The sequence below is a fragment of the Zonotrichia leucophrys genome, chromosome 12 (assembly GCF_028769735.1).
Source record: "Zonotrichia leucophrys gambelii isolate GWCS_2022_RI chromosome 12, RI_Zleu_2.0, whole genome shotgun sequence".
NCBI classification, from domain to species: Eukaryota; Metazoa; Chordata; class Aves; order Passeriformes; family Passerellidae; genus Zonotrichia; species Zonotrichia leucophrys.
The window spans coordinates 5,583,114-5,826,906 of NC_088182.1; the positions used below are offsets into that span (position 1 = coordinate 5,583,114).

The 243,793-nt window shown below is 45.6% G+C and overlaps 2 protein-coding genes and 2 long non-coding RNA genes across 8 annotated transcripts; 2 read left to right on the forward strand and 2 right to left on the reverse strand.

The window, feature by feature from the left end:
* Positions 1-37,930: 37,930 nt before the first annotated feature.
* Positions 37,931-44,214, reverse strand: LOC135453270 (uncharacterized). 2 transcript variants are annotated; one of them, XR_010441826.1, is made up of 3 exons: positions 43,941-44,214; positions 39,933-39,997; positions 37,931-38,333 (listed from the first exon to the last, which is right to left on the reverse strand). It is a non-coding gene; the product is annotated as an uncharacterized LOC135453270 (long non-coding RNA). The 2 variants fall into 2 exon arrangements; XR_010441827.1 differs by lacking the exon at positions 37,931-38,333 and adding an exon at positions 38,358-39,836 and having other exon boundaries at positions 43,941-44,087.
* An 8,119-nt stretch (positions 44,215-52,333) lies between these two features.
* LOC135453209 (uncharacterized) lies at positions 52,334-54,346 on the forward strand. 2 transcript variants are annotated; one of them, XR_010441791.1, is made up of 2 exons: positions 52,334-52,453; positions 53,018-54,346. It is a non-coding gene; the product is annotated as an uncharacterized LOC135453209 (long non-coding RNA). The 2 variants fall into 2 exon arrangements; XR_010441792.1 differs by having other exon boundaries at positions 52,340-52,453; positions 52,987-54,346.
* A 5,495-nt stretch (positions 54,347-59,841) lies between these two features.
* On the forward strand, positions 59,842-152,997 carry LRIG1 (leucine rich repeats and immunoglobulin like domains 1). Its single transcript, XM_064723697.1, has 19 exons — positions 59,842-60,125; positions 94,753-94,824; positions 99,283-99,357; positions 116,896-117,033; positions 118,152-118,295; positions 120,508-120,651; positions 121,796-121,939; positions 126,287-126,430; positions 130,420-130,500; positions 135,370-135,441; positions 136,729-136,800; positions 138,833-138,996; positions 140,915-141,235; positions 142,933-143,214; positions 144,834-145,253; positions 146,497-146,619; positions 147,204-147,350; positions 148,491-148,763; positions 148,971-152,997. The coding sequence occupies exons 1-19, from the start codon at positions 59,959-59,961 to the stop codon at positions 149,201-149,203; spliced, it is 3,216 nt and encodes a 1,071-aa protein (XP_064579767.1). The 5' UTR covers positions 59,842-59,958; the 3' UTR covers positions 149,204-152,997.
* Positions 152,998-155,203: 2,206 nt separating this feature from the next.
* Positions 155,204-236,085, reverse strand: SLC25A26 (solute carrier family 25 member 26). Of its 3 annotated transcripts, none has more exons than XM_064723860.1 (10): positions 235,900-236,085; positions 232,371-232,527; positions 230,918-231,027; positions 217,708-217,812; positions 216,482-216,529; positions 179,906-179,950; positions 168,951-169,020; positions 161,297-161,361; positions 159,863-159,936; positions 155,204-155,625 (listed from the first exon to the last, which is right to left on the reverse strand). In XM_064723860.1, exons 1-10 carry the CDS (start codon positions 235,930-235,932, stop codon positions 155,529-155,531), a joined length of 804 nt encoding a protein of 267 aa, XP_064579930.1. In that variant the 5' UTR covers positions 235,933-236,085; the 3' UTR covers positions 155,204-155,528. The 3 variants fall into 3 exon arrangements, with proteins under 3 accessions (XP_064579930.1, XP_064579933.1, XP_064579931.1); XM_064723863.1 differs by lacking the exon at positions 235,900-236,085 and adding an exon at positions 231,749-231,844 and having other exon boundaries at positions 232,371-232,508; XM_064723861.1 differs by lacking the exons at positions 216,482-216,529; positions 217,708-217,812 and having other exon boundaries at positions 235,900-236,033.
* Positions 236,086-243,793: the final 7,708 nt, after the last annotated feature.

Sequence of the window (243,793 nt, forward strand, 5' to 3'; positions counted from 1 at the left end):
AACCAGCTCTGGACCATTTTGGCTGAGGCTCTGTGTGTGTCTGTCCCAGGAGTGAAGCTGCAGGAGGAGCATCAGGGCCACACAGGGAGAGCCTGGAGATGTGGTGACAGTCAGGAGACATCACACACCCATCCCTAAACACTCTGTGTGAAAACCAAACCAACATCCAGCTTTAGCAGTGGGAAATGCAGGGAAATGTCAGTGGGGAAGGCAGGCCAAAAATGTTTGTTTGCAGTGAGCACTTTGAGTGATGGAGGACCAGGAAAGCATCAGCCCAGCAGGATGACAAGGGTTTTTCCATCACACCTGGCAAGGTGATGCCTGGTCACATTGCACACTGACTGTGGGCTAGAATTCTGCTCAAACCCTCTTTGTTCAGGGGTGCAGAGTGTAGGAGCAACAACTCTGCCCTTGAGTTGTTTCCCTGAAGGAAAAGGAACATAAAACCAGGAAAGTTCACCTTCAATATGCATCCAAAAAAAATCCCCCACTTAGACAGAAACCCTCCTTTGCTCTGGCTGAGTCTCAGCCCAGCATGGCCCATCCAGCTGCTCCCCAGCTGCTGCCTCAGAGGCTGGGGCACATTTTCCAGGGAAGGGACTGAGCCAGTGTGAAATGCTGCACATTGCAGCCAGGCCCAGGGCACTCACCAGAGGTTTAGAGGAAGCCCCTGAGATTTCCTTAGTTGGAAGCAAAAACATTCCCTGAATTCCCTGCTTGGGCTTTTGCTTTGTCTTAAAGGAAAATAGCAGGGGACGGGGAGGATGTCCTGCCCACACTGCTGTGAGGGAGAGAAATCACTCCTGGAATTGTAAATAATCACCTGTGCATGAAGCACAGAGTGACAGGCAAAGGCTGAATGCAGCAAAAGCTGGACCTGGTGACAGGAGACCAGGGAGAACAGGCTGCTGACAGCAGCATGAAGGAGTGCTTTAATACAAGGGCAGCTGCTGCTTGCAGATAAACCCCCCTCAGTTGATATCCATACACTCAATTCAGTGCTCACAGGTGTCATCACCCTGGCTGGGCATCCTGCTCATCCCACTCTTACTGTTCCTGGAGGTTTCTCTATTCTAAAAGCCTCTTAGAATGGCTGTAATAGATTTTTCCTGCAGGTAAAGTCTTTCCTAGTGCTGCACAGCTGAAAGTTGCCCTGGGGCAAAGTGCAGCTGAAAAGGTTTTTCTGGCAAAGCCGGTGTTTGGTTCTCATTTGATTTCTTTTAACTCTGAGGCGTTAGAAGAAAACAGTGCATGTAATAATGAGAAATGTGTAATATTATATATATGTGTGTATATATATATGTGTGTATATATATATATGTGCACCATTTAATATTTGATATGGTACACACACACACATACATATATATATATTTTATATATATATATATATATATATATATATATATGAGAAAATCATTCCTCAGGGCAAAACACTCAATAACTATTATATATACATTACAGTAACTATAAATATATATATATATGTATGTATATGCACCATTTCCTATTTGATATGGTGCACACACACACACATATATATACATATAAAAATTTAGTGTCATTGAGAAAATCATTCCCCAGGGCAAAACAGTCACTAACTATTAATTTCCCAGTGTGGCAGGAGATACTTCTAATATCTGTAGCAGATTGGAGCACTTTTACTAGTGACAGTCTCATGTAATTTTCTTGTCCCACTTTATGCCTGCAACTGCCAATTCACTATTGGATTAATCATGATCCTTGGCAAGGAGGCATGGGTTTTATTGGAAAAAAGTATGAAACTGATAGGGGGAGTTATTTAAAGTTTGGTGGATTTTAAATTGACTAAATAACTGGTGTTCCAGTTATTAGAAAGGAATATATTCTCATTTTTACCAACTGGATCTCCTTCATAAAGACAATTATCTTTGTTTAAATAGCTAAATGAAGCAGCATTTATCCAAAAAGGAAAATGCTGTTTGCAGGATGTGAGTGATCAACAGCTTTATAAGTAAACAGGAACTGAGCACTATATCCCTAAAACATCCTTGCAAACCTCATACTGCAACTGTATTTATATACCTTGACCCCAGTCTGAATGAGGCTTCCAGCCCAGATTTCTCCCCTTATCCTTATTTTTTTTTTCTTGAATGCACATTTTACCTTTAAGAAATTAATCTTTTAAATATGAATTGCTCTTTTGAGATGCCTGGCTATGATAAAAGGCTCCAGACACTGCCAGGAATGAGATTAGGATGAATATTGGTATTTGCCATGATTTACTGCCTCTTTGCCATTTTATTTCATGCTTTGAACTGAATTAAACTGGGCCATGCATATTAAGCACCTGTGGCTGCTGCATTTATAGGCGTGCAGAGAGAAAAAAGGACAAGTTTTGTTTCAGAAGGGCTGCAGTCCATGGCTATGGGAGTCATCTCCATCTGTTCAGCAGGAGGTGATTCCCTCCTTTGTCAGGTTCTGAGGAAACTCAGAATTCCTGATTTTGAGCACAAAAATCTGGCCAAAACACACCGTGCCCATGGTGGGGTGCCAGCCTGGTTTGGGTGCAGCCTTGCCAAGGCAGGAATTGCAGCTGGAGCTCAGGGCACGGGCAGCTGGCAGCACTGCTCTGTGCCCAGCAGGAATCACAGCCCAGACCAGCCCTGCCCCTGGGGATGTGGCACAGGCAGGGCTCAGGTGGCACCTGGCACCTCAGTCTGGCACAATGCCACAGGTTTTGGCAAAGAAGGCTCTGAGTTTCAGCTGGCTGAAGGCTGATGGGGCAGAAATTGGGGGCTCCTCCTCACCCACCCCATCCCCACGTGTCCTCCAGCCCTGGGGCACCAACCTGCCCAAAGCACTGCTGCCACCAGCTGTGCCCACAGCACTCACAAATGGGCAAGCCAAAGAAAATTGTCTTTTGCCTTCAGTAAGAGTTTCTCAGGCCTTGTTGGCAAAGATAAAATCTATTTTTTCAGAAAGTAGATGTGCAAAGCCCTATCAAGTGCCCCCACTTCCTTCCTGCCCCCATGAATTTGGGCAGTTGTGTTTGTACACATTTGGTCTGTTCCCCATTCACTGTGATTTCTCTTGATGGAATAAAGCATTAATAAGATAATCAAAACAAATGCCACTCTTTGTCCCTTAAGCATGTTTGAAGCTACATAAATCATTTGACATGATTGCTGGAAAATGGGAATGGCGTAAAACTCTGCACGCTGTGCCATGTGGCTTCCACAGAGCTTCATGATCAATCAGCATCAAATTAAAAGCAGGAATAATTATTGAAGCTGAAATGAAGTACAGATAGAGAATGTGAGTACTTACAACTTCTGGGTCACGCTTGAGCAAGGAAATGATGCTGGGAGCTATAATTGGTTCTTTTTCAAAGGAGCCTTTGGTAAGAGCTCAAAACCCTTTGAGAAGGAAAAGAGTCCTATGGTTTATCTCCAAAAAGCAGCAGAAGGCAGTGAGCTAAGGGGGTGAAACCTGGGGCCTGGCTTTCCCCACTTTAGCCACTTTTTCTGGCGCTGCCTCAGTTCCTGAAGCCTGTCAAATGGTTTGGTTTCCCAGCAGCCTTGAGGTGGATCAAAGCAAGACATGGAGAGCACAGCCAGACCCTGTGCACTGCTGCAGAAAGTGAAGCAGGGCCAGCTTTGAGCTCTGAAACGAGCCTGGAGCACCTTGAACTGACCCTGGGCATGCAGCCTCTTCTCAGAAGAGGAGGCTGAGGCTGAAGGGAGCTGCCACTGCAGGGATACTTTGCATTTCTCCCCCCAGCTCTTCCAGTGAAATGCATTGTTCCCACTGCAGTTCCTGCCTTGCATTGTGCTGGTGAGTTGATTGCATTAGAGATTTTCCAGGAAATCTCCTTTCCAGCAGATTAGCAGCTCCCTCTCCCCATCCTCCATACCCTCTCTAGCCCAGGAGTCCTGGAGGAGTTTTGGTCTTCAGGGCAAGGTCTGATCCTGCTGCTAATTTAACTCACTTTTCCTTCTACACCACAGCCCATGATACACCAAGAGTTACAGCATGCCCAGGTTCCTACTCTTACTTATTTTATTAAAATTTGTGGAATTTTTCCCATTAAATCAAAATATCTGTGCTATCTTTGGGCAGTGCCATAAAAAATCAGGTCTCTTTAGAAAAGCAAAAGAGGCAGACAAAGCCAACAGCTAGAGGTGTGGGGCTCAGAGCACATCAGGATGTTTTGAGGGTTTGGGGTTTCTTCCAGTCTTTTAGACTGAACTAAATGAATTGGGGCAAAATGAAGATGAAAATTTTGCCAGGAAAATCACCATGGCTTCTCCTGCCTCCCCATCTTATGACTGGGGCAGGGCGGGAAGGAAGAGTGGTTTTTAAGTAATAAATGTAAAAATAAGGAATAAAACAAACATTGCCAAAGGCCCCAAGTCAAAAAAAAAAAACAAAACCAAAGTGAGCTGGAATGTTATGTAATCCAGGGAGCATCTGGGAGCACTTCCTTCACTGTTTGCATTACAACCGACACCCAAAAAACTTCACACCTGTGCTGGGAACCTTGCCTAGAAAAAGCCCAGCCAAATATTTGAAACAAACATTTTTTTCAGACTTTTCTAACCCCAAGGCATTTGTTGCAGGCATTGCCAAGGCTCCAAGTCAAAGCATGGAGAGGAGAACAAACAAAACATCCCTCAGCCAAGCGCGGCTCTCCTGCCTCGTGTGGGATGACCACGGCCAGGTTGGGAGCTGGATTGGGCTGGGTTTCCTAAAGAAAAGGCTTCTCCAGCTCTGTCCCACCTTCCAGCATGGGGATTTGTAGGGAGGAACATTTTCAGCTTGGTGTCTTCAGGTGGAAGGGAAGAGCACCGTGATTCCAACCATAATTCTGCAGAATCAGACAAATCCACAGCACCAGGTCGCCATAAAAGAAAAAACAAGTTCAGAGTGACAAGAGGAGAGCCAAGCAAGCGTGCTGTGCTCAGGGAGGTGTTCTGCTCACTCTCCCAGGGAGGTTTGACAGTAGCTTAGTAACTCCATGTCACCAAAATATTGCTGGGGTTTCCAACCTGGCAGAGCCTGCGGGCTGCATGGAGACCAACTGTGTCAACAAACAAAGCCACCCCTCGGTGCTGCTCTCTGCTCAGCCAAGCACATCTTCCTCAGAGAAAGGGAAAGGTAATTCCTCAGCAATTTATGGGGGAATTTACAGCACAAGCTGCTTGCCCTTGCCTGGGCTGTGTGTTTGAGCCCACCTTGCTCCGTGGGCAGGGTGGCTCCTGCCAAGCAGTAGCCAGACAGAAGGGCAGACACAGATAATTAGCAGAGTGCTGGGATGGACAGACTGACTGCCTGTGTGGTCCTGCCCTTCAAAGCACCCAGCCTGCAGCCCAGAGCCAGCACAGGAAAGGCTCAGGGGTGGTTTGTGGAGAGGACAAGCTCCCTGCTGGCTGTGCCTGGAGGAGCTGGGCTGTGCTGAGAGCAGCTCTGTGCCTTGCTGGGCACAGGGGAGGGGAGCTGGACCTTCCTGCTGTCACCCATCCTGCCACATGTGGGGTGGGACATCAGCTCGGCCCCATGAGAAATGCTCCCCATGGATGAGCACAGGGGTGCCTGAGCCAGGCAGCTCCACCAGATAATGGCAAGGCTCAAAGTCACCCCTGTGAGGCACGGATGGATGGCAGAGGCGCCAGGGCTGGGTGTGGGCTCTGCCTGCCTGGGAGGGAGCCTTAGGTTCTGATCTGCCCTGCTGGGGTGCCACCAAGGGCCCCAGCAGGAGCTCTGTGAGGGCTGCTAGCCTCATGGTCAGTGCCTTGGAGGGGATTTATCTAACAGTCACATCAGCCCCATTCCCCCCTCAGGTGATGCCAAGTGAGAAGCCTCTTGTCAGTACTGATTTTGTGCTTCTTTTTAACATGGAGCACCAGGCTCCCTGGGTAAAACTAATGCTTAAGTTACAATCTTTGGATTTAGGGATAAGGAACTGGAAAAGACCTCTGAATCCTGTCTCCTACCATCACAAAAAACCAAAAAAAAACCCAAAAAAAACCCCAAAACCAAAAAAACTCCACAAAAAAAATCTCATAAAATCTCTTTCAAATCCAAAATGCTCCTTTTGGAAAACCGAAGGGTTTTAGCTGTCATTGTTTGTCCCAGGCTTGTAGGACAGGAAGGTTTCCAAAGGCAGAGCTTTCAGTTAAGGAGAAAAATAAATATATCCAAAGCTCCAAAAGAAGGTGGGACAGGCAGCTCCTAGACAGCCAACAAAGACCTCTTTGCTCCTGGGGCATCTTGTGTCAGCCAAAGAACTGTCTCAAGGTTTACAGGTGAGTAGTGGAGAAGCAAACATCCTCATCTCCTACCATGACAGGAAAGAGGCAGCAATACACTACTACACTTTCCAGTTATCTGGGAGAGGATTCAAAACCCTGCTTGAATTAGTCAAATCTGTGAGTATCCAGACCCCACGTTCTCCTCTCAGCATCTAAAATATGAATCCCTGACAGGAAAGGCAGAAAGAGACAGTAAGGGAGTTACAGCATTTTAAAATGCCCCCTTGCAGGGCAGATTTGCTCCCACAGCAGCCCTGCAGTTTTCCAGCAGAGCAGAGGACTGCAGTTTGTTCCTGAGCTTCATCCCAGCAGCCTGGCCTGTCCTGGCTGGCATTGTGAGAGGCTGGCACAGTGCTCTCCACTGCTGGTGGCATTGAATGAACTGAGCTGTGGTGCCAGCCTAGGTGTGACCCTGAATGGGCACCAATGTCCCCATGCCCAGGGCAGCTCCCTGCACGCAGCATCTGCTCTGTTTCTCTCCCTGCTGAGAGAAATGTGATGGCATGTTTGTGACTGCTGCACCCTTGCTGGAGTCTCAACAGCTCTGCTGGTGTCTGGGCTCCTGAGGGAATAAACAGAGAGGGGAGAAAGAGCCAAAGCACCAGGGGAAACGAGAGAGAGACAGGGAGCTGCCAGCAAAGGCTGCCTCCTGCCTGCTCAGACAAAGCTTGTCTTGCTGCCAACAGGGCAGAAAAATGCTGCCCTACAAAAGCAGGCAGGGAGAAGGAGAGCAAGAGGTGCCCCTCAGTGCTATCTGGGGTCTGTGTGCCATGGCTGGGCCTGCACACGGGATCCAGGGAATGGCACAGCAGGGAATGGGCACAGCAGGATCCAGGGAATGGCACAGCAGGGAATGGGCACTGCAGGGAATGGCACACCAGGGAATGGGCACTGCAGGGAATGGCACAGCAGGCTCCAAGGAAAGGGCACACCAGGCACTGCCCCTCCTGTGTGCACAGCCACAGAGACACATCTGCGCCCTGCTGTGGAAGATGGGAAGGAAGAGCAGGGAGAGATTCCCAACCTTCTGTCTCCTTAAAATGCTCCTCCTGGCATTAAAGCAGTAGGGAGCTCTAGAAACTCCATTTTAAAGAACTTCTGTCTCCATCTTTTCTGGATCAAACTGTGCAGTCTCCAATCAGAATGTGAAGTCAAATCAGCTACAACAAGTCTGCAGAAGCCCTGAGTGGAGCCTGGGACACAGTCTGGGTTTGAAAATCCCCCTTTTGAAAATCCCCCAAGGTTTGAAGCTCTCCAAGCAGAGCCCACCAGAGCTGCTGACAGACATCCCTCTCCTTCCTGTGGGCCTTTGGCTTGCTGCTGGAGCTCTGACAAAAGTCCAGCACTTTGGAGAAGACTGGGGTGGCCAAGCAGAGCAGGAACCCAGCTGCAAGTCAGGAGACCCAGGCTGAGCTACCAGCTCCATGACTGTAGATGTGCTGTGTCCTTTCCCCATTTATTGCTGACAGCAGGATAAAGCCTTTTGCAACATCAATCATCTTAAAACAATAAAACCCATAAAGCAGACCAAACATCTTTTTTCCAAACACACCAGCATTAGTGACTTTACATCTGCATTGGCTGGAAGAGGAACTTTATTGTAATAAAATAGGTTCTGTCAGTCCAATATTCTCAGCAAAGGCTACTTTAATGGCCTGGAGTTTATTTTCCTGAACTGCCACACACAGTTAGCACTGAGGAAAACAGAGAGGGCTTGATGAGACTCCAGAGCACGCAGATATTTTTTTTTTTTTGCAGCTTTAAAACTGATTTACAGCTTGCACATATGCAACGCTTCTGGATGTTTTGGATTCTGACAAGTTGCACAGAGGGCTGTGCTTAAGGTGTCCAGGGGAAAGCTTTATGTGGGCAATTAAAACACAGAGACAGCCCACCCTAACGAGCACAGGGATGCTGCTTGGCAAAAACTGAGCTGTTACTTGGTGGCTGTTACCCTTTTTGTACTTGGCACTCCAGAAGCCATCACAAAATCAACTCCAAGAGTCCAACTTTCCTGGCAGTTGTTATTCAGCAGTATCTTGAGTTATTTTTTTTCCTGATTATTTTTTTTTTCTCTTTTTTCCTGCATGGGAAAGTAAAGCCCAGTTTCTACAAATACTTATGGCAAGGACATCCTGGTTTCTATGCTTGCCGGTACAACCTGATGGATTGGGTATCAGTGAAAAGTGGATGCAAAGGGTGTGAGCACAGGCAAAATCATGGTAAAATCCCAATGAATATTCATGGCATTTTTGTGGCATTCAACCATCTACAGCATTTTGGACTTCCCCCAGCAGCATCACAGCCAGTTGTGGGGAAGGGGAAAAGCTTTGCTCTTCACACAGGAGTTATCAACCCTGCACTGCTAAATTAGGACCAATGCAAGTTCACTTTCCAACACTTAGCACAGCCTGTAAACATCCTGAACACAACCCTCAATCCCAGTTCCCTCCAGTGATCCTTGATGGGCTTTACCCCTGCAGCCTCGGAACACAGGGCAAACACCAACCTCTCCAAGTAATTTCAGATGCACTGACCCCTCTGCTAAACACCAAACAGCAAGTGGGGACTGCCTTTCTCACAGAGATTTGGGGAGCATCTGGCACAGAGCAGAGAGCCTGAGCTCAGCCAGGTGCTCTGGGTGCTGCTAGAAGGTGTGCTAGGAGTAATATTTTTCCTTATCAACAAAAATTTTAACAAAACCTTTTGTATATTTACTCCTTGCTCATGGGAACCTTGTTGACTGAGAAAGGCTGTGGGTGAAGAGCAGACACACATCCCTGTGGCAGCCTCAGCCACCTGGAATATCATCTCCAGAGAGACATCTTCATCAAGACAGATAATGTTTGCTTGCTGCAGTGAACATGACAATAAAATATGTTTAAGCACACCATAAAAATTAAATAGCACATCCATTACATCACAGCTACCACATTGCCAGGGTGTTTGGTTAGTTGGATCCACAAACCTTTAGCGGGAAAGGCTCTGTAAATTCAGTCAGCTTGTGATACTGCAAGATGCCAGGTCATGTCCTTAAAATGTGTTGTTTTATTGGGAAAATCTGGTTTACCAGAGAGACACTGCTGCAATGGTGTCTCTCAGTGCTCATGTGCAGCAGATATTTATGCAGTCCTGGGCAGTGGTGCCCAGTAAAGGATGTCAGTAGGAGCAGGAACCTCAGCCCAAACATCTGAACACAGCTGGGAAGCACTGTCACATTTTTGGGTCATAATTTGAAGTTTCTTCCTGCCACCCCTCCCACCTCACCAAGCACACCAGGAGACCTTAAATCCAGTTCAAACCCCACCAGAGCCCTCTCCAGTCTCTTTTGAGGGATGTGATAAACTTGCACCAGTAAAACTGAAGGCAAATGGCTTCAGTCTGACCTGATGTAGCTCTGCTGGGATCAGGCTGACTTGGCCAAAGAAAAGACAAATATTCCCTCCACACACAAAACAAGGCAAAGCTGCAGAACGTTGCTTGACAGCTTTTTGTCATACAGAGGCACTTTCAGAGTTGTCAGGACATGAAAGCAAGCGCTACTAAATAATATTTGACTTGAGTATTATGTCACATGAAGTAAACATCATCTGTTGCCCTGATGGCTTGCTCTGGGTTGGAAAACAAGCACCACTGCCAAGGCACCCAGCAAATTCCTAAAAGAGGTTCTTGCCCAAGTGCTCAGAGCAGGGATTTGGCTCCACACTGCATTTGAGCTGGGGATGGACAGACAGTGCAGAGGACATTCAAATCCCATAGGATTTGTACCGACAGATGGGTAGGACTGCATCCTGCTCCCTGCCTGATTCCCAGATGTTCATGGGCAGCCTGTGAGGCTGGGGCTGGGTTTCCAGCCATGGGACAGTGCCAAGGAGTCACTCATTTGGAGACCAACAGCCATGAGAAAAGCTGAGCCAAGTGTGCAGAAGCACAGGGGAAGGTAGAAGAGGTGTGCAGAGATTTTGGCTGTGGTAAAAGTCAGGCTTATCCAGTGCTATCAGCAGAGAAATAAAAACAGCAGAGAAGACACTCCAAAAATTCACCCTGGAAACTTAACTGCTTGAAGGGTGAAAAAAGATGCAGGGGAAGAGTCAAAACCAGAAGGAAGTTTTAGACTAATGGTTGGACTCCATCTTAGAGGACTTTTCCAACCTAAACAATCCTATGATTTTGCCTGGGAGAGGCATACCACCTGATGCACCCAGGAGAAACCAATCCCAGTCTGGAAAACAATGCTATAAAGAGCAACCTGGGGCAAACCCAGAAAAGGGTTTTGTTTTCCTCTAAGAATGTCCCAGGAGGGGCAGAGGGCCCAACACTGTCCCCCTCTCCAGCACAAGGAGTTGGGATCATGGGGATGCAGCGAGGGTCAGTGCAGTGCCACAGAAAAGCCCTTGAGGAGATCAGATCCTGGGCAGGGCCATGAGCAGCAAGGTCACCAAGGAACACCCACAGCATTGCAAGAAAACAGCACCTTCAACTCAGGGCAGTACAAAGACCACCTGGAAAAATCAGTTTTCTTGGAAAAATTCCAGCAAAGTGCTGTGGAAGTGACTCCACCCCATGGAGGATTTGCAGATGGAGAATCACTCCTGCATGAAGAAGTCACATTTTTGGGGCATGGATGGTTCCCCCAGAGATCCCTGCAGGGAAACTCCTGCAGGAAAACTGTCAGAGAGGCTGAGCTGAGCCTGAGACAATGGGGTTGGCTTGGGAATGGCTGTGATTTTTACAGCCCTAAATTTGATAGATTACCAAGATTTGTTCTGTTTGTTTTTTTAAGGGAAACGTTTTATGGAACCCAAAAGAATTTTGCTAACGAAAATAAAAAAGCCACTTAGAGAAGGCTTTGTGAGCCACCACACAGACAAATGTTACTAAACACAGTGTTTAACTGGGATTAGAGACGTGGACATTAAATACCAACAGGCAACTTCTGGTGTGGGAAGCCCCAAAACCATTGATTGCTGTGGATCAAAACAATGCTGGGGGTGGTATCAGGACCCTTCTGCTTTGTCCTTAGGGTTTTTCTCTCAGCATCTGCTCCATAGTCCCAAACACGAGGCAGAACTAAGCTCTGATCTGGCCCACAGAAGGGTCCTAACACCCACCACATACAGGATCCTGTTTTGTGGTCAGATTGCAAACATCTCCTGGAGATCCTGGGGATTTTTCCTTTGGATTAAGTACAAAGGCCTGCTGGAGGTTTACAAACAAATGCCTTAAAGATAAACACATTAATTTTTTTTTTTGTAGGAAAAGATATTCTTTCAGGAAGAGAAGGAAAAGAAAATGTGAGCTAATCAGGGCAAAGACAGAACAAATGAGTTCATGGCCAGAAAACCCCTAAATTCATTGCCATAAAAGATAAAAACTGAATGAGTAATGAGAGCACAGCTCCATCACAGAGGGAGAAAAACTGGATAAAAATGCAGAGGTCCTTTCACCAAACAAATCTTTTCTAGAGGAGAAAAAATGGGAAAATTTAAGAAACACAATTATCCATCAACTGCTTTGGCAATTTTCTCTTAGTGTCTGGTATAATAAGTGCCATTTAACACTTTGGGTATACAAAGCAAGAATTGTGTACTGGACCTGACAAACACATGATGGACGTTATTAATGGAAATTCAAATCTTCCCAGCCAGGCAGACTTGTCCTGGGAAGGGGCCACACTCTTACCAGTGAGGAAAGGGGAGAAAAAGGAAACAAAGATGAGCAAAGAAGCCATCAGTGAAGTTGGGGTAATAGAAAGAAAAAACCCAAACTTAAATTAGGTCAAACTAGATATCTTGGTGTTGGTGCAGAGGGTTCTGGAAGCCTGAGCATCTCCTGATGTGTTCCAACAGGGCAGGTCAGTGTCAAACCTCACCCCAGAAGGTCTCCTCTGCCAGTGCCCAGCCTGCCCTTGCTGCAGCCCCTGCCCAGGGACAGCTCCACATCTGCAGCCTGCTGGTTGCGTGGGAAATGCTGTTTGAAGGGAGGAGAGGAGCAGTGGGAGGCTGCTGCCCCGGCAGAGATGGAGCACACGGGATGCTGGCCAGGCCAAGTCACTCTGCTGGCCAGCACAAGTCACTGTGAGCTCTGCTCACACTGCCCTGAGCAACAGGAGCGTGGCTTGGTTGCAGCTGGGCTGTCCCAGTGGTGCCCAGCACAACTGGACAGTGGGAGACTGTGCACAGTCCAAAATCAAGGAGAAAACCACATGCCTGAAGATATCCTTCCCCATTCATTCATCTGCACAGCCTCCCCTGCACACTGAACGCTTTCCCTGCGTTTATTTTATGTTGCACTTCTCAATGGTTACGGCTGTCAGATGCTTTCAGTGACAAGACACTGGTTTTTCAGTTGCTGTTGCCAAAATTCCACTATCCAGGCTTAAATTTTCCAAGCAAGCATCTGCTGCAGTCTGAGTCTTGGGGGGAAAACACTTGAAATAAGTCTTGTGTTTTGTAGAATGAGCTCATGGAAAACAGGGTTGTTTTGTCTACGTTTGCAAAAGCAAAAATAAGAGAATCATCAATGTTTCACAGAGCAACACAAACATTTCCATACAATGGAGTGAAACATTGAAGCCTGCTGGAGGAGAGAGGAGTTTGCAAGCTCAAAGCCATGAGAAGGAAAACATCCCTGCTGGGCAGGCTGAGCCATGGCCAGGACATTTCCTCCATCTCCCCAAATGGGAATCTGCCATGGACAGGGACACTCCTGGGACAAACCAGCACCCCAGCAGGAGCAGCTGGAGCACTCAGTAGACCCTGACTGGATGGAGCAATTGCTCTGAAGATATTCCAGCCCTGTCTGGGTGCAATCCTGTGCCCTGTGCTCTGGGACAACTCTGAACAGACCTGACGACCCACTGTGATCCCTTCCAAGCTGGCCCATTCTGGGATTCTGTCTCCATGTGCATCTGAGAGGGTCTCCCATGGATGCTTGGCCTGACCATGTGGTTTTTTGTAGGACAAATGCAACGTGGTCCTGTCTGGAGAGCCCTGCTGAGGTATTTTCCAGCTACTTCAAGATGCAGCTGTGATTACATCATTCATTAATTTGTGGTAGAGACAAGTATCCCATAACTCAAGCCCAAGAGAGATTTCTAGGGCTTTGACACTAGAGATTAAACAGAAATAAACATCAGTATCAGTGAAAGTGACTGCAAAATAGCAGAAAGGGTAAGTGGTTGAGAACAGATAAAGATCAGTTGTGTTAGCCTGTAACAAGGATTTAACTGCAGGGAGGAGAAGGGCACACAGAGACCGTGACAAATTGACAAGTTCTTCACTGTTTATGAATAAAGGAAGTATTTCAAAGAATAAATAGAGAGTTTCTAGAGAGGGGAGGTGTGTGCAGGCATGCAGTTTTGCATAGCCCATTAAGCTGAGTGTGATGCATTTCAGACTTGCCTGGCTTGAAAAATGGCTCCAAGGTACTTGATATCAGCATGGGCTGCTGAGCTTAATACACTGATTAATACCTGTTTGTCCAAAGGGACAAATATCCCTACAATATACCTAAAACAGTGGTGTTCCACTGGATTCAGCAGCTGCTTCCAAGCACACACATCTCAGTCCTGAAATCCTACTGCTTTCTAAATGTTTTGAAAAGAAGTACACAAAAAAGGCCCATAAACAAGGACAGCAGCAGTAGGTACATTCTTCTGGGTCTTTATAGCCTGTTTGGGATCAGTAGTGTGAGCTCTGCCATGCACTCCACAAGGGATCAAATCCTGTTTTAAGCGATGCCAAAACCTTCCTAAAACCTTCCTTTGTCCAAGGTGAATTCCAGGGATTCACCACCCTCCATCCCTTTAGCAGGTCCCTGGCACCACCACAGCTCTGCCCTGGCAATTGTGGCCAGCAGGATTTGGTCACTATGAGCCCTGCTCTGCCCTTCACACACTTTTTTGCCTTTTTAAGCTCCAAGTTTTCAGATGTACTTGACAACAACCCAGTTGGTTTCTGTTTGTGCCAGCGCTGGGGGGATGCACGCACTTGGAGATAGCATCTTCATGATTTAAGCATCAAACAGAGGATGCCATGACACTGTTTCAATAAGAAAGTCAAGAAAATAAAAAAAAAATTTAAGTCAATGAGTGATTAAACAAAATAAGTTAAATACACCTATTAATCTGAAACAAAAATTAATGTTTCAGGAAAGCACATAAACCTGAGGAGTTTCCCTGAACAAACTGGGCACATTCACGTGAATGAATCTGTGCAGGTTTTCCTGTGAGTGTAACAAAATGCCAAGAATTATCTGTTGCATAGGAAAGGGCTCCATTTCTTGCAGCACCAAAGCTCCAAGCTGAGAATGGACCAGGTTGCAAGGAGGACAGGGACGATTCCCCAGACTGTCCTTAAAGGGTATTCTAAAAATTTGGCCAGCATGTGGAAAATATTTGGAACAGCCTTCATAGAAAAGGTTTTGTTCTATCTGTTCAAGTGAAGATATTTATGGTGTCTGCTGTGTCATTCCAGATTTGCCATGGGCCATTAAATATCCACCTGGATATTGCATCATTTAACTACTGGAATGCATAAGCATTTCTGCTGCCTGTGAAAGGGCAGCTCTGAGCTGTGCAGAGCATTGAGTGCACTGCTCTACTTTAACAAATAAATCAGAAAGTGCAGCAGATAATACAACTGTGTTCAGTTGTGGTGGACTGACTGTTGTGTATATTTATTTCTTTTAACTGCTCATGACAAGAATGTGAGTAGGGACTGGATATATTATTTCTGGCCTTTCCTTGAGTTTGTTAATCTTCCCTGGGTGTCAGCAGCATTTTGGTGATCCATCTGAGCAGGTCTCTTCTCAAACCGGACCCTGCACAAAGTCAGAAGCCTCACACACAGGCAGATGCCTGGCACAGACAAAAAAAGCTCATCTTGATTCAAGACCATGCTCCAAACTTTGTGCACCTGAAGGTGGAAAATCATTGCTCAGCCAGGTGGCTCCAGCCTGTCAAGATCTGGAACAGGATTGTGGAACAGCATCTCAAATTCTGCTGTAGTGCATGAAATCTCCACAGAAATGCTGAAGGTTTTTGGCATGCAGTGCCTCCAAGATGTGTCCAGCCTCAGGCAATGCTTTTCAGGCTTGTCCCCATGCTGGCTGGTCCAGCTGCCTCACATTTGTGTTCCAGTGCCATCCACCTCTTTTAAGTGTGGCTGGTGACACACGGGGGGACCCTGGGGTCACCCAGCTTTACTACAAACACCAGCACAGTGTCCAAGGTGGAAGAAAGGATCCATGGTTACACAGGGCCCTGAAATGGATACTCCTCAAGAGAAAGTGTCTAATGACATATGACTGCAGACCTCCTTGGTGGTCCTGCTTTATCCCAGATTTTTAAAAAAAGTCTCATGCTGAACTGATGGAAACAAGGTGACATTGTGGTTTGATGTTGGCACCTGGCATTCAAACTGGGACAGCCCTGGAAAGAGCTGATTCTGCCAAAGCTAGGGAGTTTAAAATACATCTATTTCTTTCCAGTCCTCAGTGGAGGTGGTGGAAAGGAACCTAACCCCTCTCCAAAATCAAAATGTAGTTATAGAGGGTTATTAGGGAAATAAAGTGGTTTCAGTGGGAGTGATTTAGCCAGGCCGGGGTGGGAAACTGAATATTTGGGCTGGCTCTCCTGGGGCAGCCTGTGAGGCAAGTGCCTGCTTGAGGGCCAGCAGCCCCACGGCCTTTGGCCTTGGCACACATCCTCACAGGGTCCCTGGGGGATGTGGATATTGGGAGCATGGCAAGGAGGTCAGGAAATCTGGCAGGTCTCTGCCCAGATGACATCAGCTTTGGAAGAACTTTGCAGGAATCAGAGTCCTGCTGGGGAGACAGCAAATGTCTGCAGGTCCTCAGCTGCAGGGGAAGGAGCAGCTCTTTCTGCAGGGGAGTTTTCTGGCTGTCTGCAGGTTGCCCAGCATGCCCAGGCTCCATCACATATCTCATTAATGCCTCCTGGTTGTCCCTGGAGTGGCAGCAGCAGCTGCAGAGGCACAGGCTGGTCTCAAGTAGGAGGTTGCTCCCTTCCAGAGCAGCAGAATGTTTTCTTTTGCAATTCCAAGGGATCGGACTCTAAATCTGATGTGTTTCCTCTGATAAGCTGCTCAAAACAGAGGCCCTCACCCTCCTTCTCTGATACCAGCAGCATGGAGCACCAGTCAGGCAGAGGAAGGAAACCCAGCAAGATCAAATCCTCTGACAGAACAATTTTATCAACAATTCCTAAGCTGCTCAGCTCTTCCCAAGCCCAGCAGAGGCAGGTGTTCCCAGTTTACTGTAAACCACCAGAGAAGTGTGAAACAGCTCTTGCTGTACTGGGCCATATGGATAGGAAATCTGCCTCCAGGATAAATGTATTTCAATAAACCCCTGCTCGAGACACACTCAAGGCTGAGCCTATAAAGTAAACTCTGCAGCACTCATTTTGGAGGGGAGAGGGGAACTGTTTTCTTTGGCATTTCCCATCCCTTTTTGCCTCAGCTGCAGACAGAAGGAAAGCAAAACACACATGTGGTCCCTAGGAGGGGAGAGCAGAGGGAGATTTTGCAGGGATTGGTGTGAGGATGCCGTGGTGCTCTGGAGAGCCCCTCCAGTGCCACCCAGCATGAAACCTGCAGCTCACTGTGACCAACCAGAGCAAGGAGCCCTGGAGCAGATACTGCACTGAACAGAAAAGGAAAGCCTGGCTAAAATGTCCAAGCACAGCCTGTCAAGGCAAACAAATAATGATGGCAGGCAGAAAAGTGATTAATACAAAATCTCCATCCTAAAAAAATTGTTTTAGTGCTGCTTTGCTCACTTACATTCTATTACCTGAGTTTCATCAACAACCCTAAAATCCATAGGGTGCTTCAAATTGGTTATTCCTCTAGTTTAAATACAAGAAAACTGCACATAACCAGCCATTATAGAGGAAGCAGGAACCTTGGCAGTGGAACCCATTGTAGAGCAACCTGTCCTGATAGCTGTGAGCAAACAGCAACAGGTAAGATGCAGGCTGATATTTGATTTACTTCTTTCTCAGACTAAGATCTGGCTAGTAACAGCTGCCTACTTTATGGCTGTCTCTTTTTATTACTTTATTCACCCCTATGGCCCCCAAAAAGCAGGGAGAAAAAAAAAAAGAATGGCTAAAATTTATGGCTAGAAGAAACCGATTACTGTTGGCAAGTGAACTGAAGGGATCAATTGTTCCATACGGCAAAAGCCAAAGAACTCAGGGCTCTATTCACAAGAAAAGACTGATGTGCTAAAGGGCATGGAAATGCCACTTTTATTGTGTGGCAGAGAATTTTCACATTTGAGTCCAAATTCCATAGGAGAGCGTGGAATGCGAGCGAGGCAGCTCGGGGGGCTGGCCAGACGGCGCGTGCGAGCGCAGAGCCCCGCGCGGGAAAAGCACAATGGGCCAGCACAAAGGTTCTGTGTTCACGGCCTCCAGCCCTGCACCAGCCCCTCACACAGCCAGGGAATTGTGTGCAAAATGCCTGGAAGTCAGCACCAAGTGTGCTCAGAGACAGGCAAAGCCAGAGCAGTGCGCTCCCCTTCCCCAGCCAGCGCGGACTGTTGGGTCTGTGGCTGGTGGTGGTGGGAGAGGAATCTGGGTCAAACCCATGAGAATCCCTGGTTTAGTGGTGGGAGAACAAACCCCTCATGTTTCTGTGCTTCAGGAGGAGGAGGAGCAGCAATTCCCAAGCTGAGCAGGCTGTGCCAGGTGGCTGCAGGTGGGAGCAGGATGCAGGACAGAGCAGGATGCAGGTCCCACAGGATGCGGGACAGAGTGAGCACAGCATCATTTACAGCATGTCAGGGAAAATCTTCAGAGTAAGGATAGGAGGAAATCAAGACCCTTGGCTCCAGAACAGACATGCAAACTGCTCATGTGTCTGTTGACAGAGCAGTTAAGCACGATGGGGCTGAAGAAGCCAATCCAAGCTGTAATTTTGGACTTGCATCAAAGGCATCCCAAGTGGGGAAGAGGAGGGTTTGAGGCACAGCCCTGCCATCTCGATCCCACATGCTAAGCTCACTGGGGTGAAGTTTCCAGAGGTTCTTGGTGCTGGGTGCTGCACAGAAAGTGGGGACAGATGGTTCCTGCTCAACACCAGGGACGGCTATTTATTACCAGCTGATTCAGTGCTTTCCCATAGACAGCTGTACAACAGCAGGGAGGAACTTTGATTTTCAGTTTTACAGGCAGAAAATGGGAGGTGGGCACACATTTAATAAATCTTCCAATGACAGCTAGGTACCTCACTCCCCAAAGAACCCTGGAAATCACAGTCCTTGCTCAATTAAGTGAAACACAAAAAAGTTCTCAGAGCAGCCAAGCACAAATTCTTCTAAAGCAAATGCCAGCCTCGAGATTCCCCAGGTTTTGTTTTGGGATGCTCTGTCTGCCGGTATCCGAAACTCAGGACACACAAGTGTTTATGCATTTCAAAGGAGGCTCATGGCTAAATTTGGGCAAAGGTTTGTGAGCTGGAGGAGGGGGGAAAGGCTCTGGGAAGGACTGCAGCAGTGATTCCAGCAGAGCAGCCCTGCAGATGGGTGTTGGAGCACAGCTCCCGTGGGGCGGGATGGATGGAAGGCTGACAGCACAGATGTGCTGCAGCTCAGCCTGTGACTAATTTTAACAAGCTGCTTGCACGGTTACAAAAGGCAGATCTGTTGGCATTTTTACTTTCAACCACCTGGCCTTGACAAACATGTTCTGCAAATAGCACATATGTCATGAGGCTGGACTTGGGGAGGCATGCAAGGCAGGGAGGAGTTTAAATCCTGAGGATGGAGGCAGGGGCTGGAAGTGGGGATGGCCAGGATGTCCCACCAAACAGTCCAGGTCAGCATAACCAACTGTGGCCAGCAGGCTGAAGGAAAGCAACGCTCAAAGGAAGAGGCGAAATATTTATAATATAAATGATGCAGTGGGACAGGTCTGCCACTCATGATGGACAAGGAGCACTGTCCAGGCACAGGCTGGAGCAGATTCCCTGCTCAGTATCACCTGCAGTGCACTGACACAAGCCTTGCACCAGTTCCTGTCCTTGGGGGCACCATCTCTCTTGAATGCCAGAGAGAGACAGCTCCAGGGAAAATGCCCAGAAGATGACAGAGGTTTGACTCTTTGAAGGAGAACATGTTGAACAGTTTTTATAGAAGGTTTCAACTTAAAAAAGGTCCCTCTGTGTTCAAGCCAGCAGGGGAGGACACAACTACAGAGATGTGGTGCTTTCAGGGATAATCCTGGATCAGTTTGCACCCTCAGGCAAGGCTGTTCTTTTTGCATGAGATCCAGAGCACAGGCTGATCTGGTGGACCTAAACATGCAGCAGTGACCTCCACAGTTCTTTTCTCACCCCACAGTAACATCCACTGCCAAAATTCAGGAAGAACTGGTGTGAATTTGTGTTAGAGATGAACATCCTCCAATTCAAGCGTCATGGCTAAGCACAGAGATAACAAAGGAGCTACTAACAGCCTCCATCCCTTGATGTCTCACTGGCAGGCCATTTTGGAATAAGAGTGATTGGGCTCATTGCCAGTGTGACTGGTAAATCCCATGATTCATGAAATGTAAACTTCCAGTTGTTGATCTTGCGATACTCTCTGCCCTTAAAACTAATCCAGCTGTTCACAGAAGTTTTCTCTGTTTTCCTGGAGCCTGGCACAATGAGGGAGATTAAATGCAGGAGAACAAAAGAGTGAAATGACAAACTAGTGGGGCCATGACTCAACTGTTTCATGGGCTTCTTTTTGAGATGGGGATGGGGAGGGACTGCTGACAAGCTGGGCTTTGATCAGACCAGGGAAGGGAGGAGGACACCAAGCAATGCAGAAACCATCTCAGTGAAATTGGTTTTTTTCTTTTACAAGGATGAAGCTGGTTCTACTCTCTGCATCTAGAATTAATTTACTTTGGGTTGGGCAAGGAGCAGAGAAGTAGGAGAGCCCTGGAAATCTGTAGTGCCTTTCCCTGATTACAATGTGTCCTGGCTCCCAAACATGAGCTGTTGCTCCAGCTCATTTTCAAGCTACACTGGAGCCATTTTCAGACTTCAGAGTAAATCAAAAAGCAAACCAAGCAAACAACAAGTTTATGTGTCAGATCAGCTGAGAAACTTGGTCTCTTCAGAAAGTGATTAATATTTTTACTGCAGCAGTACCAAAACGGGTCTCTGCTGACCTATTATACAAAGCTCATAGTCAAAAGCAGACCACCAAAACCCTTCTGCACACAGCCTTACCCCCAAAAAGGGTCAGTCAGGAGCCTCCACAGTTGGTCAAACACACATTTCCAGTTGCCTGCCCAACACACAAACTCTCATTGCTTGCTCTGAAATAGTCGCGGGACAGCGGAGAGGAATGAGAAGGAATTTGAAAAGATGGAGATTTTGGAACAAATGATAATTTATGTCTTTCAGAAAATGCAAGTCAAACCTTGCCTGCTCTGGCCCTTCAGCACTCCTGATTGGAACAGGATATGTGTTTAGCATATCTCCAAGGTATTCTCATATGAACATGACAACCAGGTGCCTACTGCGAGGACAGCTATAACAAATCACCCACATTCTTGTCAAGCCAACGCTGCAATTGTTCTCCTCACATCATCTGGCTGCAGTGTGGGCTCCCTTCAATTCCTAACACAGAAAGTATTTCCAATAGTTGACAGATGTCTTTCCTCGCTTTACACTCATTTCTTACCCTCTTCAGTGTCAGCCTTGCAGGAAATACCGACTTAATTGGAAAGATTAGGGAAGGTCTCCTACAGCTATTGCAGGAGAAAGTGGGAGCAGACAGAATGCAGTTTAGAGAAAATAATTCATTTAAAGTTTTTGTTTAGTACTAAGCTTTAAATGTTAACAGCCAGAGGAAGGAAAGGCTCTAAAATTCTGTTGGATGTTTGTTATCACTCAGCACAAAGCAAAGCGATCCCTCTCACAATAATTTAAAACTGGTAGGTTAATTCCAATAATTTTAAACTGGTTAATTCCTTGTTCACACACAGAAGACAGTTTCCAAGAAGCAAGCATTTGTAAACAGTTACTAGAAGTACAATTTGATTTTGCTCTGCAATAATAGAGTGTATGGTCCAGCTCACTGGTTTATCCCACACACAGACCTCAGGGTTTTTGCCCATAAATTTCTCTCCTGTGGAAGATGAAATACTCATTCTCAGCAGAAAAAAAAAATTAAAAAGGAAAAATGAACACACAGAGAGGAATTTTTTGAGCATGTAGATAATGAGAATTTCTATAGAAATTGTCTCTCATGAGCTCATTGGATTTGAGTCAGGATTTGATGCCAAGATTTCTAAAGGACAAGAAGTCCTCCTCAAGGATCCAGGAGGGGAGTCCAGGTTTTCACCTCCACCCACTCTCCACCATTTCATAGGCAAAAAGTATATTTTCACATTGGTATCAGTTTGATATGGAGTTTGATCTGCTCTGATTTACAGGCTTTATTCAAGTGTGAAAAGTTACAAAGAATTTTCTTCCTAAAATGACACAAAACATAACCTGTCCTAATTGTGTCTCTCAATGTACTGGAGCCATCTCAGCTGTTTGGAGCCTACAAACAGGAGTTGTAAGGGAGATATGTAAGCATCTTGATTTATCACTGCTATGCAATGCTGTTTTTGCAGCAAGACAAGCACCATCCTCCTCAAAAAAAGAGGTTTGTACTGAGAGGGAGAGGAGGGAAAAGAACAGCTCTGTGCTGCAGGGACCAGCTGCAAAATCCCTGCAGGAGGAAAGCCAACCAAAGGAAAAAGCTCTGCACGAGCAGTGCTCAACATGCAGCTCTCAGCTCCTCAGGACCAGATCAGGAGGACAGAGATTGGGCATTGCTGAGCAGGGATAAAGGAGAAGAGAATAAATTAAAAATTAATTTTGTATTTAGTCCTCCTGAGGAAACAGGGACAATTAGCAGAGACATGGTAATTCAAGGTACAAGCCAGTGACAGTCACTGCAGGGCTCTACAGGGCCCTGGCAGGAAATCACCCTCTGAGGGGCAGTCCCTGAGCTGTTACCTCCATTACAACCAGTGGGGATAATTTGAGATAATTTTCAAGATTGGTATTATTTGTGTCATGCCAGCCAGCATTTATCCTGCAGGCCAAAACTCAGCACTCATTTAAAACACATTTCAAAGCATTACCTGCTCAGGCATCTGGAAGTGCTTAGGCACATGAACCTGTTTGCTATTTACATTGCTTAACTGCTCCCATGTTGGACTGCCCTGAAAGTTGGGTGACGGCAAAGAAACAGCAAAGAGCAACACCCAGTGCCTTTTCCAAGGAAAAAGGAGGATAAAAGTCCACTGGTAGCTTTGTTTGCTCTTTGGCTTCTCCTTATCTCATGCCTTGAGAGCCCTGGGGAGCAAGTTAAAGGACAAGGGAAAGAAAATGAAGAGTAGCTATGACTTTAGATGAGGAACCATTCCCAATGAAATCGGGATGAAGGCTGCCAAAGTCTGGTGGAGAACAGGAGCATCCAGAAGGGAATCTGCAGGGAAGAAGACCTGAACAAAGGTTGCCTCAGCTGGGATGCTGAACAGATGGGATCCAGTGAGGAAGGATCTTCTGCCAGGAGCCAATAAAGCAGAAGGAAAACCCATGAGAGCTGCAATGAAGGGCTGCAAGAATACTTCATGAGCACTACTGTGCTGCCAGAAGAGAGCCTCAGGCCTGCAAATCACAGAAAACTGCCCACAGCACACCCTGGGTGATGCTGACAAAGTTCAGAGCAGGTTTGTGCTAATAGATCACACCTCCACGTGCCACATGTGGTGGCTGGCAGAAGAAAAGAGCAGAAGATTAGAGCAGGAGGCAGGCCAGGAGGGTTAAGACCTTTCAAATAGCCATGATCCAGAGGCAGGACCATCTCCTCAGGACACAGAGCAACAGCAATGGAAGTTGAGTGCTGAGAGAGGCAGTGCTGGAAGGTGCTCACAGCCCTGCACAGTGACCTGCAGGGGCAGGAGGGGCAGGGAAGAGCTCAGCTGAATGGGGAGCCCCCTCCAATGAAACCCCATCCAGGAGAGCAGGCCAGAGACAAGCAGGGGTGTGCCACTCTGCCACAGGACACTCCATCCCTGCAGGGCACAGAGGGATTCAGAGAAGTGAACAAACACTGAGGTAAAAAGAAAGTTCCCCTCTGAAGAGACAGAAGCAGTTACCTTAAAAGGAATCAAAAAAGGAGGAGACAAAGGAATCCACTTTCTATTATTTGAAGAAAGCTGATGAGGAATTCCTGTCTTCCTCCTCCCAGAACTGCCAGAGCAAGGCCAGTCCAGAGAACAGCAAAGGCACAGATTTGTTCAGTCCCCTCACTGGGACATGGAGGCCACTACTGTAAGGTGTCACTGAAACTGAAATCCCCACTAGCTTCAGCTGCAGCTGAGATGGGTGTGAATATCCTGAATTACCCCCAGACCCCAGGCTGGGCATGTTACACCTTGGAATTATTCTGTGGAGCAGTTTTAGAGGTGCTGTGCATGGATCTGCCTGCAGCACAGTTGGAATGTGTCAGAACTCAGTACATCCCTCTGGGTGTCCAGAGTTGCCAAGGACCCCATCAGGGGACTCAGAGATCTTGGCATGCTGCCCAGAACACCTGGGGATTTCATTTTGACCCTTGGAGCAAGTTGCCAGCTTTGTATGAGGACATGAAAGTCACACAGGTTTGAACAGGGTAATAACAGAATAATCACAGGGTGAAAATGTAGATTTTAGGATTTTTTGTATGGAGGTTATGGGGACAAGATGGAGGAATCAGGGTGTCTCTAGCCTTTCTTCTTCTTGTTCTCCATTTTCTGCAGTGATGTTGGCACTTTGGAGTTGGTTTACAGTAGAAGTGCACTGTCTAACACAGGTGATAGGTATTGGGAATTAATTGTAAATATGTTATATGTAGTTTGTAGTATAAAAGGACAACACCACCTCAGAGGCTGTCAGAGTGCCTGTGGCTGCCCTGCTGAGCAGACCTCAGCAGAAAGAGAATTTTATAGATAAGAATTAATAAACAACCTCGAGACCGAAAAGTGAAGAGTCCAGACTCGTTCTTCAGTTGTGTGGGCTGAAGCAGAGACACCCTGCACATCTCGGGGCAGCAAATATCAACAGGAACCCGAGAGGAATGCCCTGCCCAGCAGCAGGATGAGCCCCCAGAGCAGACGTGGCAGTGCTCAGTGCCAGGTGACACACGTGAGGACAGGCACCTGCCAGCTCCCAGAGCCAGCACATTCCTCAGCCAGCAGCAGCAAAACAAACACAACAACGACTTGCCCCAACAGCAACGGGAGGCTGCAGTTCCAGCTTGTCTGCAGTATCAATAAATTGCTCTTTGTGAAAGTGTGAGGTTTATTTGCTCTGAGAACACCCGTGCAAATATTCGGGAGTATTTCTCTGAATATTTCTCCTGGGCTTGGGGGTTATTTTAAATCCTCACCCTGTGAGCACCCCTGGACACAGAGCCTGTGGCAGTGCTGCCCTGCCAGTCTGCACTGCTCTGCTGTGCCCATGGCATCCTCCAGCCAAAGTGCCCATCATCCCACATCCAAACATAATTTTCCAGCCTGGGAATGCATGAAAGGTGCAGCCACAGCCCAAGATATCTTGCACCAGGCTGAAAAAAACTTCTTATTTCACTCCTTAATACACATTAAGATAATTCAAAAATTTAATGGCAAAGTCTCTGATTTTTTTTTCCTTTTTCTCTCCTCAATCACTCCACAGGATAGTTGGCAACAATTTTTCTTCATCGGGTCAGTTCTTTCCCTCTTGGTCTGCCAAGGGTCATACTCAAATTCCAACTTTCCTTTGAATCCCACCTTCTAATTGTCATTGTTATCTAATTCTTTTTCAAGAGAAAGGAATGCCCCTTGGTCTTTCAATCAGCTCAGATTTGTGACCTGACTTTAAATACATTCAGCTGAAAGCCATTAGCAATTATTCAATTGCCTTTGCTGTAAAATGGCTTAAATTACTTGACATTAGTCTGTTATTTGAAGAAAAAATATCAATTAAACCTTCAGGTTTAAAGAACTTATATTTCTACATTAGAGGCATTTAACAGTATTTTGATTCTAAATTTTTTCCACCAGTTCTATCCAGAGCACAGTTCTGCCTCACACGAGTCCTGTTGCTATCTGAGGTGATGCTGGGTCCAAGTGTGGCTTGGACCAGCATTGTCCAAGGGCTGGCTCCAGGTGTGCCACAGACCTGGGATAGTGCTGGGTCCAAGAGCTCACCTGGGACCATGGCTGGGCTGCAGGGAACACCCCCTGCTCCATGGCAGTGACCTCCCATCACTGAACACTCTGTCCCAGTGGTGCTGGCAGCAGGATTGGCTCTGATGACAAGAAGAAGGAAATTAAAATAAAATAAAATAAAATAAAATAAAATAAAATAAAATAAAATAAAATAAAATAAAATAAAATAAAATAAAATAAGACTCGAGTGAGCAGTTTGGTGGCAGTGCTGAGCAGAGCATCGTTTCTGTGTCCACCCATCCTCCCTGCTGCCTTTTGGCTGTGAACAGGGCTCAATTTTCTCCCCTTCTGGTCTGAGTTTGACTCTTCTTCAGGGCCTTGGATGTTGAAATACTCAGGTCCTGGCCATTAGAATCATCAGTCAGCACACACCTCTGGCACTGTTCTCAAGAAAGAGTGGCTACAATTGTAACTAGAATTTTAATGCTATTGATTTGATTTCAGGAATTCAGTTTTTCCCTAAGAAACACTGAACTGCATTTAATCTCTCCAATCCATGGGGAAAATACATCAAAATTTTCCAAAATAGGGAGCATTTCCCAAAATCTCAGTGAGACCCTCACAGTGGAGGGTGCACCATTCCCAGAGCTTCCATCCAGCCCAAAGGAGGCAACAGAGGGAGCTGACAAAGCCCTACAGCCAGACTATACATTCCAGCCTGTTTCTTCTGCAAGGTCATCACCCCACTCATGAGTGAAAAACAGAGCAAGATCTGACAGCTGGACTGGGTTTGAGGGGACACAGACTGATCTGGGGATCACAGCATGAGCGACACCCAGGTGAGAGTTCACCCTCCAGGAGCTGCTGGAGCTGGAGCTGCTTGGGTCAGTTGTCAGGTGGCAACATGGGGTGGACAAGGGGCAGGGGGTGACTCCCTACACGAGTCTTTGGGCCAATAGCACCTTCTTTCAGTTACTCTGGAACCAATGTTTGGATGGTCAGGTTCCCCTGGATCCACCTTCAATGCACTCTGAGGGCAGAAAAGGGCAGTTGTCACAGACACCTTTTATGAAAAATCCTTTCCTTAGGATTTTTCCTCCTGAGAAGCTGAGAGGCCTCAGGAACAAAATGTAAACCATGGTTATCTGCTGCTGTGGAATGCAACAGGTGGGTGTGTGATTAGCTCATGTTGGATGTTTGTAATTAATGACCAATCACAGCCCAGCTGGGTCAAACAGAGAGTCCGAGACAGAGTCTTTGTTATTCATTCTTTGCTATTCTATTCTTAGCTAGCCTTCTGATGAAATCCTTTCTTCTATTCTCTTAGCATAGTTTTAATATATATGATAAAATAATAAATCAAGCCTTCTGAAGCATGGAGTCAGATCCTCATCTCTTCCCTCCACCTGAGACCCCTGTGAACACAGTCACAGGCAGTATTGTGATACAGACAGGTGTGAAACCTCTTCAAATGAGGGGAGAAGTTCAGGTATGACAGCATTGCTGCTGCTGTGAGTGATGCTGCTGCAGAGAAGCACTGGGTTCTGCACTGTCCAATTCAAACCCAAGCCAAATTCAGATGTGGCTCCCAAAGTGGCACAGATCAAAGGCATTAATTGTTCAGAAAGAGGGAACAAAGGTTTGCAGTGCACAAACCTCCCCCTACACCATTCTGCCAACCCCCTCTAGATTGTTTTGTTAGCAGTGCTCTCTGGGGCTGACAGTCCCTGCTGCAGAGGAGGCCAGCATGGATCCCTGCACCACACTGGTGGTTTGGCAGCTTTACGATGTTTTACATCACTTTTGCACAGAACACCAGAGCTATAAAATTTGTAGTTTTCCTAAACCCCCAGAATCCATTTAATCAAAACAGTCCGGTGGCCACACCAGGGCATTATGCAAGTGCATGGCTGCTGCTCCTTCAGCTGCTGGAGGAGGAATTTGCTGACAAGTCAAGATTAAACTTTCAGTTCCTTCTGCTCTCTGCGCTCATTACAGGCTATTAAGAAATTTCAAGTTAATTAATTCAACCTCAGGAGAGGAAAATACTTGTAGGATTTAACATGGAAGGGACAGGCTGAGTGTGCTTGCAGCTGAGCAGAAAACAGTCCTTGTTCTTTGAAACCCCCTTCTCATCCTCTGCTGCTGGGTGTTGTCATGGGGTAGCCTCATTGGAAACCATTTCACATGAAATTAATTCTGTGGCACCTAAACAGATTTGCACCACAAAACCAAGTGGTTTCTGAGCCACTTCTTGCCATGCATTTTGTTTTCTTCCCAGAAACTGCCTGTATTCACAGTCCGTAACTTGGCACCAGCAGCCACACCTCACCTCCTTCCAAGCCAGAGGCTGGTGGGCAGGCAGGGGATAGAGCCCCATAAAACACAATTAACCTTTTCATTAAACAACAGCTCCCCAAGTGAGAACCTCCTGTACTGACAGGAACGAGACTGCTTTATGTTAACGGTGTGTCTCGAAACTTAAAATAAAATATTTGTGCTCACATAAATAGTTGGAAAGGTAAAAGTGTCATAACAGTGGGTGTTTGTTATTGGAGCTGGAGCTTGCCTCCTGCCTGCAACAAAATGTCATAACAAAGCCGGCGTGGGGCTGGCTGCGTTTACTCCTCGCTGCAGTGTTTAAATTCTGGTACAAACCCCAGCCATAAACAGATTGCAGGACAACTCCTGCCAGAGGGGGCTTATTTCAGCATGCCATGGACCCAGCATCATCCCAGGGGTGCACAGTGTGTTCTGCAAGCTGAGATGGCACCAGGTGCAAACAAGCCGTGGATGGAGGTGATGGTGTCCCAAGCAGGGACCCAGCACCTCTGCAAAGATTTGTTCTCCACCTGAGTTAAGTCTGCAGAATGATTGGGGCCCTGCCAGCTTGGAAGCTGGAACCACCATGGGTCATGGCAGGTTTGGACCAGGGTCACCTCAGGTTATGGAAACCACGGCTTGGTTGGACCCAGCACCATCTGTGCCCAGGGTCACCTCAGGTGATGGACCCAGCACCACCTGTGCCCAGGGTCACCTCACCTGCACAAAGGTTTGTGCCCCCTGAGACCACACAGGCCCATGGCAATCCTCAGCCCATGGTTAGGTTGGCAGCTGCAGAGCACCCTGCAGCTCCCCAAAGCCTGCCCCAAAGAGAGTTGACTTCAGCCCACCCTGTCCTAAAAAGTGCTTTTTGCAGGGTGCCTTTATCCTGAGTACAAACTAAGCCAGGCTTTCCAACCCAGCCCAGCCCAGCCCAGGGGAGGCTGGAGGGAGACTTTTCTCACACTTGGCCAGCAGCAGCATCTTCCCAGCTGCTGTCAGCAGCAGAGCAGGCAGCCCTGGGGGCTGTGAGCACTCCCTGCAGCTCCTCCTGGCCAGCAGGGCCCACCTGCTGCAGCAGCATGGCCTGGCAGCCTTTCAGCCCTGGAGTCCATGGATCCCATGGCTGGGGGAGGTTTCAGCTGCAGAGGAGCCAGTGTGACTCTGGTGTGCTGCAGAGTGGGGCAGGGGCCTCTGTGGCTCTTTGGGATGGTTGCTGTGTCCCCACAGCTCTGAGGAAGAGGAATTGGCACAGGGCTCCCATGATCAGCTTTGAAGCAGCTTGGTTGCTCCAAAGCAAGACCACCCCCAGCAGGTCCCTGACACCCTCCTGCCTCCACCCACTGCTTGTAACCCCTGGGTCACACAGTGCCTGTGCCACATGCTCTGTGTCCATCCCCCTGACCTCTGCACCTTGGCCCACCCTGGCTTTCAAACCCTGGATGAGGAGCAGGGGGAGATTCAATCCTGTACAACTGGGGCAGGCAAACCCAGCATGCATTCTGGCACAGTGTGACTGGGCAGAGGGCAGGAAAAGTGAAAAACAGCTACATCTGGGAAATGTACCAGCACCCTTTTTCTTTTAAAATGCCTCAGGTAAGCTACAATCTACAGCCTGCTTTGCTAGCACAGATCAGTACTGGTGTCTGTCTGGTGTAAGCTGTGTGCAATGGTTTTGGGGAGCAATTGGCACTTCCCATGAAGCCCAAAGCACACGGCTGTGCCATACCAGCAGCAGAACCTCAGGACTGCCTGGCCAATACACTTCTGCAGCTGTGAGCAGCCATGAATTAACATTGAGCATAAAGCAGCATGATTCCCCCAGAACAGCTGTGGAAATGCTTAGCCTAAATTAAATAAGCATTACCATAGCAGCTAGGTGCTTATTTACAAATGAAGGCCTGGAAGCTGCAGCCAGATCTGCTCCCCACAGGCCCCCAGGGCCGGCACAGGCTGCAGGGTGTGCACAGGCACAGCCTGCAGGGTGTGCACAGGCACAGGAATGGATGATTGACTGGAGGAACAGGGTTGTGGGCTGGACTGTTTGCAGGTCTCTGAGGTCATTCAAGAGGTGGAGGTCTCCAGAGGTTGAGGGACCTTTCTCTGAAGGGCTGAGCCTGTGACAGAAGGCACCAAGCCACCAAGAGGTCAATGCTCTGAGCAGGGCTGATGAGGGCTGAGCAGCCCCATGGCAAGGGATGCCCTCCTTGAGCTGAGGCACATCTCCATCAGCCACCAGAGACCCTCTCTGCCAGGCAAGGAGGTCACCCCTGTCCCTGCAGCCACAACTGTACCCTTGCCAGCTCCCTTTGGCTCAGGGACCCTGCTCTGACACAGCAGCCTCAGCCCAACTCACCCTCACAGATCCTTTCCCACGTCCTGCACCCAACTGGTGCCCTTGGCAAATATTTTCAGGAGCAGGTGTCTATCTGGGGGCTCTTCAATCCACACAAAAGCCCCTTAAATTCCCTGATTTCCTGAGCTCCTGCCCACTCAGCAATCCTCTCCAGTCCCCAGAGAGGCATCAGTCATGGCAGTGAGGATGCACAGCAGAGCTGGGGCTGCTCTCCCAGTGTGTGTCTGTGCCTGCGTGGGCTGCAGCTGCCCCACACAGAGCCATTTTCTGCCCCCCTGCTCCTGGGGAGCAGCTGCAGCCTTGTCCCTGCCCGGGGTGAAGGCCAGCAGGAGGGACAGGGAGAGCAGAGCGTGGGTGCAGGACCTCAGGGGAACAAGGGGAGGTTTCTGTTGCCCTGTCCCACCCTGCAGGAATCTGGGGTCACAGCGTTCCCACCAGGAGGGGACTGCACAGCTGTGTCCTTCCTTCCCTGCTCCCAAAAACCTGCCTTGCTGCAGAGCACTTCAAAGGCTCCGCTCCTCACCAAGAGCAGGGGATCTGGGAGCCAGTGGGCCCAGGACCGGGGAGCCAGTCCCAGGACATGGGTCTTCATTACAAGTCCCTGAGGGATAGAGGGAAATCCAGATGCATGGGAACAGGGATGGGTGTTTGGTGTGTACTGAGCTCAGCTCCCTCCTCCCCATTACATCACCTGGTGCCTTGAGGTTCAGCCAGTGCAAAGCTCCTGGCACAGCACCCAGGGCTGGGGGAGAGCCCGGGGCCAGGCACAGGTGGGCAGCACAGGTGGGGCTGTGGGGAGCCAGCAGGGCAGGGAGCCATTGCCACTATCACCCTGCAATCAAACCCTCTCCTGGGAAATGCCTGGGCTCCAGCAAGCTGGCACTCTCCTATGGAAAAATGTGCCTGGAAGCTCTCCCTGGAGCCATGCCTGCTCCAAGGAGTCCCTGATAACCCTGCTGCCAGCCACATACCCTGGGATGGTTCTTCTTCCTCCCCACTGCAGAAGGACATTCCAGATCCCATCGTCTCGCTGCCTTTCAGAGCCTTCCATTTCTCAGAAGAAATTCCTGCGCAGCCAGAAGATTTTACCACTTTGTTCTCAGAATATCATAATATTTTCTTTTTTAATTAAATTGCATTCCCCATCTGCCTTGCATACATGTTTTGGGTAGTCTGCTTTTGCCAAACATAAGGTCAACATCCCTGCTACTAACTTTCAATAAAAGCTCACTGGTGCTAGAGCTGTGTTTTATCTAAACCCGATGTGTGCTCACAATCCTGACCGCACCCAGGCTAGGGCTGTGTGACTTCACTGCCCCGGATTCCCATCAAGAGCCTTTTAACATGAGTACACTCATTTAGCAGCAGGCATTGTCTTGCTTTCTTCATTAGCAAACTGAAAACTCACAAGGATGATTTACAATATTTCTGTAACAATGATGAACTCGCGGGGAAGAGTGGCTGTGTTTGACTTGAGCTGCGAGCAAATTAGCAGAGATGTCCTGGTTCTTAGTTTTAAAGCTCAAAAATGGAGTGAACTCAAGGAAATTCAAGAGAAAAAAAGCTTCAGCAAGGGCATTAATAAGGGAGGCTGAAGGGGAGACAGCCAGGAAAAGCAAATCCCAACCTGCTGCATAGAGACTAAAAAAAAAAAAGGAAGTCTGTGCAGTTGTACTGGAAAATGGACACAAAAATATAGATATGGCAGGGTTTCACTGATAGATGCACAAAAATGAAAAAAAAAAAAAGCTTCACAGAACTCCTACATGTTTTTTGTCCAGAGTTCCCAAACTTTTCCAGCAGAGGTTTCAACCTCAAACTCTCCCAATTTACAGAACAGAAGCACAAAGATTAATAATTCATAGCAGCTTCCATCTATATCCTGCAGTATGGAAAGGAAAGAGAGGAGCACAGGCTGGACCATGCATTACTGAAGTCCAGAAGCTCTATTTAACTCATAGGAGAAGGATTTTGGATTTTGTACAAGAGCTCACCCATCCACATGCTGTAGGGAAGCACAGTGCTTTCCCTCCCTGTGCTGAAACTGAAGACTGCACTCAGCTATAAATCTGGACTAAGATCTGCAAGGCCAAATCAAGATAAGCACAAAGCAGAATGCCTGCAAGTATAAACTCATCTTCTTCAAAGCATTTCAGGCCCCAGCTGCAAATTGGTTTATTCCGAGAACAAATTGTTGCTCAACTACTTGGAAGAATCTTCACAAAACTTCAGGCAAAGTACCTTTGATTGAAAAGAGCATAATATCAGTGATAAATAATATCAGGTGAGAACACAGCAGGCTTTAACCTCCCCCAAAAGTGAGATAAGTAACATCAGACATGTTCTATCACTTGCTGCTCCATAGCAGCCAATTTGTTGCCCAAGAGCCTTCCCCTGGGTTTTGTACAGAATGTCCTTTTTCCTCTGTGCAAATTGTAACAGCCTTCCTCCAGCAAGAAAAACCCACAGAAAAAAAGGACAAATAATCCCTCTCTGTTAACAAAGGGTTGGCTGGCCCAGGAATTTGGGATGAGCTTCAAGGAGGCCCAGAAAAAAAATCTGACACCTTGTTAATATTAACTCCTGTCCTTGCCAAGGAGAGCCCAGTCACATCTCCAGCACCTAACACACTTTGAGAAAGATGTTACACAAGAACAGCTCAGGCCAGCTGTGAATTCACCCTCCTTGAGCAGCTGGTGGCACTCTGGATTCAGCATCAGGAACACCTCCCATGCACCTCCCACCTGCACAGTTCTGGCTCTGCTTGGATGGGAGGAAAGGTGGAGACCAGGTCTCTTCTCTGTTGTCCCACTTGCTGCTGTCCACTGGCATCATTTTTACACGTGTGTAGGGAGAGACATGGGGCTGTACAGGCAGATGGTGTGATACTCTTACAGATTATAATCTTATTTTTCCTTTTGTTTTTTCCTACAGACTGAGAATTACGAGAAGAGTATTTTACCTCCAACATGTTCTGGTTTGTAAGGTGAACAAACAAACATCAAACCTGTTCCTAAAAACCAGCTATGTCTTTCTTTCTCTTCTGCTCCCCATGGGGAAGGGTGCACGAGAAGGAGGGACAGAGAATGTGGGAGGACAATGGGAAGGAAGGAAGAACAGGAGAAGGAAAAACAGGAGAAACAATGTGAGAAGGCAAGGAAATAAATAGAAGCACATGAGGTAAACCAACCCTGATTTAATCACTAGACAACTCAGCAGGGTCACAGATGACATGAGCAACAAGCCCAGAAACCTCAAGGAAATATTGTTGTGTTAAGACAAGATACTTTCCCCTGGAGCCCATCACAATTAGGGTTTGCCACCACGTTGGGTTGGTCAGAGGAGGTGCTGCTGCTGCTCAATGGTTCCTGTCCCCAGAGAACAGATGTGTGTGCTAGCAGGGAGTCAGGGAGCTCAGGCACCCCTCAGATCCAGCACCAGGACAATGTGCACACACCTGGGCATGGTCCAGCGAGCAGGGCTGTGCTGCAGGGACCCACCTTGCAGCAAACATGCAAGATAAACCACTGCAGGCAGAACTGCAGCAGAATGAGGAGCCTCAGATCTGGAGGGATCAGGCTCTCTGGAGCAGCAGAGCATCATCTGAAAATATTTTGCTGTTTCTGCATGGTGCACAGCCACTCTCCACTTGGTGGCCACATCTGGGGAAGAACATCCACCTGCACTGGATTATTCTTCTGTGTGTCGACCTCATTTTGGCTCTCTTGCTTAGTGTTTGAAGTTCCTGTGCAGAATCAAATTTAGCAAGGTCCATACCTAGGCTGGAAAAATATCTGTCCTGGGGGCACTTCCTCGGTCATCCTGGCTTTCATTAACCCAGCTTCTCCACTGTCCTTCTTTCACACCCATTAAACAGCACCAAAGGGAGCTGGCAATACATTTTCCTTTGCCCTTCTCCTTTGTGCTCCTCCTTGATGAATGGCTAAAGCAGATGCACAGTTGCCTTTGAAGGCTCTGGCCCATGAGCATGTTGAATCAATGATGGATTGGACCAAATGAATCACAGTGTGGGAGAAAGCACAAGGCAATGATTTCTAAGTGGCCTTCACATCTTTACACTTCAGAACTTGCTTTAAAAGCCTGTTTTCTTCTTTTTATCTGGTTCCAGTTTCTGCAGTGCCTTTGCATATGTTGAGGGAGGTAGGGGGGAAGGAGGGGAACCTTTACATATAAACAGAAGAATCCACTTCTCCATTAGACAATAATGAAGCATTGTCATTTAGGGAGTTCAAATAGCTGGGAAACCACTTCAAGGCCATGCAAAACAACTGGGTAGCATCAGAAAGAACAGCAGTTGGCAAACTGAGCAAGAGAGTTCAAAATTCCAGTGAGCAAGCTCGCAAAAAACCCACAGCTGGTTCGGTAGCCTACCTCCCTTTACTGGGTCACCAGAGCTGCTTCAGCAAGAAGCTTTAATGAAACTGTATTTTTAGGATATGGTGAATTGCCAGCAATAGCTTGATATATAACTGCTGCTGCTGGATCCCAAGTGGAGCCCTGTGTGCTCAGCTGAATCCTGCATGTCCCTCCTCACAGCAAGTGGGAGGTCTCCAAAACCCATCCAGAGCATCAGCTGCTTCCAGCTTGGCTGCTCTTGGGCCCTCCCCGTGACTGATGACACAGCAGTGCTCATCAGATGGATGTTCTTCCCCCACAGGTACTCCAGGGTGGATGTAGGGAACCAAAGCCACCCATTTTGCAGTGCCTTCCTGGGCACAGGAGAGAGGCAGAGTTTGTGAGAAAAGGAAATTGCCTTTTTGGCCTGACAGTGGACTAGAGGCAGAAGAACATGTGTGCAGACACACAAATTTTCAGACTCAAACATCTGAAAAAAATCCCAGCAAAAGCCATCCCCCAGGCTGGGAGCTGGTTTTTATGGTTAAGCAACATGCCACACATGTTCAGCCCCAGGTCCCTGCACTCCAGGCTGCACTTTGTGCCCAGACAGCCCTGCCAGGGGCAGGACACTGGTGGCTGGTCCCTGCCTGGGCAGAGGTCTTCCCACACACCACCCTCTGTGGGATCTGCTTTATGTTACTGCTGGGGACGATGCTGCATGTGGAAATGCAAGTGGAAGCTTGCTCAGACCACAGAATTTGCAAAGCCTGTTTGCTTAACCAGAGCTAGACACGAGCCAAGGACAGCTTGGTTTGAGCTCCTTTCTTCTGGGTGCCCCACATGGAGCACTGTGGCTGCTGCAGTAGCTGTGCCTGTGCTGGGCTGTGCCCATCTGGGGGATCCAGGGGTGGCACACACAGGAGGACAAACTCAAAGCTGCCCTCAAGGTCCTCCTTGGAGACCCAGTCTCAGTAGAAAGCAGGGAAAAATTCCCTGAAGCACATGAAGGGTTTCTCCATCCAGCGCCTTCTTCCCAGAGCCATCATCACTCACTGAGCTGCATCCACACAGGAATTGCAGCACCCCCATGCATCTCACTGCCTGCCTCCTTGTCATCCCAGTGAGGGACAAACCCCTCTGCTCCAGAGATGATGGGCTTGGATGCACAAACCCTTCTGGAGTTTGCCCCAAGCTTGCCCTGACTCCTGCACACAGCAAACACCACTGCCAGCCCCTGGGCAGGGACAGATCCAGCCCAGTTCCCAAAAAATATCCAAAATCTCCTTGGCCTGCAAACAGGGCTCTGCAATGTGCCTACTGCTCTCCACACAGGCAGAGGTATTGATAAAGTGCTGAGGTTTGAAAGTAATATTTTATCCATGAACAATGGAAGTAATGATGAGCTGAAACATGATTAGCTCAAGACCTTTCCAACCTGACACCAAGTTTACAAGTAAAACAGTGGAAAGGGCTGAACAAGCCAGAGGATGGTGCTGCAGGAGGCAAGTGTGTGAAATAGAGGTGTTTGGGAAAAAGGGAAGTCTGTTAAAGTAAGAAAAGCCTGAATAAACAGGTTTTTCCCCCCCAAATACCACTTTCAGCTTCATCCAGCCAGAGCTTAAAGATAAAAGGAAAAGGAGCTGCTGATTTTCCAGTGGGGGAAACTCAGCTGGGGGCTTCAGGGCTGTGTTTATTAAGCACCATGTTCACAAATGATCTGAGGAGGAGTCAGAACTTAGGGGGCAGCACTACCAAGTGCTCATGGGACCTGAATCTCCCTTGCTTTACAGACCCCTCATGTTTTAAGGGAAGTGAAAGTTCTCCAGCTGAACACCCCAGGAGCACAGTATCCCCCAGACAGACCAGTGCTGGGGATGCTGTGAGCTGCACCCCTCTGGTGAAACCCTGCAACACACAACACCCCTGTCCAAAGGCAGCATTTTTAGCCACCCCCATCACATTTGTCACTGATTTTCAGTGCTCTCAGATGCTCTCACTGTACCCCAGTGGGACACAGCCCCAGCTCAGCACTGCCCTGTGCATCTGCAGGGCACCACAGGCTTTGAAGTTTCGCCCCTCCAACGAGAGCCCTGGTTGGTACTGGAGCTCACATGCTTATTAGGAGGTGAGGATGATTAATTGCCTCTGCCTGCCCCTCTGGGGGGGCTGCTCAGTGCTGTCTCACTGACAGTGATGTTTCAGGGCCATATGGCCCTTCCACATCCCATTAGCAGCCCCTCTGCTCCACCCCGAGGCTCAGCTTTCACTGGGGTGGGGAACATGAAATACCAAAACTCCGGCTGAAAACTTCAAGGTCAGGAAGAAGTTTAGGGAAATTCATTCTGTGAAGAGCTAAACCTGTCTAATGCCATCAGTGGTGCTGGTGGCACACAGCAGAGGGTCACCAGCCTCACCCTCTCCAAAGGGACCTTAGTGCAGTGGCTGCAGTGCTGAGTGAGTCTCTGTCATTACAATGCACTTCCATAAAATCAACTGAAATCCTCTTTTGCCTTTGTCCCCACACTGTGGGCTTCCCCTGGGGCACATGGGGCTGTGTTTGCTCATTTTGGGACTGGCAGCAATGGCAGGGAATGTGCCCAATGCCCACAGTGCCAGGAGCAGGGAACCTGCAGACTTTGTGAGATAGCATAGTAAGGCAGTCCCAAGGTGAACAATGCTGCAAACCTATAGCTGCATAACAGGTAAATATGGATTAAAATGGGTCCTCAAGTTGTTCAGGTTGCTGCTTTTTAGTTGGTTGTGTTCAAACTCCATGCAATCCCATGCATACTCCATGCAATTTGTCTCTGTGCCCCTCTACCAGTGCAGCACTGTGCCCACACCTGCATGGAACGGGTGCATCCCTCCGACCATGGATCTCATAGAGGGCACCTACGAGGGCAAATTCACAGCAGAAGCAATTCCCACTCTCTGTTGCCCCTCACCAGTGCCCAAGCACACCATGGGGACCTTTCCCAGCTCATCTGTGTCCCAGCAAAGAGCCCTCTGCAGCTGGGCACCTGCAGAGAATGCTGTGGGTGCTCCTGTCCCAGCAGCCAGTGCCTGACAAAAGCCAAGTTGCCCAGGAGGGCAGGCTGTGCTCACACTCAGTCCCTAATCCCCCTGCACAGCCCCCCTTGGCAGGCAGCATGGAAAATGCCACTGCTCACAGCTCTGCTCTCCAGGGAGGAGTTTCCACAAGCCACAGCAAAGCAGGAGAGCCTGACCCAGCGGCCAGCACCCACCTGCTGAGGTGGCACAGAGCTGGGACACCTGGCAGGGACTTGATTGCTCACCCCAGCCATGGTTGCTGTTTTCACTGCAGAAAGAGTCCAGCCAACAAAAAAACCCCCATAAATAAATACAAAAGCCAAGAAAAGAGCAGCTTCCAAATGAACTTATTTTACTTGGTCATTCAGTTCCCATCACAGAAAGCAGTTTTTTTCCAGAAAAAGAAAAAAAAAAAAGAAAGAAAGAAAAAAAATATGGTTGTTCACCTCAGTCCCTGCTGTGGGAGCTGAGCAGAAAGAGGCACCAGCAGTGGCTGCCACCACCTCTGGGGCTCAAAGCAGCTCAGAGACCACTCCAGCAAGGCCTGCAGGGGATGGGGACTGCTGGGCCAGCACTGCCTCAGGGACCTGAGCTGGGATCAGCACTGGGATTTCTGCCCCACAGTCACTGGGAGAGCTGCTGGGTTCTCTTTCAGTGGACAGGGATCTTCTGCAATGGGCTCTGATGCTTCAGCTCCCTCCCTGGGAAGGCTGGAAAAGCCTCCCTCAAAGACCTTCAGAGCCATGTAAGGGGAAAAAGGGAGAAAGAGGGTGAGGGGAAAGCAGATGCCACAGATGAGCCCCTGTGCCCACAGCACATGCACCTTCCCAGCCCCACGAGCATGCCAGCAAACCTTCCTGCTGCCTAATGTATTCCATGTGGAGCCTGCACCTCCCAAACATTACTTAAAATGGGAATAAATCCTTCATGAGACCTCAGCATGACAGATACCACTTGATTGAACTGCCAAGCAAGGAACTTTTTATTTTAAGGAAAAGCCTCCATTTAACCTATTGTCACTCTGCAGCAGGGGGAAGCAATAAACTGTGCATGTCTGCTTTGCAGCCAAGTCCAAAAGGTTTATCCACAAGCCTTTTGCAGCAAATCTCCTCCACAGGTTCTTTTGATACCTTGTGGATTTGCTAAACATTTATAACATGAAAGTGAGAATATTATACACACTGCCCTGGCATAAATCACAGATCTGATCCTCTGTGTACACAAGCAATGGAAAGGGGACCTGGGAGGAGTGAGAGGGTTCTAGGCTGCAAGGTGAGTAATTGGAAAGGTTTCTCTCATCCCTCCACCAGCACTAAATGCACACCAAGGCATTAAGAGGAGCTGCTTCTCCCCCACCCCTCCAGTTTTTCAAGTTTTACACCTGGGGAAAGAAGAATGAGCAGCCCCTGTTAGACATCAGCGAGGTGAGCGTACAGGACATTTCAGAAGTGGAAAAACATCTGTTTAGTCCAGATAGAAACCAGATGGAGGCAGGGGGGAGGTGGAGGATGGAGAAAGAGACGAGAGGAAAAGCAGAAACCTGGTCAGGAAGAAGGAGGAGAGATGCTTCCAGGAGGAACCAGGCTCACCCACCCAGACCCGCCCTGTTGGGAAACAGCAGGGCACAGCTCTTCCTCACAGGATGAGGCACTGGGGGACACTCAAAGAAACTCATTTTGGAAACCCAGATGCTGCCTGCCCCCCTAGGACACCACATGGTCACCAGGACTGGGAATGGCTAAGGAAAATTCTTGCTGGTGGGAAGAGCTGTGGATGTGGGTTGGTTTCCAGCCATCAGAACCCCACACCTCCCAGTTCTGACCTCTGAAATGCCCCAGTGGTGCCTGGAGCAGAAACACTTCCTACAAAGAACATACAAAATCCCACATTTGCAGTAGAAAGTGTTTTTTAAGGGGTCATTTGGCACTATTCCCCAGTCCTCCTTATCCTCACGTTCACCATGGCAATCAAGCCCTCTCTCCTGCCCCAGCCCAGCTCCCTCTGAGCCTTCCACAGCCACAGCTTTTGGAGTTTTTCAGGTCTAGCAGGGGCAGCAAATGAAAGTTGTGTCTGGCAGACAGGGTGCAGCAAGCAAAATCCCCCAGGGAATGGCACAGGCAAGGCACACACAGACCTGGGGAGCTGCAGGTTGTGGTGACTGCAGGCAGAGAACAGCAGAGACTGCAGCAGGAGGGATGGAAATCCACAGAGCTGCACCAGCACCCTGGGCAGAACACTGCAACAACACCAGGGACACGTTTTGTGGATGCTCCTGCAATGCTGCCAGGTTAGAAAGATCACTAAAGCCAGGACAGTGACATGCAAAACTCACCCTTAGTCTAACAAACTGCTTCCTCCTGGTTTTGTGTCTGACTTTAGTCTCAGATTCCACTTTGGCTGGCAGAGTGAACAAAAAAAAAAAAAAAGAAAGCAATTTTTTTTTAACAACTGTAAAAGGCTTCTCCAATAGTATCAAATGCTAGAACTAATGAGCAGTTTCCTCACTGTATAATATTTTCCCACGGAAAAAAAAAAATCACAATGAACATTTTTGCAGGAAATGTTTAATTTTGAGGCCATTTTGATCTATTTCTTAAATCCAGGTGAAGTGTCTCATTTCAAGTGAGTGCCAAAATTGAAGGTCTTTTTTATGTTGCTGTTTAAAATGTGTCTGTTCCTTACATTGCAAGTAGGAAAAGGATCAGAATAACTTCTCCCTTGTCCCCAAACAAAACCCAAGTGTTTGAACATGGTCACTATGCAATCTGAAAAACACTGTTCAAAGGCTGTCTGAAATATTCCCAGTTTGGGAAAATTCTTTCCTGCTCCATTTTAAAGAAATTCATTACAAATGGACCCAAGCTACCTCTTAACTTGGTTAACACTGCATAAAAGGAGACCTCAAATGTCCAGAAATCATTTGCAAAGAGGTGAGAGTAAATCAGCCCTTTTCTGACCAGGGAATAAATGGGGAATGTGGGACTGAATAAGAGAGAAGGAAGGATTGGAGGTTGTAGCAGCAAAATAGAGAGGGAAGGAAGGAAAATGTTGTTACCACCTCCAACCCCCCCCCCCCCCAAAAAAATAACAAATCATGAAATAGTTTGGGTTAGAAGGGACCTTTAATGTCCATGTAGTCCAACTCCCCTGCAATAAGCAAGGATATCTTAAACCAGATCTGGTTGCTCAGAGCCCTCTCCAACCTGACCTTGGATGTTTCCATGGTGTATCCACCACCTCTCTGTCAACATGTGCCCGTGTTTCACCACTCTCATTGTAAAAAACCATCAGCAGACCATGCAGAATCTACTTCCAGCCCCTGCAGACCCTGGTGCCCCAGCAGGACAGCCAGAGGGGTGGCACTGAGCCTGGGCTTTGGGACAAATGAAATCTGAATTCTCCAATTTTTAACCTCTAACAGGAGCTCCCCCTACCCAACCACAGCAGGTCCCTCACTGCAGACTGTGCAGCTGTGCATTTACACCTTTCTTAGCAGAGGCAGATCACTATGGTCTCATCTCTGCCCTGATGACTCTTTCTACAGAATTTCTGGAAGCTCAGCTGTCCTGGAACCCTGCACAAAGCTGCTCTCCCGCCAGCTTCCTCTCCGGCCGCCTCCCAATTTGTCTGCAAACCACAAGTTTAATTGGAGCTGGCAAGTGCTTTGACTTCAAAAACGTCTGTAACACCTGGAAGACAACGCTCAGGTTTAAGGGGGAGGAAATGGGATGAAATCCAAGTGCTATTGTCACGCTCTCAGCTGCCTGCACGAGAAGGAATGAGTAGCTGCAGGGTCTGGTGCATGCAGGCGATACCAGGCACGCACACAGCTCTGCCCTCCTCCAGCCTCACACTGCAGCAGGCTCCTGAGGTCACGTTGGAGCTATGTAAAAACCTCTTCTGAATAAATAAATAAATGAATGAATGAAATAGACACACCCCATAACGTTTGTGGAAAATTAATTGCAAGAACTGGGAAGAGATGGTGATGCGCCATTCCTGGAGCCCATAGAGCAGACAAATGATCTAGCAGAGAAGGCAGAGAATGGGAAAGGCTGCTCTGATGAGGGACACTGTGCAGGGGACTCTCAGCATGGGCTCTGTCAGCATCCTTAGGAGCTGACACTCAGTCTGGATCCACATTGCAACTCTGCACACTCCATTATCCCAAAGATGTGACTTCCAGCTGCCCACACCCCCTCTATGATCCTCCCCATTAGGGTGGGCAGGGTTTTAGGAGAGGCATTCAAGGGAGTCCTGGCTGGAGCTTGCCCCGGGCTGCCCTCCTGGCTTTTGGAAACTCTGAAAGCCTTCAGTGCCCACTGCTTGTCTGAGGAGAAGAGAAGGAAGGGAGCCCATTCCTGTTGGAGCTCCCCTGGCAGGGCTGGTGGACCTGTGAGTGCAGAGCTGGACCAGAATTACCTTTTATGCAAGAATCAGTGATGGACAAATCTTGCTGAGACTTTCAAAGACCAGGTTAGGAAGAAAGATTGATTTCCTGTGATTTATCTTAATGAAGGGTGGAGGAGATTGCTCCTCATTTTGTGTTCTTGCAATTTCAACCAGTTATGCCTTGTTATTTACAGTGGTCTTTCTCCAAAATGAGGAGAATTTTGAGAATTTCTCTAAAATAAGGAGCTGAAAACCCCTTCCTCTCCCACAGCTTTGAGGGTGAGAAACATTAACCCTTAGAAGAGATTTAAAACAGGATAAAACTCCTATGACACAGAAAGATCCTGCAGTAACATCATGTTTTAGCATATCATATAAACCTGAGAAAAGCAAAACATCCATTTGTCAGCTTCTCCCACCAAGTTTCACCTTTTATTTTTGTAGATTACATTGTTAAAAGCCCCACTATTTTTTGGGGTTGTTTTTCAGAAGGTCAGTTTATTTTACTTAACTAATATCTAGATAGAGAGTAAACAAAATTTCAAAGGGGTCACTTGGCCATTTCTGCAAGCCTTTCATTCAAGCCATTTATCAAACCTTTAATAACAGCCACTAACATGTGAGAAATGTTAACAGAGAATGAATGTTAACAAAAAAAAGAAAAGTAAGTATTTTGCAAGGTGCTCCAGCCACAGCCCCAGAGATCAGTGTGATTCATGGAACAGATTTCCTTCTCTCTCAGGGAACCATGGTGCAAAAGGACACAGGGGGCTCCTGACACATTCCTGCTGTAAAAGCCAAGCATGCAACTAGAAATCAAGTAACTGTTTTATTTTCACCCCGTGCCTGCACATGCTATATCCTGTCTTTTATTTTCTTGTAACAATCAGATGCTTTTCTAGGTTTTCAGTATCGTGTTCAGTGAGTTCTTTAAACCTGGGCAAATTCTTCTGAGCCAGATTTTGGAAAAAATCCCATCTGGAAAATTTGAGTGATAATTAAGGTTGTGACACTGGCATGATTGCCATGTGAAGGGATAGATAGTTTTATTCATAAAAAAAAATTCTCAGCAACTTCTGCAAGCAAGAGCAAGCACAACAAAAGCATGCACTGAGTTGTCTCCCATTAACAGCACAGATCAAATGAGCCAATGCAACTGCTTCAGCTTTGCCTAAATAAACGCCTGGATCAGTCATCAAAGTAGGATTGTTTTCCACAACACACTTCCTTGAGCAACCCAGATAGCCTTTGTGCTGGCCCCAGCGGTGATGTAATGGGAAAGGCTCTGAGGCAGTGTCAGAGCCCTGCAGACTGCTCAAACCCCAAACCCAGGGCTGCAGCCTCCAGGTGTGCGCTCAGCAGCACCGACCCTCACCGTGATTAATGGCTTTTTCCAAAGCCTTGTGTTAATGCAGAGAGCCAACTTTTATCGAGTTATGGATGATCTGGGGGAGGATTCAGTCACCTGGAGGCTGCCATGTGTAAGGAAGCTGTGCCAGCCTACACAACCTGGGTATCTCAGAGATGAGCCAGGTGACGCTCAGCACTGCCTACAATCACTGTGGTGTACACACACACACACATACAAACAAACACACAACTCCTGTCTGCCTTGCTCTCTGCCAGAGAAAGATCTTTGGCAGAACTACTGCCCAAAAAAAAAGCCTTCAGCCAAAGAAAACCATCAGTTCTGTTGGAACCAATCTGAAAATGGTCCCGCTCTAGAAGCGGCAGCCCCTCCTGACCACATGCAAGTGTGGGCTCTGTACAAAACCACAAAAGGCACCTCAAGTCCCAAGGAAATGCCTCACACAGAGGCACCACTTCAAACAATGCCATTCAGCAATAATTAGCAAACTGGAAGTAAGCAGCTCAAAACAAGATAAAATTATAAAATAGCACTTGATAAAATAGCATTTAACAACAGAAGCAAATCTCTTTCACTTACCCCTCACGTTGTAGCTTGGGACCATGACAGATATTCCAAGTATCATAAGGCTTCACCATGCACTCAAAAACATCCAGCACATCCTAGATGCATTCCATTCTCCCAAAAAAAGGACAAGTCCAAGGGCTAAAAACAAGAAGTCACCTGAAGCATAGCTCTGGTATTTCTGGCAAAATAGCCAGAAAATAGAAGAAAAAAAAGGCACCACCTCAGCCTCAGGGCTCCCTGGAAGGATAAAGGCTTGGGGCAGTGCAGGTGGTGCTGGCGGGTTAATAGCCCACAGCTGCTTTCTCCCCACAGGTGTAGCTCATCCAGGGACCCAAGCAAACACACCCTGCACCACATAAATATTGGAAACAGCACAAATCACCTCTGCTACAGTCAGCCCTGGTTCAGAGGGATGGTTTGTGTAGCTAAGGGCTTGTGCAGCATCAGATGGTGGTGATGTAGGAGAAGGGAAGGAGTTCAGTGTTGTGGTGTGTTGCAATATCCTGTTTTACCTTCTCCCTTCCCCCTCGCCCCTCGCTGAGTGTGCCCTGTCAATCAGGCTAACATACCAGCAAGGCGTCGTGTGATAGGTGTCCCTAGTACCTTGAGACCCTGCCCCTTCACCTGGTTGGTGACTCACCTGTCCCCTCCCCTTCCCCTGTCCTGAGCTTAAAATGTGAATCAGACCATGCGGCTTCATTCTGTTACCAGCAGTGGCCCAGTGCAGACGTATCTGTACTCATGGAATAAACATCTGGCTACCTTCTAGCAGAATCCGCTCCCTTCTTTTCTTCACCATCGCCAGAAGCTCTCTCCTGAGGAGAACGGAGTCCTGTCTTGTGCCCCGCTGCACTTTGCCGCCAGCCAAGGTACCTCTGGGGTTAAACACCACAGTGCTGCCTCTGGCCAAGCAGCGAAGGTCAGAACTGGCCTAGGCACCATCTAACTGGTTATATTGGGATACATATTCTAATATATTGGCGTCCCTGTGGGTGGCTCGACTCTGCAGCCCGAAAACGGACTCGCAGTACCTCAGAGAAGCTTCTGCCAGCCGTGCATCCAGCTGAAAGGAGCCTGGCTTCAAGACTCCCAGCTAGAGACTTTGGGAATACTCCCAGAAAAAGTTTCGTGGACTGTTCGGCGCCTTTGGAAAGCCCTGCTTCATTGTGGTGAACAGATTTTCCAGAGGGAGAAAAGGGCAGCCTCTCTTGCACCCAGAGAGAGGTCCTTTTCCGGTGGAGACCTGCCTGCCTGTACCCAGCCTACAGCTTCCATTTCACGTGAGTATCTCTGCTTTCGGTAGAGCAGAAGCTCAAAAACAGACTCTGCCGCGAGTTCTGTTCCTTTTTTGCCTTTGCATTTTTGGCTGCGCAGCCCCACAGACGAGAATTCATAGCGTTCTAGTTTAGCTTTCCTGCTGCGTGTTTCACTGTTTTTTAGAATTCGCGCCGGAGCGGGATCGCTCTCTGCCCTTCCCCCCCCGGCTCAGCAGCGTGTCCAGACACGTGTTAGGAGATTTTCTTTCTCTTTCTCTTTGCGGAGGAGGGGGGGGGCTCTCTTTCCACGTGGCCGGGGGACCTGCGGGGGTCGGGAGTGCTCTGCACACGCGGCGGCGGGGGGGGGGCGGCCCGGTTTCGGCTGCCACGTGGAGTGGCTGCTCCCTCTGCTCCGCGGGGGTGCTGCATTCCACCGCGGGGGAGGCTTTGTTTCTGCCTCTGTTCGGCAGGGCGTGCCCTGCCGCTGCTGCCCGGGAATTTTAAAAGCGGTGTATACAGCTGCATTGTGAAGCTTTTGTCTGCTCGTTATCGCTTTCTATCTGTGGTTTTTTTTTTTTAGAAATTGGTAGCTGATTTTAGCTTTGTTTTTGGTCAGGCGGGATTAAGTACTCTGCTTTTTTACATCTATCATGGGTTCCAAACTTAGCATTGTACAAAGGGGAGTGTATTATCATATTGTTAGCATTTTAGTCAAGAGTAATGTGAAATTCTCTAAAGGAAAATTGAAACAGTTTATAAGATGGCTTTTTCTGCAGTTCCCAAACATTTCCCCTGAAGAAATCCACAATATTCAATTCTGGGATAAAGTTGGGAATGAATTGATAACCTTAGGACAATCTGGCAAATTACCCTCAGCTAAATTTGTGTTCTGGAGTTTGCAAATTCGAACAGCATTACTCAAACAAAAGGAAATAGAGAAAAAGCCAAATGTAAAGCCATGTGCCTCTGCTCTCCCTGTTCCTCCCTCTCCCTCTAAAACCCCTAAACCTCTTTCCCCAAAAAAATCCCAAGCACGTGTTAGCTTTTCGGAGAGCAGTGATGTCCAAAATAGCCCCCAGTCCCTAGGGGGTGCACAAGATGGTGGGTGCCACGTGGCATCTTCCCAAACCTGGTCTTCTTCTTCCCAAAATCCTCTTAAGCATCCCAAAATTCCTGCCCCATCCCCCTCTCCTCCTGTTCCTCGTGACACCTTCACCCCCCCCCCCGCCTTTCCTGCAGTACCCTCAGCTGCGCCCCTCTACTCCTGCCAGGGGGCGGCTGCTGACGTGATGTCACCAGGTGACCCCGCCCTCTGTTCCCACGGTATCCCCGCCCCCTGCCAGCCCCTTGACCCCGCCCCTTGTTCCCACGGTTGCCCCGCCCCTTGCCGGCTCCCTTTCCCCGCCCCCTCCCCGGGTTCCCACGGTGGGGACACACCCACTGCCTGTCCCCAAACCTGTAGCTGTGATCCCAATGCTTCTGATTCAAGGGATACAGAGCAGGGGACAGCAGACCCAATGCATGGTGCCATGTTGTCACTGGCCCCTGTTACGTTTCAGCCTGCAGCTCAAGCTGGAGCAGCCCCAGCTGCTAATTGGAGTTCTTTTAGACGACAATTGATTAAAGAGATCTGTAAATCTCATAAAGAATATGGTCAACACAGTCCATATTTCCGTGGCCTTTTAAATTCTGAATTAAGTAGGACTATTGTGGTTCCACATGATTTAAAACAATTGTTTTCATGTCTCATGACATCCACGGAATTCAAATTATGGGAATCAGCATTGAAACAACTGCTAAAAGATGCTCTCCCAAGCTTACAGGCTGATCCAAACACAGCAAAAGACAACAATGGTAACCTTATTACTATTGACCACCTCTGTGGTGAGGGTCAATGGTCTTCTCCCTCAGTCCAAGCTGCTGCAATTCCTGCAGAAACACTTGAGAAAGTAAAGGAAGCAGCTGAAAAGGCATTCTTTTCCCTCCAACCTGAGGGGCCTTTTGAGCCCTATAGTAAAATCAAACAACTACCATCAGAACCTTTTGTGAAATTTGTAGAAAGGCTAACTAGAGCCATTGAAATACAAGTTAAAAAGGAAAATGCAAGGGAAGCAATTTTAGAAGAAATAGCATTTACAAATGCAAATGAACAGTGTCGAGCGGCAATCCTGAGCCTTCCTATGGAACCTTCCCCTACATTAAAAGATATGCTTCTAGTCTGTAACAGGAAAGTGCCTCTGATGAGTGTTGCTGAAGACACCAGACCAAGGCTGCTGCCAAGACCACCTCAGCGTGTTGCTGTTGCCAGCCCTGCACCTTCTCTTTCAGCACAGCAGCACCCTGGGCAGCAGCGGAGACCGGCAATGGTTGAGCCCACTAAACCATGCCTGCTTTGTAATAAGCTGGGGCACTGGAGTAACCAGTGCCCCCTGAAAAGGGAATTTGATGAATTTAAAAATAGCAGGGGAAGAGAACTGCAAGCCCTCCCTGGGGGTCAACAACAAAAAAACGAAGAATAAAGCGCCAGCCTGCCAGGCGTGCAGACATAAAAGGAGCAGGCCAAGAGAATAAGGGTAGCAAAATAAATCAAGCGCACGATAATATTAACATTTGTGTAAGTGAAGCAGGTGCTTCAAAGACTAAGTCCGCTAGTCCACTGTTAAATGTGAAACAAAATAACCTTTGTTATGATTTAAGTGATTCTGTATTAACCGCATCTTCTGTCAATGAGCCTTACAGGTTGCAGCTGACAGAGTCACTCCACCTGAAGGACACTGACTGGCATATTGTCTCTGTAAATCCTGAACAGAAAGGTACTTGGAACCAAATTCGTTGTAAGTACATCATCACTGGGGACAAAAACACACCACAAGAGATCGAAATTGCTCCGGGAATAACAACATCAGATCCCAAGCAATTTGTTCTCAGCCTGCACTGTTTCCACCCACCCCTGTTTCTTCCCAAGGGACAAATTGTTGCTCAAGCTATCCCTGTGCCATCTTTACCTGAAAATGTCGATAAACAAGGGCCCACAGTCGCCCGGGTCCAAGTTATTGGGACAGATAAACCCAAATTGTGGTGCAATGTCAGTGGGGGTGGGGAGTCTAAACGCATTGAAATGCTTGTAGACACAGGTGCAGACTGCACCGTGATTCCAGTACAAGACTGGCCAGCACACTGGCCTTTACAAAATGTTGCTGGTCACCTTCGAGGTGTAGGAAGTCTGCAATTGGCAAGGCAATCCAAAAGCATTATTCAATTCGAGGGTCCAAACGGACAATTGGCAAATATCCGTCCATTTGTGTTAGATTATTCAGAACCTTTGTTAGGGAGAGATTTAATGGCCCAGTGGGGTGTCACAATTAATATTCCAGACTCTCCACAGCATTTTTGTGCAGCAGTCATTAAACAACAGCGCCCCACCCAAAAACTGAAGTGGAAAACAGACGAACCAGTTGATGTGAAACAGTAGCCACTCAGTAAACAAAAAATAAAGGTGCTTGAGGAACTAGTACAAGAGCAACTAAGAAAGGGCCACATTGTAGAGACCATGTCCCCATGGAACTCTCCAGTGTTTGTCATCCAAAAAGCTGACAAAAAGAGGTGGCGACTTCTCTGTGACCTCCGACAAATTAATAATGTAATTGAAGATATGGGTTCTCCTCAACCTGGTATGCCATCCCCAACAATGCTTCCTCAAGATTGGAAATTAGCTGTTATTGATATTAAAGATTGTTTTTTTCAAATCCCATTGCACCCTGACGATGCACCGCGTTTGGCATTCTCTGTCCCTTCTATCAATTCAGAAGCTCCTATGAAAAGATACCATTGGACCGTTCTTCCTCAGGGCCTAAAGGTATCTCCAGCTATCTGCCAGTGGTATGTCTCTTCCCTGCTTTCCCCAGTTCGTGCAGCCGCAGAGAAGGCCATCATCTACCATTATATGGATGATATCCTTGTGTGTGCCCCCAATGATGATTTACTAACACATGCACTTGACCTAACGATCGATGCATTGATTGTTGCAGGGTTCGAGCTCCAGGAACAGAAAATTCAAAAGATGCCACCTTGGAAGTATTTGGGCTTAGAAATTGGAAATAGGACCATTGTTCCTCAAAAACTAGAAATCAATCCAAGGATCAAGACCCTTGCGGATGTCCACAAGTTGTGTGGGTCTTTGAATTGGGTAAGACCATGGCTTGGTCTGACTAATGAAGACCTTGCCCCTCTTTTCAATTTATTGAAAGGGGGAGAGGACCCAGGGGCTCCTAGGTCTATTACCCCAGAGGCACGGAAAGCTCTAGAAAAGGTTCAGATTGCAATGTCCACAAGACAGGCCCACCGATGCCGGCCTGATCTGCCATTCAAATTTATCATCCTAGGTAAGTTGCCACACCTCCATGGAATTATTTTCCAGTGGGAGGAAAAACAAACACCTAAGGCAAAGGACACACCAAAAAAGGACCGGGACCAGAGGGACTCTCTCTTGATCATAGAATGGGTTTTCCTCAGTCACAAAAGGTCCAAGAGGCTGACAAAGCCTCAGGAGCTGATAGCAGAACTGATCCGGAAAGCAAGGACCCGGATCAGGGAGTTAGCAGGATGTGATTTTAAGTGCATTCACATCCCAGTTGAGTTAAAATCAGGTCAAAATACTATGAAAATACTGGAACAATTGTTTCAAGAAAATGAAGTGTTGCAGTTTGCTCTGGATTCCTACTCAGGACAATTTTCGGTAGCACGGCCCGCTTGCAAATTGTTTGAACAAGATGTTCAATTTACTTTAAAATTAAGAACTGCTCTAAGTAGGAGACCTTTAAAAAGGGCTCTGACTGTCTTTACAGATGCGTCCGGGAGGTCACACAAGTCTGTTATGACTTGGAAAGATCCTCAAACCCAGCAGTGGGAGACGGACATTGCTGAGGTGGAAGGTTCACCTCAGGTTGCTGAATTGGCTGCGGTTGTTAGGGCTTTTGAAAGGTTCTCAGAACCATTTAATCTGATTACAGACTCTGCATACGTGGCAGGAGTAGTATCCAGAGCAGATCAAGCAATACTGCAAGATGTATCTAACATTGCACTTTTTGAATTGCTCTCAAAACTGGTAAAGTTAGTCACTCACCGAGAGCAACCCTTTTATGTGATGCATGTCAGGTCACACACTGACTTGCCAGGGTTTATCGCTGAAGGCAACAGAAGGGCAGATGCTCTTGCTGCACCTGCAGTGATGGCCACTCTCCCAAATGTTTTTGAACAGGCAAAAATCAGCCACCAGCTTTTCCACCAAAATGCACCTGGCCTGGTTCGCCAGTTTAACATCACTCGAGAACAGGCCAAAGCGATTGTGGCCACGTGCCCAAATTGCCAACAACATGCACTCCCTACAGTGAGTACGGGAGCAAACCCAAGGGGACTGAACAGTTGTGAACTGTGGCAAACAGATGTAACACACATACAGGCTTTTGGACGGCAGAAATATGTTCATGTTAGCGTAGATACCTTTTCTGGAGCGGTCTATGCTTCTGCCCACACAGGAGAATCATCTATTGATGCTATTAAGCACCTCTTACAGGCTTTTTCTTTCATGGGCATCCCCAAGGAGCTGAAAACTGATAATGGGCCTGCTTATAGATCCAAGGAATTCGGGAGCTTCCTGCAGCAATGGGGAGTAGAGCACAAAACTGGCATCCCCTACTCCCCTACAGGTCAAGCCATTGTAGAAAGAACTCACCGTGATATTAAAAGGGTCCTGGACCAGCAACAACAGGTTCTGAAGGTAGAACCTCCCCACATCCGGTTATCCAGGGCGCTATTCACAATAAATTTTCTGAATTGTTCTTTTGACAGCCTGAACCCTCCCATCCTACGCCACTTTGGGGGGAACAGTCACAGGTTGATGAAAGAAAAACCTCCAGTTTTAGTAAAGGACCCTGAGACTTGGAAAATGGTGGGACCTTACAAATTGGTTACTTGGGGACGTGGATACGCCTGTGTGTCCACCCCCTCTGGTTTAAGGTGGGTTCCTTCCAAATGGGTAAAGCCCTATGTTCCCAAAGTCTCAGAGAAATCTGCAGAAGCACCCCAGGTTGCTCACGCTGCCTGGAGAAGAAAACGCCGCGCACGTTCTCTGGAGGAAATTCCATTTAAGCCTCCTATCTGGAATAGTTTGTAATATATGTTTGTCTCAAGTTTTTGTACCAGTTTAGATCCCACTGTTCGTGTGTAGCCTCGAGACGTCATGAGACCGAGCCTGCTTCTCGTCCTACTCGTGATCGTCCCACCTGCGATCTCCTGCATAGTCCCGCAGCCCAAACCACGAATGGACTACCTTGACAAAGGCTCTCAGACATCAACAGAGAAACTGACAACGAGCTGAATGGACTTTTCAATGGCTGGGGACTCTCGGGCTGGTTGGGATCTATTCTGAAAACTGTAATTTTAGTGCTGTTTATTTTAGTTGTAGTTATTGTAGTTTTTAGCATTGTTTTTGGAGTAATCAGACGCATGGTTTCAAGTTAATCTCAAACTCATCTCCCCCTCCTGAAGTCTACCATTTAGAAGCCCTCAGTGCTCCAGTGGATGACCTGGAAGCCTCAGTAGAATCATTCTGCACCATAAACACAGCCCTCTTCTTTTTAAACAAAACTAGGGGGAGATGTTGTGGTGTGTTGCAATATCCTGTTTTACCTTCTCCCTTCCCCCTCGCCCCTCGCTGAGTGTGCCCTGTCAATCAGGCTAACATACCAGCAAGGCGTCGTGTGATAGGTGTCCCTAGTACCTTGAGACCCTGCCCCTTCACCTGGTTGGTGACTCACCTGTCCCCTCCCCTTCCCCTGTCCTGAGCTTAAAATGTGAATCAGACCATGCGGCTTCATTCTGTTACCAGCAGTGGCCCAGTGCAGACGTATCTGTACTCATGGAATAAACATCTGGCTACCTTCTAGCAGAATCCGCTCCCTTCTTTTCTTCACCATCGCCAGAAGCTCTCTCCTGAGGAGAACGGAGTCCTGTCTTGTGCCCCGCTGCACTTTGCCGCCAGCCAAGGTACCTCTGGGGTTAAACACCACAGTGCTGCCTCTGGCCAAGCAGCGAAGGTCAGAACTGGCCTAGGCACCATCTAACTGGTTATATTGGGATACATATTCTAATAGTTCAGCACCTCTTCCTTCTCTCAGCATGCCTGTGCACAGGTATGTGGCTATTTACTGCTTTGTAACCAGCTGGAGTTGGTGACTGCAAAAACCTCATCACAAGGAGGGTAAGTGGAAGGTAAGAATGACAATTTTTGTTTTCTTCTTTCACCTTCTTGCTTGGGGGTTCTGTTGGACATTGCTTGTCCCCTAAGCTGTGCTCGGGGAGAGCTCCCTCTCAGTGCCCCAGGAGCAGGTGATGCTGCCACAGCTCTGTGAGCAGCAGAGGGGCTTGGTTGGTCTGCCCTGACCTTCAAGGGGTCTGAGTTTGGATCATCCAAAAGAAAATGAGTAACCAGAATGTAGAGGCTCTGGCCAAGTGGGATGGAAGGGAGTAATGGAGGCCTCCTGGAGAAAAACATAAAAGCTAAAGAACAAAAGTAATCCTAGCTGAATTTAGCTCCTCTCTGGACCAGCAGAGGTGTGAGACTAATAGTTCTATGTAGCTTCTTCTAACTCAAAAGATAAATTGCGTCCTGCTGGAGTGTTTCAGTTCTCAGGGTATTTTCTTTATATTTGGGTGGCAGGGAGCATAAGGCAGCTTGTGCCTCTTCACACAGTGCTTCCTCAGATCACAGGCTTCTAGGGGATTCAGGCTCATTATTTCTGTAGGGGCTCTTCATCACAGTGTGCCTTTCTGCAGAGCTGATGGAAGCAGCATCCTTAGGGCCAAAGGAATGCAATCCTCCTGGGATACAATGGAAACAGTTGTTCTGCATCCCTGGAGCTTCCCCTGGTCACTCACATCTTGCGGGAGATGCAGGCGTGTGCTGGGAAATGGTGTCACACACTGAGCTGATGCACAAACCCCAAACATCCATCACTGAGCTGTGGACAAAGCTGTCCAGCTCCTGCATGATGGTGTGGCATTGCCAGAGACTCATTCATGTGCCATGGCAGGCTCTGAGGGAAGTTTGAGACAGTTTCCATCCATTGCTTCCCCTGTTTCTAATTAGTTATGGTGCTGGCACAAACTGGGATCTGTGTCTACTAAGCCTTCATCTGCTCTTTCTTATTCCCACATGAAGTCAGAATCCTTCATGCCATCCCAACTGCTGCACTGTGGGAGTGATTTGGGGTGTCACAAATCAGAGGATCATCCCTCAGGTACTGAACAAACAGAAGAACTGTGGAGGAAAACAGGCCTTGTGTCACAGGCTGCTGGTGAGAACACATGTGCTGGCACAGGGACACCAAGAGAGGAGTGGAGCAGAGGCTGATGTATCCACAGAAGAATTTGAAGAACAATCATGAGATTTTACACATGGCAGATGTCTAAGATATTTTGAGAGATTCTTCTCAGAGCCTCTAAGCCACAGCAGGGCCCTGCCACATATTTTGTTCTTCCTATAATGATGCTGTGCCATTTGTATTGCAGTATTGATGCACTCCTGGGTGGTACCAGCAGGATGAGGAGTGTGGTTAATAGCTGGCTTCAAGGGCCAAACAGAAATATCAGCCTGCAGCTCAATCCCTAGCCAAGAATGAGGCACTCAAGCAAGGAAACAGATTTCTTTCCTAAACAAGGGATCAAAGTATGATGAAGCAGTGGACAAATCTTAATATCTTCCAGCCAGATGAAGCAACAAAAGACAGCTTGGTAGTAACAGCCCAGAGTAATCACAGAGGCAGTAATTGAGTCCCAATAAAAGTTGTCACAAGGTATCTTGCCCCACTTCCAGTATGGATAAAGATCAAGGACACAAGTTGGGAAAAACTAGCTCTGACCTGTAAAGGCAGTGCTTGCTTGCCAGATGCTCCCAGAGCTGGCTGCTGTGGCCATTCTGCAATCATCCTCCTTTGATTGTTTTATGGGATCTGGACCTCTGAGAGCAGCCCCAGCTTGTGCAACCCTCACTGAGCCTGCCCTGGAAACCCTGCCAGGCAGAGCCCACCCCTGCTGATGGTGCCCTTCAGCTGCAGAATAAAGACTGGACACTGAGCTGTTAAATAAATGTGTTTATTAATTCTATATTTAAATGTTTATTAATTATTAGCATAACTACACAGCTTGGCAGGTTTTTTTTTTTCCAGCGGGCACCCTGCATTTACTCCATATGGGTTTTTCCTTATCTGAGCCCACAGAGAGGTCAGGGCTGTTTTGGGGCAGGATGGGTTACCTCTCTTTTTGCCATGGAAGTCAAGTCAACAGCCATCAGCAAGGAAATACAAACTTCACTCTGGAAACTCTTTGGAGCCCACTGGTTTCAAGCTTGTGGCTCATCTTCCCCCTTACATAGAGGCAAGAGCTTACAGTAAAATAATGCATCTGTTTTTCAGCTACACATGGATTCCTAGCCCTTTCTAGAGACTTATCCAGAGTGAATAATTAGTCTTTATTAAAGCATCCCTATCTGAAAGGTATTAAACTCCTCCATCACTATTTCTAATTATTTTTTCTATTATTCTCTGAGCAGGGGCAGGTGACTCCAATTTTATCTGCAGCAGGATTCCAGTCTTCCTTGCTCCACTTGTATCTTTTCATCTAACACATTCCTCTGTGGCTGCAGAACTTCATGCTTCTCTCTCAGCCTAGAGGTGAGAGCAAGGAGCAGAAGTTGCACCATGTAATTATGGTTATTATGCCAGCTAATAGAGCTCCTCATGGCACAAACACTGCTGGGAACAGCTCTGCTCTTGCTCTTGGAGCCTTGGCACGGATCTGAGTCCAAGCCCAGATCTGAAGAGCAAAGCCCAAACCCTGCCAGCTCACACATGGGGCCAAACCTTTCCTGGGCTTGGGGAAACCTCTGGGTTTTGGAGTTCAAGCAGGATTAGTGTAATGTTGTGCTGAAATGTGTGATCCAAGCAGACAGTGCTCAGACTTCAGGTCTACCAGCTTTCCTCCTGCACTTGGACTCAGTCCATTGCCTTGTCTAGCAAAATAAAAAAGCTTTTAAGTGTAATCTCCAGGTTTGAGTACTACAGGTTTACATTCAAACCCTCATTCTTATCATGCATTTTGCCCATCCAAATGGCAGGCAATATTCTAGTGCTGTCTCTTCTCTCCCTTTTGTCTTGACAAGAAACTGCTCTCATGCTGTTTTCCTTTTAGAAAAATGAGATAAATTCACACACATTTATACAACAGTTTTATGAGAAGTCCTTCAGTATGGGATAAAAAGGAATCAGAGGTGGCAAAGTTGTGACAGAATTTGGATGTGGTTAATTGGATCTACTTATTTGCACCATTTTTTACTAACTGCCTGTGTCAGTCCTGGGCTCAGAAAGCAATTTAACTCATTGCCTGTGAAAAATGAAATGACAGCAGCTACTTGAGTGAACTTTCACATTAAGGAAGCATGATCTGCTCTTGATCAAAGACCTTGTGTTCCTGGAGGACCAGAGTTCAAGCACCAGCCTCTCATTTCAAGAGAAGAAAAGGTTTCTGTGTCATTGCAAGGTAAATTTCAGAGTTTGAGGCCAAGGTAAATTTTCATGTCAGCACTGTCAGTGACCTCGTGCTGAAGCTTCACTTGATCATCTCTTCCTTTAATTCTCACTGTCATATTCTGCCTCCTGCTCAGCTGAATTGGCTTCCCCATTTCAGCAGTGAGGAGTGATGTTATCACTCGTGCATCACGTCATGCAGCTTGTACCAACAAAACAAGCTCTGAGGAGTGGGGTTGGCACCCAAGACACCAGCTTTGGGTGCCAACAAGCCATAGAATTGTCCTTGCAGGTCTGGTGTAACCAGAACAGCTCATAAACCTCTGGAATGCTGATGCTGTGGTTGATCTGGTCACACCAGAGAAACCATCTCTTGCAGCTGGGATGGCAGGAGCCAAATCATGAGCAGCTGATAGCAAAGGCCACTCTAGAGATGTGTTAATGTGGCTGTTGCTGTGCTGAATAATCACTGTGACTGTCACACCTGCTGAAAACTTTTTAAGGATTTGGCATCACGATAATATTGATTGGAACCTCAGTGTACCCACATTGACAATACAAGGGGTTGAAGCCATAGCAGCAGTCATTTTGCAAACCTCAATACCACTGGTGTTGGATGTAAAGCCATCATGAAAGTTATTAGAAGGAGACAAATGTTACAGATTGATTTGTAGCCCTGCAAATAGGAGTGAATGAAAGATGTCAGATGCAAGGATGGTCCAAAAGAGCCAAGGTCCATCCTTTTCTATTTTCTTACCTTCAGCCTGCCCCAGGAGAAGTCACATGCAGCCTTCCCAAAGCTTACAGCATCTACAGCACTGCCATAGCTGCCCATGCAGTGTGACACCTCTGGGGTGCTCTGCAATCCCCAGGGCTCCTCCTCAATGCTGGGTCTTGCTCTGAAAGCCAAGACATCTGTGAAAAGCAGCTGCAGATCCTGGGTGGGTAGAAGTTAATTGGAAGGTCTAGCTTGCAAATCAAACCAGAGAGAGAGAGAGACTTCTGCAGGAACCAGAGACAGAACCTCAGCTCACATTGCAGATGAAGGGTGCCCTGAGCCTGGGGCTCCTGTGAGTTCCTGGCTGTGCCCCAGGAGTGTGGGGTCAGCCCAGGTGAATCATCTGGGGCTGCTTCCCCAGCTGTAGAGCAGGGTAATGCTTCTGTTCTCACCTCAGCTTGTCTCCTCTGTTTAGATTTCAAGCTCCTCAGGGCTGTGTCTGATACATGTATGTACAGTTCCTGGCTTAATAGAGTCATGATCCAAACTGAAGCCTCCAGGCGCTCCTGGATATTATAGCATTGCTAATTTCACAAGAGGTTGCAATCAAATTCCTGTATAGGGGGAAAAAAAGCCCTGAAAAATTCCAAAAGGAATAAAGCAAGCTATTAAAAACTGAGGAACATTTTTGCTGAAGTGGATGGTACTTTGTCCCAAAATGTATAAAATATGTATTGCAATTAAATCCTCTATTGGCAAATTGTTCTACAATTAAAAAACACAGAAGCTTGAGTGAGGCAATTAGAATAATAGTAGAGTGTTAATTATAGCTTGATGGATTCTGCATGCTGTCAGCAATTACCTTCCAAGTGTGCACTTCTGAACTGACTCCAAATCCACAAAAAGACACCGGCAGAATTAGAAGTATCTTCCGTGTTGGCATGCCTCTGCCATTTTAAAATTTGTTTTCATAAATACTTTTATAAGCTATTTAATTAGATTTAATGAGGTTTGAGGAAGAAACATCCTCCATGCTGCACACAGGCTCCAGCACAGGCATTGACTTGGGGATGAGGGAGAGCACAACTGGGAAGAGCCTCATTTCCTCCCAGCTGCCCTTTTCCCTGTGCAAGGATATATTGCAAGGTAAATTTCAGAGATCTTGTGCACATCTGAGGTGATTGGACCCAGGTTCCAGCAGATTTGCTTCTAGCTTTGTTTTATTAAGGTTATCTAAAGATTTTGGATCTTTGTCTCTCCCCATGGGAAACCCCATCCTTACCCTCTTGCCCTAATATTGGAAAATATTGACATGAATTGTGAAGTTGATTAAAAAGCCTGGTTGTCAAATCTAAAAACACTTCAAAAGAAGCAAAAAAGTCTCTTTATTTCTATGATACCATCCCTACTGAGCAGGAGAAATCCTCTCCATAAAAGTGCTTTTGGGTCCAGCAGAAGATTTGACTGCTGTGTGTGTCAGGCAGCTGGCTGAGAAGCTAAAAAATCCCTGTGCATTGTGTCAAATACAATTCATGGTTCCATTGACCACTTTGTAAGAAATCTAGAAGAAAAGGAGAATAGGCAGGGGGTGGGAATGTCCTCACCCAGAGTGACAGCTTCCCAAAAATGTGTTTCCTCTCACACCTTCCCTCAGACCATCAAGGCAGAATTTCATTCCTGTGAGCACTGGTGCTGATGGTTGAGAAAGACCTTGCAAGATTTTTGCTCAGTTTTAGGACTGCAGGCAGGAATGCTGAAGCCCAGGCATTCAAAAGCCAAATTGCTCATCACTCTAAAGGCTGCCTTGTCACCTGCCTTCCCCTTCTGGCAGTTGCTGATAATGGTCCAGTGTGCTGCCTTTTCTTGCTGCTGGTTGTTACTGATGGGTATGGAGAACAGCTGTGCCTTCATCCTCCTCATCATACTCATGGAGCTGCAAAACTCCACATCCTGCATGGGGAAGAGACACTGAGGTTTTGACATGAGACTTCCCCAACCTGTGGGCTAAATGGAGTTTCCTTGGTTGGGATACCAGCAAATTCAACTTGTTTATTTTGCTCAGCTGAACCTACTCTCTAGGTGACAGCAATCTAGTTTTGATGCCTTTCATGAGTACAAGTTAGGTCCCGCTCTGAGCAGCCTGAAATGCCATTGCCCTGGGTTTTTTTTGGGAAAGGATGAGCAGCATGACTGGAGCATCCTGCAGTGCAATGCCCCGTTCTGTCACAGGAAGGAAATTCGGCTCTGTCCCTGCACGCAGGAGGGATCTGCACTAAAAGGTTGCAAATTTAATTAAAGGCAGTAGAAGCAGGATTGCCCTGTGATATCTAAAATATCAGGGCAGTGTGATTTAACTCCTTGCAGCAGTAAGGGGTTAAATCACACTGGCCTGATATTTTAGATATATCCTGCTGAAAGGGATTAAATCACACTCCCGCCCGCCGTGGGTGCGCTGAGCATTCCTAGACCTTCTTTCTCTAAATGCTGTGCTGGGCCACATCCAAACGTGACCCAGGGCAGTGGATGCTCCCCGGTGAGCTCGGGAGCGCCTTTCGGTGCGCTCCTGGAGCGCAGGGATGCTCCACATGAGCCGTGCCCGTGATGCTGCGGGTGCAGCCCCGGTGGGTCAGGCTCGGACCCGCTGCGGGCTCGGTGCCCTCTCCATCGGCCCCGAGCTGGGTTCTCCCACCTACGGGCACATTCGGGACCCGCAGCCGCGCTCAGGTGCGCTCTGGAACGCGCGTCAAGAACTGACCCGCTCCTGCCACGCGTGTCCGTGCGAGTGCAGCCCCACGGCCGCGTCGTGGCGTGCAGAGAAGGGCAGTCCGGGATGCAGGGATGCCCCAGGCCCGGGTGTTCCCGGAATTGCCGGGATTTGCGGCAGGGAGGGTTCGGGAGCGCGGGTCCGAGCGCGGGGCGCGGCCCCTTTAAGGGCGGCAGCGCGGGGGGGGGCGCCCGCCCGCGTTCACACCTGGAGTGGGAAAGGGGGGCGGGCCCCGCCGCCCGTGATTGACGGACAGCGAACACCAATGGGACGGCGCGGCGCCGCGGAGGGGGGGACTCCTGGCCAATGGCGGCGTGGCGGGGGCCGCCCGGCAGCCAATGGGCGGGCGCGCGGGGGGCGGCGCGGCTACATGTTGCGGTGTCGCCAACGTGGGTCCGCGGCGAGCGGCGCTCGGGCCGGGCGGCAGCGGCGGCGGCTGCGACCCCGCGGGAGCGCACCGGGACCGGCCGGCGCCCGCCGAGCCCGAGCCGTGCGGCGCGGAGCGGCAGGAGGAGGAGCAGCGACAGCAGCAGGCGGCGCTTCCCGCGGCGGGGACGCGGATTTGACCCGCCCGGCAGTGCCCGGTGGATGCCGGTGCCGTAGCGCTCCGCAGGGCCGGCGGCCGAGGCGATGCTGCGGGCGGCGGAGCGGCGCTGAGCGCTCCCGCCGCCTCCTCCTCTCGCCGCGGACGTTGCCCGGTGCCGGATACAAAATGGCGCTGCCGTCACGGGCGGCGGCGGCGCTGCTGCTGCTGGGGCTGCTGCGCTCGGCCGCCGGCGGCTGCCCCGCGGGCTGCGCCTGCGGCGGGGACACGCTGAGCTGCGGCGGGCTGGCTCTGCCCGCCGTGCCCCGGGACCTGCCCCGCTGGCCGCGGCACGTGTGAGTACCGGGGGCACCCGCGGGAACGGGGCGGGGGGATCGGGCAGCCAAAGCAGCGCTCTCTGGCTTGTTGTCAAGGCAGGAGAACTCAAAACAGAATTCCCCGCGAAACTCCGGGTTAAGCTTCCCTTGAACAACTGGGCTGCGCGGTGCGGGATTTGTCCCGGGACCCGGTGTCCCCTCTGGCACCCACCGGGGTGGGGACGGGGAGGTGGAGGCGGCGGAGCGGTGCTGGTCCCGGGTGAAAGCTGCGGCTCCCTTCGGGGCTGGCCTCCGGTGTCCCGGAGGAAAGGGAGCCGGGAGCGGGCTTGGTCTCTCAGCGATGGGATCTGCTGGAGATAATGGCCAGCTCGGGCTCCCGAATCCTTATTAGGGCATCGTCCGTCCATCCATCCATCTGTCCGTCCGTCCGTCCGCGCCGTCCCGGGCTGCGGAGAGGGGCGCGCCCCAATCCGGACCCCAGCGCCGCGGCCGCGCCCGCTCTTTTAGTGCTGGCTTTTAACGCTGCCAACTTTTTCGGCTGTGAAATTCGGGGAAAGAAAGGGAGGCGAGGGTTTCTGGGGAGTTTCGGTAAAACCCAGGTGTTTTCCAGCCGCGGCTGGCTGCGCTCCCTCCATGCTCGCTGTAAAGCGAAGTCATTCAGCTGCGCTGTATCGTGTGTCCTGGGCGGCAGCGAGCTCAGAGCCCCGCACTTGGGGCTTGCTGCGGCACCTTGAGGTGTTTTTTATTACAAGAAGGGTGTTTTAAAGTGCTCAGGTTCGTGTCCAAGCGCAGGACGGTGTCTCTGCCATTTCCCGGTCAGCGCAGCGCGCTGTGTGACCGCTGCTCGGGGAAACCGAAATAAAACATCGGACACTTAACGCTCAGGAGATTCGGGGGGGAAAGTGTGCTCAGCATTGACAGTTCGAGTGGTTTAACAGTCCAGGAGGACTGAGAGTATCTATATGCGCTCACAAACTTGTTAGAAAGTGTCCCGAACTGTTAGTTAACTTCGAGAAATCAGTATCCAGAAAGGGAAACAGCGCTTCTGCTGCGGGGCCTTTCTGCTGGTTGAACAGATTCATAAATTATCGAATCTCTGAAACCCCTGGTTGTAATAGATACTGCTCAGCCCGGCCAGGAGAGAGGATGGCCACTGAAGTGTTGCTGGAGATCATCCAGCTCCTTATTGAAAAGAATTATTAGAGGTTTGTCGGGTTTTCCTGGTGCTATTCACTTTTAGCTGCAGAAATGCCTTGTTCTACATTAAATTATCGTGTCTCGTATTGAGAGGAGCGTGTGGCCTCTGCTTTAAAGCCCTGACTCATCCCATTCACCTGTTGCTCTGAAGGATCTTTCCCTCACCTTTCAGAGCAAGTTTTTAATAATTCCAGCATTCCCATGCACCTCTTAAAATAGGACAGTGTATCTTTGTTTGGGCAAGGAAGGGCGTTAATAATCCCGACAAAATAAATTTATTGTTAGGTGTTTTTTCCGGAGTGCTAATACCCAGGAGTGTCTTTTTCAAATGGAGCAGGTTTTGGAGTGTCTTGAGTTCGGTTCAAATTTTATTGGTGAAGGAACAGCACGTATAAATCTTCTGCTATGTACCCGTGGGCTGTTGATCTTTTAGACACGTAGAATACGATTTGTAACTTTGCATACTGAAACTAACCAAGAGTTGGTTAAATGATGGCTGTTGTATTTGAAAATACAACATTAAGGCTTTTTTCCTCTCCATAGCTAGTGTAAAAAAGACGTTGAAGCTATTGCAAGTACTTTTGTTTCTAATTATTAAAAGTTACTTAAAGTTACCTATTTCAGTTTAGAAGCGTGTTTTCAGGCTTAGTGGGATCGTAAATGTTCATTTTTTGTTCAGAGAGTTGATAACTCATTTCTTCACTAGTTTAATGCTCTCTATATAAAAGCACCATGTGCTAGCGAAAAGTGCGATACTCTGTGCGAGTATCTCCGTTTCTTTTTGGATTTTTTTTGTTTTTAAAGAAAAAGAGGGGAAATGTGGCGATCCCCAGTGGTGCATGGCTGATGCAGGAGGGCAGCCCAGGGTGTGCGGGTTCTCCAGCCATACATTTGGGGGGATCCAGGCGATGTTGGAGCTGCGCATCCCCATCTCCATCCCCGCTGGGCAGGCTGGGTCCCGCCGGAGCTGTTCGCTCCCCGCCGTGATAAGCTCGGGCATGTTGGATCGCTAATAGGAGACGAGATAAACCCCAGCTTCCAGCGGCTCTGGTGGCAGTGCTTTAACTTCATTAAGGCTCTATTGAACAGTCCCTCCTTAGCAGTTTATCTTTATTCCTAACGAGTGCCACAATGCCGGGGCAGCGCTCGGAGTCGGTTTTCAGCGTGTTGGAGATAAAGCTTTTGTTTGTCGGCTTGGAAATGCGGCTCGGCAGCCGGGGAGGCTTCTGGAACAGACTTAATCACGCCGCGTATTTTGTCAACAGGACTATCAGTACCGAGGAAAAGCGCTTTTTGAAACTATTGTTGTTCCTCTGCTGGCTGCAGAGCTCGGAGCTGTCATTTTTTTCTCCCGAGCTTTCAGAAGGAATAGCTTATACACAGTCGCTCACATTTAATGTAGTGTAGCATGGATGTTTTTCAGTGTTGTTTTTTTGATTTTTTTCTTCCTTAAAAGCAACAGGCAGCTGAGCACTGTGTAGCAGTTATATAAGTGTTCTTGCTGCACGGGGCACGTTGCAACACTGCCATGACCCATCCCGTCCTCGCAGCAGCACCAGCTGCAGCTGGGAAGGGGTTCCTGGTCCTGGGAAGGGTGCACAGAGCTCCTTTGCAGTGCCTCCCTTTGGAGGTGCTTCGTGTCTTGTGGTGTTTAAGTCCGAAGTTTGTTTTTACAGTAGATTCTTATATGTGGCATCCAGTTTAGGGCTAAGTTTAAGTGCAGAACTCTAAGTGCCCCAAAAAAGCCAGGGCTTCAGCAGTGTTGGTGATGTAGCGCATCCTCTGCTTCTGTCTCTCCATCATCTTGATTTTTGAGGAGTGACAGAAGAGTATTTAGCATTTATATTTCCTTTAGACATCATGCATGACTGACGTTTTTTTCCTTTTCTATTTAGTGATAAAGCAACAATATTTTAGGTACAGCTTTTGGTGAGAAGATTTAGGGACAGTGAGGCTATGCTTGGATAGTGAATTCATTGCTAGCACGGTCTGCAGCAAAGAAAGCTTTTATTTTAAACAGAAGTATTGTAATGTGCATTTTTGACCCAAATGAGATATTTTGGGGGATATTGACGATCTGTGCATGGACCCTTCTGCCTCTGGGTCGGTGTGCGTGTGCCTGGCATGTCTGGGAGAAGGCGGCAGCCCCAGGAGAGCCGGGTTAAGAGCTGCTCTCCGTTTCCCAGGAAGGCTCTGGGGTTTGGTGTATGGATGAGCTGCCCCGAGGCACCAGCTGTGTGCGTGCTGGCTCTTTGCACGGTGCTGCTCTCCGGAGAGACCAGGGCAAAGCGCCTGAATGCTTTTTAAAGTCCTGTGGGTGCCTGCCAGTGGTTTCAGGCTCTGGAAGTGCATTTGAACTAGGAGTCAGGAGCAGTCTGTTTGTGGGCTCAAGTGCATACACACAAAGATTTTTGTTCAGTGAAACTTAAATGTTTGTGCTCAAAATTACCTGTAAATTTCATGCTAAACTGGGTGTCAGGTCCTGTAGCTTTGCTTTCACATGTTAGGATGGCTTCTTTGCTTGCTTGGTAAGGGGCTCTGCTGATGCTGGTTGCATGGGATTTTTTAAAATATTTTTTTTGCGGGGGGGAGAGGGGCATAACTTGCTCTCGGGCTCTGGGGTAAGTCTGCTCCTGCAGATGCTGGAGGAGGAGGTGTGGGGGACTCTCCTGCTGGGAGAGGGGAGTGCTGCTGGCAGTACCTCTCCTGCCCGTCCTGCTTCCAGGCCTGCTGAAATAATGGAACAAAGATTAAGTCATGGTCACCCTGGGCTCCTGCCCTGCACAGCTGTGCAACTCTCGGCATGTGCCGGCTGCCCAGGGGGTTTGGAGGATGCCTTGGGACAGGGATGTGCCTTGGTGCAGGTGGCTGGTGCCTCTGGCCACCCAAATACCCTGCTGGGTGGTGCTCCAAGGGGGTTTTCCTGCTCAGGTGGGACATGCTGGGAGCTGGAGGTGCTTGTGGAAGAACTCCTGCATGGCTTGCAGTGCCACAGAGCTCTGGTGCTTCCTGGAGCTCTGTCCTTGCCAGTGGCTCTGTTTGGGACAGTCCCAGGGCTGAGGATGGCTCTGCGCCCTCAGCATTGCCTTGCCTGCCCTGATGGGGAACAGCAGAGCCTCTCCGGGCCGGCTGTTTCAGCACAAATAAATACATGTGCCTGCGAGTAAATCCACCCTTCCTGTGCGAACATGTGTCGGTGGATTCGCTGACCACCCTCAGCATGCCGCAGTATTTATTTATCAGTTCCTACGGGAGGGCAGCAGTTAACACAAACCCTCTCTGCATCTGCTGTCTGAGCTTCTCATCTCCATCCCACACTGAGCCACGGCCGGGGGCAGAAATTGGCTCATCGGACTAGGATTAAATGTAAATACGAGCCTGATGAAGGAAAAAAATACCCCCACTTTAGAAGCCCTTCTGGCTCTGCAGAAGCCCCTGGCTTCTAGTGAAAAGCTTAGGACCTCCTCTGCATATTCCTGTCTCCTTTTGAGAAACTTCACGGCATTTAATCACTTTGAGACTTTTCCTCTCTGCAGTGACTGCAATTCGAAACGCAGGGGTCCCATACAAAAGAAGCAAGTGCTCAATGGGCTGTGTTAATATTCAGTGCCTTTTACAATGGGTGCAGTTTGAAAAGCGGAGAATGGATGGTCTGGGAGCTGGGGGAGGAGGAGCTGCAGAGGGAAAATTCCCAGGACAGGGAAGCAGCATCTCAGTAGGCAGTAGGAAAAAAAAAAAACCAACAAAAAAAACCCGAACACACCATCAAGTGTTCTCTAGAAAAATCAACTATTATGTGTTAGGTGCAGCTTAATATTTTTTTTCTTTGCTCGTGCAAAGTGCTCTGAAGTCTTCTGGATGTAAGGTTTGGGGGCGGCTGAGCTTTGCAGGATTTCCTGCTTGGAATTTAAGGAGCAAATGTGAGGTTGATTGTCTTATCCCTTTACTTGCTGGCATCAAGAACCTAAAAGTGGTAAACGAATATGTTTGGGACCCCAGACACTTGAACAAAGCACTTCAGGTACTTAAATGCTTCCTCGAGCATGGGTGAGCTTTCACTTCCCCGCTTAAGCTGCTGCTGGAGTTCTCTCTGGTGGGGATTTGGGCAGATGTGGAAGTTTTTGGAAGTGGGGCTTTATTTGCTGTGTGAGCCTCACCTGGTGCAGCACTGGGAGGATGGTCCCAGACTGCAGCTTCACTGCTGCAAGGGCTCAAGGTGGTTTCATGTTGAGGCAAATCCCCCAAGAACTGTCCCTGAAATGCCCTTCTGGCTGTGCTTGCACCTGGCTCATGAATAGAGGAGCATCTCCCATGCAGGGCAGCTGGGAATTGCTGAGTGCCACCCTGGGCATGCCCCAGCAGTGCCTGCCTTTGGCTCCTGAGAGCTTTGATCCATCCTAGAGGGGCTCAGGTTTTGCCTTGAACTTTGAGTGGTGCAAATTGGGATGATGGCTCCCATTGCTCGGTAGCCAGCCCTGCTCAGGGTTTGTGTATTGGCCCTGATTTGTGTATTGGCCCTGGCTGGTTTGTTAGCCGCACCCAGAAACTCTCAATTAGGGCTGCAGGGCTTTTAATTGATCTCGTTGGCTGCCCTGCCAGACACCTTGGATTGAGTTAGCTCAGCTCATCAGCTTTTAACACAATCATTTTGTGCTGCTAACCTAATCACCCAGTGTGACTCCCTTGTCTTGCAGCGCTGAGCTGGATGGGGTCATGTGGATGAATGCAGCACAGATAATTTAGACTGATGTTGCTTGGGAGAGCCATCTGTGGAAAATCCAGGCTTCAGGTTGAGCAGCTCTGCAGGACCTGGGCTGAGCAGGAATTAGCACCTCATGCAGGGTGAGGGAGTGATTTAACATAGAATTTAGCTTTGGTGAATAACAGTAAATAAATAAAGCACCTTGGTCTGGATTGTGGTTTCATAAAATACCTGGGCACCCCTGACAGCTCTTCCTTGCTGGTTTTTAGTGGCCTGTGAAGAAAGAAGCAGAGTGTGAGGCTCCAGGGTGTGCAGAAGAAACAAAGGGTTTCTTCTTGCACACCCGGTTTCCTGCTACGTCCAGCTATTAAATAATGTACTACAATTTTTTTTTTTTTGTTTCCTAGCATGGATAGAGGCCTAAGTCAAGGACCAGGGTGCCGTTGTGCTAATGCACCACATGAAATACCTATTATTGTTGTAGCTGAGTCATGCATTAATAGTTAACCAAGTGCTGTGCTGCAGCCCGAGTCCTGCAGCCCCAGCCTCCTCTGGCTTCAGAGCAGGACCACAACACATGTCCTGTGTTACACCCCCTCATTATGCTTTCAGCACGTTGTCTCTCAGGCCACAACCATATAATTTCGGAGATGTCTAGAAGCAGGCCCTGCTATTCTGGGGACACCTCTCAAGACCTGATGACGTGTCACATCCAATTCCAGGAGCAGCGTTCACTTGGTTCCATTTTCACTTTGAGTAAGAATTGAAGGACAGGCTTCAAACTGCAGCCATCTGTGTAGCTTTTATTAACCATGCTGGGTGTGCAGGCAGAATAGTTGGTTGGTTGCACCTGCCATGGAAGTTTTGTAGCTTCTCACAGTGGCTTTGTGTGGATTTTGGGAGGAAAAGTGTAGGAGACTTAACAATTGAACAATGTGATATAGGGCTACAGATTCTTAAAATGTTATGTATCAGTTGCATTTTCAAATGCAGCTTATCTGCCTAAAGCTTTGTTCTGGAGATAAAAGTTTTATGTGAAAGAGAATTTGTCTTTTTTTTTTTCTTTTCTTTCCAGGATGGGAGACAGGGTTTGGGTAGTGTTGATCTTGCTGCTCATGATGGGGCAGTAACTTGTGTGAATTTTCCTTTGGGGTCTTTTCTTGGACCTGTTGAGGCAGTTTCATTATTTTTTGAAATCAGGAGAGGTTCAGTTTTAAGTGTAAATCTTGTAAATGCTACTCAACTTTACTTGCTTGCATACTGCAGAAGGTGCCTGTTTTTAGAGGAATCCTTTCACATTAGAGAACACATCCTCTTGAGTTCTGTGGCAATTTGGCTGTGAAATCTGAAGTGAAAAGCTTTTTCTTAGACCACCTCCTCCAATTCTAAGGTTTTTTTTTCCTCTCTATAGGAAGGCAGACAAACCCTTAGGTGCAAGGAGGAAATGAGAAATTCAGCATGCCAAGTCTGGGCACAGCTGCTTCCCACTTGCCCACACACACAGGGACAGGGATTTGTCCTCACCACTTAAATGTTTCTCTGGTTGCCCAAAGCCTGTGATTTTGGGATGGGCACTTTCCCGGACAGAACCCTGCTGTCTTTCAATGCTGTGAATGCTCTGGAGTTTACCATCAACACCAGCTACTCACAAACCTCTCCAAAATACTGACCTGCAAATTCCAAATACACTTTGCCTAGCTGATGTTCAGGCTGCTTTATAGCTTCACTTTCAGTGTGTTTTAACCTGCTGCATGCCAATATAAACACAAGTTTTCTATGTTATCTAAAAAATACTCTTAAAAAGTGCTGGCTGTCCAGCAGGGCAGGACATGCAGCCTGTGTGGCAGGGCTGCTCCCCAGTGCAGATGGGGACTGGGGCTGAACTGATACGAGATATTCACTTGGAGGTGACAGGTTTGGGCTGGATTGGTGGGAGATATTCCCTTGGTGGGTGTTGATTGTAGCTGTGTTTGTGGATGCAGTGCTGGAGGTGTCCTGTGTGTGTAGGAGCTCCACTGGGGTGTGGTGAGTGGGTGTATGTCCATTTAGGAGTGGGGTGGTGGGAGATTTGGGCAGGGGGGAGGCTGCTGGTCTGTGGATTGTGTCCTGGGTAATAAAACAGCAATTGTAGGAAACGGCCTGGCTGGAGGCCCTGTGAAAAATTGCCCCCTAAATGTGTTCCAGTTGTCCAAACAGTGGTGCCTCTCCTCCTGAGCTGTGTGCAGGGGGAGCCTGGAGCTCTGCTGCTGCCTGGGGAGCAGCCCCAGGCACCCCTTGCTGCCTTTCTGCTGTGCCTCTGCCATCCACACAGCTTTCAGAGCTGTGGAAAAGTACCAGAAACTTTAGCATAGGTTTAAAAAATGTCCTCCAGCAGTCTGGACAGGATGAGCTCTTCTGCAGCAGCCCATGGGCAGGCAGACTGAATTTGGCTGTTTCCCAGCACAAGGTGGTTGCTTTGAGATGGAGCTGGAAGGTGCGTGGAGCAATGGATTTATTCCTTTCTCAGGAGACTTTGCAGCCTCAGGGAATGAGAAGAATGGAGGGGTATGGCAGGGATGTGTTGGCAATCAAGTCTGTCACTTGCAGGGGTGAGGAGGTGTGTATTGATCCTGGATGTTCTGCTTCTCTCATGCCCAGTTCCTTCTTTGCTCACCCACCCGCCTGGTGGTGGCAGAGGCAGAAATGGGCAGCAATGCCAGGTGCTGTGGCACAGGGCAGCTGTGACCTGCTGGGAGCATCCCATGCTCTGTTTGTCCATGTAACTCACTGCAAACCTTCGTCCCGTCCTGAACTGCAGCACAGCCGCATCCACACTTGTATTTCATTTGTTTTGGCAATATGGGGCAGCTTCTCCTGTTTTAGGAGGTTTAAACAAACCATGTGATGTTTTATTTTGAAAGGTGTCATAATAGTTTGTGCTTTTTCTTTGCTAAGTGTATTTTTGTGCTGTTCCTGTCTGTTGGTCTATAAACAACTCTGTTCATTCTTTTTCCTCCTTAAACAAGTAATCTAAGTGAGAATTCCTGGCTTTTGAACACCTTTGGATTCTTTCGGAGTAGTGCATGCATTTTGCTTATAAATCAGTAAATAAAGGATAGTGTGGGTTTTTTTGACTTCCCTGAATTAGGAGGATTTATGAGAGTTGGTCCATCTTTGTTTCACATGGTTATAAACCTCTTGTGTATCTCCTCTCCCACTTTCCAACTTTTTTTTTTATTGAGGTGGTGACCACCCAAAAGCTGTTGAGGTTGATTAAATTAAGGGGTTTGAATGACTGTTCATAAGGCTGGATAAATAAACTTTTTCTGTTACAATAGGTTAGAAAATAATTTTAGAATGGGTGCCTAGGCAGACTCCACCTTTGCTGTGTGAGTGGGCAAGGAGAAGTTCTCTGCTTTGGGAGGAGGTCTGCAGAGCTGAGGCTTCACCCTGATTTCTGAGCACTTTTATCCAGAGTTGTCACCTGTTTTGCCTGCTGGACAAGGAGCTGGCAGCCTGTCAGCCTCTCCCAGTTGAAGTTGTGTTTGCTTCTGGCAGCTCCCTAGGTGAGTGGCTTTTCTCCTTGTGAGCTGAGCTCTTCAGGAGCTTGCTTATCCTTGCTGACCCTACCAGCAGAGACATGTGCTGGTCTTTGAGTTAATTCCTTGGACAGAAACTTGTACAGATCTACCAGGATGTGTTAGGCTTGCACTGTCCACTTCAAACAACAGCTGGGTTTGCCTTCCCTGGTGCAATAATCTCTCTGAGGTAGGAACTGCTGTTTGCCCAGCTTTCCTGAGAGAGGAGGTTGTGCAGTTGTCCATGTGGCTGTTCTCTTCCCCCACAGCTTTTGATGCTGTTGGCCAACTTCACTTTAAGGGTGAACTCAAATTTGGAATTTCTGCCTCTCCCATGGGCAGCAGGCTGTATCCCCACTGAGGGAAGGGAAGCAGTGTGGGATTATCCTGTGTGAGAAATCAGTCTCTGTGGAGAGAGCAGTGCTGTTTAGCCATCCCTGCAGGAGAAGTGGGTGACAAAGTCCCAGCTGGGAGACAAAGCTGTGCTTACCCCTGATATCCGTTTGGTTAGGGAGCTGTTCAGAGTCTGGAATGGTGCTGGTGGTATCTGATACCCACAGGCAGGAGCAGAGGATTTGGTGCTGGGTTAGCCCTTGCATTGTTCCTGTGAGCAGGGAATTGATGCCATGGAGAGAGCACCCAAATCCTGACCTCTTTGGGGACCAGCATGGATTCCTCTGTGTCTAAAGTGCTGTCACCAGTGCAGTGGAGGAGCATCTCAGCCAAAGCAACAAGCTCTTGTGACTGCCACAGTCAGGGATTGGTTTTGGTGATGTGCTGCTCCTCTTGAGGCAGAATTTCCAGGAAGAAAGTGCCTTCACAGCCTGCTGGGCATGGGGCTGTCAGCATGGATGAGAAGGAATGGCCCTGGGTGTGTGCATCCCTCAGACTGCTCCTTCCCTTGCTGGCCACTCAGGGTTTGGGATTTCCAGCCCCTGTGGGGAGAAGGCAGAGCCATGCAGCTGGGCAGCATCCCTGGGAGATGCCAAATCACAGCCCTGGCTGTTTACCACAGCTTTTCTCTCGTGGTTCCTAGCGCTTTTCTCAAGTGTTACCACTTTGTGGTCGGCTTCACAAGGGCCTGAGCTGTCCTCTCTGCTGGCAGGGACACTGGGGCTGTGCTGCATCCCTCTGTGTGTGCTAAGCACGGTGTGCTCAGGCTGCCCAGGCTCTGTGCCCTGCTGGTTACTTTGTTTGGTTCTCTCCCCAGCTGGGAATAGCTGAAAGGCAGAGCTTGAAGCACTGCAAGTTGTTATGCTGGCAGGGGGCTTGCTGGGGAAAGGGCTGTGCACCATTAAGCCATTTAGATTTGTCACAGATCTTTTTTTTTCAAGTCAAAAACACAAAAACACTCTTTTAGAGGAGGATGAGGTGGCAGCTGAACACTTGGGGCTGTGTTAATTAATGTTGCTTTGTTTGTGAGATGCATGGTTAAAAGAGGAAGAATTCAGCACAAACTTAAAGGACTGTGCATTTGGAAACAAAATGGGGAAGTGTCCCTGTCCAACAAGTTCCAATTGCTTCCTCTATAGTTTCCTGAGTAATTCTGACTGCTGGTTATAAACAATCTCTCTTGCTATGGCAGGGTGCATAATTTCCCAGATCTCCCTTTGGACCAGCACCTACCTGCCATCCCATCCCTGATGGCAGGGAAATTTCCGTTTCCTCTGGGAAGTCAGTTTCCTGAACACAGTGTGAGATAGACAAAAACAGCCACAGCCCTCATAGACTGGGATTGGGAGGGAATTGAAATGTGCATTGAAATATTTTGGGGGATTATGGTCTGTCATAACTGAAAAGCCTTTTGATGGTTTTCCTGCCTTTTAGGTTTGCAATGCAGAATTCCTCTTGACTTGTTTGAGTGGCTTTGGAGCCACCTGACTGTGCCAAACATGGAAGAGCAGAGCTGGTCCTTCTCTTGGCATTCCTGTGGTGTTGGGAAGGGGCTGCAGGATGCCCATTTAGGTCTGGGCTATGGGGACAAGCCAGACCCTGCAGCACCTCTCATTCTGCCAGGGCTTCACCATTCACTCTTGGCTATTTCCACTGAGGGCTTTCAAGCCAAGGTGAGCCAGCTCTGTGTGTTTGATGGTGTTTTGGGGCAGTATGTGGCTCTTTGACCCATGCCCATCCTGCCACCATGGTTGTTTTCCACCCTTGCTCTGCATTTCCAACCTTGCTCTGATGTAAATCATCCCTGCAGCCCTCAGGTCTGGGGACCTGCTGAGGTCTATGGGGACTTGTTGGGAAGCAGGGCAGGAATAAATCCAAGCTGATGGAGGCAGGAATAAGTGCCAAGCTGCTGCAGGCAGGAGCTGGCCCTGCTTTGGTGACACTCCTCAGCTTGAAAATGGCCCTGTAATTAAAGTAGTGAAGATCCATCTCACTTAATGTAACCCTATAAACATTAGGCTTTATGGATACACTAGAGATTTAGTTTTCTCAGTTTTGTGCAGTGCAATGGGTATTTCCAAAAGACAAGTCAAGTACTGTCCAGGGGCCATGCAAGCAGAAGTCTAAGTGTGTCTTGTCCTTTATGGATGGGGGCATTGGGATGTGGTTGGATCCTGTCTGGAAGAAGAGACTCTGCCCAGAGCTTTTTCACAGCATGATCATCTCTGTAAGGGCCAAGAAAACCTGATCTGGAAGCCTGTTTTATTTGTTCATTCCTGACTCCAGCCCTGCTTTGAGGGGAGCACATGGAGGCCACCAGCCTTGCTGTCCTGGCACAGCCATGTTCCCCTCCTGAAGAAAGGGTTCAGGGTGATATTTGAAATGCAGCAGAAAACCCACACTTCCTTCAGAGTTTTGACTCTTGCATTTTTCATCTTGGGCAGGGTTTAAAGTTTTCTGCAGCATTCAAGGAAAGTTTTGGTTTCCCTTTGCCCACATGTCAGCATTCCTGAGCAAAGCAGCCTCAAGATTTGTGGAGCAAATTCTTGAAATTCTGCAAATGTTTTGAGCCAGAAAATGTTTTCAAAAACTGCCTGACCTAAGAAAGAGTTGGTAGGACTTGGGCATGGCTTAGGAAAAATGAATAAGGCATTTTTATCCCTCTTTAAATTCACATCATTCTGACCAAAACCACCATTCCCAGTCTTGAGAGCTGCTGCACTCTGCCACCGTGTTGTTCTTAAACCACAGCTGTGCTTATTTGAATAAACCAGATAAAGATACAGATTTTAAACTGAGCTTTTCCCTGTTCTTGCACTGACTTCCCCAGTGATCTGTGTGTCATTTAAATCTGAAAAGGAGTTTGGATGCTTCAAAGTGGACTTGAAAGAAAGGGAAGGGTGTGTGTGGCAACTCCTGCACCTGCAGGCACTGCAAACCTGCTTAAGGCTCCTGGGAATGTTCTTCTCTGAATGTTCTCCTAGAGCTGATTTGGGTGTGCTGCCACCAGCACCCCGTAGTTGTGCTCTGCAGCACCCAGGTTGCTGTCGTGGTCTCTTGTGGATGCTCCAAACATTGGGTTTATGATTTATGCACTGGATGTCTCCTGCCATGAGCTCTTTATAGAGGCAGGACCACGAGTGAGCAGGAAGGGGATTGGGAGGCAGGAAGACTCCTGAGTTTGGGACCATAGATTTGTGTATCCCATAACCTTGTTTCTAAAGGTGAAACCCCGAAGCAGACCCATACCTATTTTGGCCCAAGTATAGATTTTGTTTTAGTTTTCTTGCTGTTACTGTTTTTGTGAGCACATTCATGGTTCTAGGGGATTTTGGTATTGACATCTTCTCCTCAGAGAAGGGGTCTGACTCAGACTGAAATTGCTGATTGATTCCCCTTTTTTGCCCTCCCCCTTTTTCCTGCTGAAGTCAAGAACCACTTCAAAGGCTCAGATGTGTTGGTGCCAGACGCCACACAGTTATTGTGAGGAGAATTTGAAATATAATTGAAAACAAACCTTTGTTCAGCCAGGCATATCTGGCTGTTGACTTTCACTCCCGACAGAGGTGGGTGCTCAGCCTCTTCTGCTAGATTTGATGTCTGCACACTTGTCATGGTAGATGAATTGCCCCCGTGAATTTACATCTGGTAAATGTTTGCAAAATCTGGAAAATGCGTATTTTCCTACCTAGGAACCCGCACTGACGCTCAAAAGTTGCCAGCATATTTGTGGAATTCCTTGCAGTAATAAAACACATCAAATTGGTCTTGGCAGGCTGATTTCAACAGAGATGCTCCAAGTCCAGGTTTCTCAGCTTGGCAAGCAGAGTTGTCCCACTTCCTTTTAAGACTCGTCTCTTCTGTGGGATATAAGGATATTGTTCAACGCAATTTCGAAAACATTTGTGAAAGCATGGCTAATACAGATGTCTGCACTCATTTCAGCTTTGTTTGCTGAGACAGCAGAGCCTGGTGTGGGAGCTTTGCAGCCCAGCTCAGCCAGTTCTCATGGTGAAGTCCAGGAGGCTGGAACTCCAAAAGAGCCCAGCAAACCTTTGCCCACAGCAGCCCTTGCTTGCCTGGCGCTGAGTAGAAGCTGTTGTTTCATACCCCATAAGATGACATTTGCAAACATGGTCTGCAAGGTGCACAGTGTGGTTTAGGTCCCTGTTTTTTGTATAAATTTTCTGTATAAATTTAGGGGTCTGTCTTGGATCAGAATTTGGACTGTGCTGGTGCACATTAACCCAGAGTTTTGCCCCAGGACTCGCGTGTGCCACTCCATGCTGTGTTATGGTGTCACCACCTGGGCATCATTTTGTCCCTCTTTGCTCCAGGTACCCAAATTTGGCTTTCCTTTGTGCCAGGGTGATGGTCTGGGATCTAAAAGCCTTAGTACATGGGGTGCAGGGAGCTCAGTCTCTGCTGGAGGTTACTCCTGCAGCCAAATTTGGGTCCCTCTGGAATTTAATAGTTCTCACTGTGATTATGTTGCTGGATTTGGTGTTTCTTCTCCTTTTAATTTGCCTCCCCTACCAAAAACACCAGTCTCATTGCATATGGCTGCCTGTCTGTTGTTTATTATCTTTGCTGCACTGTGGTTAGTGCTCACACATGATATTTCTTTGGTTTCAGTACAGACTGAGCGGGTTGTCCGCCCCTGGATCCAAAAAATGTAAACTATTTATAAATGAAAAATACTCTCCCAGTTTGAAAGTGCTGTGTTGTCCCCTTTCCATCCAGCATGTGCACATTTGTCTGTTCTCCTGTAATCTCACTGATGTAAGTCCAGATTTCTAATAATTTATGGGACTGGGGGCTGTCTGGAGAAATTTTGATGGGACCATGTGCTCATGGGGGAGAACATGAAGCAATAGTGATAAAAAGTAATGGAAAAATGTTATTTGGCTGTGCTGCATTCAGTGCAGATATGGCCCCAAACTCAGATAATCCTTCCTACAGAGTTCAGGGATTCTTGATTTTGATTTTCCAGTTGGGCTCATCTCCATAATAAGCAACCCTTGAAAAACTGGGACAAAAAAACTTATTAGTGTGGCTTAAAATGGCCAGAGTGCTTTTTCTGGTACTCCTTGCAATTAAACTGTGTTTGATCTGTTTTGAGCATGTACTTAGTTTTATATTGAGCTAAGAGCCTATGTTTAGTCTCCTAGGGAAGAAAAATAAGGCAGGATTTAATAATATATTATGGGAGGCTGGGGTGAGTTTTCTGTGCCTGTTTGGACAGCAGGGCAGGAGGTGATGCTGGGTGGGCAGGAGGGGATGGAGCTGGAGCAGAGGCTGAAGCAGTCAAGCCCAGGGGCAGGAGAAGAGGAGGCTGGGGAGGAAATACAAGGTGTTTAATTGAGGAGCTTGTTAGCCGGCAGCTGATGGGTTGTTTTTGTAGAGAACTCCAGGGGAACTTGAGCTGAGTTGGTTTCCTGGTTGAAATGAGTGTTGCTCGCTGATGGGACTGGTGTAGGAGTGAGGCATGTGGGGAGCAGAGCCCTTCAGAAAATGCTCCCAAGAGAGCAGGAGTTATTTTGATCTATGGTGACATGGTTTTCCATGCAGCCACGGTGATGGTAAATGAGGTAGGGCTGTCCTGCTTCCTGCTCAGATCTGGGAGATTAGAGGATAGCTGAAAAAACAGGTGGTATTTTTTGGAAGACTGTTCACAGCATCCCCAGCGATTCATCATTCAAATGCAAAGAGTGGAAACTTTCTCACTGCCAGTGAGTTCAGGCAGCCTCTGCCATGAAGATCAGTCAGTCTGTAAATGGTGCAAAACATCAGTAGTGTAACCAGTGCAGAGAGGATTAAAGCATCATGAGTGTAAATTCAGTAAATTTCCAGGTTTTCTCTGGACACTCTTGGCACTGATGGTGATAATTCCTTGCTCTGTAAAACAGCAATTTTTGAGCAAGGAATATAGGGCTTGGGGTTTTAGTTTTCACTATTTGGGAGCACCTAAATGCATTTGCACGTCTGTCCTGCACAAGACAGCACTTGCTGGAAAAGGCTGCTGCAGCCTGGCTGGGCCTGTGGAACAGTGCCTTTAATGCACTGATTGCATATTAATGAACAGCCAAGAAAGGAGGGAGGGTGCCAAAAAGCAGGGAGCAAAAAAGCCAACAATATCAGCACGAACTTTGCACTCTAGAAAGTGTGAAGTGATGTCGCTGAAAGGAGTTTACTGCACAAGTGGAACACTGTGGTCCCCTTTGATGCCCACATTTCTGTGCTAGTAAAATTGGCCAGAGGAAGGATAATTGGCCAGAGGAGCTTGGTGGGTTCCTGTTAACCCATTCTGTACCCCTTGGAATGCTCCCCACTGCTGAGTGTGTTTTGGCACTGTGGGTGCTTGCTCTGGAGTGTTTGACGTGCTGTGTGTGACGTGTGGAGCTGTAACACCTCTCCAGCACATGGGGTTACCATCCACATCTGGTTTGTATCACCCTCAGTGGTTTTATTGCAAGCTGCAGTGCTCCATCTGCACCCTTTCCCTTGCCCAGTTCTGTCCCACAGCATCAGGAAAGTGAAATCCCCAGCCTGGAAAAAGCTACAGAGTAGGCTGGTGTATGAATTAATTAATATAATGGCTACTGATAGCAGTGTGCTTTTCCTGGGATTTGGCAGAAATTGGATATCTTGGCTCTTGCCTTTTCATTAGCCTGGTTTCCACATCCCAAGCTCATTACCAAGTCCTAGGGATGTGGGTTTTGGGGTTTTTTTAGGGCTCCCCACCTGCTTGGAAGCCTCCCATAGAGGCTTCCCCGCAGAGCCAGTGGTGGCATTGTCCCCATGGAGTGCTTGGGGACAGACTGGCAGCTCTGTGTCCCTTCAGGAATTTGCAGTATTCAGTGTGGGGGCTCGGGTCCCCTGTGCAGCTGGGGACTTTCCTGTCTGGAGCATTGGGAGTGTTGAAGATGATCTCGCAAATATTTTTTGAAATTTTTTGGGGGTTTCTTTTGGCCCTGGGCCAATTTTTGCTTGTCTCTGATGCATAAAGTGGGTTTGAAAAAATGTTGTTTCTCTCTCTTCCCCCATTTAAACATTTTAAGAATGTCAAGTCTTGTCAGCCTTAGCTTTGCTGGGAAAAAAAAAAGAAAAGAAGAAATCCCTTGAGGAGCTTGGGGATGTGTTTTGTATGTGATCTCAAAACCCTGAGGGGAAGGTACGTGAGGCAGGGAAAGAGGAGGTCATTAACAAAAGCTTCCTTTATCCCACATTTTAATGAGGCATTGCCATTAAACAGCAGCAACCACAGAAAAATTCAGCCAACCTGACTTTGTTCCCCTGTGTTTAGCCCCTTGGTTTAAATCATGCTCTCACTTTGCTGATTCCCTGCTATGACCAGAGTTTTCCAAGGAAGATAAACTCCAAATTTGTAACATAAACCTCTTTGGTAACATGGACAAATTAAGAGAAGACTTCTCATGGAATTTTTCTGCTGCAGTTGCTTGTAATCTCAGTAATACATAAGAAAATGGGCACAAGAAATCTGATTTCCTGAGGATTTGTGTCTCCAGGGCTGACTGAGGTTTTAATTAGTGCAGAGTGTTCCTGTTATCTCTGGATTGTATTTTATCAGTGCCCTCCTTCCCCACCTTGGCTGTGGTGTATTTTGGGAGTGGGGGGCTCCTCTTTTCTGCAGTGATGGGCCCCGACCATGCAGGGCTGAAGATTTGTGCTGCTCTCCCCTCCTTGCCTGCCCCTGTTCTGCAGCCTGGCAGGAGCTCCTTCCTTCCCCTTCCCAGCCCTCTGGTCTTATTCCACTTCTAAACTTATTGGGGAAGAGGACAGACTTCCACAACATGACTGCAAACAACTTTCCCCTCACTGATTATGCAGAAATGAGGAGATTTGGTGGCTTTGGTGAATTCATTCTCCCTTAGTGGTGCAGTGGGATGGATGCTCAGGGTTTCACTGAGACCCCCTCCTGTTTTCTGGGCTGTTTTCCCAATGCAAGGGCATCTCTGTGCTCCATCCCCACCACCACCAAGCACCCCCTGGACGCTTTTGGGGTGAGCTGACTTCTCAGAGCTGATCATTTCACCTCAATCCTGTGCTGCTCAGCTGGACTTTGGAGCCCAGCTCTGGATGGGGCAGGGGGAAATCCCCAAGAAGGAGGAAATGTTTGTTTAATTCCTGACGTGGTGTAAGGTTCAGATTGTGAAACAGCAGGGACAGAGCAGGGCATGGTTTTTCCCTGTGGTTTGCAGATAACATGTGCAGAGCAGGCAGCCAGCGTGGGGCTGGGGGGAGAAAGACACTGAGGTTTATTTGTTTGTGTGGCTTGTTTTTAATTTAAATAACCTTTATAATTTCCCCTCCCTCCGAATAGTAAGTGATTCCTTATTTATAAGGGCCTTGCCTTATTATTCAGCCTGAAATACAGGCTGCACTCCAGCTTTTACAATAGGGATTAATTTTTAAGATGGGCACAGGCAGGGGGCAGGTAGTGTGAGCCCCCTGTGTTTGCATTTCCTCTGCTGGTGGAGGCCTTTGGCTTCTCTGTGAGCAGAGCTGGGGCCAGCTGCCTGCTGCCCTTGCAGCCCTGGTGCTATAAAAGAGGCAGCAATGTGTTCCCAGCTGGAATGGGGCTGGGTAATTGCTCTGGGCAGGTTTATGGTGGGGAGGTGTGAAGTGCCCTCTGTCTGTCTGTCTGTCTGCCCCCCCATCTGCAAGGGGCTCTGCAGATGGGCTGGGGGGCTGCTCAGGGAAAAAGTGGTGTGTTAGCCATCTCCAGAGTCATGGAATTGTTGAAATCACAGAAAGGCTTGGGTTGGAATGGCCTTAAAACCCATTTAGCTCCCATCCTTACAGCCTGTGCACCCACTAGACCAGGCTGCTCAGGGACCCATCCTTAAAATTGTCCCTTCTCCATAGGGATCCAAGTCACAGAGTGGGGCTCTGGTGCCCATGCTGAGAGTGCTTGGACAAGGAAGCCACACTGGGATTTCAGAGTGCATCTCTGGATTTCAGGCTGAATTTTGCTTATTAAGGTTGGGGGGGAAATGTGTCTAAGGAGCCATTTGCCAGCTTTTCATAAATATCCTAGAGATTTCACAGCAGAGTGCAGAGACTGTTGAAGCTGGCTGGGCATACCAGAAACTTTATGAAATAGTTGGATTTGATCAACACTTAATCACAGTCAGGCAGCTTGGCCCAGTCTCGCTCTTCTCCCAAGCCCAGAGGAGGCAGGAGGTGCTGGGGCTGGCCTTGTGCCCCACTGTCAGCTCCACGTGTCTGTGATGGCACCAGGACATCTGTCAGTGCCCAAGGGAACATTTATGGGCATAAGGAGAGCAGTGGGGCTGCAGCAGGTCACTGCTGTCCCCTCAGGTACGGGACAGTGAACTGAAACGCTGCCTGCCGTCCTGCATCATGGTGTGAGGGGCATTGCAAGAGAGCTTTTCGAGGTGTTTATCCAAGCTTTTCCAGGTATTTATCTAAGCTTTTTCATTTTCTGAAGTGGCTGGTTCAGGGGCTGTTGTGCTGCTCATTTGGTGCTGTTGCACCCAGTGGCAGGTGAGGGTAGGTAGAGGGGTGAATCCGCCGACTGCAATGCCCTGATTTCATTGCCAGTAAGATTTTTTGATTTTTGCTGTCCTAGACCCCCTTGCTAATGCTTCCTGTTTGTCCTGCTCATGTGAACAGCTTCACTGCTCCTGGCTGTCCGTGCTTATTGCAGTTCCTAGAGACTTGCTCTTCTCAGGATCAGAGGAGCTGTTTCTGCAGGCACACACACTCACGTATTTCTCTTGACCCAAGTCCTTCCCAGCCTGGATTTGTGCTGCTCTTACTCTGCCTTATGGGCCAGCATCCAAATTCAAGCACAAGAGAGATATTTGAGGTTGATTCTTTGCTGAAAAGCAGCTTTTCCCTACAAGAAATAAGCAGAAAACTACAGCTATGGCTAGGAGTTTTCAGTTAATTTTATGAAGTTATTGGTACACAGAAAGAGAACATTTTCAGCAGCATTAGTGCTTTTCAAAAGTTTGCCTACGAGCAGTTTATTGATTGAGCAAATAGGTGGATAACACAAGCCTGGAGGTGTATGATGGTTAATGTGTAACCATTAAATAGACTTATTTGGGCGCTTTTTATGGGTTCTCATAGCAATTAAAGCTTATAAAGCTGTGGAGAGTGTTTTTATGTGGAGGAAAATGAGAACCTTTATCGCAGTGAAGGTGTTCATGGAAAAGGTACAGTTTATGTAATTGTGTTCATGTGACTTGACGTAAGTGTGGGGCTGCAGGAAAAGCAACAACCTACCAGAGCTAATTCCCAAGGCTGATTGCAATATCCCTGTGTATTGGCTTCCCTCCCAGTGGCTCTTTCAGTATATTGAATTCAGTGTCATTCCATGGGGGAGGCATTTTATTGTGAGCCTCCTTTGCTCTGGACTGATTTTTTTGGCTCTCTCCCCCATGGGTGTGGTTTTTTGGTGTGTTTTTTTGTGTCTTGAAGCAGCTTTGGTGGTGGTGTCAAATTTGCTGAAAAAAAAAGGAGCATGAAATGGTTTCCTGCTGGCTAATGTGATCAAGAAGTATTCTGTAGTTCTTGAAGCTCTGTCTTGGTTAAAGCAATCACACAGGACCCAAACTTTGTGGGGATATGGAAAAGCCTGGGTTTCTTCTTAGATTTTTTTTTCATCCCCAATATGGTGTATTTAATGGAAAGTGAAAGCTGAATGAAATGTTGGGGACTCAGTAGATGTGTGTGTATGTATATATGTGTATATATAAAGCTGTAGTTCTTCCTTTTCAACCAAAAGAAATGAAGGCTGAAAACCAGACTTGTTTCCTGTCCTTCTCCACTCTGGAGCCTCGTGGATGGTGGGGGAGAAAGGATGGGGAGGGCACCTTGTCTCAGCTTGTGGAATTGTGTGATTGCACAGCTCCAGGCAAATATTGACACCAGGTTCCTTGGCAGATGTGCTGCTCCTGAGGTGCCTTGGGAGCTAAAGATCCTTCCCTGGCACTTCCTGCAGCCCTTGCTGGGCTGGTGGAGGTGGTGAGTAAAGGGAGAGAAGCTCAGTGATGGCTGCTAAGAAAAGGTTTCACCCACAAATACTCTGCTATCACATTATGAGATCTCTCCCCAAGGGATGGATGGCTGGCAGATATGCAGAGGGATGCACATCCTTTTGAGGGATGTACCCTTTTGGTGTGTCAGCACTGCCAGCCTGGCACAGGCCTGAATGCAGGGCATGTGGGCATCTGCTCTGCTTTTGGCATCTTTAAAAAACAAAATAAAACCCAATTGCTGGCTGAGAAAGGGAAAATTGTGGATTGCTGTTTTCCATCAGCACTTGGCTGCCTGGGCTCTGTGCTGTGGCAAGGGTGAGCATGTGTGAGATAACCTGCTGCAGTTGTGGAGAATGCACCAGAGCATTGTTAACATCAGCCAGATTCCTCTGTGGTGTGGCTCTGTGGTGCAGTCTGGACAAAAGGTTAAATTGGGCAGTCATTTTTGCAGTTCTGGAGAAAGTCCAGTATCACTCAGTTAACTTTTGCAGAGCCATTTCCTGTAGGTTTTGTTAGAGAAAAGCAAGGTTATGTGTTTCCAGTTGCAGTAGAGTTATTTTCCCCTATAAAATGCACTGCAATTTATTTTTACACAATTTTGATTGGTTTGCAAAGACTTGGAGGGTTTGGAAGATCTGGAAAGTTGTTGTTTTTTATTTCATACCTCACTTGCTGTGACAAATTGAGGAAAATGTGTTTTTTTAATGTGGCATTGCTGAAGTCTGGCCAGGCTGGGAGTGTGCACAGCCCGTGCTCCCACGCTGATGTCTGACCCAGGGCCTGCTCCTGGCAATGGCCAGTTTTGGGAAGCACTGAGGGAGTTTTTCTCCTTCAGGCAGTTCACAGCTGGCAATGGCTGCACAGATGTGGTGATGAATTGCCCAGGGGTTCTTCCCCATGGTTTTCCAGCTATGGAGATGCTGTCACCCTCTGGCTCCTTGGCTTGCCCACTTCCATCTCTCCATATCTCCTCTTGGGGAGTGCTTTGGCTTCTCCATCATGGTTCATCTCAGGATTCCTCCATCTTTTCATGTGAATTGCTGCATTTCTTTTTCCCAGTGCTTGTGATGGTGTTCACAGGGGTCTTAGGATGAGGGAAGAGATGAGGATCTGACTCCATGTTTGAGAAGGCTTGATTTATTATTTTATGATATATATACATTAAAACTATACTAAAAGAATAGAAGAAAAGGTTCTCCTCAGAAGGCTAGCTAAGCTAAGAATAGAAAGAATGATAACAAAGGCAGCTGTCTCGTACTCTGTCCGAGCCAGCTCACTGTGATTGGCCATTAATTACAAACATCCAACATGGGCCAATCACAGATGCACGTGTTGCATTCCACAGCAGCAGATAATCAATGTTTACATTTTGTTCCTGAGGCCTCTCAGCTTCTCAGGAGGAAAAATCCTAAGGAAAGGATTTTTATGAAAAGATGTCTGTGACAATTGCTGTCTGTGCTTAGAGCAGCAGTGCTTCCCACAAGCCCTAACTATTCTTTCTCTGATTTCCTTGAAATGGTGACATTTATAATTTCCACAGAGACCAATCTGTCTCCTCTCAAAAGGACATGGTTTGAATTCTCCAAGCAATGAGTGCACCTGTGTCTCTCACTGTGCAGGAACAAACCTTGGGGCACCTTCTGCATTCACATTTCCCAAATAATCCCATTTTGGAGCAGGGCTTGGTGTGAAGCCAAGGAGCCCTTGGCCCTGTGAGAGCTGCAGGTTGTGCAGTGAATGGTGAGCCCCTGGCACGGTGCCTGGGCTCACAAGGACCACTCCTAGGAGGGAAGGGGTATTTCTGTTCCTGGCCAAATTGCAGTGTTAGCTTTTCTATTTTCAGGGCAGCCAGGTGGCCACCCACATGGAGTTTCATAATGAGACTTTTTAAAAATATTTTGAGAGGCCATTAGGTAAGTTTGAGATGGCATCTACTTTGGGTTATGCCTGAGTGAGGTGGGCTCAAAGCAACAAGGGAGGACCTGGCTGCCTTTTAACATCTTCCTGCAGGATTTGTTGCTTGAATGCAGCATCCCTTCAGAGGAAGGATTCCCTTCCTTGGAGCTGGGACTGGAGCTCCTGTGACAAATGCACATCCTCTGGTGAGCAGAAACTAAGATAGTTATAACAAAAAATGTTATCTGAAATGCCAAGAGGGGCAGAATGATTCCAGTAATAATAGTTAAAAGATGAAAAAATTAGTTTATCCAAGTATCTTCTGAATCCAGCAATTTTGCAGGGAGAGTGTGTTCTTTGTTTCCCATAGCAAAAGAACTGGGAAATGTTCCCTTCCCCTCTGCAATGTGGAAAGGATAAAAATCTATAGAAGGGAAAGTTTGTTCTTTGACTGAACCTTAAACATCTACATTCCCTTTGAATTAGCTGTGATGCCTTTAGCTGAGAAACTCTGCAAATCCGAGGGAGTTCATTGAATAATAAATCAAGGCATCCATCCAGCAAAGTACATCAGGGCCCTTTGAAGTAGATGAAAAAATACCTTTGTGATCTGAGAGAGAGCTTTGGTGCCTGACTGATGCTGATGCAGGGTTCAAACCCAGCTGCAGTGGCCCCCAACAGAGGAGGGGAGCAGGAGCAAACGTGGGCTCAGGAGCAGCTGCTTCCCCTTGGCTCTGCTGCAGCCCCATTTGCCCAGAATCCTGAAAGTTTGAGAGATCCAAAAAGCAAAAAACTACAGCCAGTGGAAATAAGGACTGATTTTTAATTCTGAAAAGTTCTGAGATATCAGACTTGGGGAAGAACAAGCTCATTTGAAGGACTTTCTAAAATTTAATTGCCTATAACATTTTCTCCTTCTGAGATTTTCTGCAGTCTGAGTTGCACTAATAGAGAAATCTGTAAGTGGAAGGAGCTGAAAAACAGCACCAATAAAAGCTGTAAAGCTCTCAAAGATTTTTAAAATAGTGCTTCTGTAAAAGATGTGACATTATATGCCGGGGCAGAGTGCAATAAAGATATTTTACTAGCACTCTTCACAACTCAGTTGTAAGCTGCACAGCTGTCCCAAACTCCCCTGATAAGGCTTTTCTAGCTGTGTAATCACTGTAGTTGTATTGCCTCATGCATACATGCATGTGTTTGTGTTTACATGAAGGTCATGTACATGTGTAAGCCATTTAAACGTGAATGCACACGTGTGAGATTGTGCGGTATGTAAAGAATGTTAAGGCTGGCATCTAAAGCAGCAATAGGTTCAATTGTTCCCTCAATTATTTTATGGCATTCCTTGGGCAGAGACTTGAGCTTCAGCTCCATCTGCTTTGACATTGCTGCTGTCCCAGGGGCAAAAACCAATACAGGAGTTATGCCAAAAAAGTCTGAATGATTGTTCTGACAGCTGACCCTGATGCTAACATGGAGGTAGGAAAGTGCTTTTTATAGAGCACACTCACACACAGTCATACACTCACTTACACTTCTGTTTCTCTTGATCTAAGTGGAAATGGCTTGTTTTAAATGCAGTTTTTCCATCTTGAAGGTCAATTAAACCAAGTTGGAGGTCAGATAGAAGGGACAGAACATTTGCTTCTTGGTGTATCTATTTCTGTAATGTTATCAGTGCATGTGGTTTTATTTCCAGCATTTTGTTCCCGGGGCTTCCTCTAAGGCTGAACAAATTGGATCAGTTGGATGTGGTACAGCTTCCAATTTGGGGTTAGAAATCCATTAAATTGCTTGGTGCTTTGTTGGCAGTATGAAAGTGCTTGGAGTGGAAGTGCATTACGATTGGACATTGATTACTCGAAAGGAAAGGGGATGGATGCTTGTGTAAACCATACACCTCCAGCCATGATGGGCAGCCTTGGGGTTTTTTTAGCTTAAATCCTCAGGTTTTGCCCTTAAAATGCTGTTCTTTATTACAGAGCAGAACTATTTTTAAACTGGGAATGGAGAGCTGTCTGCCATGTGTTCCTCACACCTCTGGGGGATTAGAGCTGGCCCTGCACCATGCAGAGCTGCCAGCCTCACACAGCCCTTGGGTAACTAGTCCTTGGGATATTTGGGTTATATACATCATTCCTTTCCACACACTAAATGTTTGCATTTGGCCAAGCTCTCAGTTCCAGCCCGTGGCATTGGAAGGTGCCAGGAATGTCCTTGCTCTGGTTGGTTTCAAACTGAGCGAGTTTATGGTGGGGCACAGGGCTGTAATTCCACTTGGGCTGATCAGAGAGGGCTTTATTCCCAGTGTGCAGAGCTGCAGAGGTGCCTGGGTGTTGTGTGAGATCAGAGTCACTGCTGCAGAGCTGGCAGGGCTGACCATGCCTGTGTCCTGGCTGCTCCAGCTGGGTGGGCTGGGCTGGCTCTGCTCCCTGCTCCATCAAACTCTGCAGCCCCTCTGAGGAGGCACAGCTTCACCTCAGTCCATCTGCTGAGAGTTTTTTCCCTGGTGGCAGCACAGCCATGCCCTGGGTGGCTGGGGAGGGAAACAGCCAGGTATTGTGGCCAGCCAGAGGGAGAACAGGACAGCAGTGCTTCTTTCTGGGAAAAACCTCTAAAAACACTTGGGTACCATCACTGAGTGAGAGCAGGAGGTGATGCAGCCCCTCAGGGTGGGTGGAAAGCAGCATCAAGTGCAGGAGAAGCTGGAGCAAGCCTGGAGTGAGCCCCCATGCCTCATGGGGGGAGCCCCATGGCCGCAGGAAAAATCTGAACCTTGGTTTTTTAAAAACCTTTTTTCCCCCACTCTTTCCCTTACTAGTTTTAACCAATACAGTTTTCCTGACTGGTTTTAAACCAAATATTCCTTGATGCCACTTCTCAGCAAGCATGTTTTGGGGGCAGATCAGTCCTTGCTGATTAACTATTAATAAGAGCCAGGAGAGAGTGACTGAGCAAACACAGTGGGAAAGGGTTGTGTGCCCTGTCCCCGCCATTAATGATTGACTGGGCAGGGCCATGCCAGCGCTGTCACCATGGCCAACTCTCACTCAGGGTGGGCTCTGCAAAGGGGTAATGCCAGCTCTATGCTGAAATTTCATCCTCAGGGCTTGGGGATCCCCCATCCTGTGTGCAATAATGCAGACGTGGTGCTGCTGGGTAGTGGCAGATAGTGGCACCCTGTTGTGCCAGGTTGTGCATTTATTAAATTAATATTTCTGATTAAAAAGTGGTGTTGGAGTAGTGGGAAAATATCATTTTGGGTGGTTAAGATCTCTGAGCTTACCAGGAACACTTGCAGATGGGATTGAAACCATCTGAATCCCAAAGAGAGCGGAGCACGTTACAATTCTGTGTTCTTTGAGAAAACTTGAAATATGATTATTTGGTATTACTGAATGGTTGACCTTGGAAGTTTTCTAAAATCATGGAAATCTTGAACAGTGAGAAATTTCTGAATTATCTCTCTCTCTTCTCTCTGCACTCAATTTCTAACCCACAGCTGGATTTTGCTAAATCATGTGGTGGGAGGGTTTGATTGCCAGCAGTCCAACATGCTGCTGTGGGTCTTCCCAAACATCTGAAAAAACCAAAGGTTTGACATGGTTTATCTGCTGTGAGTACTTGTGAAGAATTGCACAACTTTCAGAAGAAAATATTTGCTTTGCAAAAGGAGCCATTTTTGAAACTGTAAATAGCACTTAATGCTGATTTATCAATGCAGCTTGTTGTTGTTAATGGAGGCTCAGCAGTTCTAGGATAGATATGTATAGTAAATTACACAGTTATTAATTAATCCTCAATAAATTGGTTTAATATGTTGAATACACAGTGGGGAGCCTTAATTGAAAATGTTAGTAAAGAAGTCATGGCCTTTATTGATTTACCAAAGAAAAACAGCAGTGATGGAAGCAGAAGCAATTTGTTTGGTGAGTATTTTGTTTGAGCTGGGCTATCCAGCCATTGCTCCAGTGGTTCAAGAGACTGCTTGGCTTTGTGGGTGCAAAATCACGAAGAAAGAAATTAACTATCAAATTAGAAAAAAGTGAGTTTGGTCATATACAGTCAAGCAACCAACTTGCAGGCTTTTGGTTTTAGGGCTATGTCTTTCTCATGGCAGTAGTTGGCACTTTAATCAAAGCAATAAACCCAGAACAAACCCTCTAGGTGTCAGGGCAGATGATGGGTGGAGTTTTATTTGTGGGTTAAAGAACCCTCCACATCCTGCTTTTCCTTCCAGCTGCTTACCTGTCACAGGTGGCAAAGCAGGATTGCTTTACTTGAAATTAAATACAGTTATTCTTATTTAGATGCTCATTCCCCCTTTGAAACGTGTTTTTGCTTTGATGCAGTCCTTGGAGCTGATGCCTCAGTGTGTTTTGGAGAGGATTGTTCTCCTTCAGGCAGTGCAGCTTAATAGCAGAGGCAAATACAGAAAAATTGCTGCAGTTAAATCCTGCTCTGAGCCCTGCAGCATCCCCTGTGCACAAAGCTGCCTTTGGCTGGGGGCACAGGAGCCTGTGGCCCTGAGCAGCCTCAGGGGCTGCAGGCTGTGTGCCTGTGGCCAGTGCTCTTCTCAGAGGCAGAAAAAGCATTGTGGAACACCTTGTGATTCCTGCTTGCTTTGCCCTGTGTTGGTTTGAGTCCCTGAGCTGCTGGGAAGGGCTGTCCATGTGCCCAGGGAACAGAGGGGCCTGGGGGGATCTCACTGACACCACTGCATGACTTTCAAATCGCTTCACTTCTTGAAACTTCACTTTTTTTGGAACAATTGTAGCAATATTTTTGGAGCAGTTGAAATACTGAGAAAACTTGTTGAGTGGGCCAGGATGAAGCTCTGGTGAAATGAGTATCCTTGTGTCCCTTCTGATGGTGCAGAGCCATAGCATGAGGTCCATGAGCACCTGAGTTACCCAGGTGGTTTCTGCATGTGTTATGGAGTATTTGCCATATATGTGTGGTAATGTAGATTAAATTGCACCTAAGCCTTCTGTCTTAAGAAGTAAAATAGAGAGGAGATGATCTTTCAAGAAAAGAGAAAAAAGCAGATAAGAACTCCACTTGAGTTTTGCTAAGGTTATTAAAATAGGAGGAAATGGGATCCTAGGTTTTGTCAAAACACATTTGCGTAAGCCAAGCAGGGCCTAAAATAACCTGACACTGCTCTGCTGAAAGAGACAAATAAGCCTATAAAAATCCTTGGTGTAGGAGATGTGGAAGCCTCAGCAGCCTTGCAGTGCTCCTGCAGAGGATTCCTGCCTTTCCTCAGCCCTGAGAGTGTGCCTGCTCTTCCTGTGCTGCCTCTTGGAGGCTGGCAGTCCACAGTGGCAGAGATATTCACATTTACAGCCCTGTGTGATCTGTGCACCCCAAGCTGTGAGTGCAGAGTGGCAGAGCAGGAGGAAGGGCCAAGGCTGACAGTGTGTCCCTGAAAGTCACTTGGAGGTCCCAAGTTCCTCAAACCATACCAACCACATGTGAAATTCAATTGTAGTCTGGCACAATACCTCTCAGTTGATGTGGTTTTAATTAGTGTTCTTTGCATTAATGGCTGCATCTGCATGGTATCAGTTCTTTAGGGCTCATGCCACAGGAATTTCCTTTAGCCTGTATCACTGGTCATGACTGAGAGTGATTCATGGTGCAGTTTTCTTGGTGTCTGGATGACCTCTCAAAGTTTGTCTTCACTGTCAAATTAGCTCATATTATGGCTTGAGGGCTGCCCTTAGGTTGACTCCCCCCTGCACATAAAGCCCCTTATATGAGCAGGCTGTTAACCCAAGCCAGTGTGATGCTGCTGCAGCTGCTAATTTGAACAAGGCCATAAGTAAAGCCTGAGTGAGCACATCATCTGAGCCACCAACAGAACCCCTCAGTGTGGGGCACAGCTTCACCCAGGTGGGTGCTGTGTCCTGCAGAGCCCCCTTCTCTAAAGCACTTTGAGCAGCAATCTGGGGTATCCCCCTTGTTTTGGTGCTGTTACCTCCTTCTTGGAGGTAGCTCTTTGCCATGCTTGGTGTGGGCCATTTCTGGGCTGCACTTCAGAGTCTCTTTAAGCTGGATGTTTTGCACTTGTAGGCAGCACCCAGGGTACCTATAACAGAAATCACAGGGGGCTTAGCCTGGGGCACAGTGGCTGAAAAGCTGCCTGGTGAAACACCAGGAGGTGCTGGTTGAACTGTCTGAACATGAGCTAGTGAATGCCAGGTGACCAAGGAGGCCAGTGGCACCCTGGCTTGTACCAGCAATAGTGTGGCCAGCAGGACAGGGCCAGTGATCACCTTCAGCACAGGCCATGCATTGAATGCTGGGCTCAGTTCTGGGCCCCTCAGTACAGGAGCACAGTGAGGTGCTGCAGCATGTCCAGAGGAAGGGGCTGGAGCACAGCTCTCATGAGAAGAGGCTGCAGTGGCTGTTTGGGAGTAGACTTTTGCACCTGTCCTGTGCACAGCAATTAAAAACTCCTAACTAAAGCTCCTTCTTTCTCTCCTGACTGCCTGTACAACCACCTGGATCCATGCAATCTCTGATGGCTCTGTGCTTCAGCATTAATGCTCCCCTGTCACTGCTTACAAGGACACTGGCACCTCACAAGCTTGTTTAAAAGAGACGTTTGAGAGTGCTTTCTTCCTGCACATTTGTACCCTTGTAGCATGGGCAGTGTGCTCCCTCTCTGGCTCCCCTGGCCCCCATCCCCAAGCTGATTCAGCTGCAGCCATGCTTTTCATACCCACTCAAGTGTGCATGGGGCCTCCATTCCAGGGCTGTAAAGCCATCTACAAACATGTGGGAAGAGGATGGTGCCTATTCAGGGAGCTGCAGACTAGGCAGCTATCTTTCGACAGATGAGCCAGAGGAATTTCTACTGCAGGGCTCAATTGTTCTGGGCCCTCAGCTCCCTTTTGTGCAGGAGCAATGAAAAGTTGTGTTATGACAACGGTTGACAAAGTGTTTAATGAAAGCCACAGTTGGCAGTGACAGAATTTCAAGCCATCCTCCTTTTCTCTAATACCTGTCATCAAAAGATGCAGAAATGCTTTTGACATAATCTTCTGCACTGACAGATAAATGGTTTTGATGTGAGGGTTGGAAACTTTCACCTTGCAGAACAGAATTCAGCCATCATCGTGGTGGACAGAGACCAGGAGCCGTGAATGTCTCTGTTCCTTTGTCTGGTTTTCAGCAGAGAGCTAGGTGGCTTTTCTCTGCACTGGTCAAGGTCCCAAAGCAGAGCCAAAACTTGGACATAAACTCCTGATCTGCCCTGCACCTGGCCTCTCATAGGTCAAAGAACTGACTGATCCCTCTCACTGCAAGCAGGACTCTTTCTCTGACAGCATGGTTTCTTTTGGGAGGTAGTTTGAGCATACCCAGTTATTTAACAAGACTTCAGTCTCTGCAGAGTTCAGTGATAATGCCACTTTCATAATGCCAGCTGAAGGCAAACACTGCTTTCTTATTTAGAGACTAGAATAACTGAAAAGACAGAAGAGGGCCCTTCCCATATTGATTTAACTGGCTCTCAGTTCCTGATCACAGGCATCTTAGTGACAGGAGGGGAAAACCCTGCATTGTTGGATTAGCCAGTACAAGGAAGACTTAAATGGATAAATAATATGCAGAACACTTTTCATGCCAGTAAATCAGAATAAAGTTTAAAAACATTCACCAGCTTTTCCTTTTCAATAGAAGCTGTATGGAAAAAACAACCTGAATGTTAGGGGCCACTCAGGTTGGTTGTTTTGTTCTTCCTCCTCTGCCAGCTGTAGAAAAGTAAGCTTTGTAGGATGCTTCCCTGAACTCACAGCTCAGGCTCTTGAATTTATATAGTAGACTTCTGTTTTCTTTCTTTCTTGGAGGGATCAAAATATCCTTCCTTGAGTAATTCAGCATACCCATGCAGAGGAGCAGGGCACTGAGCAGTTTGTGGGCAGCCCCACTTTTGGGTCAGCTAACCTCACCTGTAGGTGCTGGGAAATGGGCAGAACATGCACCAAAGCCATGGGCTCTTGGAACTGGCATAAAACACTGCAGGTGATGCTTTATAAACTGGCTTTGAGGAGATGCTCAGGGTGAGAGATACCTCAGAGGGCTGGGCAGGTGCTGGTTTGGGAAAGGACGGGGTTTTGGTGTTGGGAGCTGATGGCTCTCTTTCTTTGAGAAAGACATTTGGAAAACTGATGGCAGGAACATTTATTTGGTGATTCATTGGGCAGCTGTGGCATCATCCCAAGGGCTCCTTGAGAAGGGATGCATTCTGTGCTGCAGAGGAACAGCAAATGTTCCAGCTTGCAGTGATGGGACAGCTGTGCCTTGGGCTTGGCATCTCCATCAGCCTGCACTGCTGGTCTGCTCAGCTCAGAGAGGCCAACCTGGTGGGGACATGAAAATCCTGCACTGCTTCATTCACTGCTGGACATTTGGGACCCACATTTAGGGGTGGGAGAGCATCCTGTGCACCCATGACCTCAAGTTTTGAGCTCCCTCCTTTATTTGCATTACTGGAGCCCAACCAAGATTGAGGCCTCATTTCATCAGCATCAGGCAAAGCAAGACAATACCTACCTCAATTTTATTTACAGTCTAAATAGACAAGACAGACAAAGGGTGGCTGTGGAAACAAAAGCTCTGGAGAGGTGATGTGACATGACCGGGTCACACAGCAGGAGATGAAGAGAGCCAGGAACAGACAGAGGTTTCCTGACTCCCAGTCCCAGTGATCTGTCTATTGAAACATGTTAATTCTTTTTCTCACTTCAGTGCTGTGACTGGCATGCCACACACTGCCTAGTGAGGGGATCAGAGTTCTGGGAAGCACATCCTTTGATTGCTAATGCTTCAGGCTAGAAATTCTTGGGTTTTTAATATAAGTTAAAATACAGCTAGTGCCAGAAACTCAGTAAACTTTATTTTGGCGTATCTATGTAATTTCAAGTCTCCCGTTTGTTTTGTACTGACTCTATTTCTAGCTTTCATTTCCCCACTGATTTTTGAGCAGTGTAGTGCACATTTAGTGAGGTGGTTGCGGTGAGTAATGTGGAGAGAACTGAAGACTTTGGTGTTCAAGAGGAGGGAGTTCACCTGAATTTCTGCAGCAGATGTTGGGAAGTCTTTCTGTTGCTAGTGCAGCAAAATCTCTTTGTGCTATCTGAAGAGCCAGCTACTTGTGCAGTGACTTTGATGTTCAAATGTCCTGAATGGCAGAAGCAATAATCAGAAAGTCACTTTGGGTGATGTTAAACTGTGGCTGTGAAATCCTTTAATTTATGAAGATGTTTGTTTTTCACTTGTGAACTTTGGAGGTTCCTGTCAGCATCACTCAGTGCTTGAGCACAGGCTAAAACAGGGACCTGGTCCCTCTGGCAAGTGCAGGGATGGCCAGTTCTGGTGCATGTGTTCTTGTTTCTTGCTTCATAAAACAGCCCCTTAGCCTATTGCAGAGGAATGTGTTGAGGAGAAATACATTACCTGAAAAATGTGAAGTTTGGCTGCAGTAAAAGGCATATAAATGCATGAAAACAGATGGATTCATGCACCATCATGTCTGGCTGTATTTCCCCCTTTTAGTTTGTCACTTGTGTTTCTGTGTTGGCTTTATTGTGCTGAGCCTGTAGGAGGTTACCTGTTGTATTTTTCTTTTTGCCTGTAGATCAGGCAGGGGCAAGCTTCAGCATGATCTTACTGTGTGGTTAAAAAAAAAAGTAGTAATGTAATCTGTGGGCAAATTGCACTTTAATTCGTAATTGTGCTATGAATATGGACTTGGCTTTCAAACACACTCTGAGTTTAAACTGCAGTTTGACTTTTATTTAGATAAATGCCTTTGAGTTCATAGTGAAATGGATATCTGCTGTAGGCTGGTATTGATTTAAAGGTCTCTTGAGTGTTTTAAAAGACAGTAGGGGCTTACAGGACAGCATATTTTAAACTGAGATGCTTGGTTAGATTTTACACTCCTCTATAACTTCAGCTCTAGGCTCTGTTAAGAGCCAGCCTGTGTTGCTGATTTGTGGAGCATTCTTCCACAGCAGGTATTGGCAAAAAAAATTGAACATTTTGGGCAAGATGCAAGGAGCTGAAATGATGGGGAATGGTGTGATGTGAGAGCCATCAAATGATTCCCTGGTGCAGGGGAACGCTTTGAGGACTTCCCATAAATGCATTACAAGAGGGCAGGTGATCAATATCTGCTTTTTAGCTTGAAAGAGGTGTTTATCACTTCCTGAAAAGTTGGTAAGCTTTGTAGTCTTTCAAGTCTTGCTATTTGCAAGGCTGCTGTGAGCCTGATTTCTCTGTGCATTGCCACAGAGTGCAGTGTGTCAGTGTGAGCGCTTCAGGAGAGATTTTCCATCAGTGCTCTTCTGGCAGCTGCCTTTTCTTTGTGTGTGCCTCAGCTCCTGTGTCACGGAGCATTGGTGGAAGTTCAGTGGGTGCATTGGTGACTTAGATCCTGTCTGGGTTCCAGACCTGCTTGCTCTCTGTGGGCACAGGTTTAAAGCAACAAAAATCCCAAACCAGGGAAGGAAGATTGGCCAGTTTTCTAGTCAGACTGGCTTGGTGGTTTGAATGAGCAGCTCAGTGTTTGAGGGCTTATCTAAAATCAAGCTGTGAATCTTTTGGGCTGTGTTCAGAGGTGCAGTAAGAGGGTGTAACCTCCCTGCAGAGGAGGCAGCAGGGCTGAATTTTACCCAGGGTAATATCCGAGAGCAGGGTGTGGAGCAAAATAAAATTAAAGAAGTCCCCCTCACAATTTCCTTACAATTTACTGTGGTTGCTGTTCTGCTACCACCCATCAATTTGCCTCCTCCCTCTTTAGATTACACTCTCACAGAAACATGCCAGCACTGCATACAGAAGGGTAATTAAAGCACTTGTTACTTTCTGCATCATTAGTCACTTGGTCTTAATTGATCTGGTTAGTCCTGGCTGCAGGTTTGACCTGTCCTGTGTGCAGTGCTGAGAGTGCACATCTTGGAGGGAAGGCTCTGCTGTTGCACTGTGTGATGCTACAGCAGAGCATGGCAAAGCTCTTGCTTGTGGTGTCTGGAATTAGCACTTAATTTGCATTATTTTGCCTGTTTGCTGTCCCTAGCAATTGCTGCAGTGTGTTCCTTCCTGCAGCATGTTGAGCTCTGGATGTGTTTTCAGTCAGGGATGTCCTGTGAGGCAGATCTGCTCTCCCACCAGGCTGCACAGCCCGTTTGCCATCCATCAGTGCTAGAATACTATTTAGGTTTAGATTTGGGCTGTTGGATAGCTGGAAAGTGTTGGCTGGGGTTGTTGAGGACCAAAGTGTGTTATACTGCATGGCTTGAAAGCTGCATTCACTGATTTAAAAAGAAATCAGTGACAGACTAATTATATCATCTTGTTAAAAAATGTAGAATATATTGCATGTTTACACATAGCAAGTGTACATATGTGTATTTTGTGTGTAACACACAGTGGTACAAAAAATACCCTGTGTGAATATAGCTATAAAATATTTAGTGGAATGTTTGTTGATTGTTTCAGTTCAGACTTTAATTTGTCAGGAAACATCCTATTTGTCTGTGATTAGTTTTGTGGTTGGAAATAATCAATAGTAGAATAATAAATGTAATTGTGTAATATGAAGACAAATTAAAACCACACTAATCTAATGCAAAAGAGGAAGAAGCTTGGGGAGAGCTAGATAAGATTTTTGTCATGGAACTAAACTCACTTGTGTATTCAGCAGAAAAGTGCTGCTCTCCTGTTTAGGTTCTCTTTAAAAAAAACCCAAAACCCAAACCCTCCTAGTGCAATCCAGAATAATTAAGATGACTGTTTTGCTGAGCAGAGTGACTGCATTTTGCTGATCCCTCTGTCTTTTATTTTAACAGAAACCTGAGCTACAACAAGTTGGCAGAGATTGATCCTTCTGTCTTTGCAGAGCTGTCGAACCTGCAGGAAGTGTAAGTATTCCTTCAAAGGCTTTAATTGTGTTTTGCCATGGCTGCTTGTGGGCTGTGAGGAAATTATATCTAGTTTCCTAAGACAGTACCTTCCTTTAGCGAAGTTGAATGAGCAGGTCTGACTTGGTGTGCAGGTTTTTTTCCCTCTCTATTGTATCTGGGCTGCTTTTTTTAAACTAATCAATGAGCAGAACACAACATCCCAATTAAAACAGCAGAGCTGTTATTGGAAATCATTGGAGTTTGCCTCCCTGGGTGTTGTGCAATGCTCGGAGGCAGCAGTTGAGCACACCTGAGCACACACAGAGCTCCTTGCTGAAAGCACAACCCTGAAGCAAGGCACAGCAGCCTGGATTGTGACACCTGATGCCAACCTAGCCCAAATCTCCCAGGAAACAAAGGTGTAGTGTAGTGGATAACAAAGCACTTAACTGTGCCTCCTCCTCTCCCAGGCATTTGTGCTCCTTTTGGAACCAGAGCAAGCTCTGCTGGAAGTGTTGCTAGAAGAGGCTAAACCAGCAGAGCTGTCCCCTGCCCTGGTGGGGAACAGAGGAGCTGCTGAAGGTCTGAGTGGCTGTGCCAGCCCCTCCTTGCTGTAAAACAAACCCATTTCAGGGAATGCAGGTTTTCCAAGCTCCTGATCTCTGAGAATGCTCAGCAGTTTCACTCAGAGAGGGGCTGCACTGTCAGCCCTTCACAGGGGTGCCTGGAGTTCTGATTTTGGGGTTTAAAAACCAAAAGTGCCTGAGATGGCAGGTGGTGGGCTGAGGTAATGAGCTGTGTTTGCCTGGTGAATCGCTGGCATACTTGAGGTTTGGGCTCTGTTTGAAGAGCTACTGCTGCCTCATGGGAAACTGAAAAAACATTTCCTTTCAGAAACAATACTGTGCTCTATCAAGGATTTGCTCTTGTCCTCCGTCTGTTTTCATTAAGTGTTGGCTCTTGGACTTGTGGAGGGGCCAGATCCTGTGATTCTTAAATAGGCAAAAAGTGGAATTCTCTCTGGCTGATGGCTGCTGGATTGGACTGTGGAGATTCATGCAGCATCTCTCTCATGGCCTGATTGCCCCTGGCTCTTCTATTTACATGAATAGTAGGGACTTGCTGGGAATCATGAGTAAGTGAGGAATGGATATTAGGAGTGACTGCAGTGCTCTGAAATCAGCTCTGCACAATCTTTAGAGAGAAAGTGATGTGGGTCAGCAGAACACTGCCTGCAGGATCTGTTTTCTCAACTTCTCTTTTCACTGTGGAAAGCCTTAAATTGCTCTGTGCTTAAAGGAGAGAATTGCAGCCCTGATTTATAATTATCCTGACATGACTGTGGCTTAGCAATGGCTTTTATTCATGGAAGTGCCTGAAGGTGTGTGACTTCAGGGAGCACAGGGTGGGAAATTGGGAAATGTGTGTGGCTTCTGATTCCCCAGGTAGGGAATTCCCTTGAGCAAAGTGCTGTGCATGTGTGTAGAGCAGTGAACAGTTCCATGCTGTAAAAAGGTGTCAGGGTTTCTGGGGAGATAAGTAATGCAGCCACAGTGTAATGGGTAGATAAGAGCTGCTAGCTGTGTCAGAAGGACAGGGTTAGGGAATGGGGAGAGAGCAGAAGAGTGAGTAGGAGGGAAAGGGAGCAGTCAGAAATGGGAGACTGGAGGGGAGGCAGAGGTCTGGAGCAGAGCCTGGAAGGCAGTCTGAGGGAGAAGCTCTATTAAAAGCCCTATCTACTAATCTTGGTTGCTTTTGAATAACAGCTAAACCACAGACCACTGAAATAAACTTCATTTCACAAGGAGAACCACATCTCTATTGCCAGAGCATCTTCTCTCTGAGTTTTTTTTTTTTAAAGCACTTGACAAACATTCATGAAATAAGCATCATGCTGTGGCATGTCTCGAGAGCAAGTCAGTGTTTCTCTGTGCATGCTGTGCTGGGCAAACCAAGGCACCCTCAGGGAGAGAGATTGCCCCAAATAATAGATGCATTGATAAGAGCTGAACCTCCCATGATGCTTCAAACGTGCTGTCTGTGGTTCCTGAGCATTGCACAAGGCTTAAAACTCTGTGTGTGTCTCTCCATGTGAATAATTACTGTGGTATATTTTGAAAACATTTTGTTTTCCCTTGATTTAAAGAAAATATCTGCAGACCAAAAGATTGAAACTTCATCCCTTATCTTCAATGCTGTGCTTTGCTTTACTGAGATTGTGATAAAGTCAGAGTAGAATTTACCCTATGCTTCTCCCTGAGTTTAGGCAGTTGTTTGTGTGCTTTGTTTTGGTGGCCTTTATGAGAAGCTCTTAGAGAAGTTTTAAGTCTGTGTAGGATGAAATTTAGTGGCTCAAAGTGATCCCACTTGCTCTGAAATAAGTGGTGGAGGCTCAGGGTAGGGGCTGGACTGGGACATTATTTTCCTTCAGGACACTTGATCTTCCATCCCCTTTGGTGCCTTCATGTGGTGACAATCCCCTGGTGCCCATCCATTCTCATTCCATGGATGGATGGAGGGTGCTGCTTGTGGGATGGGCCCTGTGCCCCTTTCTGGCCTTTCCTCAGCTCATGTGGATCATGGCATTCCCCAAACTGATGGTTTCATGGCTCACAGGCTTTCCAGACTCATTGGTAGCAAATAAAGTAGTAACCAAGCTAAAATTCCTCTCCAAACAACTCACCTTTTCTTTTCTAAAGTGCCTTTCAGTGAAAGCTCTGGAGAGCTGTGCTATTTTTGAGCAGGCTCCATTTCAGCTTGACACCAGCCTGGCAACTGGACTGTAAATATTTTATATGGGTGCCCCCCCCCCCCTCAGCATCCAGAGGGTTTGTGTTGTCAAAGGTGAGGGCTGGGGAAGGAGACTGAAAGTTTTTAAAGTTGTTGAGCCCAGCTGCTCTATTTTGAGGGGTTTTTTTTCCCCTCTTTTTTTGTTTTTTATTTTTCAATTCCTTTACATAGGGAAAAAGAAAAGATGAGTGGGAAATCCCAGGCAAATACAGAGCTTGGCTGTCTCCTCTGTGTCAGCAAATGGTGCCTGTGAGCCAAGAGAGAAAATGAGGTGGGAGAATCACTTCTGACTGATTCCTGCCATGGCAGGAGGCTGATATATGAATATCACACTTATGTCAGAGCAGGGTTTGACCAGTTGTTAGATGCTGCTTGGTGTCAGAGCTGCTTAACCAGAGCTGACCCAGGCTCCTTCTTCTCCTGAAGATGCTTAATGAAAACATGCTCAAATAAGCATTTTAATGCTCTTTCCAGCTTGCTCTGTACCTTTGGAAGCTCCAGACCATGTTGTAAAATGAGCAACAGTGAGCTTTTAGTTGCAGAGTGGAGCTCCTTGCTGAATTGCAATGCATCTGGCTTTTTTCCCTTACATTTTAAGGCATGGGTATAATGTCAGAGGCAGAGGAAAGCTTTTATCCCAGCAGTGCTTGGAACTCCTCGTGAAATCAAATATCTTGCCTCCTCTCAGAGGAGCCAGAAGGGAAGTTCTGGGATAAATGTGCCACTGCCCTCTCCCACCTGCCAAAAATAGTGTTAAAAGGAAAGAAGAGGGGAAAAAAACCAACATAATTTAAGATTGCCCCTACTCATGCCTGTGGCTTAGCAACCCTGGGCTGTGCAGCTCTGGGATGCTGTGCTTTGCACCCAAATTGTGAACTTTTTGGGGATTTTCTGCAAAAGGAGAGCACTTGGAAGGCCCAGAGTGACCAGGGGTGGTTTGGGGGTGCTGGGGAGCCTGGCCAGGGCTTGGCTGTGATCACTGCAGTGAGAGGGGGGAGTGGGTGAGGAGACTGAGAAATTAGGTAATTTTCAGGCAGCCAGACGAGCGACTGTTAGAGTAATTAATTGACTAATTCACCGTACAAACAAGGGCTCTTTAAAGCAAGGAAGAGCCAGTCACATGGCAAGGATCTGCTTTCAGTCAGGAAAACACTTTGAAGCATTAGGCCCTGGCAGGGGACGTGTCTGTGCTGGTGGTGCCATTAACCAGGGGCTCTCTGTGCTCCCCAGATGCCTGGCCTGGTGACATTTCTGTGCCTGGTGACATTTCTGAGCCCAGCACTGCTGCCTTTGTGGAGAAATCCCTCTGGGATTTCCAGAGCTGGGCCTGCTGTGGACAGGATGCCATCAGGTTGTGCCCCCAGGCCCTGACCTGGTGTGAGCAGGGGAAGGGTTAAATTTCTGTCCTAAGCCATGGCACACATGGCTTTAAGGTGCAGAATTCTCCTGTCTCTGGTTTGATTCTGGAAACACAGGCTAGAGGAGGGCTGTGGCACAATGCTTTCCTGCCTGGCGCTTTGGGGAGGGGATGGCAGGGGGGAAAGGCCTAAAGATCAAGGTGTGGCCATCAGAGGCCCAGAAAAACCTCTTCAGATGGAGGGTTCTGCCTCAGTGCCAGCCCTCCCCTGCTCCTGTAGGCCTGGGCACATGCTGCTTGCCTTCAACCCTGGTTTCTGTTTCTTGCAGGAGGCTGGACCACAACGAGCTGAGTGCCATTCCCTCGCTGGGCTCTGCTGCTTCCAGCGTCCGCTCCCTGTACCTGTAAGTCACTGTCACCTCCTCTGGCTCTCTCTGGGGAGGGTTCAGCTGCCTCTGGGAGCTTCCTGGATGTCACACTTGTTCTTGCTGACTCTAGAGTTTGGTTTTTGGCTTGTTAAGAAATGTAAGAATTAATTAACCTTAATTAAGAAACATCATCTGGAGTAGTGTGATTTGTGTGAGGTTGTGTGTTGTGCTTATGGTCAGTGATAACTGAGGTCAGTAAATTCCACAGGTCGAATAAAACTTCTTTTTTCTCATCTGCCTTTGGGTTTCAACCATTAGGTCATACCTGTGGTATTAAATTTTACATTTGCTTTATTGTTCTTTTTATTCCTGGCCCTGTTCTGATCATTTCTTCTTTCCCCTTAAAGCCGGAGAGTATTCATATCTTAATCTTTTAGGGAACTCATTCCAGACTTGTTTTTATTATTTCTTTCAACTTCTTTTTAACATTTTCTTTTGAGATTTCTTTTTCTCAGAAGAAATCATGCAGTGATTGCGAAGCATGATCTGCACAAGGTTTGAAGTTCCTAACTTTGGTAGTCTAGATGGCCACAGAAGCATCAGACACCTGAGAGCCCTTGTGTATTGACCACCAAGGATCTTGGGTCCATGGTGCTGCTGAATGAAATAAAATATTAAAATATAAAACTATTTAGTATCTAAAGAGTGTGGATTTCTGAAAATTAATTTTTGCATGTGTGTGCTTGTACTGTGCACTGAGAAGGAATTTTGCTGAGGTATGCATGATACCTCCCAGGTTCCTGGGAAGTGTTTATGGCTAACAGGGACTCCAGCAAAGTGCTGGAGCAGTTCAAGTGGTGGCTTCCAGCCTGCATGGCCCTGTGGATTTGGTGCTTCTTGTGGTGGAAAATCATCTGTGACCACACCACCAGCTGATTGGCCTCTCTTGCTCCAAAGGCTCTGACTTTTTCTGAGGCAACCTTTATCTGCTGACTTACTGTGCTGCCACATTTGTGCTGTGCACTAGCCTTTGAAAAAGACCTCCAGAAATCTGATTTATGGATGGAAAGCTTGCACAGAATTTGCCATGCAGGGATATAGTTTTAGGCCCCCCAGATTGGCTTCTCTTTCTCATGAAGTCTATAAATGCTCTGAGTTCCACAAGCCCCTGTTGTTATTTTTTGCTATTAATTTCGCTGTTGGCAAAGAACCAAATTGCAGGAGCTTTGGGTTTTTTATTCCTGAAATGAAATGAGCAGTTTGGAAAGGGGGAATAATGGCTTGTGGAAGGCAGTAGATTTACAGCTCCTCTGAAATTTCAGAGTGGTGCAGAAGGAAGGAGAAGCTACAAAGCCAAATGATAAAAGAATGGTATTCTGAACAAACCTGCTTAGTATCACTTTCCAGAAATCTGAATTGCTCTCCTCAGCTGCTGCACATAAATAACTCTGATAGCAGGATTTGTAATACTGCTGTCATACTGCTGCAAGAAGGGTCTCTTTGTTCAGCTTGTATTAGAGAATGCCACATCTTTTCCCCCTTCCATTTCCTTTTAATTTTTATCAGAGATAAAAATAACCTGAATGATGTTTTAAAGTACCTGCTCCAATCAATGTTGCTGAGTCACATTGGAATGATTTGCTGAGGAAGTGAAGTTTTCTCCATCTTTGGGAGTCTTTAATCAATTGCTTGGCTTCCTAAAAGATGGGCTTTTAGTTCAACCCTAGGTTAATGGGCTTGATAGGCAAATTGGTGGGTAAAGTTTAGCCTTGTGTGGTGTGAGGAATCAGATTATATGGTCATACTGGTTTCTTCTGGCTTTCCAATCTGTGAAGTAATAATTGGGGAGGCTGCCAAACCAAACCCAGGGTGAAGACTCATAATGAAGACTTGTGTACTGAGAAACTGGTTTATGTTTAAGTGTATAGTGTTACAGTGTATTCTTAATGCTAAAGAAAAATAAATACATTTCCTTTTTGTTTTTTTCAGTGTTTAGAAATGTGTGAAGTGTGTTTACCTCACAAACCTCTGAAGTAGGTTTTGTATATTGCATGTGGTTAAGTATTTCCAAAGGACTGTTAATGTATTATAAAAGCAAGGCTTGTGTATTTGTCACTCAAAACATCCCTTCTGAATGAGTTATTTCATCTCCTACTCTTCCTAAACAGCAGTACACACTTTTTCTCATTTTGGGGCTGGGAGAAACAATACTGCCAAACTCAAATTTTCCATAAAGTTTGGTGGTTGTGTGGGTTTTTTTGGGTTTTGCCTTTTTTTTTTTTTTAATGAGCTCTGCTTTGCATTCCCTGCTTTTGGGTTTTCCATACCTGTCTCCATCACCCAAAACTTGCCTGACCCCACATGTGTGAGGACCAAAGGCCAGTTAAATATATGTGTAAGCATGTGAGAATCTGCTGAAGAGAGAATTCTCAGAGCTTTCTGCAAGCCTTTGGATGTCCCAGGCTGCAGATGGATGCAGACATAACATATGTACCAAAAATGCTTTGTCCTGATACCCTGCCATGAAGTTTGGTTCAGTTCAGTTATTCCTCGAAGAATCAGTTTGTTTGCCTTGCATGTTGAAAATATTGCCAGAGTCGTTCATTTCAGCAAGAGCAAACATAAGGGACTTGATAAGGCTTTTAATAGAACAGAAGGGAAAAATAATCTATGTAGGGGTTACCAAATAAAGACAGACATTAAATGCAAACATCTGTTAGTGCAAACAAAAGCCAGGAAATTCAGCTGGGAGGGGGAGAGACCGAGTCTGGATTCATTCCGAAATTACATCGGAATAGCTGAGAGGAGAACCTTGCCTGCAATTCCCACAGCATTTGTAATTTAGTTACAGTTCCTAGACTTGGACATTGGGGAGTTGATGGCAGGATGTTTTCACTGACATGCCCTTGGCTGAGGATTTCCCAGCCCAGTGCAGCCACAGTGTGTTAACTCTGAAGGCTCTTGAGGAGACCCTGTTACCTGATCTGCTGGGGAAAGGGGTGATGGAAGAAACCATTTATTTGCAGAACTTAGTCTGTTTATATCCAGCTTCCTCACTAACTTGCATGGAAGAACTCTTAGGCCTGCCAGGTTAAAGGAGCTGCAATCAACCCTGCACTGGTCTATTATGGGTTTCCTACAAACCCCTAAGCTCAGCCCTTACTCTAGGGTTTGTCTTCTTTGCTGCTGCATCTACCTGCATGTGAGTAACTGCTCCCTGGAAGGGTTTTGGGGTGTTGGGACAGATGATGGAGGTGGATCTTTGTCATCTGCCCTGGCTCCAAGCCTGATTCAGTCAGCATCCTCTTCCTCTGCCACAGAATGTTGGGCAGCTGTAGAGCTCAGTGGAGAGTGCTAACCAGACCTCTGGAGCAAGCATGGTAAACAGACAACACTCTGTCCCATCCTTAGCTGACTGGGAATTAAGGAAGTTAACAGATTAAACACTTAAAAATAACTTTCATTTCTTTCACTGTAAGTCTTTTAAGCCTCCAGCCATTTAGGAACAAAGGGGACAGTGACCCACAGCAGTGAGCTGTGTGTTAGCAACAGGCAGAGCTGTTCGAGGTGCTTTGGCCCCATCATCTTGCTCTGAATAAGCACAGATAACAAGGAACTCAGAATAGGGATTTTTAGAGCAAAAGAGTGTGAAATAGGATTAGCTGATTCACAAGAAGATGCAGTGACACTGCAGTGTATTTACTGGGGAAAGCGAAATCAATAGGACTACTCTGCTGCCAAACTGAGCAGAAAAGTCTCTTGAAGAAAATCAATCTTCTTTACAGACTCATTAATGTAAAGATCAATTCACATTAAACTGTAATTAAACAGAGAGCTAACAGGAGAAGGGTAAGTGATCTGCTGTGCCCCAGGCCAAATAGATCATGTAAAATTTGAAAACTAAATACTGGAGAATTGGAAACTGGGAGTGGCAGGGAACATGCTAGGGCTGCTTGGAAAAGGGCTGATGAGCTCAGATCGTTGGGGCAGCATGATCCTCATGGAAAGGAGGGTACTCAGTGCTATTCCAGCTGGATGTCAGGTAAGACAGGTCAAAGGCTTCAGCCAGTATCTTCCATTTGAGTTGCATGGTTTCTTGTAGAGCTTTTCCTCTTAAGTGCTAGGGATTTCTTTATAATTCTGGTTAAATTAGTCACACTGTTAAGATTCTGATCCTTGTCTGTGATTTTCTTTGACTCTTATTAACCTTTGTACTAGATTAAAGTTGACTGGTGTTGGAAGTCAATAATGTGGCAGAATCAGGATTGCACTATTGAGCTGTTGCCTCATTCCTCCACAGTGAAGGCTTGGGAAAGCTGCTGTTATTTTAGTGCTGTTTGCACTGCTCCACTTGTGGTGTCAGATGGGGTTTGCATAGACTTTCTGAAAACCCATGTGGTCCATTAGGTTCTTTGAGCTGCTGTTTTGCTTTCATCCAAGACAAAGGTGTCCTTGCTTTGTGAGCTGAAACCATGCAGGCAGCCTGTGCTCTTCTCTCCTCTGAGTGGGATCTCACAAATACAAATACACCTTCCTTTCTGCAAGATTTCCTGGGAGCTGGGGTGGTGGGCTGAGATCTGTGACTTCACTCCATCTTTGCTTTTCAGGTTAAGGTGTTGCAGACTCTGTTGAGCATCAGGGCTGCAGCTGCAGCTCTGTCAGGGTGACCCTGTTAGAGGGACGGGCTCAGAGCTGCTGCCATCTGTGCTGCTCCTAGAGCTCAGCTCAAGCCTGAGCTGGTCTCTACACGAGGTGTGAGCTCACTTTGTGTTCCTGGCTAGGCCAGAGTAAAAGGCTCTGTGTGGGCGGTGTTGAGAGCTGGGAAGTTTGGCTTGCAGGAGGAATGAGGTTTGAGCTCACAGACAGCACAGACACAGCCTTGGAGGCCATTTGTGGCCTGGGATCCTGCTGTGCTAATTGCTGTACAAACAGAACAACTGCCTTGACCCCCAAGGGGTTTAATCTGCAAGTCATCTTTGCTGGAGTTAAAAAGGGATGATCTAACAATTAGAAATAAGGAGAGTACTCTGTTAATTCCATCTGGGTCGCAGCAAGAGGCTTTGTGCTCGCAAACACCAAATCCAGATGAGTCAGAGGCAGCGGGGTCTGCTCGGAGTCAGCAGCTCTGCCTGTGTGCAGGACGTGCCTTGGGCAGCTCACAAACCACACTGCCTTCCTCCCTTCTTCATTATTGGCCCAGGGAAAACTTTCTCTGGGAACTGAGGTGGTGTAGATAGATAAGTGGGAGCAGATTCACCCCCAGCCCCTGCTTGCATCACCTCCATGGTGTAATGTCTGCAGGGGCCAGTTCTCCAGTGTTTGCTTAGGTAATTCCCCTTGGAGATGGAGAGAGCTGCTTTCTGAGAGTTTGGCTGTACAGGCTATACTACTGAGCTTCCGGGTTTGAATGTGAAATACATTAATATGGAAAGGGAAAATGAAAAGAATGCTAACAGGCTGTTCAGTGTGCAGCAATGCACAGGCATAAGATATTCTGAAACTCACCTCTTAAGTTTGTTTTGCTCAGAGTTCATATTAAGGCTCTGGTGTGTAAAGTCTGCAAGTTTTTGAGGCCAAAGAACTGCAGGAGCCTTTCCCAGTGGATGAAACCCTCATTAATCATGTACTCCCAAGCACCAGAAGAGATGCTGTTTTGACTTTTCTTGTGGGCTGCTGGAACTGTTCTGATCATTTGCATGTCCTCTTTGAGCTTTTAGATATAGCATGAGTGCATGGAAATGGCAAAGGATCTGAGGCTATTCCAGGGAAATGAGTAATCATTTCTTCTGGAAAAGCAACAGCAGTAAAGCACACAGTTATCAGACTCAACAAAAGAGCATCAGAAAGTAATCTGGGCACATACAGTGGAGTGTAAAAACTGGCCAGAGGATAAAGATAGTGAAAGTTGGTGGCAGCTCATGAAATACCAGTTACCCCTGGAGGCTGCTCTATTATGTATTTAATAACAAGCATTTTGTGCAGCCATGGCAGCTTCTTCTGTGAGCAGAGAATTGCTTTGAGCTGGGCCAGATCTGCTCTGGCATCTATGTGCTGCTTTGCAGGCCATGCTGGGTTAATCTGTGTCTGGAGGGAGGAGAGGACACCAGTGGGACAGAGCACAGGGTTAGGGGTTGGAATACTGGAAGAGGATCCTTTTGTGCATGACCACATATTCATTATACCCCAAGGTATATGTGTGTGTGTGTGTGTGTATATATATATATACACACACACACATACATCCCTTTGGGTGAATAATCTTCTTCCTCCAAGCTGAGAGGATCTGCCTCAGGGCAGCTGGAACTCCTGGATGTAAAGCATCTCCAGGAGCAGGAGCATATTTTATGTACAGTGCACAAAGTGGTTTCCAAGTTGTGTCTCTCTGCAGATCAAGCCTGGATCAGTTGTTAGGGTCATCTGCAGCCATGATCTTTTGTTAAGGTCAGTATGAAAAATAGCTTCATATTTGAGCCTTAGAATAGCCCAAAATTGCTCCTATTAATATCTGTGGTGGATTGACTGTCTCATTTAATGGCATATGGCAAATAAAGCACACGTCTACAAAAGCAATTCCTTTGTTAGTCTTCACAGACCAAGCAGGTTTCAAATATAAATAACTTGCTGAGTTGAAAGTTTTTTTAGTTCATTGGAGTTTCCTGCCTAAAAACTGCTGGCAGTGGCAATTAAGTTTGTTCAGAGGTGAGTAAAAGTCAAGTTGAAGCTGCAGTAAAAGCAAGTTGAATTATTTTGGGGTAAAAGTCTCTCTCCATGTTCCTCTCTGAAAGCTTAGCCAATTCAGCTTTTTATCAAAATGGCACAATCTAAAGAAGCTCTCAGTATGTGTTCCCACATCCCTACTGAGATTGAGCAGTTAGTTGTCCAGGTTGTAGACAGTGGTGCTTGTTGAGAGCATGAAATAGATCCCAGAGAGGAGTAAAAAGAGGGGTGAGGGTAGAATTGTGGGGTTTAAGTTAGGTGGCATAAAACACTGGCACCATTAGGAATAGTGTAGGGTGAAGAAAATGTTCCCTTGAATGTGATCTTCCTAGGTTAAAGTTGGCAGAGATCAGCAAAAAAGTGCAGAAAGCTCATTTCTTTCTGAATAAAAGCCAGCTATGGGCTGGATTTTCACTTATTTTTAACCCATGTCAAATTCCCCAATTAATTGCAGAAGTGAACTATAGAGATCATGTCAATAGTGATTATCTTGCAAAAGCAGCCCTGCTGTGGGGGTGTGCAGAGTGGAAAATGTGATTGCTGGTTAAGAGAGATGAGAGAGTGATCTGTCACACCTTCAGATGAAGTGATCACTTGAGAGGCCACGCTCCCTCAGGTTTGTGTGCATAACTCCTGCTTGTTAACAGGAATTCCACGTGAATATTGATTGGGAATAAGTGGTTGGGTGAGTGCATGTTCTGCCTGTCAAACCATTTAACGTTCAATTGCACATCAGGGAAAATAGCAAAGGTAGCTGGAAGATGAAACTGGAGTGCAGGGTTGAGTGAAAAGACAACGGTGTTAGTGGTCAGATCTGAGCAGATAAAATGAGCTAGGGAGAGGTAGAATTAAGAATTGATGACAAAAGAAAGAATCTGTAAATTGCTCATGGATTTTAGACTTAAAAGTCATTTCCTGCCTAGTCCATGTACTGCAGATCACACACTCTGTGCTGACCAGGGTGGTCATTAGCATGAGCAATCAGGCCAAGGGATTGGACTTTCTGTAATCCCTCAGGTGCCCTGGAAAAGGCACACTTTTTGGTGATTCTACCAAAATATTTTTGCCATCAAGGTTGTTTCCTTGAGAGAGCAGTCATCTTTTTCAAAATAGGAGGAACTGAAGATGTAAATGGTCTTACTATAGAAGCTTGAAGGACTTACTGGCTGAGTGGTGGTGATTGCTTGCACTTAATTTTATAAGATCTTTACCAGGGAAGCTTCAACAGCCTGTTTTACACCAGCCTGGCTTAGCACAGAGGCAGTTCTACTCTAAACCCCAAATTTCCTCTTCCCTCGATGTTTTGGCACCTTGTTTTGGGGTTTCCCAAAGCCACCCTTCCCACTTGATGAGCTTCATTAGCAGCAGGGTCCTGTTCTTGTGAAGAGCACCTCTTTTCTTTGCTGACTTGACCACTGCTTTTCCACATTGGAGCTATTCCTTGTTGCAGGCAGAGCAGTGTGAGCCCAGCAGAGCTCAGTGAAGGCTGCCCAGAGGCAATCCCTATTCCTGTGACCTTGCTGACAAGACAGATAAGCCCTTTCAACAGAGCACAAGTGTGTGTCATGTTGGAGCAGCCAGAACAGGCAGCCTATCTACATCTCTCAAGTGTTAACAGGAGTTTGACTGGCCAGTCAAAAATGAGTTTCTTCAAATGCTGCCTTTTTCAAGAGGCAGGTCTTTTAGCAGCCACTGCTGCAAGTTCCATGAGACTGAGAGTTTGATGGTGTGGAAGATGAATTCAAGAGTGTTGTCCTTTCTTTACCTCCCTTATCCCTGTAGTTAAATCCACCTGTTTTCATGGTGTTCATGCCAAAGGTGGGAAAAGCCCCTGTGTCACATTGTGGCTTAGAGACACACAGTGCATGCTATCAAGTCTGCTTGCAGTTAAAATTTGGATGAAAATTGCAGCATCATGGGCAGAGCCATTGCATTTGCTTTGCACTTGAATTGCTTCTCCCCTTGTGTTATTTTCCCCTCCTCGCTCCCGTGGAGAGACAAAAGCAAAACAAAACCACCCACAAAACACATGTGCTCTCTGGGCTGTGGTGGATCTTACTTACTTTGATCATGTATTACACAAAGAGAAACTAAAATCAGTATCAGGATTTAAGGATGAAAGTGCCTCCATGCCCTGTGCTTTTGGAGCTTCTTGGCTTTCAAGTGGAAATGCCATCCTTGTTGATTAGAAGCACAAAACTTGCATGCAATGAAATGAAATGAAAGGAAGCTGCTGTCTGTGCTCCAGCCCCTGCTCTGTGCTGGTTCAGTTGTCATCTGGGCTGGATCTGATTTTTGGTTTTCTGTTTTTCCTTATCACAGACCTGGCTCATCTTTGAGGCAGTGATAAGGTGGGGGGCCTGGGCAGCAGCCCTGACATGGGCACTGTACACTGTGGGGCTGTGAAGAGCAGGAATTAATCAGAGCAGCAAAGTGTGGGGTGAAGCTGGCCTCTTTCTTGGCTTCAGAGAGTTGCTTGTGCATTTAATTTGGGATAGAAAATTGAGTTTGGCTGGCATGTATCAGTGGCAGAAGAAAGCCCTTGAGGGAGAAGCACAAGAGGAAAAGCCAGTGGCAGAGCAAAGAGTAGCAGACGAAAGATATGAGATGTAGAGCATGGAAACACTGACCTGACTGTCATCTGCCAGCAACTGAATGACCCCTTTCAAATACTGATGCAGCCCTTCCTTCAAAGAGGCTCTGCTGAGTGCCACGACCCCGTTCAGCAGCTGGTGCAGAGCCCTGTGGTTTCCTGCATTCTTGTGTGAAAACTGCCATTTACCTTGTGTGACTCCCTTCCTTCTATTCCCACAGGACAATTCTCCTCTTAGCAGAGTTCAGCACTCAGAAGAGCCTCTCCTGTCCTTTGCAGCCTTCCTCAGTGCTTGCTCCAGATGGAGGTCAGGGAATGTGAGAAATGACAGGAGCTGGAGGAGGGGTGAAAGGCCTTTACAGCTCTGAGGGCTTGCAAAACCAGCAGTGATGGTGTTCAGTGGCTTAGAGATTCCCTCCCTTGTGCCTTTGGCCAAACTGCATCACAGGTTGGGCAGCCCCTGCTGAAGATACCTGGCCCCAACCCTTGCAGGTGCATCTCCCCCATTGAGGGTGAGCTCAGGGCTCTGCACATCATCACTGAGATGCTTTGGGGTCAAGTTCACAAAAGTTCAGGGAGGCTCATTACAGAGTAGCTGTGCCAGACAGTGAGAGATGCTTTGCACAGCCTGTTTAATGGATCTGAGCCCCTTGTGAATACATCATTTTAAAAGCTGCTGCAGAGCACAGTCCTGATGAAACATCCAGTGTAACCAGAAGAGAGCTGGTCCTCTTAGAACCACCCAGTTGTGATGGGGGGACTGTGCCCATAACAGAGACTGTCTTGTCTTCAGGAATCTTTATTTGCTTTGATGTCACATCAGGTTGTGTAATCTGCTGAAGAGATAAGACAGCCTCTGTTGTAAAGATGACTAAATTCTAATCCTGCCTGTCCCACACATTTTGTTCTCTCAATGGAATGAAATGCTGAAGGCTTAGGAAGTTGTATGTTGCAAAAAATATCTGAAATCATATGGTGGCAAGTCAAAGTCCAGTGAAAGGAAATGCAGATCAAAGTGAGGGAGGGAGAGAGCGTTGAAAAATGACATGGCTTACCTCAGTGGATCTAGCACACAGTGTAAGGTCATGTAAGGAGTCAGAAAGTTTACATTAACAGTGCTAGTTCAGAAATATTCAAAGAGAATATGTATCTCAGTGGGTATGTGGTGGTTTTGGTTGCAACAGGAGAAGGGCTTTCCTTCATGCAGTTTTTTAACCCATCAAATATTGTTCATCTGATCCAGGCCTTTGCTTATGTCCAGCTGCTGGGAAAGATTTTAAAGAGAATTCTTGATCCCCTTCTCTTATCCATGTGGACAAGAAGGAGCTGTGGTTTCCTGGCACCAGGATAACATCTGCCCATGGTTGGTACCCCAGGCACGAGGATGTTCTGGGGCCACGGGGAGTGCAGCAGGGTCAGTGGTTGCAGCCCATCAGTGTGAGAGGAAGATGAGCTTGGTCCTGTGAGTGACCACAGAGTAGCCTTTAATAATAGACAGTGAAAACATAGCCCCCGGGTCACACTGGGCTCACATGAACAGCCCTGTTGGCTGCAGTGGAACTATTTGTGTGAATAAGAGTTTGCTTGTGGGAAGAGAGTTCATAGCACAGCCCTCTGCAGGTGGCAGCTGCTCCCAGGCCCAAAGGGGTGAATTAGCAAATCTCAGCTCTCAGACTGATTTCTGCCTCCAAACATCCATGATCTGGAACAGAGACACAGTCACTTCACTGTGAAAGGTTCCACATTTTTCCCATCCCCTCCATCTTCAAAAAAACCCCAAAACCCAGGTTGTTTTTAAACCGCCCTGTCTTGTCCCAGCTGTGTGTAGCTGGGGGTAATTTGCTTCATGCTTCTTCATCCTAAACCACCAAATAGGGTGAGAACATGACCTGATAAATAAAAGCCCCCCTGGAATATATCTGGTTTGAAGCTGATGTACTGCAGATGAATAAATCCTCTTCAGGTTTTCTGCTGTAGTTAAAAATAGTTGGAACAGCTCCATCAGCTTGTTTCAGGCATTATTCCTTTATATGATTTTAAGTGAAAAACAGTGTAAAATGGTCATGGATTTTGTTTGCTTCTTCTTAGGCCTTTTTCTGAAGGAGTGCTAGGGAGAGGGAAGATCCTGACTTCAAGTCTTAGGTAGAGCATATGGACCTTTAAGGGAAAGTTTGGATATCTGTAAAAAATTACACAAGTGGCTCTTTTTTTTCAGTGGTTTAGGGTTTTGGTGGGGTTTTTTTTTTGGGCTTTTTGGGGGTGGAGTGTTTTGTTTTTTTGGGTTGGTTTGTTTTGTGTGGCTGACCCTGAAATGCAGTGGCTGGCTGGCCTGCCACTGCTCTGCTCTTGTTGTGTGTGCAGGCAGCACCTGAACAAACAGAGCTGTATCTGTGACAGCCTGGGAACCCGCCAGGATTCCTCAGGGAAGGAGTGATTCAGAGCATCTGAGAAAAGTGGGGGCTGCTTCCATGCATCCCTGCTTCCTGTCCACACAGCAACCCATGCAGCCTTGCTCTGAAAGGACACTGGGGCACTTCCCATAAGCAAATACAGTTTTTGTGTTGGATAAAAATACACATTCTTGTGACAGTACCAAATCTTGTGCCTCATGGATTATTCTGGAAAGGCTGATAAGAAAACACAAAGTGTCAGACAGCTAGTGGGGCTTTCCAGAGCACTTGGGAAGTGTGAGGGCTCATGCACATCAGGCAGTTCAGTTTTTCTGGGAAGGTCTCATGTGAAGAACTAGGGAATGGTGTGACACAGACTTCCAGCATGTCCTGCATGCTTATTTCATCTTCAGCTGCAGAGATGGCTTCGCTCTACTCCAAGGAAGGTATTTCACAAGTTACAGTAGAGAAGAAAAAGTTTTCTGAAAGAAGTCTTTGGAAGTAGAATTTGTGAGTAAAATGTTAAAACCATTTAAGAAGTTCTACATTGATAAATTGTTTGAACTTCAAGTCAAAGCTGATGTGCAGGTCCCAATGACATTCTTCCCCTTCCTTCTTTCCATATGTTAATGAAAATAACTTAGGAGATCTTTGGTTATTGAATGTAAGAAGGTGACCAGGAAAAGCAGGAACATTTATGTTGCTGCTGTTGTAAACACAAATTCATCTCCAAATTATCAGTTACCCTTCTTGCCTTGTTAGGAAAATTACTCAGACATTGCACTCTACTCTGAAACCATGATTTTATTTACTATTTTCTGTGTTTGTGTAGTGAGTGAGAGGCTAAAATCAAATAGCAAATCATGTAAGGTGAAAGCTTAGGAACCCATGTCTTTGATCTTCTTCAGTGTTTCTAGAAGGATCAGTACTGGATCTCCATCTCTGAGGTGAGCAGGAGGAGGAGGGCAGGTAGTTGCAGGCATGTGTTAGTCACAGTGTGTGTGATCCATCTCTGGTTACGCTGCCTTTGATCTCCCTCCCTTTGCACATCCAGTCTGTGACACCAAACCTTGCCTGTCCTTCACTACCAAACCCCATAACTCTTTCTGGCTCCAGCATTTTGTTTCTTCAGTGCTTTGTCAGGATGGAAATCCTAACCAAACCCTGAACTTTTTAAAATCTCTCTCTTTCTAGTCCTGTGATCTCCCTCGTACGCTAATTTTGAAAATGTGCTGGCATATTAATAGAACCCTGCCCGAGGTGCAGAGCCCCTCTTTAGAAGCTCAGTTTTATTTTTGATGCCTATAACAGGTGCTGCTTTAATAGGTTTGCTGTATTACAGCTTTCCTTTTTCTCTGGTGAGCCGGGCCAGATCTGTAAGCTGACACTACATGAAGGGCAGGCATGTGACTTCTGCCTGCCTTTAGCCTCGCTTCACACTGAACATTTACACTGCAGCCACAGCAGCCTTAATTCAAGCTTTGTCTAAACCAGGAGGTTTTGTGCTGATTGTATTTAAATCAGCCCAAGCAAAGCCCCTCATGCATTCCTGTCTGAGGGTCTTGCTTTGATTTTCTGCTGTCAGCTTTGGAGTGGGCAGCTGCTGGGGAGAGTGAATGTGGCTCAAACAACAAAGGAATGACTTTGTGCTGCTCTTTGCATCCATTTCACACAAGGAGTTTGAAGCTGAGGTATAAATTAAACGGAGTGGCATTCTCCTTGCTTGCTGCAAAGAGGAAGGTGAATTCTTCCCGTTAGGTCTGGTGGAAAATGTTTCACAGCCTGTTTATCAAATAAATATTCACAAAGACGCCTCGAATGAGGAAACGCACCGGGATTAAAGTGTAACTTTACCTCTAAAATACAAGCTGAGATTCCTGGAAATGCTGCAAGCCTTTGACTTTGCGCCACCTGTTATTTTCCTGCCACCCCCTCCAGCTCCCTCCCGGCTCAGAGCAAACCCAAACAGGCTTTGGCTGTGCTGGAACGTTCTGCTTGTTTTTCTCAGCGCGGCGGAGCAGAGAGCGCGCGTTGCGTTTGTTTCCTCACGGCCTTGCTTCAGCAAGGAGCTGCCTGGGGATGGTCCAAATTTCCTGTAGACACAAGGGATCTGTGCAAAATACAAGTGCTGAGGGGCTATGCTACTCTGGGGTGTTGAACTGAGGGGCTGGAGGGTGCATCCACCGTGCTCTCCTCTCCCTCTGTGGCCGGAGCTGGTGCTGACCCCAGGGTGAAGAAGTTCCTGAACAAGTGCCATGAGCACAAAGAGTGTGGAAGGGATCACTGCTGACTGCCAGTTACCTTAGCTTGGCACAGAGGTGTTCCAGGTCTGTGCTAGCTGCAGATGAGGTGTCTCTGGGAATGACGTTGGGGATGAACTTGGAAGTTCTGTTGTTTTAGCCAGATCCACATTCATAAACAAACCCAAATGGACTTGGATGGGCTCCTTAGTTCCTATGATTTCTTTTTTGCTTGAGCTCTTTCACTCCAGGTTTTTAGTCCTCAGCAAAGCTGCATCATCCTAGCTGGATAGTCCTTTTCCATGCACTTTGGAACGCCAGAGGTAGAGAGGGGTTAAGGAACTTGCCCAAGGCAGATGAGTCTGTGCCAGAGCTGGGAATAGAAACCAAGAGACTTGGCTCCCACTCCAGGCTCTAATTGCACAATCTCACATTGAAGCCCTGTCATTGTACACTCTTGAAGTAAAGTGAGGCAGGGAAGGCTGTTTCCAGGCTGTGATACCCAAGGAGTGGGGAGAGGAAAGGATACCTGAAGGTGTTGGTTGTGCAAGCACCAAGTATTTGTGCTTTAACGCCCGGTTTCGGCAATTGGTTCTAAAATCTGATCTGTCACATTTGAAGCCAACCCAGTGTGAAGTGGTTGGGAGAAATCCAGCCCTTTTCCAGTCAGTGATAAAGGGGAGAGGCAAATTCATAGCATCACTGGGTTTTTTGGGTTTTTTTCTGCGATGAACAGAGGAACAAAGGCAGGAGAGCCGAGAGGATCCAAGTAGTAACAGTAAGGGTTAAATCACATTTGGGCCCTTACCAAAAGAATGAAAAATAAATTGTAATCAAGCTAGTAAAAGGTTTGGGCTCTGTTGCCTTCATATCACATGCTGTGTATAGGAAAAGTCACAGGCTTTGTTTGAAGTGCAGTGCTTTGAGAGGGTGCAGTGCTTTGCAGCGAACTGTCTGACATTCCCCAGCTGGGACTGGCCCGGGATGGTGTTTGGAGCTGAGAGCTACATTTGGAGTCAGCCCATGTTTGAAGGAGAAGGGGGAGAGGGAGAGAAAGGAGCCAGTTTTTCTGCCTGTGTAAAATAAAGTATCCCTCTCATCTGCCAGCTGCAGCACATGAAAAGCGAGAGGCGAACAGACAGAAGTCACCTGGAAACAGCGAACACGGCTCAAACAAAATAGTTCTTTCCTGTCCTTTTCTTCCCTTTTTCAAGTCTGTCTTCTGGGATGGGTTGGGAGATCTGGCAGGCAGGCAGAGTAAATATATATTGAGCAACCAAAGCACAAAAATATTAATACTCCAAAAGAAAAAAAACCAAAAAACCAAAAAACCATTGGCTTCTGAAGAGCATTTCATGTCCAAATTCACTCTGTGCTCTCAGTCCCTTGCAGACTTTGCTGCCCTGTGTAGGCTGTGTAGGGATTGTCAGGTGATTTATAGATTCTCCATGTTCGTTTGTACAAGCCTTCATTTCCTGTTAATTTACAGCCAGATTCATCTCAGCCATCTCAGCTTAGATGAGATCAGAGCTGAACTCGCAGCCCCTGCTTCAGGAGAGCTCCAGAAAACGTGCTCGTGCTTTGCTTTCAGTTGTCTGTGTTCAGGTACTTTCTCGAGTCAGGCTTGGATGCACATTTAATGGGTGCTCTTCTTTTGAGGAGGGAAAAAAGATCAGAAATTTCTGAACCTTGTGATTCTACTAATCAAGTTAATTGCAAAAAAAAAAAAAAATAGTCCTAGAGGGAAAGAAATTTCCCTTGCCCGTGTTTTTAGTTAATGGAGGTCATAAAATTCTGGGTATAGTGATTTTTCCTGTATTTTAGTCTCACTGTGGTATAAATTTGGTGCACCGCTGTCCTACTATGTGCATGGATGCGAAAATCCAGACTTTATTCCCAGCTGTAAATGAATATTGGTCTTTTGGATAGCAGCCATGTCATTACCTTTGAAACAGTTGAGATTGTGGAGACCTGTGTGCAGGTAACTCATGGAATAACCAGTTTGGAGACATAAATTATGACTTTCCTTTGATTTTTATTAACACCTTGTTGCATTGTATTAGCAGCTATAGTGCTGTAAAATTCGTCCTTAGTGTTTTCTGAGCCTGCACTGAATTAATTATCACTTAAACTCTTCAGTCCAAGTAGAGTCTCTGTGCCTGTTTCCCCAGTGTTAAGCAAGGGCCATGTGCTGGCTGTTTAAAGGGTGAGTCTCCCAAAAGCAAATTGTTCTGGGTTGCAGATTTTTCACTCTTCCTGTTGTGGACACCAGCAAAGGTTGTGGTGAAACAATCTGGTTTTAATAACAGGGAGGGTAAAGGAGCAGATCACGGTGTGGGGAGCAGGTCCCTTGCCATTTTCTGTCAAAGAGAGGAGCTTTTCTTCCAAAGGGGTTTGTCTGAACCCCTGGGAGAGCCTGAAGAGGGGGTGAAGCTGGAGAAGATGGGCTCCTGAACAGCTGGAAGTGCCTGAAAAGCTGTCTCAGTTTTTGTTTCAAAGGGCTGATGCCTTGTCAGGGGAGCTGGGACTTGCATTCAGGAGTGCTTTCGCTGGCTGCTCTCCCCTCCTCTGCTCACCCAGTGGGTGTCTGGATGGATTGAGGCACAGGACTTGTCTGAACTCTCTTTACTGTCTCTTATTATTCAGCAAGTTCCCAAGTGTCTGGTGAGCGTCTCTGTTTGGAGTGCCTCACTCCCAGCCTTGCCAGTAATATCAGTGACTGCTCTAAATTCACATCAGGCATGTGCTCTGCCTCTTGTGACTAATGCACAATGTATTTTTTTAATTGATTACTGTTCTCTACTGACTCAGGCCAGAAAGGAGTCAGAGGAAAGGACTCAGTGAGGGGGTGATTTTTACTTAGACCTTGTTGAGTACAGATGAGGTCTAAAGGTATTTAACTGTTTGCTGGCTGTGGAAGCAAACTGAGGGCAGTTGGTAGGAATTTCTCTAAAGAGAAACTTTGGATTGAATCTCTCAGGCTGTCGTGGTCAGGCAGCAAACACAGGTGGTCAGTGCAGGTCTGATCCTGCAGCTGGTGCTTGGGCACTGCAGAGTTGTCCTAATCCTACAGCAGGACAAAAGTAGCAAAAGATAAGGAAATGCCAGCAAGAACGTTTGCAAGACTTCTTATTTCTGTGTGTTATAAATCACTGTAACACAGTGCAAAGCTGGGAATTTTCAGAAGAATCCTTAGGAATTCAGAATGTTATGTAACTGTTGTTGAGTTTCTATTCACTTATTTGTTTCCTTCTCTGAAAGTCACATTCTCTGGATAAAGCCTTGGCATGTTGAGCCACTGATCTGCACTCCTGCCTTTGGGATTTTTGAACAGCCCTGTAGCCCTTGCATGTAACAAACCCAGTTTGGAAGTACAGGCTTGTGGGAGAGCCCAGATTAATAGGAGAAAAACTGATGAGTGGAGTCAATAGCTCTGTAGAAGGAAAAAAGTGGAAGCCTGCAGACACCTGTGAGCTGGCTGTAGCCAGAGGGGATTAGGGAATTTCTCTGCAATGGTTAAAAAGTCACCATAACTCTGAGTATACAAACTCAGGGCCTGCTGCAGACTCGGATATTAATTCTGCTTTTCTAAGAGAGCTAAACAGTCTCTTTTTTCTGCTCCTGACTGTTGCAGGCATCACAACAGGATCCGCAGCATCGAGGGCAGAGAGCTGCAGCCCTACGTTACCCTGGAAACGCTGGACCTGAGCTTCAATGACATCACGGAAATCCGAAACGGCTGCTTCCCACAGGGACTGCTCATCAAGGAGCTGTGAGTGCTGCTGGCTGGGAACTGCTTTTGTGGACTTAGCACAGCACAGAAAAGGGCCTCAAACCTTCAGAAAAAGGGGCCATGAGCATGAGAAGTATGGGATTATTTGTCAGCATTTTAAGCGCAAGGGAGAGTTAGAAGGCAGCACGTTGTCACTGTTGTCAGGTTGTTTTTTGAGTGGTGTTTGATTTCTGAAGTAGCTATAAAGAATGCAGATTATTATTAATTGTGTTGCAGAGAAAAGATCTCTATCTTTCAGGTATCCTACATCCTTCTTGTGTAGGTATCTCAATAAAGAATGCAGATTATTATTAATTGTGTTGCAAAGAAAAGATCTCTATCTTTCAGGTATCCTGCACCCTTCATGTGTAGGTGTCTCTATAAAGAATACAGATTATTATTAATTGTGTTGCAGTGAAAAGATATCTTTCAGGTATCCTACATCCTTCATGTGTAGGTGTCTTTACAGCTGCAAACCTGTGTGCATCTAGAAGAGTGGAGAGAGAACAACTATTTAATCATTAAAGTGGCTTTCTGAATATTGAGAACAGACATGTCTCTGATTATCTGAAGAAAATGGGGTCAAGCAGAGTAACACACTCCCACAGGATGCTTGCCTATTCAGAGAAATATGAAATAATCTGTATTTTAGGTACTTTTGAAGAGGTGCAGGCACGTAGTCTGCCTGCATTGAACTTTACTCCCAAGTTTGTTCCTGGATGCAAGAGGGTATAAGAGAGTGGTGTTGTGACTGATGTCCTGCAGAAACAGCCCCCTGTGGCTCAGACTGGGATCCAAATAAAAAATACCTCTGGGACAGATACTGAGGGTAAAATGGGGAATGAATAGCATCATCCTGCACTGGAATAGTCTCCAGTTTCTGGCTTCCACTCCTGATTGCCTTGTTCAAATAGGAGGGCGTCAGGGAGCTCTTTAGAAGTGCCCAGCAATTCCCCACATTCATCACAGGCTCTGGGAAAGGCCCTTTGTGCAGACAGAAATTCAGCTGGGTTGAAGCCACCTCTGTAGTTTTACCAGCTTGTCTGGAGACCAACTAAATGCTGATAAAAGGTAATTTCTGACAGAAGCATTCATTTTTGTGCTGTGATTTATTGCAGCTACCTGGGGAGCAACAGAATCAGCACCCTGGAGCCCGGTGCCTTCGATAGCCTGTCCCGGACCCTGCTGACACTCAGGCTGAGTAAAAACAGGATCACCCAGCTTCCTGTCAAGGCCTTCAGGCTGCCCAGGCTAATTCAGCTGTGAGTACAAATGTCCACTTTAATTAAGCTCTTCGTGGAGATAAAATGATCCTGGGGGTGTGCACAGCAAATGTCACCCGTCCTCACCTGCTGTGTATGAAATGTAGAATTCACTGTGCAGGAGTTCTCTGCCAGCACCTAGGAAGGCACACTGGGAGAGGGTTTTGTCTTGCAACTCTTGGCTTTTCAGGTCATTATTTGGATCAGGTGGGGAGGGAGGGAGGGAGGAATGCTGCAGCAGACATCAGCATCTTTTGCACTTGACAGTGAGACAAATCCATTCCATTGCAAACTGCTGGTGTCTGGTGCAAGAGAGGTTTGTGAGATGTTTCCATTGAGAGGGACAGAACTCAGATGCTGTGTTCGTGTTTCAGGGCCACACAGGTATCTTTATTGGCAATAAAAAAAGCAATGAGGGAAGGTTGTTAAACTGTGAGGTGATATTTGGGCCGAGAAAATTGCAGCTCAGATGAGTTAACACACACATGGTTGTTGTTCTGCCTGCATGGAGACGTACAGACATCTGTAGCTATAAACATGTTTTATGTGTAAAAAAGTGGCACTAATGGTTGAGCTTTTTCCTTCTGCTGCTGTTGGAGAAATGGGCCCAGCCTAAGGCTCCTTGCAATCTTTCCATCAAATTTTATAGGCAGAAGGTCCACCTCTGTCTGTTCACATAAAGTCCACAAATGCTGTTGGAACTTGCACCTCTAAGTGTCGACCTCTTGACTGAGAGAGAAATCCTGAAGCCGGGGTGTGCCCAAGGAGTGTGTGCATTTGTGTCTGCATACATGCAGGATTTACAGGCAGTTTGGGATGGGATGGGACACACAATAGGAAAAGTCTGCTGCCTCTCAGCTGGAAGTTGCTGTCCATTGAGTGAGGGCTTCTAATTCACTGTGTTTGACTGCATCATGTGCAGAACTGTAATGAAAACAGCTCAGTCTGTTTAGGAACATGGTTTGCACTGAGAGATGGAGTAATTGGTGCTCTTAATGACTGCCTCAGAGCTGGATGTTTAACTCTGCAGATAAACATGAATGAATTGCAAGTTACCCAGATTGGTGTGTTGTAGGATTTGTGTACAGTTCTTTTTCTGGCAAAGCCTGTTTCACTAATAGCCCAGGAAGTGCAGTACCACAAGGGACTTTAGGCCTGCAAAATCTTTATTGCTTACTTGACTTTAATTATTCTCAACTTGAGCCCAAGTTCAACATTGTTTTTTTAGGCAGTTGAAAAGTAAGCTTAAAGTCTCTATGGCTTCTGCATCTTTTCCAAAACAAGTTTGGATGTTGTAACCTCCACCATTTTCCTCAACACAAACACTGAATAGGGAACTATGTTCAGCTTGATCCTGTATGTGTGGAAAAGTATCAGTTTTAAAAGCTTTACTTTCAGCTTTTAGTGCATTGAAGTTCTCCACTGACTTAACAGAACTGGATTTTTACCTGGTATGTCTGAGTCAAGCAACCCATAAGACTGATATATCTTGGTAGAGTGTGCTGTGATGATGTTCATATTGCTATTCAGAAAAAAGATATTGCCAAAATTTAGGTGTCCTTCCCCACCCAGAGAAACTCAAAAGAAATTTAATGAACCAGGCTGGAAACCTTTGTATACACAAATACTAAGACTGCATTGTTATTGGAAACACTTTCAGTCTTTATTAGTTTCTGGTAGTAGGGAAGAAAAAAAAAACTGACATTTTTCAGGGGGACTGAAGGCTTTCCTTTCAGACTTGGCCACAAAGTTTCCTCTTGGGCCCACAATTTTGGGACACCTGCATGTTTCAAGAGCACATTTTTACTGGGCAATTACAAGTCCTATAAAAACAATGGATTGTAAAGGAAATAATGCCAATGTTTTGGTTCAAATGGTGTCTACGCTTGAGGGAGGATGGAGAGTGGGAATTGATGAGAAGGATCAATGGTTGAAAAGCAATGCAGAGAGAGGAGGGATGAAGAGGAATTGCTGCCCTGTGTAATTTCTCTGTAGTGAAAGCCTGTCCCAGGGTGAGTTTGTTTAGGAGATCACACGCAGCTGCCTCCCCTGGATAGCTCTGGGATTGAAGGGTTCCGGTGCTGCTCTGCTGCCTCCTGGGAACCACTGACACAGGAGCTGCTGGCATTGCTGTCCCCATTGTGTGCTGCACAGATGACTGGGTGAGAAAGGGCTGGGCTTTAACAAACTTGTATGGCCTTGGTGATTTCAGGGAGCTGAACCGCAATCGCCTCCGCCTGATTGAAGGGCTGACGTTCCAGGGGCTGGACAGCCTGGAAGTGCTGAAACTGCAGCGCAACAACATCAGCAAACTCACTGATGGGGCTTTCTGGGGCCTGGCCAAAATGCAAGTTCTGTAAGTTGGTGCTGTCACATCCTTCTCTGTATTTTAGCAGTGACCCGTGCTGCTTCTTGTGCTCCTTTCTTTGTCCTGCACGCCCAGAGCTGCTGCAGCGGTGCTGCCACATTTCTCTTCACAGAGAAAAGCATAATTTCCCTCAAGAATATTTCTGAGATTCACATTCTCTGAACCTCAGAGAAAGAAAACACAATTCTTATTTTATTTGCTGTGCCTGTGTTTGTGTAAAAGTAGAGTGCAATATGGAGATTGTTTATCTAAAGTGATGGTGTTTTATTTACAAGTGTATGTTGGGACTGTGAGCTGACAGTCACGAGATTCCCTGAAGTTGTGTGCAGAGTTGAGTGCTTGGCAGTAATGTAAAATAGTGTAATATAAAGTAATAAAGTAATTAATTACCCTTCTGATAAGATAGACTCAGATACATCATTCTCTCCCCACCTCAGGGTGCCTACAAGTTTGATACAGCAGTTTCTCTTTGGCTGACCCACAGTTTACAAAAGCTTGGTGCTTCAGCAGGTGTTCAATAAAAACTTTTTTAAGCTCTAGCACTATTCCTTTGAAATTTTGACAGTTTGAACATTCAGCATTTATCTCAATTGCTTTTTAAATATCTGTTTTCTGCAAATTTGTTTTGGCCGATAGATGGAAACTCTGTGTTGCAGACAGTATCATTCCATCTCATGGGATGCCTAGAAACCAAGCTGGCCATTCTTGGTGATGCTTTCTTTCCATACCAGAGAATAAATTGATTAGTCATTGCAGAGAAATACATGAAGCTTCCAGCACCCTTGGCTTCCAGGTGTGTTTGTGAGGCCCCAGGTGATGAAGGCAGCATGTTTCTGGGTGCTGCTGTCACACAACTGAGACTGTGCAAATACAAACTTGAGTGGGATGCTTTAAGCCCAGTTTACTTGCAGTGGAGCTTCTCTCTGCAGTCACATCTCCTTGTGGGCATTTCCTTTGTGTTGTCCTTGAATTTCTCTCTTTGTTTGACAAGAAATGCCCACACATGCATGTGTCCACGTGGGTATGTAGAAAGGTGTGTAGGAATGGCAAAAATCCCATTTCTTTTTGATAATTCTTTCAGCATTTGACCAGTGCTGCTTATCTGTCAATTCCTTCTGATTTTCCTCCACAGGCACCTGGAATACAACAGCCTGACAGAAGTGAACAGTGGCTCTCTCTATGGCCTTTCCTCTCTGCACCAGCTCCACCTCAGCAACAACTCTATATCCCGCATCAACCCCGATGGCTGGAGCTTCTGCCAGAAGCTGCACGAGCTGTGAGTTGCTTTGTGTGGTGTTGTGTGATGCTGACAGGAGAGAGGGGAGTAAGGAAATTTCTCAAGGCTTACAGCTCCCACTGTATTAACCTGTAGAAATGCAGGAACTGCAGGCTCCTAAGTGATGCCCTGGTTATTTATGATGTTATGACCTTCAGAGCACCTGGTTAAAACTCATTTGTACCAGAAACAAAGGCTAGAACCCACTAAAAGTGCACAGTGCCAAAAGACCTGGAGAGTTTGTGAGCTGTGGCTTGCCAATGTTTTTAGCTAGTGAGTTACAAGACTTGTAACTTGCCATATAATAACTGTACAGCCTGAAGGAAGCTCTGTGTTTACAAAGAACAACCATGCTTTCAACCAGCAGAGATTTGGCCCTTTCAAGGCAGTTCTCCTTGTTTCTCCTGTTTACCCTTTATCCTTCCTGTGGGGTTCAGTTGTTGAAGAGCAAATACATGGCTTTGCTCTCCTGAGGTGCTGGGGATACAGCCTGGCAAGTGAAGGAAAGCCTCGCTGCTGAGGGCAGCCCCCAAGGGTGTCTTTTGGGTCTGTGGCACTGCTTAATGCCTTTTTGAAGAGGCACACAGGGATGCTTGCAGTATTTACAGAAGGTGCTGCCATCCCCTCTGTACAAAGCTTTGTTTTTTACTTTGGTCAACTTGACACGTGGTCAGTGGAGCTGGAATCCATTCTGCTAAACATTGTCAGGGAGTCTCCTATGCACCAAAAAGCAGTATGGTGGAGCAAATTCCTGCTGCCAGAGGCCTCACTCTGCTCTCACACTGGAGGTTGGTATCTGCCCACCCAGCTGTGATTCTGAAACCTTTGGGCTGTGGGTTCAGAGATGGATACACATGACACATGTAATTTCTTTATGTTTAGAATTAACATTCTTGTCCTGTGGTCTTCTGTTGAATCCAAATTATTTGTTCAGATGTTGGTTATTTTTTGGGGGTGCAAGGAAGTACTTTATTTTTTGTTTTAATTAAATACACACGTGATTGTTGAATTACCTAATTTTTCAAATGGCTGCAGAACTGCCCATGCCTTGCTCAATTGAGATCCTCACATGATATTTTGCTAGATTAAGGCAGTGTTAATGGAGGGATCTTCAAGGCAGCAGATAAAACTGGAACTGTGCTGTGCCTTTGGTCTGGTAAAATTTGAAGCATCAAAAAAAGGGGAACTTGCACTCACAGCTGGATCCTTGGTACAGCCAAATGCAGATCACTGCACTGCACATAACCAAATTTCTGGTGCCTGTGCTGAGCCTTATTTCAGCCTGGTTAGATGGGATGGGTCAGACCCACCTGCACCTCCCAGGGCTAATGGCAGAACTCTTTTAGGGAGAGCAGAGTCTTCTCTCCATGGCTCTTTTTGCAAACCCTCAAGGTTTGCATTGGAGGTTGCTTGTCATGCTGAGTCCTTTTCCTCAGGTATGGATTAGGATCTCATCCAACAAGCAGTTCTAGCAGTGAGCTGTCCTGTCTCAGGAGCAGGAATGGCAGAAACTGGGGTGCAGGATGGGGTAGATTTGGAAGGTGCCTGGTGGTGTGAGGTGGTGTGAGGCCCTGGGGTGTGCCTGGCCTGGCAGGCAGGAGTGCTGCAGTCTGAGGCCGTGGCTGAGATGGGAAAGGTGATTGTGTGGGTGTTGGCACAGCCCTGCAAAGTCCTGCAAGCTCTCTCAGGTGCTGCCTTTCAGGTAAGGCTGCTGCAGGGAGCCATCAGATCTCAGAGTGAAACTCCTGTAGGAGAGGTCTGTGCTGAAATGCCAGGGTGAGGAAAGGAAGCCATGGACACATCCAGGCTGGCTCGTGCACTTTGTCAGTGGTTTCATTCCTCATTGAAAGATCCTTGCTCACCTCCACTGTTGCTAAATCTGCTGGGTTTCAGTTACCTGAAACCACTGTGGCTGTACAGGGAATGAATTCAGTCTTCTAAGGAGGGAGTTGATCATCTGAAGGAGGAGTTATCTCTCATTCAGTTGCTGGGACAAAACGTGAAGCCAAGGCTCTGGGCTGATGTAAGAGCTGACAAGGAAAGAAAGCTCTTGCCTTGTTCTGAGCATGAGAAAGGGCTGATTGTATTCACCAGTCAGGTGCTGGAGCATCAGCATCATGGAAAAAACCACAGTGGGAGCAGAGGGTGTCATCAGAGGTAAATGGTGACTTGGCTGCTGGGTCTTTCCTTCCCTTTTTTTTACCTGTGGCTTGGTCGGGGGAGTGAAGTGTGTGAGATGTACCTGGTCCAGAACAGGCTGGCAGCAGCAGCTCCAGTTGCACAACAGGGCTCTGGTTAACCCCTTCCTGCAGCAATTCTGGCATGGTGCTCAAAATCTCCTACTTCTGGCCAGGCTGGAAGGGCTGTGTAGACAAACATTGCCATTTATTCATGCCAGTGATTTCTCACCTTTTTTTTTTTAATATCCTCTTAAATGTGCTATTGAACACTTCTGTGTTGTTACCTTTTTTTAAACTGAATATTGAATATAAAATTATGATTAAATATAAAATCATGATTAACATTAGATGATGTTAAGAAAAAAAAAACAATTGGAAAACAAAGAAAGGTAGAGGTTGGGCTTGGCATCTGATTGTACCAGAAGTGTAACAATGAATTGCCCTGTCCTGTGGCAGGAAGCAGAGCCCTGGCATGCTGAAGAAGCCACTGCCACGTGCAATAGCTCCTGAAACTTTCCATGTGTGACACCAGTGAGAGTCACCACGTCCTGCTGCTGTCTGTCCATCCAGACAAACAGAGGGAACATGCCTTCACCAGTTGTGGCAGGAACTCTTATGTGTGGAGTCAAAAGGAACTATTTATTTTCTCAGCCAGGTTTAGGATTACTTTTAAACAATTTTTTTTAAAACCCAAATTCTTTAATAGCAGGTGAGGACATAATTTTGACCAGATGCCAGTTCTTCATAACTAACACTATAGCTTCTTTAGGAATGAAAGTATGTTGTCCCATACCTTCAAACTCATTAATCTTTTCTGAATTTTTTCCAGAGCTTGCCCTCTGCCCACTCACACAGCTAAAAGATAGACAGCCCCTTTGCCAAGTAAATGACACTCTCAGTGCTCTGGAGTATGTGTCTGTTTGGGCTTTGGTTTTGGCTTTGCAGAGAATTTCATGCAAGCCCCAGACACATTTTTAAGCAAACTCATTAACAGGCAGTGCTAGAAGAGGAATTTGGAGGTTTGGAACTCAGTGATTTTTTTTTCTTGTCTGTACAGTGAAGAATTTCAGTGCTTGTTCAAAGCTGTTTCACTTATTCAAAAGCTGAGCAGCCCAAACCCTTGCATCTTCTGAAGTGAGTGGCACTCCCAGGTCACCAAGAAGGTGGTTGTGAAAATCTGGGGCCTGCTGCTGCTCTCATGTGAGAATCCAGGCTGGCCTTCCACAATAAAGCAGAGCTTTATTCTGGATAGAAGGTGGTTGCACAGATCCCAAGGCTTGCCCTCAGTGTCACATCTCCAAAGCCTCATCCACACCTTGCTGGGAGAGCAAAGCTGCTGCCTTCCTGCCAGCTTCCAAATGCAACAGGAGCAGTGCTTAAAAAAACCTCCCAGACCAGACATAATGCAGGCAAGGGGAGGAGATAGATGGAAAACTAGGAAAAAAAACAACCCTCCAATAGTCTCTTGTAAGTGGAGAGGATTTAAGGCAGGCTGTGCTCCTTACAAAGGGGAGTGGGAGGAAGGAAAGGTGGCTGGTTTACAACAGACACCTCCTTTCTGTGGGTGAAAGGAAGCATTCAATTGCCTTGTGGTGAAATGCTTTTGGCTCTGCACTGGGGTGGAGACCAGGCACCCACACCCAGAGCCTGGGGCTGGCTGTGCACAAGTGCAGAATGATAAGGCACCTCCTGAGCACAGCAGCCTGCCAAGAGCTGTGTGAGCTCCAGAATCCATCAGTGTGACATCACTCTGCACCTCACAGGGCGTGGGCAGCAGGGCCTGCTGCTCCTGTGGGCCTCAGGGAGGGGGATTGAGCACAGCCAGGGCTCCCAGACCATGAGCAGACCAGAGAGGAGCTCTCCCTGCTGGAGCTGACAAGGTGTGTGTGCTGGCTTATTGCCCTCAGTCACTCCTGGGACAGCCTCTCTCTGTAGCCTGCACAGAAAGTTGCCCCAGAGCTGGGTACCAGGTGCCTCCTGCTCTTTAGAATTGCCCCAAGGTTTGGGGCAATACTTGCAATCTTATTTCCTCACCCACCCAGTGCATCCCCTCATGTCAGGTGCCTGTGGGAGGCAGGCACTGCTTTGCACAGAGGAGTATGGAAAATACCAGATGGATTGACAAGAGTATTGACAAGTGCTGTTTGTTGCATTTTTTCCCCCTCAGGATTCTCTCCTACAACAACCTGACCAGGCTGGATGAGGGAAGCCTGGCAGACCTGGGGGGGCTGCACGTGCTGAGGTTGAGCCACAATTCCATCAACCACATTGCAGAAGGAGCTTTCAGGGGACTCAAAAACCTCCGTGTCCTGTAAGTTGCTCTCAGCTTTTGTCACTCGGGTCTGCTTTGAAGATGCTTTGGGTGCCCATGTCTGGCAGTTTCAGGTTCCTGAAGCCACCTCAGCTGACCAAAAATCCTTGAGGTCTCATTCCTGGAGCTAATAGCAGTATTTCTCTTGCTGCCACATTGATTTTAATTGAAATTCTTAAAAAAACTTGGTTTCTTTTGGGTCATTCTGCACTCAGAAGGAGCAGGGAATGATTCCTTCTACTGACAACACTGGAAATTTGAATATCCTCTTAAATGTGCTATTGAGCACTTCTGTGTTGTTACTTTTTAAAAAACTGACTATTAAATATAAAATTATGATTAAATATATAATTATTATTATTGTAAGATGATGTTAAGGAAAAAAACTATGGCAAAACAAAGAAATGTAAAGGTTGGGCTTGAGATTTGACTGTACCAGAAGAGTAACAACACATGAAGCTTCACCCAGCCTTCAGTCCTGTCATAGAAATAAGAAGCTTTTGCAGGTACCATGCAAATAAGCAGAAATCTTTAATGCAGTTGAGCCTATGAAACATTCTGTGCTCTGATTTTCATAGGAAACTCTGGAAAAAAAAAAAAGTTGCCAAGGGCAAAGTTTCATGTGCCCTAATACTGAATTACAGAAATTATCCATCCAGTGCTGGCTGTGGCCATTTACCACAGACTTTTATTTTAAAACCACTGACACAATAAAATACCTGGAAATGTGATACTGGAAATGAGCTTGCCTAATCCAAATAGCAACTTGTAAGGTTTTAGGAGCAGTAGAGCCCATGAGACAGATCAGTGTGGCCTCCTGTGGGGTGCAGTTGTGTTGTATTTGTGTGACCCCTGATGAGGGAAGGAAGGAGGAAGGAATGATGAATTTGATTCCATGTTCTTAGAAGGCTAATTTATTATTTTATGTTCTATATTATATTAAAGAATACTGTACTGTACTGTACTAAAGAACAGAGAAAGGATACAGACAGAATGCTAAAAAGATAATAATGAAAACTTGTGACTCCTTCCAGAGTCCTGACACAGCTTGGCCATAATTGGCCATTGAGTCAAAACAATTCACATGAAACCAATGAAACAATTACCTGTTGGTAAAGAATATCTAAACACATTCTAAAGCAGCAAAACACAGGAGAAGCAATCAGATAAATATTGTTTCCATTTTTCTCTGAGGCTTCTCAGCTTCCCAGGAGGAGAATTTTCAGAAATGTGATGGTGACACAGTTGTAGCATTGTAGCATTGCACTGTGAGAGCTGTGTGAGACTGAAATACATCTGGACTTGTCTTATGAGCATCAGAAGATGGGGGATGCAGTTCCATTGCTGTGTTCTGTCTCCTCACTGGAACCTGCAGGGGTGCTCTCTCCTCTCTCTGGGAGCTGCAGGCTCAGCACCTTCATCTGGCACAGCACAGAGTTCTCACAGCCCTTGTGACAGCACCAGACACGTTCCCAGGCTGCTTGGGTTCAGCAAACTGATTTAGTTCTTCCTTCCAAAGGAAAAAAACACACTTTGATACTTTTATTCCTCTTGAGAAGCCCATTGTGGCCTGAGTCATTAAAAGGAAATGGGAACAGAAAAATCTCCCCTTTTTACAGTACTTTTTTGCATCTTACTCTTTTCTTTATTGAAGTTCATAGTGAAGGAAGTGACTGGAAAGTGAGTTTGGGTTTTGTTTGCTTTTTTTAAACTTAAGCCAAAGCCTTTCAGGCCCTGGGCATTGAGCAGGGACCTCTCTGAGGCAGCTGTCAGGACCGGAACTAAAGGTTTCCAAAGAAAAATGGAGGGGAAAGGAAACTGCTCCTTCTCTTTGCTCTGCACTGAATGTGGAGCCTCTTTTATGTCCAGGGCAGAGGGGGGGAGGTAGAGTGTGTGAGCGAGCTCTAATTTAATAAAGAGAAAGGCCTATTGGGTCCTGCACCTGGTGAAAAAGAGCTGAGCATGCTTTAATTATGGGCTATTGTTGGGGAGCCTTTGGTGGGTGTGAAACTGCTGAAATGTGGAGCTATTCAAATGGAGGTCAGGCCCGGAGACCTCTGAGCACAATGATTAACAAGGCTGCGAGCATTCAGGCTCAGCCAGCCAGAAAGAATAGGAAATTGGCAACAGGGGCTGGGAGAGGGGCTGGGATACAAAGAGAGCTGGGCCAAAATACCCCACTCTTTTTTTCTCCCTCTCTCTATTTTCACTCATTTGTTAAAAAGGTTTTTTATTCCTCCTTTCTAACACTAAACCTTTGAGTTGCCACTGGATGAACAAGCAATACCATTTTCTTTCCCTTTTTCAAGAAAGCACAATGTGTGGCAGTCAATTAATAAAAGTGTGTGTCAGAGCTCCTACAGGCTGTTCCCACTTGTCTGCCTCTGCCATGGGAAAGGCTTTGCTGCTCCAAAGACCAGTAGCCCATGGTGAAACTGAAGAGGAGAAATGTCTGAGAAGGGATTTACCCTTAAAAAAACAAACAGAACAAGAGACATTGGCTTGGCAAGCCTAGGGAAAATGTAGAAACTGAGCTCCAGGAGGATGGATTTGCTCCTGTCCCACTAGGATGGTGCTGGAAATGCCAGCACATCAAAGCATTCTCCTGGACCCGTCTCTTTGGCCACCACAGCATCCTGTGTGCCCCCATTTTGTCCATGTCTTTGGCACAGAGCACCCCACAGATCACCCTGACACCCACAGTGGTGCTGGCTGAGGCCAGGGCTCTCCAGGGATGTGAGATTCAGGTCTCAGGCTTTAGCCAGCTGAGAAACAGGAATTGTGGCTTTTGGCCATCTCCCTTCACATCTTTGGTTCACCCTAAAGCAGAGAAAGGAGCAAAGACTGAGGCAGCTGAGGGAAACCATTCCCATATTGAAACTGGGCTCTCTTTTAAATTTGTTTTCCCTTCCTGTGAGTTACTGTGTATTAGTGCTGCCCAGAAGCCACACTGTGCTGCCTCTGTCTGGAGTGTTGCAAAATGCAAGGGGACTTGGTTTTTCTTTATTTGGTCTTAATATTTTTTTATCTGGAAATGTTCTGATAATCATCTTCAAAAGGTGTGAAAGGAGTACCTGAGGGCTCAGGGGTTATCTGCATGGTGAAGTTTGCTTTGGTGCTGTGTTTTGCCAGGTTTTAAATCAGAGTGATGTAACAAAACCAACAAAGCCTATTTAGTTTTTCATTCTTTTTACTTAACATTGGAAATGATGAATTTCTGTCTGTGTTGCTGGGTATTCATTGCTAGCTGGATTCAAAAGCTGGGAGGGAAGGATTTCTAAACAGTCTGTTCAAACAGCTTTTGTGGATCTCTGTGTTTGTTCTGTGTGCTTGTTTTTCTTCAGACCTCTTTGACTCTTGTAATTGATGGTCAATTTGAAAGCCAAAAGAAGCTAACTCTGAAAAAGGAATTCTCTTGGTTTTTTTTCAAATGCTTATACAGAGTTAGGCTGGTGTAGTGATGCTGGCACTTTCCTTTATTGAGTTTTCAAGTTCATTGCCAGAAAAAATGCAGCTTTGTAGAAAATACACCAAATCATCTTCCTAAGATTCAGCTATAGACAAATACATGTATACACTGGAATACCCAAAGTGATCTTATTTCATGGTAGCAGCATTTAAGGACAGCTGTTTATTTCAGTTTTATTTTGGCACTTTATTTTCACTTTCCTCCTGTTTGGATGTGCAGAACTAGAAAAGGACAGAAACCTTTTCTGTCTCAGAGGGTTTCAGCTAGGAACATGCTCTGTCTGGAATGCACCATTCCAGGGCAGGAGAAGTGATTGGTGCTGCTTTGCTGTGTGACTCTGCATTTTCTGGTAACTGTCAGGAGAAAATGGGAAGCTCTCATGTGGCTCAGTATTCTTTAATATAATATAGATGATAAAATAATAAATTAGCCTTCTAAAACATAGCTTCCTCCACTTGTTTGTAACAGTGACATTGGGACTGAGGTGCTGATTCTGAGCTCTCTCTTGTGCTCTCCCCAGGGAGCTGGACCACAACGACATCTCAGGCACAATAGAAGATACCAATGGAGCTTTCACAGGCCTGGAAAACCTGAGCAAGCTGTGAGTATCCCTAGGTTTGGATTCTGCAGGCCAGTTCTGGTATGTGCCTGTGTGGGGTTGGGTCTGTCCCTTTTTATGCAGCCTGCCTCACCTTGGAACAAGACAAAAATCAGCAGAAAATCTGAGCTGTGGTAGTTTTGCAGGCTCACTGCAAGAGTGCAAATGTGGTTTTTAAACAGGTATGAGGCAATTAATTATTCCCTTTCAAAATGGTGAGCAGACAGTGCCACACTGCAGTTCAGACACAGAGAGGAATTTAGGCTCTTTTCACGTATAAAACTCAGCACAACCATTCCTCACTTCTAAAAGCAAACAAGCAACAAAACCGACCCCTTGCAGTGTGCAGCCAGGCACTGATTGATGCAGCAAATAACAATAAACAGAAGAGAAAAATCTCCCCACTTCCTGCTGCAGCAGAGGATTGAAACAGGATTCCTTTCTGTGGGATACTCTTTCTGAGAGTGATCTTTTGGGCTCAGTTCCATGTGCAGTGACAATAAAAGGCACCATGGGGCTCAGGCTCTTGAGGAGATAAAAAGGCTCCCGAGGCAAGCATGCGCCTTGCAAATGTTTATGGCTTGCCTGGCCTTGGCCAGGATTTTCACATTGCTCTCTGCAATCCCTGTCCCATTTGAAACAGGGGGAGATAAATCAGCCCTGTCAGAGGAGCCTCTGATGGCTTGTGACAAATCAAGAGTCTCTAATCATTACCTCTTGCCTTTGTTGAAGTTCCCAGTGCCCCCCCTGTGCCGCTGTCTGTGCTGCTGGCATGGCACAGCCAGAGGTGCAGTAAAAGCACCTCGATGCAGAGCAGATGGCTGCAATGAATCCTGGCAGGAGGAGGGACACTGTCACGCTCTCATCAGAGACTCCTGGGGCAGAGGGACAGGCAGGGGTTGTGGGGATGCAGTGCTCAGAGGGGACAAATCTGCAATCACAGACAGAGAGGGCATTTCATTGCTGCTGAGGGGACCAAGCTGCAGCTGCAAGGAAAGTGGGGCAGAAGGCAGAGGAGGATTTAAGGACAGGGGGAGCCAGGCAGGGAAGCAGAGGCAGTGTGGGGGTGAGAGAGAAGTGAGTAAGAACTGCTGTGCATGCAGAGTCAGGGAATCTTCCCATGGCTGCCAGAAAAGAGGCAGAGGAGCAGATGTGGTGGGTAGAAGAATTCTTGGCTGCCTGACTGAAGTGTTTGGTTTGTCTGAAGAAATCAGTGAGAGCATGTGAGCAGCTGGAAGGGTGATGGGAGCAGAGACTCTGTCCAGTGGGGTTTGCAGGCTCTAAGGATTATGAGTCTGTAGTGCTGCTTTGACAGGGAGAGAAGGAAAGGAGCAGAGAGAGCTGTCCTGGTGGTGCATCCCTCCAACAGGGCCACTGATATGGAAGCAAAACTAATGGTCCCCAGTGACTGGGATATGTTAGAAATGCTGGGTGCAGGTAACAGGAGAGTGGTGAAAAGTCCAGAGGAGACAGCATGGAAAGAAAGAGCTCAGCAGAAGGATTGCCTTGGAAAGCAGGAGCAGTGAGGCCTGATGAGCTGTGGGGGTCAGGCAGAGGCCAGGAGGAGCAGCAAGGAGCGGGAGCAGGGGCAGCCTGTGGGGTTGTGTGCTGGCAGCTCTGGGCACAGCAGCTATGGCTGTCCCCTGTGAAATGCCCTGGCCTGGTGTGATGTTCATCACCCAGCACATGGAACACCTCCAGAACGTGGCTGGTTTGGGCTGCTGTTAGCCAAGGATGCGCTGAGGGCTTGTGCAAGCCTAAGGGAGTTTGGTTTATGTCTTTATTTCCTCTGTTGACTGATGCCTGTCACTGCTCATGGACTCAGGCCAGCTCTGAGGCTGGCTGAGGGATGTGTGCAGGGGATTGCAGCACTTTTCTGAGCATGTGGATCAGGTTGGTTTGGGGCAGGCAGGAGTGGTTTAATTACCTGCTGAGGGACAGCAGCTTGCTGGGATTGTTCACTGTCAGCCAGCATGTAAAACTAAAAAGCACTCAGAACATGAAATTATTTTATTATTATTTATTTTTGAGACAGTTTGAAAATACTTGTGAATGATCACTTCTAAAGGGATCTCCTCAGAACTCTTTTAGCTTATCAGCACATAAATCCCAAACTGGTGATTTCTAAGGCTGAAGTGAGTATCAGGATTTTTTTGTAAATAAAAGATCAGCCCTTTCAGCAAACATTTCACTGTGTGATTTAGGACCTGTGTTTAAACCGTCAGCCTCTTTAAATGCATTAGCATACAAAAAATAAATGGGCACTTCAGAGGAGACCTTCCAATGAATTAATAATCACCTCAGCTCTGTGGAGATTGCCTTAAAAGCCCTTCCCCTTTGATCTGGCACAGATTAGCCTCTGAAAGGATTTAGCACAGAGAGGGTTGTTCGCTGACATGAAGGTGTTAAACAGAGATGGAGAGGCCAGTCACTTTAGCCTTCCCTGAATTATATATGAACTCTCCAGGATGGAGGGCACAGGCCTAAATTAAAATGTTGCTTGAAGAAAGGGAGTTGAGAAGCACTGGAGCATAAAAAGCACCGGTGGAATCACTGTGGAGCAAGGAGGTTCCTAATTATTCAAGCTGCTAAATGTAACCAGTTTTTGATGGCTCACTCAGCGAGATCTTCCTGCAGGTGCAAAACTGGCTGGAGGAGAAAAGGCTGCTGTGAATTGTGTGCTTGGAATATAATTACCCTGGTGCAGTCTCCAGGAGAGCTTGTGCTGGGCTGTGCCCCTGGAGGAGGTTCAGGCAGCAGTGGGATGGGTAACTGTGGCTGTGTTCTGCTGCCTTCGCATTCCAGCCTTCACAGCCCTTTGATGGGGGCCTCCAGGTTCAAACTCTGGGATTTGTAGAGGCACTTAATTGAAATTAGTTGCAAGGAGTAATGAGTTTGCTGAGGCCTGACTTGTTGTGTGTGTTAGGTATTTCTCATGTCCAGGCATGGAGCTGTGTGAGCCTTCACAAGTGCTGTAGCTGTGTATTCCCTTCCCCAGATGCACTCCTTATCTCTGCACTCCTTATCTCTGCACAGATAACTAAACAGGTATCAGCAGAATCTCCAATTTTCAAAGACCAAAACCCACTGAACAGTAATAGAAGTCTGCAGCTATCAAACCCAAGTTCAGCGTAATTTTTTTAATTTAATTTTTTTCACCAGCAGCAGTTGCCCATCTAACTTCCATTAGAATCATAAAAGTTGGAAAAGGTCTTTAGGATCATCAAGTCCAACCATTAACCTAGCACCATCACCATGTCCTGAAGTGCCACATCCACATGTTTTTGAACAATTCCAAGGATGGTGACTCTGCCTTTTCGCTGGACAGTCTGTTCAATGCTTACAACCCTTTTTTCTGAAGAAATTTTTCCTAAAATCTAATCTAAACCCTGGCACAGCTTGAGGCCATTTCCTTTAGTCCTGATTTTATACTTACCTTGTCCTTAAAGCACATTTATTAGGAATATGGCTGCAGAAATCAGTGTGTGTGGATGCAGCTATTTGACCAGAGTTTACATATAGTAAATTATTTACTGTATTAATCATTCTAATGGATTTCTCAAAGCCTTCATTAATGCAGCATCCCTTTTACCAAATGATGGCACACATGACTGCACACATCCTTTGGTGCTGGGGGTATTTGAGACTGGGCTTTCCTGGAGCCAATATATAACCAAATTATCCTGACATCTGAAAAGTGCTTTGTGGAAAGCCTTGACAAGTTCTTGGAAATGTGTTTGCTCGTGGAATGGCTGCACAAGCTCCATCTTGAACTCCTTTCCCTGGTCAGTGAGCAAGCAGTGGGGCCATCATAGCTGTAAGTCTTTTTGGGGTGCAAAAATGGCTTTCACACCCCGTACTGAAGGGTAGCTTTTGAATGAAAACTCAAAACCAAATGCAGCACCAGATGTGCCCTTTTTCCACCTGAGGTGTGGGGATGGCTTGCCCTGGACACCACGTGGTGATAACAGAGGCACCTGGAGGATGAACCTTGGGGGGAGCCTGGGGAAGGAAGCAGTTCCTCATTGATGACACTGGTTGATGTTTTATTAAAACAGGTGAGGGGACTGTCCATTTGGCACAAACCCTGGTCAATATTTATGGAGAACTGTTGCTCTGGAGATGGCAGCTGGGCTGGGATCTCTCCAGCTGGATGATAGCCCCCTCATGCCACTGCTGATTCAGAGGAATGCTCTCTGGTCACAGATGCACACAAACCCATTCCTCAGCTCTGCACATTACCTGATCTGCCTTTTGCTCCTTGAAATTGTCCCTTGGCTATGATCTGTTGCATGCTGTTGCCTTGGTGTTGTATTTAACAATGAGGAATGAGCAGTGCCTGCAGTCAGCTGCTGTGTGAGTGTGCAGCCCAGGGCAGCCCTCAGCTCTGAGTGCTGATGGCTGCTAGGCCAAGCACCAGGGGATAAATCACCACTCTTCTTCCTGTCTGGGAAGAAGTCAGAAATGAAAAGTTTGTGGGGAGAAACCAATACCTTGTTAAGCTGTCACTGCACTTAATCCTGTCCACAGCCAGCCTGTGAAGAACAGAGGGGACCTTCTGTTACTCAGCAAGCTGGTTCCCAAGCACAGGAGCAAACCTGCCTTTTTACATGATATGGCACATTCCCTTCTGTGCTGTCATCACTATTAAATTCAAATACAGATAAAAGGATTTCATTTCAGGAGCAGGAAAGTGAGTGTGCTTCAGCCCTCTTAATCTCTGTGCAGTTCAGATTTCCTGGGACTTACACTGAGTGTGTATATCAGATAAAGCCACACTAATTGTGTTCCTTTTTTTTTTTGTCTTTTTTTCTGCCCCCCTCTCCCCATTTTCTTTCTGTTTATCTGGCACTGGATGTTTGGAAACTGCAGAACTCTGTTTGGAAACAAGATCAAGTCGGTGGCCAAGAAAGCGTTCTCAGGGTTGGAGGCTCTGGAGCACCTGTGAGTAACCCACCATGCCTCAGAGTTTGGGAAGGGGGGTCTGCCAAAAGGAGCTGCTTGAGAAATCTGCTAGCAATTTAATAGTGTCTTTGTAAACTGAGAAGCCAGTCCATTTGTGGGGGCCACCTGCTTCCTTCTCATTATAAGTCCGCCTCAACTTTGGCCTTTTTTTGTGCCAGGAACAAAGTTATAGAACATATGGGAAATTTGCATGCTCTTAATTTTTTGAGAGTATCACCTTGACTTGCACATTGCTGCTTTGCAGGCTGTTAGCAATGAAAAGGGGCTGGTGCAGGCACAGCACTCTCTCCTCCTTTGCCCCAACTCCCTCCTAAACCAGGCTCTGGCAGTGCCACGTGTTACAGATAACTGGGTTTGATGCATCCCCACTCAACATCCCCATTCAGCACAACCCCCTTAGAGCCATTTGTAAGAAGTGAATTTTGGCTGCCTCTGTGTAATTTTTTTTCTGTGTCCCAAGGCTGATGACTCCAGCAGTGATTCATGAATAACCTCCTTTCTTGGATTAAGACAAGTTAAAGTATATGTGACTGTGCTCTACATGTTTTATTGGCTGTTGATTGTATGAAATGTTATGGCCATTGAGAGCACACTGAAAGGTTTGGGCTGCCTGGCTGGGAGTACATTCCCAAATAAAGGTGTCCTTAATGCTCTCCTGAGATTGTCCTCTTTAGGCAGTGCTCATCTGCCCTACATGTCACTTAGTAAACTTCAGCCCTAAATATGACACTGTGCTTTTTCAGAGAACAAATTATTTTTTTAATTAGCAATAGTTGTGAGGAAAGGTTTTAACCCCTTCCTTTGGAAACACTGGGATGTTTTTTTAAACCAAACAGTATCCTCTCCAAGTAATTTTCAAATAATTCCTCAGATGCTGCTTAGTGCATGTATTTGCTTTCTTTTATGTTTGCTGAAGGTCTAGCCTGGGGTACCACATTCCTGACTATCTTTGGTTATCGAGGGGGCTGAGGAATTTCTGAGCTATGGATGATGGAGGTAGCTCAGACTGAGAAAGTGCAGTGAGAAGATGGGGTAGGGAATGTCTTAGTGATTCAGTTAAGTGTAATTTTTGTTGGCTGGCTATTGTTCAGCAATGCTTTAATAATACAAAGGTGTTTTGAGGAACATTTCTATGTAAGTGCTGAAGGCCTTAACAAGGAGCTACCAAACCACCTTTTACTGGAGTCATTGCTTAAATCAGTGTGAGAGGCTGTGTCCCAGCCATGGCATCTCCTCTGTTGACCCTGCCTGTGGTTGTGCCTGCAGGAACCTGGGGGACAACGCCATCCGCTCCATCCAAGCCGATGCCTTTGCCAGGATGAGGAGCCTGAAGCAGCTGTAAGTGATTGTCCTGCTCACACCCACCCAGGCAGGAGGGATCCTCCTGGCCCTGCACCTCAGAGCAGCACTGCTGTTACCCACATTGCCACTCAGGCATTTCCCCCTCCCCTGCATCCTCCTCTGGGGGGTATTTTTACACATCAGGAGCTGTCATTGCATGTAATAGTGAGTGAAATTAGATCACAGGGACAGGTTCTTGCAGCAGGTTTGTGCCTGTGCAATTATCCATCTCCATTCAGGAAGTCCAGCCCTGCTCCTGTTAGCCAGCTCTCCTGCTCACAGCACCATGGATTTAATTCCCAGTGGCCTGTGTGCTCCCTTGCTGTTCCTGTGTTTAGGGTTCACACACAGGACTGATACTGCAGTGATAAGCACCATTTGAACTGCATCCACTTGTCATTCAGCCTTCTGGTGTAAAAATACAGATGTGTTATCAGAGCTGCTGCTTGTGCTCCAGCCTGGGGCTCTGCACTGTTATCAGACACTGTTTCCAGTCTTGCCTGGTTTCCTTTTCTCCTCTTCCCCATAAATATTTAATCCACTGTCAGTGTGTTGCTATGTCCCAGAGTAGTGCAGTGTCTGTGGAACACAGAATCATTTATTTGGTATTTGGGCAGGTACAGGTTCTTGCTCCTGACATTGGAAATGGGAATCAGATGGTCACTGCTGGCAGTGACACCTGATACCAGTGACTGGGAGTGAAGAAGATAAACACTGTGTGTCTGTTATGTGATTAAAAACTTTATCTTCTGCACTGGCACTTGAAACAAAATTGAGATGAAGGATTGATCTTATTAGTGAGAGATAGTGAGATCCCAGATATTGTGAAGGAATGTTTATAAAAGGGAGAAGTTCAGATAGAGGACATTTACATGCAGAATGCATTGTGCTCCTTGTCCAGGTCAGGATCTCCTGACCTGTCCCAAGTACCCAGGTGGGTTTTATGCCTTCATATGTTAGAGGCTACACATCTTTCTAAAACTGCAGAGTGGACAGCTTTGAAAAATCAAATCCCTATATTCCCTCCCTCTCCAGTCAATTTTCCCTCTTTACCTTCCCTGCTCATTTCAGACTTCAGGATTTCCTGAGGTATTGGGTAGAAAATTAGCAGAAGATTCACATCGTGTAGTGCAGTGCTGGAGTTGGGATTCTCTGTGCTCTTGATACCCTGCTCTTGCATAGCTTGTAGGATTACAGGGCAGGAGCTCTCTCTGGGGCATTTCCCAGTCTCTGAGGCATCCTCACATTCAATTCCAAGGATCAGATTGAGTTTTACAAACCAGACCAAAGTATGAAAGCCCTGTTTGTGTAAATTTACAATTCTTCACGGGCCTTAGAGCTATGCTGATCCATAATTTGGCCCAGAATATTAAAAAGAGCCCACATTAATCCCAAAGCTCCCATTTTCTTTGCCCCTTTTTCACACCTCTTTTCCTAGATTGATCAGAGAATTACAGAATCCTACAATTGGGGTGGAACTCAGGATGCTGAGAAATGTTTGTGTGTTTTGTTTTCCAGACTAGGTACTGTTCCTGTGGGGTCTGCACAAATATCTTTGGTCATTTCTCCTCTGCTGCTCCTTTTAATCAGTAAATACAACTCCAGGGTCACCTTATGGAAGGCAGGGTCTCTCTGCTGACTGCTCTGCCATGGAGGGAACTCAAAGCCTTTCAGTGGGAGCTGGGTGTTCCCTCTCTCTCTGGTCAGCAGCCAAGTGCTGAATTTGGTCCCCACCAAGGGCTCAAACCCCAGAGGGGCAGAGCAGGAGCTCATTGATGTGTCTTGTGTGTTCCTGGGGATCACTCTGGGGGCTGGTTAATAATTACAAGGAGCTGCAGAGTGTCACTGCAGTGCAGGAGGGGGTTTCTCTATTTGTGTCATGCCTGTAACACCTTCAGTGCCTCGAGGACATCCCTGCAGTCCTTTCTGATCCTTCCACCTGTGTTTAACATGAAAGGGCTGTGAGTTTCCCAGCCTTCCCTCCATGCAGGACTGACAGCAGGCTGGTGTTGGTTTTGTTTCCCTGCAGGCACATTAACAGTGACAGCTTCCTCTGTGACTGCCAGCTCAAGTGGCTGCCCCAGTGGCTGGTGGAGAAGGAGCTGCAGTCCTTTGTGGTGGCTACCTGTGCCCATCCTGAGTCACTGAAAAGCAAGAGCATTTTTGCCATCCAGCCAGAGAGTTTCGTGTGTGGTAAGTCTTGCCTGCGTGTTTTGAGGTTGTGTGAAGGGTGGGAGTCACTTGGGAAACATTTTCTTTGAGTACCAGCATGTTATTATGAGAGGGTTTCTGTTTTGTTTTGTTATTCAGTGGGATCAAAGGAAGCCCAAGCCTGCATTTAAAAAATTTGTCATTGGCTACAATTTATTTCCCACTAAAACCACACAGTGCCTTGCTTGCATCCAGAGTATTCCTTACAGGGCTCCCTGAGTATTAAATCAAAAGGGACTAAGGGCTGTTCCATTTCCAGATGGGGCTGCACAGAAACTTCCCCAGTCCTCTCAGTTTGATAGTATCAAGCCTGCAGCTGTAATTTTTTTCCTTCTGCAGTATTCTGATCTCTTGTGTGGATTTGTGTTCTTTACCCATCTCTTCTCACTCTTGGAGACAACAAAGAGTTAAAAACAAAAGCCAGAGGGGAATCCCTCCATCACAGCTGCTTCTTTGGGGCCAGTAAGGCCCACCCAAATACTGCAGCTCACTCTGCACCTGAGCTATGGTTTCAAAGCAGCTTTACTTAATACCAGCACACATAAACATCTACTACCTTTCTCATAAAGAAATTTAAATGATCAGAAGAGGCCAAATCAGTGCTGCTCAGGCATCCAGGTTTTGGGGGAAAGAAAGGCCTGGTTTGGGAGCCAAACCCTATGCAGTGGAGCCAACCAGTGAGGATCCTGGGTGGAGCTGCACATGGCTGTTGGAAGGAAAAATGAGCTTTTGCAAACAGTATTTAACTGAGCCGAATGCATGACTTGCACTGAACAGGGAGCAGGAGCTTTGTTCCAGGGTCCCTCCTGAGCCCCCAGTGACACCCTCTGCCTAGGTGGCCTCTGTCTGAGCAGGCTGGGAGGGAGCCCTGCTGTGCTCATCTGGAAGGAGAGATCCTGAAAGCTCCATCCCCACAGCAACATCACAAAGCAAAAGCAGCTTTGCTCCCTGCTGCCTGCCAAGTCCTCCAGGCTCTAGTAGTCCTGGTTCCAGAGGCCTGGCTGTTTAATTAAACCTTAGTCAAATATTAAATTACACCATTTGTAGAAACCTAATAAATGAATCTGCTTGGATCTTTGCTAAAACCAACAGTCTTCAGGGCAGAGAGAGAGTGTGCAAAGCTTTCCACCCTGGTCGGGTGACAGGCAAATACAGCTGCTTCTGCTTTGAGAGTCATGGAGTCCTTTAGGCTGGAAAAGACTTCTAAGAACTTTTAACTTTAACTTACTTACTGTTAACTTCCTGCAGCCAAACACACCACTAAACCAGGGCCCTGAGTGCCACATTGACACATGATTTAAATACCTCCAGGGATGGTGACTCCACCACCTCCCTGGTCCCTGGGCAGCTCATTCTGGTGCCTGACAGCCCTTTTGGGGAAGAAAGGTTTCCTGTTACCTCATGTAAACCTCTTCTGGCACAACTTGAGGCCTTTGCCTGGGAGAAGAGACCAACCCCACCTCAGTAAAACCTCTTGGGAGCGATTTTCCCTGGAAGTGACACTTGCAGCCTTTTAAGTGCCCTCTCCCTTCCTACTTCATGCCAGTAGAGGTCTGGAGGTGAGGTTTAAAGTTCAGTTGTGCTCTTCATGCATGGATTGTACAAAGAAGGACAACCTGAATATGGTCTGAATATCTTCTTCAGAGCATAGTATCTTTCTCAGATTCACTTGGTGAAGGAGCTGGGTGTCTTGTTGGTGTCTGAGGTTACTCAGTGATCATCTCAGCCTGCTGAAGGAACCAGAGGAACAACAGTCCCATGTAAACCAACAACTCAGTGGGGCTGTGTGTGGCACACCTGCTCTACAGAGCAGTCCTTATTTCTCATTTCACCTCTTGGCTTGCTCCAGCCTCCCCTCAGAGCCCAGCACTGACTCTTTCTTGCTGCTCTTTCCTCCCAGACGATTTCCCCAAGCCCCAGATCATCATCCAGCCTGAGACGACGGTGGCTGTGCTGGGCAAGGACATCCGCTTCACCTGCCTGGCAGCCAGCAGCAGCAGCTCCCCCATGGTGTTTGCCTGGAAGAAGGACAATGAGATGCTGCACAACGCCGAGATTGAGAACTTCGCGCACGTGCGCGCCAAGGACGGGGAGGTGATGGAGTGCACCACCATCCTGCACCTGCGGCACGTCACCTTCGCGCACGAGGGCCGCTACCAGTGCGTCATCACCAACCACTTCGGCTCCACCTACTCCAACAAGGCCAGGCTCACTGTCAATGGTGAGTGGGAGCTGCTTCCTCCTCTTCTTCTCCTCAGCCTGAATTGTGGTACAATTCTGCTCTATTTGTGGGGCGCCCCGATGAAGGGAGGAATGAGGAATCTGACTCCATGTTCTTATTATTTTATGATGCTATAATATATTAAAGAATGCTATACTAAGCTATACTAAAGAATACAGAAAGGATACTTACATAATTCTAAAAAGACAATAATAAAAACTCATGGTTCTCTCCAGTCTTGGCACTGATTGGATATTGAGTCAAAACAATTCACACCAGAAACCAATGGAACAATCACCTGTGGGTAAACAATCTCCAAACACATTCCACACACGAGCAAAACACAGGAGAAGCAAATGAGATAAGAATTGTATCCCTTTTCTCTGAGGCTTCTCAGCTTCCCAGGAGAAAAATCCTGGGCGAAGGGATTTTTCCAGAGACAATTCCTTGCTCCCAAGGATCTGTTCCTGATGGTGAGCTCTTAACCTCTGCACAGCAGCTGTTTGTATCTCAGTGGATGCTGGGAAGTGCCCTGTGAGGAGCACACACCATTTTGTGTTGGATGCCATCCAGCCAAGCACTTCAGCATGCATGTTCTTAGCAGCTTGAGCTGCTGCTCTTTGGCTGCTCAGGTAGATTCTTTGCCCAATGAAAACGAAAATATAAAAGGGTGCAAAGAAGAGAGAAGTAGCAGTTGGAAGTTCTCTGTAGGAGAGATAACAGATTGTTTTCACAGAAGAAAATTAGCTTTAGTCCCAGCTCTAATGATCTGAGTTGGGGGTGTCATGGACTCTGCGGACAGGTGTGTTCTGTAGTAACACGGGGTCAGTCCCCAGCAGTTCAGAGCCATCCTCCTGCCCATGGGTAACTGTCACCTTAATCCCTCTGTGGGAAGAACAGAACCGCCCAGAAGACTATGTTTCTCCACAGAACCACTCATACTCATTTCTTGCTTTCCCTTTTATCAGTGCTTCCATCATTTATCAAAACCCCCCACGACATCATGACCTGGATGGGCACGACGGCGTGGCTGGAGTGTGCCGTAGCCTCGATATTTTCTGAAAAATCCTTTCTTTAGGATTTTCTCTCCTGAGAAGCCTCAGGAACAACATGTAAACAATGATTATCTGCTGTTGTAGAATGCAACAGGTAAATCTTTGATTGGCCCATGTTAGTTGTTTCTAATTAATGGCCAATCACAGTCAACTGGCTAAGACTCTCTGAGACACAAACTTTTTTTATCATTCTTCTTCTTTTTCTATTTTTAGCTTACCTTGTCATGAAATCTTTTCTTCTATTCTTTTAGTCTAGTTTTAATATAATATATATCATAAAATAATAAATCAAGCCTTCTGAAACATGGAGTCAGATCCTCATCTCTTCCCTCATCCTAAGACCCCTGTGAGCACTATCACAGTGCATGGCTGAGGGCCACCTTAATCCCTCTGTGGGAAGGAAAACAGAACCACCCAGACGATGATGTTTCCCCACAGAATCACTCACAGCCTTTTTTTGCTTTTCCTCTATCAGCGCTTCCATCATTTATCAAGACTCCCCACGACACCACGAGCCGGACAGGCACGACGATGCAGCTGGAGTGTGTGGCCGAGGGCCTCTGTGGGAAGAACAGAACCGCCCAGAAGACGATGTTTCCCCACAGAACCACTCACACTCTTTTCTTCTTTTTCCTCTATCAGTGCTGCCATCATTTATCAAAACCCCCCACGACATTACGAGCCGGACGGGCACGACGGCGCGGCTGGAGTGCGCGGCCGAGGGCCACCCCGCGCCGCAGATCGCCTGGCAGAAGGACGGCGGCACCGACTTCCCCGCGGCCCGCGAGCGCCGCATGCACGTCATGCCCGACGACGACGTCTTCTTCATCACCGACGTCAAGGTGGAGGACATGGGCGTCTACAGCTGCACGGCGCAGAACTCGGCGGGCTCCGTGCTGGCCAACGCCACCCTCACCGTGCTGGGTAAGGATGCCTTTGGGCTTTTGTGTGTTTGTAATTTTTTCATGTGGTTGTAATCCAGCAGTTCTTTTAGTGTATGGCTCTAAACTCCATATATAGAGTGTTACTGTTCTTCCATTTTGGTCAGACAAAGCAATTCCTCTCTAGGCCTGAATCAAGGACGCTTCACTGTCTCAGGCCTAGAGAGATGGAAACAAAAAGTCATGGGGGAGGAAGCAAACTTAGGGTAAATGACTTCATTACCTGAAGCTGTAATTGGAAGATTAACCCCCAATATGCAAACTGATGAAAGTGTGAAAACCTGTGACCCATCATCCATTTTTGGATGTAGTCCCTGGATGCGCTTCATCTGCCCTAAATGAACCTGAAGGCCCTTCAATGAATATAACTGCTTTTATTCCCTTAATTTTGTCTGGCCTCTGTTTTTAGGTAGTCCCAAAAAGGCATCACCAGTGCTCCAGGAGGCTGAGTGCAAGTGGGAACAGGAAAGGATGGCCATTCAAGCTCTTTACCACTTGCAGATGAAAGAGAGGCAGAGTCAAATGGTCTGCTTAGTCTTGTTTCATTCTTTCACACTGTAGTTCACTAATGAAAAATACCTGTAAAGTAAGAGAAGGAGCTGTAAGTTGCATCTCCTCTTGTGCCAAGGAAGCCCCTCCAACCAGCCTATTTCCTGTCTGGGAAAATGACTTCAAAAGGAAATTGCACTTCATCTCTCTTGCTCTGTGAAATAATTCATGTTTCAGCTGTTGGTGTATGTCCTCAGAAGTTTCTTGTTGGGAAAACCTAACACCAGTTGGTTGTGGCAAGTGAAAGCTTGGCTGTGGTTGTTAGATCTGTTGTGGTGTGTTGTGTCTGCTGTATTCCTGAGCATGTGCTTGCTTCATGCCTTGCTGTGTCTGCAGGAACATGAGGAACTTTCAGTGCTGTTAAATCTGACAGGGATTTTAGGGACAGTTGTTACACCATTGTTGGGGAAGATGAGACAGGAAAGCCTTATAAATATGATTGTCTGGCAAAAGATTTTGAGAATATAGAAACTATAAGTGAGATTGAAATGAAAGCAGGCTTTGAGATACCTCAGTTACTGTACAACTGGAAAACAATGGCATGGACAGCTGAAGGTAATCCCCTTTTGATGAAACAACACCCTCTGCTTGCAGACAGGTCCAAGGCTCAGAGCAGACCCTACAGCTTAGCAGAAAGAGTCCAAAGAGGAGTTTTTAGGGTTTAAAATGTAACACAGTATGGTAATGTAATGATTCTTATAGGCTGTATGTAAATGCTGTAGGATTTGTATATTGTACTAGATTGGTAAGTGAGAATCAGAATATTCAACACAGAAGAAAGTTTATTGTATTGCAATGGGAACCTCACTCTCTTACCATTTTTACTTCCTCTCTTACCCTCTCATTCTCTCCACCCCTCTCTTCTCTTGGGCCTGCTCCAAGCTGTGGCTGGCAGCTCCCAGCAGGGCCCTGCACCCAGGCCCTTTGCAGTAAACCACCAGTTCCATGACCTGGCTTCAGAGATCTCTGATCTCCGTCTGTCCTGCCCGTCCTACCCCCATCACTCCTACACACCATCCCTAAAAATCAATTTCTGTGTTTGTTCTCCCGCAGAGACACCATCCCTGCTCCATCCCCTGGAAGACCACGTGGTGTCCGTCGGCGAGACCGTGGCTCTCCAGTGCAAAGCCACGGGCAGCCCCCCGCCCCGCATCACCTGGCTGAAAGGTGACCAGCCCCTGGTGGTGACAGAAAGGCACCACTTCACCTCGGGCAACCAGCTGCTGATTGTCAGGAACGTGGTGCTGGAGGACGCAGGGAAGTACACGTGTGAGATGTCCAACACGCTGGGCACGGAGCGCGCGCACAGCCACGTCAGCATCCTGCAGGCGCTGGGCTGCCGCAAGGACCGCACCACCGTGGGCATCATCACCATCGCCGTGGTCTGCAGCATCGTGCTCACCTCCCTCGTCTGGGTCTGCATCATCTACCAGACCAGGAAGAAGAGTGAGGAGTACAGTGTCACCAACACAGGTAGCTGCAGTGGCCTCAGGTCCCCTCTAACCTTTTGTGCTGGCAGAGATCCCACTGAGGCTGAGCCAGCTCGGCAGGGAGCCCCACAGTCCCCTGGAACTGCAGCTTCTCCTGGCTCCCAGGGCTGGAAGCAGCTCCCACTTGCTGCTGAAGCATGTTCAGAGCTGCATTTCTCCCCTTGGCTTGCTCTTCAGGAGGGTCTTTTCCACTTGGCTGTAGTTCCAGCCATTGCTTTGCTACTTTGGTTTTCCATGACCATAGATGATAACTTTTGAGACAGTCTGGATGATGTTCGTGATGCTGGGAACCTGTCTTGATTTTTGGAAATCTGTATTTTCAAAGACTTCAAAGTCAAAACTTGAAAAATTATGCTTAGAAGCTGGAATCCCTTTTTCCATGTTGGCTATAACAGATACCCCCCCGATGATGGAGGTATCTGTTACTTTTTAGAGGAAGAATTAGCACTCACTGCTTTCTCCTGATTCTCATAGGGGATAATTTGGTGCTGAAATAGATGTTGCAGTGAGAATAAAATCTCCTGCCCTCCTTATGCAGCCTCTGAACAAAACAGAAGTAAGGAAGAACCAGCCTAAGACTTGCCCAGCCTGCTTGGAATTTCCAGCCTTCCTTAGCTTTAGATAGAGTACAAAAGGATTTTTAAAGACATGGGCTAGGTAGGAAGTCTTGGATAGCCTATTAGCAGTGTGATGTATTAGTGGGATTCTTTTATAACTCCTTTTTTTTGTCCTCAAAATCCAGGAGTTTGTGCCTGATATAATTGAGTTTCACTTGGTTTTGTGTGGCAAAGGGAAACTGAAATTGCCTGATAGAAAATGGAGAAAGCCAAGAGGCTTAAGACTTATTTCCTGCTTAAGAGAATCAAACACCCTGTTCTACATGATGCTTTTACTCCTGACTTCAGGAGGCAGAAGTAAAAGTCAAAGGACAGACTGAATTTCAGGGGAAAGAGAAGGATTTACTTATTCTGAATAAATAGTTCTACTCCACCTACTATGTACTGACCATGCCACATGCAAACACTCAAAGTGCCTTTATCAGCACTCTCTCCCACAGCTTTAAGCTTTGAAAAATCAGGAATGGGGCTTCTGAGGGGAAGGGAATATTTAGTGCACCTACAGAAAATAACCGCTTCTAGATCTGCTCCCAAATCCCCATTGAAAATGTGAATTTCGTTTGAAAAATCCTGCTGGGAGCTGACTTTTCCCTTCTGCCATTGCTCCAGATGAGACTATAGTGCCTCCTGATGTGCCAAGCTACTTGTCCTCCCAGGGGACCCTCTCGGAGCGCCAGGACGTGGCCATTGGCGTGGACACCCAGCAGCCCAACGGGCACATGGACAGCAACGGTGAGCTGTGCTGTCATTGTTCTGCAGTGCTGCCTCTGAACTTGACAGGGGAGGCAGAAATCTCAGCCCAGAGTACTTCTGTGTTTGTGTTTGTTCTGAGTTATCTGAGAGATCTTTATAAAGTAACTCCTGCATTTATGCAGAGCAGGGATCTGTGTTTGACTTCACAGAGCTCTCCTCTCCCAGGAGTAAGTGTTCCTACAAGCTGGCTGCCTCAGAAACTGCTCAGTCAGGCCCTAAGGACTGGTTTTTTGCTAATTTTGGATTCTGTTTTTGGCAGCAGAGTTACCCACAATCATACTAGAAAATGCATTAACATTGCCTGTCCCTGCCTTCAGGCTTTGAAATTAAATGTTGGGGTTTTACACTATTTAAACACAGCACATTAGGAAGGAGAAGTTAAGAGTTCTGAACAAAGATCCTTGTGAGATTGTGCAGCATTTACTCTGTTAAATGTTTGCTGAAAATTATCTTTTATCCCCATTTCTATTTTTCTTCCCTTTTCCAGTATAAGTAAGACCAACAAGTCATTTAACCATGAGCAGATGGCTGTGATCTTTACCCAGATGGTTTGTTTGTTACAGGGATGTGTCAGGCTGATGCTGGAAGGTGTCCAGATGTTGAAGCTCCTGCTGTAGGTTGTAGGCAGCCCAAGCTGTGTATCAGCTATAACAAAGACACTTGGAAAACTGAGGACATGGCTGATGGAATGCTTGTTCCAGATAAGACAGGTACAAAACCCATTAATCTGGGAAGGCATTTCGTGTTTGTACAGATCACAAAACCCTCCAAGTCAGACAGCATTAACACAAGAAATTGTTACCTTCAGAGAAAAAAAGCTCAGAATGGTTCTCAGGTGCAAGCATAGAAAATTTACTTTCTCCTGCTTGCTTTGATTCTCTCTCAAGCTTGGATAGTTGGAATTTGAGCAACTGTCAGAGACAGAGTAAAGCTCCCAATTGCCATTCTGTGCAGCTGGCTGATGAGAATTTTGATTTCAAATATTCTTAAATGATGAGAGCACTTTCAAAACTGAAAGTGTTAAATTTTTTCATGCTCTTTTAAAAGGGCTGTTGACTTCAAAGCTCAGCTTTTAAATTTATTTTCAAAATTTAAAGGTTGTTTTGGGCACTACACCTGCTTCTGCTCTTTGCCAATTTCTGTGGTGTTCCACTCATACTTTTCTATTTTTAGGATGTGCTTTCTGTTCTCACACTGCATTGTAAAAGCCACAGAAAATCAGCCAATGAAACAAATTTTCTCTCTAGGAGAAACTAATGTGAAGTTTAATAATAGAAAGTTGTTGAGTGCACTAAGGAAATTAACTTTCAGCATTTAGAAACTCCTTGCTGCTTTGAATTCTGCTCATCTAATGATATCACTACCATTAATAACATATCTTGAGATAACAGTGCAAGCTGATGCTGCTCCCTGTAAAGGACAGGAAATAAGAATATTAAAATTAAGATAATTCTTAATTAATTAAGAATTATTTAATTCTTAATTCTTATATTAAAAATAAGAAAGATAACTTGGTATTTTAACGCAGCTACAGTAAAGTTCCTCTTTGCACTTCTACCCTGATTAGAAAGGAAAAGGAAATAAATGCATAGTTTATTTAAATAAAAAGAAAGTTACAAGTACTTTGGAGTGAAAATGAATCCCTAACTAACTAAAGCTGTTAATTGGAACTACCTTGAGTGATGGTGGGTGTGGAATAGCGAAGACCATGAAGTGTCCATGTTATTTAGTGAGAGATTCCCCCAGTGAATTGCACAGAACTGCCCTTTCCTTCTGCGATTTGTGTCCTTCAATGCTGACCATTTCTAGATGCTCCTCTCACCCTGCTGGTTTTCCCTTCCTCCCCCAAGGCTACGGGCTGCCCGTGGTGTGCACGGAGTGCAGCGGCAGCACCGACAGTGAGCGCGTCCACCCCTACCCCAAGGACTGCCAGGGCCTAAAGACTGTGGAGAGCAGCCACCCCAATGCACTGAGCAGCAGGGAGCACCAGAGGAAGAGGGGTGCAGGCACCAGCCTTCTTCATGCCCAGCCCTGCAATGGCATTGCCAGTGGCAGGAGGGTGGAGACAGACGGGACCCTGTACCCCAGCAACCACGACAGGATACGGCCGGAGGGCGCGCACGGTACGTCCTTCCTTCTCGGGTCACCTCTGATCCCAGGGCCACCACAGGGCTGGAGCACTGCCCCGGTGCTCCCCTCAGCCTGGGGATGGCACTGGTGGGGTTGGGTAGGGCAGAGGGATAGAATTGTTAAGGTTGGGGCCAGTGGAGGGTGGGAGTGCTTGGCAGCCGAGTGTCACCTAACCATGCTGCTCCTTTGGGCTTTTGCAGGCTCTTCACAAGCAGCAGCAAAGCCTTCAGAGCTTAACAACCTTAATTTGGTGAGAGCTTCGCCTGCAGGAGGGTCATTGAAGCAACTGAACGTGCTTCCTGAAATATCCCCAGCACTACTGGATCTGCAGGGGGAAGCAGAGGTGGAGCAGGCTCTCCTGCCCAGCCACAGCACAGCCCAGCCCCACGACTCCACTCATGAGCCCAAGCTGCCCAACAGGTCACTGGACTGAGAGCACAGACTGACTGCCACGTGCAAATTAACAAACACACTATTACTTTTTTAAATTTTTTTTTTTTTTTTGCACAGAGTATATAGGCTACTTACTTCTACCTCGAATCTTGAACTGATGGCCTGGCAAAGGCAACCAACTGAGGTATGAGAAACAAGCTTGTATGGGGAACAAACTCCTGTTCGAGCGTCATCTGATTGTACATAGTTTAAAACTTCCCTGAGAAGTATGAAGTGTTCAAAAGTCAACTTGCATATGAAGCACATAAATGCAAGGGATTATTGTGTAAAGAGAAAAAGTATTTGATACAATTGTACATAAGAGTTTTCATATATAAATATATATATATTAAAAAAATATATATATCTTTTACAGAGGCTATTTTAATCTTTAGTGCATGGAAAACTGAGTGAAATTTTACAGTTTTGGCAATATTGTTTTCAGTATCAGGTTGCTGTTAAACTTTGTGAGAGAAATAATTCTGGTGCCTTAAATGTATAAACAAAACTTTTAAAAGCCAGACTGGTCCAAAGGGATTGCCCTCTTTTCAGTGGAAGTTCCTTTACACCATGTGCACTGGGGTTGGGGCAATCCCAGGTACTGGTTGGGTGGAAAAGTGACCAGAACAGCCCTGTGGAGAGGGATTTGGGGTGTTGGTGGAGCAGAGGCTGGACATGCCCTGGCCGTGGGTGCTCACAGCCCAGAAATCCAATCTGGCCTGCATCCAGAGCATTGTGGGCAGCAGAGTCTCCTCTGCTCCCCTCAGGTGAGGCCCCGCCTGGGGTTCTGCACACACTTCTGGTGCCCTCGATTCAAGGAGTAATGAGTTCAAACTGAAAAAGGGGAAATTTAGGTTAGATACAGAAGAAATTGAAATTCTTCCTTGTGAGGGTGATGAGGCACTGGTACAGGTTGCCAGACAAGCTGCAGATGTCCCGTCCCTGCAGGTGTTCAGGCTGGATGCACCTCTGAGCAACCTGGACTAAGGAAAGCTCTCCCTGCCCATGACAGGGGGTTGGAACAAGATCATCTTTAAGGTCAGGACAGGCTGCATAGATGGGCTAAATCCAACAACATAAAATTTAACAAGTCCAAGTGCTGGGTCCTACACTATGGCCACAACAACCCCTGCAGTGTTAGAGGCTGGGCACAGAGTGGCTGGACAGTGCCAGGTTTCACAAAGGGACCTGGGGGCACTGGTTGAGACCTGACTGAACAGGGAGCTCATTCTGCCCCTGTTTTCTGCACTGGTGAGGGCACACCTTGAGAGCTGTGTCCAGCTCTGGCCCCTCAGGTTGGGAAGGACGTTGAGATGCTGGAGCTTGTCCAGAGGAGCGCAACAAGGCTGGTGAAGGGCTTGGAACACAAACCCTGTGAGGAACACCTGAGGGAGCTGGGGGTGCTCAGCCTGGAGAAAAGAAGGCTCAGGCTTAACACTCTCTACAATTCCTGAAATGTGGCTGGAGCCAGGTGGGGGTCAGGGTCTTGTCTCAGGCAACCACTGACAGAATTAGAGGATACAGCCTGAAACTGTGCCAGGGGAAGTTTAAGGTGGACATTAGGAAAATATTCCTCACAGAAAGTGACTGGACATTGGAATGGGCTGCCCAGGGAGATGGTGGAGTCACCGTGCCTGGATGTGTTTAAAAAAAGACTGGATCTGGCACTTAGCCATGGTTTAGATGATAAGGTGGTGTTAGGTCATAGGTTAGACTTGATCATCTCAAAGGTCTCTTCCAACCTAGTTAATCCTGTGACTGTCCCTTCCAACTCAAGACTTTCTGTGATTCAACTGGATTACTTAGCACAAATTTCCTTCCCCTTGGAAATTTATTGTACTTAACACATTTAATAACAGAGCTCTTCAATTGTGTCAAATGAAATTTATAAAGAAAAAAAGCAGTGAGCAATTACATGGCAACCTGATATTTTCCTGTTGGTGGAAGAACTTGAATTCCATTTTTTTCAAAACTTCATAAAAATTAGTATTTGAACTGTGACTGTGTGAGACTTTAGAGTGGACCACACAGGAGGCACTAAATAACTCTTCAACAGTGCAGAGCCCCAAAACAACCAGAGGAAAAGGCTGTTTTGACTGGGAAGAAGTTGTTACCAAAATAAATAACTGGTGCAGTAAACCAGGGGTGGTCTCACAACAGTGCACCTCTCAAACACGTCATCACAGAGGTTTTACCTGCCATGTGTGCACACTCTGAGCACCACAGCCCTCACCACAGCCCTTCCCCTCCCAAAGGGACCCAGCTCTACCTGTCTGAGGTGTGTGCAGCAATCCAGCCTTGCCAGCTCAGAATAAATAACCTGTGCCAGTGTAATGCATTTTCACACCCAAATCCCACATCTGTTCTGTGGGGGTTTGAAACCATAGAGCTGTTTTGACAACAAAACTAAACTGTACTCCTGAGGGGACAGCTGTATCACTAATTCATCCAATAATTTTTTTCCCTACATCACAATATTACACTTTGTAGTTGAACAGCCAAACTCTCTATATGAAAACATCACCTTCAAGTGAGTTATGCTGCCTTGTGTAGCAATTCTGGGCTAGTTAGAAATACTTGTTTTATAAGGAAAACTGTGGATTCATGGTTGAACAGACTTTTAAATGGAAATGTCCCAAATGTTTTTATGGTTTTTAAGTTCATCCATTAATGGGGGGGGATATAAAGAAATGCCCACCTCAGTCAAACAGATCTTTGTCACTTCTGACTTCACAATGACGCTTTTTATTTATAGGAAGGTTGCTTTCTGTTGGTGTTTGTTGGTACCTGTGGATGGAGGACTCCCAGTTCTTTGTGATTTGAGTTCTGCTAACATGAGGTTGCTAACTCTGGTGATGACTACTTGGGGGCAGGTTTATCATGGGTGGGAGGGGGGTGCTGTTACCTTTTTCCTTAGGAGCAACTCAAATACCAGTTCCAGTGAGGCCGAGTCTGGGAATCCACCTTTGCCAGGACTGTGGTTCAGAACCAGCAGCAGAGACAAGGGCAGAAACACTTCATGGTCACTTTAGCTCCATCACTGAGGGACCTGTCCCAGTGCTGCTGCACCTGGGGGGTTTCAGGCAGTGAAAGCTGCAAGCTGCCCCTTGGTTTATCACAACCAACCCAGCCCAGCCTTATCTCCTGCAAGGGAAGGACCTGGGGTCAGGGGGAGCAGCAGCTGCCCCTGCATGGAGCCAGGCATAATTCACCAGTACCTGTCTGTCCCAGTCCCTGACTATTGACACGTTTGCACTTTGAGACAGGTGGCGAATTATGTTGAGTGCCAAGTTTATTCAGAGCAGAGGAAATGGATGTTAGAAAATTATAAACCGAGCAGAGTTTTCCCTTTGCTGAAGGGAAAAGTGCTCCAGAACCAACTCATGGAACCAGGGACGTGGGGGAGATGGGAATGATTCAATGGGCTCGTTTTGCTGGCAGGAATGTCATCACCAGTGCAGATACAAAAGCGTATTTGCCATGTTAACATTGAAAATAATGGTTCTGAATAAAGTTAACTGCCTAATGTTATGACTTCCACTAAATATGTGAATTTGCTGCTTCTAAGAGGCAATGTGAAAGAGGAAGTATTACTTTTGTGTACAAATTTATTTATTTATTAGAGAATTTGGTACAATGTTGTACATTGAAAAACATGTAAGATATTGAAGTGTCTAACAAACGGCATTGAAGTGTCTTTAATAAAGGTTCATTTATAATATTACAGCTGATCTGTTGAGAGTGAGCTTTTGGGAGTTTCAGTTGGAAATTAAATAAAATTCTAATCCATTGCTATATCTCTTTCCTTTCTTTCTGTCATGAAAATGGAGATTAACTGCCAAAGTACCTGCTCTTGAAATTGGGCCATGAGATTGTGGGGAACAGAGTGAGGCTCTGACAGCCTGGCATGTGGATGGGGTGGAATTTGGGGCTGGATGGAAAAATACAATACAGAACTTGTAAGAAATACATTTCCAATATATCAGCTTGTTTTAGTATGTGTAAGTCCCCCTATTTTGGCAGTGAGAACAAAACAGATGGGGGGGGGAGGTGTGTGTGTGTGTGTGTGTGTGTGCAATAAAACCAGGACAGCACCAGACCCAGCTGCAGTTGTGAACACCTCTGGTGTTCCCCAACCCCACCCTGGGTGGAAATTCCAGAGGTAGCTTTGGAGATAAGCCTGAATTCCTGCTTTAACTAAAAATCTTAGCTTCTGTAAATTTTTAAAAAATTAAAATTAATTCCCCCTTGAAATTATCACTTTGGGTATAAAACAGACTGTCTGAGAATACTCAAAGTTCCTTAACACATCCAGGAGTTAAAATTTTTTAAAACTCAGGTTTTAGGAGTCTGGTGCCTGGTGTAAAATTTAAGTTGTTCTCCCACTTTATCCTAGTAATGGGCTACATCAAATTTTGTAAACTTAAAATAAAACATTGCCAAAACTTAAGGCAAACAGTCATAGGGGAACCCATGCATTTTTTGGTCTATTTTTTCTCCCTGCAGTCCCAAAACTAAAAATGTCCTTTTCATCCATATTAGGCAAAGTGGTGCATGCAGAACAGCCCTGGCCACCTGCTGGGGCTGTCAGTGTCCTGCTGCCACTCCCAGGTACCTCTGGCCTTTGGTGCAGAGCTGCCCCACTGGCACACAGGAAGGGGAATCACTTTTTGGCTGGGTTTTACCTGGGGTTTTAAATTTTAATTTAAAAAAAAGTGATGACAAAAACTGATTCTGCAATAATAAATAAAAACAACAAAAATGCCCTGTTTGGACCCAATGACATAAAGATGGTTATTTACAGCTCAAGTAATTAAATGCATCAACTGCAGTGCTAACCCCTTCACTATGTTTAAAGGTCTTCAATAGGAAATGTGATAGATTTTTGAGACAGAGTAATAAATCTCCCTCCTTTCCCAGCCCCTAAAATTGAATGTGATACATGTATTTATAGAATGTCATAAAAGAGACAGCCTCAAAGTGGCAGGAAGCACAGCTACACCAAGCCATGCTAATGAGCAGTGTTACCAACCAGCCAATACGGGACTTGGCTGAATTCCCCGTTTTAATTGAAGATAAATAAAGAATTATGTCCTTTGTTCTGCATGTTTTACTTGTGTGCCAATTATTTTCTAAGTTTTGGCCTCTGGAAAGTCTTACTACTCTGTCATGGATAGCAGAGTATATATATATATATATATATATATAAATATATGTGTGTATATATATATATATATATGTATATATGTGTATATATATATATAATACTGCTAACATGTTTTATTGTATATATATAATATTAATATTATTATAATTATATTATATATATTATATATATATATATTATAATATATTATATATATTATATATATTATATATAACATATATATATATTTATATATATATAATATAGTATATAATATATATTATATATATAATATAGTATATTTTATATATATATGTTTTATTATATATATAAATATATATTATATGTATTTATATATAATAAAACATCCAGCCTGTGCTGTAGGCACTGGGCAGGGGCTCTGCTGTCACTGCTATCACTGGTGTCAGGACACTGCCCTGGTCTGGTGTTTGTTCTCCCTCTGCATCAGCAGAACTCTGATGTTCTCCCTCCCTGCCCTCCCAGGTTTCCATCCCAGCACTTCCATCCTCCTGCAGCCTCAGGGATGAAGCCCAAAAGAAGGCAGAGCTCCGTGCCTCTGCACAAGCACAGCTGTAAAATAATACAAGCCTGTGCTTTTACTGCAGAAATATGAGTGTGATTAATAAAGCTGCACTGGCTCCCACACAGGAATGCTTGCTGAGCACCTGTAGGTATAAACAGGAATATAAACTTCCACAAATACAGCTCGGAACAGAAACAAATGGATGATTGTCTGTGACAAAGAGCTCTCCCAGGCCAGGATCCTTTCGGTGCTGTTGGCTGTAACTCTATCAGCCCCTTCCCCTCCCCTGTTACGAGGCAGGTGCCACTGAATGATGAAAACTTGCTTTATTTCAGCCTCCCCACTCAGCCCCCAAGCCAGAGCTTTCCAAAACACTTTCCCTGCAGGAGTTCTAATAATGCCTTTTGCAGCCACCGTAATTAGCTGTTTACCCCCCAAACATCACTTTTTTTGGCACAACTCTCCCAAATTACCTCACCCACTTTCCATGCAGGAGAATTTCATGTTTGGGAAAGTGGATTATTGGAGGATTTACTTCTCTCGAGCAGGGAGAGTGGCGCTCAGCCTGCGGGACAGCTGCTGGGAGGGCTGCGGGAGGAAGGCTCTGCTCCCGCTCCTCCTCCTCCTCGGGCTGGCTCACAGCAGCAGCTGCCGAGTCTTCTCGTATGTCCCCAGGAAGATGAAGCCTCCCAGGCTGATGGCTGCCATCCGTGGGACAACACCTGCGAACAAGCTGAAGGCAGAGGGAAGGAGCTTTGAGAGAGGAGCAAAGAGAGGATGCAGGGGCTGCTTCGGGAAGCAGAGCCAAGAACAACTCTCCCTTGCTGGTTTCCTAAATCCCACCCCACTACTCATGCAGGGATCTGTCTGGGCTTCCCTAACACAGCTTGTGGTTTTTAACCCCTCTCCACACCCCTCGGGTGCAGCAGGACAAGGCAGAGGCCATTGTGGACCACTGGGATGGGGAATTCAGGCACATGGACACAAAGAGCTGCACACAGGTGGGAACAGCCTGTCCCCAATGTCCCCACAGCCTCTCAGGGCTGCCCCTTGCACAGCCAGCCCTGCTCACTGCTGTGGCTCATTCCCAGGAGCAGAAATGTTCCATTTGTGGCACCTTCAGCTGCCACCCTTTAGGTGCCTGATCTGCATTGCTCTTCAAAATTAACAGGGAACTCGTGCAAAGCCAATTCCTTGACACATCCAAACTCACAATTGGTTCAACAACTTCAGGACAGGCCAGTGCATCCTCACAGAGGATTCCAGGCTTCCCTTGTGGCAAGCAAGGATTAAACTGGAATCTGTTTGGCATCCCACCCCAATTCCAGATCCATGGCACTGAGCCTGGCTGAGCTCCACAGGGATCCATCCTGTCCCTGGCTGTCCCAGCACTGCTGAGGGGGGACAAGCTGTAATTCCTGTAAGACCTGGCTGCTCAGGAGCTCCCTGCTCCCCCTGCACGGGGAAACCTCTGGCAGTAATGAGCTCTGCTAAGGAGCCTGGAGCACACAGGCAGATGGAAACATTTTATGGCTTTACTAGACAGCAATTGGGCCTATTACCATAATGACAGCTTTAAAACAGAGTAATTTGTACAAGGCATGTATGGACAGAGCACTGATAGGGCAAATCCTAGGGAGCAGCACACAGCATCCCTCTCTGCCGAATTAGGGAGCTCATTACAGAGCAGGGGCAGACACTGCAGACATTTGTTTCCAGAACAGCCCACTCGAGACACAGCTATTACACAAACAGGGGCCCATAACTGAGTTACCCAGAAGCTGCATCCCTGGCAACCCCCATCACCAACCATCACTTCCAAGAATCCTGGCCCTGCTTCTCCCAGTCTCCTGTTCCCACCTGCCAGTCCACGCTTCCCCCATGGGCTCCCCCTCTGTGTGAGGGCAGAGCTCAAAGATGCAGGGAGGTCCCAGATCCAGAGAGCAGAGCTCTGTGGCAGGTCTGATCCTCTGGACCACGCCTGCCTCCACCAGCAGAGGAGATAAATTGGGTTTATTTCTGCTGGCCCCATCAGAAGCTGCTCTGGTGGGCAGGGATCTGCTGTCCAGCTGCATTTGGTCTGTGTCTGCAGATTTCACCTGGCTCTCGGCCACTCCTCAGCTCCTAACAGGACCCCTGCAGTTACCCTTTGGATCACTGAATCATGCAGGTTGGAAAAGGACAAGCCCAAAATAAGCCAGCACTACCACTAGCCCATGTCCCCAAGCAGCACAGTTACACATGTTTCACCACAAGAACACTCCAGGGATGCTGATTCTACCACTTCCCTGGGAAACAGAGCAAGGCAGTGCAGGGCCTGGACACAGCACAGAGGGCCCAGTGCTGATAAAAGCACTGTGTGTAACTTGCAGCCCAGTGCTGGAGGCTTTTTCCTCCCTGCTTGGCTGCCAGGTAAAATTCCTCAGAGATTGAACCCTTCTCTACTCCCCAAAGAGAATTTTCCTGCTCTCCTTCCCTGGAGGGGCTGTCCAGCACCAGAGGCTTTCCCTGTGCATGTGCTGTTACTGCTGAGGCGATGTTGAGGGATTGTTATTCCAAAACTAAATCAGTACCTCACACGTGCCAGTTCTGCTCTGGCTGGGAAGCTCATGGCAGGAACAGGACACCTGGTGCAACACCACCACTCTACACAGGCCACCTCACCAGCATCACCACTCAATAACCCTCACGTTTCTCACCAATAAATTGTGAAGCTCCATCCATGGCTTTCAAACACCACCATCCCCTTGTGAGAAAAGCCATCAGACAAGATGCAAACCCCAAACCTTTCCTGTGAATGATTCCTCCACTCCTCTGGCAAGAGCAAAGAGCTTCACAGATCCACTCACCCCATCCCCACCCCAACCCCTGCCAGTCCTGGCTCTCCCTTGACAGAGAGGGATGTGGAATTTCTTGGCGTGGAGCAGGGGGATTTACTAGGTGCAGACCAGGAAGCTGAGCCCTGTGCTCTGCTTTTAATAAGGTGGCAATAAGCAATGCGTCTTTCTGCCCTCAGAATTCCTCCTCTTCAAGTACCAGATTTATTAGAGGAGCCATAAATCATGTCATGTTGGAGCTGGCCAAAAAAGCCCGACATTTTTATTGGTTTTGATTAATAGATTTATAATTGGCAGCAGGCATGGCAGCCTCTGCGTTTATTTTTCCCAAGACTTTCTTCCTTTTCCTCGCAGCTGACGCAGCTTGGCCTCCTTTGCACGTTACTTTTTCTCCAGATCTCTTATTGTTTTGATTTCAACTGAATTGTGTTCCCTTTGGTCCTGGTGCACTGGTGCTATCTTTGGGCAGAGTTTAATTCTGGGCAGTTTAGGAAAGGGCACTGCTGAAATACTCTGGAAAGAACACAAACACACATTTTTACTTTCTGCTGGAGGGTGGGGGAAATTTCCTTAGTATAATCCCTGTTTCTTCACACCCTTTAGAGCTTCCACCAGCAGCAGACATGGCCTCACTTCTCCCAGTCCCTTTCCAAACTTGCCTTAAGAGCCCACCAAGCCCTGCAGCGCCCAAAACTCATCCCCGGCCACATCACCTTGTCCCCTCTGAGAGGCAAACCTGAGACAGCCCATCCCTGGGTGCTGCTGGGGGGCACAGCTGGATGCCTTCCTGGAATCAGTGGTCAGGAACTTCCTGCAATTTGTTTTGAATTATTTCCCACATGTGTGGAAAGAGGGCTGAACTTTTATTAGCTGGGCAGGCAGAGATCAGATGTTCAGAGAAAGCTGTGTTGTGCACAGTGCTCTGGGCAACAAAGGTTAGGACAGTGCCCTGAAGGAGTGAGACGGTTAAAAATCTACAGGGAAAAGCCCAAACCTTCCAAAAATCCCTCTGTTTCTCTTCCAGGCCAAAGGCAGGTGAGACACAAGCCCTACTGAAGGCAGCACAGGCTGAACTTCATGGCCTGGAGGAGTTAGGACATATATTCACTTTCAGAGGCCAACTACTGGTATAAGACACACACTCATAGAGGACAAGGGGGTGTAAGTGCAGCAGGGTCAGTAAAAATCAATAATAATTTTGATACCTCAAAGTGCTCTAGAAACACCAGCAGGAGATTCTGTGTTCCCACACTGCTCCAAGGGCAGGAGAGCAATTCTCTGTCTCAGGACTGGACAAAGTGACTGGATGGGCATCACCTCAGACTCCCAGAGCTGGTCAGAGGAAAGCCCAGAACATTTCTGCACTCTGGGTGCAGCAGGAAATCCCTGCAGAGCTGCTCTGGGGCTGCTCAGACCTCTCTTTGTACTCAGGAAATTTGCACTTTTGCAATGGGTTCCACACTGCCAAAATCTGGGGGCAACACTCAGGGCCAGACCTAAGAGGGGATTCAGAGCTCACAGCTCCTCCCTCTGCTTCAGCTCATCCCACTGCAGGCACCTCACTGGCACTGCTGCTCACACTGTGCTTCACAACAAAAACGGGAAATTGAACAGAGCAGACCTTGCTGGTGCTTTCAAATCTGCAAGAAATTGCCAGGAGGAGGAAAAACTGTCCAGAAGGGGCTTGTGGGTCCTGTGCTGACCTTCCCTGGCACCTCAGGAGAGGGGATTCACATCCCTCAAATGAAACTGCTGAAACTGCCACGAGATGTGCCTGAATTTAAATGGACACAAATCACAAATGTTCACAGGGAAGAGCCCATCATGGTTATTAACACAGTGCCACCCTCACCTCTGGCACCTGGAGCTGGGCTCAGAGCTTGGATACACTCCCAACAAAGCCCCTTTTCTGTGCACCTCCCTGGACACTGCCCCAGCCAGGGCTAAGGTGAGGACACCCAGCCTCCCTGAGGGATTTGTTCTTGGCCACCACTGCTGCTCCCTGCCCAGGTGTGCAGCAATCAAAAGGCTTCTCTGTATGCCAGTATTTAAACAGGAGCAGATCCCAGCCCATCCTCTCACACCCCCTAAACCAACAGACAGCACAACCCCTGAGGTGCAGCACGTCCTTACCCTGGCAGGCCTTCTGTCCTCCAGATGCCACCAAGGGCAGCCAGAACATTCCCCCTGGCATTGCTGGAACCAGCCTGCAGCACAGAGAGAGAGATGGGAAATGTTGGCAGAGGTTTAGTGATTCACTGAGCTCCTGCCCCTGGTTAGTGCTACATGACAGGAATTACAGACATCCCCATAACCTCCTCACCCCAGGCACAGGAAAAGCTCCTCATCTCCAGGAATGGCAAAAAGGACAGAAAGTGAAGCAGAGGCACAGGAGAACAAAACAATCAAGGTCCCAGAGCTGGTCAGTTCAGAACTGGGCAGCCAGTCCCTTCTGCACTACACCCAGCTCTGCATCCAGCAGCTGACACTGCAGTTAGACATTAATAAAAACTCTCTCAAAGCACCAAGTGACTTTGCTGCTCCTTTAGATTTAAAAGAATAAAAAAATCCTGAGTAGTGTATTGCATGTGAAAATTGTCTTGACAAACAGCAGGACTAGAGACACTTTAATTCCATGTGTGACCTCGTTAATGTGAAGTGACTGACAGAAACTGAATGGTCCCAAAGCACCCTCATTTCTTTCCCTGGTTGCTCAGGAGAGAGGCAGAGGTAAATAAAACCCAGTTTTTACAGGTTTATCACCAACATTATCCAAAGATAAAAAGCTTTAGCAGACACACCCCAGCAGTGACAGATAACACAGCAGATGTGACCCAGCTGGGGAGGAGCATGTTAGCAACAAGAACCACCCCAAATTGAGAGATGTGGGCAACAGGGTAAAAAACACCAACAGAAATTCCAGAATGCCCATCCTTCACCAGCACAGCAGCTCTTTTCAGGGCTGGGAAAGGCTTTAGGAACATCCACCTGCTGAGGGCCCTTAGCTTGGTGGCTCTCAGCTCTGCCCTGGCTCAGTGAGATGATGATGGGAGCACCAGACTCACCAGCAATTTCTAAACTTATTAAACTTACTGATCTTATAAGCAACCTTCCTTCTGCCCTGGTTGGCTGATGTTGGCCATCACAATCTCTATAGTTTAACATTTTACAACAGAAAATCCAGCACCAGAAAATACATACAGACATACCAAAACAGCAGAATGAATCCCTGATGGGCAGTTTAACTTTGGGTTAACTCTGACTCTGCAAGGCTTTTCTCCTAAAGACAGTGCATGAGAGTCTGGAAGCTGAGCACAAGCCCAGGTCTGTTTCAGACAGCTCCCTTGGGAAGGGACCAGAGAAGCATTCAAGGAAAGGAACACAACAATTTCATTAGCTCTGCATGCAGTGCTGTTCACATCTACTCCTGCCTGCCTTCCAGGACAGGAGCAGAAGTGATTATTAATAGGTGCTGGATTTCATTCTGTAAGGACTCTACAGAAGCCCTGGAAAGCCCAGGCCATCCCCTGGCCTGTCTGGTGGCCTCCTTCCCTCCCTCCCTCTTACCTTTGCCAACATAATTCTTGTCTTTGCTACGTCCAGCGGGGTGGTGACTGCAGCTGCAAATCCACCTGAGAAAATTAAAACACCAGGCACAAGTGAGACATTGTTGTGTGAATATGAATGCCACACTGCCTATAATTCCCAGGGCTGTGGTCAACACTGCTCTGTTATTAATGCCTACAGCACGTTCCCTCACGTCAGAGCCCAGGTACGTCTGCCCAAGGCCTGGACACAGACCTTTTGTTACTGAGTATTGACTCTAGAAAACAGCTCTCTGCTGCTAAACTGTAAATCTAAACATCCCCAGGGCCATTATTGCCTTTTTGTTCTGTACTCTGTGCATATATGAACATAAGAAGGTTGTCAGGATAACAGATTCCGCCTCCAACATCTACAGCAAATTTGGAAGGAAAAAACTGCTTACTCATTTGCAGAGATGGGAATAAACCAGCCACACTCTGTTCTGCCTAGAGAATTAAAGTCTGACCATTTAAATGCTGGCAAGACAGAATCACGCTCTGTATCTGAAACACATATGCTTGGGCTACTCACTAGATACACACAGACTGGATCTGGGACTGTTCCAAGGAAAAAAGACAAGTCATTGTTTGGGATGGAGCTCATCTCCAGCAGATTAAATCAGCTCCACTTTGGATAACAACAATGTGGAGCTGCCCAAGGGTCTCAGGAAATTGTCAGAAGTCTGCTGTCACAAGTGCCATCTTACCCTCAGGGGCATTTTTATTCTCTACTCTCTCCAAAACTTCACCCTTGGAGCTCATTACTGTCACTTGCCCCAGCCAGCTCAGCTGTGGCTTTCCTCCTGACAGCCAGAAATCTTCAGCTTATCCATCTGCATGTCTGGCCCCAAACGTGTGTGTCTGGCTCTGTATTTTAACCCTGTTACCACAGCCTGGCCTCTGGTGCTATCTAGGGACCAGCTCTGCTGCTTTTCCTCCCAGGATTTTATTCCTTTCCTTTATTTCCCCATCCTAAAATCAATTCTAATCTTTCCCTCATCTGTTCAAAATATTTCAAGTGAGTAATTCTTGCTGAGGAAGAGCCAAAGTGAAGGAAACTTCTAAAATGCAGGAGCAGCAGTAAGTGAAGAATGAAAGGGGAATAAAGAGGGGAGAAAAGAGAGCAAGAGACTTGTTCTGAAGTCTTTCTTCTTCCCCCTAATTTTTTCTTTTCTCTGGAGCTTGTATAAATCCTGTATCTGCTACAGCCGGGAACAAAGTGACTCCAAAGACTGAAGCCTACACAGTGCCCAGGGAATAAGCTAAAAATAATCTATTTTCTGTTCCAAGTTTTATGGAATGTAGAAAAATTGATCTCTCTTTCCTTGGGATGGGAGAAGGGAAAAAGCATTTCTTCTAAAATCTTTTAAGTAATGAAAAAAAAAATAATCGCCCTGCTGGCTTGTGTTTTTACCTGCATCTCTCTTTCTCAACCACCTTAACTTGAACATATTAAACCCCTGTTTTATGACAGAACAGGCTGGGCCAGCTGGCACCCTGCTTGACTTCTTACAGTTAATTAAGGCATGTCCCATGACAGTTCCTGAGATGCAGTGAGGCACATGTGCAGTGCCCTGGATCTCAAACAAGAATAGCAGCAAAGTGGAGTCAGTGAGCAGCCCCAAATGCCTGGTTTTAGGAGCAGCTCCACTCCCAGAGGGTTGGCCCATGTGGTTCACTCTGCCGGAAGCTTTCTAGCAGTGATACCTCACTAAAAAGCAGAAAAATGGGCTGTGCATTCAACAAGTCAAAGCAGAAACTATGAGCAAGTTAAACCAAATTCCAGTCCATTCTTGGACCTTTTTTAAGGTCAGAAAATCTTTTTATTGTGAGCCAGTTTTTGCGTAAGTGACCGAAAGGCTTCGAGAATGGTCCGGATAGAAACTTGGGTACTCGTGTCAGCAATGTATTTTTAGAATGGTAAAAATAATCTCCATGGAAAATAGTGGCTTTACAAGTCTGGATGTAGAAGGCCTTCCTTTGCCCACAGACCAAGCTAAAATTAAACAGCAAACCACATGGCTGTCAGGCCTGTATCAAGCAAAAAAATCTCAAAGCATCACCCAGCTCTGATGGCAACACTTTAGTCAGACTTACTTACATCTCTTATCAGATTCCTGTAACTTTTTAAATGCATTTACTCCTGAGAGTTTCTTATTGGCAGCAGCTTCAGTCTTGGCTGATGGAGGGGTTAGAACAAACACAATTTATCCTGACATGATGTTCCCAAATTCTTATCTGAAAAGTTTAATCAAGGCTGATTGGTTTTCATTTTTTCCCCAGCTGACATCTGGATCTTCCCTACTCTTTCGTTATTAACATTTCAATGTTTCTTTTTCCATCAGTGGGAAGTATTTGGTACAGATTTACCAATCAGTTCAGAATGGCAACAGCAACAATAAAAAGCTTCATAAGCACAACAAGCAGCAGGATAGCGGCTAAATTAAAAGCAAGTTTGTATATGCTTGACAAAAACATGAGATTAAAGCTAGCATTTGTTGGGGACTGCTTTTTATTGAAGGCAGAGAGTCTGACAAAATGAATGTTCTCCAGCCTTAACTCTAAATGTCCAAGATAATTTTAGATTGACCTTTTAAACTAGATACACAGGTATCCAGGAAGAGAATAAAGGAACTTAAAACTTGACTGCTTCCAATCACCAGATTGATACAACAGACACAAACTGTTAAAGGGAGTTATTCATTGAAAATAGGAGAGCTGGGCACTGCACTAATCCACAATAGGGCCCAACAGATCTTTAAATCACTGAATTATTTAATAATCATTCAGTTCCTGCTGTCACTGAACTCACCAAGAGCTGCCACACGAGGCTGGAGCCTGCTCCCCTAATCAGCAACCAGGAAAAGCATCAGAGTTTCATGTGGACAAGAAAGGCTGAGACACATGGAGCCTCCCACTCCTAAATCATCCTGGGATGGGGTTTCTCTGCAGAGCTGATGGAGAACAAGGCACCTTTGCAGGCAGTCGTGTCCAGGCTCACTCACCAACTCAAGGCTCCTCTCCCCCTTCCCTAGACAGAGCTGGGGATGACTTGGGCTCAGCAGTAGGCTTAAAGATGGATTTTCACATGAGAGAAGGCTCTTGGCTCATTAATACTTCTAGCAGAGCAAGTTCCTCTATTGGGAAAATAAACCTTCATGCAGTAGTGGAAAATTCATCACCCATCTCCCAAGAAGTTACAATGGTCACTGTATATTCACACTTTACCAAGGCAGGGTGTTAAACAGAAAATCCCCCTGCTACTCACACTTTCCCAGTGACCAGTCCTTGATGGAAGTGCTGGTGACAGACATCTGCAGAGCATGATTTACCTTTAGTTGGCAATAAGAATAAAAAGACTTGAAGACTTAAAATATTCCTCTAGGTTGCTGGTGGCATTTCATACCATTTTAGCTGTCATACACAAATAAAAGCATCAGAACTGAGGGAAATACTTCACCTGGGAACAATACATAACCCTAGGTTCTCACAGCCTGTAGAATTTGCTGCTACAGGGAAATGTTTCTCAGTACTTAGACACAATCCTCAAATAAAATTCTATGAAGGGAGAAAGACAAATTCTCCTTCAGTTTTGGCATCTTGCTTTTCTGTACCATTTTAACTTCTCCTCACCTTTTCTGCTGGGTTCAGGGAATCCTTCTGGCCATTACAGGGCTTCTCCCTGAGTCCGAGTTCTGTCATATGGCCAGACCTCTGCTCTCCCTTCTGCAATACCAGCCCTGTTCTCTAGGTCAAGCTCATTTCAAGAGACAGGAATTTGTTCCTTGTTGGAATTAGCCCATTGTAGGAAAAGAAAAACGATTCAGGTCAAACTGTACTATTGGCTTTTTTCCTTATTATTTTCTGTACTGACACCTGGAGGTTACCCAGGACCTTGATTTTTGTTAATAAACAGGGTTTTTTACTTTCAACATGGTATTCATTTCTCTCATTGGCAAAAAGGGATTATTAGAGCCCTTCTCTTTAGAGGAAATCTTAATTCCAGGGCATTTTCTCCTGAAATTTGTCTCAAAACCAAGACATGGGCTGAAAAACTGAGTGGCTCTGGTCCAATGCTAAACCTCATAGCATCCTCTTACACTGACTGATCTCCAAGTTCCCAAATGGCATTTTTCAGAACTCTTCAATCAATAAGTTCTTATTTTAACTTTTATTTTATTGGAATCATATTAAATTTTTTTAAGAGGAAGTTTATTCTGGTCCTTTATCAGTGTGGGAACGACACCTGCCTATAGTTGAGCAAAGTGATCCAAGAACCTCTTTGGATTTCAGCAGAAATACCAAGACAAAGCACTGCTCCCTCCAGAGACTTAACCAATTCAGGGCTAGGAGCATGTTCCAGGCAGACTCTGCAGGGAAATCTTGAGAACTACTCAAAAATTTATTCAGAGCTATAGAGTTAAAGAGGCTTTTAGACACAGTGTGTAATCTTGTCAGAGCCGATTAGATCAAAACAAAAGTGATGGGAAATCCTCCCTGTTCATGTGCAAAAAGCTCTCCTTAGTGCATTATGACTCACTGGACTTGCACCTCCATTCCTGGTGACTTTGTCACCACAGAGCATTAATTATTAATGTTAAGCCACACTTCTTCTTATGGCAGTGAGAAAGAAGGCAATTTGCAGGCACATTAAATGGATATTCAGGTTCTCTGACAAGCTGGGGATCACCTCAATGCTCCAGGGCAGTGCTTTTCTCTGCCAACAGCTAATACCCAGTGGCAGGATCTCCTTGCCACTGTCCCTTGCACGGAGAACACAGGAAGCCCAGCAGCTCTCCTGGGACAGCCTGCCTTGGCACACTGCAGGGCTGGGGTGGCACAGCCAGGCAGTCCAAGCCCAGAGGAAAGGTTTGGTTCAAACACAACCTCAGGCTTAAAATCTCATTTAGATCTACCCTTGGGTTCTTCTGCTCAGGTATCACCTTTTCCCACTCCCCAAATACTCCAAACATCTCTCTTAAGACACCAAAGATGATGATAAAGCTGGACAAGGCCTTGAGGGATTAAATTATTAACAGATGAGTCAGAGAGGATTCCAAATCTCTGATATTTATGTTCATGCCTATTACATTTCCATAAAAAGTCCATGGATCACATACCTCCATTTTACATATGAGGGCTGAAACTGCTGCCATTTCACAGGCACTGGGGATGGAATTCAACAGATTGTTGCTCTTGGTTCTGTCTTCACCAAATAGTTATAACCAACTCATACAGACACACACACACACATGTGTGCCATAAAGGGAAGCTAAACAGGACTTTTCTTTCAGTTTCTTTCAGCTTATTACCCTGCCCCTCAGGACCTCTAACATATTTTTAGAAAGTATTGAATTCAAGCAAAGAACACAGGAGAAAAGGCTGTCTGTGTGATTTCACTATCCCACCACCACCATGGTGGCATTTGAGGGCATATCTGTGTGCAAAGATTGTTTTTAGGATAACATTCTCCTTTTAAGGAGAACACCACAATGATTTAAAATCACTTCTGTGCACACATCCATCTTGTTTTGTTCACAGGGTATTGGTGAGGTTTTAAATTTTTTTTTTTTGTTTTGGGATGGAAAGAAAGGGATAAAGAGTTTGGTTGGCCTTTTCTTCCCTCATCTGAAGCTACATGTAAGTAGTTAATAATTTTTAACTCTGGAGTCCATTGTTCAGAATGCAGGAAATTATTTTTCCACTACCTCCCCTCAGCAAGAAGGATAAATATTTTCAGTGAAACAGAATGGATGCAGTACCAGAATAGATCAATATCAGAGCCAGCTTGTTAACATATCTCAGAGGGAGGCAGAGGGGAAGGTTCTGATCCAAAAAGAGCTCAACCTCCTGAGCCTTGAAGCAGCTCCTCAAAGGACACATGAGAAAGGAAGATTACAATGCTGCTGGTGAAAGGAAATAATGGGGAGACAAAGAGAAGGAGAAGCTGGCTGGAGGAAGGGTAACCCAGAGAACATTTATCCTCACCAATTACAACACGAGCTACAAAATAAGACTCCTCTTATTTTGACTGGTCAGAATCAGGACATACAGAAAAAGAACTGGAGGCACTGGGCTAAATTCTCAACTGAGGCACCAAATCTGACCTCAGGAAATTACTCTGCAAGGCTTTGGGTAAATCAGATAACCTTTCCAGCTCTCTGAACATGCCTGAACACAGTTTTTGTATCAATCTAACTGTAAAGAAATCAGCAGTGTTAAATTAATGAGCACCCTCACACCTGCAGACATACAGATTGCATTTTAAAGCATTTTTAGTCTGTTAGTTTGATTTGTTTCAAAACTAAAATGAACGATCTGCTTCATTTGCTCTTACTTGGTTTGCACTGATTGATGAAGTCAGTGTAAAATCCAACAGCAGGATCTTAAGCAGAATAAAACTCCCTTCCCATCAGCATAAACAGAAAAAATACAGCTGGACAAGACTACAAGAGGTCACCTAAAGTATTCCCTCGGCCCCAGAATGGAATCAGTTCTACCTCAACCATTCCCTCATTGCTCACACACCCGGTCTCTTAACCCTTGCAGCCACAGCCACGCTGCCTCCCCTCAGCTGTGCAGCTTCAGTGCCCTCCAAAACAATCCTCAGTCTCTGCTGGAATTCTGCTGCTATTAATACTTCATTTCCCCTAGCAGAACTTATTTTTTAAAAAATTACATTCAATGTAATGGCTCCGAGTTTGTAAGTTATCAAAGAACAAGCTTCGCTTTTGATAATCTCCATTTCAAGAAATGCTATAATTTCTCTTTAAACAGGATTTATTTTTTCCACATATTCTGTTACTAGTTTGGAATCTTAAAATGTATTTTAGCTCCTTGGGGAAAAAGCTCTGGCTATCCATCCCTTCACTAATAATCTGTTTTTTCTATTAAGACAGTTGAATCTCTCCTCCCTCAAACTTGTCAGCTATACTGATGAGTCATTAATTGATTTTTCTTTTTCCTCTTTTTGTTTTTTTTGGAAGCAAGTACAGTAGGCTAAAACCAAGCAAGAAGCCTACTGAAGAATTCAATTAACTTCTGGCTTGTTTGGTAACAAATAGTGCAGCATTGTACTCTGCCACCCTTTATTCTTGTTGCAGTGTCTGGAGATTGCCCAGATGTTTCATCCTCTGGGGTTTTTTTGCTGCAGAAGGCTTTTGCCTCCAGGCTGAGCAGTGCTGGCCCTCTGCTCTCCTGCCTCCAGTTAATCTAGGTGGCTGTCAGAGCTGTCACAGGGATGGTGAATCACGGCCTCTGCAATCACTTCAGCCCCTGGGGAAGCGCTCGGAGCGAACAGCTGCACAAACCCCCACCCAAACCCAGTTTCTCCTGGATGAGGATTTTACAAATCAACTTTGAAATAATCACAAAGCCTGACTGACAGGCCCACAGTTTTTAAATAACAGAAATTTGTCAAAAACAAATTGGTTGTCTTTCAAACAGACACCCTGGTTGAGTCTTTTTTTTTCCTTCTTCTCTTTGCTGACTTTCCCATTTCCAAACAACAACTGGATCCGTTTTCTTCTAAACAAACTTGAATTACAAAGGAATGTTGTTCTGCTATACTTAATAGATTTGCACATTTTTCCCTTTCTTCTTTAGTCTTTCCCAGTATAACATATAATCCTTTGCACCTGCAAAAGCTCCACAGACTGCTGACTGCCAAGAATCCACCACGTGACCCTGCTTCCATGACCAGAGATCCTGTGTTTAAAGAGAAAGGAAAATAAAAAGTTATTAAATGGTTGAATCTATCTGATCCCCATGTGAGTTAACTCTGAGGATGGGAACTTAAGTGAAAAGCTATTTTTGTGGCATTTTTGAGTGATGTAATAAGTGATTTTTCCCAAGGAACTTGTGTACTTGAACAAGCAGATGGAGTGAGAAAGACGTCTGGAACTGAGGAGGGCTTGAAGCAAATTGCTTTCAGGGAATTCATATGTATGTATTTAAGCCTGTGGCCATGCAACTTTGCAAATATTTTGTGAATTTATTTTCTTTTTGGCAGATAAAACAGCACAAAGCAAAACACTGAGCGTGAGGGCGGCATGCAAGAACCAGTATCAGCTCAGCCCAGATGTACAAAAGGCTCCCATTTAAAATGAACAGCTTCCACGAGACACAAATCCTGTTTGCTCCCCTACATTTCTTAAACCAACCCTTCCCCTCACACTCCCCAAAAAACCCCACCATTAAGAAATTACTCTTATCACTCCCATTATACCCCAAAGCAGGTGTGTCTCTGTTTTTCACTTGGCATTGTTAGGGACCACACACCCTCCTCTCCACACACCTTGCTCCCATCCATTTCCTCACAGCAGCATTTAAAAACACACACTGAAAGCCCCAACAAGAACAGTGCATTCCCAAACCACCTCTCAAGTCACATCACACAATTTGATGAGCCCTGTCAGTATCAACAGCCAAGGCCAGTGTCTGCTGGGAGGGATTTCCCTGGCAGCTGCAGTCTCTGTGCTCTCCCCTCCTGCACCCTGCTCCATCCTCTTCCTCATCTCCTGAAACACAACTTTGGAAGCTCTGGAGGAGAGGTTTCTGGTTTATGATGTGAGGATCAGCACCGAGCAAAAAGGGATGATGGGATCCACAGCCCTTCTGAGGCCCACCGCTGAGAAATCAGCAATTTTATTTTATAGCTGTGGCATTCTCCTTCTTTTTAAAGTCATATTACTTCTGTACTATAAAATTTTCTTAGAAGCAACTGGATAGCAGAGCTAGGCTGAGGTTATTGCTTTGGACTCCTGGTCTGCAGTGCAGCCACTTCCCACTGGAGCAGGAGAGCTCTGCTCTCGTTTGCTGACTCTTCATTTAACATGCTGTCCTCATGACTCGCTCCTTCCAGCTTGGCTGGCGGTTATATTTCAGCTGAATGTTTTAAAAATCAAACTGTTCAAGCAACAATGGCCAGCCACAATGTTGTTTGGTTCCCTGCCACAGCTAAATAGCTGCAGCTCTGCTGTACGAAAGCACTAGAGGGGTTCCAGCCTCTCTAATGCTAGCCATTCTTTTCCTGGTGTTTTTGGTATGGGCTGCTATTCTGCCATCACCCACAGCAGAAACTGATTTTCATTTCATAAATAAATAAATAGGGATTCATAATTCTTCAAAACCATAATATGCTTTTCTGGAATAACTTACAGTCTTTGGACATACGGTGCTCGTGCAACTCAGTCCTGATGGAAGAAGGACACACTCCCCTAGACAAACTACCTTCCAGAGTACCTGGGTACTGTCAAAGCATAAATCCCACCTTCAGCACCCATCTGCAAAACACTTCAGGTGCTTAAGAAATCTTGACTTGAAAGTCAGGGTTTAAAAACTGAGCTTCTGGAGCCACAGCTTCCTTTTGATAGAAACAGAATTACTGTATTTTTTTTTTACACATTCTCCAAACATCTGTACATCTACAGCTGAGCCCAAGAACTCAGAGCAGTTACTGCTGCCATGTAAAAATGCACTGTGCAAGAGCTGCTGGAGGACTAAGAGGAAAACCAGCCCATTAATACATTCATGGCTTTGCCAGAAGCCCAGCCTATTCTCAGTCATGATGGGGTTTTATGTTAATGTCATTGTCCAAAGAAGAAGAAGGAAAACGTCGTTCTGATTTCTTGGCACGTAGCTCTGAAATCTAGTTTCTGATAAAGCCTGGCTGCCCAGGGCAGCTCTGCACAAAGAGCCTCTGCCAAGCAAGGCAAACAGTGATGAGCTACCATCCATTACGCCTGCAAATTGACAACAGGTATTTGCAACAGTCATGCAAGATGGAAAATGCTTTAAAAGGGTGGAGCCAGGAACAGTTCAATTAAATTAGGGAAAAGGAGAATTGAGGCTGGAGAACAGGAAGCAAATTCCCCAACAGTGAGGTCTACTGAACCACGGAGCCAGCCTCCCCAGGGAGGAGAGGAAAGCCCTCTCCTTTGAGTCATTTAAAAATAGACTGGAGAAGGCACTCAAGACTGAACTGTGGGGAATAATCCTGCACTGGCAAGGGCAGGATGAGATGACTTCATGTGTTTCTTTCCATTTCCAATTTCGGTGATTCACCCAGAGCTCCAAACCTGAACATGCAGAAGAGCAAGAGGGAAGCAGGGCACGAGGACACAATCCTGGAGGAAGCCAAGAGGAACAAGTGTCACAGGGCCAAGAGGACCTGGGCAGGACTCCTGTCCAAATTCTTTCTAACCACACGATGCTGTGGGCCAGGATGACGTGCTGGAGGTCACACATGTTTTCTCTCATAGCCCATGGGCCAACTGATTGACAGGGCTGGTAAGTCAGGCCTGTAAGTCCTTCAAAAACACTCGCCCTTCGAGCAGGTTTTAGTACCATTAAAACAGGGCAAAGCACAGAAACTGTTAGGGGTTTGTAGATTACTATAAAACCAGGGCCCTCCTGGAAAGAAACAGAGGATCCATATCTGCCTAAAACACTGACTTTGAATAAAATTGCTGGTTATTGCAGTGGTACAGGGCTTAGGGCACACTCTGCCATTCTGGATGCTGCAGAGAGGCAGAAAAGCCTTCAACTCAGGGGGATAATGGGGAGAGCTCAGGTCAGGCAGAGCTCAGAGCCCAAGGGGCACAGCTCAGAGGCTCCAAAGCAGGGCAGAAGTGCCCATGTAAAGCCTGCAGAAGCCCCAAGGGTACTGCTCTGTCTCCACGTGCTCCTGCAGGATGAAACAAGCCGTGAATTACGAGCAACACGACTGCAGCAGCTGGCACAGCCTGGGTCCCCCACTGCCAGCACCAAAAAGGCTCCTACCTGCTCACACTGTGCTCCTGAGCAGAAGGCTGCAGGGGACAACCTGGCTTTTCCAGGGCAGTCCCCATTCCCACTAGCACTCGCAGCCCAGGCAAGCAGAATGACAGGGAGCACATTACATGAAAGGGCCGCCATGCCAAGCCTGTGTCATGTGTATTCTATTAAGCTGAAGGCTGAATAGAAGACTTTGTTTTCCACTTCAAAGGACCCCATCCCAATCTCTCTCTCTCTTCCCTTATGAATAACAAATTGGAAATAAATCTTCTGGCTGAAGTGCATGGAAACTCATACAGTTGGGGCCCTCTGCAGCTTCCCAGCTCAATCACATGTTAATTTTTTTTTGTAAACACTTTTCTGTGATATATATGTAAATCTGGCCGTGCATTGCTGCACTGTGTAAAGCAATCCAGCGGGTGTGGCCTCAGGGGATGGCACACAGCAGGAAGCCTGACTGCATATTTCCAATTATCCACAGGGATAATGTTCACAGAGAAGGGTCAAGTTTTATATGTGGGCAGAGCCCTACTTTTCTTCCTAGAGATCCCATTTCATCCTGCTCCATAGGCCAGTGTCCCCGAATTCTCAGCACAAATGTTATTTAGCTCTTTTGATACTGAGAAAACAAGGACATCTCATTTTGTTGGGCAGAGTGAGCATTGGAAAAGTCACTCTCAAGGTATACCAAAGGCTCCTCAATCTTAAAAAAAAAACCCAAAAGCAAATAAGGAAAATATTAACCCTGATTTAAATACTGGGGGGAAGTATTTGGTGCCCACAAATATGGACTCCTCAGTACTGAGGACACCTGGCCTCCAGATGGCCAATAACCTTTCACCAGTGCACACAACTCTTACCTGTGCATGCCTGTCACCTCTGCCACGCATTTATAGGAAATGTTTGTGGCAAAAATCAGCTGTCAGTTTTGTGTTCCCAGCACAGCCAGGTCATGGTCTATATTCAGGACATCTAAAGTTTGGTAACCCAGGAAAATGCAACACCCACACCTCTCAAAGCTGATGACCAGCCCAACACCACCAATGCTGCAGGAAGCATTGCACAGAATTAGACATCTCTGCCTTGGCCTTGCTATCCTTCAAGCAGAACTCATGGCATACACCACACTTGAGGCCTGCAGCTGAATAAATATTACAATTCATTCCAATGATAAGTATCTATAGTATCTCTGTGTGCCCCTCTGTTCACAACAGTGTTCAACTTCATGGTAACAGGGGAGAAAAAAAATCAGTACAAATGAATCACGTGGATCTGTGTGCATGTGAGGTCCTGCAGACTGAGGAAAGAAAAGCAATTTTCATGTTTGCCTTTCCTGCTAGGGATTTTGCTCACAACGTGGCATTCTGCATGGCTGACCCTTACAGATGCATGGCACATTAGCTACAGGAGAAGCAAAAACTTCACAAGTTGATTGCTGTTTCTATACAGAAAGTCAACATGGAGCAAAGAGCCAAATGTCCTCCTCAGTGGACTTTTTATGTGCATATGTGCAGCATATGGGCAAGTACATGTGTATATTATCTTGCAGGAAACATGCAAGCCCAAACATGGGAAAAATTCAATGATCTAAGTTCACTGTTGACATTAATGCTGAGACTCCATTTGCACTAATGGAGTTGTGCTCCCTTATGCCAGTGCTGAATTCAGTCCTAGAATTAAACCCACCCAAATCCTAGATAAATTGAAAGAGAACAAAAGTTGGCCTATATGCAAGAGCATATTTTTCATGTTAAAAGCATTTCATTCCCTTTTTCTGCCCATATAATACTGCATTGATGTCTGTGACCCATTTGGATGTAAATCAAAATGGATGTGCTAAAAGCCTGGTTAAAGGAAATGTTCTTCGAAGCTGTGTTCCCATGGCAAGGCAGAACAGCTACACTCAGTTTCCACGGCACAAAGGGACATATGGGGAGGGAAAATGCACTTCTGAAAAATCACTTTAAAGCCAGCAGGGTTTTTCTTGAGCACCTGCACTGCTCTTACCTAATAGATCTGTGCTTTGTAGGTGTGTGTGAATAAATTACATGGAAGAATTCCATAAATCTGCTAAGGTTCTTTAGCAAATAACCAGTGTCCAAATCAAACCTTCAATATTCAGACATCCCCAGATGTCACTGGCAAGCTTAGCAACTTCTAGAGAACCTCTTGTGGCCTGGCCATGCCCAAGAGGGCATCACAATCTGGCTCTGTATCTGCAGACTGTGTGAGCCTGTTTTCCTCTGCTCTGTTGAAATGCTGTATTGATGATCCAAGGCCATCTGACTTTTCCCAAACGTGCCTGCAGTGCTGTGAGCAAGGCCTGCATTTGTTTCTCTGCCTTTGGTGCAGATGGTGAGCAGCATTCCTCGGGCTGTGCCCCAGGATGGTGTGAATGACACTTATTGTGGCAGCAATAAAGCCAGGGCTGTTTGCTCAACAGCTGTTGGGTGCATTGTTCCTTTGTGAGAAAAATGCAGCAGCTCTGCTCATGGCATGGACACGTTACATCCCACCCCCAGCACCCCGTGCAAGGCTGCTCTCCTGATTCAGCACCTCAGCAAATGGCACTCAGTGCTATTTAATCACAAGGATTTAATCCCAAAATCAGCCCAACTGTTAGTCCAAGAGGGAGCAAGGCATGGTAGAACACTTACTGCACTGCCTGGGAGGAAATGGCTTTAAAGCTGGGCCTGGCTTTCATTTGCTCTTGACTTACATGCAGCTGAGCACAGAGGAAAGAAATACTAGACTGCTTCTCCAGGAAAAAGGGAAAATGGTCACCTACCTGTAGGGCAGGGAAAGAGCCATTTAGGGCCCGGTTTGGCTACACGCCTCTATTTTCTACTTGCCCTGTTAAGCAGCAACAGATCTGACTGTAAATTTTGGGAGGGAAATAGCATGTGGTTTATGGATTCAATGGTGGAGTTATAAACACATATTACTGCTGAGAACCCCAGCTGCCTGGGCAGAAGTATTCTGTAAACCTTTCATTCTTATTAACTTTAAAAATCAGGTGCAATGAGCTTCAACCAAGGTCAGAGTGTTCACTCTCCACAGAAAGCCACCACCAAGCAGTCTTTGCACAGCAAGCTTCAAGATGTGTCTCAAACTCTGCACTGATGACCAAGAGCAAGGCTGAGCTGACCCTAAAATCAGTTCACACCCTCTGCTGCCTACCCCAGCCCCCAGCAGCTGAGCTCTCTGGAGGGGGAGCCAAGGGAACCAAGCAAATGAGCACATGTGCCTTTTCCTCCAGATCTATGGTTCAGCTCACCAGCACATTCCCCTCCACACAAATGCCTCGTGCCTACAGTCACAGCTGCACCTGAACAGAAAACAAAGGACCTGATCCCAAACTTGCTCTCCATTGTGTGGCCAGAAACCAGCTCAGAACAAACCCATGGAACTCCTGTTCTGACCCAACCAATTTTCTCATCCTGCTCAGCCTCCCAGGAGAACAGCTGGACTCTCCCCATTCTCTTTTTGTGTAACACCTTTTAATTCGTGACACCTACAGATTTGAGAAAATTATTTTATTGCTAAAACCAGTGACAAAAAAAACCTTGTAGACTCACTAGAACTGCAGAAAGTCTGAGAGCCCTAAACTTTGCTCAGCACTCAAAGAGGGAAATCCTGGCCTTGTTGAGTGCCAGAAGAGTGAGACATCACCTGGAGCATGGTCACTTGAAGATTTTTATCTTTCTGTGAAGCTCCTGGGCCAGCAGAGCAGCACAGTGTGAGCCTGCCCTCCCAGAGAGGTTGGGTTTGTAGGGACAGGACTGGCTGGCCCTGATGTTCCACAATTTTAGCAATGTCCAAGTGTTTTCATCTTAAGAGTCAGACCTGTCTAATGAGAAAGACAAAAGGTTCCCAGGATAGCAGGTTTGTTTTCCTTAAAAAAATCCACCAACTAAACAAACAAAAACCCCCTTGTTTTTCAAGTCAACTCATTTGAGACCTGTGTCCTCCTGTCCTGCCTGCTCCTTCCCTCCTCCCTGGCTACCAAAGCCTTTTCTGCAGACATACAATACATTTGCTCTATAAAGAGACCATTCTCCCTGTGCAGCTGCATTTGAGTAACTCTCAGAGGCTCTGAAGCACAGCCAACATGCAGAAACATAAAACCCAAGAGGACTGAGTCTTGTTTCACCTGGGAAGGGTTTATCTTACAGCTCTGTTCTCTGAGGGACCTGACCATTGCCACTGAGCCTTAAGAAACAGGCTTTTTTGATAAGATGTTTCTGGACTCAAATGTTTCTGTAGGGTTTTAAAATGCTATTTTATTGAAAAAACACCCCAAAACACCTGATGCCCTGTATGTCTGTAATAGCCCTCTAGCAGAACTGAAAGTTGTCTTTTTTCTCAGTTAGTTCTAAAAGAGAAGGATTAAAACATGAAACAAATGACAAATCACTACTGCTGCTGGTAGGAACTTGGCTATGATGATTACAAGCACCGAATAAAATGTCTGAACAGAAGAGAATAAAAGATAAGACTGCAGGGATGGGCTCCACAGGGCCAGAGCCATCTGAGCAGAGACTGCACAGCCCTGGCAGCAGGGTGAGCACAGGAGCTGCACCAGGCTCCTGTCACCCACAACAATTTCATGCCAAACACCCAGCCCACAGTGTGAAATTCCCACAGTAAGGAACACACATATGGTATTTCCAAAGCAACTCACTGAGGCACCCTGGAAATTCCAGGGCAGCAAACAAGGGGACTTATCTTACAACATAAATTCCAAAACCTGAACTAATATGGAAGGCTCTGTGCTTGGCTGGTATTTGGGAAGCACACCACATCTATGCTCTGTTGCCTCTCTTCAGGGCCACCTGGCTTTGAGATGGGATCAGAAGCATTAACCCCACATAAAAGAATCCAAACCTGACCAAACTGTCACAGTAATATTCAGCCATGGTGCTCTTCTGAGGATTGGTGCAGCAGAAAGTGAATAAAATTTGTAACATCCTTTCTTCCCCTGAACTCTGAGAAGAATTCAAGACTGTTTTACCTGTAAGGCTTGGACTAAAGAGACAGAAAAGAGCTACAGTAACTCATCCTAGCTGGTGAGGGTCCTGAAATCTGATACACCATAGCAGTTTCCTTCTCTCCTTTGGTTGATAGCAATCATCTGTGCCTCAAACAAAATATGGAAAAACTGAGAATTGGGAAGAGAAATTACATTAAGCACAGTGGATGCTACCTAAATAAAAATATTTTTAATAAAAGAAAAAAACAAAATACTTTTTAAAATTGAAAGCACCATCATAATTTCTTTACTCTTGTTTCTTGAGTCATTGTGAACTAAGGAAGGAGCCTATTGCCTGTTCCTGACTTGTGTGTTCACCTAAGTCACCATCAGCAATGCCAGTATTTGAAGCAGTTTCTGTTTCTTGCTAATTACTGCAATCCTCCCTTTGCCAGCACCCACTGCCAAGGTAACATTATAGTTCAGTAATTATACAGTGTTCTCTTTTCTTTTAACATAGCCCAGTGCCTGGCATGCAGCTCTCACAGGGGACAGCTGGTGCATATTCACAGACAGGAGAAAACTGTGCATGTAAATTCTGTGACTAAAGCATAAGGAATAACCAGAGCAGCTTGGAGTAAAGCAGATAGAGAAAATGGGGTATAGAAATACACCATTTGCTACCTATGACAAGCCTTTATTAGGCTTCTTTAAGCTTAACACCCTGCTGCTGGTTGCAGTCAGCAAATATCTGAAGGAAAAGGAACCTCTTTTATTCTTCCACATGCCTCTCTAACTGTCCTTTCACAGTGGAATGATTTTCCTTATTTTTATGATGATTACCTTGTTCAGGGAATCAGGACTGAGTCTCTTCCATCAGATTATGTCACTTCACAGTAATGGTTTTAAATATGACACAGCCACAGCTCTTGTTCTACTCTCCTTAGTGAGATGGCCCACACACATCATACACAACTGCTCCCACAGTTACTTTCTCAAGTAATCCTATTAATCCAGTGCAGAGCAGTCCCTCAGGCATCATCTCAATAACTCTTTTCTGTCCAGCCTTTGTGCCATTTTTCTCTTGTCCTCTGCATTTCTATTTCTTTGCAATTACTGTCTGTTCATGTGCACCCATGAGAAGGTGAAGAGCCCAACACCCTCAGCCACACTCCAGTGCTGTTACCGGCCACATTTATCCTCTTGATGGGACCATAATGATTTTCGTCCTTTGTTATACTGTCAGGACAATTTTTAAGAGCTTCCCTCAGATAAACAAAATGTATTCTGCTTTCACTGCCTGGCTTTGATATGACCAACCCTGAGCTCTCTCCCTGTGCTGAGCCAAAGTGACTGAGTGTGCCAGACTAATTTTTGCAGTTTTCTACTCCTGACTTCACATCAGAAGAATATAATGCAACAGGTTTGTGGAACAAACTGACACAAGTTTTGTTTCTCTTCAGATCTGCACTGACCTCCTGAGATTAAACATGATGCCTCATCCTGAGTGACTCACTCCTGCAGTTAGCTAAATTCAAACTGTCTTCTTTAAAGCCTGTAATGTAAACAATACATTTTACTGTCACAGCTAGGTGGACATTAGTTAAAACAACTTTACATTCTGCAAACAGCTCCATGATGGTGCTGGTTTATGTGGTTTTGGCATGGACACCACACTTTTAAAGCACTGCCACCTCTTGCTCCCACACATGCCTGCTGCACTAACCACCAGCAGGCTGGGCCAGCACCACTGAGGAGTTTACAGAAAGCCATTCCTGGACACTGCCAGGGAAGCAGATTCCTAAAAAGGCAGCCCCAGCTTCCCTGAGCAGTGGGATGAGACCCAGACCCCACAGCAGGCTGAGCTCCTGGAGCACCCACAGAATCCCCACTGCTGCCAAAGCTCTTGATGGTTTTCATGCTCCTCCTGCCTGTGGATTCACCTTTAAACTGAACTCCCTGCAGCCTCTACATGCAAATACTCACTCTGGGGCTTGTCCTCCCCAAACAGCCCCAGCTACAGACACACAGCAAGAGGACAAACTGCTGTCCCAGTCCAGCACACAGGATCCCACTCTGGGTCTCTGTGCTGAGCTTGCCCAGGAGCCCAGCACTCCAACCAAGAAGAAAGTTTCTCTCTCCAGCTCCTCTTTTATTAATACATTTTACTACAATGTTTTTAATGATCTGCAATAATTTTCTGTGCTTCCACCCCATGACCTCCAAGTACTCGAAAAACCCTTCATTTCACCTTTTGCAGTGAGTTCAAGGACATACAGAGGAGAAATTACACCTTCAAATCCAACCCTCCACTCAAAAATCTAGATTCTGTCTCTGACCATGGTAACAACTGCACTGTTAAAACATCATCATTGACACCTTCTTTAAATGACCTTAAAATAAAGTACATGCAGCCAACCAAAGTATCTTTTCAGTGATGTTTACAAAACCCAGGCTGAAACAGTTTTCTCATTTGCAATTTCCTTTTACCATGAAGACCAAAACACTAAAAAAAAATTAAAATAAAATAATTTAAAAAAAAGAAGTCACACAACACAAAGTGGCTCCCACTGTTTTTAAGCAGTTTAAAATGTTAGAGCTGAAGATAAAATTTCTGGCATTCTGGGAGTAAAATCTAGCCTGCATGCCATAGATCAGTGGTCAGATATTCCCTGTTATTTTTCAGATATTCAGGCATACGATCTTCACATGCACAGGTAAGTTGGCACATAATTGCTGATTCTTGAACACACTCAAAATCACAATAATGTAGTTACATAAGTTACCATGGAAAACCTTTGCAAAATGTATAACTTATATTTCCATCACTAAAAGAGAACTTACCTTTAAGGACTCCCAGAGGGGAAACTGCACCAGAGAGAAAGGAATCTGGAGAGGTGGGAAAAGAAAAAAAAAAGAACAACAACACAATGTTACCAAAGTAAATTGGGTTAGCATGTTCCTCAACTGGCTAAATTAGGAACAGTTATTGTTCTGCCAGTGAACTGCAGCTTATTACACTTACAAATCTTTACGGACACTTTATGTAAGCTGCCATTAAATGACTGGTTTCACTAAAGCAGTTTTACTTTGTTTATCACATTCCCTGCTGAGAGGTTAATGTATTGTTACCAGGGTGGCCTAGAAGTGCAATAAGCAGTGTGATCTAGTGCAGGGACATTCTGGGTTTGTCAGCCGGCCAAGAAAGCCATAAGGATGGTTCAAGAAACACGTTCCCAAGGCCAGGAGCACAGCTTGGCAGAAAACATCCTCAGCAGTGCAGACTCAGAGATGCTGAGCTCTTGTGCTGCAACCAGGGCTGTGCCCTTGGGCATCAGCTGCAGAAACGTTCCTGAACATGTCCCATGGTCTCCCATGAACCAGAACTAAAGGCAGGTTGTGGAGAGCGAGCACAGCCCAGCTAAAAGGGAGAAGCTTGGTGGTTCTCTGCCTGTGACACAGGGTTCTCCTGTCCAGCAGCATCTCTGCATCTCTGTCTAGGCTCATTCCTGCTGCCTCCCGTCCCTGGAGTGCACAGGCATTTCCACGTCCTTCACAGATCCTGCCCTGATAAAAATCTCAGCTCATCACTCAGTTTGCATTGTGAGCACACTGAAGCACTGTGCAACAAGAGACATCACTTTCCAAGGTTATGCCTTCTATTGTATTTCCTCCTTTGCAAAGCCCTCTTCTAAATTCTTCCTTGTCCTTCAGCACTCAGAGAAGTCCTGTCTAACAGGACTTCTAACTCTGGTAGAGAGGCACCTCTAACTACTCTACCTCTGGTACCAACCCTGCCTTTGCCATCTCCAGTCTGAATATCAGGATATTTCAGAGGAAAGGGGGTCCAGGAAAGCACTGGCCTATCCTAGGATCACCCTACAGCTGTATCTGCAGGTCTGCTTTGCCCCTTCCTAAAGCTGCATTATCTCTGCTTTGTTAGCCAGTCAACCCCAGGCTCCAATCTTCCTCCAACTACCTGTTTTCTTCTACTTTTATCTTTCTTAATTTCTCCCCTTGTTTAGGCTGATTTGGCAGTTCATATATCAAATTATTTAGTCTCAGAAAGCACTTACACATCTTTCACCATGAAAAGGAGTAGATACACAAAATGGACCATGCTTACTTAATGCAGATATCTTTGCTCTGAGTGATGTCAGGTTAAAAACATTCACTAGAGATATGAATGGCTTATTAAACCCAAATTCAGGCTACACAAAGGAATCTGAAATGGAACAGCCATTCAACATCACAGGAGACAAAGAGTATTGTCTGCTTCTCTGTGCTGCAAGTAATGATTAATAAATGAGTCTATTAAGTTAATCTGCCAGGCAAAACTAAACTTGACAGACACCTGCCACAGAAAATTTGTTATCTATTCAGGCAGGAAATGGCAGTGAGAAGAAATCAATGTCACTGCTGTACATTGAGCTGACAAACTGAAATCTCAGAGGAAGTTTGTCATCTTGGACAACGAGCAATATCCCTGGTGGCATCTCAGAGCCCCAAATAAAGGTCAGACATGGCTCTTATTTATCAGGGTCTTGAAACTCTAGTGTAGCAATTAAATTTCATTTTTAATACTGGGTGAAAAAGCCCAGCTCTTTGACAGTAATGTGTGGTAATATATTTATGAGAAGATATATACACACCCACATGCTACTGCAGCATTGTTGAACTGAAATTATATGGAATGATTTCTTTGCAATGTAAAATGAAAAGCAACATAATCTTCTATGATCTAGACCAAAAAAATAGGGAAAAAATAAGTAACAATAACCAATACATTTGCTTCAAATTTATTAAAAAAGAGAAAAGGAAACGCTCTGTATCCAGCTGTACACCAAACAAAACAAGCTTTCAAACACAGCCTCCAAGTTTTGCTTTTTTTATGCTTGTGAATGAGTGGTAAAATTAAGCAGCTGTTAATAAGACAACAAGGGAAGCTTGTGACATAATCCCCTTTATATCTACTTAGCTAGAAGCATTTCAATCAAAGGGGAAACTTGTTCACAAGTGCTGTTTGATTTTCAGTGTTGGTGGTGTTTGCTTTCCGTGTCCTGCTCGGGGCTGGATGGGGATTATGGGTTTCCCTTTTCTCCAGGTGCCCCATGGGATGCAGATTTCAGATGTGTGCCAGGGTGGCCTGCACAGCCACTGGGCTCCCTCCTCTCTAGCAGGGCTGCAGGATAAGGCTCTAAACATTCAAATATTCATAAGTCATGCTTTTACTGGAGTTTAAAGACTTGCAAAACACAAACAAAATAGGAAGCACCACCACCACCAAGCAGAGCAGCAGCATCTTTGCTGCACTAAGAATGTCCTAAGGAGATCTCCTACATTTATTGCAGTCACCCATTGGATCCTGTCTGACATCCTGACTAAAAAACAAAACCCACACAAGCAATTTCATGGGTATTGCAATGAAAGGGACTCTGTCTTCCTGTGGATTTGGGTTTTGTCATCAGATTCTCTGAAGCCAAACCATTTCCAAGCCGCCTTCGGCAATCTTCCCATGACAGGGACCTCCATCACATTTCTTCTCCAGATCTATTCCACAGCCCTGCTCAGCTCCTATTGAAAACCTTCCCTCAAACCCTTTAATCACCTTTATTTTCCCCTCAGGACAGTTATCAGAACTCCTGTTTATCCTTGCAGCCTCTGCCCTCCCGCCACATTTCCGTGGTCAAGCTGTGGAAGGGCTGTGCAGGCTGCTGTGTGTCCATGTGTGCAAACACCCTGCTTGCATAAGCCTCATCTCCCTAAGAGACCAGACTAAACAGCCCACACCCAAAAGTAGCATTAATATATGCAAAAAGAAATAGCTCTGTGAGGGTAGCCCATGAAAAGCCTTCAGATGGCTTCTTGCCCTTTATTCTTCCTCCACGGCAGACGTGACAAAATCCTGCAGTCTGGGGACACTTCTGAATTTGAACACTTACAGCATTTCATTCCTTTTTGTATTTTGCTTCTTCTTAAAAGAAAAGCTCTTCAGCAATGAACAGAATCACACCCTGTTAGGCAGAGATATTTCTGCCTGAAATAGGCTAAGGCAACAATGAAAATGTGGTCCACACATGTGGGTAACTTGCTGCCAGCAAATATGAAACCCTGGCAAGTTCCAGCAACCTCTCATTTGACATTAATATAAAATAGACAGAGAGTACCAGTTCTCATGTCTGGCCTAATGTTATATAACTATGCTGTTTGTTCATCAGAGTCAACCCTTAAACACACACAAAAGGCAAATTTAAAGCCCCCAGACAGCTGCAAATAATTATTCTAAAATGTTTTATAGGTTAGTGAAATTATCCTTTACTCTGGTCCCTGTAGTCCTTAGCACCTGATGCCTAAGTGAAGGTAATGAACTTTGCAGATGCTTATTTCTACATATCTACTTAATTCCCCTGATACAAAGAATTTTAAATGATTATGTTTAACAAGTTACTTTTAGAAATAGCTGCACTTCCCCACCACAGCAGCAGACACATCTCGCTTCCAAAGAAAAATACCAACCTGTAAGTACTGAAGATTGATGACAGAGCAAAAGTCCTCCCACCAAATACTGTTTAATTAAATAAAAGAAATTTAAGGAGGAACTTAATAAAGCTCTTTGTAACTACAACACAACGCTTTAAAGTACTGTGTATCTATAACACTGAAAATTCACCCAGTTGATATCTGATGGTAAATTGCAAGCTGAGGAAAACAGCAGCCAGAGCAAGGGCAGCAAGCTGAAGGAATGGCAAAGAATGGGGGAAAGAACCAAAAGAAAAAAAAAATCAAAACCTCATCAGCCCCTTCAGAACTGGGATTCCCTTCCAAATATGAGAATTCTTTCACACAAAGAGGAAACAGATGTCCATGGCTGGAATTTGCATGTGGCTTTATTCTCTTCTAGGATACAATAAAACTACTCTTCTTCTCATCCTCCGAGCTAGAAATTAAACAGTGGCATGTCATGCAGAATCCAGCTGTGCTTCCTACCTCCAACCTTTATTAGCAATATATTTAAAAAGAAGAAGAAAAGAAAGAGACAGAAAGAAAGGGAGAAACTAGAAAAGCACAAGAATTGAAAAACTGTGGTATGTGTTCTCAAAACAATATAAAACCTACAGATGTTCTTACTAATCTGTGGCACATGTTTGTTTATTCAGGTTTTCCCTGTCCCCAGTTCAGCAGGCTTTGCTCTCCAGAAGACTTTATCTATTTTTATAAACCTTAGAGTAAATACTGGAGGAGAGACTGGCATAAACAGCCAGAGGAGGAACAGGCTCACCTTGTAGGAGCTTTCTCAGTGTCCCTGAAAATGCACCTCCATCCCAGGAACTGCTCTCACCCACACCCCACTGTTCCCTACATGAACAGCAATGGGAGGAAAGCAAACACTTCTGAAGGGGATTTTAGAGTGGGAATGTCACAAAGGCCAGCAGCAAGAACATCTGCTCATTCAGGGAGAGCCCATTTCATCCTCGAGGGGCACCTCTCAAACTTGCACCCAACCTGTCACCTGCACTCACCAGGACAGGGACAGAGGGGCCACCACCGTCCAACCTGTATTTATGAGGAGTACTGAGCTGCTGTGCCAAACTGTGCCTTCTCTGCTATAATTGCAAAGAAAAGTCTAACAAGCCACTTCTGTACAGCAAAAATATACTATTTTCTAATGAACATACACAGCAAATTTCAGAATAAACTCCCCTCTACCTAAGTTCCTTTACAATCTCTTTTTTTTTCTACCTTCTTTACAAAGGATAGAAGGGGTTTTTAATAGGTTCAAGTTAAAGCAGAATAAAACAACCCTGTCAGCCCACTGGAGTTAAAGATCTCTGTTAATAATCCCAGCAAATTTGCTTCAGTGTCTTGCCCTCCTAAAATTCTTTACACACTTGCCCAGTCCATCTGGATTAGGATAAACTGATGTTCCAGCTATAAATATACTTTCCCCTGGATGGGCTTTGAAAAGGCAGCATGAAATGAGGCAAGGCTGGCCCCTGGTCACATCAGAGGTCATAGCAATAGCCACCACCAAGATTTGGAGGTTTCACAGCTTTTCTGCTGACTGAAGGTGAAGGTGTCTAGGACCCATCATTGATGGGATACCCTAGAGCTGACAAAGTAGACTTCTTTTCTTTCAAAGCTTCAACTAATATTGTCCCCCAGGCCCTCCTTGAAAAACTGCAGACTCCACAAGGAACTGAATTATAAAAAGGTAATTTGTAACCTGAACATGAATGAAAGACTGTCAAAGCCATCAGCTGTGCTCCTGCAGCTCTGTGAGATGGAAGGCTGGGAGTGTGGTGAAAGAATGGACAAGTTTATATGTTAAACAAATGATGGAGGGCTTTGTTAATAAACACTGATGCAAAAACAAACAAAGCTTTTCAGGCAGGTTTAACAACTTTGGCACAGCAATGACCAGGGAAGAGGTTTTGGCTCCACTCCTTAAGGAAAACAGTGAAGGACCAAGTTCACACACAGCACCACCAAGCCAGAGAGGTGGAGGAACCCCACGGGAAGCTCAGCCATCACAGGGAAAACTATCAAGTTGCATTTGCAACAAACAACTTTTCACAGCCCTTCCTTCAGTGCCGAACACCAGCTCTGCAGCACTGCCAGAGGCAAAGGAATGGCGTTTGGGGTGGTAGAAACATCAATCTCAACAATGCCAAGAGTATAATTAAAACAAAGGTTTCAGATCATGCACCAGCAGCCACCTGAAGTATTCCCTCATTTTCAAGCAAATAACATTAACCCTGTGTGAGCTGGGAGAAAACTGCAAGCTATAAATGGGAAGAAGTACAAAATTCCAGAATTATAGTAATTTTTCTGGTTCAGGCATCTGCTAACTCTCAAATAAATATTTGCACCTTGCTTCCTACATTTCCCCAGCTCTAACCCCAAAGTATTTCCACTTGTCACCTGGCATATGTGAATGGTTGGAACTAAATTCCTTTCCTAGACAAAACATTATGTGCCCCACAGGGTTGCTTAATTTGGTTACAAGCCATTCTCACAGATGTCCTGTGGACCTGTGTGGCAGAACTTCACATCCACACTTCCTCTTAAATAGCATCACACACTCATTATAAAAGCAACTTATAGGGCATATTATGTAGTAAAGATAAGTAAAAGGAAAATTAAGTTTTTCCTCCATGAGAAATAGGTTCTGGGATTAAAAAAGCAAAGAAAAATAAAGGAAAAAAATGTTTTTCTGCAGGGGCAATATTGACCAGTGAAGGGGAAAGACATAGTCAGAGATCCAGCACGAGCGCATGTTTCCAAAACATGGGAAAAAGAGAGGCACTGAGGCAGATGCACAAACTCAATGCAGGCTGGATTGATTTAAGAGATGCTGATGATCACAGAGCCCTAACTTTGCACACGCGTGAGACAGACCATCACTGAGCTATTGAAGGCTCTTTCCTCAAAGAAACAACATTAACAGCCTCACATTCCACCCCACACCCCTTCTTGAACCAGCCCCTTCTTACTCTGCTGGGAGAACAGAATAACTATTAGAGATTGTAGACTGTCAGCCACAAAAGTCGATTTTATTGGATTTCAAACATGAGCTGGACTGACCAGCCCCTAATTACACAAATAATATCCCTGTTCTCCCATTTTCCAACAAATAAGCATTAAAGGAGATGCCTGTTTTGCTATTAATTTTCAACAACATATTAAGAAAACCCCTCAGCAAGTAAACGAATATGCTGACACCGATTGGTACATGCTGTTTTCAGGGCTCAGATAAAAATCTTGTAGGATAAAAGATGAGTTTAGCAGCTCCAGAAGAATGAAGGTATTGTTTAACAGGAAGCAGATGTATGTCAGATGGCAAACTCATTAAAGTGTCCCATCGTTAAAGGAAACGGGATAACAACGAGCCATCTGAAAAAACCTGCAGTGATCAGGAAACGCACAAGCCACAGCTAATCTCCCATTTATTGGTAGGTAATGCCTTTAAGTCATGCACATGCATTGAGTTTAGGGGCATGAAGGACTAATCTTTGTTCTCATGAAAGAAACAGGAGCAGAACCCAAGAGCATGGAGAGCAGCATTGCTGGAAGAAGTCTTCTGAGGGAAAACTCCCAACATTTGGAGGAGTTATTACATCGACCCGTGGGTGCACACACAGACAGTCTGGGCAGCATCAGTTCCCTGACTCTGAGAGCATTTTAATGGACATTGTTCATACATGGGGCATTTTAAATGTAAATATAATTTTTAAAATGCCTTATGGAAGGTCCCTATCAAGGAACAGCCTCTAAATACAAACTTGGAAACTCTAGCTTCCACTCATTCACTAGTGGGCACTGGAGTGATGGATTTGCAGCATCAGAATTGAACAATTCCTCAAGTGAGAATTTTGCAGGTTATAAAAGGACCCAAGCACAAGGAATTAAAAAGGCAGCATAGATTCACAAAATCATAGAATCATTTAGGTTGGGAAAGACCTCCATGACCACTGAGTCTAACTATTAACCCAGCACTGCCAAGCACATCACTAAACCACATCCCCAAATGCCACATCTACATGCTTTTAAATCCCTCCAGGGATGGGAACTCAACCACTTCCCTGGGCAGCCTCTTCCAATGCTTGACAACTCTTCCAGTGAATAAATTTTTTCCTGCTGCCCAATCTGAACCTCCCCTGGTGCAGCTCGAGGCCTTTTATTCTCCCCCTGGCACTTGACACCTGGGAGAAGAGACTGATCCCACCTGGCTGCTGCTTTCAGAGACTTGTAGAGAGTGAGGAGGTCCCACCTGAGCCTCCTTTCTCCAGGCTGAGCACCCCCAGCTCCCTGAGCCTCTCCTTGTGCTCCAGACCCTTCCCCAGCTCCTTTCCCTCCTCTGAACAAGCTCCAGCCCCTCAATGTCTTTATTGTAGTGAGGGGCCCAAACCTGAACCCAGAATTTGAATTAAAGACAGCATGTTTGAATCACAAGGCAGGTGGATCTGTGGAGAGGAGTGAGAGTATTGCTTCATCCAGCAAATATTCAGTCTAAGAAACTGGAAAACAGTGCAGCTGTAATTGCACTGACATCAGCAAAGGAACTCTTGTCCTCAGAGTAACAGCCACAAGAAAAAAAATTAAAGAAAAAAAACCAGACTGGGAAGAAACATGTGTTTCTCTCATCTTGGATATATCTCAACCTATACCAGTTCTGTTACAAATGTCTTGTTACTACATTATGATTACAAATATCACACAGCAGCTCTCACCATAAAAATTAAATACATCCCTTGCCAGAAGTTTTCTGAGTATCACTCAAAAAACAATTTCCAAGAGGAAATTCATCTCTGCCTTTGGATACTGGCCTGGTCCAAAGGCATTGAAATCACTGGGAATTTTGCACATGTGGCTTTGACAGCTTCTGGATCAGGACTGATGCTAAAGATGGAGAAAAGAGGAGAGGGTGGATGCAAAGGTTCTACAGCACTACACAAAAATCAACTAATCTGGATTCTACCAGAATGCACAGACCCCACTCATGGCAAGAGCTGGCTCTAGGATTTCCTTTATTTAAACTTGTTTAACAGGAACTGCTGCAAATTCCTTGCTTTTACTGAAATACACAACAGCCTTAATTATATCTGAGCCCAAACCATTAACTTTTAAGTACAATTTTAAGTCCCAATACAGTTAATGTAAGCTAACCAAGTTTTTTTTGAATGTTTTACCAAATACAGACTTTGGCATTTTGCTGCATTTCTACCCTTGGTTATTTGGTAAGAGTATTCCTGCTTCTTTGCCCTTGTGGAGGAAAAAAAGGAAAAATCCAAACTGTACCAAAAAAGAAAAATAAGCAAACATTGTTTTAAACAAAACACTTCATGGATATTATTGAGAAAACTACTCCATCAGTGGTAGTGCAAAATCAACATCAATGAAACAACTACTATAAACCAAGCTGAAACTTCTGTCCCTGAAGTGTAAGGCCTGTGCAGTACTGTTTGTGTATCTTACACCATTATCTCCATCATGTGGCAGAGAGAAAGAATGCAGACTAATGTCAAATTCAGGAAATACTGTCCATGTAAAGGTATTTTACTTCAGATTCAGAATTTTGTATCGCACAAAATGGAGCTTTGCTATGTTTCCTTCTGTGGGTACCATTTTCAGCTGTTGTAATAAACAGTTGCATTGCTTTTGCCCAACCACAGGACATGATCTTGCAGAAGTGAAATGACCTACTACTTTAACTTTTACCTATCAAAACTTTCCTGCTACAATTCCACAAACTTTAATCTGATTCTACATCACAAAAGACCTAATCTAAACCTCATTACAGTGAACTGAAAAATCCCAGCAAGCGTTTGGCTGATCCCAGAGGAGCAGTTAGACAATGCATGTACAGATACAGGAAGGATGGTTTCTTTATTATTATTTTTATTTTTTTTTACCCTCTATAACTCTTTTCTGACAGTTTAACCAATTCTGCAGACTCTGTAACTATTCAAACAGGAAGCCCCCTGGACCCAGCAGACCTCCCTGCTGATGCAGCTGCAGAGTGACTCCGCTCCTAATGGAGCATTTCTTCCAGCCCCAGCCCAAGGTAGCAGCTGTAGGATGTGGGCTTGGACACTGCTGGGCCACCTGGGACCCTCTGCCCTCCCAGGTGTGCACGTGCAGCCTCGTCCATGGCAATCCAGCCCCTGGGAAAAGCTGCATCCCCCAACTTCCTGCCTGTCAGCAAGCTGGGAAAAAACTTCAATTTGTGCTGGCTGCACAAATCCAGCGTGCACAGAGCAGGGAGGGTTTGCTCTCAGGAACCTCTTGCAGGCTGCCTCAAAGGAGCCTAAACCCTCTTGTACAATGGCATCACAGTGTAAGAACTGTGGAAATAAAAGTCACGACTCTCAATGATTTGTTTTAATCCAGTTATGGAGAAGATGCTTTAATCATAAGCCTTTGAGCTCCTTTGCATGACTCCATACAGGCACCTCATGTCTGTCTGCCTTGAGAATCTCTCATAGCCACAATGTTTAACCAATAAGCTAAACCAGAACAAATTCTCACACTTGGTTACCCAGCTCGGATGGGAGGAAAGTGTGTGAGGCTGCAAAAGCCTGGGAATGAGATCAAGGGCAACAAGGGTGCTTTGGTGGGCAAGACAGCTAAACAGCTGGAACATCCCAGCACACACAAACCCTCATTTTGCTCATTTGCTCATCCTGCAGCCCTGTTCACACAGCCCAGGAGCAGCTTTGGGCTATCAGCAGGGCCTGAGGGAACAGAACTGCAGAGCGCCACAGCAGCTCAGGCTCCTTCTGTGAAATCCTGCTTGGAGCTGTGATCACCAAAGTAGATGCTACCAAGTTTCCACTTTACCATATAAATCATCCCCTCCACGTTTGCCAAAGCACTTAAGCACATGCTTAGCTGTGCTAGAGCTAATTTTCTTCCCAGCAGCCAGTATGGGGCTGTGTTTTGGATTTCTGCTGGAAATGGTGTTGGTAACTCGGGGATGTTTTAGTTATTGCTGGGCAGGGCTCACACAGAGACAAGGCCCTTCCTGCTCCTAACCCCACCAGAGAGGGGGCTGGGGGTGCACAGGGAGTTAGGGGACACACAGCAGGGACAGCTGACCCCAACCACCACAAGGGACATCCCAGACCATGTGGTGTCATGCTGGGGAAGAAGCAGGAAGGGGGGATGGATGTTCAGAGGATGGCATTTCTCTTCCAAGTCCCCATTAGGTGAGACGTCCCTGCTGTCCTCACAGTGAATTAATTCCTTGTGTAGCTTTGATTGGATTTTGCTTTACCTGTTCAACTGCCTGAATCTGAATCCACTCACAAGTTTTCTCATTTTCTCCCTTCCAATCCTTCCCCCACCCCACATGGGGATGAGCTGCCAGCTGGGGTTACACCATGACAACAGCCTTCACTATTGCTGAATGGCAGCAAGATTAACCTTTAAAGTGTTAAATACCAAACACAAGTTCTCAGAACTCCATGCTCTTCTTCACACTCCCAACTTCCCTTTAATCCAAAAGCTCTTCCAGAGCTGGAGCTGGGCCAAAGCGTTTTGTAGAGCTGAAGCCTGAACAAAGTGTTCTGCTAATCTGGGGCTGCAACCAACATGGTGACTGATGAGAAAAGCCAACTAACAGCCTAATCTTTTCTGTGTGTTCCTTCAGATACACAGTGAGGAGCTCAAAATGATCTCAAGTACCCAAGAGGGGACAAGCCAAGGGAACAACACAACTGGAGCTCCACCAAGAAGCTCCAGCACCACGGCCAAGCAGGGCCTTGCAGGGCCCCACAATGGGATCAGATCCCACCACTGCCTCTCTCTCTCTCTCTCACACACAGCAGGTCTGAGCACAGCATCTGCTGCACTGATGGTGCCTCTAAGGAACCTCCTTCTGTGGAAAACATTGACAGCAGAAGGAGAAAGCCAAGCTGCACGCCCACTGCAGCACGGCCTCCAGAGGGATGGGATGGGAAATGCCACGGGATGGGAAATGCTGCTCCCACAGCTTCAACCCATCTAAATTCTGCACCCAGAAGGTTTCACTGAGATGATTTCTTTTCCTCACTGGCTTTGCAGCCATGTCAAATGCCCATGACAGCAGATTTGCCAGTTCCCTGCTGTCACAGGTACATTCACAAACTCACAGTGCCATGGCTCAGGTTGTGTGGGTAGGTGCAGGATTGTGACTGCAATACACAGACAAAATCAATGGCATTTACATATATATGATTTGAACCACAGTCTCCACAGTTGTTTTCCAGCTGGGAAGCAGTCAGCAATTAAATAATCTTCATGCTAACAAGCATTACTTGAGAGGGAAAAAAGTGAACACAAAAATGTTGCTTGGAGAAATAGTCAAGACATTCCCTAGCCATGAGCAATCTCCTGAAGTTTCACCTTTTCTCTGGACAGTAGGGTAGAAACTTGTTGAGAAACCAACCCTTAGGTTTCTCTATTTGTTTCTATTCCTGCAGCCTCATGAATGGATTGGATGCCTTATTTTGGGTGCTGATAATGCTCCTTTCACCCTGAGCCTGGCTGGGATACATCTGCCTAAAGTAATTCAACAAAACTGTGAAGCAGCATCTGAAAAAATACTTATCCTGATCAAAGACATGGTGTCCCAGAAGTTGCAACTTGGACTCAGGGAACTGGCACCAGGCAGTGGGGTAAAGAAAAATTACCAAGCAAATTAAGAACCAAAGAGAAAAGGAAGGAAAGCAATGCTACTGCCTAATACACTTGCATTGCTGATGTCAAAATGCCTTTTGCAGTATAATTTTGTAACTTATTGGGCTGAGAAGGAGCAGGCTGGTGTTAGCAGCATATAATATAACCAGGTGACTTAAACCAGGATTTTTTCTAATGAGATTAGCAAACTATACATTACAATTCCCGTAATGTTTCAGCCTGAAGGCATTTTAATTACACTATTCATTTATCTTCCCTGGGATTTTCTGACTCATGCCAAAATCCTTTCTTCACTTAAAAAGCAATTTTTATCTCAGGGCAAGTGCTAATAGACCACTTCAGACAAAACAACCAAAATCTGCAGAACTCATACAAGAGCAAAAATCAACTGTGGCTTTCAATCAAAGGATATAATTCCATTAACACCTTTCTTTAAATAGTATCACCATGTGCTGGTAGTGGGATCATGAAAAGAATTAAGAAACCTGCAGAACTGTGCAGATTCTGTGTTCTCACATGCAATTTTAAACACTCAGCTGACCTGATGCCAGTGAATGACCTGAGTTTGTCTGGAAGTCATAGACCCACAGAATAGTTTGGGTTGGAAGTGATCTTAAAGATCATCTCATTCCAATCCCCCTGCCATGGGCATGGAATTTCCATTATTGTCACAGGCCCAGGACTAATCTGGGGTGGAAAGGAGGTTCCCAAATTCATTCTGAAATGCTGATGGACATGGTGGAAACAGCCTGTTATGTTGGAAATGTCCTGTAGACACAAAAGATCCTGACATCATGGTCTGTGCCCACAGATAAGCTGAACACAGGGGAGATCTTACCCTGAACAAGAGCCTTTACAAGATATGATTTAAAAAAACAACAAAAAAGTAAAAAACTCATGCTTTTGCTTTGCAACACAGCGCAACTCAGTAAGACAAATTCCAAAAGCCTTTACTGTGGTAGAATAGTTAAATAGGATCACAATAAAATTCCACCTGTCAGCTCCAAAAGCACCCCACATGTAGAATTTACACAAGTTGAACCAGAGCTGGTTCAGGGCATGTCATAACAGCCATTTCTGCACTGAGCACTGTGAAAATTGGCCTCAAGATGAATTGAGTGCCTGGAAAGGGCAACCATATTTCAAGCAAACCAGGACATGCTCAGGGTGCTTGGACTGCCCCTTCAGCTGCATTCCTGAACGTTTAATTTTTGCCACTTGCTTTGCATGAAAAATATTTCCAGCACACTTCCAAAAACCTCTGCAATACAGCACAAATACCTTGTGGTAAAACTTAAAAGAAGAAACATGTTAGTTTATACTGAAAGGATTTTGCAGAACATTATTCCAGCTCACACCCCTAAGCGAGGAGCCAGCATCACAATTATTTTTTGCTCACATGAGTTGTTTGCAATCTGTCATTCCTCACAGCAACAATATGGCATTGCCAGTTTAATCACAGGGGCTTTTTTTGAATAGCACCCTGTTTTGTTTGTGTTTGTGATGCTTTTGCAGCAGAAGTCACTTGTGGTGCAGGAAATGGCACAGCTAAAATGTAAATCAGAAGGGCACTGTAACTGATTGCACCCTTGCTCCACTTTTTTCTCAAGGGGTTTTAACTCAAGAAATCTCACTGTGTGCAGAACTTTTGCACCAAGCCAGTGATGCTGAGCACCCTCACCCCTTTTTCAAGTCAGCTCAACTCCAAGCAAACAAGTCTGAGGGAAATAATGAGGCAGGGCCCTTCCCTGGAGCTGTGCATCAGAGAAGCCAGCCTGACACGAATGAATAGAAATCCTCTTGGGCTTTTTCAGAAATAAATGCACCAATAATGCAAGATTAATATGTAATAATGAGACAATTTTCTTCCATGTCCCACAGACTACATGCACTGTATGCCCTTTGAAGCCAGCCAATTACACTGTCAGCAACAAATACATTTCAGCTGGAGCAGCTAGAACAGTTGTTAGTGGCAATTTTGCAGGGAAGGCTGCAGTGAAGCCCATATCCCCTTTGCACATGCAGCTAAAATAAGTCTTTAGATGCTCTGGTGCACAGTTAAACACTTTGGTAACACATTTTTGAAAGGGTATTTTTGAAGGTAAATATTTTTGTAAATTATTTGCCTTTAAAATGTTACTGTTCTCACATTTATCTGGATTTTTTAAAATTGCTCTGTCTCAACCTACATCTTTAAACCTGTACCATTAAAAAAAATGGAGAGAGAGAATCAGATATCTTGGATTTCCTCTTATTCCAGGTAACTTATTCCATATGCAGTCCAGCCAACGAGTTAAAACTTCCTCCCTTTTTTATTTCCTGTTGCTACCAACATCCAACTCACAAAATCCACCATTTGGAGAGATAATGAGAAATCCAAATGGCCAGCTGGGCTGCACAAGTTCTGGTGAGGCCAGAGGCTCCTCAGTGGATAAGACATCCAGCAGGGATTGATAGGGCAGCAAGAAGTGATCACACATTAAAGAAAGAGAATTTTGGAAAGGCAGCTATAATATTGTCACAGGTCACTTTTGTACCAAACACTTCACAAACAACTGAAGATTTGCCCCAAGACTGGCAAATACAGGAAGGAAGGCAAATGTCATTGCTTATTTCACCTTAAAGAAAAGCAGCACAGATACTGCAAGCTAAGTGCCACTTTGGTGACAGTTTATTATTGATAAATAAATCATTTATACACCTGACACAGCTCGTTCCTCTCTTCCGTGATAATTATAGTTTTAGAAGCCTCATTTAAGGGGTGCAAATTAATTTCCAAATTCCACCTACTGTCAAAGAATGTGTTTTATTAGGTGATTAATTACCTGCAGGAGCACTTCAGGAGACACCTTGGGGGCAAACAAGGATTGCTGTGACAGCTCCTTTAAGATATGGCTCTGCTCCTAAGGCCCGATGAGCCCAGAGATAAAATAACTGCATACAGGTGTTCTCATCTGCAGCACCTTGGGATGTCTGTGCCTCAGAGAAGTGCATTTCCCTTCTGGAACATGCAAGTATTTGCCTGGATACTGCAGCCCTTGCTTTGTGAGAAGTCCCACAAACTGCCTGGGGTGGGATCCCGTTCCACAGTGGGGCAGAAAGCAGGAGCAGCTGTGGGAACTGCTCTTCTCAGCTCAGTGTGCTGCTGAAACCTTCTGTACCCCCAAAACACACACCACAGGGCCTTCCCCAGCTTAGGTGCCTGGATGGTTCAAAATCCTGGGCCAAGAATACTTTTTGTAAGTTTTACTTAAGTCAGCTACATAAAGGCTGAAGGATTTACAGCAAATTTTACCACAGTTTTTGTGCTGTCATTTCTAACCTCTACACTGAGCAGAGCTTCCAGCAGAGCTACACTCATGTAGCTCCTCTTTGCAAGCAAGTTTGGTGCTCCAAGATGACTGGGAAGAAACCAAGGCAACACAGCACACCTTATATACACACCTATGCACCAAGTTCAGGGACCTCCACACTCACAGGGACTTTGACACTGAAGACAGTGAAAAAACTCCCAGAGAAAAAACAAGTCTTCCAATAATAACTCTTCTAATAACAACTGGAGAAACAGGGAATTTAACAAACTCTAAAGGTTTTACCCACCTGTTTTACCTAAGTCTCTTACTCTACACAACACCTCAAGGACAGCTGCCAGAGGAATTGCTCTGCTCCTGGCATTTCTTTTTCTCCTACATCTGCACCTGCCTTTCACAGGAATTACATTGATAGAGAAAATAATGTCTGAAGGCCACAGACCAAGGGCAGGGCCTGTTCCCAGCCTGTCTAACCTGCACCAGCAGCCTCTCCTGATGGATGGGCTGCACAGATGATCAGCTCAGGTGCTGCTTTGTTGGATGGTTCCCCAGAGCAATTTAAGTCATTACTTCTTCACCTCCTCATCACGGGCACAGGAACAGATATTTCTTCTCCTGCTTGCAGAAAATTTTCAAGAACTTGTCTTTATTTATCATTTTACCTTCCTGTGGCTTTTCCATTGCTCTTCCCCCCCTCTCCTGCACAAGGACATCAAAGACTGCCAAAGGCAATTCTCACTGTGCTTTTCATCAGCAAGCTTAAGTCAGATTGTTAGAAAAAGCTGTTTAAGTCTAAACCAACATTAACCCTTCAGGTCTGGGAGCAAAAGAAAACGGAAATTCAGAGTAGTCTGAGAGATTCTCTTGTCTAATGGCAACAAATTTCTTCTGATCTCAGGGCAGCGGGATGTAAATCTCCCTTCAGTGAAGTGTGGAAGATCACAGATAAACATGTCTGATGTGGGAAAAGAGAACAGAAAAGCAGAATTCAAAAATCTGAGAACTTATTTCACTTTAGCAAAATAATAATGAGGGACACAGAAGCATTTTGTAAATAAGATACATGGCAAAGGGAGGATTGCTCTGGACTCTGAGAAGACCACCTATAGCCATGATGGATCTACAAGAGTTGTAGTTTTCAAGATGTGGAAGCAAAAGCCCTTGACATAACTCTCAGTCAAACACAATCAGAAAGCCACTTGCTGCACTTTGTTTCTTTCTTTCTCTCTCAAAAAGCCAAAACCCCCAACAACCATCAACAGCAGCAGCCAAACAAAAAAGCCGAAAAACCAACAACATGACACAAACTTCCCAGAAAAACAATCAGATCCCAGTAAAGATCAAGCTGGAGATTATTGCTCCGAAGCTGCCCTTAATTAAGCATAGCCTTCCACCACTCAACAGTTGTTACAAGGTTAGAGAGAAACCTATCATCTAAAATATCATCTCACCCAAAGTAATTAACCAACTCTGGCAACACTGTACTACAAAGCTACAATTTTAACCCATTGTGTGTGCTGGAAACTTCCACAGTCAGACATTCTGTGTTTTCTCTTTTGCCCACATACGCTTGTTATTAAAACCACATGCGGGCACTGAATCATTTCATGGTTCGTTTAGAGACAAACACGCAGAAAATTGTGGGAAACAAGAACAGCCCTAAGAGTCTGTGCAAGCCTCTGTGTTCTGAGGCACTCTGTGTGTGCAGCAGGAGCCTGAGCTGCAGGGCTTTGTTAATCTGGGGCTCAAAAGTGAGCAGGAGAGAAGTCCCCACACATGTACTCTGAATTTCAGAGGGGATCATCAGCAGAGTCAGCCAGGGTGGCAGCTTCACCCTCAGCACCCTGCAAAATGCCACGTGTGTGCTCAACTGTCAGGCCACAACAAAAACCCTTCAGTGAGGCAGCAGGATGGTCTTTCATTCCTGAAACTGCTCTGGCAATGAAGAGAACCTCCCAACTGCATAGGAAGTTCACAGCATAACCTCAAGCAAAGCACTCAATGTCTCTGGATCTGACATCTGGGGAAAATGGCAGCCCTTCATCTTGCCCACTGGACTGGGAGGTCACCAGCTCAAAGATGACCTTCAGCTGGGAGGACAGTCAGTTTACAATAAGGCTTCCTTTTGATGAGGTTTCTGTGGATTATTCATATTCCAGCAGTGGCTGAAGGAGCCAAACACAAAGTGCCAGCTCAGATGTGCAATGAGCACACACATGAAATCCACCTGAGAACACAACCCCCAACAATTACTGCTGCTCTCAGAGGCACTAATTCCCTGAAGGAAAAAACCTTCTGGATAAGCATTTTCTTTAAGAATACATCTCACCCATGGATCTTATTCACCAGCAACACAGGGAACATTCATATTATGTCTGCAAATTTCCAGTTTGGTTTTGAAGCCTAAAACAGCAAGTAGGTGATCCAGGTTTCTTGTTGAGCCCTCTATCAGGATGGTAAAAGGTCAGATTGTAGCACAAACATCTTTAATAGGTGCAAGATCTCAGCTTTCCTCTTACAGGGGGTGCATGTACACACACACCAGGGATTTTCCATGGAACCCAAATGCTCCAGGATAAAATTAAACCATTAAATTATGACGTCTGCCAGGAAGTTATAGGGGAGACCTCACAAAGTCAACTCTGATCAAACAGCTCTCTGCTGGGGAGCCTCACAAAGAGGTCATTTGTGAAGAAAGACAAGGAAGAAGATGATAACTGATGAATCTAAAGATCTATAAACCTCCTGGCCAGATACAGGGCAAACAGCTCTCCCAAGAACCCTGCAGCTTTGCAAAGCCAGGAACAACACTCAAAAGCACCAATGAAACCTCAGCCCAGGGCTGACACTCCTGTTTCCACCTTGCTCCTGTTGATGTAATGCTGCAAAGCTGGACTTCTAGCTGGTGTTAATGAGGCAGTAAAATGTCCCCTTTCAGAAAAGGATGCTGTAGTTTCACACAGCTGCATATGTAAAACTCGATCTCCTTCTAAATAGCTGATTCCTGGAGAGGGAAAACAAAGAAAGCCCAGCCAGGTTCCCATAACTGGGACTTCTGATGCTTCTGATGGATGGTTGGAAAGGTGGAGGAGAGCAGGGAGGGAAGTTCACAAGATGAACAAGAGTGTCACAAACACACAGCAACATTGCACTCAAGTCAGAGCTATGGAGAGAGATGGCTTTAGTACCAAAGATCTAAAGCATAGACCAAATTTGGTTTTTTTGACCAATCTTTTGGGGTAATAGGAGCCTTTATTGGCTGTTCTTTACAGCTCTAGGAATAACTCTTCATTCCCACCCCACTTGCAATGCCAGAGAGCTGCAGACATAAGACAGTCCTTTTCTCCTTGTGTTTCTGAACAGAAACAAAGCTCTTTCCATGAGGAAAATCCATATCTTTGAAGGCAAGAACTTTATAGTGCAATCGAAATATTCATCAAAGCTCTGCTGGTAACAGCAGGAACTTTGCACATGGAAGCAGGTGGGGTGAATAAGAATTTATGGGATGTCTGTAGCCATATTAAATATCTGAAGTTCTTCAAAGCACAGGTAACACTGAATGGAGTTTACAGACACAGTTGGTTTAAAATATGCACAGTCTCAATCCATACTCATATTAAAACACAGTCAGGAGATACCATCTGCTCTTTATAGGCACTGGTAATCAAAGGTTTTCTGTTAGTCTGAGCACAGGCATTAAAGGATATATTGGGGTAAAGCTCAGGCTAAAAAGGAAGCAATGCTCAATGCTGCATTCTTTCATCCAAAAATACACCTGCATCCTTGATCAAAAACTTTATTCAAGCTCTGGCATCTGGGCATTTGCACTATGTCCATATTCATGATACTTTATTCCTAAAACCTTGAAAAATACTTTTGGTCAACAGGATTTTCTAATGCTGTAATTTCTTTTAAATGGTCAAAGGACTATTTAATAATTTCTTACTAAGCAACAAACTTCTTTTATCTCCTGATTATTCTCATGGAAAAATACAAGAAGGAGAGAGACAAGGTACTGGTAACTTCCTGATAACTCAACATGCTGCATCAAGTAAGGAAACCAGGATATCTTCCATCTCCAGGCCTGGAAGCAGCCTGACCCTGCAAACATCTCAGTCAAGCAGTTCACACTGAAGTTAACAGGAGCTTGTAGAGCAGAACAGCTCTTGATACTCAGAAATGCCAACAGTTCTGTTTCATTGTGATCTTTTTTCTCTCAACACTTCCAAACCTGCTTGTACAAAAATCTTTTCCAACCCAGTGATATGAAATGTCAAGGTGTGATTGAACAGAAAAACTTTAGGGTCTCAAAACACTATCCAATTTTACTGTCTCTGATGCAGACTCTAGCCTGGGTATCCATTTTCAAATAGAACTAAAACACATGGGGAACTAAAACACATTTATGTTCTCTGAACTGTTATTAAGCTTCACTATAAATTTAATTACGGAAACACCTTTGACAGAATTAAATAGTAGTGCTTGCAGTCAGAAATAAGATCACCAGTGGTGAAAATGGCATTGACAGATTTACATAAAACCCCACTGACTGTGCTAAAGCTTAAAAGCAGCAAAGTACCAGATATCTCTTTAAAAAAAGATTTCTAATCCCATTCAAGTACCTGTGACCATTATCTGGCATGGATACAATTAATTGTAAATAAACCAACAATGGAAAAACTCCACCTCTGCGAGCACACAGCATTTGCAAGTTTGATTCTCACTGGTTAAAGGCAACAACCCAATGCTCACACAAAACCATGCAATTCTAATATCTTGGTTTTAGACTTCCTGATCCTCCTTTATAGGCTTTTTTTTTTTTTTTTTTGCTATTTCAGGCATTTCATTATAATAAACTACAGAATTCTGCTCATACAGACAAAATTCCATAACTAAATCTTCAATTAAAGTCTCATATTTAGCAGGAAAAGGGAAGTGGTGCCTCAGATGTGCATCATGGTTTGGTCACAGATTATCTACAACAACTCCTGAAAGGACATCTGCAGTGAAGAAGTCTGAGGACATTTTGCTCCAACAAGTATTCCTCATTTTTCATACCTCAGTGGTTCCAGGAGTGCCCTGAACTAAACTTCAACTTGTTAATCTCCACAGGTATTTGGACTGCAGCCCATGTATTTTCAATGGATACCTGACACACAATAAATGGCAATATTTGGTTCATACAGTAAAACCCAATTAGTAATACTGTTATTACATGGTCCTGACGCAAATTTCACTGGCCTTGTTGGGTTTTGCCTTCCATCAGCTGCAACTACACAATGTCTGGATGGTAAACTTCTAGTTAATCACTGGGATAATGATACTTGATCAGTATTAAGGTTTCCATCTCTATTATATGCTTATAAACTTGCTCTAAAATTAATTATTTCACTGCTGTACCAGTAAGTAATGGAACATAGCCATTCAGTGGGATATTTACTGACATCTTGTCTCTGAGTGCACAGAGCTCCATTTTTAGACTGCTTTGCTATTGAAGTTGTGCAAGAATTCCCCTCTTTTCCCCTCCTCCTCAGCTTTTGAACTCATCATCTGATTTTAGGCAAACAGGACAGCAGCAAACACAGAGCTCTTAAAACTTATGTGAACATCAAAGAAATGCCTCAAACCCATCTGCAGGCTTGGTTGGGCCAAGAGACTCAATTTGGGAACCTCATTTTGCAGGAAAGATTGCAGAAGGAGTCAACAGGCAACCAATGGGCTGGGAAGCAGCACCTGGGAAGTGCCCAGCATCTGTCACCATCTGCTCCACCAGCAGCTCAGGGCTGGAGGAGGGAGTTTTGGGGCCACAAAAGCACAAAGGGAAGCAGAGGTGCTGTGGGTACAGATGCATGGGCAGCTGTGGCTGTGCTGTTTGCAGAGCTCCATCAATAAGGATAAGGGAGCATGGCTTTGGGAGCAGGATGCTGGTCCTGCACTGCCCCACGTGCAGAGGTGATGAGCTGGATGCACAGGGAGGCAGCTGAACAAAATTCCAGAATGTCCTACAAATTTCCTAAACAAAATTCCAGAATATAGAAGCATCCAAAACACAGCAGAGGGGGAAAACCACAGATGAAACAGCAAAGAAAACAAAAAGCTGCTGCAGACCTGTGTAAATAAATGCTGAAGCTGCTTAAACCTCGAAGATTTTTGGTTTGTGGTGCTGGATTAAAGAGCAAAGCAAGAGCAGAAGAGATTCTGCCTGCATTCTGCTCTCAGAGGAAACACAATGCACAAAAGCAAGATTGGCAGCAGACAGAGGATCCAGTGTTTGGGGATCAGTGTACAACCATTGAGGCTGAAGTGCTCCTTAGCAGGGTTCTCTAACACACAGCCTCTGTGGGGAGGCTCTGGGGACCATTTACAGAATGTTTTCCTGAGCTCAGGGCAACACTGAGTCGTTCTTGGCCACAAAATGTTATCTCTGGCTGTTTGGGATGTTCAGAGTCCCCAGTCCTCCCAAAGAGATGGGGAAATCTGTGAGGCCAAGAGGCCACAAGACATCTGAGGAACAGCTGCTGAGAACTTCAGAGGTTCCAGGGACCTTAAAGTTGATTAAAAATAGAAATAATTTAATCAAGGTCACATTTCTCCTCAAAAAGAAGGAATTCTCTTTAAATACACAGTATTTTGTTACAGTAAAAGTACTCCCTATGTTGGCTATTCATGGGCCTTTGGAAAATAAATACATTAAGTCATTCTAGGCCATTTTCTTTCAATCAAGACCATCACCTCCAAGGGGATTGAGAGGACAAACATGAACCTCAGCAAGAAGTCCCATGGTTCAGTGTCTGCCCCATAACCCATGAAGGATCTTCCAGCTGGCTTCTTAGGACAGAGTTCCTATGGGATCCTTGATTGGCTTCTTTCTACCACTGCTACTCGGCTCTGCTCCCCTTCTAAACTCAAAGTAGTGGGGAAATCCACAGAAAGGAAATTCTTTTGTTAGGAAAAGAAATAAGAGTAGTTTCCTTACACACACAAGATCCATTTCTAGCTCATACACTTGAGCTTTATTTGTTTCTGGAAGTTCTATGTTCCTTCCTCACTGTTAGTGGGAGCTCTGTGTGTGTGATGGGGTTTGGGAAAGCATGAAGGTAAAATAAAATCACAGATGAGAGGACACATTCTTTTCAGGTCACTTGGTAATGCACAAGATTCCTGTGGCCTGAATTAGTTAATTCCTAAACAGCTGGGACTGTCAAGAAAACCATGATTTTGCACTCCCTTCCTTATGCTCCTTTCTGCTGAAATACATTAACAAAAGAGGTTAATTTGTCAAATCACTGATATTCATATGCTGAGCTGAGATCCATCACACTTGGTGGTCAGGAAATCTTTTATAGGACACAGAACTGAACATGAGCTGGACAAAACAAGGAGAGGTACCTTGAGCACAAATGGACAGATTGAATTTTCCTGGCATTAGCCACAATAAATACATCCCAGGGCAGGAGGGGTGAGGGAACAGTGCAACAAGGAGGAATTCTTGGCTGATTTTGAAGGTTTTGTTTGTGCCCAATGGCTTAGGAAATTTGTTCATCCTTCCTTGAAGGCTACATTTGTAATGCTGCACCACTGCTGGGGTGAGTCAGAGGTTAACTTAATGCCCAGATAAATTCCAGCTGCACAATTTCTGTTCACCTGACCCGTGGATCTGTGCCACACATTGACTCAAATATTAGAGCAAAACAAAGAACTAAAGATCTTTTGCATCTTGCCTTTCACCCCTCTGAACAAGGCACAGCCCAGTGGGAACTTGGGCAGAACTCTCTCCCTATTTGCCAACCTGAAGAATTTAGATTTAACTGTCTTCAAAATTCTTCTCTAATTGTTGTTTTTCCTAATTTATTTTCTCTCACAGGCATCTGGACTATGAGGCAAGGTGAGTTTGCCCTCAGTCACAGAGGCCATGGTGGTTCACCAGCCTCTTAAGTCACACAACTACACTGCCTGCTTCAAACACCCTCCCAAAATTCTGAATCAAGCATCAACAATCATGAAACAGGCTCTGAAAAGCACAGGAATGAAAACAAACACATCAGGGCTCTTTTGTTGGCTGGTGTTTGAAACTTCCCCACAGCATCCAGCTCATGCCTCAGACATTTTTTCCATGGTTGTCAGATGTACACACACAATCCTGTTTGTTCAAAGCAGCTCATACTTCACACGTTCACATCAGCCTGAGAGATGTGGATCATAAAGGTGAGAAGAAACAGCAACATCCAAGTGTGCCCAGAGAACATTTACCCACCAGGCACATTCATATTGTCTCTCAACAGAGTGTATGACCTGTATCATAACATCAGGGAAGGGGATGCTTCAGTGATCTGCAGAGGCACTGAGAGCTTTATTCTCCTTCCAGTCAATGACAGCTGAGGCCACAAGTGCCTGACCTGCCACAGAAATTCCTGGGCTTAGTTTCTAATAGCATTCCTTCAGACACCACATGCCCTCAAAATAACAGTTAGTACCATTAAATATTCAGAATAAGCATCTCAAACATCTAAAATTCAAAATTAACAACTTAAACACACATCTAGACTTACAAGCAAAGTGAAAAAACAATAAGCATTGGTGACAGAGCTGTGAATCCAAAATGGAATTCCTACTCATCACTTCAGGATAAAGTGGAAGCACTCAGAAAATGTGCATATTTTTCAGAGCACTAAAAAGGTAAATACTCTGGGGAATATCACACTGTACCTACATAACTCAGGGGGGTTTGGATGTGTACAGCTTTTTTACCTGCCCTGACACAGAAGTGAAAACCTCTGCCAAGCAGGACAGCTGTGGGATGAAGCTGTGCCAAAGCTGCCAATGATGAGAATTTCTTTCTGAAACATCATCTCTGCCCACACCTTTGTTAGAGGTTCTTCTGGTTATTATTTCTGGACAATGAGCTGCAATTTCCTTTGCTACCAAGAAATGACACAGCTGAAAAGCCCAGGGTAGCTCAGATTCCCAACTATTGCAAGTGACTCTGACTGAACCAGGCAGCACCTGTGTCTATCTTTAAGATCTTTAAGCTGCAGCAAACAGAGCCTGCCTGGTCATCTCCAACCACTTGTGTGCTGCCTGCCACAGCACAGCTCAAACCCCAAAAAAGGTCAGAACCAGCAAAAACACTGGTCTGTACAAGATACAGCAGGGAAATGAGATTACCACATGGCACAGGGAAAATAAACCCTTGGTTCACTTGTTTTAGCTGAAAGAGGACAGGAAGCCACACATTGCAAGCAGGCTGCAGAGGATCTGCACCACAGGACATGGTCACTGATGGCTTCACAAAGCAGCTGTTGATGAGGTCTGGGGTGCACAGCACACCAGAGAAGTCTTTGCTGTTTTTCTTAAAATATAAAGAATGAGAAAAGCTCTCTTTGGTAGCTTTCTCTAGGAAACCTCAAAACATGAAGAGTTTTATTAGTCTGATCCAAAACTGGAGCTAGAAGTCAGATCTACATGTAAAAGCAAAAGTCATGAATGCGTTTGATGTATTTTAAGCAAGACACTGAACCACAGTTGTTATTTACAGATCAAAGAAGCTCCAGCAGTGTCCTGAAACCATCTAAGTGAGAAATGCCAAAATCTGATTTCATCCATGTCCATGTGTTGCTTTGAACTTGTAATTCACAGAATTGGTCACTATATTGAACTAATTATCAAACTTAATGCGTGCCAATTTTGATGGCTGTGCTCCTTTATAAAAAAGTCAGGTTTGAAGGAAGTGGAATGATATACTGGAAGACGTGAAGCCTTTATTGAAATCTGTGGAGGAAAAACAACCAGTATACCAAAAACATCCCTTCTTGCCAAAGCCCAAACATAATTTACTTTTCTAATTAGTTACTGTGACACAGATTAGCAAAATAAATAGTTTGCATTAACCAATACATTAAAAAAAACAAAGTGGTTCATTCCTCCTCCCTCACAGGAAAAGTTTCTTGTAACACTTAAGTGAAAAAATATCTACACAATCTAAAAATCTAATGAAGCCACATATTGTATGTGGAAATAAAACAATAATTTCACAGCACAGCCTAATACATTTAAATTGAAATACTAGCAACAGTGAAAAGAAACACTGAAAAAGTATTTCTGCAGGCAGGAATAGAGAAGCAAAGTCTGTTCAGATATCAGTGAAGACTTAAAAACTACTTTTTTTGGCAATTACTTACTGTGGTTGAAAATTATCACAAGCACTGGTTTGCCAAAGAAGTGATTTCAGGAATCACACAGCTTAGGCTATAATTAAAAAGCAATCTTTGGGAAATAGGTTATTACCAGTATTTAGTAGCTAATTTGTTCGTTAATGCCTTAACAAAGCTCTCCTCTGATTGCAGTGGAGGGGGAACAACTTCAAGAGGATTATTTGCTATTAAGACTTGTACTCAATTATTGAGAGTGCTGCTGTGCTGCAATTACAATGGCAGAGCAGCCATCAGGAAAGCTGGATGGATCCAGCCTGAGCTGCAGCCAGCAATTCCCACATGCAGGGGCTCTGAATTTTAAGGATAACTTGCAGAATATCCTCACAAATTTGAGGGTATTCTGATTAACAGAGAGGTGCAAGCTCAGTCTGCCTCAATACCAATCGCACATTTATTTTATGGGGATTTTCCCCCATATATTAATTTCATTTGTGAAGGAGCAGTTGTGTAACTGCTGTAGTCTCTAGGTTACATTTTTCACCAAGATAATATGATACTAATTTGGTTTTCCTTCTGACAATACTTCAGAAAGCATCTTCTGTCAAATTCTATGAACACCGTATTTAAGTCACATTATGGGAGATAAACATGACAGTAACTTAGAAATATATGCCAAGTATTGACAGGTTATAATTGACTCAAAGCTGCCACCACTTGTCACTGTCTCCTGCAATAGCTCCTGTCCTGCTGCTCAGGACAAGGAATTTTACACCTCACTAACCCCAGAGTTAAATTCTGTCCTGGGAACCATAGCAAACAAACCTCTAGGTAACAGCATTGAGTTAAGAAATCCAAACTCACCCATATTTATGAACTACTTTTCCTGCCAATAACACATCTTCAGTCTCTTATTACTGTATTTCAATAGCAAAGACAAAATCAGGGAAATCAGGGAGTACTTTTAACAACATAATTGAACCTGAGGCACAGAGAGACAATTGAACCTTTCTGTGTAAAGGTTGGTTTTGGGAGCTGCTGCCCAGCTGACACAGGAGCTCAGGAAGCCTTCAGCTGCAGAGCAGAGCAGAGAGGCCCATTAATCATATTTATCAAGATTGTCTACCCTGGATTTCATGCAGTTAGGGGAAATGTGCTATTCTACTTCAGCAACAAGGAGTGAGGCTAAAACAAACTGACCTAACTGCATGGGTCACTTCCAGAAATAGAAAGGATATCAGCAGCACAGCTGCACAGGCCAGGAGGCAAAATGCTGGGCTAAGAAACATCCACCCAAAACTTCTGAGGTATGTAGCCAGTGGCAAAACTAATAATGGGCTAAATTTTGCTTTAATTGGCATTCAGTACATTAAAGTCAGCAGGACAAGATTCAGTTAAGTGCCTTGTGTTCTTGTATTTCATGAGCCTCCTAAAATGTTTTATTGCGCTTCAGGATTTCATATCAGCAAAAGCAAGAAGGCAGCAGATAACCTCCCACTGAGGTATGAGCATATTATTTATTCTGATGCTCATGGAACTTTCTTTATTTGCCTTCCCCTCTCTTTTACATTAAGAGACTGTACAATGCCAAATGCAACCACAGAACACAATGTCCTGGCTGTTCTCCCATGGGAGAGCAGGGGTAATATCCTGGCTTATGATTCTCTCTCTTTTTGAGGCTTTGCTCTGTCTGAAGGAGCATTGAGATGTCTCACTATCCTCAGGACAGAAATCCACCTATGTCACATATTGTGCATCACTAGCAGCCTTTAACTGGGAAGGATTCAAGCCTGGGACAGCCAGATCTGGCAGAGGAACCCCAGAACAGCAGAGTAATGCCAAAACACTCAGGGCAAGCTCTAGACCTGCTGGCTTTGAAAAGCAAGAACACAACTTTCACATATTCAACCAACATAATAAGAAAATGTGCAGAGCTTATGCTTTATTGGCTTCCATAAAATTAACAGAAAAATAAAAGTGAGATAAGAGCCTGGTTTATTAGCACTACTTCCATCTGCAGTACACACACCAGGCCTGCTTTAAGTTTCTAGAAAAATTATGAAAATCATGTTACCACCCTGCTCCACCTCCCTCAATATGCAATGCAATAATGTAGCAGCATTTTTATATTATCACTAAGAAGTCACATGAGATTTTCATATTAAGACACACACCACATTATCCCAAAGATTATGAATTTAGTTGTATTTTTCTTAGAAACAGATAAGCTAAAGAAATGCAGAATACTAACAGATGTTGAAGTAAAATTTGAAATAGATTACACAGCCCATGGAGTCTCAGCACAGATACTGCCAGGTGTTGGGATCAGGCATTCTCCTTTCTCTTTTTCATGGCACATGGGCATTATTCCATGGGGCAAGAATACATGGAGAATGCTACAGACCTTATATAATCTACTCGTATCAAATGAAAACCTCGTCAAAGCTAAAAAATAGGAGCCCATAAAATCATTGCCGAGCTAAACCTCACACAAGTGAAACTCAACAGGGCTGGTTCCCAGCATCAAATCGACAATTCCACATTTCAGATGCCAAGTTTGCTTTGCAGGCGGGGTGAGGGGCGAGATGAAAGCATCGATCCCAGGATCCCCGGGATGAAGGGGTCACTCCCGGGATTCGGGGGATGAAGGATCACCCCAGGATCCCCAGAATAAAGGGGTCACTGCCCGGGATGAAGGGATCGCTCCCCAAATCCGCGGATTTCACCCCGAACTCCGCCCGGAGTCTGCTGCCCTCTGCTGGCCGAGCGCTGGCAGTGCCACGGCCGGGGAGCCACGGGAATTCTCTCATTTCCCTTTTCCTGCCCCAAATGTTTACTGCAAGGGTGAATTCCTGCCGCACTCCCGAGATTCCCCTTTGACCAAGCTGTTTCACTTATTCCATCCGCTAAAACCAGCCAATTCGGGCCCTTAAAATATCCTGAAGCGAGGTATGGCTTTTGGTATTTTCTCTTTTGAGGGGCACTTCTCCAGCACTCAAAACAGTGGGATCAATTCCTATTTCCTGCTAGATAATAAGCAGGTAGTCTTTCAAAATAATTGAAGTATGATGTGTCTCAAACACTTGGAAGAATTTTGCTTGTGGCACTCTGTCACAAGTGCCTCTCTAGCCATTCTTCCAATCCTTAGCATAATTGACAAATTATATGAGCTTTCTGCCATTGATCTGGTTTCTTTTTTACACCTTCACCATAATCTTTGTGTACAGAATCAAGTATCAGATTTCTGATTCTTTTAACTGTGCTTCTGTTTTTAGCAGGTGCAGAGAAACCAGAAAATAGTACCCTATGTATGAAAAAAAAACAGGTAAGTGCTATTAAAATTGACAGCAGCGTGATCCTGCAAGTGGAAGTCTTCCACTGTAAAATCATGTTTTGGTCTACTTCAGGCAAGAATTTCATCCTTGAAAAACAGTCCTGTACTTTCAAGAAATTGCCAGATTGCTGGCTGTTCCAGACCAATCACACACATTTACAGGACTAGTTGCTTCAGAGAGTACAAGACCCTTGACAAGAAATTATTAAAAGCTATACCATATTTTACATATAGAAGTATCCACGTGTATATTTGTATGTATTTTATATAAACATATGCCCTACACATATATATCTTTTTGGGGTTAGAGCACACACAAGCAGAAGTTGCTTCACCCACCAACAAAATGTGGCCTTCACCAAAAACAGCCCAGCAAACCTCCACCATCATCACGATGGATCTACAGCTTAGCAAAACAGGAACTGAGACCTACAGAAAGTATTTACACAGACAAAATACAGTTGTCCATGTTGGAATGCAGCTGAGGAATTAAAACTAAAAGCCACCACTCAGCCAAAAATTCAAACCATTGTGAAACATGTAGAAATCAAAGCAATCAGTGTAGCAAATAGAGTTCCTAGGTTATTTAAAAGACAAAAACAAATCAGCAAAAAAAACAACAAAAGAAACAGAAATAACACAGCACAAAGAAAAACTGAATTTTTTCTTCATTGTATTATTTTCTTCTCAACTTTTTATTGCCCACAGTGCTGCTACCCACCCACAAAACACATTCCTACACCATGAATGCTGCATTTGCAGAAACACTTTAGCAAGCTGCTCTGAGAATGTATGGAAATGGTATCTTTGTTGGGAGCCTGGAGCAGGACACGCTTCCTGCAAGACTCTGCTTGCACCCACATTGAGCTGGAAAGAATCTGCATTATCAAATCACAGCCTGTGCTCTGAGTGCACATGGCTTTCCAAGTGGTTTTCTCTTCAAAGACCCCAGCTGCAAGGCTGTAGCTTTCAAAATACAGGAATACTCTGCATATATGGAATTCTTTTCATGTGAATAGACCCACTGATGTCAGAGAGGTGCAGTGACTGTGTGCTCCACTGGTAAACAGCACATCCCTGGCACCAAGGATGGCTGAATTCTGCTTCTGGCCAGGTGTGTGGACACTGCACCTGGCACCAAGAGAGTGTCCAACCAGAACATCTTGGTTGCAAACATGATTAACCAAAAAAAGTCAAAAAACCCTCATTCCTTCCTCCCAAGCGTCAAGGAATTTGCTTTAGGATTCTGCCCACCATTCAGGCGTGTCACAAAACCTGTTTCCCACAACTGGTAAATTAGGAAAACCAGGGTTATTTTGCAGTCTGTAAAAGTCATTTACAGCTGCTTTGTGAGATCTCCATTTTCATCTCCAAGTACTATTCCAGCATTTGCAGGGAGAAGGCAATGAGCACAACCTACAGCAGCAGAGTTGTTCATTTTATCCATGTACTGCTGTTCCAGGTCACAAACCAGGGTGTGCCTGAGGCCTTATCCCAGACTTGTCTCCTGCTCCCGACCCTCAAGAATCCCCTTTAACCCTCACAGCCCCCTCAAAATGAAAATCCCTTGAATATCAATACCTAGGATGATAAAAGTGATACAGGAGCTGATACAGCTCCAGTGATGGGCTTTCCAAGACAAAGTGATGTTAGAGTGGGAAGCAGGGACTTCTTTTTCAACTTCCTCCCATTAATCCTGAAGTCACACAAGCTCTGCACAATTTTCCACAAAGCTCTTTAATCCATTTTACAGCCCCTATCCCTTTCATGAGACTGCTGATGCTCTATATGGAAACACCCAAGCCAAAGAAATGCTAGCTGCTCAGTAAAAGTCAAAAATCAGTGTTACAGCCCCTGCCTGGCAAATTCCTGGTTAAACCTAACTTATCTAGGAGTCACAATAACATAAAGCCAGCTTGGTTTTCCAGAAGGTAACAAAAGACAGATACTGCACATATTTCACTAAGGAGGATGTTTATTTTTCCAAATATTGTACTAAGATAGTGTCCTGTTTGCCTATTTCTATCGACATCTGCTCTGTAATACACAGAGAACGACAAAAGATCAAAGTTTTAATTGTGCAAGTGAAAGAATGTATTAATAACATTCTTTCTGTCCTACAGCAACAGAGATAAACTTTAAAAAAACCTCTCTAACAGCTCAGAGAACAGGATATTTATATAAAGATGTCCTAACAAAAGAAAAGCATGCACAACTACCTTAAATGGATAAACAAACTCCCTGTTTGCAGTGTGCCCTATTGAGCTCAGCCCTCAGAAATCCCCTCCAACCCTCAGTCAACAGGGTCAACATATCTCAGCTGGGTTTTACATTTTTATACAAACCCCTCCAGCATCCTTTGTTCACCAACCCTTTAAAATTAGTAAAACTCAAGCAGGTGTGCCTTTAAGGCCCATTGTGCTGCTAGTTGCTTTAGTTTTCACTCTTCTAGGCAGTAAGTTGTTTAAGAGAGTTTTTTGTTGTGGTTTTTTTTTTGCCTGTTTGTTTGTGGGGTTTTGGGGGTTTTTTTGTTTGTTTTTTGCTTTTATTTACTTCTAGCTCCTTCCTCATCTGCAAAGGCTGCACTGCAGGTCCTGCACAGCCCCTTTGAGACACACCTTGTGAAAGGACAGCAGTTCTGTGGAACACACACAACAAGCAGGACCTCCTCCTCTTCAGGAGATGTTATTTCTGCTTGGCTCTCTGGAATTTGCTGCTGTTTGTCACACTGCTGCCACAGCACACTTTGCCCTGGCTGTCCTCTTCTCCCAAAGTTATTCTACCATTCCCTCCCTCCCAAGACAGCAGCAGTGCCTTTATCTAGTCAGGCTCTCTGCCTTGCATATATTGAAGGGAAAAACACAAACCCACAAAGCCCAAACCTTAAAGAACTGGGACTGCCCAAGGTGAATGCTGGGCTGCCTCACCTAAACCAAAGCCAGGAGTGTGTGGTTGCCAGGTGGGGTCAGGTTTGTCAGGGTTTCCTTTCAAACTCAGAGCTCTGAGATGTGAAACAACATCAACAAGTAAAGCATCACTACCATCCACCAACACAAGCAGAGCTTGAATTGTTTCAGAAAAGTCTAAGAGGACAAGTGTGGTGTTCACATTCTCTGAACAGAAAGAGACATAATTCTCTCTCCCAGGATTTTTCCTGAGGAAGGCACTGAGAAGCTCAGAGAAGAAGAGAAAACAATTCTTATCTCTACTTGCTGTTCCTGTTGTTTTGCACATGTAGAATGTTTACCCAAAGTGATTTGTTAATTGGAAACCAGTGAAGGTTGTTTTGATTCCTCGGCCAGTTGAGTCAAAGCTGACTGCAAATAGTCCTGGGTTTTTCTTTAGTATCTCTGTAGTATAAAATTCCTTAGTACAGTATCTCTCTAGTATGTAATTTAGTATAGTGTTAATGTAATATAATATAGGTTAATAAAGCAATTGCTCAGCCTTCTGAATCATGGAGTCAGAGCACATTATTGCCCTGTTTATCAATAGACAAGCTCAGCCAGGGCTGCCTGCACAGCAAAGTCTGACATTTGAAAGTGACTCTCAGTATCTTTCCAAAGTGAGTTACAGAGAGCCAGTCATTCTCCATCCCCTTTGTCTTAAAGAAAGTTTAATATTAATTTAGGTCCTTTTGAATCTACCTCCAAGCTAGATGCCAGCCCATCTGCAATATTTTTACAAGTGACAAACTGGATTAAAAGCACACAGAACACCCACTCTGGATTCACTCACTTCTTCCAAACCATGGTAATTCAGGACAGAAGGGACACCAGATCTACTGAGAAGCTGCAACCTGCACACAGATATGCCAGTGAAATAACTTACTGTACACAGGGAAAGGGACAAAGCACTTCCTTTCCTTTTGTGCTGTCCCCTCATTTACAAGAACGTCCTCTAAGACATCTGCTGGAGTCCTGTAACAGGAAAGGAAATGGAAGAGCTCCAGTGGGAACTCAGGGGTTTCTTTCTTTTTCCCATGAACTGAACATTATGGAATTTTAACAGATGTTCTACTTGGTCATAGTTAATAAAATGAATTATGCAGGAATTAAAAATCTGGCTCCATTTGCCTATATAAGATCTCAGCAGCAGAACTCCATTCCCATTTAGGAATTCTAAAGGATTTGCAGTGGATTTATAGTCTGCTCCTGCCTTATTATGAGCAGGCTGGAAATTTTACCAGTTAACTTTTCTCTGTTGTGGAAGATGTGAATAAATTTACCTGTTCATTGATTGATCTTAGTAGCATGATCCAGTTTCCAGTCCTGCACACTGGTACAGTACAGCCATAGGAAGGGGCAATTCTCACTTGGATTTGCTTTGGAAATGACATCATGGGAATTCCACATCATTTCACAGCCTCTGATTTCTGCCATTTATTCAAAGTCTCATTGAGCAACCTAATAACCATACTCCCACTTTGTGCTTTATTACAAAAGCCTTCCTCTTAGAGCACAGATGTCTCTGTCAGGCTTCTGCTGCCAACAGAATGATGCACTGTACCTCACCTCCCTTTCCATTTTAGGATTAGTTCAGTGTAACTCCATCAAAGGAAGATGTAAAGACCAAAATGTAATGGAGATGTGAGAGAAGAGGCACCAAAAAGGTGAAAAGAGTCACAGCCAAAACTTTCAAGCCTGGAGGTTCACTCAAAGTTATTTCCAAAAGCTTTATGCATTTAGCCATCTTCTTTCTCTTCTAATACCCATCTGCTCAGAAAGCACTCTGAGAAGATAAAGGGGATAAGTCAGAGTGAGAATCAAAACTGAAGGATGAAACCTTGCACCAGCACAGCAGCTAAAGCCAATTACATGGAGCAGAGTAAGGCTGTACTGAAAAGATCTTCTATACTAAAGCAAGAAGAGGAGGCTTCCACACTACACTCCACTTATAAACAGATTTATTTTCACTGAAATTCAATCAACTGGCAAGCAGATCCCTGTCCAGAAATCTTCTTGATATACACAAAATTTTATCCCAATGCAATAGCTAAAATTAACCTTTCTCAAACTCCAGCTCAAGAACTTTGCCAACACAAGAATGTAATCATCTGAAAAGCATCAATATTCCCAGCCTCTTCCAATTTTTTTTAATGAAAAATCATGTATTGAAGACTCTCTATCCAAAAATTCCCACTCCATTATACCTAAACAAAGGGGTTTGTGTAGGCAGAGAACCAAAGCATGTAAACAAACCTTGTAAGTATAAAAGTCAGCTGGAATTAAGTACCACCTGATATATGCTATGTAACTACCAGGATGTGTCTAATAATGAATTAATATAGATTTTTATCTGAAAATAAAGACCCTAAAGGAAGATGTGTACTCAAACAGAAGGAAAAGTACCAAGATTAAATATCAGGCTTACAAGCAGCTCCAGCTGAAGGTGCAAAAAGCTATTACTTGAGTGGACATTGCTTTACAAAATTTAGTGTCAGAAAAACGCAACAGTTTTAACAGTGTTAAATTCAAAGTTTTTTTCTTCTTTTTAAACATCACCTATGATTTGCTTCATTTTTAAGAGAAAGCACATTTCATTTAGTAATCATTTATTTCTCATTCTATTGGACAGATTCTTCCAAAAAGCAATACTTCAACTGAAATCACTTCTGAAGGATCTTTTATGAATATACATAATGAAGAGGACTCCCATTAAATTTCCAACAAAGTGTTGCCATTTTGAGTAAACAAAGTTATCTCAGCAGGGTCACACACTGAGCCATGAATATGGTCTGCAAATTAATTACCACCCTGACATATGTCAAAACAAATTTTAAGGAGAATAGCACACAGTAGCAACCATGTGCTTTATCTACCTGTTAGTATGCAAAATCTGTACTCAATGGGATCTAAATTTATTCATTTATTCAGAACCTCTCTGAGAAATCAAAATGATTCGTTTTCATTCGCCTTTTTTTGCCCGTCAGCAAATGAAATCTGAGTGAATAACACGTTTAGTGAGCCAGAAAATAAGTACAGGACAAAGCTGTGGTGGGGGTTACATTTCAGAAAAGCAGGTGTCATCTTTGCACAAGTAACTAATTTTTTAAACTCTTAAAACTGCTACAATAAACTGCAGTGCATTGGCATTTGTCAGCACTTTAAGGAACACTAAGTTTGGTGTTTCTTGTTTTGGGTAATTCCCATCTTTATTCTGTACTTGTAACAAGAGCTGGCCAACAGAACTGTTCTGAGAACAGTTTTCATCATGAAGAAAGGCTTTAAAAAACAGAGCTACTGAATGAAGATTAAAAAGCCTCTGCAACTGGCTTTGTTATCAATGGCAACACAGACAACAGATCTGAGCCTGTGTTTAAAACAGAAGAGGGAAGATCCAAATCTACCTTTAGGTATCCAAACCTAACCTTTATCCACTTGAGTTACATAAGAAGACAAACCCACCCAGCACATCCAGAATGTCCCATGGAGAGCCCCAGAATGTCCCTGGGGTCCAGGAAGGGTCCAAAGCCAGGCTGGACAGGACTTGGAGAAACTTGGGGTAGTGGAAGGTGGGAGGTAGAACAAGATGGATTTTTGGTCCCTTCCAACCCAAACCTTTCTGTGATTTTATGTTTTCCTAGGAACCAGCTGATCTCTCTATTTCAGGTACACATACATCATGCAACTTCTGTTTTGTCAAAAAATGATCTCCTGGGATCTGATATGGAAACAATTTTAGACAGGGAGTTTATCAGTAGGTTTTTCTACCTATTTTATAAACTGCCTTCAGTTCACACAGCATATCAAGCACTTCCATGACACTAATTCTGGAATTCACAGTACATTTATAAAAGATTTTAGTTTAGGAATTATTTTCTTCTGAGTGGACCAAAATATTTTTAGCCCTATTTTTTTTTTCTAACAGTGAAATACTTCTGATTTAGAGTTAAGTAATGCCATATCAAATCTACAGACTGAGTGACTAAATGCATTTCTTTCACACATTCAAAAAAAAATTAGAGAGAGCACAATCCTCTCTATATACAGATGACAAATAATCCCTTGGCATCTGCTGACAAATATATTTAAAGAAAGCCTAAATCTGTCTGTGCTAAACTTGGCCTGATGCCACCAGTTCACCATTGTTGGCATATATAGTTCACATGATGCAATCACAAGACTTGAGAAAGTTTCCAGTGCTTTAGTTTATGGTTTTCCCATGTTAACATATACCTTTCCATCCTTTTTCAATTCAGCAGTAACAGAACTGGGAGACAGGATGGCAAATGAATTTTTGCATGTATCAAAGGTTTGCTTAGTGCTCATTATCAGTATTCTATATAATTACAGGCTGGTAACTTATCTAGAATGAAATATGCTGGGATTTAGAGCTTAAGGCTAGAGCAACTGATCTCAACTATACTATTATCTCTTGTTAGAAAACTGAGGCAAAGGAAGCAATTGAGACAAAAAAATAAAAGAGAAAAAGTCAAGAGTTTTACCTCTCTTAATACGGTGCTTTTATAACCCCGGTACAGGCCCTGAATACCCTGTAAAGCAACAAAAGAAAGCATCATCCAGAGGGAATGAATTTGTCAAAGACCACAATTTATTGGTGATTATGAGGCAAGCACTACAGCCCTAAAGTCTCACACCTCAGCTTCAAATTGACTGTATTGATTATAACACTGTGCACTGTATTCCATTATTTACAGTGCCAGAGGGTTTTATTTTCACCTCCTTAGCCTTGATTCAGAGCCCTTATCAAGACAAATGTTTTGTATTTTTAACCAGCTGAAAATACTCAAAACAATTAAAACTCATTTTATAAGTGCATATAAAATTATGTTGTTTATTATTATAGGGCACTTAATTCAAGTGTTTGGCAAGGCTTATGGCTCTCTAGCCAGCTATATGGAAAGGGAAAAACATATGGTTTTGACAGAATCAGCTTTTAAAGCAGAATCAAGTCACAGAAAGAAGGGTGCAGGGTTATCACAACAGTTTCCATTTGAAAGCAAATAAAAATCAAGTGGATCATTTGAAGGTCATATTTATGTCTTCCTTTCCCTGGGTTTTACACTTAGAAAATGTATTATACTATTTTTCTCCACACTGTTTTTAGAAGCCGCTTCCTCTTATGGAACACAGCTTGAAAATCCCCCCTTGTGAAACTCTGCTAAAACAGACATGAACAGGTTTTCACAGGAGGGATCAGAACTCTTGAAAAGAAGACAAAGACCCTTATTTTTCAAAAGTAACTAATACTGGATGAGCACTCATTTCCAGAACTCCTCCTGGCTCCTCTAGAGCCTCTCTGAAATGTTGCCTTTTGGTCACCCCCTCCAAATCCAGCTTAAAAACTGGGAACTATTCAGCAAACTGCACACAGAGACTCCATGTCCTGCTGCCCCTGACAAGGACAGTTTGCATAAACACAAGCAGAGTTTTGGAACCTGGAAGCTAAATCCTTTTTTTTTTTTTTTCCCTTATCTTTAAATGTAGGTATCTCATATAAAAAGAGGAGAAAAAAAGAGTTGCTTGAAACATGCCCTAGGGAGAGGTAGGGGTTTGGTTTCCTCAATCAAATCACTTTTAAGAGCAGAAGAATCGATGGAAAAGTGCTGGGAAGGCACAGAACTGGGATAAAGTTGGAGGAATGCTTCTGGACGTGTATGGCACTGAGTGGGAAGGATGAAAATGTTGAGGAATTTTGCTCTGGACTCACCTCCTGGTACAAGGTGTGGGAGAGGATCCGGAGGGTGCTGGAGGAGGGAGAAACCTGGGCCCTCTGCTTGACAACCTCGGATGGAACCCGGATGAGACAGGCAACCTGCAAAAGAACCTGGGGTCAGGCAGCAAGGCTGGCTTATCCTCATACAGCAAACACTCCTTGCAAGAACAGAAACCTGACAATGAGGAAATCAGGTTTGTCATTATAGGATTTAAAAGGTGTCCATGAGTATCTTATGTATTTGTTCTGAAAGCCATGTGCTTTCTGATCATAAAGTTATACTCACAGGAGCGTGGAAGCACACTTGGAATTTTTAACTTCAGAAGCAGCAGTAGATTTGAGTTGAGAAAATCCCTGATAAAAGAAAAATTTGAAACCATCCTGCCTTTTGGCAGTCACAGGAATTGACTGTTCCCATTCCACAGGACTGTTCCCTCCACATTCTCATATTTAAAGTGAAAATCCAGGACTATAAAACCAACAAACTTCTTCCTTTGGTAATTCCTTTGTGCCCTCTAGTGACTGATAGCAGGAGCCATTCTGGTCAGCTTTAAACACAACATATTCCAAGGTTTACCTCAAAATACACACCATGCTTCATTCAAGGTAAAGCAGTGGATTGATCTCCTCCTGCAGAATGAATTTCTGGACTCTGCAGCTGGATGTAATAATGTGGCCACTGCCACAAAGCTCCAGCTTTGCTGAAAAAAACAGACTTGGATTTTAAATATTCACCTGCCACTTTGGCTTCAGGCACGGGTTAATTTAAGCTTGTGTGCGCATCATTTCACAGAATGAGAATCCTGAAGTGTGGGAGTTACAAACCTCTCATCTCTCTAGAAAATGCCTATTCATCAGCACTTAAAATTTGAAGCAGAGTTCATCTTCAGTTGGCTCCAGGGGTACTTAAAGCAGTGATGGGACTGGTGGCAAAACACTGCAGAGCCCACAGGGCTTTGCCAGATTTTTAGCCTGCCTTGAGACCATCCTGTTATAGGCTCAGGAACAAACTGTAGCTCCTAGACACAAGGGTGATCACAGAGCAGAGCAGCCCAGGTGAAAGCTGTCAATCTGAGGTGGCAAACCAAGCAGCTAACTGGGAAATCCATGTGTGCCAAAGAAAGTACAGGAATTCACTGGAGATTGCACAGGCACAGTAACTTGAGTGGTCATTTGTGGGTAACACAGTACAAGGTTTAGGTTTCATTTTCACATAGACACCAAGAAAAAAATCTGTTATCCTGTTACATTCCTACAAGTTTACTGGACAACAATATCCAAAAGTCATTACAAACAGATCTAACTCCAGGTGCTCTTCAATTCTCAGGGTCAAAAATAACAAGTGACCCCAATCTGTCAAGAAAATAAGAACTGTCAAGTTTTTTTGATAGTTCAGCATAAATATTTATAGAACTTCATGCTTCATAACACTCCATGTCCTTATATTAGCTTTTTATTCCTTTAAAATACGGAGGAAGGAGGAAAGCTTTAAAAAGGCTGGGATGAAAACAATCTAGTCAATCAAGAGCAGACAAAGAGCTCAGCGTGGCTTCCTGACATCTGGGGTGCTGCAGTTTTGGCAGGAGAAGGGTGGCTACAAAGCAATGTCTCCATTTCCCCCTGACTACTTGGGGTGCATTTCATTTCAAATTAACTTTGATGTTCCTTCCATTTGAATCCGTGCTTACAAGGGAGTCCGTGGCTGCACAAGAACAAAAACAATGATTACACTGTGCTGTTCTGAAAGGAAATAAAGGCTCATGTCACCTGGGCAGTGCTGCCAGATTGCTTCCATAGGGCAATTCTGGGATTCAAAAAGCCACGAGTTGCTGCTGCCAACATCAGACTGCAGGGTGACATTTTCACTGTGCTCCTGAACTTACAGCCTTGTTTGTTACTACACATGCACCTTCCTGTCAACAACAACCCCTGCAGGCTTTTGATGTGGAGAACAGGGCTCTGAAGGGAAGTATGCAAGATTAAGTTCTCAAGTGTCTTATTAAAAAAGTAACAGCCTGGCTGGTGGGGGCAGAAGAATCTTAGTTCTATCCTGCTCTGATCCCAATCACTGCAGCACCTCCAGGTGATCCTGCCAAAGGTAAGGGAACACAGTGCACGTCTCCAGGCTCTGCTTTCTTGGACAAGGGTGTTCAAGCAGCACCAGCATGGTGAGACTGCACCAAAAGAGCCCACACTTCAATTTTCAGATGTGAAAGCCACGAGCAAAGGCACAGGGAGGGTGAGGGATGCAGTGTGCAGCTGTCCCACACTTTTACCTGCACCCACCATGGGATTAACACAGACAGAACACAGACATGGCCTCCCACAGGAGATTCAATCAGTTCCCCAGTCACCCAGCAAGAAATTGCTTTTTAATCTCTTGCTGTTCACACAGCCTGTTGCCTGACACAGAGGAGCACAACAGATCCCACCAAGCTCAGGGCATTCCTGGTGCATCCTGCTGGATTTGGGGATGAGCTGGTGACAAATCAGCTCTGTGCTGAACATCTGCAGAGCCATGGGGAGGGTGCAGCAGTGGGGGCTCAGCCACCCCAGCTGACATTAGGGCATCAGGCAACAACACCCCATTGACAGGGGCCATGCTCATTTTCCCAAACAAGTTCTGGAGCCAGGGGCTATTCCCATCTTTTGATGGGAGCAGAAAGACAGAATAAAGATCCTGGGAAAGTTCAGGTGCTGCTCTGTAATCTCCTTCCTTACTTACCAGATCAGGTATCACAATGTCAATGCACATGTATATATACCACAATGACAGGAAGACAATAATACTGAAACAAAAGGTTCAAGAATTTTCAAATTTAAGCTGTAGGAAGACCTGATTTTACAGCTACAAGCAAAGCTATTGATAGTTTACAGAGCAGGTGTGCAGAAATGACAAAATCAGCACCTATTACCTTTCCAGCTTTTTGATGCTATGACCACTTCTAAACAAGAGGGTACTGAATTTCAAAACCCTTGTCTCAAATCTTTACCGGGTCAGAGGGTGACTCCAGTATTTAGGCAAAAACCTACATGCATTTTTAATTTAATTTTAATTTACTGACTTGCATTAGCTAGTCAGGAACAAAAGCCAAAACCAGGTGTACTTCATTAACATTTATCTATGTATTGCTAAGACCGAGTATGTTCTAATTAAATTAAGGTAATTCCTTTCCCCTGTCAGGGAAGGAAAAGCATTCTAACTTTCGGGTACTCCTTGCACGAACCAACGCTGCCATCTCCTGGTGGATTTATGTTGGAACCAGACTGTCCTGGCTGATGTGAAGAATGACCAGAGCAAATGAAGTCTCCAAAGTGCCATGAAACTTTATATATACACCAATTTAAACAGTTTGTTTCAGTATAAATGTGGCTGTAACAAACAGAAAATCAGATCTGCTGGAAATAGCACCAGGAAAAAATAAAAATAGCAGCTCCCAAAGCCTTTCCTATGGGCTCACCTAAGTTTACTGGGAACACCTGATCTTAAAACTGGAACTTGTGCATAGGGACCAATCCCACCTAAAGCTGGAGCAGCTGTTCAGAATCAGGCAGATTCATCTAATTCAGCACAGGGGTACCCAGCACTTTTCTTTAATAATAAAAAAGAACAAAGGGGTCAGTCATAGTGCTGCTTACACAGAGGCTCAGTGCAAAGGGACAATGCCAACATCTTCAGAAAAGAACACAATTCCTGGTCTCCAGTGCTATATTGTGATCCAAATATTAGCATATCTTACTTGGATTAACAGCCTTTTCCTTCCACCCTTTGTACTCCAGGAAAAGCGTTTTTCCCCTGGCTGGATTTGTAGGGTTTGGTGGAGAATCCAAGATAACACAGAGATTTGTTTTTAGGCACCTCCACCACAGTTTGACCACTGACCCTGTGAGCTGGGCACGAGGTGATGCAGGAACATTTGGAAGATGCCAGAGCAGGTGCCATAATGGCCATTAAGGGCTTAGGCTGAGCATTTTAAGCCAGGTTTAAATGCACAGGTTTAAGCACAGGTTTAAGCACAGGTATCCTCAGAAGCAGGGACACAGCTGGTACAACACTTTTAGCTCTGCAGCTCTAGGGAGAGCAGCTTGAGGGAGCATTTATCCCATTTATCTGCCCCTGCAGCACCCTGCACAGCTGATGATCTGACTCACACACTCCCAAAAGCTCCACAGTCTGAGCACTTGTTATCTTTAATAAGAGACAGGCATTGGCCCTGCTGTAAAGCCACTCAAGCAAGAGCTCCATTTGTGGCACCTGATGAGCTCCTGGCTAATGAGCTGCACTATTCTCTGCACTGGCCTTAGGTCAGCATCAAGACCAAATATTTTTCCACTTATTAATTAGCCAGCCATTCTGCTCCATGGCAGGAGAAGGGCAGTGTGAGGACAAAGAGCTGCTATGGAATTTGTGAGTGGCTGGTGATTTAGGAACCTGCACTCAGTGACTCTGAGCAAATCTTTGGCTTGCATACTTGAAAATTTAGTACAGAAACATGGAGTAAGCTCCAGAAATCTTTTTTTTTTTTTTGATGCAGTTTTAAACCCTTTAGAACCCTTTCTAAAGGATTTTAATATTTAAAGTTCTCAACAGGATGTTGGTTTTAAGGACTTTATATGTCTGAGTAGGCTGGGAAGCTTTAATTGACGTTCACCATATCAGTTAAATACTTAACACAAAATATGCCTGGGGACAGGCATAAATTTCATTTGCATTAATTTATTCTTAATCAAATAAAAATACAATTTATGACACTACAAAATTTTGCAACCAGAGAGCAGAAACTTTAGGCTAAACCTCACAATACCTGTGCAAGATAATCACCAACCCATTAGGGAGGAAAAGCTGCTGCACAAAAATGACAACAACAAAGATGCTATGATTTATCAAAGGACATATGTTTAGGCTGCAGTCAATCTGCTAACAAAATCCTAATCTCTCACCCCATTTCTGAAGGTCAGAAGGATTGCCTGCTGAACAGAATGTAAAATAGCAAGAAAAATAGAACAACTCTAACACCCTGTTCAAAGAGAAGCAGCAATAAATTGGGGGTTTTGGGGTTTTTAAGTGTAACCTGCATTAGCCCTGACCATACTGCTGCAGACAAAAGCTACCTTGGAGCTCAAGTTTGCTTTTTTGTTTCTGGGGTTTTTTAATATTAAAAAAATGCAGCTTCCCAAATAGATTAATATGTCATAATCTCAGTGACTCAGTTTCTATGTCAGATGCTCCCTTCCAAGTAACAAGTTACTATTTTTAATCTGAAACATGAAAAATGTCCTTTTCCCTTTCTCAGATAACTGAATTGTTAAAATAAATTGCACTGCATTCCACTGGATCTGGAGAATAAAGGGGAAATTTCCCTCTTGGTTCATGTCAAAGGCTCTCAGCAAAACCTGAATTCAGCACTGCAGCTTTCCATGCCTCTCCAAACTCTGTAAATTTATGCTTGGTTCTTCAGCTCTCCCTGAGATGCCTCTCTTCAATAGAAGGGAAAAATGTCTGCAATATGATGAGATTAGCAAAGTATTTCATCCTCCAAATAAGTGCTTCTAACTGTGGTCACAGCTCTTGGGTAGCAGAAAAGAGGAGGAACATGAAATATCCTCATATTCATATATATGATTTCATATATTCCTTGGACAGAGCACCTGAACTGCTGCAATCACAGACCCAAAACATTTCAACCACCAATAAACCTTCATCTAAATAACTGCTGCCCTTTTGACCAAAACTGAACAAAAATACAAGTTTCTCTGGTCAGTAATTCACCGTGGGTCACAACTGCAGCTGGGAACAAATCCTTCCACACGTGCTTGTCAGGAGGCTGTGCCAGCTGCCAGAGCACAGAGAATACAGCATGGAAGAGTTAACTCCTGTTTTAATGAGGGAATTGTCTCCAGGGGTTACAGAAAGTGCCCCCTGCATGTACTGTCCACTGTCTTTAAATGCCAGCCCCAGGGAAAGGGTTCACCTTCAGCACAAGCCTCAGAATATGCTAAATCTTATTTTCCCCCCACACAGCACAGAGTGCCCTTCCTGCACAGTGAAATTCAGCCCTGTGTAAAGCTGCTGGGGTCATCAACAGGTGACTCCACTCCTAATTTAAACCCCATGGAGAGAACAAGTTTTGACTAATGGGCTCTGGATGGGAAAGTTTAGACAATGCCAAGCTCTTTGTCCAATCTTTTCCTCTGACTGACACAACAAGGTCTTCATTAATTTAACTGCAGTTCCCCTGGATGCTGGCAGGAAATATTTCTTCAAAGAACAATCTCACCCAGCAAGATCCCTCAGATCTCAGCACCTCCCAGAGCTTAACAACATATTATTTCAGAGATGAGACCATTCACAGGGACCAAATGTCACAAGCATTTGGAAAACTGGAGTTTCTGCACACACACTTTCAACTTCCTCCACCTTCCCACCTTAGATGACTTTACCTGGAATCTGCAGAGCTGTTTTGCACATTTATTTCATCCTGTCATTTTCAACTCTATGACAGCTCTGTTTTGTTCCTTCCCAGAGCTGCCTCCTTCCTCCTTCAGAGCATCATCTGCAGCACCTCACATTTGTTCCTCCACAATGGCCATCCTGGCTGAGCCTTTTCACCTCAGCTGCCTGAAACCCCCAGCTGGGATCATCCATCATTTCAGGAGCCCTCTCAGGGCTGCTGGGCTCCTGCCCCTCTCAGATTTCCTTCCCCACACATGGCTCTTCAATTGCCCACATCCATTCCCAGCAATTCCTGCTGTGGGTTCCCTGTCTACCTTCCCTTTAGCCACGTCAGACACACCTCAGAAAACTTCTGTCCTCCAGCAGTGGGAATTTGTGCCAAGCTCTGTTCACAGCAAGGAGAAACTCTTACTCCAGTTACATCAGCTGACAGGCAGAGAACAGGGAAAGTCTGTGAAGCTGACAAGGCTGACACTAAAAACTGCTTTGCAAAAGTACTTTTCACTGCAGATGTTTTTAAAGTTTCTGTGCTTTGCATAAATCAGTTGGTCTTTTAACATTTAAGCAATGTAGAGTTTTGCTTTCTTTTTAAACCTAGACCTAAAGTTTACCAAAAGTAGCCTGATGTTACACACCTCTTGTTCTCCAGCACAAACTGTGTCCCAGAGATTCTGAAGTTCCTCAGTACAATCACAAGCAGTTGGTTTAAACTCCAGCAGCAAAATCAGGCAGCTGAATAACTCGAAAAAAAATCTTCCTTAACCTGGTGGATGCTGGAGTCATAAATTACTACCACATTTAAAGACAGGAATCCTTAAAACCTAAGAAAAATAGACCCTTAAGTCAATGTACAGAACCATCTGCATGATCCAATCTATTCCAGCAACACTTTCACCATGAAAGTCTGTTAAATTTATTTTAAAAGGCTTAAGAAACTCATTAAATCCAGCAGCCAAACCATTCTTTCAGCAGAAATGGTGTGGTGCATCCCATCCAGCATAAAACTGTGTCCAAGCAGCCAAGTGGGGTCAGGCTGAGTTACAGGAGGACAGACAGTAATGAGATTCCAGGCAAGAGAACACAGGCAGGATTTTCTGAAAACACATTAAGTCTCCTGTTGAAAGAAGACTAGGATTTTGCAATTTGCTCACTCTCTTGGGGTTACATTGGCCCAGTATATGGAAATTTCAACTACATTCTATTTTATTAAGTATTTTTCCTTTAATTGATACCTTACTCTTTCCTTCAGCCCTTTCACTTAAAGAATTATGGGCTTGTCCACATATGGAGCTATTCAGAGTTATTCCTGACAAACTCTGTATAGAACATTGGTTAAGGTAAGTTTATTCCAAAGTGCCTCAAACATTTCCAAAGCTGACTGGTACAGTAAGTCAGGAAATCCATCAGGAAATACTTTACACTTATAAGTTTTTAATCCAAATTTGCTTTCCTCTGAAGACACTCTGAGCTACAAATACTTCTAAATCAACTGATTATCAGTCCTGTGATCAAAAGACATGAAACCATCAAGCTGTACTGCAGAGCAGCATGTTCTCTAAGCCCTGAACCAAGCAGGTTACACAAAGCAGTGTGGGGAGAGCAGCTGATGAAGAGGATGCACTATGTGCAGTTAGCATGGTGTACACAAGAGAAGATCAGTGTGGGTGGCTGGCTGGGTATTTGACAGTTGTTAATTTGCTGTTTCAGCCTCTAATTGCATGATGAATTTGCTGGCAGAATTTGTGGATTCATGCCCCCATTCATCTTTATTTACAACCAATTCCCAACTGCTGCTCCGAGTTTCCATCCATCCTCTGCTCTTCCTCCACTACCTCTCAAAGGCAGCAGTCTCACCTTCCCAACCATCTCCTAACCACTGCTTCTGCATAAGGATTTGGCAAAAATCCTACAGCATCTGCATTGCAGACCTGACCTCACAAAGATTCATGTATGAATATTTCAAACCCCACCACAATTAATTCAGAAGGCCACCTACGTTGCTGCACTGCTCATCTTGCCAGGGTTGGAGTGTTCCCTTTCTCAGCGCCTGTGGGCAGCCAGATTTGCAGCACAGCACAAAAGGCACAGTCACAGCTAAAATCACAGGCACTGGTCAATGAAAATAGAAAAAAAAGTTTCAGTATTGTGGGAAAGGTCCCATCACATTTTGACTGCTGTCATTTGCACACTACTCATGAATACTGTGACCTGCCAGCACATGCCACACTGCTTGAGAGGAGATAGGATACAAAGCACAAAATGCAGAACAATTTTGTCCCTTTATTAGTTCAGCTTTTAGAAAAGGGATAGCAAAAATATTCAAAGCCATTAGCCCAAAGTCTACACACACTTTATCTCTTCTTTGCTGAACTAAAATCAGCTCTTCCTAGAGTGTCCCACTTTCCTGTTGAACTGAAAAGTCACATCCTCCAACACTGCAAGTTTTAGAGTTTGAAATACCTAAAATCTTAACTTCATGTCTGATGTGAGTGGCTGTCTTGTCTCTGTTAGATTGGGCTCCTGCAAGCTGATCTTCCAGAGCTTACCATGCTGTGAAGCCCTGGCCAATTATCCTGCTGGAGATTTTCATGCCATTACTCCGTGGATTTGTCTGACTCATGCTTCTGCCTTCTCCTCAGAACAGGCATTAATAACAACTTTCTTCTCTGACCTAGCCAGTTACTCTCCTGGAATCCACACCAACAGCCTTTTGGAGATTCCCACTCTTCCCTTAAACTGAAACTGGTTAACTGTTTCAAACAATGCTGCCAGGGCAGAAGGATGAAGTGGCTGATTCATGGACAGAGATAGGCAACAGTGTTGTCCATCATGTCTAAAATGCCTCTTTTTATGCAGAAATAAAACCCCACAAGCATAAAATAAAGTAAAACATACACTTGGCTCTTTTATTTGAATTAAAAGCACACTTAAAATGTCATTCTACAGAATCATGATTTGTAAATCTGTAAACTTGCTTGCATTTGAGCTTGCTTCTTCTAAGAAACAAGTTCATACTAGAAGAGAAGGGTAAATGAATTCCCCAGAAAGATAACTCCTGAATTATGAAGTTTTCCTATTTGATACATCCCAACAGCAGATAAAAAAATTCCAAAGTTATTAATATGAGGGGTCAGATGCTAATCACAGATGAACCACACACTTTGCTCTTATCACAGAAGTACCTCAAGTGGTAACACACTGGAATTCCAAGTGAGCTTGGAATTTCACCTTGAAATCCCTGTCCTCACTTTGCCCTGTGGAGTCACATGATCCCCTCTCCTCACTGAAGTGACAAACTTCAGAGCTTTTCAAATCTCCAGACTTTTAATCCTAGTGTACTCTAGAAAGGACAAAAGCAGCTCCATGGCCTCAGCTGGTGAAGATCCAGAGCAGGGCCATTGCCACCAGCTGCCAAAAGATCAGGACATCTCCCTCCCATGCTGGTCCTCAGTGCTCCCCCTCACTTCCCCTCTCAAAGCCAGGGTGGTTTGCTGTCTTGCAAAGTAGGAAAAAAAAAGAAAGACAATGCTATCAAAAATAGCCAATCCAGAACAAAAGGTCAGAAAGATAAGAGTGAACCCACAATTTACAGGCAACAACCCAAAAGTTTTACTAATATCTTGCAAAGCTCATATTGTAACCATAACAATATCTAAATATTAAATGGGAAAGGGCTGTTGTCAGCTCCCTTCTCTGGAATGTGAGCCAAACAACTTTATTCTCACCTCCATGGAAAAGAGATGTAAAATTATCTGTGCTGAATTCAAATTATCTGTGCTGAATCCAGCCAGTTTGACATTCCTGAGCAAAACCTCATTGGTCAAACAGGGACAATCTTAAACTTGTCCCATAAAACCACATTTGCAGGAGCTTGGTGGGAGAGGTTCAGAGGGGGAATTCTCTTCAGCAAAATTTCTTATAATTAATACACACACTCTATTAAACTGACATTAAAAAGTCTGTACAGTTAACTCTGGGCCTGCAAGACACACCTGGTTACTAGTGAAAATGGAGACTAGGAACTTAAAAATGCTGCTCCTTCTCAGAGTTACTTATACCACCTTAGAATATTAAAAGTAACATTTCAGAACATCTGGTTTTCCTTTCCACTCCCTATGATATCACGTTTTCCAAGCACATTTGGCAGCTCACTGTAAAGATACAGGCAGACTAAACACACAGGGCAAAGCAGAGTCAAGATGAAAAATTCCAAATTCCTGGATGCAGTCAGTGTGGTTTCTATCTCCAGATTTCAGTTACACAAGTGGTATAATAAGGGCTTTTCCCACATTGCCAACTCATGTATCCTTCAACCTTCTCCTTCCTTGATGAGATGATACACCATGTATCTGCCCTCTAGAGTTTTGGATGTACCTTTGTAAGCAGTTTTTAATATATTATGGGATATTCAGAGTCCCTATACAGTGAGATTCAGCTGTAGGAAAAAATAATTATGCTTAACATGGTGAGATTTTGTATGTACTTTTCTTTATCTCACTCTGGGAGATGAGATTAGCTTTCTATATTCCTCCTGCCTAAAAGAAAAAAAAAATTGCTACAACCCCTGCCTTTTTATTGCTTGGCTTTGTCTCTCCCAGCCTGGAACTGGAAAAATGGACCAAACCAGTTCCAGGGGACTGTTTCTGCTGTAAATTTCCACAGCCTGTAAAAAATACAGGAAAGTGGCTGTTACAAAAACTCTAAGTTCCCATTTGACTGATTTCTCAAATATATTTTATCATATCTTGAAGCAACCTTTGTATCTCTTCCTCTTTACCTATTCTGTTATTTTTAACAGGTTACATTCAAAACGCAGATTAGTCAGCACAAACACACATTTATGATCTGCGCATACTCACATTTTATTGGCGCACAAGAAGGAATCTGACTCATTTATACTCAGTGAAGGAACAGCAAACCTAGAAATCCATCAACACTTTCTTGCTCTAAATTCTAATTTCCCTGTTTTGTAAAAAATCAGTGTGGAAATGCAAAGACATGCCTTGAGAATCCTAACATGACGGCCTTTGGCTTAATGCTTCACACTGAAAAGCAATTTAAATCATGAAGTATAAAATGGAAGAAAAGTACATATTATCAAAAAAACTACTGACAAAATAATAGTCCCAGTGGTTATGCCTGATTGAAACTTAATGACTAATCAATAAAACTGCAATCATAACTTTCACCCTGATGCAATTTGGACTAGTTTATATATTTCTATTGCTCAACTAAGATTTTACAGAAAACATACATGAGAAGGTCTTGCTGTGTGCTATTTTATTACTGACTTGTTGTAGCAAATCTCTAAGTATCTATCTGTCTGTCTCAGTTATTTTAGAGCTTAGTCCTCTCCTCACACCCATCACTCCAAGAGAAGAAAAGCTATCAAAACCAGGAAAATTAGGTGGGAAATGGCTGTTAAACATTGTAGTTCCCACATGATAAAGCCACTCTGCCATTTCAGTGGCTACCATTACACATTTCTGTATAATGGTACATAGAGTAGTCAGAGCCAAGCACGTGGGACAGCCCTGAGCAGCTCGTTCACCTGAGCTGCACCATCTCTGCCAGCCCCAACACAAAACCAGCAAGTGCCTGAGCTGTAAAGGTCACAGACAGGCACAGGGAACAAATGGCAACAGGCTCTGTTGGAAGGAGTCATCTGTACCCAACTGGGCTTTGGCTACTGCTGATTCCATTACTGGGTTGTGATTTTCTCACAGGATCCTCACAAGCACAGGGAGTGTACCATGAATGACCTATTCCACAAAGAAGAGACTTTTTCTTCTGGTGGATTTTACTGCAAAGTGCTGGCCCCATTGGCATTTTGCTTGATTGTCTAATAACACTTGAGAAGCTCAAAACACCTCCTGCTGATTTCTAACAGCCTTTAGAGAATCTTCATGGAAGTAAGTTCTGTGCATTGCCTTAAGTTAAGAGTTACAACGTGACAGCACAGGCTCTAACCAAGCTCAGAAAGAATCCACCTGAGGCAGCAACACAAACAAATCCCAGCCAGCCCTACCTCTATCACCTTCTATCTGCCCCTACCAGAGAGGTTATAGGTGCTGCACTCCTCTATCTTCATGTCCTTGGTATGTTAAATTAAGTTTCCTGGCTAAATCTCATTCAATCTAATCAGTAACATTTCCACAGAAGAATAAAAATTATTTGGGTGTCAAAGCTGATCCCACAGAGAGCAGGGAGAGCTGAGCTGCTTCCCATGGAAATAGCCAGGCTGTGCTGCTGTAGTAGTGAGGCACCTGGTGTTCAGCTGAAATAAATGGCATTTCCACACTGCTGGTAACCACATACACCTAAGTTAAGCCCCCATGGGAAAGAAAAGAAAAAATCAGTTAATAAAAGCAGTAAATAAAATAGTGTGGAACCACAGACACAACAGATTCTTCTGCACCACGGCATCAGCTAAGTTTGAGATTCAAAAGAGCCAGAGAAGCCTGTTTGTCTCCACACAGCCCATTTCCTTACCTCAAACCTGCAGAGACCACCAGCTCCCCATTTTATCAGGACACACTGTGCCAAAACCAGGAGAGCAGAGGTGGCCAAGGCTGGCAGGAGCAGCCTGGGGTGTTCAGAGCTCAACACCCTCCCCCAGACACTGTGCCAACAGTGAGAAACCAGGCTGCTGAGAGAACTGTCACAAGGTATGACACCAAACCTGAGTTCCCATAACTGAATGGTTTCCTCCCCTCCCCAGGACACCCAACAGATGAATTTCCTTCTTACCACTTCCCCAAGGGAGGCAGCCACCATGTGTGTTGCAGGTGACAAGTAAGATGAAGATCCATGGGGCAGCAGGGATTTCACATTCTCGTAGGTGATAAAAAAAGCAGCAGCTGAAATTCAAGAATACATGCAGTCATTGCACTGCTCCTCCATCACAGGGCTGCAGTTAAAACCAGGGTATTTATACACCAAAACAGCTCATTTTGAAAAACTGGTATCTTCCATATCCATAGATAATAGAGGGATCATGTCTTGGTTGAATTGAATGAATGGTCTTTTTTTGAGGGGGGAAGGGAAGAACAAACAAATCAGTTGACTACTAAAAAGAAAAACAACCCCCAAAAACATAAATTGATACAATTCTGTTATCCTGCAATGAACAAAACTGTTTCAGTAGCAGTTTATTAATAACTTCTTCCTAGCTATTGTCAGTTAAATATTTTGAATTTAGCTCCATAAAATTTTTTCCAAGCTTCTGAAGGATTTGTAAAAGTTCTGTGCAATGAACAAGAAATGCACAAAACTAAACTGAGCACAGCAACTTGAGCTGTTTATTCACTGCAACAGTCAACTACAAAGGCACTTACACCTTAAGGGTTATTCCTTTTCCTAAAGATAATTTCAGTTCTCAGTCATACGTTGCAAAGATAAAACTACAGTGCAGATTTTGGAGATGTAAATACTGAAAAAAATGACATGTCTTGAGGGGGAACAGATTTTAATTGTAGAGAAGGGCCATGTGAATTGCCTTCTACTAATCAAAAGATGCTTATCACCTCAAAAGGAGATAACAGAGCAGCCAAGATAAAGAACTGAATTTTTTTATATCACCTTATGAAGGACATCAAACATCTGAAGGTGTCAGTGGATTTGTCAGCAAAGTTCTCCTAACATTTACAGCACAGATTGCTGTTTTTTCATCCCTCCCTACAAAGACAAAATGGACAAAGGCATGAGGAATTTCAGATGCTTTTTCTCTGCAGGGACTAAAAGTATCTACTTTTGTAAAACCTTAGATTCAAAAGTCTCCCTGATGTCTTTACAATGTAAGTGTTGCTGTTTTGGGGAGACGGGCAGACCATCCCCAGGGCAATTAACTCAAACACCTGCAGTGCTCAGGCACTTTGAAATTCATTTCCAGTGCCAAGAAAGAGAGTGGGTCATGACAAAAATGTCCAGGACAAGCAAGACTCAAGCTCCCCTCACAACCCAGAAATGCTTTAGTGTGCTCCTGTAAGTAAGGACAGGCTTATATCCAGAAATGCTTCCAAGGAATCAGGGTTGCAAACCTGCAGCAGCCTTCACTCCAGTCTTGCTCAAGTTTGCCCAGTGCTGGAATTCTAGAAACTGCTCTTCAAAGACACCCACAGGAGAGGAAGCCACAGACATGAATGTCCTATGTGACACAAATTACTACTTAAAGAAGACAAAGCACAATCCAAAGAGAATTTACCATTTGGAAAGGATCCTATTGCAGTGGAAGGAACACCAGCATAGATGCCACGAAAGCCACCAGCTTTCCTAAATCCTTGAGGACTCTGAAGTCTTGTTTTTACAGTATCCAGGGGAAAAAGGATCAAGTCAACACACACACCAGCAACTCCACCAGCCTACAAGACAAAACCATGGAGAAAAGTGCATTAATATTCTCACATAAGTGGTTCTTATGTGGGTAACTGAGGCATGTGTAACCCAAAGCACTGCTGACTGTATCCTTCCTGAGGTCAGTTTATAAGCTGATAGTCTTACACACAACTCAACAGCTTCCACAGCTGTAACAAGGAGGGTTCAACAAAAGAAAGTAACAGATGTTACAACTTTTAAACCCTTTTAAAGGTATTTTTAAAACTATCTCAATGTTTTGAATAGTGCAAGCAAAGCAACATAACACTTCCCTATCCGCAGAAAAGCCAGACAGTGGATGTCACTTTTGAAGAGACAGCACAGAATGACCAAACTCTACAGCATTTGAGTGATAAAATCAGGGAAAGACTGAAGCAATTCTGCTCCTCCACTTAGGCATGTCTAGAAAGCACATTCACATTTTTCCAGCAAATGTTTTCATTTAAAGTGTTCACATTCTCTCGCTGCCTTGTTGAACAAAGCCTAAAGTAAGCCTTCTTTTTCAATTTCTTTTTTGATAAAAGCCTATAGAAAGAAAAAATGGCCAAATCATTGAAAGGTTTAGATTGCAAGGGACCTTAAAGATCTAATTCCAGCCCCCTGCCATGGGCAGGGACACCTTCCACTATCCCAGGTTGTCCCAAGCCCTATCCAACCTGGCCTTGGACACTTCCAGGGATCCAGGGGCAGCCACAGCTTCTCTGGGCACCCTGTGCCAGGGCCTCACCACCCTCAGAGTCAATATTTTTTCTCTAAAATCTAATCTAAACCTACCCTCTGTCAGTTTGAAGACATCCCCCCTGTCCTGTCACCTCGAGCTCTCTCCAGCTTTCTTGTTGACTCCCTCAAGGTACTGGAAACCACATTAAATAAAAGGAGTTTTCAAAGTCATAAAGGGGAAGAGTTTTACCCAAAGAATTCATGAAACAAAAGCCTAAAATATTGATTCAACTAGGGCTCAATCTATTCCCATCACTTGTGTTCCTAGATGAGTGGGATTTTGGGTTTTTTAATTACCCCGTGACATGGCTGATTATAGAAAATAATTATTTCACAAAAATGTGAGGAAAAGGCTGAAATAAACAGAAAAACTGATTCAAAATAAACCACCATCAAGAGTTAACATCAGTCCATTATGAGACATTATTTAGCTGCAGTGCTATTCAGAAAACACAGTTTGAAGGCTACCTCATATAGATCCCAAAAAACAGCTGCAGAGATTTTTAACTCTGAAAACAAATCACACGTGTGTTACTCCAATAATTTTTTTTCAGGGTAACAGAGGATTCAGAGAGGTGTTCACTATCTAGCACTAAAGGTTTAATCAATAAGTTAATTACTCTTTTAATCTAGTTGGCTATTTTGAATGCATTGATTCTTCTTCACTCTTTTTCATCAAAATCCTTATCTGCTCAAAATAGCATTGATCAGATTTAATCAGACTTAATCTGGCCATCTGTTAAAACATGAATCAAAAGTTACTAATTGCTTCTTTAAGTTCTCAAAGTTCTGTATCTTAAATGTCATTTAAATTCATGAGGTAGCTGACAGAGCACCTGCCAGGGGGTGACAATAGCTGTGTGCTTGCAATAACTGCAGAAAAGAGAAATAAATGGCTTTTGGTTCATCAGGCACCTGGAGCACATCTCCTCCCCCATCTGTCGGCAGCAGCAGGGTTAGCAAAAGAACCTTCACCAGGAGCTGGAGCAGGATCAGAGCTCACTGGGCTCTGCAGCCTCCTCCCAAGGGAAGTGGAGGGAAAGCTCCAAGCTCCGCTCTTGATCAGGGACAGGACCCAGGGAGCAGCTGGAGCTGTGCCAGAGGGGTTTGGGATCAGGGAAAGGTTCACCCAGAGGGTGCTGGCACTGGCCAGGCTCTCCAGGGAATGGGCACAGCCCTGAGGCTGCCAGAGCTCCAGGAGGGTTTGGACAATGCTCCTGGGCACAGGACGGTTTGTGGTTTGTTTTTTTTTTTTTCCAGGAGCTGGGATGGATGATCCTTGTGGGTCCCTTCCAACTCAGGAGATGAAATGACTCCATAAACTCCACCACAATCAAGCAAAACCAGGACCTAATTCCAGCTCATGGAGGCACCACCTCACTGCTCACATGCATCTGCCTCAGAGCATTTGGGGCAGGCAGCTGAGCTCTCCTCTGCTGCAGCTTTCCCCAAGGCACCACATCCCTGATTTTCCACACAGAACCCACTGGGTGTTTTCAATGGAGCTGTGGTGACTGGGCTTCAACCCTTGCTGAGCCCACACATGGAAAAGCAGCTTTTAGGGAGGGCAATGCTTCACAGAGTCCACAGGGACTCCCTGTGGCTCTGGAGTGCTGCTGAAGCCACAAACTGTGGCCATCCCTCAGCTCAGCACCTTGGCAACGCTCAGGCAGGACATCTGCAAAACGTGGAATATGCAACATTTTTCCTAAGTAAGGATGTTCCTTGATGTTAGGGCCTTGTAACTTTCCAGCCTGATCAACAACAAAGGAGTTAACTGTTCAAACAGAATAACCAACAGGCTCTGTGTGATGTCCTGTGTTAGAAAGCCAAAATAGTTGTCAGTAGAATTGCTAATTTCAGGGCTGAATGTTTCAATAATGTCAGACCTAGAGGGAGGTTAACAAATGCTGGGCAGAAGGATGTACCACTGATGGCAGAGTCAAAGGATGCAGAATTTATGGGCCACAAGGACATCAGGCAGAACCCCAAAGAAAAGGAAGAAATTAATAAAGACAGCTCCTCAACTGAGCAGAATCAGCTCCCATTGGATAAAAGGGAATTCCAGCAGGGGCACATCACAGGAAACCCACTGACCCAAAGGCAGAGAAAGACTGAACTTGTGGCTTAATTACCATGGCAAGCCAGAGACTCATTAACCAACACAAGATACAATACTGATTAATAAGAGAACCTGTGAAAATTGTAGCCAATGAACATTAATGCTTTTATTCATTAATGAACAGAAATACTGAAAAGTTTTGGTGGTGGCAATATACATTTTTATGTATTTGCCAGGCAGAGACCCTTTCTGCACAAAGAATACATATACACACAAACACACATATATATATATACGATATATATGCAAATATATATATGTACACATACATATATTTTTATATATATTTATTATATATTTAAAATATATGTATACATATTACATATATGGGAATACATATGTACATATATATATTATTTAAAAACATGTGTGTATATTATGTATAAAAATATATATCCATATATACACATATAATACATACACATAATTTATATTCCCTAAAAATACCCCTACTCTGTTTGCGGACCGAGCTCTTGCACACCGGGTACAACAGCCTATTTCGGGCCCGCTCACTCACCGCCAAGGCCGCCCAGGACTCCCGCGGCTCCATGCAGGGCTGCCGGGCCGGGATCAGCGGGACCCGTCCCGGCGCTCCGGGCCTGCCCCGTGCGCACACATGGGCGCAGCCATATTGGTGCCCCGGCCCGCGGTCACGTGGGCGCGACTCTCTCTGCGCCTGCGCAGAACCGGGCGCATGCGGGGGGAGGGCAGCTCCCGGCAATTAGCGCCGAGTGTTAATTAATTAGTTGATTAGTCGTTGCTTAGCGGCGGTTTGCTGTGCGATACCGGCACAGCCGCTTTCGGCTCTCCCTGGAGCCCCTGAGGTGCTGGTGCGTGCGCCGGAGGTGCATGGGATCTGTTTTGAAAGCAAACAGCTTACCCATGTGCCCTGGAAAAAAAATTAAATCCTGAAGGAAAAGAGTCCTGAAATTCTGAAATTGACTTTTTCCTCAGTTGGTGTTGATGTCTTCAAGCTGAGTTTTCTGTCTCCAGGATGAATTTTCTGCCCTTTTGTGAACATAACTGGGTCAGAAAACGTCTGCAATAAAACTTTGTGTTTCCAGCGTCGCCTAAGGTCATATTACCCAAATCAATATGCATTAGACAGCGGGACAATATGTATGAGATAGGCGGGTTCGTGTAAATTTTATCATATAATAGATGTAACATTTTATCCCTTGGGGTGCTCGATTTCTGGGAACTGCCACCTTGCACTCAGTGTGAAATAAACAGTGTTTCCTTCAGAAATTAAAGTGTTTCTGAGTTTAGAGAGCTGCTAAAATCGGCAGCAGGGTCTGTAGCACAGAGGTGATTTGCACCTCTCTGCTTTAGGTAACCAAGATTTTGTTTAAAGATTATATTAAAACTTTTGACTGATTTTTAGGCTTTCCCTGAATCCTACCTGCCTCGTGCTTTTTGCTTGTGGGTTCTGTGTTTTGTAGTGATCCAAATTAGTTCAGGTCCTGCAGAGAACTCTGTGAAAAGGACTGTAATTAATTGCATGTGCTTCCAAGACATTTGTAATATTAAGGAAAAACTTGCTACAAGAAAAAGAATATACAGGGATAACAAGCAATTACTCTCACAGAATATAAACGAGGTGTTTATTCCTATGGGTTTCTCTGGATCTGCATTGAAGGCACTTGAGACAGTATTTAATGTTTGGACTCAAATGTTTATTATTTCTTATCAGTAAAACAGTCTCACAACCATGAGTTTGGCAGCTTTTCATTAGCAAGGCACAAAATGTACCTCTTGTTACAAGGCCTTTTAAGACTAAACTATCCAATTAAGAAATTACAACCAGATTATTTTCCTTTGTAACTCAATAACTGATCCCAAAGAGCTGCAATGGGGAGTTTTCTGCCCAATTACAAAATGCCACCCAAACCCATGAAGAAGAAGGAAGAAGTAAATAAGAACAACCTGCCTCCACCCTAAAATCTCCATCTTGCTTCACAGTTATTTCTATATTCTAAAATCCCAAACTCTAACCCTGTGATATTACACACTTCCAACCAACTACACACTCATAATCCCAGCACTATCAATCAATTTTGGAGGCCTTCTTCACTTCCTCAGACCAAATGCAGTGCTGTCTTGTGGGTCTGTGCCTTTCAGCACAGAAAGTTTAAAATTCTCAGCATCCAGGATTCCATGAATTCCCATGCAGAGAAGTGGATCAGCTGTTTCACTAGGAAAGGTCAGGTTTTTAGGTGTGTCCTCCTATGACACCCATGGGTGAAGCTCTTTGAGAGCAGTTGTCTAGAAAGCTGCTGTTCATTTCTGAGCATCTGAATTATATCTATCTATCTATCTATGAATATGTATGGATATATTAATATATTTTATATTAATATGATATATTCATGTATATGAATATATATGAATACATGAATATATATATATATCTCCCAATATTATTGTACACGTGGTTATACCACCACATGTACAAATGGCCACTGCTGCCAGGATTTTATAATTCATGGCTGTGTTATCAGAAAGTGATGGTTTTGGGCCCTCCATGTGAAGATGGGAAAGGCTGCCAGGGGTTTGGCTCTCCCCGTGGTTACACACAACTAGAGGGAGCACCACAGGGTCACCCTGGTTGTCCCACTGGGAACTGGTGGTGGTCATCCTGGTTGTCAAACTTGGAACAGGAATGGTGGCAGCAGATTCGCAGCAGAGAAACACAGGGGAAAGGCAGAGCAATCAGCAGGGAAATTCACCCCAAAATAACAAGCTGGCCTTCACTAAAAGGACACACTCGTTTTTGAGTTGGAAGTGACTCAATTCTTCTGCAGCTCCAAAGAATTCTTTTTTTCTAAGGAAAAACAGTGCAGGAGAACAATGTGGATACTTGCAGTGCTTTCAAGGCAGTAGATTTTTTTTTCCCCTTACAGAAAATAAATTGGAACTGCTTTCATGAAGAAGAGGCATTGTCTACAGAAGAAAGTGGAAGCTTTTGTGGAGATTTAAAAATAACCAAAAGTAAGGAGTGCACTGGCAAAGTTCTGTTTTCTCAGCACTGCTGGAAAACATAGCACAGCCTCAGAGACTGAGGAAGGGAAAGGCTATGAAAGCAGATTGGGAGACAATGTGGTAAACTTCAGATTTGCCAGATTTTGTTTTGGAAGCCAGTGCTTGATGATAGGTTACCTCATGATGGGAATTGGATTGCAGACTTTGCCAGCTCTTTACCCAAACATCTAAAATCTTTCAAAACATTTTTTTTCCAGCAGAGCACTTTAATCCAATAAATTATACTACCATGTACTGTGTCCCAATTCAGTCTGGTGCTTAGAGCTGCCCATAACTGAATATTCATGAATTCCAGGCAAACTTCATGTTTTGCTGTGCTCTTGCTGTACCTGGCAAATTAATTTACTGCACAAATACAGCACACTCAACTCCCCCCATGCATTAACCTTGGCAACTTTAACTTTTTAAAGGCATTTACTTAACTTTTTTTCAGTTGATAAAGATAAAGCAATGTTGGTGGTGTTACCTGATTCCAGACCTCTCTAATTACACTATTGCCAGCATATCCTCTGCTGCTGGAGAGGGTTTTTGTACTGGGAAAGATGATTTTATTTTTCTGAATTAAAATAAGCTGCCCAGTATGCCCAAATACACAGCAGTAAAACACTTGTTTTGGTAAAAAGATTTTGGCACTTAAAATTAGAGGATTTTTATTTTATTTTACTGTGGGTGACTCTCCAGTGAGTTATGAGTCACAAAAATGTCAATATTACAGCTAAAAGGTCTTTATCAGACAGATGTTGAGACAAAAATGCACTGTTTTTTCTGTACTGGCTATTTGTATTGATAAATGTAAATTTAATTACTCTCTATTGGTTTCACTTGGCCTGTAACCTGTCCCTTATGTCATTTCTGCAGGGAATTAATTATTAATTATTTCCATTTTTTAATTTCCAAAGAATATCAGTTGACTTTTACAGCCTCTTCAGTGCTCCCCAAGGCTTCATGTCACACCTAAATGCTCATTTTCACTGCCTGAAGATATTTTCTGACCTGAATGATTCTATGAATCCGGCCTGTACTTCACCTTAAGGAAAACCTGTACATGGATTGAATTTTGGAGAAAAAGATTTGAACATCCAGCTGTAAGTGTATCTTGTGTTATGTCTTCCAGGTTCATTCCATTCCTGGGATGGAGCAGCGCTGCTGGGACTGGGGCTCCAGCAGGATTGGTGTGTCCAACCCCACACAAATGTGCTGCCTCTGTGTGTCCCCATGGCAGGAGCAGAACACCAGCCCAAAATAAACCAGAGGTGCCCAACTTCTCACTGGCCTGGCCACAGGATCCTCTCGAGGCTGGGGAGCCTCACATGGGGTTTTGGCACACCTGTGCTGGAGGGCTGGGGCAGGAGGTGGGGGAACAGTCGCTTAGCACTGCGGGGATGGGCAGTGGTGCCGAGGGTGAGGAACAGTCAGGAGCGGGGCTTGGCACAGCGCTCCATCCTCATCCTTATCCTCATCCTCCTCCAGCAGGAATCTGCTTCTCCGTCTATCTCCTGAGCAGCTCTGGAGCTGCCAGGCACTTGGACAGCAGACGGTGGCTGCTGCTCATCTGTAATTAATTGCTGTTAATCACCCTGGCAGCTTGAGCCACCACACGCCCGCTCGCTCCCGGCCACAAGGAGTAAAACCTCAGGGGCTGCACCCAGGAGCTGCGGTGCTGTCCGAACCTGTCCTGCCGGGAAAAGTCTCCCTCCTTCCCGGGAGCCTCTGAACTCAAATCCCCTCCCTGCAGGCAGGGCACACACAGGTGTGGTGACACAAGCGCTGCTGTGGGTGCCCGGTGCCCGCAGCTCGGTCTCTCTCTGTCCCGAGGAGGGCGGCGGGTCCCCAGGAGTGGGCGGCTCAAGCCCTGCCCACCGCCCCAAACATATTTCAGGGATTTTATGCCATCCTGCACGGCTGGCAGTGCCTTTACCCAGCGTTCTGCCCATCACTCATCCCGGGGGGGATGTGCAGGGAGCAGGTGGAGGCAGAGCACGCCGCGGGGCTGTCCCCGCTGTCCCCGCTGTGCCGAGTCCCCGTGGCCGCTGCCTGGTCCCGGGAGCGGGGCTGGAGGAGGAGCGAGGAGGCCGCTCTGGGACCGGGGAGCGCGGGGCGCTCTGGAGGAATCAGAGCGCGGCCGCCGAGCGAGCAGCACTGAGCGGGGGGAGCGGCCCGAGGGACGGGCACCGAGGGCATTGTGGGGGGCACTGCGGGACCCCGGGGCCGGTGTGACCGCCGGGGGAGCCCAGCAGCATCACAGCCCCACTCCCGCTCGGCTGAACCACAAAAACTCAGCTCGCTGCCCGCAGCACCCCGCAGGAGCCACGGGAGCCCCGCACCGCGTCTGAGAGGAATGCTGTGTCGGGTGGGGTTGCAGCCCCGGGTGCACCAGCCTGTCCTCGCAGCGCACCACAGCAGGATGGTGGCCCGGGCCGCTTTTCCTGTGACCTGCCATCAGGACAGATGGGCTTGCTGATCTGCACCCGAGCCGTAAAGCTGACAGCCTCGACACAGCTGGACCATGATTGGTCATCAAGTAGAGACAATCCACAGGAGACTAATCCAAGATGCCCCTGTTGCTTACCCATCTCCAGAGCACACTCTACAGATAGTTAGGGTTTATCTTTCTTTTCTGAGGTTTCTCAGGAGAAAAATCCTAGCAAAAGGATTTTCTTCAAACATGTCTGTGCCAGGTGTTGGCACAGGCAGCATCGGCTGGCCAAGGTCACCATGCCATCCCTGCCAGCCCAGGTGTCACAGTAAGGAGGAGAGAGCTCACCCTGTGCTCACACAGCCCTGCCAAGGGACTGGCTGCCAAAGCAGAGCCGTGCCATGCATGCGAGTGTCTGCATGGCACCGAGAGGACATGAAAAGCCAGTGAAAACAGACTGGCACCTCCTCCCTGAGCTCTGCCCTGCAGGCTGGGCCATGGGCAGCCACTTTGGGAAGGCTGCATTTGCTGCCCATCAGCTGCTTTGTGTCTGACAGGAGTTTAAATGCCCCAGGTTTGGGTTGGTCCTGAGCAGAGGGCAGTGAGGAGAAAGGGAGAAGGCTGTGCTGCAGGGCAGCTGGATCCAAGCAGAGCCAATTTGGGGAGCAGCCTTGTCTAACAGCGTTTCATTTTCCAGTTCATTTCATTTTGCACTTCTGCTAGAACTGCATGTCCACAGATTTCAAATATCCTCCTAAGTCCCAGCAGCCTGCTTGAAAGTGCTCTGTCTTTATCAGACCATTGATGGTCCTTCTGAAATGAGTCTCGCTGGCTCCATCCAAACCTCGTGCTTGAAGAGCATTCCTAATTAAAGCAGTTTGGGCCTTTGGAGGAGAAGGGGCTGCAAAGCATTTCCTAAAGCATTTTCTTCTCCAATTTCATTGTGAGGAAATACACCTGAAGGATGATGCAGGGATTAGGACTGAGACAAAAATGAGTTTGGTGGGTCAGTATTACTTTGAGAAATTGAGAAACACAGGAAGCCCAAGTGATGATCCCAGAGGGTTGAACACAGAGGTTTCATCCTCCCAAAAATACAAGGGCCTTAAAACCACTGATTTGCTGATATCTTTTTATGTTAGAAATGCCTTAGAGATGTTCAATAATTTTGGAATGTGAGCTGAAACAAGTCATCCAGGCTGAACCAGAGGGATAAACTCCTGAGACAAAAACCCCATTCCCTCTGCAGGGAGAGGAGCTGAGGCAGCATTTCTAGAAATAAATCATCAACCCCAGCTCGGAGTCTGTGGGAGGATGTGCAGTGTCCCCCTGCTCCCAAACAGCCCAGGACAGCTATGACTGACCTCCCCAGCACTCACTGGGCTACCCACAGAGCCTTTGCCGTGCTGCCAGTGGGGCCAGTGCCCATCCCTGCACTTGCCACCATCCTGGACTCTGGCTTGTGCCCCACACCCCCAGAGCCCAAATTTGCAGTTTGTCCCACACAAAGAGCCAGGGCAGTGAAGGAAAGGGAGGGCATCCTGCCAAACCTGCCTGCACAGACATGTGACAGCTGGCAGGAAGGGTGCAGGGCAGGAAGGGTGCAGGCAGCAGCACTCTCAGGGGCTGCACACCTGGTTCCAGGTGTGGGGATGGCAAGAGGCCCCATCTTAGGGGCTGTAGCCCCAAATCCCCAGCATGAGAGAGGCTCACAGGCCAGCAGGCAGCCCAGAACAGCTCAGTGTGCCCCAGATTTGGGGTGACCCATTCAGCAGCCATGGTGCTGGGCACTGCTGTGGGTCCAACCCTCATCCTGCTTCAAGAACACATCTCCACTGCCCTGCTCTGGGGATCACCCAAAACCCCAGTGCCAGGGTGCTGCCACCCTGCCACCCACATCCCTGCAGCTCTTCCATGAGGTTTCGGCAGTGCCTGGAGCAGGGAGAGGCACAGAGGGAGGCAGACAAGGGACAGAGGCACAGAAGTCACAGGCAGAGGCGGGGCAGGGACTCACAGGAGGCACAGGGCATGTGCCCCCTTCACCAACTCGCTGTCCCGCACCAGGAAGGAGCCGTCCCGCCCAGCCTTTGCCAGCAGCTCCTCAGCCACCACCTGGCTGATGTCACGGTGCTACCAGCGCACTGCCACCATCCTGCCGAGCCATGTCCCTGTCCCGGCGCCATATCCAGCTTGGCAGGGGCTGCTGGCACTCACGGGGGCTGCTGGGGCGGGTATAGGAGGAGGTGGTGTGGGGACACCAGGCTCCCGGTACCCGAGTGTGGTGCTGGCTGCAGGTCCCGATGGGTGTCAGGGAGCCACCGAGGCGATGCTCGTGGGGACAGGGTGCCCTGCGGCCGGGCAGCGTGGCAGGAGCAGCGGGGGGGGGCAGCTGGGTGGGGTCCGGATGATCCTCATCACGGGGGCTCCAGCCATCCCTATATTACATCTGGAACATGGAACTGTGGCCCCTGCTTCTTCCAGAAACCAGGATCAAAGCTTTTGTAGAATCACAGAATGATTTGGGTTGGAAGAGATCTTTAATATCTAGTTCTAACCCCTGTGCCATGGGAATTTCCAGGAATTAATTCTCAGGACAGCAAACCAGCCTGCCTCAGACATCCACACTGGGGACAGGTGTGGTAGGAATGCCAAAGGAGCCCCCTTGTTTGATCATTCCTGATATGAAACAAACAAATGTTTCTTAATAAGCACAATGCAGCCTAAACTAAAGCAAAGTACTGATAACCCACCAGACTACCATTAAAACTGTAACTTAGAGACAAAAAAACAAGGGGCTGCCTTAAAAATCTAAGGAGGTTGAGAAATGCAACTCGCTTGGGTTCTTTATATTTTTGCCTGCAGAGCTTTGAACTTTTCACTCAAAATGAAAATGAAGACTAAATGAAATGAAGACTTCTCTAACATCACCTGTCTCTGGAGACTGAGGCAGCTC

Coding starts and splice junctions, on each gene's coding strand:
- SLC25A26 (XM_064723860.1), bottom strand. CDS start 235,932: ATGGAGCCGCGGGAGTCCTGGGCGGCCTTGGCG. Junction 231,028..232,370: donor AATAGGATCCTTTCCAAATG/GTAAATTCTCTT, acceptor CTTGAATTTCAG/CTGCTGCTTTTTTTATCACC. Junction 217,813..230,917: donor CTGCCTCCCTTGGGGAAGTG/GTAAGAAGGAAA, acceptor GTTCTTTTGCAG/GTTGCCTGTCTCATCCGGGT.
- LRIG1 (XM_064723697.1), top strand. CDS start 59,959: ATGGCGCTGCCGTCACGGGCGGCGGCGGCGCTGCTGCTGCTGGGGCTG. Junction 147,351..148,490: donor GCTTGTTCCAGATAAGACAG/GTACAAAACCCA, acceptor TCCTCCCCCAAG/GCTACGGGCTGCCCGTGGTG. Junction 148,764..148,970: donor ACGGCCGGAGGGCGCGCACG/GTACGTCCTTCC, acceptor GGGCTTTTGCAG/GCTCTTCACAAGCAGCAGCA.